Source organism: Corvus moneduloides, chromosome 5 (genome assembly GCF_009650955.1).
Source record: "Corvus moneduloides isolate bCorMon1 chromosome 5, bCorMon1.pri, whole genome shotgun sequence".
In the NCBI taxonomy this organism is placed as follows: Eukaryota; Metazoa; Chordata; class Aves; order Passeriformes; family Corvidae; genus Corvus; species Corvus moneduloides.
The window spans coordinates 68307055-68595412 of record NC_045480.1 but is presented as its reverse complement, the minus strand read 5'-3'; the positions used below and the strand labels follow the sequence as shown (position 1 = coordinate 68595412).

Sequence of the window (288358 nt, the reverse complement as noted above, 5' to 3'; positions counted from 1 at the left end):
TACCCTGGTTGAGGATGGGTGAAAACAACCTGGTTGAATGCTTGGAAAATACCCAGGCTTTTGTCTGTAAACCTCCTCTGAAATCATTGGCAGGGGTGTTTTCTCTGCTTTTTGTACCAAAAAAGCACAATAATTCAGCAGGAGTCTTCACCCTTCACAGCAGCAGGAGCCATCAGGATGCTTACCCACACTGATGCACTTCTGGAAGAAAGCAGCCTGAAGGAAGTGATCAACATTTTCCCAACGTTTGGAAAAAGTACATGTTGCTCTGTGGGACTGAATGGGGACACCAAAATGATTGCAGAGGAGATGGAGCAGAAAGTCAGGAAGGTCACATTGCATTGGTGCCCACGGCGAGGCTGCAATGGGCAGGGTCCATCCAGGAACAATAGCTGCTTGAGCAGCAGCGATTTTTTAAGGTTCATGAAGTATTCTTGTCCTCAGTAGATGGAGAAAAAGGTCATTTAGTCTCTTATGGAAGACGGTAGAGGAGAAATAATTTGTTCCAAATCGATGTGGAGGCTCAGAGAAATGGGACATTTATTTTAATGGGCAGCAAGGACCAACAAATAGAGATAGTGCATCAAAGTCATTCTCACTTGTCCTCCTGTGTATACACACTTTTCTATCCAAAATCAGCCTTTTTTTATCCATCCCTGACAGAGGAACACTGAAAACAAAATCTGGTGCTCAGAGCTCAGAACTCAAGCGACTCCAGCCAGCTAATTAACAAAGTGGTTCATTGCTACTTGCAAGCAACTGCATTATTCTCTTTCTAGACTAACTCTGAGTGTGTCAAGTAGTGATGCTCTGGAGAAAGTTTATTTCACAGGACAATTGATTTCCATGTCAGAAACAGAGCTGAGAAAATAAGTCACGGCAAATAACACATTCAGTGAATAAAATTTCTCCCTTTTCCCATGCTCATCCTCCAGATGAGGAGTCCCTTGAGTGCAGTCAGGCTTTGGAAAGTTTGGAACACTGGCTTGCCAGCAGGCAGACAGCCACTTGTTGCAGGTGTGTTCTTCCAGGGCTGTTTTGGCTGGTAATTCACAACATTTCCTTGCTGGATGCAAAAATCATATTCAGTAATAGAAGTTTCACATCTTTTGTTTTTCTTCCCTTTTGTTAGACAGATATCAAGCATTCAGTGAAAGATTTCTGAGTAGGCACGTCTTATTTTGCATGCCAGGGCTTGTGGTAGCACAACACATCAAGTAAAAGAAAGAAAAAATCGATTCCTTCCATGATGTTCTTTCCTTCCAACAGTTCCCAGACTTTCATGATACTTTCTAATGCTGGTGCTGGTAAAAGACACCACTCTGGATGACAAAATCACTCCTTTCCCTTCACATAAAGGCCACAAGATCATTGACAGGACAAGATACTGAATCCCAATGCAATATTACTGCCTTGCATGGATGTTGGATGTGCTTAGAGCTGGAGCTCAGTAGCAGTCCCAAAAGGATCTGTGAGTGTGGGTTTTGTATCTGTGCCCTTTAGCAACCTGCACAAACAAAATCCCCTCTCTGAAGGCCAGCTGGGTGTAAAATCCACTGGTAGTTCTGACTGTCAGTGAGAACATTGTGCTGTGCAGCAGGCAGCCAGCACCTCACCTGGCTCTCCAGGGGTAATTACCTGGTTATCTCACCTAGTGGGGGGCTGAACCAAGGGAGTTTAAAGGGTATGTTTGGAGAAGCACACAGAGCTTAACTCAGCTCCCAAGCCAACAAGGACTTGCACTTCCAGTCTGGCTTGAAAGAAACTTTCTAGCTCCTTAGGACTGGTACATTTTCGTCAAGAATACATTTTTGTCCAACAACCCTCTAAACAAAATACAATTGCTAATGTTTGCAGCAAGTCTAAAGCAAGCTCAGCTTCTGAAAATTAATAGAGCTGTCATTTGGCTTTAACTACCTCACTGATAATCAGTAAAATCTGACTAAATACAGAGAATTCTTCAGCGTCACCTGCTGTGCTTGCTGCCCCTTCCCTGCCTTGATGGTGAGATGCTCTTTCCATTGTGGTGGATCTAAACAATCAAGGCAATGGGAAGAAGCAGTCTATTAATGTGGTACCCATGACATTAAATATAAACGTGTGCCTAAAGAAAAATCAAAAGATGGAAAAAATAATATTTTTTTATTTCAGGAAGCACACTGGTGAGGGAAATAAGTCCAGGAGAGCTATAAAGGCATATCACTGTTAGAGATAGAGGAGATATGAAATCTGCTACGTGATTTGGGGCTTTTTGTTTGAATGGTGCTGAGCAACCCTTCTTTTTAGCTGATGCCTAGGAATACAAATTGTCTACTAAATATCTGCAGCTGCAGTCTGCTCTGCTATTGAAGTGTCTGCCGAATGTCACTGCTGTTTGCTTTGTACAGCAGAGCGAAGGGGGAAGGGTTCAGAGGAAGACAAAAGCCACAGGAGCAGTGCTCAGACCTGTGTATTAAGCCTGCGGTTTTTAATGTTTCCCCTTTCAGTTCCTCCTGGTTCTCGTGGTTTGTTTGGTAAGAGGCAGAGAAGCGGCAGCACGAGGATAACTGAGCAGCCTGGGCTTGGTCAGCCCTGCGCTCTCTTTGAAATAGTTATTATTTACTACTTGTAACACAATAGGATCTGGAAGCCCTGGCCATGGCCCAAGATCTTTTTCAAGGGACAAAAGCAGACTAAGGGGAATGTTAGCTTTTAAAGGGATGAGGGCTTATTGATTTGGTTAAGAATGCCTGTTGTATGCAAAGTGTATTCCACAAGGCAGCAGATCCCGCTATAAATAACACGCAAATGGCACTGGCAGCCGGGCCGAATGCAGAGCACAGCTTTAGCAACAGCTAGAAAGAGTCACAGCCTGCAAAAAGATCACACTGAGCCTCGAGATACAGAACTCCTGTGACCCTCTGGGATTTGATAGGACATGCATCTTTCACCTTCAAATATCAGCGATTAGCAACAGCAGGAAAGGAAGCCGTAGGAAGGTCATATATCATCACATTCCCAAAGTCAGAGCTGTCTTTCAAATCCACCTTATCCCTAATTCATGACTGCTGGGAAACCAAAATAACTTTTCTTTTTTGCTTGTTTGGTTGGTTTGTTTTGTTTTGTTTTTTAAAGAGTGAATATTTTATGATATAGTGCTAGACCACAAGACAAAGATCAAACAGTCACATTTTTAACATTTCAATCTAGCAATTTACAATAAAACCTCCATGTGGGGTCACACAGAGGAATGCTCTGATTCTGTGATATGTGTATGTGGAAATCTCAAAATATAGGATGATCCTCTTCAGCTCTGAATTCCTTCATTTAATGTCACATAATAACACCACTGTTCAGCCATGAATTACTTCAAGAAATAGAGGCAGACATACAGTACTTTAAATAATTTCAGCTATCTGTATTTATCAGAAAAAAAAACCCTTAAATAACAAACTTAAGTTGTAGTTAACAAAAATCTCTCCAATTCAAGGCATTCCTTAGTCATGCTTTAAATTCCAGACATCATACTATTCAGACACACTTGGGATAATCTTGGTTGTGTTTTGAATAGCTAATCAACTAAAAGATTATACTTGAATCTTATAAATTAAACTTAGATTCTCCAGCAAATATACCCCACTTGCACCATGTCTGTGTAGCACTTCAAGTTGGGGATTTTATGATTAATCACAGATCTGAAAGAGGATTTCCTTTATTTCTCATAGTAAATATATTATTGAAATGTGGTTACTCAGAGCTGTGCAACATATGCTACATGTAGTAGCATGAGTACAGATTTTTGTGACAAAATATGACAGCCGAAGTGCTAATGAGTGGCAGAAATGTGCTGTTCCATGAAAATGTCTGAGTTGTTTCAGACTCTTGCGTTTCCCAACAGGAGAGAAATGGGAGTGAATGAAACATGTACAGCAACACATTGAAATGAAAACCCATTTTCTGGAGACTTTTCAGGTTTGGATGAGTATTTGTGGATATATTAGAACCAGTCATATCTGTGGATGACTGCTTTCTGAGAGCAGGTGCTGAAGTGGTGTGTAATTCAAGGTTCTGTGCCCACATATGTCTGAAAATCATCTTCAGCCACCCAAAATTCATATGTGCAGCTATAGCCACCTCTGTGGGACTTTTTTGTAATCAAGTTTGGCCTCTAAAGGCCAACAATGTGTATAAAATATGCCCATAAATGATACATCCAAGGGGCTTACCTCTGTCCATGACCCCAGAGAAAGCTGGGACGCTGGTGACAGAGAGCCCAGACAGATGACTTGGATTAAATGTTTATTTTTTTTTAGAGTTTTTAGTGCTAGAGATAGGTGAGGAGTCACATCCTTGTTCACCATATGTTCATTTATTCTGAAATAGTATAAAAGGTGATATGGCTGGAATGATAGTTCTGCTTTCCCATCTTCTGTATGTGGAGATTTGCACTGAAACTTACCTATTTCATTACTTTCAGTGTTTTATTTTCCTTGTAATCACATGTGCCCTGTATCAGACAGGTGCTAAGCATTTTATTAAACTGCAGATGGAAACAGATAAAAATTTTAGAGGCAACACACTGAAATTTGATTTAATTTCCCTTAGCTACAGGATAGCAAAGCAATTGCCACTATAACTATTGAATGTTTGAACATTAGAGTGTCCTTAAAAACATATTGTTAGTTTATGGGGTCGCTACTTGTATCAGAAAGATAATTCTGCTCACAATTTGGTGATTAGGAGTTGCTGAAAAGAAATTAAAATCTGAGCTAAGAAATAACCACACAGAAAATATTTGTAAATACAACACTGGATAGGTTCACTTAAATTAAAAATATTTAGGAATGTATAATTCTTCTGACCCATATATTATATCTACATTTAAAAAATATTTTATCAATTAACGGAAAAACTCACGATGTAACTGAAAAACAAGTCAGAAAATTAAACCTAGGAGAAATTGGTCAGTGTGAATGTAAAAACACCATTGATATTACTGATAAATGTACCAAAGATGATTTTCAACCAAAAATAATAGTTTTATTCAAGGAGTAAATGTTCTGACAAAGCTTCGAAATCCTTTTGTTCCACAGACTTTTTTGACAGAGACATTCTGGTGCTGCTTCCCCCCAGGCCCCAATGCTGCTCTCCCCCTCACCTGCCCCTTCAGTGCTGAGGCGCAAATCCATTGGCTCAATCTGCTTTTTCAAGCTGGGTTTCCTCCTCTTTGCTACTTTTTCTGCACGTGTTTTTCCCTGGTATTGTAAGAGCTCCCGTTTATTTCCCTTTTGGATTTTAAACCAGCACTTTGGAGCAGTTCCCACACTATTTGGTCCCCCAATTGGCTACACAAAGCCATTAGAGATGTTTTATTCAGTAGAGGCAGCTGGCTAGGCAAAGGCAACGTTAACTACTATCATAGCTATAAAAATAAAACAGAGTTTAAGACCATAACTGTAGCAATAACCTTGCCCTAAGAGTATAAAACAAAATGGGACCCATTATGGATATTTTTTTTTATTGCCATCTGTCACGATTTCCATTTTGGATGATTCTGGAACAGTTTCATATTCTCTTCACACTAAACAAGCTTGGAATAAAATGCAAGTTAGAAGGAAACAAGATAGCATTAAATCAACTTGTCTTGGTATGTGCAAACATTGCCATCATCATCCTGATTTATTCCTTCCTGGCTTTTAGGATGATGGCATGTGGTCTCCATTCCAGTGAGAACATCCAGGTTGGGAAGCAGGGAGGAGCACAGCGGTCCAGAGAATTTCTGTTTGAGTAAATCCCCTTGAAATCCCACTAAAACAGAAGAGACACAGAAAGTAAACACTCTTACCTCTGTCAGTGGGCATTTCTAAAGAGTTTTGGGTCATCCTTCCTGTTCCCATCTTGTCTCATTGCCCAGTGTTTATTGATCACCAGAGAAGATCTTCCCTGAGTGGAAATCTCTGATCCCTTCTCCCTTCTGTGCCACTGACCACCTTTTCCGTGCTTTCCATGGAGAGGAGGTCCATCAGGAAGGACAGAGCTCAGCAAGAAGGTCTCCACAACTCACCAAAACTGCTCTTCATGTCACTATGAAGGTCACAGCAGAGGATCTGAGATCTCCCATGTGCGACTAGGGAAGGTGATCTGACAATAGGATAAGCAATGGTAGCAAAAAACTTCATGCCAGAAGAGAATCAAAGAATTACAGAATGGTTTGGGTTGGAAGGGACCTTAAAGATCATCTGGTTCCAGCCCCCCTGTCATGCACAGGGACTAGAGCTCTGCATTTTGTGCAAGAGATAGCGAGAAGGGATGGGGTAAAAACACCACACTATGAAAAACAATATTCCTTCCCCTTTAAAATGTCAAAGCTGTTCATAGGAACGAGGTGAAAGCTAGTGAAAGGATCATTATAAACGGAAGTAATACACTGAGGGATAAACAAGACATATTGGGAAGGAGCCAGCCTAACTTGTGCAAATGTCAAGTACAAGCCACACCCAAGTTCTGGGAAGTGGGGGTGGACAATGCCATTGGGTATTTTGAGATGAATGACCTGGCTGGAGGTAAAGCAAGGTGACATCTTCCACAGCAGAAGAAATCTCCCTGGAGATAACACTTTGCTGTATCCTCATTGCAAACCCCAGCACCGCATTGTTCTGGCTGCACCCAAAATCTACTGCCTGCATCCAAAATCTACCATCTGCACCTGCTCTGTGCAGACATCACCAGAGGGACAGACACCATCTCTTCATTACCCACTGCTTTGTCAGCCTTTGGGCCACCTGGAAACTAGGTTTGCCATGATTGTAAGGCTTGCTGGCCAGGGCACTGCTGTGTATCACACAGCCAAAATTTCTGGCCGTGCCCTGGCTGCAAAGATTCACAGGGGATGCTGCCACCAGCGACGAGTCCTCACTTGTAATTAAAGAGCTGTATTAGAGCTATCAATAGCGACCCCACTTAAACCAGGGCTGCTGTACAAACCTCTGCCATCCAATCTATATCCATTAGAGGCATGCAATGCTGTGGCCTGTGATTTAGTCACACAGGCTAAAAAGCCCAGCCTAGATGGAATTATACTCTCACTATATACATATATCATTTTAATTCAATCCCATTTTCACCTACTAGATGCTATGGGCTGCCGTGGGAAGAGCATAGCTGGAATAACCTAACTACAAATACAATCAAAAGTTTTTGATAGCATGGCTGTGTAGGCCCAGCCATGCTAGAATGATTTTTTTGGAGTGTGGGTACAGAAAGGGTTACATAGCAGGGGAAAACAGTCCTTAGCAACCCCCAAAATACAAAACTTTAGGGCTAGAACTTGTTACTATATTCAAATATTCTCATCTGGATTGGTCCATGCAATATTTTTATATATTTTGGTTGAAATTATTTTAACTTTACAAGCTTTGTTTATAAGAAACTATTTTAACTCCAAAATTGTTTGGTTGGCAACAAACTGAGTTACAATAAGTATATAGTTACAAATTCTTACATGCACTTCTGATTTTTTTATTTCACTGAATCTTCTTTCCCAGTGAATGGAATAAATGTACTGTAGCTGAAGAGAATTTCCTTGACTTTACCTTCTCCTTTTTTAAGGAAATCAATCTGAATTAGAGAATTTATTGTCACCAAGACAAATTTTCAGTTTGACTAAATTTAAGAGTGAAACAAAGCACTTGGGCAGAGATCCCTGAAACAAAGAAAAGCAGCTGCTGACCTGTCAGTATAAAATATCCTACAAATGCATAAATGTGTGACATATGTTCACTGGAATATTTTTGACACAATTTTGGCTCAACATACTGTGTATATCTTTCCCTAAATGCTACATATAAACTCTTGTTTAATATTCACAGATTTGTGTACCATTTCCCAAAAGCATAAATTATGGAGAAAATATATCTCTGTCATTAAATGTTTATGTCCTAGAAGAAAAACTCAAGGTTAAAATCATCTCCCAATTCCCACAGCAAGAGGGAAACATCACAGAAAATACACATGTAAGTGTATTTACAATTCACTTCTTCCTGCAGCAAAACTCTATCATTGAATAATTCATCCTCTCCTCTCCAAGCTCCAGTTTGCCCACTCCAAACAGAAAAATGCTGCCAAAAATCAGGGGTTTCTACCTTCTTCCAAAGGTGTTGACCGTCTCAGCTATCCCCAAAAAACCACAAAGAGATCCCAAAGTATGAGGCAGCCTGCAAGTTCCCAAACTCTTATTGTAACTTGCAGCTTGGCTTTGACCACAGTTTAGTGCCACAAACATCTTTCTCCTACTGGTGTTTCCAAAGATTTTCCTCTGTGGGGAAAACACCATATCATGGAATGGTTTGGGAAGGAACCTTAAGGACCATCTTGTTGCAACCAACCCTGCCATGGGCAGGGACACCTTCCACGGGCAGGGACACCTTCCACTAGACCAGGCTGCTCAAAGTCCCTTCCAACCCGGCCTTGAGCACTTCCAGGGATGGGGCTGCCACAGCTTCTCTGGGCAACCTGTGCCAGTGCCTCCGCACCCTCAGAGTCAAGATTTTCTTCTTAATATCCAATCTAAAACTACCCTCGGTTCGAAGCCATTCCCCCCTGTTCTATCCCTTCACACCTTTAGAAAAAGTCCTCTGTCTCTCTTGCCCTCTCTGATGGGGCATAAATAATGAAGTATTTACAAAGGGGGAAAATTGTTTGCATGTTGCATGCTAGACTTTGTTTGCCTTTCCAGGGTTAAACTGAGTTTTCAGCATCCATTTCTCTTGGCACTAGGAAGACTTGTCAGAAAAGTAGCAAGATAGAAAATGTGAGTTTTCAGAGGGAAGAAATGTAAACTTCCCTCATCATTTTTTATGTTCTAAAGATCTTAATGTTTTACAAAGTCATAAGTTCCATACTGTTAATTTTTATATGATCTACATACTGGTGAATGAGTCTATACCCAAAAACTGTTTCCCATTCCTACTGCTATTTATCTAGTATAATGTTATTTCAGTCAGGTGCAAAGCTGCTACAGTCAACCATTGTCATCAGTGAGTTGAATCAATATGTTTCCAAGCCTCATTTAAGACACTGTCATTCCCATTGCAATTTTTGTGGATGCTCTGCTACAAATCCCACATGCAGAAACAGCGGCACAAACTGGGAGAGCCCAATGTTGGGATCAGTGCTGTGGGCTTGGGGTTTTGTACTTACAAAGAAATGAAACCCTTAATTCTAGCAATAACTGTCTTTTTCAATCAGGCCACACAATTACATTTCTAATTTAATATGATAGCTTTGCAATGTTCTCCTGTCATTTTGTTGGTTATGGAACATCCAAAAATGCCCAAAACAGGACAGATACAGAAAACTGTAACTTGCAACTAGAGGAAATACCATTTCATTCTGAATTGGTATAGGATGAAGGTACCATTCAGGGCCCATGAAAAATTGTATGACTTTTCTTTTTATGAATATTATTAAAGCAAGTCAGAGAAGAGACATTATTTACCAAGTCTCATCAGCTCAGGCTGCTGCTGCTGCTGGAATGTGCTCTATGCTTGAAGCAGTTGCAAATTCATTTCCCAGTTTCTGTAATATCTAGAATTGTATGTATTACGTTATACAGCTGACTACTAATAGTAAAAAGTAACTAAAATCTCCTAGAGTGAGCAGAGGGCTAAAACTAATAGGACAACAGAAATGCAAAGCTCAGTTTCAAAGCAAAAACGAGCAGGCAGGGGGTCAATGAAAGACTTAAAGTAAGTATGGTCTCTACCTTACTGCAAAAGGAACAAGAAAAAAAATCTGATTTTTTAATATTGCCTAAATATCTATGAAGGTTTCTCCATTCCTAATGTTTGCTTTTATTGATTAGCCCACTTTTAAGGAAAAGGACTTGTTGCAGAAATTATGGGGTGAAAGCAGATGGCCCATGTTGCTTAGCTGGGCACCTTCTGTGGTCATCATGGTCCTTACTAAAATAAAACACCTAAATATTCTCAAATTCACCAAGCAGTTTGTGGAGCACTGTGACAGCCTTGTGTAGCAAAAAACTGTAATTAAGATTATCTGGTAATATCTGAACAGGGAGGGACAGTGATGCAGCCACATCCACACTGAGAGTTGAGATCAGCACAGACCAGCGTTAATGAGTGTCCTTGGGCTTCCTTCACCCTTTGCCTTCTCAGTCCCCAGCATTTCTCCTTCTCATCCAGATATCATCCCTGAAAAATTCAAGGCCAAGGGGAACCATGTCCTAATTGAAAACAAAGCCCTGTTGAGTGAGAGGATCAGTACATTTTACTCAATTAGAGTCTATGTCTGACACCGTGAGACATAATTTATCTGGGAAAATTGTGCCTGTAGTTATACAGCAGCCCTTCAGACTGACCTATATCCTTGGGGAAAGAGGTTTGTCCTCACATTCCTTTGAACCTGTGTCTACTGAATGCTGCTGATGGCATGAAGGAGAGGTTTGGGAATTGCAGCTCCTTTCACTGGGCTCGATGTTGTCTGCCATAAATATTGCAGCTGCAAACTGAGCAGGGGAACAGAGCACAACAGTAACTGGTAACAAGTTGACTTCTCAGCCTCTGTGGTCAATAAGGTCAATTTAACAGAAAAAAAGGGGATCAGCAAAGCATTCCACAGTGCCTAAATATAGACTTGCTGTTTGGGTTCAGTTCTTTGTCAAAGCACCGCTTTGTTAAGTCACCACTTAATCCTTTGACTGATGAGGGTCTTCAGGACTTCTTCTGAGTTGTTACTTTCTCTGGTCTCACTCTTTAAAGTATTTAGCACTTCTAAATCTCTAAAAAAGGGCACTTATCTGCTACTCTTCTATCAGTGTTCTGCCTCTGTGGGTGCTTGGAACTGGACACCTTTGTGTATCTGGCCAGTGTACCAGTTATATCGGTCACAGAGGGACACCTGTGCCTGACACTGGCTTACAGTTCACACAGTGACACCTCTAGAAGATGAGCTGTAAAGCTCCTTGGTACCTGAGGGACAACACCTGTGACACTGGTACAGGAGCCAAATATATCAGGGTTCATTCTTAGCAGTGGAATTAAAGGTACTTCACCAGTTAAATGACAACAGAGTGTCAACAGAAGTTTCAGGATCAGTACAGAAGAAAAGATCATCCTCAAGGTGCTGGTAAATGGCAGAATAAGTGTACATGGTTACTGGGGAGACAGGGTATGAAGAGCAACATTTTTGCTTTGTAAAGGAATTTTAAAGCCTCTCTAGTGTCTTGCATATGTTGTTTCTGTTTTTTTCCCCCCCTCTTTTTAGATGAGGGTTGTATTTTGCTGTTTGGCCTAGCCATTACCCCCAGTGATGTCCAACTTATCAGGAATGGACAGTGTATTTAGGAGTTAAGTATCTGAGCTAACTGTTGTTCCCATATCCTTCCTGTGTGCTGGCTACCTCCACATCAATACATCATTTTCCCCTTCGCTGTACCTCTTCCACTCCCTCTTCCTTTCTCCTCGGTTTTCCTATTTGATTCCCTTTATTGTCCCATTTACTAATTCTCTCTGGCTTACTCTTAGATTATTTTGTGTCAGTGAATAGGAAAAAAACCCCATTTGCTCCTTATACTAGGGCCTTTAGAGAATCCTTTGCCATTGGTGTCCACTTGGTGGAAATAATGACTTTTTGTGTAAGAAAGTGCCAAATCAGGTAACCAAAACAGCTCTCAGCCCACACAGCCACTGCCTTGTTTCGGGGCAGATTCCAACTTATTTTTTAATGAAATATTTGGTTTGGGTGGACAAGTGGACATTAAGAAAAAATTCTTCACTGGAAGGGTTCTCAAGCATTGTATCAGACTGCCCAGGGCAGTGGTGGAGTTACTATCCCTGGAGATATTTAAAAGACGTGTAGATGTGGCACTTGGGGACATGGTTTAGTGGTAGGCTTTGGCAGTGCTGTGTTAGCAGTTGGACTTGGTAGCCTTAGATATCTTTTCCAGCCTAAACTCTTCAATGGTTTTATGCTTGAGGTTTAGACATGGAACCTACCAGTAAAAAAATTTCTCCCAAGATATCATTTTTTTTCCTGGTAATGAGTCAGCTGTGGTCTTATTGGGCACATGGCTTCTCGAGGGGTTTGAGAGGGCTGGTGGAGAACCTGACTGCCCTGCTATGTTGCCTGAAACAGCCTGAGGCAGAGTGCCAGGTGAAGTGCTCACTGTAGGGTGAGCAGGAGAAAAGTGGGCTCTACCACTCCGCTGTGTGTATTGATCACACTCAGGTTGTGCTGGCTCGAAGAACAACAGCCCAAGAATAATCTTTATGTCACTCTGTATCTATGAACTACAGATCTGGAAACTTCCCATATATAACAAAACCTTTGCACAGGTTGGACAGGTTTGTTCCTAGTCATGGGGATTGCTCTCCTGCTGTAAACAGCCGTGCCCCTTGCTGCATGTCCCAGAGCAAACTGCACAGAGCTCCAGAGGCTTTCACATTGTAACAATCCTCTTTTCCCATTGTACGGCTGGGAGGGACTTCCTACATTTCATGTAATCAGCATGCAAATTTGAGAGCTGCCATAAAATCCTGCAGTAAACAGGATATGTTTGCTCTAAAAAGATTTCATCCAGTAACAATTCACTATAAATTCAGCTAACATCAACAGATTCCTATTTTCCCTTGTGCTCTTCTAACGTCTTCCTCCTGGTGCAGAACAACGGGAGAAAATTGCTGCTATTCGTCCCCAGATTGAGGTATTTAAATAAAGCTGAAGACACCACCAATAATGGTGATACTTGGGGAGTCAGCTGCATTCCTTCTCATTGTAAGTGGAAAGTCATAAGTGGAATTATGATTGGAATCCATTGGATTCAGTAGAAGTAGTTCATAGGTCTTTCAGAAAACTGAATTGGGGATAGGTTATTAGACACAGTACCTGAGATACAATGCAATTTCACAGAAGCTCTGTTTACTGAAGTGTAGTAACAAACTATAGATAAAACAGGCTTTTAGCACATTATTTAAATAATTGTCCCTAAAATTGACCCTGCCACTCTGCCAGAAAGGAAAAATAAATCAAGGGGGAAATTCCCATTTTTCATGTGCTGGAATTCCTAGTTTTTAATGCTGAAGATATGAATAACAGCATGATAAGGAAGCCATAAAAACAGTAAAAAAATTCTTCACTCAGTGGATACGATGCTGTATGAGGTTGACACATGTCAATGAGTCTCACCGGGCACTTATAAAATCTGGGTTAAAATTTATGCTCTCTTGATTCATAAGCTGATGTTTTGAGATAGATGCTTTCAAGAGCATGTTTTTTGGTTTCTAAGTAGTCTTATTAAGGGGTAAATGCACAAACAAAGTAGATGCCCAAAGACAAATATCAACAGCAACTTGGGCCCCAAACTGGCGCTTCGTTAAAATGATTCAAGGCTGTTGGCAGAGCAATAAGAGGGTGACAAAATGGGCTGATTTATTTTAAAGGGAGCCTAAACATTGTGCTAATGGCGACAGTTGACAGTGAAAACACTGCTGAAATTGAGTGTGAGACAGAGGTTTTTTTCGATAGCCACAGGATGTCCTTGGAACAGAGTCTGCATCTCAATGAGCTGGGTGCCACTCACAGTACATTAGAAATAAACTAGTTAGGGTTGAACATAATTATAATGCCAGGGTAGTGTCTTGTCTGAGATCCATGTTCTGGCTAGGAACCATGTCATATTGAGGAAAAATTAGCTTGCTTACAAATACACACTAGATTTTTTCCAGACCTAGCACGACGCTTCTCTCCACCTTTCTCCTTCCTCCCACTGTTTCTTTTTGTTTAAAGCGCAGCTATGAGACTCACATCTCATCTCAGCTGCTTTTGTCAGGACAGCTAATGAGCTGGGTCGGGTTGAGAAAAAAAACACAGTGGAAATGGGGTCATGGAGAGGTTAAACTTCATGAATTTATTCATTGGGATTCAGCTCACACCCTCCTGAAATGAGATGTCATAATTAAAATTGTGGATGACACTGTTGCACAATGATGATAGAAGGATGTGAAGGAAATAGTATTTGTTTGGACTTTAATACATGACTGCGATAAGAAAACAAGCCCAAATTGTACCAACCATGTCAGAAACATCCTGAAAACAATCTATGTAAGGTGCTTATAAGGGAGAAATGCTCCAATTTAATTTAAAAAACCCCAACAGCAACAAGAACAAAAAAGCAAGCCATGATATCAACATTCTTTTCTACTTTTCTGGAATTACAGTTGTGAGACGTGAACAGCATGAGTATCTTGGGAATAAAATTATTGTTTATTTCATCACAGTACTTTCGATATAGCAGAAATATTGACCGTGTTTTTAACAGAGGAAAATTGTTTGAAAAGGGAAGAAAGCAGCATCACAATCAATTGTGATGGAGCCTGGAAGGACCAGACTAATTGGAGGTGTGACCTGGAGCTGTGGTAGGGCTCACAGGGCTGGAAAGTGGCAAAAAGGGCCATCCTTTCCCCTGACTCAAGGCAGAAATCAGCCATAGCTGGGGCAGTCCTGACAGGTGACATTCTGGCTTCTTCATAAAGGCTCACAATCCTCTCCCAAAACATTTGGTTTAGAGCATTGTTATCTTCTACTCTTAGGTGCCTTTCAAGTGGCTGAAAGAAGTCTTCCTTGCTGGAACCTTGCTGAGACCATTAGTTTGTGCTTCATCCATAATAAACCCTTTCCTCTTTGCCCTCTGTGTATTAAAAACTGTCATCCCACCCTCAGTCTTCTGTCCCTTTATCTTGCAACACCCCCGCTCTCATGCCCATGTCAGCCTGTCTCCTGCCTCCCATGTCCCTCTGAATTCCCCCCTGGCTCCCATCACCTAAAACATCTCCAGCCTTTCTTGGCTAGTTGCAGGATGCAAATCTTATAAGCCAACTCTGAATTTGTACATCCAGCTATTGTAATTGGAAGTCTCAGTTATGAATGGTATTTTCCCAACCATCCTTAAGACTGCTTTAATTTTTGAGAATTTATGGGATTCTGGAGGTAAACGAGTTGCCCACAGAAAGGTTGCTGGCTCATCAGTGAGATTTACAGCCCACTAATGACTCCATGATAAAGTAAATACAGAATTGCTGGGTCATTGGGGAGCTGTCACAGGAGAAAATTGACAGCAGTTTCTGTTCCTTTCTAAAGGATGTGAAAAAAAAAAAGGTAAACTAAAAAACCCAAAAAAACCACAACCCAACCTGGTCTGTGTTTCAAGAAGAGACTTGAGTTATAACAAAACAAATATAATAACAAAACAAATATAATAATAACAAAACAAAATCTTTCCAGTTCAAGATAAAGCTTCTGGCTTTAAACGTAGTTGATGAGGTGAAAGGAAGTCAGGTCTGAATAAATACTGTGGAATGCTAAACAGGATTTCTACCAAACAATAACTGTGTGCCCCTCAGAAGAAAGCCTGCTTGCTGATTATCCTCCAGTGCTGTGTAATTACCATCCATTGAATCGTGACTCTCCCATTTGGAACAGCCTCGGCTTTACAGCTGAGGAAACAACGTATAGAAGGCAATGTCCCAGGAGATACCGATTGTATTGGCAGGGAAGGGAAGTGTGCACACATCCAGTGGATAAACTAGGCTGTAAATTGATTTTGATGGAATTGAGATTTCCTAGGAAACAAAAACCCTTATAATTTTCTAGCAGTGCCTATGGCACTTTCTCTGCTCTGCATTGGTGATGTCTGCTTGCATTTTGTATTGATCTGGGAGCCTGACCTTCTGGATAGCCCTTATCACCACACTTCATTGGTTTTGTACTCCTGAGCTTTCAGAGGCGTTGCTGTACCCCTACTGCTGGATCCTTTCTCTTCTAATCAGCTACCCTGGGGAAGAGAGAGACTGTAAATCAATTTTTCTTTTCTCTTCTTCAAGTCAAAATAAGATGAAGAAAATACCATATTTCTCTGTGATATTAGCTACTAAGTGATAGTGCATATGAACACAAGAAACTTTTTAATCAGAGCTCATATCTGCAGAGCTCCAACACTGAGAAGTGCCAAGCACCTGAAAGGCAAACCCTGCCTTTCAAAAAAGCACCTCACACATTGAAAGGAAGCTATTTTCCACTTGTCTCAGTGCATTTAAGGACTACAGCTGCATAACCTTAAGCAAGACAGCCACGAAAGGCAGGTTCTTGTAGCAGCACTTTGGCTTAGGTGACTTTTCAGAATACTGTATGAGCTGAGGATTTTTTTAAGCTCAAGTAAACAGATGAAAAAATTTGGTGCGGAGAGGCAGAATAAAAAACTGACCTGGAAAATATCACATAAATGAAACTGCAAACACCGATCTTAGTAAAGACCTGGAGGAAAATGCCAGCCAGAATTACACATTACCCTGAAAAGAACGAAGCACTTTTTCCTAGAGCTACTGAAGCTTCTGTTCTGCAGCTACAAGAAGACAGTGTGTTTTGCTTTCCAGGTGTCCTCAGCTCACTCACTTCACTCCTGGAGATATTCAATCTGGAATTCGTTCTGTGCAAATTGTCTATATATTGTGGACAAGAAACAGAATTTTTTAGATTGTAGCAAATTAGTTCATTTGCTTTCATTTGCTGTCAAGTATTACTTTGAGGCGGAGGAAGTTGGACAGTGGAACAGCAAAGATTTTCCAGGGAAATGACAAAAATTTGCAGACATAGGCACATGAAAGCTGAACTGTAAGGAGGTGGTAGGGGACAAACTGCTGTCCAAGGAAAAAGCTGGGTCAAAGAATGAAATTTTGGGAAAAATTAAGGCTGAAATACTCCTGGAAGACTTAATTCTGCCAAGGGGCTGTTTGAAGTGGGCAGCTGGCAAGTAGGACTTGGAAAAAGGTTCAGAAATGTCATAAAATGACTTCTTTATTTTGAATAATTGCACTTTTCCCACAAGAATTATGATGATGTTTCAGGTACTTCTACCAGCCAAAACGGAGCAAGCCTAAATCAGCAAACCCCATATGCCACTTCCTCTGAGGAAGGCAAGATATGGCATTTCAAAGCCTCAATCATCTGGTCTCTCTGAAGGCATTGCTTTTAGCTTCTGCCCTTGCAATCCTATTTGAAACCCATATTAAACTACTTAAAATGAAGAACAATAGATTTAGATTAGATATTAGGAGGAAATTCTTTACTGTAAGGCACTGGAACAGGTAGAGAAGCTGTGGCTGCCCCACCCCTGGAAGTGTTCAAGGCCAGGTTGGATGGGGCTCTGAGCAGCCTGGTCTAGTGGAAGGTGTCCCTGCCCATAGCAGGGCATTGGAACTGAGTGATCTTAAAAGTTCTTTCAAACCTAAACATTCTGTGATTCTGTGATGATTCTACAGGCACAGCCTGTAGGGACAGAAGGAAGGTGGCTGTGTTACGTGGCTGTGTTACGTGGCCGTGGAACGATGCCAAGGTGCTGCTTGATCATTCAGTCCCTCACTTGAGGACACTGATACCAGGGACAGAACATGTGTGTTGACTGTGAAGTGTTTCACAACAGTGCCTTTCACACACAGATAGAAATTACATCTGCACTAAGGCTCCTGACCCCAACCCATAATTCCTCCAAGAAGGAAAAAAATGTTGGCATAATAAAAGTTATGCCTGACCTCAGATCTTAATACAGAGAGACAAGAATCAGAAGGCAGAGCTCTGGAATGACAAGAACTACATTATATTCTCATTTCTGGCAACATTTCTCCCGGAGACCTGAGGGAGTCATTGTGTCCCTGTGTGCCCTGCTTTCTCCATGTAAACAGAGGCAACAGTGCTTGCCCTCACAAAGGTATTCTGAGGCCTGTCACCAAAGACTGCTACGGGCATTTAGAACTGCCTGGGACAGTTTGTGGTTTTTGTTTCCCAGAGAATAATCAGGATGTGCAGCTTCTACACAGCTTGGAGATGTTTACACGTGGCTGTTCAAATCAGCCCATTGCCAATGAAAAGTTCATGAGGACTTTGGGAACCTCCATGTATTTATTGTCCTTGATGTGCATGATAATTAGGCTGCAAATACAACACGTTTGGATCTCCTGCCACTGTTTCCCTCTTACAGGCAATTTCTACCCCAGTTGCCCTGTTGCACCTCTTGGAGAAGGAGGATGAGAGACAGAGATCTGAGCAAAGACACAATTCCTTACAACCCTGCTCCATCTCTCTGGGAACTGAGGCATTGGGGCAAACCCTTCTCTCCATGGCCAGCTGTCCTAAAGAGTGTCTGAGACCCTTCTGAGCTGTGTGGTACCTCTCCATGATGTCAGCCTGGTACAGACTTGCTGTCACCTGCTCTTCAGCTCAGCCTTGCTCTCTGCTGTGTGAATTTGACCTTTTTAGCTCAAAGGAAATCTCACACATCTTTATTGACAGGAATATTATTCTCCTAGAAGGGAAGTGGGCTGAGTCATTTTGGGGGATCCATTTCCTAGACCTCCTTACTCAATCTCCCCCTTAAGTCTCCCTCTTACAATGAGATAGATCCCCTCTGTCTAAATTTGCAGTGCCTCTCATCACACAAGGCACAGACATTCCACGTCCCTTTGAGGGCTCCCGATCTTTGTTGCTGGGGAGAAAAAGAGAAGAAAATAAAATGGGAGAAAAACTCCCTTGGGGAGATGTGACCAACCTGGTTCAGTGGAAGATGTCCCTGTGCATGGCAGGGGCTTGAAAATAAATGATCTTTAAGGTCTCTTCCAACTCAAAACATTCTATAAGTCTGTGAAATTCAAGGACCAGAAATGCTATGCAGAACCACATGGTTGTTGCTGCAAAGAGCTGTTCTTAAAGGCTCAGAGATAAAAGATGAAAATACAAACTCTTTGTTCCCAATTCAACTCTCCTTTAACTCAATTATTTGTCTAGCTTCAAAAGTTCAGGAAACAGTCTCTTTTTTTATGTAGGTGAATTGATGGTGTTTCTACTGCATTATAATGTGTGAATTGATACAGATTTATACATGAGAAAGCTGTACTTTACCTTTGTGTGCTCCACTTTTATGGAAGCTTGGAGCAGATTCATTTACCTCCAGAAGGTTGCATTGGTCTGACGAGTGCACACTGACAAAAAATTCATTGCACTTGATTTTCAGGAAAGTCAGATTATTACACATCATTTTTTTTCTTCTGGGTTTGGCTTTATTCTGCTTTTTTCACCCCTTAAGTTGGTTCATTAATCTTATCCTTTCCATCCTCTTTCCTTATCCTACCTGCCATCCTCTCAGGTTTTCCTGTTTGATGGCTGAAATATAACAGGGAACAGCTACTTTTACTGCTATTTCTGACAGTACAAGTAGAAGGAAAATGGTGATGAGGCTTCAAATAACTGCCACAGGTTCCTGTAAGCTGATTTTTAGTTTTTCTTTCATTTTTCTTGATTTGGAATTAAAGGGAAATCAAACAACCCAATGCCTCTTAGATGATCTTTAAGGTTCCTTTCATCGCAAACCATCCTGTGATTCTGTGATGCTGTGCAGAGCTCTGTGGAGAGACTCACTAGCTCCAAAAGTTTCCTTCTGTGAGGCATGTTTCTTAGCAACATCATTTCTTCTGCTTTGGAACCCAGTTATTATCACTCCTGCTTCTCAGATTTGAATGGATTTACACTAAAAGTTTTAAAGCAACAAATGTTAAAAGAAAATAAAAACAACTTCCTAAACACATGGAAGTGTTATCGTGTGAATATTATTTCCTGGCATACAAAAGGACATAGTGGTTGTTAAAATTGGAGTGGTTGGAAGAGGCAGAAGCCTGGAAAGCCTCTCACATGGCTCCACCAATGCTCTTGGCCTTCAGCAAGGAGGGGACACCTTAGAAGACAGCAAATCTAGTTGGCAGGATGATCCGGCATGACTACAGCTGTCTTCAAAGAGTAGCAGGACCAGAACAGTGCTCTGGTGGAGTGCCAAGGTCCACCTGGCCAAGAGCTGAAGTCCATTTTTATGGCCCAGTACCCCTGCTAGTGCCATGCCTGCCTGTCCTCCCAGCTCGTTCAGGTGGAGACCTTTGGTTCAGCGTTGGCTCACTGTTAGCTCTGCTTTAAACAGCTGATTTCAGCCATGTTTCTTCCCTGGTTTTGTTTGAAATCTGTCTGAAGACAGATCCTGTCTTTGCCCTTCATGGCATCCAGCCACTCAGCACCAGCTGTCCCAGCACAGCTGTGGGGCTTTATTTAATATAAATCTGCAGCTTGGAAATGCTCTGGATGCATTCTTTTCAAGCCATGGAGATGTCCATCCTTCAAATAGGACATCAAATTGCAAATAATGCCACTCATCTTTACAGGAAGAGATGACACTCAGTTAATAGGATGTCAGAGTTCATATGCTAGCCGATAATTAAAAAACAAAAGGAAAGACAGACCACTTAAAAGGGCTTCCTGCTGTGACAAATTCCACGGATAATAACATTTTCATACTGTTGTAAAACACTACCGTGTTGGCTGTAAATTCTCCAGCAAGGGTAATGAGTTGTAGTAGAGTTTGCCTTTCATTTGTTTTGTAGTCTGATGCCCAATTCGCTCTGAAAATAAAAGCATTGCTTCATCAATTGATCCAAAACATATCTTAAAGAAGCAGCTCTGCTCCCCCTCCAGTGCCTAATTTCTGTTGTCTAATTAAAGCAATATCATTTACATTTCTGAGGTATGTGGCTTTTGCTCTGCACAAACAAACACCATGTCCATGATTTAATTATATTCTTTTTTCCTCCAGCAGCTCACTTTTCATATCTTTCTGTACATTGGCTTTCATTTATTTATTTATATTATCTTTAACTGAGTATCTCAGACACTCCCATCCCTCCTTCCACCATAAATTTTTGTGGCAGAGACCAACTTTTTCCTCATCTGCCAGCAGTTTCTTAGCACAAAACCCTAGGTAAAGCCTACTTCACAATAGATAGCATTTTAAAATCTTCACGGGCTCAACCTTTACATTTTGTTTGTATCTTTGTTAACCTCGGAATACAGCAAGTCCACAGCTTATGTTTTTGGGTTTGTTTTTTTTTTTTTTTGGTCTAAATTCTAATGAAAGGGACCTCTCCTCCCATCCTCCCATTTCCTCCTGAGATTAATTGAAATGCAGCCATCTAAACCCCTACTGATTTGTTTTGAAGCCAGCTATTTCCTCAAACAGTTGCAGAAGATGAAAGTTGTTGATAGGAGCTGCAAAGGCTTTTTTTTCTGTGTCCCATTGCTACATGCCACTTAAATCCCTGGCTTTGCTCCCATATCTCCTGACACATGTATCTGAGCTCCCATGGATAAACCCCACAGGGCTCACACAGTCTTTAGGCTGACCTGCCAGGGGCTTGGTTTGCTCTTTGCTGAGCAGTTTGGTAATGGGCCGTGATTGAGGCAGCAGTGGAGGTGGGAGCAGTGTTTTTAGCATTTAGGGTTATCATTTCACATGCCACTTCAGGGGCCACATTTTTCCACCCTTTCCCAGCCTGAGCAGCTGCTGACGCAGCTCTGGCAGAGCCCAATGTGGAAGGCAGGAAGGATGGAGGGCTTTCTGCTTCAACTTGTAAAAATAACCAGTGACAAAGCACATTTACTGAGCATGGGAATTCAAGGCAGCACAGGGATTAAGAGGGCAGATTTGGATTAGGTACAAGGAAGAAAAGTTTTGCAATGAGGGTGGTGAGACACTGGTACAGGTTACCCTGAGGGAGTCAGGGGATACTCCATCCCCAGAAATATTCCAGGCTGGGTTGGATGGGACTTTGACCAACCTGGTCTAGTGGAAGTTGTCCCTGCCCCGGGTTGAACAAGATTATCTGCAACATCCCTTCCAAGCCAACCCATTCTGTCATTCTGTGATTTTATAATTTTACCATGTCATTGACTGAAAGATTAAAACTCGCCTTTGATATCTGTGTGGCAGTACTAGCAAAAGCTCTTCTCTTCCTGAAGGCTGCACATGACCAGATTGTTTGAGAAAGCTCCTGCTCCTTTTTGTTGTCCCTGCAGTTAGCTTGATTTCATCTGAGTCATTCCCATTCTTCACATGTCATGTTCTGCATATGCTCGCTGCCAAATTTACATCCTGAGCTGGCTGTGTCAAAACCTTCTGCACAATTATTTTTTTTTCCCCTTCTCAAATTTAGATGTTTTCTTTCTGGGACTGAATCCCAATTTCCTTCTGTTTGTTGCTGTCCTTAGTTTTTGGCGTGTTTGGAGTGGGGGGTGTTTCCACAATCCTGTTGGTGTTGGGAAGCTGCTATGTTTCTGTTCCATCAGCTTTCCACACGACTAACCATAAAACTAATCCTACATTCCTAAAACCTTTCAGAGCACTGTAAAAATTACCCACCAGGTCCATTTATTTGCTGTAAGGGTTTTTCTTTTTATTTGACTCAAATTTTTATTCTGTCCTGGTCTAGTACTTTGCATCTCAATGCTCCCATTGGTAAAAGATGAAAGGGGCATCTAAGGGCCACATAAGCAGGGAGACATGTAACCACTGGGCTCTGAATCATGTTTTTTTCCCCTGCTTTTGTTTCCACTGGCATTGGCAGTGTTCATAACCCAAAAGAATCTGTTAGAAAATGGTCTTCAGAGTGCACTTCTGTTGCTGCTTGACTGGATTTGTCTATGGGTTTTTTGGCCGTCACTGAAGCGTCAACTTGAAAATCACCGAAAACCAACAATTTTTAATGAGTAAGACTTTACCAAGCAGGTATTTATATAAAGAACAACAAAACCCACTTTTCTCTCCAACCCAGCTGCTTTTGATCCCATTGAATACTGTCAAATGGGTTAGAGTCATGCGTGAAGTTTGTCACTTCTGAGTTGCTGACAGTACCTACCTCAACGTACGACGTGCCATGAATTCTAAACAGTTTTATTGCAATTTATTGAAGTTTTGCCATCTGCCATGTAGAACTCTTCTTCCCAAAGGCAACTGGGAAAAACAAGGCAAAGTGGCTGCATCTTGTCATTAGAATTTTTTATTTCTGGGAAGTATGAACATTCCAGTTGCTCCATAAAAGTAGTCACTGCGCCATATTCAGCCCATCTATTCCAGCACAAGTTTGATACTAAAATACAATTTCCCACCTAGGGCCTTCTGTGGTTCTACATGCATAAATAGGCAAGAGGACTAAATTTTCTTCAGTTTCGCAGTGATATAAAAACCTCAGAGCTGGCAAACTGGCCTCCCTGTCCAGATTTCTGAAGGACACCCTCCATTTGAAGGTGGGCCCTCGCTGTTTCCCAGCATGTTTCCATCAATACTGAAGGACCATGCACAGTGACTGCTGCCCATCGTGGACTCATCCATGGTTCCACACATCAGGAGATACAGCATCTCACTTAGAGATTCCTTCAGAATCCAAAATATTGCTCAGGATTTTATTTAGTGTTGTACTGAAGACTTTTTCCAAGATATTGAAATGGTTTGGGTTGTGGCCTTAAAGCACATATAGCTCCAACCCTTCCATTTTGGCCATGAACACCTTCCACTAGACCTCAAAGCACCGTCCAACTTTATAATAGAGGAGAATAATCAAGCAGAATACTATATCTCTTGGCAAAAATTAAGTTTTATTGTCAGAAATATGTTTATCATTTACCGAACACCACCTATTATGAAATAACCATCCCAAGCACCACAGTATCACTACTTCATTATGTGCCTTAGACCATTTTTCCCAAGGTAATGTAAGGATGTGTACTCATCAGGAATGGCATCCTTGTTGTAAGATATTAAATGAAGTTATTTTTTTGTTTGTTTTGTTTTGACCTTCGAACTCACTACGAATTATGGTATCATTTGAAGTGCTGAAATGGAGAAGGTCCTTTTTAATTCAGTCTCTCTGCCTGATCCACACTAGAAAGAAGAGCTATTTTCTTTGGAGACTAATGCTTCGATAAGATCTGTCTGTATCCAACTATCTGATAAGCTGGGAACTCGAGATCCAATGTCACCTTTCATTTTACTTGCTCCTTTATCTGTCCATGGTGCAGGGATCTGGGGATACAATTACTCAAAAGTTTTCAGAATATTTTTTTAGCCATAATTTATAAATTAAATCCCCAAAGAATTATTTTTTTTTAATCACAAATGAAATAACATTTTCTGAAAGTGAAAAAAAAAAAAAGGTTTTACAGGACTGAAAGTTGTAAATCCTACCTCCTAGGGTTATCTCTTGGCATTTGGAGTCCAAAACATAAAGTTTTGCCACTATTACTCAGAGGCCACCTATGCTGTACTGGCCTAGCGTTTTGACTAGACAAGTAAGAAGTTGGTTAGTTTGGTAAAACATTAACCCAGCTAACAAGCTGTTCTTGGCTCCACATAAGTAGATAGTTACCTTTTTAATTTGTAACAAAATTTTGTGTAAAACACCTTGGACTAGGATTTTGAGTTGCACCTCTTCCCAGTATTGTATTTTGATCTGACCACCTGACTCTATTTTAATGTTTAATGCTCTGTTTTGAAATTCAGGCTCACTACTTCAAAAGAAAATGGCCTGGAAAGACGATTTAAATAAATAATGATCAGTCAGTTATTATTATTCAAGAGAGGCTGCAACATAATGTATATTTTAACACCAATGGGGTTTATATAATGAAATTATTGCACTAGTAATGCAATTACTAAAAATTGCAAAACAAAACTTCAAAACAAATCACAGTTTGGGGCTATTTAATTATTTTTGTTACTGTATCTACATCTAAAGTGAGGCTTCTCACAGGTCCTCTGTATAGCACTTTTTATGCTCTGATTTGACCGTATCTTGCCCTCCCTGATTAACTCACATTGATTTCCAACCCTGCCTCCTCTATTTAAGCTTCAAGATTAAAAATGTTGCCTAGCATGTCCCTGGGCATGCCCACTCCATCTCTTTTTATCAGACAAAGTCATCATGAAGGAGGAATCACAGGAATCTCACTCTGGGCTCCAGAAGCCATTAAAGCTTGACCTGTGACTCTGGCATTCCTCACGTCTCCTGTGCAGTCATTCCTTTGCTGCCACAGAAACTCCCAGCGATTGCTGGCAGCGATGGCCAGCTGCTTTGATCACCTGCCTTGCAGGGCATGCTTCCTGTAGAGGAAAATTATGGACACTGTTCCACTGCTCCAGCTACAACAGCAAAACTCAGCATTTTCCTCAACTTATTCCTAAGTCAATAGATGCTAAAATAAAAGCACAAAAGGTTTAGGCATTATTTTTACTATGTCTGCCCAGTGGGGAAGATGCTCAGCTGATGGGATTGCTTTAGAGGCGCTAGTTTTGTTGACCATGGGAAAGGTGGCTTTTATCTTTTTTTTTTTTTTTTTCTTAAACACTGAAAACAAAAATTTCCATTCCTGACTATATTTCCATTCCTGACCTACCAACTTCTTATGGATACATCATCTTCAATACAAAGGCCTATCCCTAAGCTTATGCCCTGTCTTACACTGGACTTTTCACTTACTCGTACTTCATACTTCTCATGTCCTTTATATAGCTGCATGCATATTTACATAACCACATGAAAATTCATATTTTCAGATGCCTTTTGTTTTCATTAATTTTTTAGAAAAGTTGCTCTGGTGCTTTGTTTCACGAACACAACCTTACAAATGCTGCTGAGAAATAGATCAAAACAAATTACATAAGGTACAGAGCCTGAGTAGTGCCGAGGTTTTCTTTTCTGCACTGCACATGCAAAGTTTGTCTAGTCAATTAAGAACAAACATAGCACAACTAGCTCCTACAACAGGAATTTAATTTCCTTGAAGCTAAATAAAGACCAAACAAAACCATCCTTGTTACAATTCCCATCTTCAAAGGAGTTTATTTATTTCCTTTATATGTCTGGACAGCCTTGAGCTCTCTGTGTTTAGATTAAATCAGCTCCAGAATCCTCCAGTCCCTCTTAGCTGTAAACAATGTGGAAGTGGGAATGATACGTCAGGATTGAAGCTGAAGTCAGTGGGATTAAGTGGAAAAACGTTGACAAGAAGCCGGAGTAGCCCTGGCCTAGACTCCCATGGTCTTGAGCCCCAGCAGGTCCCCAGCACCGGGCGAGCAGCTGAGAACAACACCACAGCTCCCTATTTATTTGCTGGAAGGGGCATCTGTTCCAACCACAGCAAACCAGCACAGTGGAAACAGCACTCTGACACACGTGAATATTGGTCAGTCTCTGTGAGGCACTCAGTAACCTCCTTCATTTTCTCTTTTTTTTCTCTCTTAAAACTGAGAGCTGCACCCCCAAGTTACAAAATTTAAACTACTTTTGTCCACTACGTTCTTATTTGCAAAGGGTTTATGTCCTTCACAGATTACTAAATAAATCCCAACACCAAGACTAAATTTTTGACTAGCCATAAATATTCCAAATTTTTTCTTCACAGTATTAAAAAGAATATTCTTAAGCCTGTAAACTGTCCATGAAGAAAACAAATTGTCCCTTTTTTTTCTGTGAAAGCTGCTGATGGTGAAGCTAGGTGGGAGAAATGAATCCAGCCCAGGAGTGGTGAGTGCTGGATGTCTGGTGAGGACCTCAGGGGCAGCACAGGGAGGGGAACTACAGCCTAAGAGGTCACCTGGCATGCATTTCTTGTTTGAGGATATTTGGGATACCTTGGCATGCAGAAATTTTGCCTGTAATGGGTTAGGTGAGGACAGGGATTTGTGTGAAAACTAGAAAGAAGGAGCGTGGGAAAATTGATTTCAGACCATGATATCTTTCTGCTGTCTGCTGGGGTTATTTAATAGTTTTTGATACGCATTTTAAAAATAGCGTGGTATGTGAAAATTTGGTTTTCATTGCAAGGTATAGTCTGTACAGAATGTACTTCAGTTCAGACAGAGGGCCCCTGAAATTTAATAGCCTTGCCTCTCCATCTTGTAGCTCCTGGAGCCTAGAGTTTGCCAGCCCTCTAGTAACCTAGTTTAAGTAATTCCCTGGTAGAACACAGGTCATGCACGGCATACTTTCATCAAACTGCTTTTTATGTCATTAAAGCAAATAAATAATAAACAGATTGGATTGCTAGTAATAAGCAGAGAGTAAAAGAGTGTTTACCAAGAAAATGATGATGAATTATCCTCTGACCTCTGGTTGGAAAGAAGAAAACCACGAAGAAGAAAATGATAATTTTATTTTAGATTAAGATTAGTACTTTCGCAACCAGTGAAGACAAGATTACCTGTGTTGCCTCTTACCTGTGTTAACTTATAATGGATAATTTTTAAAATAGACATTACAATTACAATATGAAATACGGTGAAAACATGCTATACATAAACTGTATGTAGAGGTCAAGAAGTTTTTTCTACTCCTTGAACAGGGAGCTCTTTCTGCTATTGCTCTGTGATGGACACTGGCTGGAAGGAACAGAAAGCTCACACGAGGATAGTGCCATGCTGAGAGTGCTGCACTTGGAAGAACAGCAGGCTGATGAGATCCCTGATGACATTTCAGTACCTGAGGAGAACATGATAATAATGGAAAACTTTAAAAGTTATTTAAAAATCATTTTAAAAAAGAAGTAATTCTCCTCAGACTACACTGGTGTGTGAGAAATTCTGTCCTCCAAAAGCAACGTCTTTTAATGAAAGTGATGTTTAATTTATGTAGATAGAATCATTTTAAAACACTTTTAATTCCATTTTTTATCCTTATTGTTACAAATATCTGATCTTCTGTAGTTTTGAAAAGCTAGAAATGGTGAATATCTCTACCAAGCTTGTCACTAAATTCTATCATCATACTGGGCATGTTTTACAGGTTGTCTGCCTCTTAATCTCTTCTTCTATTTGCAGAAATCATTGCACATACCCTAATTTGCACAGTACTTTCAGATTCGGGGGGGACTATACTATAAAAGCATTAAGTGTTATCTTACTAGAGACAAGTATATTAAAAATTACTTCAAATCTTGCAGGGAGAAAATGTTGCCAAACCTGAAAGTAATTTTTATTACATCCTTTTCATATTATGCAGGCAAAAATATATCTGTCATAAAGCCCTAACACATGCCTTTTTTTTTTTTATTAGATGTAATTTTGCAATTTGTTCCACAGTGTATAGCTCAGGAGACAAATGAGACCAATAAAAGTATTTAGCTGTTTCATCTTTAACATGCATGATGGTTCAGACATTACCGAACTGAATTTCCAAGCGTCCTCTGGGATTGCAGATTGGCCATGAGCTGCTGGTGAGCTGCACCTTGCCTGGAGGAGTCATTCTTGTGCTCTGAATGGTCCCACCACCACTATCACCATCATCATCATCTGCCCCACTCTGGGGTCTGGGAAAGCCACATAACCCACCAGTGAAATGGGCTGCTTGTTTTTCTAGTGAAGAAAAGCAGGAAAGGTCAGATTTGGACGGGAAATATTTCCAAAAGACAGAGTTAGTCACAAGGAAGGTTTCGGCACGATAACACCAAGGAGGAAATCCTATCAGTGTGAGCAAGAGCTAGAATAAACAAGTCACTACAAATACTTTTTCCCCTTTAATAAATATTTGACTGAGGTCGTCAACCTTGCCTGAACTGGACTTGTATTTGATAACACAGACCATTCCTCCCTGTCACAGCTGAAAATTGGGTTTGCTTGTTTTAGAAATCAGAGTTTGCAAATCTGTTTGCACCCAAAATCTGTTTTCTGCCCTGTACATCAGCAACCAAAAACTGTTAGTATTCAGGCATACTATAAAAATTTCATGCTCTCTATTCTTGTTAATCAAAGCTAGTTAGTGAATATTTCTTCTTTATCCTAGCCCACAAATCAATTTTTTTCTGAAAAGTCATTATGATCACAGCACCCAGAGGCATATGCCCATGAGGTACAGACAACCCAAACTTTAGCAGGTGACAACCACACCACCATGCCTTGCAAATCACTGATGATGCAAAAGAGTTTAGGGGACATGGCTCTCCACTTTATTTGTCTCAATGACACTGTTTGGTCTATAGGCAAGAAATAATTCAAGCATTCCTCCAAATTTTTTTGTGTTTTGTTTAGTCACACTCCATTTCAAAGTGCTTAGGTACACGGGATGAAGGATGGGAACAAACCCGAGACGCACTGAAAGTGGTTATGATCAATTGCAGTGTGTTCACCTTCACCTTTGCTTTACTCCCCTTCACCTCTGCTTTCTGAATTTTCTACCTAAATATCAGGCCCCAACCTGGGGCTGAAAAAACTCTCCGGCCAGCAGAAAGAACTGGGATCTTTCCAACCAGCCCTTGGCTTTTGAATGGTTTTTTTGAATGCTGAAGCTATCAGCTTCTTGGCATCTGCTGCGAGATTATGTTCTTGCACCACATATCTGTAAGTACATGCTCTCATTGTTCCAATGCATGAGAAATCAAAATATTGGAAGTCCTAAAGAGACAGCAGCCATCATCTATGAGTTTGGGGGAAGATCTGTGTGATTTCACAAGCAAGCATGGCAATACTTCCTCAAATCCTGTGAGGTTTGCACAGGATGTGCTCTGCTTCACTCTCTAAAGCACAACACAGCTGATAACTCCTGAGGAAACTGCCCAGATTCCTGGCAACCAGAAACCACAACAGCCTCATTTTCCTTACATTGATGCTGCTGGAGCAGCAACTTCTAAAAATGTCATGCTTCTATCTGTAATGCAGTGTTTCTTATAGCCAAAGATCTCACAGGAAGTACAGCAAAGCTGTTGCAGCTCCATGTGAGAGACTCAGTAAAATGCATTATGTCCTAAAAGCTGAAGAAAAACATGGCACAAATTGCCAGGCTGCCTGCGAGCCAAGGTGTTTGGTAATTTTCTTATCTCAAACTCTGTCCTGTCAATTGGGTACAGAAAGGACTCAGAGATCAGCAGAGTTTGCAGATTAAAATACCACCACTATTTATTGTAGCTGAGGAAAGGGCATTATGGGCTGGTGCTCCATAAGGAACCCCACAGGGAGGGAAATCCTCGGACCCCCAAAATCTGTGCTTACCATCACATCTGCTGCCTTACCACATCAAGTCCTTCTTCCACAGGCCATGGTATAGATGTTTAAGAGGAGGAAAATTTCTCAAGCATTTTTCCACTGCTATATTTCTTCTAATATTATTTTAATCGGCTTCTCAGTGTGTTCTCAGTAGATCCAAAGAATGAGCAAAGTCTTTCTGTGGCTAATGTACTGACCATAAATTCTCAGACAGTAGGGAAAGCTTGTGTGACCTCATGGATAAAGTGTTTGCTTCATATTTTGAAGGTCGTAAATTCAAATCCTGTTAATGGTCTCTTTTTATTAAATGTCTCATAGATTATTTTCAGTGGTATAATTACACACTAGGTCAGTTAATTATTACTGAATTCCTCCAGCAACAGCAAAAAGGGCAAACTACCCGCTAAAAACAACTTAGAAAGTAATACTTACAAAATGATTAGCAATTTAAACAGTCCAATTAAATGAGACAATTAAGTTTAAGTAGTTTTCTCATTAGAGTAATTTTCTGTACTCATAACTGTACAGAAGCCTTATAAGGCTTTGTGGGAACAGGGGAGCTCAATGCATTTCCATGAGTGTAAGTGTTCCATGGCTGGGGCCCATATGTATGTATCTGATGAGAGGATTTGGCTGGGGGAATTTATAAACAGGCACATGGGAGAAGTCAGTCAGAGAGAGATCTATTGTCTATAACAGACTCTTGTTTACCTTGCTAAAAGAGATACTGCAGGCCTTTCCTGGGTTTATTGGGAGGGACAGTCCTATTCAGTTCTACAAGAGCAAATAACACCTTGTTGTGAACCCATATTTCTTGGAGACATGAGAACATAACCCAGATAAAACCAGCCTTCTGGGGCCTTCATGGCCGTACATCAAAATCAGTGTGCTGCTTCGTTAAGTAGCTGTAACACTTTGGGTGGAAACACCTTGATTTTCCCAACTTGGGGGAACATGTATTTGTTCCTCGGGGCTCAGTGCCAATGCTTTGGCTTACATTGATAAATGCTTGACAGAATAAATAATAAGCCATGGAAAATGTGTAGATAGATAGATAGATAGATAGATAAAATATAGGTATGTGCTAGAAACTCAGCCTGTGTCCTTTAGTCATGTTTCAGGGTGTTAAAAGAGATTTCTGGTTACCTGTTGTGTTTTATTTCCTGATAGCCTCTTTCTTCATAAGTGTTCAGAGAATACAATAATGCCAGGCTGCATGGAAATGAGAAATCATTCAAGTGGTGCCCTGGGCAAGCTCGCTCAGCTCAGGCAAGCCCAACCTGGCTGTAGCTCCTGGGAGAGCTGGGTGAGACCATAAGAGCTCTGTGTTCAGCACCAGGTGTGTGCCAAGAGAGGGACACGGAGCTGGGGAGAAGAATTTGTCCTCGCCCCAGAGGGCTGCAGCTCTGCCAGCAAGTTGGATGAGGGGAGGTTTCAACAGCTGCCAAAGCCCACAGCAAACCAGCCCTGAAGGGTTTTTATACCTGTATGAAAGTGTTCAGCTTCCTAATTAAAGAGAAGTGCTTTTCTTTGGTGACAATTTTATCTTAACGTGTCAGAATTTAAAAAGAAATGAGTGGCATGAGTAAGGAAACAAATGCATTTTTTCCAGGGGTGACTTTCAAACTAAAGCCAGGACCATTTGTCTTGAAGCTCATTTCACATTAGGATGTGTTTCTCACAGTATGTTAAGCCCTAAGGGGAATGCTTAGATGAAAAATGTGTTTTAATTATTTCGTATGGGTTAAACAAAGAGACTTGAAACTTTATCTCTTCTTTCTACAGCCATCCATGCATGAAATTAGAGAATTCTATAATGCATACAGCAGAGAAATGGAGTACCAAGAGTACAATGAGGTTGAAATCCAGCACAAACTCAACACTGGATAAAGAGGGGAGCAACCTCTCTGTGTGGAAGTAATCCCACAAAATTCCCTTGTAAGAGCTGTGTACAAGACAATCGTGTGTCTCTGCAGATATGTTGCCTTGTATTAAAGATTAAATTAATTGTCAGTGGCAGAGAGGAATCTGTGAGAGCAAGCTGAAATTGTCAGTGGTAACACACAGTGATATTGATAATTTCACAGGTGAGGATTTACTTTCCCTGTCTATGATATATGAAAACACTTAGTCATCCCAGAGATGTAGGACATAAAGTCTGGGCCAGGAAAAGAAGTGCTGTGAGGTAACCTCGTGTCTGCTTTCCGCCGCTGGGGAAAAACTCAGAATCACAGAATGGTTTGGGTTGGAAGGGACCTTGGAGCTCATCTGGTTCCAAGCCCCCTACCATGGGGAGGGAGACCTTCCCCTAGAGCAGATGAATCACTGTCGTGGTCTCTGTTTATCCTCCAAGCTGCGTGGCTGCAGCCAAAGGAAGTCAACATTCCCTTCTCCCGGACCGCAGGCAGGTTTGGCAGTCAGGGCTGACCTTATGCAGCAGCAGAGGATGAAATAACACTTGAGAAGTGTTCAGTGATCGTGCTGAGCTCTGCTACAGCAACTCTGAGGTCCTGACTTGAGGTGCAGGGATAATAGGAATGAAATACCGATGAGCTGAGGGTAGCAAATGACATTTTGAAGTGCTCTCTGGGGGGAGATGAGCAATTTTCAGACACCTCTGTACTGCTGTACACAAATGTGCAATCAGTAAAGGCAACCTTAATGCTATGTTTTCACTGGGAATTTAAAACACCTGTTATATCCCAGAGGAATTGGGCACAGCCTGTGTGTTTGATGAAGATTGGTTTGGCTTGTGCACTAGCACGCTTTCTGATCGTTTCACCTTAATTAAAATGTAGCTCCACCAATGACTAACTGATTCACAAAATCTGCTGTCACAAATTTTAATTCATAAGATGTTACTTGTCAAAGAAATTTTCTTTGTTGCTTACATGATTGAGTGCCAAGTGATTGCTCTTTTGATTCCAGAAGACTTTTTTTAATGGAAAAAAAAATAGAGTTTATATTAGAATAGCTAAATAGGGTTCACAAGTAACAAGAAACCAGAACTGTATATTAGAATACAAACTGGGAAAATCATTCATTCCACACTCAATTAAGAAAACTATATGATAATTTAAATTTTTTTTTCCTATGTTTTATTTCTCATTTATTAAATGTTTTGTTCCCTAAACCCTAATTCAAAAAGGCCTGAAAGGAAGAAAGGGCAGGAAAATTGGTACACAAGCATATTATACACACAGAAACTCTTTAAAACTCAACTGGATTGCTTTAGTCTTGGCTTGGATGATCTTTACTGAGGTTGTAGAATATATAATCCCCTGCCAAGAAAGAATCCTAGACAGTGCAAACTGAGAAAATGGCATTTTTCCCTTCTCCCAGCTGTAAAAAACCCAAATAAAATCTAGAGCAGTCATATTCTGTTGCAAAGCAAATGTCTGAATATCAGTCCTATCAAAATCCATGATGATACTCCTCTGTCAAACTGTGGCCGTGATCATAGCTTCCTGAGAATAAATTTATTTGAAGTTTTGCATAATCTGTATTTATTTTTTTTAAATTCACTTTGAATTCCATGACATATTTCATAGCAATGAAACAGTAATGAAAAGTTAATTAGCCCAAGCAGTGGAGAAGAGCAATTAGCACTCCCTGGCTCCTTGCAAAAAAGACAGTGCATCTTTGGAAAACACAGGAAAATAGCAGGAAATTGAGAAGGTGGTTGGGAGAAAGTGTCAGTATATTTACCAGATAAGGAAAGAAAACATACTAAAAATGTTAGTGCTGCAGTGCAAAGGATCATTGCATTAGGCTTTCAAGTGGTACCTCTTCCTCAGTGTGGATGTCCTTCATTCTGTATCCACTGCTGCTTTTGGCAGTCATAATCAGATGCAGAGATCAAAGGTTGATGTGGGATGCAATGGATGGGAGCAAAGGAAAGAAACACACAAGGAGAACAGGAGCAGGTGGCTTTTCTGTTTATGTATGAATAAAGTCAGAAACACACGGTGCAAGCTTGGAACCGGATCCAAACCTCACTGCAAGAACAGGGGAGAGAAGGAATACAAGGAGTTAACAGAGCCAATCATTGTGAACTAAGTAGCTTTGCTGAGTGGATTTGCTCAGGAGAGACAGTTCATAGATGGAATGTTTGAAAAGCCTCAGAAATGCTTGCCACCCGTTGTCTATCTTTAGGCAGCCCTTGGTGCTGTGTGTATTTGAACTGTTTATTTGGATTGCGTTTTGTTTACTTCCTCTGGTTTGCTCCTGTGCCACCCACAGAAATCTCTCGGCTGCTATCCCCAAAGGACAAATAGTGCTACAAAATAAATATGTAACATGAGAGAGGAAAAAATAAAAATGGGAGAGGCCACAGATGTATTTGATATGACAAAAAATAAAAGGAACCACAAGCTCAATTTCAGCTCAGCAAGAGCGCTGCTTGCCTGGTAATTACCTCTGCCCTCCTGCATTGGATTTGCAGTCTGAAAGCTGCCACCTTTCAGATAAACCAACCTCAAAACCTACTACTGAGTAATCATGCAAAGTGAAAGTGAACTACATGAGAAAATTGAAGAATTTGTCTCACAGATGAAAATGTGGGACAGAAGCGTGCAAACCAAACGGGAGGTGTGCAGAAATGGTTGACGGTGACGATGCGTGTATTGAGTCAGGGCTGTGTGCTGGACTCTGGAAACTGGAGATGAAGGTTTCAGAAACAGCCCAAGAAATCCTTCTGGAGAGATTTGTACTGTGCCAGCGAAGTTTCCCCATACGGATGACTGTTCCTCAAACCCTCCCACTCTCAAAACTCCCAGTAGTTTCTATAGGTAAAATCATAGACTCATTTAGGTTGGAAAAGACCTTGAAGATCATTGAGTCTGACCATTAACCCAACACTGCCAAGGCCACGACTAAACCATGCCCCTAAATGGCACACCTACATATCTTTTAAAGGCCTCCAGGGATGGTGAATCAACCACTTCGCTGGGCAACCTGTTCCAGCACTTGAGGAGGCTTTTGGTGAACAATTTTTTTCTAGTATTCGATCTGAACCTCCTTTGGCACAACTTGAAGCGATTTCCTTGGCCTGTCACTGGATGCTTGGGAGAAGAGGCTGATCCCCACTTGGCTACAATCTCCTTTTAGGTGGTTGTAGAAAGTGATGAGGTCCCCCTGAGCCTCCTTTTCTTCAGGTTAAACACTCCCAGCTCCCTCAGCTGTTCCTGTGGAGATTTGTGCTTCAGACTCTTCACCAGTTTTGTTGCCCAACGTTTCAACTTTAGGGTGGCCCAACAGTAAGGATAAGCAGGATCAGCTCCTTGGGAAAAATCTGAATTCTAAAGAAAAGCTTTCAGGAGTGCCAAACCGGATGGGATTTTTGCTTAGCCTCAGAAGGACAGTGAAGTGTGCCTTCTGATAGAAAAAGACCCAAGGAGGCAGAGCAGCCACATAAATGAGCCCCAATAATAGGATATATCCCCTGTCCTGCTGAAAGCAGTGGGCACAGGGCCATCGACTGCCCTTTGGATACGACTCTGCTACTACGGCAAGAAGCTTAAATGCACTTATGGAAATCAAGAATGGCTTTCAGTTATACTGGTTTTCCATTGACTATTTATAGAAATGAACCATTTCAGATAGTTTTAGTTAATGCCATTCATAACCAGCATGTCCCAGAGCTCCCTAGAAACTCACAGTCCTGAACTATTTTAATCAACAGGAGTCTTTGATGGCAACAGAGTTCTCCATGACTTCCAAGTAGGGAAGATGGAAGTTTGGAACAGCAAACAGTACTGACATTTTGTAGTCACTGCATTAAAACATTCAGTAATGGGCAAATAGGAGAAATTAGAGTAAACAAAACAGTGTCTGTTCGTGAAGGTAGGCATGATATGCCTCGGGTGCTGTGAGCACAGAAATGGAGTCCAAGTGACTCAGCGTCCAAGACAAGCACATTTATCTTCGGGACATGTTCATTGTTCCACCTGCATAATGGCATATTATATTCTATTAAGGACAGAGTATTCTGGTAGAAGTATTTACATATCTTTAATGCATACAGCCCTTTTGTACAATAAATGTTTCATTGTTTTCCCATCAATGGCAAATGCAGTTGCTCTGCTCACATATTTATTTTTCTCTGTGGTGATCTGTAATTCTGTTTGGAGTTTCAGTGTGTGTCTCATACAGCAACTACAGCCCGAAGTATAACCAGCTCCTTTATGACTCCCAAATTAACTTTTAACCTTCAATTTCCTATTTCCTATGTAACTGTCACAAAATAAATAGCAGCTCCACGGCCACTCGTATGCAATAGTCCTGGAACCCTTTGGTGTGCACTGCTACAGGAAAAAGGAAAGAGGACTTTAACTCCTTGAGAACTGAGTCATCACTAGCCTTTGAAAGTCTAAACAGTGGGAAGCATATTAGAAAAGTAGAAATGAACAAAACAAGTCTGTGGAGACAAAGAAGTCAATACTGTAAAGGAGTGAACCCACTCCAGAGATGAGAGAACTCCCATGTCTGAAGGTGGTGTTAAAACAACAGCATTAATGAGGGCATAGGAAAGGCAAACCAAAACAAACCAATTAAACATGGTATTTTATGTTTTGACCTCCCCTTAAGCCAGCAATATAACAATTATGGGCAAAATTGTTTTTAAAAGACTGCTTTACTCAGGAAAACTTTAAAACCTGATGTGCTTTGATAAGAAATATTCTTTTAAAGTAAACTTGAACTAAGGGTTTAGAGCTAAATAATAGGGGCCTGAATTAAAATCCTGGAAAGGTTTTAGGTCAGGTCAATGATTTTAATGGCACCTAGAAAATAAGTGCTGCTTTCAGATATCTGTTGCAACAGAAGAGGCACAACCATAGCTTACGATAGGATGTTCTCTTATCAGTTTGAAAAATGAGACTCCCAGATCATCTTCCACAAGCTTTCAGATGTTTTATTTAGTGATGATTTCTTGGAATGTGAGTGAAAAATCCTATGAAGAGCAGATTATCCCCTCTGAGGGCAGGAACCTAGATACTAACGTACAAAATCCTTTTCCTATTTGCTTCGTTTCCAGATATCCTGGGAATAGAGCAAGGAAAAGGCCAGCTGTTTCTGTTAGGGTGTTCTCTTTATGAGAGCTGCTTTGACAAGAGGAGTAGCACTCTTCTGAAGCTTTTCAAGCTTTCTCCTAATGTCCTGCTTCTTCACATCAGCCTAGAAGTCTAGAGAAAATTTCGAGAGGGACTGGAACCCCCATTTTTGGTGAAGAGTGCTCTGATCACAGCATCCAACTGACTGTAGGTACCTGCAGGTACCACGGGCTGCTCCAGGTCCTCACTGCCCTTTCCTGCAGATACAGTCTGCCCCAGAGCTCAGCTGCAGCTGAAATAGAAAATGCTGATCTGCAACCACAAAGCCAAAGTACAGCCCTCTACAAGGCTGTACACAGCCCTGTTTTGATTTTTTGTTGTTGCATTTTGTTCTTGCTTCTAAGTATCCAGAACATTATTAAGCATAAGCAACTAAAAGAGATTAATTTTCTTGCAAACAAGTCTATCAAATACTAAGAATCAATATAGCCCCACTATGTGAAGGATTCCTCAGTAGTCACTAACAGGAAAAAAAAATGGAACCAAAACCACAAACAACTCAAAAAACCCAAACCCCACAAACTCACCCACACCCCACCCCCCCAAAAGCAACCAAAAAACCCCAAATCCAAAAAAAAAAAGCCTTTTCTATCCTCAATGCTCCTTTTAAAGATTTTAATGCCCCTGGGCTCCACCTACCATCTCAGGTGTAGGTGTAGGATATAAGGTCTGCAGGCAAGGCATTGGAGGAGTGATGGATATCAATATAAATCTTGGACAAAGAGTTAAAAAGGCAGTGTTTATGTCTGGGGGTGAGCTCTTAGCAGGGAGGAGCCAATATCCAGTGATGCTTGTGGGACTGGAGGGAAGGGAGAAGGTGAGTCTATTTTCCTTTAGCAAGAAAACAAGAGAAAATGGTGAATGTGTGAAATTACTCATTGTAAACTACTTTTTCTTGTAGGAGTGAGTTGTAGTCCCAGAAGAAGAGAGATTTTATATTTTTTGATGCAATGTAGCAATGAGGGTTTAGTGAGACTGCAGGCTGGTTTATATCCTTGAGAAATGTCTCCTGTGACTACACATAAGGGAAAAGAAAGAAGATAAAAGGCATAGTGATGGTTGAAGAAGGGTGAGAGAGATAACTTATGTAACTCCCCAAGGTTTCATTCCGATGTGTGGGAAGAGGTGAGGGTGGTGCAGACCCCTTCCATGTCTCTCAAACCCCCATAGTGGTTCTCAGACTGGGTAATAATTTTTAAGGCTGCAGTCAAAACGTGGTAAGATTAAATACAGGATTTCACTGACAAAAGAAAGGTGTACTGCTTCTTTGTTATCTTGCAGCTGATTACAAGGTCTCTTGACTTAATGATGTTAAGCCATTAAACAGTTTTAGTAAACCAGCCTATACAATTAAAGAAATACAACAGAGCCTTGTTGCAAATATAAATTTACAAGGCCTAGGTTCTGTACTTAATTTGTATTTTTCTAATGATGCAAAAGATGTATAAAAATAAAAGATAATTATGAGAAGGCACTTGGCTGTTAAAGCCATATTTCTGCAATAAAGTATTTGCAGAAACATGGTAGTAATTCTGTTGAGTTCAAATACAGTATGATCATGAAAAGTATAATTAAATTACAATTTAAAATATGTGAACCATCTGCACTGTAGTGTGAATTGTAGTGCTACACAGGGAATATTGATGATGAGTTTTGTATTGTGTAGTCAAATAAAATCTACTGAAGCCCTGCCTGTTTTCCAGTCCCTTCAACATTTGTTATTAGTAGAGCATTCCCTTTGGCCTTGTCTAACTTATTAGTGTTACACTTCCATGGCTCCATAATTACTTCCAAGACTTTGCAAAAGCTGAACCTAATATGTTTTATCCTCATGTATTCTTTCTCCAAGTTCATAGCCAAAGTAAAAGGACTGAAAATGAACTTGCAGAAGTTCTGGTTGGATTGTGCTAATGCTAGTAGCAAATATATGAAAGGGTAGCAGCTGAACTTGATTTAGAACTCTGGTGGAGACATGGGGTTATCTCTAATATTGCTGATGGGGGTTTTTTTGACCTTGAGAGAAAGCCATAGGAAACACACTAGGAAAAGAGCTGAGCTGCTAAGCCAACAGGTATTTTTCAGCTACTGAAAAATGCTTGCCTGGTTTGATGTAACTGTTGATTAAAAGCAACACCTAGGAATGCTTTTGTTGCTCCTGGCTCCAAGACTGAAATCGCTGTGAAGAGCAATGGGGCTGTGAGTGGATGTCTGGAGGCTGTGGTGCATGTGCTGCAGACACCCCTCCTCCTGCTGGCTGCTTTCTGGGATGGAGAAAGGTAACATTTTCCCCCTGTGAATGAGCCTGAGCCCCCGGCTCCCCAGCCCTTCCACACCTGTATTAAGCACTCCTGCAAGGGAGCAGGTGGCACTGAGGACTTGCTGCCCTGCAATTGTCACTAATGGGCTGTAAAGCCTCCCCAGGAGGCGAAGAACCACTCTGTGCTTTGCTGCCTGGGTGGCTATTAGCTAATAGCATGCTTCCCTCCCCAGCTCTGCCTGGGAGCAGGCATGGAGGGCAGGGATGGCATGTAATGTGGCTCCAGCAGCACGTTGCCAGGCAATGTTGTACAGTAGCCTCCTGCTCCCACTTGATCCTGCTGCAATTTCCACAGCTGATGGCTTTCAGCAGGATCTCAGGCTCATTCGAGGAGGATGGTGTGGAGGGCAGGCAAACAACAGGGCCATTAGGGGCTCTGGTGGAGAGGGAGGAGAAGTTGAATGGGAGCACTCTCTGAAGGGAATGGACAAAGTTGTGGTGAATGTCTTAAATATTCCTAGAAGTAGTTGAAAGAGACTGGGCTTTGCAGTTGGGCATCCTCTTGAATCAGAAGTGCAAACTGAATTGGTACTTTGTAGGATGGTTCCATGCAATTTCTGTCTCATGCAATTTCTGTTCAAGAACAACTATAGGAAAATTTTGCTGCTTTGCTGACTGAGGTGTAGGGAGGAAAACTCTGTGTATTGTGGTGAGCTGGTGTTTTTCTAGACTGTGACATGAACTACTTGCCTATTTTAGCTCTAATTCCTGAAAATCTCAGTACATTTAGGGTGGGATTTGCCACCTCATGCTCTTGAAGACTTAAACAAGGGGAAGAATTAAAAGCAGGGAGGAAGGGGCAAGGACAGTTGGTTTTCAATGCTTGTTTATTTTGGGCTTTTATTTTCAGTTGGTTTCAATGCTTTTGAGAAAGATGAAAGCTTTTTCAAGGAAAAGAAAAGAAAAGCAAGAACAAAGAAGGCTTCAGACAACATATTTTACATATGAGTGTTATGTAAAATGGTAAACAAAGGGGATTAATTTAAAGGAAAGAGAAAACAACCAACCACCATTGGGAGCTGGTGCAGAATTGATGCTGCATCAGGTATCCCTATGTATTATGCATTAATGTCATGGGGGAGTATGGATAAATCCAGAAATGCAACCCCAAAGCTGTGCCCAGCTGACTGAGTCTCCAAGCTTCGGCGACTGCATCTTTTGCAGGATTTATTTTTGCATAGGTTTTGAATTAAAATTAATGAAACATTAGCCAACTTCCCGTAAATTTTGAAGTACACTGAGTAAAATCAGTCATGAGTAGAATCCCACTCTAGCAAGAAAATTGCCATAAATATTGCAGGTCTATAAAGCCCATTGATGGAAATGCTTTGCTATTCTAGTTTTGGCAGGACACTACTGATAATTAGCAACTCTGAGGGGATTCCTGTTGTCTGTATTAGCTGAGGACCATGATCAGCTGTGGCCAGAGAGCTGTGGAGTCCCTCATGCTGAGGAGAGACTGCTTCTGTAAAACAAAACCACTGCTTGTGTGCCCTCCAGAAAAAGTCAAAAATGCAGTTGTATTGAAAATTCCAGGTAAATACCTTTTTTTTTTTTTTAAATAACCAAAACATGTTATGTAGACAAATCTAAGTTGTTAAAAGAAATGTGAAAGTTACTGATTGCTTCCTACTTCCTGTAGAGTAGTGTGCTGGCATCAGGGGGTGTGCTCCTGGTAGGTTATTTTTATCCATTTTATGTGGTGTTGCTTATGCACTTAGAAATATTTCTAAGTGATGCTTTCCTTACACCTAAATGATCCTAATTTGATTGAATAAATATCATCTCCTAGGACTAGGAGTAATTACCATTGATGTTTCTTTTGCTGCAACAAACCTAGATTTACATTTTTATCAGTTCCTTAACATAGGTCACAGGCTATTTATTATTCTTAAGATCATTTAAAAAGCCCCCCACCAAACCATTGAACCGACTGTTCTAAACTCTTCTTTCCATTTTATATAAAGAATAAGAAAACTTAATGTCTTTCTTCAGGACAAAATATGGCTATATTAGACCAGTTTATAAACAAATTTATTGTTTGTCTGCAATAATTATACTTAGCTTATTGAGATTATCACGCATGATTTGCATGTCTAATAAATAATGCATATTCCAGCTAGTCCATGAAACCCCCAGAACAAAGACTCTCAGGGGGCTTCTGGCAGATAGAAATTTAACATAAAATATATATAAGTGTCTTAATAACTTAGCTCTTAGAGCTTTCATTGGGGTGTCTGAACCAGGTCCCTGCCTGCTGTGCTGCTTCCTATTGTTCAGGTCTTTCCTTGCAATAGTTCTCTGAGCTAAAGTAGCTTTACTTGACTGTGATAATTTTGAAACATTGTTTGTTTTTATGTTTAATATTCATCATTGTCCAATCATGCAATGACAATTATTAGCAGTTAGGTAAAAGTAAAACTGGATGGGCAGGGAAGAGAATTGGTATGGGACATTCTTGTGACCTGTATTGCAGCCACAAGCTTGTGTTTTTCAACTGTCTCATGGACCTCCAAAGAACAGCAGACAATTGTAACTACCTGGCCTCCTGGGTAGGTGTAAAAGTACTTTCCATGCCCTGGGTAGGTTTTCATGTGACTCTTCCCGTCGTGCCTTCCTGCAGGGGCAAGTCAGAGCTGGGACATTCAGCTGTAATGCAGCTCTCTTGCATCAGTCCTTCGACCAGGGCTGTTATTGCACCTGCACAGGGAGGCTGCAACATCAAAGGCAACACATGAAAGGGAGAAAAACCCCGGTAAATTTAGGGATTTGATTATTTGTGTAAATCGTCATAGATAGGGCATCTTCCTTTGATGTTGCCAGTGCTGCAAAAGGTTGGAAGGTCATGCTTGAGTGTAAACTGCTTTCCAGCTCCAGCATTGATCCTCCTCCCGAGCAAGGCTGTGGGGCAGTGGTTTCCCCCTCACATTCCTCCCCCCTTTCAGAGTTTCCATACAGAGCTACTGCTCACTCATTACTTATGCATCTGCTGGAGAGAGCAGTACCAAAAGATGCTGATGAATAGCCCAGTGTCTCTTTTGACATCCTCAGGGCTTCAAACTGACCCTCCAAATATGAGTTATAAGGATATTTCAATAAAGCTTCAATGTGCATGCTGAAATCTCCTGGGAACTGAGCTAGAAGTGCCAAAGTAAATGATGTTTTTTGCAAAATCAGGTTCCTGCTGGAGACAGGTACCCTGAACCTGGGAGATACAAACTGAACTCCTCTCCATGCTGACAGGCAGTCTAATGCTGAATGTCACTCTGATCTCCAGTCTCACCCAGATCAGAGTGAGCATATTGATTTTGAATCAATAAATGGTAAATTAAAAAGCTTACTTAGTGCTCAGAACCTCATACAAAAAGCATCTGCTGTTTTAATCCTACTTGATCAAGATAACTGTAGCTCATTTGCTTAAGCTAATTAGCTGGGGCACTGTTATCAGTGTCTGCCAAAAAATGTGGAGTTTTATCCAGGAAAAGTCTGCATTAAAGGAACTGGGTAAATCCCACATTGCTGGTCCGTGGCAAAATAGCATTGGCAGACTTACCAAGTTTGGTGCAACTGTTTAAATGAGCTGCAATTCTTCTCTTTCATGCCCTGCATGGCTTGGAATCCACAGGACAGGCTTGATGCAGGAACCCTGGTGGGCACAGTTTGGATTGCAGCTCAGGCTTACTTTGCCATCACTCCTGCAAGCTCCTAATCATGACAAAAATCTCAGTGAAGTCAGGATTGTCTTAATGGAACAAGATATTTTTAAGGTCTGATTTTGTTCTTGTATTTGAACAATTTCTTGTGCCACAAGACCTCTGTCTTCCTGCGCTTTTAATTGAAAAACATCTCTCAAATACAGAATTCCAAGGCCATTTGTTGCCTCAGTGTAATGAGGGAAGGGTTTTAGGGCTGTGAACTTGAAGGAATAGACATGTTCCTGAAGGGGAACTCTTTGGTCCCTTTGTCATTATCATTCTGTGGGTATGGGTGAATTATCAATAATCACTTTGGAAAGGCAGGATGTCCAAGCTCAAGTTCAATTGTTTTTGTGAATTGGACAGACAATTGGAGAGAAGCAGAGACGTACTGACAAATTACCCATGGGATATTGCAGTGATCTAACCCATGGGGCTGCTGAGTGGATTAATTAGTGATGCTTGGTAAAATAGTCACAATTAATGTATTTTATTAGCCTGCTTTTTTTTTTTCCTTTTATTTCCCCTCTCCATGAAATTGCCTATGAGAAGCCTATGGACTTTTAAAAATGCATGTAATTGGGATAACAGTCTGGATTTCAAATGTTCAGACAGCAAAGCAACCTTCCTGTCTGCCCTGTCACACAGAGACTGTGCAGATGGCAGTCCCAAAATGATGTTGCAAATGTATTCCCTTAGTTCCTCACCTGCCCTCTGGACTGCACAGCTAATGGGGGAGCTGGTTCTCACCTGTCCTGGGCTGTAACACCTCTGATTCTGCCCGGCTCTAGGACACCCAGTGAGTGTGGGACTCACTGTGAGAAGGGGTGGTTGTTCACTCAACCTACAGTCTGTTGAATAGTGCTCCACTCCAAATTTTTTGCCATCAGGCAACAGTGACATCCTTCAATAGCCTTGTGCATCAGAGAATGAAGTTTGCCTTTAACATACCAGTGATGAGCCACTGCAGGCAGTGACCTACCCTCTTAAACCAATGAAGATGACTTGGGGAAAGAAATGCCAGTAGTGATGAGTTTAGAAAATGAAAAGCACATTGTTGGGGTAGTATTTGAGCCTGTACTATCGAGGGGAAATGGATGATCTTTCAGATCAGACTAGCAGCAACTTAAAGATACTGTATGTTTCAATCCTGAATTCCAGACAGCTCTGAGAGAGGAAACTGCCATTTCCTATCCTATAATAATGCATAATTACTTTAAAAATACTTCAAATGCATCCCGAGGCACAGAAAAATATCCTACATCTTGAATACAGATTATGCACAGAGTACACAGGATGAAACAGGAAAAGTGTTCTTTGAAAAGCATGCTTCATATACATTTGTTTTGCTGAAAAAAATTTTTTGGCTCTTCTAAATTAATTTTAATTGTGCAGTCAATTCATGCTGGAGTGGAAGTCTCTAGTGAGGTAGAGAAAAATACATTATATTTTCTTTACATGCAAGTGGCATTCTAAAGCACCACACAAAGAAAGAAAATTACATCTGCATCATAGATTTTGTATTTCATAGCAAAAAATGCACTTTAAATCTCATGATTTAAAGCAATGGATTAAATAATATGCACAAAAGCAGACCAGTCACTATCATTTCAGAGAAATCATCCCTTCATGGTTTCAGAAGGAACCAGGCACTTTATGGGGTGGTGTGTCAGGGAGGGGAATTAAAATTCTCAGGAGTTAATTGCTTGGGATTAACGTTTGAATTCCCTGAAAAATGCATCCCGGAAAAATGTTTGTCTAATTTTATTTCTGGCAAAGCTGTTTATTCTCATGTGAACATCTCATTGAAGGTAAGATCCAGGTGTAATTCCCAGAGGATTGAAATGAAACCAGCAGCAAGCAAACTGCCTCCACAGATGCTCATCCCCAGACCTGATAAACAGTGACAAGGTATTGAGTGCACATATTTTAAGTCCTTCTGGCTTTTATCCCATCTGATTAGATTAATCATGGGATTAAGGAAACAAGTTAGGAAAGGCTGCAGCACTTTGGTGTTATGACAGGCTTCCTCTGAACATCTGTGTGCATAGTGAGGGTGCTGTTTCTCAGCAGTCTTCTAGAAGGAAAGGGGAGCAAACCACTCTGGGACTGCATCCCTGGCATTGATTCCAGCACAGACTTTGCTCTCCTGCCCAGGGATCCTTTGTATCCAAGTGTGGCTTAAGTTAGCAGTGCAAATTGTGACAATGTGCCCAAACATTGAAGGGAGGATGCTGCTCCAGTGGGTCTCCAGGTGCTGTTGGAGAAAGCTCTGGCCTTGAGCTTGCTGGTCTGCTGCTGTCCTGCTGCACACTGCTTGCCCTGATTAGTCCTGATGGATGGATAGCTTTGAACACACATCAGTGTGCCCAAAGTGAGCCTTTCACTCCCCCATGGACGTGATTATCCCTATCCACTCTCTGGCAGCATTTAGTGGGAGAGGAGAAGGGCAGCCTGTGCAGGAGGGCAGAGCTGGAGGTGCAGCCCTCACCAGACAGTGTGCTTGGAGCTGCTGCTGTTCACCATCTTCTGCAAATCCGAGGGGGCTGACAACATCAAATAAAGTATTGCAAATTACATTATCAGTGCTCCAGGTAGCAGTTTGTGAAATATCCGGTGACTGATTCATATGAATGGCTAAACCCATTAGCTTTCCTGCTAATATTTCCACTAATGATTTCCAATTGGTTTCTCTAACAAGGGAAGCCACACAAGGGAAACGAAAACAAAGCCATTTGGTCTGTGCTAAGTAAAGCTGCAGAAAATTGTACCATTTTAATAACTGGACCTTGTTTTCTTGCCTTTCTTTCCCTGAAAGCATACAGGAAAGCTGACAAAAGACCCCATCCAATAATTGGCTTTATGTCAGTGTTCTACATGAGGCACTGAAGAGACAAAACCCTCCTTGAAAGCCCTGAGGGGAGCTGCAGGGATGCAGCCAGGCCACTTTGTGTCTGCACCTTCAGCCCCTGGGCTGCCACAGCAGCTGTCACCTTCTGCGTCCCTGAGCCAGCCTTTCCCAGCTAATTGTCTGCATTAACACAAAGGGGTCTTTGCCCTGACGGGCAGCCTCTAAAAACCTGCCAAGAGGCCTACCTTGGTGCCACACAGGGGTTTCTGTGGGACCCTTTTCTGCTCTGCTGCATCTCTTTTGCGCAGCCCCACCACCTTGCGTCGGTGTGTGTTCAGTAAGGCAGCTTGGCTCTGTCATCCTTTTTTGTGTGTTCCCATATGTGTGTGTGACACATGGCCTCAGCCACGTGGTTTGCTCTTAGTGTAGTGTCTGTGTGTGACAGCCAACATGCAGATTTTGATCTGTCTGACATCCCTTCCCCAAAGCGTCTGCCCCACCTCTGGGCGAGCCCCAGCAGTCTGCTCTGCTTGTGGCAGCTTCTCAGTCCCCTGGTTTCAGAATATCTGTGGATACAGTTCCATCCAAAAAGTATTTTTCCCAAAGACTGTTTTCTGCTTCTGCTTAGCACCATCACTAACCAAGCCTTCTATTTATGCCTTTTGTATATTTACGTACAATGAAGGTGCATCAAATTCCTTTCTTAAGCACATAGAAAACTCAACTAGGATTTAATCTGCCCAGTGAAAGGCCTGCTGTCTGAGATAGCTGGCATCAAGTAATTTTTAAAGGCTGCAGTGTTCTCTTGAACCTTGCAGTTTACCCCAGGAGAAGCCTGGGTTGTGCTGGGATCTGTGCTGCCACCTCCACCTCAGACCTCAGTGCTGTCAGGTCCCCCAGGTGCTCTTTCCAGGGATGCTCTTTGCCTGTGTCTCTCTTCCCAGCTTGCTACTCACATCATCTTTGTGAGGGGTCCCCTGGGGAGTTTTCTGCTCTTGTCAAAAACGCAAAAATGGAATGCCTAACTATATGTTTCTGCTGTTCCTAAAGGTGCTGTGCAGTGCTCCTGGCTCAGGTCAGCCACCTCACTGGGACAAAGGAGGTTGGACACCACCATTACTCAGGTACACTGCTGCTGGTACTGCTCTTACTTCAGGGAGGATGGTGCTGGATAACTACAAAATTAATTATTTACCGTGGTTTATGTAATGGGTTTATTTATTGGAGTTTATCACTGGACTGAGCAGAGGGAAGTTGTTTTAAAGTTGCAGCCCCTGCACCCTGGAATGAGCCACTGGGTGCTCAAGTTACCCTATTTATGGTTGTGTCTCAGAGCCCTAACTTAAAAAAAAAACCCAACAAACCTCAAGAAGACATATCCAGTTAATCTGATAAAATGTCAAAATACTTCTGTGTACAAGATAATGATCTGCAGACTTCCTATGAGTGTTCTCTGGGAATAATGGCAGCCTTGTTCAGGGAGAAGGTAAAACAGCACTTTTGGAGGCAGGTAATCATCAGGAAGATATTCTGATAAAACAACCTGTATTAGAAATTGTCTGTAGCTTTTGCTGCAGAACTCCTCACGAATACATAGCTGCACCCCAATATCGCTAAAATTAAATTGACATCTATCTGCTACATGTAAAAATGTGTGTAGCCTCTTGTCCCCAGGGCAGTCATGTCCCCTCTCACCAGTGAGGCTGTGAACTGATGTAATTAGAATCTGTGTCTTGAGAGGCAGCTCCAGGCAGGGCAGAAAGAGATGGCTGGTGGCTGGACCGACTCTTCTTGCACTTGCCAAATGCCCCTGTGCTTGTGGTTTTCATTTCTTCTACAAATACCAAACATAAATACCAAGCTGAAATATTCCTTGTTGGAAGTCAGCTTTGTGGTGGGTTTATTTACTGCTTATTCCAGAAACAGTTTATTAATTATGAACAGGAGAAAATAGAGTCCTTTTCCTTATTAAATAATTTTGGTGATCCTCTTAGTATTATTATGTTGGTTTTTGGGGTTTTTTTTCCTAACTGTTGTCATTTTGAGGCAGAACATTTATATTTGGGAAGGGAATGATCTCGGTACAAGAGTTCCTGACACAGTAAACTTTTGTCTTGTATCATGACACAACAAATGGTATTACTTCATTTCCATTCAGATTCTCTTTCCTGTTTCATCCTCTTCTGGCCAAAAAGACACAGGCAACAGGGCATGTAAAGATCATAAATTGGAAATAACTCCTTGCTGTAAGGCACAGCTTCAAACATGACTTTCTTCATTTCAGCCTCAGATCAGGTTTTCAGCCCCCTTCTTCCTTATGTAAATTGTTAACAGTGCAACAATAACAAGGATTAAAAAAAAATAAAATATATAAAAGCAGAGTTTCAATGCAATGAGTATTTTGCTTCAGGAACTCCCTCTAAACCAGAGGCTGCCTTGCAGGCATTTTGTAATTGCCTGGTTTAGATTTTCCTACACCTCTGTCTCACATCAGAGCCAGGGTACAATTGATCAGAACCAGGAGGATGACTGTATTAACTTCAATTTGAAGCTCATTTTGAGATGAAATTGGAAACTCAAGACAATCTTTGCTCTTGAAAAACTAAAAGTTGCTTTATAAAACTGTGAATTGAGTTTAAATTCTGGTCTTTTCTTTTTTAAATTGTCATTTTTTTCCCCCCACTGCCTCCTCATTTTCATGAACAAAAGCTTGTGAGGTGATCACTTTCAGTACATTCTAATGGTTCTTGCAAGGAGGTATTTCTCTGTCAAATGTACCACTCAGAAGCATGAAGAATACTCCAGTGAAGAAGCTGATTTTCGAATTAAAAACAAGCCTTTCTCTAGGTGCTTGGGGAGCAATGTTTCAGTTCTTCACCCAGGAGAGCAGCATCTAACTGATGTTTTAGAGGTACTTATTAACAATAGATTATAAGTCTAAATCCTGTGTGATGAGCTCAGCTCAGCTGGTTGGAGCATGGTGCTGACAGCACCAAGGTTTTGGGTTTGATCCCTGTATGGGCCATTCCCTTAAGAGCTGTACTTGATGATCCTGGTGGGTGCCTTCCAGCTCAGACTATTCTGTGATGTAAGTGATGTGTGATTTAAATGATTCTCACATTTGTGTCACTAAAGATGAAATGCCTCAGACCAGAGGCAGCAAATGGGGACAACTTTATAAAAATTTCATGTGTGCAGGAAGTTTCTGATAGTCTGGCTCAGACGCAGTTTATTCCTTTTCTTTGCAAAAAGAGCTTTCAGCTTATGCCTGAGAGGGAAAAAAAAAAAGTTTTACATCTTTCTCATGTTGTTTTGGATTCTTTTTGTTTCCTTTTCATTACCATGGTCACCTAATTACTCCCTGTACATGTGTGTTTCCTCTTCGCCCCCCCATCATCTCTGCTGCATCCTTTCTGGGTTTCCTCTTCCATTTGTTTTCGGCTTCAGCCCCACTTCTGGGCCTACTGATCCCTATGTCCTTGTCCTAATTTCTTTTCCAGACTGAACTCATTTCCTTTCTTGGCCATATTTCTCCTGACCCAGTCCAAGCTTCCTTTACACCTGCCCAGAGTTGTTTTCCTGCCAGACCCCAAATAGAGGAGTTGTGCTATGAAAGTGTCTTAAAAAGGCCAAACACTGGAAGATAAAGAAAATGGTTTTGTTTGCTCTGTTGCTCTGAATTCATACAGCCTGCGGTGATCCAGGTGGGGGTGCTAGTGAGGATTGTATCACATCTTGGGTAGCATGTACCCTGAAAACATTCCTGAGCATGAAAGGACAGATGCAAAATTTCAATAAATTCATTTAGTTCAGTTGTGATAATCAAATTATATCTTATACCAGATGTGGATTTGATCCCCGGAGGAGGAGGATACCAGAGATTATGAAATAAAGCACATTGTGCTTGCTGGTTTGTTTGTTTTCAGTGCAATAAGCTTCCAGAGCTTTGTTTTGCATTATGATGACATTGCTGGCACGTCTGTACTTTATCCCACGGAAAAAATTCATCCTAGTTTTTTCTGCTCTGAGTACGAGCTTCTCCATTTACACTGCCCTTTCTGGTTTCCTGTCTTGCACTTGGAGCTTTGGTTTCTTTTCTCACTTTAATTTAAAAGTCCCCTAAAGGTTGGTCAAGCACAGAGCATTAACCCTGTTAAGATCCTGGTTTGACCAGAACTTGTAAAGTTTCATTCCTCGCAGCTCCCCTTGCTTTAAGATTAGTTGGTGCAGGGTTTCCCACATTAGTCCTATGAAAAAAGCATCATAGGAAACAACCTGGAAGTTCATGGCATTCAGAAGGAATCTGCTTTTAAAACCAAGATCAGCTTTTGTTTTAAACCTGGCTGAACCAACAGGAAAGACATTCAGAGAATGGCCCTCTGCACTCCCACGTGCTGCAGTGTGTGTGTCACCTGAGGAGGGTGACAGCTATCGTGTCTCAGGCTGTGATCTTGCCACATCTTAAAGGAATGAGGCTTACAGGGCTGGTCTGCCTTTGGGAAACTTCCAAAGAAAATTTAAGTGCTAAAATGAGTGACTTTAGTGATTTAAGAGGTGGAACTTCCGTTTCTGTGCTAATCTTCAGCCAATGCCCCAGCACGGCGCTAAAGAGAATTATGCTTTATAGGTGTTATGTTTCTGAGGAGAGGCAAAATGGTGGGCTGTTGGCTTGTGTCTTTATTTTCTGTCATTCTAGGATACTCTATGTGGAAGTTTTGTCCCTTAAAAGGAGAGGAGAACAACTATATTGGGGACAGTTAAATTTCTGCAATAATTTGCTTTAAAGCTGTAAGGTTTTTGAAATGCATCCGTGCAGCACTATGTTCTTATGAGAGGTCAGGCATACTAAATGTGGGCTATGGCCACTGCTTGTTGGTGATCCTTGATGAAACAGGGAACAGCATCCAGAAGAACAACTTGCAGAATGCAGCTTGGTACATAACCAAGTGTTCTTGCTAACCCTTGATATGGCAAGCTGAAACTTCAAACCCTACTTCTTGTATCATTTTTTCAAGGTATTTGCATATGCATATTCAAACCATACTCCTGAGCTCAGATAAGAGATACTTTGTGCAAGTTCTTACTTTGACTTGATGCACTTAAATGGTCTTTCAAGATGCATCTGATGGCTCTTTCTGGGAATGTATCCTAGCACATTGTGTGTATGCAGGGAGAGATTAAAAAAATAGCTGGGGAAAAGTCACTTGCATAAGGAGTCTAATGACTTGTGTTGGTGGTATCTATAAGATACATATGTGGGAAGCAGCAAGAGGTCCTAGTTGGTTGTGGTAGAGGGAAATTGGTAGCAAGAGAAATAGAGGTAGTTACAGGCCAAATATTGTTTTCCCCATCTGAAAGAACAGCTGTACTACTGAAAAACCACGGAATGTCAGAGTCAGGTACACACTGATTTCACACTTCTTTCCTGCTGATACATTAAGCTCAAACAGGGTCATGTTTGCAGTGTTCTCCTTTGTCAGATGCACGCTGAATTTGATAGAATATCTCCTGTTGGACTACACAGTGTCCAGTGCATTCCCTGTACTCCATCAGCACCTCTCTGTGATGAAGATCAGCTGCACCACATCCCAGATGGCTATAGAACATCTCACAAAATTCATCTTTCTTCTTGGCACTTGAGAGTCAGGGGATGTTTTTTGGAGCTGCTTTCTCTCCCTCAAAATACAAATGACCATTTCAATTCCAGCCCTTGGAAGTCATCATTTCCTCTGGGGTGCAAGTCCAGAACATTCTAGTGATGAAAACATTAAGGTATAAAACCACTGTGGGACAGGGGATTTGTTTGCTTAACGTTGCAGAGACTTCACCCAGCATCAGGGTTTCACTGGCTGATGGGCTACAGGCACAGAGCAAGGCAGTCAGCATGAGGAGAACTTGCAGAGGCAGCTGCTAGGCTAAAAAATATGAAAAAAATAAAGAAGCATAGCTTTAGCAAAGCCTAATTCATCATCAGGCAGCAATCACAACAGTTATATATAAATGCAGTCTGTGCAAAATGGAGCCATGGCAATTAAGCTTGTGACTTTGCTGGGTTTTTTTCAATGTGGCTGGAGAAGAGGTTTTAAATTGTGGTGTTTAAAAAAGCCCACCCTCCTTCTGTTTTTAACACATTTTCCTTCTGAATGCTTTACTGCTTCTTCCAAAATGAATTTTCCTCCATATGTCATAGCCATTCCCAAGGAGAGATGTCTGATAGCATTAAAGCCTATATAAATTTCATATATAAAACACTTGGGCTGTGGTACACATTTTGAATATTGTGGGGTTTAATGCCCTCAGACACCATACAAAACTCTGAGATTTTGAGATGTGCGTATACAATGCACGATGGAAATACAGGGTAAAAAATTCAGGCTGTCAGACTACTCTGATGGAAGCCAGACCGGGACACTTTTAGATGCTAAAAGAGACATAGAATGTATTGTACTTAATAAGTAAAAATGCTGTGGCTTCTTTTTGCCTTGCTGCTTCAGTGTCTTAGTTCACAAAAGCCTTTACAAAATCAACGTGCTGAGTTCCAACCAGATCAAATAGCAACATTAATGGCTATTGTAAACCAAAATGTGACATAAAAGTCTTTATTGCTTCCAAGATAACATAATAGCTCTACTTATAATAGGAAAAACATTTAAAAAAATGGATAAGGATCCTACTTATAAATCCATGGCTAAATCTAAGAAAGTTCTTGTTTACTGTTGAGGCAATTCCAGATATTCACATGCCAACCTACATTATCCTCTTTCTTAGGCTGTAGGAAATTCCACTTACATCACTGACTTCCTGCCGCTGTGGAAAATAGGTTTTGGTAATGGTCCAGAGTTAGAATTGGCCCTCACCTGCCTTGTGCTTCAGTTCTTCACCATGCCAGTTTAATTACCCAGAAATTATTAGTGCAGTCTTTTTCTTTCTCCTCCTTTCATTGCCCAGCATTTCCCTCCAATTAAACAAAATCAAATTTTTGCAAGCCAGAGCAAAAGTGGGATTTCATGCAGCTAATGCTGCTCAGAGCAAAAAAAAAAATCTCCCTCAGTCTAAGCGCTATACTGAACATGGGGAATTCCTAAACTGGAGGGAAAATTGTTGGTTTCTACCACTGAGAAGGGCTGTGATGCCCATTTACAGAGCTTTAAGGGCCAGTTACAATGCCTGCATTGCCTAAGCAGGGGAGAAATGTTTCTCACAGTTTAATCCAAGATGCAGCCATGAGCTGTTAGATTAGGATTGTTGCTGTGTGTCAGAAATGCCTGATAGGAGCTGCCCTTTCTGCCTGCTGACAGTTTCCAGAGGTGTCAAGTAGCTTATACACCAGTCTCAGCTGGTGAAGGATGTGGCAATGACCTTCAGTGAGCCAGCTGGGATGGGATTTTTACATTTTGGAGGACACATGTGTCTGAGGTACTTGTGTGACCAAAGCAGAGTGGATTAATATGGATTGGTTTACATCTTGTGCTTCATCTCCTCAGTCTCACTGTGCACAATGTGTATTTGTTGATTGTGTCTGGTAAGCAGAAGGAACAGGTGAGAGAGTAAATAAGAAACAGTATTTACAGAGGAAAAGAGATGATCCTGATGGTACTCACAGCAATTTGTCCTTTTTGCTGTAGTTCATACATTTGTAGTATTATCAAGGATTTCTTAAGGCAACACAACAGCAAGGGCAGCTGATCTTCTGACTCCTTTGACTGCCAAGAAGAGATGCAGAGCCTAAAATGGGAAACATTACCTTTCCTTGAGAGTAAATGCTTTATTGGTTTTACATTCACACACCCAACAATGTATTTAAGGAAGGTGATCCTTACCTTAGCTCTGGAATAAATATTTATGGCTATTTATGGTGAGCATTTTGCAACTCCTTCTGCATTCCCAAGCAAGGGCACTTCCACGTGAGCAGGAGGTTCCATGCTCATCCATTCCCACCCCCATTTTTTGGGTTTGTTTTACATCTGATGTTCTTGACAGAAGCCCCTTCCAAGGGCAGAGATTTCCAGCCCAGGAAATATTCTTGTTTACTCAGATTATTTCGCTGAGAAAGATGACCTGCTGTGATATCAAATGAAAAGAAAACAAAGCAGGAGATGTGATTAATGAGCTGCCTGTTGATGTGGGGATGAGTGGGTAGATTAGGCACAAGGGCAAAATTAACCAGCTAAATCTGGGTGAAGAGAGGGTTTCTCAAAGTGATAAGGTGTTTGCATGTGCTTCATTCTCTAGCTGCTATCATAATTCAGGATCTTGGATGCAGCTTATTGATAGTGAAACTGGGAGGCTTTGCCATTTGTCAGCCTACACGGGTAGTAATTAGCCATTAGAGTGCAGACCTGTTTTTTTGTAATTAACTTTGTGTCAAAATTTCTTTGTTCGTTATCTGTGGAGAGCACTCACGAAACAATCAGCATCCATTTTACTAGGTACTGTTCAACGACCTCATTTTCTTCAATCTATTCCCTTCTGGTTTTACCCCAAATTCCCTTACTGCTTGCTTCCCCTGAATATGCTTTGGAGAGACTGAATGAGGATGGCACGAGTTTGAGGGGTTTTTTTTTTGTATTACTTATTTATAGTATGTACATGAACATGCTGGAATACTTGACAAATCTCATGCAGCATAAGTAGATAATACATAACTTTAGTATTTGTGTTTATAGTCATATCCAGACGTTTAGTGGGGTCTGTTAGAAAGGATTATCAGACACAAATATTCATGGCAGGCATCTCAATCCATTGAACCCCTTTACTCATCCTCATGAATCACACAGTTATTACACCATTTCAAGAACTTAAAATTCAGCAGAAGCTACCTGTCTCCCAAACCTTGTTCTTTCCCCTTCCCCCTCACCAGCTGGAAATAGGTGGATTGCTAGCTTAGATATCTTGGTGGTAGAAAAAAATCCACCTCTGCAAATGCAGGCAGGGTCATATTGTCATACCACCAGGCAAGCCTGTCCTCTGAACGACCACTTTACTGCTAGAAATTTCATCAGAAAAGGTATTTAGTGCATTTCTGCCTTGTTCATCACTAAGGGAAAGTCTAATTGACCTAAAGGACACTCTTCTTCTGCCAAATCCAAAGTGAGTTTCCAAATGGAAACCTCCATGAGGAATTTTGTGTCAGCCTTTCTCGTCCCAGGGCTCCCTGACCTTCCCCCGTGCACAGAGCTGGGTTCTGGCAGCAAGGAGCAGGGATTCACATGTTTATAAACATTCCCCTGTTTATCCTGGATCATGTGCCACCCTTAGGCAGTGCTTGGGGAAAAAGCATCGATAGGGACAACTTGTATTTTTAAGAGCCCCCACCCCCAAGCTAAAGGTGTCCTCCAAGTTTTCTCACCCTTAAGCCACCTGCAAAGGAGGAGCATCGAGGTCCCTCCAACACCTTGCCCTGGCTCCTGCTCTTTCTGTCCCCACCCTCTCAAGTCACCTGCTCAGCCCAGAGCTGGTGTTCAAATACTTATATAGGAAAGCCTTCCACAGGGAAACTCGGAGCTGCTGCTGTGTAAGTTCCTGCAAACCACGGCTTAGCCGAGCGTTGTCCCAGATTTTCAGCTCTTTCCTTACAGCCTCCTATTTTCCCTCTTAACCTAAAAGCAATTGAAAAAGGTGGGATGTGGGGAATTCTTTTCTTTCAGGCAAATATACCACCTCTTTATGAAATCAAACCAGATCTCTAGCAGATCTCACCTGCCTCCATTTAAGCAGCAGGCAGCTACCAGGTACAGCGTTGCTGCCGTCCGCAATTGTAAAGGAGATTGGATAGTATAACACAAATTGGCTCCCAGGAGTCATACAGACTAAACATAATAGTCCATCAGCTCTAATTTTCTTTAAAAGTGGTTGGTAGGAACTGCATTAGAGGAGGAAGTTAAGAATCCTACATTACACAGGCTGCTTGCTTGAACTGCTCTCCCAAAGGACAATTTTTTTCCTAGGTATGCACTCTTAAATGCAACAGCTCCCTTCTGTACCTATTTTCTTAGGTAGGGGGATGTTTGTTTTTGTTTTTTAAGTTTTGATTTTTATTTTGATAAAAATAAATGCTATTTTTTAATGTCATGCTAAATTTCTCAAAATGTCTCAGGGCAACTTCTAGCATTTACTAACTGAATGTGCATTTTCCTTAAAACATGGCAAACACAAAACCCCTGTCCACTGAATGGCCCTTGCCTTCTCTGAAAGTGAGTAGGTTTAGATTAGATATCAGGGGAAAATTCTTTACTGTGAGGGTGGTGAGGCCCTGGCACAGGCTGCCCAGAGAAGCTGTGGATGCCCCATCCCTGGCAGCGTCCAAGGCCAGGTTGGATGGGGCTCTGAGCAACCTGGTCTAGTGAAGGTGGCCCTGCCCATGGCAGAGGGGTTGGAAGTAAGTGATCTTCAAGGTTTTTTTCAGTCCAACCCATTCTATGATTATTTTTGAGTTCATAAGAATGGCAAGCCTGGCTCATCTCCTTTATTTCCTCCTTTATTCTGCTTTGGTTGCATGTTTACTTTCAGTAATCTCCTCCAGAAAGTAAGGGGCCCATCTCAGTGACTCTGAGCAGTCATCCCTGCCCCTGTGTGCTCACAAAAGGGCTTTTTGTGGGCTGACCTGAAGGCACTCATCCTGCTGCAAGGTTCATTCCCATCTATCTCCTTGTGCCCCAAACATACAGCAATTATTCTAAAATGAGAGTATCGCATTTGCTTGCTTCAAAGCAGCAGCCTCTTGGCTTTCTCTTTCCTAGACCCACTCTCCCAGCCAGCCTGACTTCTGAAAAGAGGAGAATCACTTCACTTTAATTGTGGATTTTTGAGGTAAGTAGTATATAGGGTACTTTGTGGCATAGCACAGAAAACCATAAAGCTTTAGAAAAAGGTTTCCTATTTATTGCAGAACACCTTGTTTTCCTGTGAGGCTAAAAGACACAAAGACCCTCTTTCCTCTAATCAGGTTACAGCATCACAATATGTCTCTCTTTATAGGGGCCATTAAATCTTTTCTTTGGGGGAAGAGAGTTCTTCCCATAGCTTTGATGAATTAACTCCTTTGTCTGCAGCACAAGGTGCTTCCCTCAAGCAAGCTTTTTTAGGCTCCACAAAGCAATCTCAAGTGCCTGGAAGTTGCGTGTTTATTTTATTCCCGTTGTTTGCAGAAATGCTTACTTTCTGAAGAAAACACCACACAGACTTCATGCTACCTCGAGTGGCTTTCTTTTCCTGCTGGCTTTGTTTTTGATATGCCATTTGGTCTCTGGAGAAACCTGGAACAACTATCACAATACTCTAACAGTGTAAAACTTCTCAGGGAGGTTATCAGTGCCTTTGTAAACACCTTGGTGCTCATTACCCAACCTGAATTCTGGACAGCAAAGGCAGCGTGTTGGAATTTCTATCCTCCAATGCATCAATTTTAGGAAGGAATCCTTTTCAAATTAAATATTTGTCTTCATTCAGTTGAGTAGTGTATGTATGGGTTAGTATCATAGGGGTTTTTTCTGATTTGCAGTTTCTCTTCTGTTTAGAGTTAAGCTCTAAATAAACAGATACAGATATGTAGAGGTTAGAAAAGCCCTTTGCTTCAGCTTTCCATTAAGGAAAATCATAACAGAAAGTTATTGTTACTATGTGGCTTTTCACATCTGAGGAATTCTACTACCAGAACCATTGTTGCATTGAAATGCAATGAAATGATAAATGTTCTTCTGAGTTGAGATTTGCATAGCTGCCTGAATTTACGGTCAGAAATAAAAACCCTTCGTGCTTTTTATCTTGGGACTCATCCATTATTGAAGTGTTGCTTCCCTGTGAAGCCAAAGAGCCACAATGGAGCAACTGCTTTCTGAAAAGAGGGTAAAAACCGATATAATTAAGTAGGCAGAGGAGATATTTTGAGGGAGCTGCAGTGACCTTGGATGAGGCAGCAGTCTCCAGGAGGGAAGCAAACCAGCCACCTTGTGAGCATGTGAATCTATGACAATTGACAGATTTTACTGGAGGCCCAGATGTTACCTACAAAGTGAATAATATCTCACTGTATTATAACCAAAGAGTATAAAACTAGCTCATGCCATCCATGGATCCTCACTGTAGCAAACAGGAAGAGCTCCAAGCTCTTAGATTCTCTGCCTGTGCTCTGCTGCTGTAGAATTTGTGAGCAAACAACATCTGGACGGGATGGTCTTAGAGGTCTTTTCAGACCTTAGTGATTCTCTGATTGCAGATGCCGAGGGAAAAAGATGCTGGGTGGGATGAGGGTGAAGGAGATCAGTCTCTCAGCCACACCGCTGACCCTGGCACTGACCTTATAAAGGTTTGAAGACTGTGGTCCAGTTTATCCAGTGTTGGAAACAGAACGATCATTGCTAGCAAACATTATTCTCTTCATTCCCTTCCTTTCCCTTGCTCTGTCTGGCAGGAAACCCTTCTGCTGGCAGTCCCCGCATCTTACCTGCTGTCCTTTGCCAGTTCCAAAAGTACCAACACTCTTCCTGCTGTGAAAGACTGAATTCAGTTGGCAAATGTCAGTCAAAAATCTGCCAGCTCCTATTATATACACTACACTAGTCAGCGGATGGTAAAATAGGGGCTAAATATGTCCAAAAGAAGGTTGGAAGGAAAATTTGAAGAAACCACCTAATTATATATTATTTTTAAGCAAAAAAGAAAATGAAACCTAGGCATTAAATTTGTGCTATTAGGTGCTTTCTGTAAAGCCTAAATAAGATGATGGCATCCAAGTAAAGGCTGAAATATCTGTGTTTTCAATCATACAAACACATAATGAAATCACAGATGCCTGTGGTGCACTGCCATGTGTGAGACTCCCACTGACTACAGCCCACAGAGGATCTGGAGGAGCAGCCTGGAGGGAGGAGACCCAGAGCCACCAGCCTGGGCAGGTTAAGTTTTGCAACCCCCAGCACTCCTTCAGGTACCTTGAGGTTTATCTGGCTCTGCTGGTTTATTTTTGTTAGACTTTCTTTTTAAATGTGGCTTCACAAGTTATTCTGCATCCATATCAAAATTATTTGGAATTTAGAATAATTTAGTAATTAGAGTCTCAAGGATGCTCTATTTTTGCTGGCAGTACTTGGCACAAGTTAAAAATGTTACCTTTCTTTCCATCTCATTCTTTTGTTCATATATATGTAGATCTAACACATGACAATTTTTTTTCATGATTTTAATAATACCTTGAAAAACTGAACAATAGTACAAATAATGCGTTGCTTCCAAATTTCTTCTGAGACAGAATGACATTGCAAAAAATTTTTAACCTCATGAAAAGCATTGGTTGATATTCAGTATTCTGCTCTGCTTTGTTATCACAAGCAGAAATGCATGATTTCTGTTCTTTGGAGCCACTCTAATTCTCCTTGTGTGTTATAAGGTCTCCTTCCTTCAGGAAATGAATCTTTGTTCCACTTGTAAAAGAAATTTTCTCCTTCCTAGATCATACTGAAAGAATTTTAGTGGTTTCTAGAGAATTTAAGGCTCCTGTCACTGCACTTTAACTTGAATTCCAGCAATTCTATGGGCTTTCCTTATTTTTTTTTTTTTTAAGTCTACAATGGCTTTTCTTGTTGTTTGTGGCTTTTTTTTCCCCCCTTTTCTAGCTTGTATGATTGAAATCTTAAAAACATTCTTTAAGGATAACCAGAAGAGCCTTTTTATTATTTCCTTTTACCTTCAAGAGCACACACCTTCAGTACAGGTCTGATTATTTCCTCTGCTCTTCCAGATTGCTGAGCTCCTTCAGGCTTAATCATCTTGTTCCTTTTGATTTATTTCCCACATACCTAAATTTGTTAAACAGTCTGCATAGCCTCATCTTAATTAACAGCTTCTGGGCCAAGCAGTCATATAATTTAATTTATTATTCTTTGTACTTCAGAACTTTTAGTCCTGCCTTTGCGTGACTTCTGAGCTGTGACTCTGCTGTCCACCTTTAAAACTGGGACAAGGATGCTCTCAGGGTTGCATTAAGAGCAGAGACATTCAGAAAACTCCAGCTGAAGCTGGGGCCCATTTCAAGCATTACTCATTGTCTCTGAGGAGTCTTCAGTGAAAAGTTAAGCAGAAAAATCAGATGTGGGCACGGTGGTCAATAGAGGTGATGTGATCAGGCTCTGTTATCGTCTCTGCAAGGAAGATGACGCTGTTCTCCAGGCTACTAATTTCGCATCATCCTTTTGATCCCACTTCCTCCTAATAATGTGTTTTGTTAGCAAGCAATACTAATTATTATGCCGTAAAGCTGAACCACCCAAACCAAACAGATCGAGTGCAGCCTGGCGGCAGAAAATAAACAGGAAAGCCATGGCAGCACAACTGAAAAAGTAGTGGGCTGCTCTTCAAAAGTCTTTTCAAAACCAATATTGCCATGCTGCATTCATTCAGTAGCTTAAAGAACAATCCTTTTTAGACAAATATTATTCTGGCAGGAAAACTTAAGTAGTAAGTTAATAAATCTAGCAATGTCTAAGAGCCTTTTGAAGAATATTTGCTTCCACTCATGTCTCGGCCTTACGCCACTCTCTCGGTTTACACTCCTGGCTTCTGTTTGTCCGACACAATAAACAGTAGCAGGCCAGTAGTCAGAACCTGATATGGCACCAGGATGACGTGAGATGCCAGATTCCACCTCTGCTGGGTGGAGAGTGCCCCACTCGGCTGCTGGCAGCCCATCAAAGCCTCTGTGTGTCCCCTCTTTGGTGTGGCCACGGTGGCTGATGGACGGCCCGGCAGCGCGCGCTGCACAACCCGCTGTGCGCTGATCTCTCCTGTGCCCTTCAGCGCCATCAGCACTGCAGTGCCTTTCCATCCGTGCACATGTAGCTGTCTCATTGTCTCATTTACTCGTGTCACGTGTGAGAGATCCAAATTTGTCAAACCGCTGTGTTTGGAGTCATCCAAGGACTCGGACTCGAGCTTGTGACTGAGTGTGCAACAAATCAAGCAGCAGAGACAGCAAGGGCCCATTCTGGCTTCCGAATGAGGTCAAACCCAACCTGTTTTATTAATGTTTTCCATTCATAAACCTGCTGGTCTTCATGACAGCTAAAAATACAGCTGCAGACACTAAAATGTACTGCTAATTTTTGTCAAGTACATAAGAATAATTTAATAGCTGCAACTGCTGCAACTAAAATCAACTTTAAAGTTGGTTTTGGACTGACAGATATTTGATCTATGTTTGTCCTGATGTTAATGAAAGTACCCACAAGTGAGGCCTGTCAGCAATAGACTGTGACAAAGAGTGTGTCTATTGGGGAAATAGCAGTTGTAAAAGCAGGAATGCAGGTGGAGGTTTCTGGATCTGATAGAGAGGGGAAGATGAGGGGGAAGACTCTGCCTGGCTCACCCTGGGTGTCATTTTTACACCAGTGCTATTGAAGAGGACCAAGCTGAACAGAACTGCTCTCACCTTCATTCTCGGTGACAGCTGGTTTTTATGCTCACCAATTTCATACTGCAGTTATTTGAAACAGAAATTCTCTCAAGATTGACAGGTCTCCTTTTCACAGTGCTAATTACTCTGGAATCTTTATGAGGACACAGAAAAACAGGATCATATTCTAATTTTTAACTGGAAAAAAGTTAATTTAAACCAAAGGGGAATGAACACTTTTTACCTTCTCAGCTGCTGTTCTCTTTCTCGATGGAGACAGCTTTGCTGTTCCAGTCTGTTGGGTTTATTGTATTTACTTTTTTCCTCAGATTCATTAATTACCAAAGATAACCTAAGATTTGCCTCTTAATGATCTCAAAACAAGTTGTTGGAATACCTGGGGAAAATGAATGAATGTTCTGAAATTACAGCACTTCTGGTGAACTTGTTGCTGGTGGTGTCTTTACTATTTTGACTGTTACTGTAGTCGTAGATTCTGACTTCTCTCCAGCTGTCACCTTCTAAACCAATTAATGCACACGATGAAGCCAAAGAGTGGGGCAGACCACTTGGGAGCTTACTTTTTTGTGCTGACTTAATATCTTCTGTCCTACCTTTGACCTCAGCTAAAACACTTAGGAAGAAAGAAATTCATCATCACCACCACATCAAAACTTCCGGCTCTGTAAAATACCCTGGCAGTATTTATTTTTCTATGTTACTCGTCTCTATAAATCAGTCTTACTGTGATTTGTTCCCTTCCTTCTTTCTCAGGCCTACAACAGTTGATTTTGCTTCTCTGGGGGAACTACAGAAAGTGGTGAACCTAATTATAAGAGAATAGCTGTAGCTACAAAAATTATAATTTCTGATAATGACTTCTTCATTGTCTTGTCTTCTGCAGCAGGAATACAAGGCCCATAGCTTCTGTTGCAATTAGAGAGGTGTTTGTTGATAGGCAAAGAAAAGAATATCCTTAGCCTCGAAATAATAAAATCTGCTGCAATTCAACTAAACATTACACTGACAACAGACAAGTAATTGATGGCTCCTCTATGACTTGCAAAACAAAACAGTTGTATTAAAATAAGAAAAATAAGAGCTGTATTTATTCAGATGCTTTTGTTTTCTACGTGTTCCTTCAATATTTGAAGCCACATCCTTAAAAAAAAAAGCAAATTGGAAAGCTGTAAGCTTGCCAGCAACTTTGCAGACCTCAACCTTCAAATCATCTCCCCGCAACTAGGTGACAAATAATTTATTGTCTTACTGGATTATGCAGATGTTGAAAATAACATGAGGTTTTCTTGGTTCCACTGCGTCCTGCTAGGCAACTTGGCCTCGCCTCCACAGTGCTGGGATGTGGCTGGCCTGGCTGTCTTGGATTCTTTGATGTTCATATGCTCTGCTGGACTTCCTGGGATTTGCTCTTTCCTGATTAGAAAAAAATAAGTACTTTCCCAAGCCCATCAATTCCTGGCACTTCTCTGAGCCATGAGTCACAGGAGGCTAATTGAATCAGTGGCGCTCAATTCCCTCCATCCTGAGACCTGCCCCCGGCAGCCCACACTGACTTCAGGGAATTGCAGCTGAGAGCTGCTGATATGCTGGCTATATATAGGAAAAAAAGAAAGAAGGATTTTGTGTAAGAAGGAGTGAAATGGTGACAGTTAAGTGACACCTGAGTAAATGTGGGTTTACCACCATGTTTATGAGGGTTACTCTTTGGGATTTTTTTCATACCAAGACAGACTTCACACCTCCCTGTTTATTTATTCTTTGCCATCTATGCCTGAGCTTGCTGTGTTTCCTGTACCTTGCCCTGTCTTCCCTTGTTCCAAACCAGAGAGACAGGTTCAGCCATGCCCTGCCTCAGAGAGTCCAGCCAGAGCAGCCTTGGAGCAACTTTCAGGAAGTGTGGCCAGAGGAGTCAGCTCCAGAGATGCTCAGGGCTGTGAAAGGCAGGCTAGCTAGGTAATACTCCCCAAAAATGAGTCATCAGCATCTTTCCACAGAAGCCGCTTTCCCCAGCTCCTGTGGTAGCTGTTACACTTCTCAGAAGAGAAGGAGAAACGCCTCAGTCTGGAGCCTGAGCCACACAAGAGCCTGGGAGATGGAGGTGAGGCCACAAGTCTCCACCTGCCAGTCAGCGCTGCGGTCGTGAGGGCAGGCGGTCGTGTTCCTTCTTGCACGCTCCCACTGAAGCAGGGAAGAACAGACAGATTTTGCAACACCTTTGATTGCAGTTTCTAAGGTTTTCAGAGCAGCCAAAACACACAAATGATATAAAAGAACGAGAGAAGTTGAATCTTCATGTTTAGCATGAAGTTCCACTGGAGTCGTGCGTCGGGAAGGAGAACGAGACCTTCGTGAAGGTTTTGCTGGGATGTGTCCCTTTAGCACGTCCTCTTCCTCCTGGAAAGATGGGATTGGAGAAACTCATTAGTTCTCAGGTAGTGACACTTTTTTTTTTTTTTTTTATTTTTTTAATGCCAGAAAAAGCCTAGAGGAGAAAAACACGCCAGCTGCGACCATCTTAAAGAAAAGCCCTATTGATTTACATTTAAATGCAGCTGTCACTCGCCGGTTATAGCCAGCAAAGCAGAGGCAAGAGGGCACAGTGCTAAAACACTGCAGGGCGTTCAGAGTCTCGTGTGCTCGCAAATCACCTCCCTCTGCTGCCATCCCAACAGCACAAGGTGGCAGGGAGAAAATGGGATGCAGTGAATGCCAGTATATGGGAGGGCATACACACACGCAGCCCTGTCCTTCCCATGCTGTCGGCAAGGGGCACGAGCAAAGCCCACCCAGCCCTAGGGGTGCCCTGGGAGCTCCCTTTGCCTGCACTGGGCTGCAGAGCAGAGAGGGAGGAATTGGGCTGGACAGCAGGAGCTGCAGCTGCTCTCCTCCTGGCTGCCTCTCCCCGTGTCCTGTGTCAGCCCTTGCACGCATAAAGCACCATTGTTCCCAGCCCAGAAATTGTCAGGGGAGCGCTGGACAGCATCCCACCTCACGGCGTTGGGAACCCCGCGTGTTCTGTCTCACACCCACACAGGCACAGATGCAAACAGTCAAAGCCAGGGTCCCGCCGAGAGGGCTCTCAAAGAGAACCACTGACTCCAGGCTGTCCCTCAGGGAGCTCGTGGGGACCGCTCGGAGGGCTGGGAAGGGATGGACATCCCCGCTGGATGTGAGATCAGGTACTCCAGCTGGCACATCCCAGCCCAGCAGTGAGGAAAACCTGTGTAATAGCTGAATGAATATCTGGTAGCAAACTAAGTTAATTCATTACTGTTTTGTTCCTCACTCGGGATGGAATATTTGACTTTTACGTGCGATTCTGGGGTTTTTCGAGCCCTCTGAAACACTTGTGAGTGTAGAGTGACATGTACCAGCGATAAAAGGGACCACTTCCCCGGTGCTAGGTTTTAATTCTGTATGCAACAAACACTTCTTTCTTTAGTATTTCTTTCAACTGCACTTTTGAAGTTGATTTTTATCTGTCTCCTGTTTTGCTCCAGTTTCAATCTTCTGGCGGCATTCCTTGCCAAGCCAGCCTAATGCCCACATGAGCCCCATTAAGCCACATGCTTCTGTATAGGGCAGCAGTACATGCTTTTTCTGGGCTGAGCTCTGTTTGCCAAATCCGGGCCTGTATTCACAGATAATGACTTCCTTTTTGTCTCCTTCTCCTCCTGTGTGCTTTTTTTTTTTTCCACATGCAGCCTTTTCAAAATGTAATGTGACCCTCATACATCATTTTTATCAGCCTTATAAACCCAGTGTAGTACAGCATATGATGTATGTAAATTCATGCACCTAAAGGCAGCGAGGAAAAAATATTTTAGTCCTCTGTCAGGAACAGAGGATACCTCGATGTCATTCAGAGTCAAGGTTTTTTCTGCCTGAAACTATTAGCTACAATAGTCCTATATTTAGGAGAAAAAAGTAGAAATACCTTCTTTTCAAGATGTCACAAGTCATTTTTTTCAGATGGCTTCAGATGATTCTGAAATTCTCTTTCAAAGTCACTTTTCATTTTGAAATGTACTTTTATGCTAGATTTAAAGGGATTTGTACTATAAACCCCTTTAAATCAAAATTTTAATAAAAGGGGACTGAACCAATAAAATTTTGCAACATTATTTCACAAAATGCCTGGGAGCTGTTTTTCTCACTGGTAATAAAAAAAAATATTCTGGGGAAATGTAAAAATATACTTTCAATGTAGTATTCAACACGGTCACATTTGTAGAGTTGCATCTGCATGCTGGATACAGGATGGCTACCAAAAAGGCCTGGGTGAGTGGGCCTTGGCCACTGCATCACAGGGTCATTGGGGTTGGAAGGGGCCTTAAAGACCCACGGTAGCCAAGCACAGGTTAAAGCTGGAAACTCATCTTTCAAGAGGAGGGTTAATTTCATTCGGGAATGACGGGAAATTTTACTGCCGGCTCTCGGTGGGCTGTGGGAAAGCCCTCGGCACAGAACCTCCAGGCATTGCCGGCAGGCCCTGCCGTGCTGCACGGAGGGGAGCTCAGGCCTCGGCCTTGCAGAGTCACTTGGGGTATGAGGTTTCAGCTTGTCACGCTATACCCCTGTCCATCGATACTCCCTGATAGCATCTGGGATTTCTGAGCACTACAGGGACTTCTTGTAAATGAAGTCGCCTCAATGATGTTTGTCCTAGACTGAATGCGCTGGGGCAGACAACTGATAAGGGACCTACAAGCTCGACATCAATACACAGTTGTGCTGTCATAACAATGCAACCTCAGCCTCTAGGTTACAGCTTCTCAGAAATAAGGAATGCTCATTAGGGGGACGGATAATTGGGAGCGGTTTCCTCGAAAGGAGAGCCACTCCAGGCACTGCAGTGCGGAGGGCAGGCCTTCACAATGGTGGCATTGTTTAGAAGTCATTGGCATCTGCAAACAAAAATCTATTTAACTCACCGGTACAGTCTAAGGGGAAAAAAAAGAACAAAAATCACGAATCTGTTATCCTTCCCCTCCAAAAGGAGTCAACAGATCCAGCAAAGCTCCCTGCATCTGTAGGTAGAACAGGGTTATGCTGAAGGTGTTAATATGAGTGCCAGAGATGCCCTTTTCCTCTCCTCTGGTAGATGTGTGACTAGGCAAATATCAGCAATCATGGGAGCAGAGCAGTAGGAATATTTTTCAGCAACAACTGTAATGCAGAATAGTGTGGTGCCCTTCCACTTTAAAATATTTATATTTAGGTTTAAATGAAAGCATTCCTTTGAAATCTCCTAATCACCCTATACCTCTCAAATTCTTTAAAATTTACAAGCACAAAATAAAGCTATTTTAAAAAAAATCAACCTCCAATTGAATTAAGTGTTGTACAGACAAGTGCCTCCAATATACAGACACACAGATAGTCAGTCTCTACCCTCGAGCTCTCTGTTTTAAATCTTAAAAGCAGAGTCTAAAAGATCTGCAAGCCAAGCAGAAAGATCTCACATCCTTCAGTTTTATCAATAATTATTCTTTTGAATGCTACAAGGGAGACCATGTTCTTTGGGACATATCCTGCATTTGTATAATATCCAGTATTAGGTCCATATTTGTTCTAAATCCTTTTCCCCACTCTTTCTCTGCCCTTCCTTCAAGAGCCCTCTCCCCAAATCCCTCCCTCTTTCTCTGTAATGTGCACCCATGGACACAGGTTACGGCCAAAAATGAGAAGACAGAAATGAAAGACGTCACAGGAAGCTTCTTCAAGTTTTGCATTCCAGCATGAAGACAGTTCATTGCCTTTGTGGAACCAACATCATTTTCAGTTTTAAAACTACAAATTTTACAGGCATGCATATGTTTCCTTGTCCTAAATAAATAAATAAATAAATATATATAGCAGGGAAAAAACACTTGCTAGCCACCACTTGCACCTCAGTAGCTCCAGTGTGCTTGACACTTGACAAACAGAGAGATAGAAGTGAGTTATATGTTGTTATGGTTTTATGATCAAAAAAGAAGTCAAGGAGAAAAGGTACTGTGATATTTAGGCAATTTTTTCCTCTCTGTCCCTGAGGGATTTTTTCAATGGCTGTTTCTGAATTGAGAAACAGCACAAAGAGAATAGAGAGAGAAAATCCCTTAATCGCATCCTTTACTTTTAATCCGACCCCTGGGACACAGAATACATCATTTAAAGAAGAAGTTTGCATCTGAGATGGAACTTCTCAGTTCCTGGTTGGTGAGTGGCACTGCCTGTGCTGACCAGGGTGGACATTTTCCCCTGCAGTGACGGCCCACACTGTGTCCCTGCCCTACCAAGCCAGCCAGAGCAGCCAAACTGCAGCCATGGCTAGAGCTATGTCAGGCAAAAGGATATTTTTTTGCATTCTTGTAGTTTTCATTCTATTTAATATGGAGTTTTATGGACTGCTGTGGACGAATTGTGCTCCTCTTTTATGAAAATTTAGCTTTTATCTTCTTCTATTCCTTCTTGGGGAGTGTTAATGGGTACAAAATGGAAGGGTTGCTGTGACAGTAATGCCATGCCGGGAAGCCCTCACAGCAGAGGTTCCTGAGCCAATTTGGATGTTAAAGCAGCCCCTGTCTGCTGCGCTTTCCGTCCTGACAGAATTATGATGTGCTCCTCAGCCGACCATACATTATTGAAGAGCTCTCTGGGTAAACACATGCTACTGCAGTCTCTGGCTGTAGGAGAGACATTACCCAGCTGAAACTGCTATGACAGCAGCCAGCTCCTTTCATTTCCACTGCCAACTCCTGCCTGAATCCAAAAGAAGCGCCCTCACCATCGCTGCTACGGACACAGAGGATGCACCCTGGAGACTGGCGAGAGGCTTTTGCCAGGCCCAGGGTTTCCCAAATGGCCTCCAGTTGGGCCATGGAAGGTTTAGATCAGATAATAAGAACAATTTCTTCACTGAAAGGGTGGTCAGGCATTGGAACAGGCTGTCCAGGGAAGTGGTGAAATCACCATCCCTGGCATTGTTCAAAAGGAGAGTGGGTGTGGCACTTGGATTTAGTGAGGTACATGGTGCTGCTGGGCTAATGGTAGAACTCAAAGATCTTAGAGGTGTTTTCTAACCTTAATGGCTCTATGATTCTGTGATCTTTAAGGATGGCTTTTACCTGTCTTCACTGGCCATAAATAAATTTAGTGCATCAGTCTCTGCAAGACTGATAAAACTGGCTTAATTTTATCATTATCTCTCACTAACTTGTCATGGGCAGTGTGAAAATCATCACAGAATAACCATCACTAAAGGTTTCAGATGATATGGACAGCTCAAAGGATCAGGGCAACTCTGATCACAAGTGCTTGATCCCATCCAAAGATAGTTCTGTCCTTCAGAGCCCCTGCTGAGGAGGAGGAGGAGCAAGACACACTCCAGGCTACATCTCATTTCTACCTATGGCATATGAACTAAAACACTGAAAATTTTGTCCAGTATTTGCATCAAATAGGGTAAAGCATGCTTCTTGCTGATTAATTAGCATGGAGATTTAATACTAGCTGATTTACTGGCTTACAAATCTATTTTAGCCATTACAAGAACCTACTGGACACACTCTCAAGGTGAAATCCTGGGAATTTTTCCAATAATTCAAACCAAGCCAAGACTGACTTTGATCCAGTAGAAGTGAGATGAACATTTTTTTTCCTCAGGCATCTTTCAGTATTTTGAAACTCTTGCATCTATATTTCACATATGAATATATACAACATTTTGTGGTAAGCTCCTGGCTTGATTAATCTTATCTATGTATTTTTTTTCTAGTTTACAGTAACTGGATACATGGAAATACTTGGAAATAGATGAATTTGCCTGAGATCAGATTTTCACCACTTAAAAAAATGGCAGTAAATATGCCAGTGAAATTCATGCTCAAATAAACTCTGGTATTCTACTACATTAAATAAATGGAAGACTTCCATTCCTCTCTGTTCACAGTAGAGACATTGATTTTATTTTATCCTTACCTCCTCTATCACCAAGTAAAATTTGTGTTCCAGGTTCTGACACCAGATGTTATTATCCTGAAAAGCACTTGATATTTCTAAGTGTGTAACAGCCAATTCCATAAATTTTTTCACAGGTTCCCATGTTCCCATGCAGCAATTGACAACACTTTGTTAATTAGGAAAATCAGGTTTGCCCAAGGAGGGAGAAAACACTGTCAACATTAACAATGGTGAGATCTTTCTCTCATTATCTGAATCATGCATTTTGTAATAAGAATGTAAAAGATTATGTTCTTCAAAGGATAGAAATAAAATTGGTTTTGCCAGGTATCTACTGAACAAGGATAGAGAGATGCTCTGCAGGCTATGGTGAGCAAAGTATTTGTTGTCTGAAGTGGACATACATCAAGCTTTCAGACATCATTTTAGGCTCTAAGAGGAATGATGACAAAGCTCTGCTGTAAAATACTGGGTAACATAGAGCTAGGAGTGAATGTAGCAGGGCTTCTCATTTCTGTGGTGCAGAATTCCAAAGAGTAACAGAATCCAAGATGAAATTTGCCTCAGTGGGGATGGCCTTGAGTGGGAAAGCAAGGCACTGATGTCCAGTTAGCAGAAACAGAGCTCTGTAAAAGAATAAAAGTGTGGCTGCACTGCTGGCACTGAAGTGAAGGCGGGAAGGACGGGGCACGTGAGCAGGATGATGCTCCCCAGATCCAACACACAGTCCACAGGGCACGTGATGATCACTGATGTCTGTTTTTTCCAAAGAGCAGGCTTATCAGGTGGCATGCACAAGGCTCTAAGGAAACACACCGACCTGGGAAACGGAAAGAACTCAAGATGCATTGAAGGGACCGAGCACTGCCTTTACAAACGCCGCAGGAAATGAGTGAACAACGCAGATGGACAATAAGCAGGAGGCACCTCAGTGAAAGCAATTTATAGAGCATTTGCTCAGTAGCATGAACTGATTTTGTAATTAATGCTGATAACAGAGTAAGGATCTGTGCTGTTTTTACCTTGAGGCTCCTTTGTTCAGGAACAAAGGGATGCAGGACCAGCCAGGCAGCATGGGGTCCCAGCGGTACCTCCCGTGAGAGCAGGGCAGGGCAAGCCTCAGCAGCATTCCTGAAAATACGGGTACTGCTTCAGTGCAGCGGCTGCCTTGTCCACCTCATGCACAAAATCCTCCTGAAGCAACCATCCCAGAGCAAAATACCCGCTCAATTTGCAGCATTTCATGTTTATTTTCATCTACAAATTTATTTGGGGATGAAGAAAAGCATGTGGAAAAAGGCAGCAATTCCTTGTGAAAAAGGAGTCAGTTTGCTCTACAGCAAACTGCTACAGTCCAAAGATAATGGGAGGATCCTAATCAAGGATTGCAGCTATTGTACTAGTACTCAGTTATGAATTATTGTTTGTCTATATTTAGTCAGCATATCCTCCAGAATATCCCATCTGACAGTGGTCAGAAATCCGATGTGCATGGAATTTGCATGCTGCAGGATTTAATTGTGCCTTATGGGGATTCCCTTCTGTCAATCATTTGTTGGATATTGATCCATATAACTGGAGGACCTTTTTTTCTTTTTTTTTAAATAATTGATCTATAAACAGACATTTGAAAGAAAACAGACTAGGCAAGGAGATCTTTCATCTTTCAAAATTCTGCTGTTAAAAAGCCTACTAATAATCAATCGATACCTCGGATCATGTCCTTTGCTGATGGAAAAAATGGAATGTTATTTCAGGGAGTGAACTGGAGTCGGAGTCATCATTTTGGGTTTTTTTATTATTTCATAAGTCATCCCATTATTTTTGTCATGCACAACAGGTGCAGGGAAGATTATTCAGCCAAGGGCAGAAAGACCTGAGTGCAGGGCTGCTGTTTATAGACAGTACCACCTTGATTATCCAAGCGTCATAGGGACACTGAATATGTTTGCATAATTAAGGCCTTGGCTAATGTTAGTGCTTTTAAATGCAATTAATAGCTTTCTGGGGATGCAATTATTTTGGAAAACAAGGAGATTGTGGTAAATGAGGTTCAGATAACTGTGGTAAAACTAACAAGAGTGTTCATTTTTAATACTAATAAAACATAATAGCAGATGACTTCCAGTCACAATATGTATTAAATTTAAGAGAAACCATGAAAGCAAAATTACATTCATAAAATGCTGAATATTAAATTTTTTAAAAAGTATTATATTAGGTAGGACGAATTCATAGAACCATTTCATTAACAGTCTTCATTCTTTCTCATTTGAGCAGTGGTCATTCTCACTTTGCTCACGGTTTCGTCCTATATGTGTAACAGAAATAAGATGCTTCCTTGAAAGGACAATTTGCACTTTTTAAAATGATCAGAGTCATAGAACAGTTTGGTTTGTAAGGGACCTAAAATACCATCTAGCTCCAAACCAGTTGGGCAGGGACACCTCCCACTAGACCAGGTTGCTCGGAGCCCCATCCAACCTGGCTTTGAACCCTGCCAGGGATGAGGCAGCCACAACTTCTCCTAGGAAAGGTATGCAAATTTCATGCAAATCCGCATAATGCAGCCCCCTCTTGGAGAAGGGAGACTATACCTGCACAAAGGCAAAGCATCCCAGAGCTGTTTTCAGCATCCCCAGGCACAGGGCAGTCATGGGCGTGTTGGCTGGGGCTGGGGGTCAGGGCAGCTGCCGGGGCTGGGCTGGGCAGGGCAGGCAGGATGGGGGGACACAGGGGACACAGAAAGCTGGCTTTGTGTCCAGAGCTGCTTGGAAATATAGTCCATCTTTTCATATGCTCCAAGACAGCCAAAAGGGATATATGTAGATGCTCCAAGAAAATACTTAGGGTATTAGTTTTCGCAAAATCTTTAACTTTTTTTCTTGCCCCTTTTAAAAAATAACAGAGAGCTACTGTACCCTGCTGAGACCAACATCTGTGCAGACAATTAAACCCTTTTAGACTCCGGGCAGGGGGAAAACTCAGAGGAACTGGCCCTTTTCTACTACATCCTCTGAAGGATTACAGATAAAGAAAAGATTTTGCAAATAGCTAGGCACATACGTAATTACAAAGAGGTCCCGCTGATTTGTTTTTAAATAAATTTGGTTAACAATGAAGTTTTGTTTTCTGAAAAATACTGATATTGGCACTTGGATCTGAAATACAGCACTAACATCTTTGTTGTAAACCTCTTTTGGTAGGAAGCCAGATCTAAGACAACAGAATAAGGAGCTGAATAAGTCCTTGGGTTTTATTCTTCAAATTTCACAGGAAATGATTTATCAAAACTTGATTCACAATGATATGACCCCAAGAGCTCATTATACAGCATTCTGGTTTTCTTCTTTTTTTTTCTGTTGTTTAGCTAGAATTGGGCAAGTGGGGCAGAATATTTTTGCAAGGTATTTTTACTAATTAAAAGGGTTTTTTTACCTGGGATTGTACTTAAGAAAAGGACTTCCAGCAAAGAGGGATGCCACTGTGGTATGGGTTGTTGAAATGTAGTGTGAGTTCAGTCCCTGCTCTTCATGGCCTAAAATCTCAATGAACAAGGTAAGCAGTGAGAGAGGAAAGATAAAGGAAGAAGAGTCAAAAAGATTCAATTGCAGACACCTTTCTATAAGAACTTTCTGGAGAAAAAATAAAAATCCTTCTGTTGAAATTATTCTGATCCAGGGCTGTGTATTAACAGCTCTTAGTGCTAATTGCTGTATGTGCTTCCTAGTGCACATAATATTCCACAGAAACATAAACCCACACATCTATCAAATTACTTTTTTTTTTTTCCTGGGAAATGCCCACCAACAATTTCAGGTTTCCAGGTAAACAGACAGGTTAGCTGTGGTTCTCCTTCCCTGCATCCATCCTGCTGGCCTATGCACTGCCTTGTGCTGCAGGAGGGAGTGCCAAAGAACAGGTGGGTGCTTTTCACTCGGGGAGTTTGGCAGTGCTTTGGATCACTGTGATGTGTAGAGGCAACGCTACGGAAAACTGTGCTGTGGGAAATACGTACCATCTTCAATTCGAGATGTTGGCGTGTGACACCTCCTACCACAGAGAAAATCTGACCTGCCAAGATTTAACCCCTTGGCATATACTTTAAAAAAAGCAACAAAAAAGCCCTGTATTAATGGCACAATATGAGGAGGTGAGTTTTACATCATTTCCAAGCTGTCAAAGCCAGTACAACTCTCTACGTATAAGTCCAGGTTTGTAGCAGCCCGAGAAGCTCCATGGGCAGAGACTGCATGCAAGAACAGTTTGCCTCCTGCACCCCGAGCAGTGACTTGCCAAAGCCATCTACCCTGGGATACCCTAAATATAAACACTGCAGCTCCCTCTAACACCAACCAAGCACAATTACTGCTGCACACTCCCAATATGGAAATGGAAATATGGAAAACGACAGACATTAAGAGAAGTCAAGTTAGTTTTTGTGAATTTTAAGGAAACATGACCTGCAGCAGGAAGAGTTCAATGCTGAGAAACTCCAGGGCAAGGAAGGGAATTATCTCATTACTATGGCTCTGCTCCTGGTTCTCTGCCCCATCAGACTTCCATCCCTCTCCCCATCACCCACATTTCCATGGTTCAGAAGCCTGGAGCAGAATCTGGTCTATTCCCTGGTCAAGGCCTGGGTCATGCTGCAGCAAGGCCACCAGGTGTGCAGAACACCAGTCTCCTCCTTGGCAAGGGCAAGAAAGCTGTGCTAAACCAAAAGCTTCTCAGCCTTCACAGGTCTTTTGCATCTTTTCCAGGCTTTGCCTCCCATTTTAAGGTCAGTGCTCTAGCAGGGAAATTATAAAGCAAAATTGTAGGTAGACGATAAGGCAATTAATGTTTGTCTGTGTCCCCCATATCGCCTGCACTGTTACCTGGGGTACTAACCTCACTGGGGATACCAACCTCGTTGTCTGCAAACCTGAGCTGGGCTGGCAGGGGCACCCCCAGCAGAACAGAAGTCCAGACTGGAAGAAAGGTTTGGTCATAAACACACAGATAAACCTGCCTTTCTGAAAGCATGATTATGCTGCATATACCTCCAGACCAGCCTGGTGCACAATAACACTGTGATATAAACTGCGATGGTTTCAAGAGACACCAGAACTGGAGCCATGGAAATGTTTATTTCAGTGTGAAAATACGAGCCTTCCCAATATTTAGTGTGTCTTTAAATACTGGTTTTGAAATATGGCTTGGATTATAAAGACAAGCATTTTAAAAGCAAATAATTGTTTAGTTAAGGTTGCACACTGGATCAACTTCATATCAGGATCTATAGAACATGTAATTACGAGTGTTCGTCTAATAAACGCTCACAAGATGAAAGAACACTCCTGCCGAAGCAGAAAGAGTCAGTTGTAGAAACCTGCAGTGCCTCCCCATGGCCAAGCAGGTGCCCTCCCTGCTCTGGGATCCTCAGTGCGTTGTGTGCGAAGGAATTAGTTATGTTCGTTTGTATAGTTATATTGGTTATGTTTGTTTTCATGAAGAGGCTGAAACTTGTTGTGCCTCTTTCCTGCCTTGCCCTGGAATGGTGACTAGTGAACAGCTTTCAGCTTTTCATTAGGGTCACAAAACCAGAAACACTGACAGAAAAATTTTAAGTGAGGAGGGAGGGCGGTACATCCTCATTACCTCTAAATTAAATGGAAGCAGTCAGCTATAAAACAGAGGAATCAGTCAAATGGAATGGACAGTGGCTTTTCCATATGGCTAGTGACTCCTCAAGAAGGTGAAGCAGCTTAGCCTCCAATGCAGCTTGCATACAAATAAATAAACTCCACCACCCTTGCTAATATAAGTGATTGTACACTGCAGCAAAAACTTCAAGACAGCATTTACTGACCCTGGTGGGTCCCTTCCAACTCAGCATATTCTAGGATTCTATTCTGAAATGATGCAGAGTGCACACTGCAGTCTGTAAATGAGGCATTCCCTAAGGAAAATCATGGCAGAAGTTTTAGTAATTCCCACTCAAAGACCATTCCAAATGTTGAAGAGGTGTAAAAGAAATACTTGCTGCACTCATTCTCCCTTTTCTGGCTCTCTGTTCCTATTGCTATTTCATTCCCAGATGGACAGACACACACACACAAATATCTGTGAAATTATGCATACCACAAGGTTTATTATTAAAGTTTCTAACAACCTGAAACCTGGGACATCAAAGAGCTTTGGAGGGACTTTGCTCTCTGTTTAAGGGAGGGTTTGACTCTTGCTGTATTTGACCCAAGGTGCTCCAGCCCTCTGATCACCTCCATGATGAACATTTTGAATAAATATTCTGCTAACCAGAGTTTACTTATTTCTTCTCAGATGCTTATTCCCAAGAGGGACTGTTGGCATTTAGTACCTTTTAAGGCTTCTGCTGCAACCAGGGCAGGATTTGCAGGAGAAAGTGGTTCTCAATCACCCTTTGCTCAGGATTTAGCCACTCCTTTTTTTAAGGGAACATTTCTTTCCTTTTTCATGGAGTTAACCTTGAGAACATGAGTGCAAAGGGTGTTTGTTGTGTGGCTCTTCCTCAGAAAGCCCACTATTGTTTCAGGGCTGCAAACTGCTCAGTTATCCCCATCCTGCTGCAATGGTGCAGTTGCAAAGGGCAAAGCAGTGCTCCTAAAATCCTGCACTTCCCTGAGAGAGATGTTTGCAGCCCTGCAGGGAGACTAAAGAGCCAAGGCACTGCCAAGGCATCACCCCTCCCAGGTCCCCATTACTGTCCTTTCTACTGGTAGTTAAAATCACGGGGAGCCACGGGCATTACAGCTGCTTCTCCAGCCACAAGTAATCATTCCTCATTTATTGTCACCTGATGTGAGTCCCAGCTTTCACTGCCAATTCCCATTCAGCACTTAGTGTGCTATATTTCACCTTAGAGCAATGAAAGTACTTTTCAGGATGACACTAAGTAGTGATATAAAGTGGCTATGACTTACCCTTTGGGTCCCTTCATAATGTGTTAGAATGTTAATATTACTGGCAATTTTTGTAAAAATAAAGTTCTACCATAGTTCCTCAATCAGTGAAAGACTAAACGTTTAATTAACATAAAACATGATATATTTTGCATTCTGTACAGCCTAAAGGCTCCTAGGTGCACCTTGGTGTATTGAAAAGTCTTCCTAATAAATCACCATATGCTACTAAAAGGAAAAACTTAATAGACTTGTTCTGTGTTATTCTGAGCCTGATTTAAGTCTGAGATTTTAATTTTTTTTATCAAGCATGAAATGTAATAATTTACTTTAAGGTTATGTAGTATAAGGCCTACTTACATCTCACACTACTCAGTACAGAGCCTGTGTGCTGTTTGCCCTTGAATGCTTCATAGTTTTTCCTAATATTTTTTAAAAAACTTGAGGGAGGTTGTTGGGTTTTTTTTTCCCCTATAGAGAGTACACATTTCTGAATGTTATGCAGATACTGTCTCTTATTTAAATTCCTTCTAAATATGCTCTTCCTTAGGTTTTCCTGCTTTATCCTCTAATCATATCCATGCTGAAGTAAGTTGCCATTGTAACCAATTTCATACCAACATTTTATTATTCTGAGCTCCAAGTGGTTTGTACCTTCATGGCCTCACTTCTTCAAAAACTGCATTTGAGATGTCATAGGTACTTTATTTCTCTTCCATGAGCAAATGGCACCATGACAAGAGTCAGTAAAGCCCCACTTAGCATCAGGGAAACTACCAGCAAAGCTGTTGGGCTCCAGTGAACAGATTTAACTTCCAGATTTGTGGATCTGCTGAGCTGTTTTACTGGTTAGTAGGTGGTACTTCTGATTTAGAGACTTTTAGAAATTTAGGTTTTAGAGATTTTAGGTTGCTTTGTTTAATGAAGACAGAGTGAATGTCCAGCAGCTTCACAGTGACTGTGTACAGTTGCACTGTGTTATGGACTTACTGGATTCCAGACAAATAGTCTTTTTTCCCAGTGTCTCCCTGTCAATAACTACATCCCATTACTAAATTCCATCAAGAGCATGGAATACAGATGCTTGAGGGAGTAAATGAGGTGCTTCCCTTCAAATGGAAAACAAAAACCAAGCCAGAAAAGTAAAGCTCTCCAAATGTTTAAACAGATTATTAAAAAAAAAAGAAAAAGGTCAAAATTGTTTGAGTTTCTGGGACATAGCAAAATTAGCACATTTAACTAGTTAGTAACTACGTGTTCATGGTCCAGGCAAAAGATTCAGCATAGTTTCTCTCCTCAGCTGAACTCTACCATCTTGTGGGTTCCCAGGAAATTACAGTTTCAGTACCAAAATTGTCTTAATAAGTTTGTCAGTCTAAAACAGCTGCAAGCACTGCTTTTTTTATTTTTTCTTTTTATTTATTACTAAGTAGCCTATTATGGATAAAACGCTATTAAAGCTTTTTCTTTTAAATTTACTCTTTCAATTTGCAGCTTTCCAAGACATAACAATATGTATGCATTCCACATATTACAGTATTTCCCAGTTACTTTACACACTCCCAACTTGATTGTGGAAGTTTTACTGCGACACTAGAAAAGAGAATCATACAAGCGCTTTGTTGCATTTTAGGCTTTTGCATCTTGTGACAAGGAAATCAGAGCACTTTAAAGAAAAGTGAATCAAAAATAAACTCAAACAATTGCTTTGAGATCCCCTTTCTTTCTTCTGTTCATTTAAGTTATCCTTAAGTACCAGAGATCAGTAGTTTTGGCTTTGAATTGCAGGATTTCCACTTTTTATGTGGTAGGGATTTTTTATTGGATTTTTACTTTCTTTTTCTCTTCAGGAGTGATGGGATTCATCTGTTTATTTGATGGGTATCTTTCAGTGGAATAATGCTGAATTTAACACTTGAATGGTAGAGGATATATTTCAAAATCTTTAAAAATGTGGCAGCTGCTGCCTTCAGTAGGGTTTCACTAGCAGCCAGGCCATGAGCTATTAAAAAAACCCCAAACCTTAATTAAAAAAAAAAAAAAAAAAAGGCCACAGCCACAATATGCAGTTAAGAGCACTGTGGGGTGCTCTAACTCTTAAAGGAAAAAGAAAACATGCTGTTGCAGAGCAGGTGTTGAAAAATCAAACTACCGAGTTCAGACCAGTATATTTCTAGGCTATAAAACATGGCTGGAAAAACACTTTAATTTTCTTTTTCCAAGCAGAACGAGTCTATTAAGTGATAAATACCAAAAGGCCAATTCAGCTCTCATTAGTGTGACTGGGAAGGCAACTGGGAGTTGAATCAGGCACTAAAAGTCAGATGCTGCTGTCCCTGTCTGGGAGGATGTGATTCTCAGTGACACATTATGAGTAGCCCAGTCTGAATTGTTTCATGTCAGAGCAAGTAAAACTTGAATGTTATGGCATGTTCAGTCCTCAACAACAACAGCAGGACTCACGGTGTATTATCTATGTAATAAGGAAAAGGTAGGGTTCAATACCTATTGATTTAAATCAACATTATTCTGCCTCAATGACTGCATCCTGAGAAAAATGCTATAGTAATATTTTATTCCTGGAGCATCAAAGGAGCAAGTGGTGGAGCAAAGGTGTTTTCCACTCTATCTGTCCCTAACTGAAATACAAAGTGGTGTTAACAATTCAAATGCAGTTAGTAAAAGGAGCCAATGGAGAAAAAGCTCAATAAGAGGACCAAAGAAAAATAGATTTACTCATTCATTGAACAGATGTTGCACCCTCTTAAGAAAGAAATGTCTGACATCAATGAAGACTTCAATGAAGATGGGGTCTGTAGATGATCATAGAATCATTCAGGTTGGAATAGACCTTTAAGATCGTCGATTAAACTGTAATGATGCAAGTGTGGGCAGGATTCCAGCTGCCTTCAAGGAATAATGAGAATGCCGAGTGCCAAGTCTTGCATCACTGTGGAGTACAGTGCATCAAACAGAGCTTTTGTGCCCCTACCTTCAGCTCATCAAATACAAAACACAGAAACCTACCTGCCAGGTCTGCTGAATTCATAACCAGTTCCTGTTCTGGCTGCAGAATAAAATTCTCTCCCTGTTGTGATATCCAGTTGCAACCCTGGGACCTCTGAGGGCTGTGTGAGATAATAGGTATGCATTCAATTTTCATTTGACTTACCCAAGGAAAAAAAAATGATTAAAATTTTTTTCTTCCCTATAACTTTTCATTTCATTCATCAGCCCTCCGCTTCTGTACTGTCTCTGCCTCCCAGCACAACATTTCAGCAGCATCATGGCCCACTTCAGGCAAAACAGCACTGGAAGCACATTAAACGTGACAGCCAGATGTGTTGATCTGCTGACAGTGGACACTGAGGTCGTTATTAAGACTGCAGTGGAGTGTGAGCTGGACAGTGTTGGGATTAGATTGCTTCTTCCATATCTGGAGGTGAAAGCCTGATGAAGTGTTGGGAGGTGTTATCAACAGAGCTGGAGGCGAGACAAAAGTGCAAAAATGACCTTTTCTTCACTTTATTTCCATTCCTGCAAGTTATGAGTGGTGGAGTGCTTCTTAGCACACTCTTAACTCTGTCTAAATGTGTTAATCTGAAAGGGGTCAAAACTCAAACCACTTATGCTGATGAACCACCAGAGTAATTCCACTGACATGAGCAGACCTTATAATAAAGGCATTGCTTAATACCTACCAAAGCTGCTACAATTTCAATGGGCTTTTTCTTAGCCATTGAAATAGCTTTTTAAAAAGTACAATTGTTTTTAAAAAACCTTCTAAGTTTGGCTATATTTGAAATAGCTCACAGTAAAAATATAATACAGCTGCAATGAGAAAGTTATTTTTAAGAAATTGCCTGTAATTGTTTTGGTAACTGAAAATTGTCTGTAAAGTTTTGTATAACTTTTTATAAACGTTTGGATTTAGAAAAGCACTTGCTGAATCCTACGAAATGGAATTTTGATATATTGAAGCACTTCAGAAATTCAAAGGGTGTTCTTTTTTCTTTTGGGAATGACTCATATCTAGAAAAACATCTTTACATCTACAGGTGCAAAAGGCTTAAGCAAACTATGTTTTTGAAGAAACTCAGAGATATTTGCATTTATCATATCAAATTATTGATATAATTGCAAATATTAAATTACATGGCCTGTAAACTGGCAAATAGATTTTGTTTGATTCATTCTCATGTGAGTTGCAAAATTTTTCAATGTATAATTTTCTGTTAGTATAATGGAAGGGGCACACATCATAATTCTGGTAGCTAATATTGACAGATATTACTTACAGATTTCTAGAGTAGCAAAAAAATGGTGCTTTAAGTCCCATTGTCTAGATATTCTCCTCCTTTCTGGATATTCTTTTTTTCCACAGAATTTTAGCCATTTTGCTTACCTCTGATGTACAGTATTTAAAAGGCTGGTGTTTTGCTTTCATATATTTGAATTTTCATGCTTTTGTAGCAGCATTTCTTATTTTGACATTTGAGAGAAGAGCCCAGAGAAAAGCACAAACTGTGGGCACAGAAAAGCTTGAACAATGTCAGGAAAAGATTATGCCTGTTCCACACATAAAATAGTCGGCTAGTGATTTATTCTGACCCGTTCATTAGGGAAAGAACCAAAGTCTCTTTCAGGGGGTGTCAGAATAATTCTCAGTGCTGTGTTTTTGACTTGGAGGTCAAATTTACCTGGCAGACGTGAAAAATCCCATGTAGTGAGGAAAAAACTCCAGTGATTAAGATGTGGTGAATGCTTGAAGATCTATTCTAGTGAAGGCTGATGTTAACTTATGTGGGTAATCCTTCCCCCTCCAGCCTATATAATCTTATTTCTTTGTGAATATCACTGTTGGCTTTTGCTGGATCAACTAAACTGCGAGCATTTTTGTAATACAAGTGAAGAAAGCACCTTTCGAGAACACTTTTGCTGGCTGCAGGCAAGGGTCGATGCGCGCCTGTAGGTGGAGTTAAATATCAAAGAACTGGTGCAGACCGCGGCAGCCTGTGGATCCAGGCAGGCGACAGCACGGGCGATCCATTCTTAGTTGTCTCATGGATTTCTTGCCCAGCTCCTCGCAAGAGAGAAGGAGGTGTTTACACCAAGGATAGATTGTGGATAACTTATCTCCTACTGAACTAGTGCAGCTAGGAAAAGCAGAGCACTTCGAGGCACAAAAGTCCTTCTCCCGGTCGGTAGCAGACGCCGAAAAGCGAAAAACTAAATACAGGCTGAGGACAGCTGTGTGCCAGAGGAAAGATTCCCTGCGACAACAGCCCTGACATGCAGGGAGAAGGGCTGGGCACCAGGCTTTCAACCTCCCCGTCCCTCACAGCTGGCTGCAGGGTCCCCAGGGTCGGGGCTGGTCGCGGGCGTAAGGCTCCACCCCTAGAGGATTTGCAGGAGTTACTGGCCCGAGGTATCTCTTTGTGCTAGATGACAATACGGAACAGGAACCACCTCTTCCTCCTTACTGCTTCCAGTCAAGATTGGTGCTAGTGCTTATTTGATCTCCCTTTTTTCATCATATCCAGGGTACTAGTATTCTGCATTCGACACCTTATCCTTCTACACTCTCCTCCCTTTCTTTCACTTCTTTTCTCACTTTTCCAACTTTTCCATGCTGGAAAATACACTACCATGTTCATTAACTCCCTCACAGGGATGAATAAACTCTGCAATTTGCTGATCCATCAGGTGGTTATGCTGCATTTACCTTGTCACTTTAATTGCTGTCTATAGATTTGTGTTCTCGACCCCGCTTGTATTTAACGGTCAACGCCTACAAAACGAAAACTTTTGCTTCCAGCAGCACCGCAGGGAAAAGGAGCTTCCTCGCTGTTTTACAGGCTTTTTGGGATGGAGGACGGTGGGGGCTTTCGGTCGGGCGTGGCAGTCGCTCGCTGGACCGAGGATGCGGTTCCCGTGGGATGCTCCGGCATGCCGGTGGTGCTCCCCCGCTGCCGAGAGCCGCGCCGGGCGGTGACAGGCGCGGCCGGGCAGCAGAGGGCGCTGCCAGCCCGCGGGAGGCGCGGCCAGCGCCGCATCTTCCCGGGATAACGGGTCCCGCAAGTTCCCTCCACAACTGCCTCCAAAGTAAGCGGCGGCACCACCCCCGGTGTGCGGGGCAGCCCGACCCGCTGTGCCCGGCCCGCCGAGCTCCCGCTCGCTCCCCGCTCCAGGCGGGACCGTCCCGGGGACCCGCGCCCCGCTCCCGGCACGGCCGGGCTCCCCTCCCTGCCCGCTCGTCCCGGTCCCGCCGGGGCGGCCCCTCAGGTGCGGGGGGCGGGCCGGGGGCGGGGCGGGGCGGCGCGGCGGCCAATGGGCGCCCGTGGGGGGAGCCGGCCCGGGCGTCAAGAGGGCCGGGATCCATGAGCGCCGGGCAAAGTTGGGTCCGGGCGGCCGCGGATCACGGACCGGCTCGGCCGCCGAGCGCCCGGGCATGCCGGCGGGGCGGCGGGCACCGCGCGGGAGCGGCGGGCCGCGGGGCCCCCGGCGGTAGCGGCGGCGGCTGCTGAGCGGCGATGCGGCGCGGCGCCCCCGGCCGCCCCCCAGCCCCGGAGCGGCGGCGGGAGGAGCGGCGGCGGCGGCAGAGGCAGAGCCGGAGCGTCCCGTGAGCGCGGCGCGCCGCCGGGTCCGCTCGCGTCCGGAGCGCAGCGTCCGAGGGTGCCGAGAGAGGCGGCGGGCAGGGCAGCGGGAGCGGGGCAAGCGGCGGCGCCTGGCCGCCCCCTCGGGGCGCTGCGCCCCCGGGTCGCCATGGGCCGCCCCCCCGCCGCCCGCGGGCCGCCGCTGCTGCTGTCGCTGCTGCTGCCGCTGCTGCCGCCGCTGGGGAGCGCCGCCGCCGCCGCGGAGCCGCGCCAGGTGTTCCGGGTGCTGGAGGAGCAGCCGCCCGGCACCTGGGTGGGCACCATCGCCACCCGGCCCGGCTTCACCTACCGCCTGAGCGAGCACCACGAGCTGTTCGCCATCAACGCCACCTCGGGCGCCCTGCACACCCGCGCCACCATCGACCGCGAGAGCCTGGCCAGCGACGTGGTGGACCTGGTGGTGCTCTCCAGCCAGCCCACCTACCCCAGCGAGGTGCGCGTCCTGGTGCTCGACCTCAACGACAACGCGCCCGTCTTCCCCGACCCCTCCATCGTGGTGACTTTCAAGGAGGACACGGGCAGCGGGCGCCAGCTTATCCTGGACACTGCCACCGACGCCGACAGTGGCACCAATGGTGTGGACCACGGCTCCTATCGGATTGTGGCCGGCAACGAGGAGGGCCGCTTCCGCCTCAACATCACCCTCAACCCCAGCGGTGAGGGAGCTTTCTTGCACCTGGTTTCCCGTGGAGGGCTGGACCGGGAGGCCACCCCCGCCTACCAGCTGTTGGTGCAGGTGGAGGACAAGGGCGAGCCCCGTCGGCGAGGGTACCTTCAGGTCAACGTCACTGTCCAGGACATCAATGATAACCCACCCATCTTCAGCCAGACACTTTACCAGGCACGAGTGCCTGAGGATGCGCCTGTCGGGGCCAGCGTTCTCCAGGTCACAGCAGCTGATGCTGATGAGGGCACCAATGCTGACATCCGCTACCGCCTGGAGGGAGGTGATGGCAGCGGCGCTGGGGACGGGGCTGGCAGCCTCCCCTTTGAGGTGGACCCTGAGAGTGGGGTGATCCGCATCCGTGAGCGCTTGGACTACGAGATGCGGCAGCAGTACTCGCTGACCGTCCAGGCCATGGACCGAGGGGTACCGGCGCTGAGCGGCCGGGCCGAGGCCCTCATTCGCCTGCTCGATGTCAATGACAACGAGCCCCGGGTGAAGTTCCGCTACTTCCCGGCCACCTCCCGGTTTGCCTCTGTGGATGAGAACGCGGCCCCTGGCACAGTGGTGGCCCTGCTGACGGTGAGCGATGCCGACTCTCCCGCGGCCAACGGGAACATCTCCGTGTCGATCCTGGCGGGAAACGAGCAGCGGCACTTTGAGGTGCACAGCAGTAAGGTACCCAACCTCAGCCTTATCAAGGTAGCGGCCGCGCTGGACCGGGAACGCATCCCGGCCTATAACCTTACCGTGGCAGTGGCGGATAACTACGGGGCCCCACCACCACCTCCAGGCTCCCCCACTTCTGTCTTTTCCCCTGATGGAGCGGTGGCAGCTCCCGTGAGCCGCTCCTCGGTGGCCAGCCTGGTGATCTTTGTGAATGACATCAATGACCACCCGCCTGTCTTCGGGCAGTCGGTGTACAGGGTGAACATCAGTGAGGACGTGCCCCTGGGCAGTTACGTGCGGGGCCTCAGTGCCACAGACCGTGACTCGGGCCTCAACGCCAACCTCAAGTACAGCATTGTCTCGGGCAATGAGCTGGGCTGGTTCCGCATCAGCGAGCACAGCGGGCTGGTCACCACAGCCGGCCCTGAGGGTGGCACTGCTGGGCATACTGCGGGGACATCCAGCTCCAGCAGGCTGGACCGGGAGACTGCTTCTCAGGTGGTGCTCAACGTCAGTGCCCGTGACCAGGGGGTGCAGCCCAAATTCTCCTACGCACAGCTGGTTGTGACCATCCTGGATGTCAATGACAACAAGCCTCGCTTCGGTCAACCTGAGGGCTACCAGGTGTCCCTGGCTGAAAACTCCCCATCAGGAACTGAGCTGCTTGTCCTAAGTGCCACCGATGGGGACCTGGGGGACAATGGGACCGTCCGCTTCTCCCTGCAGGAAGCTGAGCCAGCCCTGGCAGCAGTTGGCCCCTCGTCTGTGACCCCTCGCCAGATGTTTCGCTTGGACCCGGTTTTGGGCAAGCTCAGCACCATCTCGCAGCTGGACCGGGAGGAGCAGTCTCACTTCTCCCTGCAGGTCTTGGCTACTGATTTGGGCTCTCCTCCCCTTTCTTCGATAGCCCGAGTTAATGTGACCATCCTGGATGTGAATGACAATAGCCCTGTGTTTTACCCCGTTCAGTATTTTGCCCATATCCAAGAGAATGAGCCAGCTGGAACCTATGTGACCACCGTGTCTGCTGCGGACCCCGATCTGGGACCCAATGGGACAGTCAAGTACAGCATCTCAGCTGGAGATACCTCCAGGTTTCAGGTCCATGGCCAGACAGGGGTCATCACAACAAAAATAGCCCTCGACAGGGAGGAGAAAACTGCTTACCAGTTGCAGATTGTGGCCACTGATGGTGGGAATCTTCAGTCACAGAACCAAGCCATTGTCACCATCACTGTCTTGGACACCCAGGACAACCCCCCTGTTTTCAGCCAGGGCATGTACAGTTTTGTTGTCTTTGAAAATGTTGCCCTGGGTTACCACGTGGGTACTGTTTTTGCTTCCACCATGGACCTCAACACCAATATCAGTTACCTCATTACGACAGGTGACCAGAGGGGCGTGTTTGCCATCAACAGGGTGACGGGGCAGATCACCACAGCCAGTATTATTGACAGGGAGGAGCAGGCGTTTTACCAGCTGAAGGTGGTTGCTAGAGGTGGGGCGATAACGGGCGATGCCGTGGTCAATATAACTGTCAAAGATTTAAATGACAATTCCCCACACTTCATTCACGTGGTGGAAAGTGTAAATGTTGTTGAGAACTGGAAAGCTGGGCATACCATATTCCAGGCCAAAGCTCTTGATCCTGATGAAGGTGTTAATGGCATGGTCCTTTACAGCCTTAAGCAAAACCCAAAGGGCTTGTTCTCAATCAATGAAAAAACTGGTGCTATAAGCTTAACGGGGCCACTTGACATAAATGCTGGGTCTTACCAGGTTGAAATCCTGGCCTCGGATATGGGGGTGCCTCAGCTGTCTTCCAACTTTATCCTGACTGTCTCTGTCCATGATGTAAATGATAACCCGCCTGTTTTTGACCAGCTTTCCTATGAAACTACTATTTTGGAGTCAGAGCCTGTAAATTCCAGATTCTTTAAGGTACAGGCTTCTGACAAAGACTCGGGAGTGAACGGTGAAATAGCTTACAGTATAATTGAAGGAAATGCTGGGGATGCCTTTGGCATATTCCCAGATGGTCAGCTGTATATAAAAAGTGAACTGGACCGTGAACTTCAGGAAAGATACGTTTTACTGGTTGTTGCCTCTGATAGAGCAGTAGAACCACTCAATGCTACTGTGAACGTTACTGTGATTCTGGAGGATGTAAATGATAACAGGCCCCTGTTCAACAGTACCAACTATGTGTTTTATTTTGAAGAGGAGCAGAGAGGCGGGTCGTATGTGGGTAAAATAAATGCTGTAGATAAAGACTTTGGGCCAAATGGTGAGGTCAGGTATTCATTTGAGCATATGCAGCCAGATTTTGAGCTGAACACAGTAACTGGGGAAATCAGAAGCACTCATCAGTTTGACAGAGAAGCTCTTATGAGACAGAGGGGAGCTGCAGTATTTAGTCTCACAGTAATAGCAACAGATCAGGGGTTGCCGAAGCCCCTAAAGGATCAGGCAACTGTGCAGATCTACATGAAAGACATCAATGATAATGCCCCCAAATTTTTGAAAGATCTTTATCAAGCTACTATATCAGAATTGGCAGCAAATCTGACACAGGTGCTGCGAGTTTCTGCCTCAGATGTTGATGAAGGGGTTAATGGGTTGATTCACTACTCTGTAATTAAGGGAAATGAAGAAAATCAGTTTGCAATAGATAGCAGCACAGGCCAAGTGACCTTAGTAGGCAAACTAGATCATGAGGCTACTGCATCGTATTCCCTTGTCATCCAAGCAGTAGACTCTGGAGCCATTTCCCTAAGCTCAACTTGCATGTTGAGCATTGATGTACTGGATGAAAATGACAACAGCCCTTCCTTCCCTAAATCAACCTTGTTAGTGGATGTCTTGGAAAATATGAGGGTTGGTGAACTGGTGTCATCTGTCACTGCCACTGATTCTGATTCAGGTGATAATGCTGACCTCCACTATAGCATTACAGGGACAAACAATCACGGGACCTTTAGCATCAGTCCCAACACTGGGAGTATTTTTCTTGCCAAGAAACTGGACTTTGAGACACAATCTCTGTATAAGCTAAACATAACAGCAAAAGACCAAGGAAGGCCCCCGCGGTCCTCCACGATGTCAGTGGTAATACACGTTAGGGATTTCAATGATAACCCTCCTCACTTTCCTCCGGGAGACATCTTTAAATCAATTGTTGAGAACGTTCCTGTGGGTAGCTCTGTAATTTCTGTGACTGCTCATGATCCTGATGCGGATATTAACGGGCAGCTAACGTATGCAATCATCCAGCAGATGCCAAGGGGGAATCACTTCCGTATAGATGAAGTGAGAGGGACGATATTTACCAATGCTGAAATCGATCGGGAGTTTGCCAATCTCTTTGAGTTAACAGTCAAAGCCACTGATCAGGCTGTTCCTGTGGAGTCCAGGCGATTTGCTCTCAAGAACGTGACCATTCTGGTGACAGATCAAAATGACAATGTCCCTGTGTTCATATCACAAAACGCCCTCGCAGCTGACCCCTCGGTTGTGATCGGTTCAATCCTAACCACAATTATTGCTGCGGATCCTGACGAGGGTGCCAATGGGGAGGTGGAATATGAGATAGTCAATGGAGATACTGAAACCTTCATTGTGGATCGCTACAGCGGAGATTTAAGAGTAGCCTCAGCATTGGTGCCTTCTCAGCTCATCTACAATCTCATAGTTTCTGCCACTGACCTCGGCCCCGAAAGGAGAAAATCCACCACTGAGATGACTATAATTCTGCAAGGGGTTGACGGGCCTGTTTTCACTCAGCCCAAATACATCACCATCTTGAAAGAGGGCGAGCCCATTGGGACAAACGTGATATCCCTGGAAGCGGCGAGCCCGCGGGGCTCTGAGGCGCAGGTGGAATATTACATTGTGTCCGTTCGGTGTGATGACAAGAGCCTTGGACGCCTCTTCACCATCGGGCGCCACACTGGGGTCATCCAGACTGCTGCCATTCTGGACAGGGAGCAAGGAGCACGACTCTACCTGGTGGATGTTTACGCCATTGAAAAGTCGTCTGTTTTGCCCCGCACGCAACGAGCAGAGGTAAAGGGTTATTCAGTACTTATTTTCCTGTCTTTTTACTCCTGTGTAATTTGGGGGTTATGATTGGCCTTTCATTGCAGTATTGGACACGAGAACTGGCTCTGAAAAGCTCATGTAGTGTCTCCAGTCATGGAAGTTCTTGCCATCCCTGCCTAGCTAAGTCCCTGGGATAGTAGGTCTCCTCACACACCTCCAGTTTAGGTTACTTTTTTACCTAACTCACTGATGAGTATGAAAATGGTCTTGTTTCTGTTCTTGGATGTGACAGGTGGTGAAAGTGTAACATTTTAGTTGGAAACTTTCCTTATCACGAAGCTGAACACAGTAACTGGGGAAATCAGAGACCCTTGACTGAAGGGTCTTTAAAGGTTTTCTGCCTTTGACTTGAAAAGCAAAGGGTGGAAAAGAGGTTTGAAACGTCATCTGTGAAGTACAAGTGTTTTATTTGCTCTGTCTTGAGTCACAGAGCTGATCATTCACACCATTCCTGCTGTCTTCTGAGGCAATACTGAGAAGCCAGGTGTGAAAAGAAGTGCTGTGTTTGCTTTAAGTTGCAGCATCTCCTGGAGCTGCCTTCTGCACTTCGCCATGAGCCTTTGACTTGCCATTCCTTGGAAATTTGGGGCTGGCACTGCTGAGTGGCTCAGCCAGCAGAGGATGCTGGTAGTGTGTAGTGGTTCAACTATTTCCCTCTCTGGCTGAACATACTCCTGCAGCACTGCACAGCCCTACAGATCCCCCAGCTATACTTCCTCCTGGGATTTAAGTCTTAGTTTTGATACTGTGGTTTGCAGGTTTGGGGTTTTTTTCTGTTTGATTTTAGCAAAAGCGGTGTTTCCGATTCTTACTTGGCAGCTGTGGATTCTTTCTCTTCATAGCTGCTTTTTTGTTGTTTCTTCTGCAGGTTAAGTATGATCTGTGTAGGTGTGTAACCTTGCTCTCCTCTAATGGCAGTGACAGATATCTCTGAAGTGATTGTCAGGGAATTTGAGCATTGTTCCATGTCAGAGATGTGATCCCGTCCTGGTGTGTGTGCAATGTGCTGGTGATGGTCATGTTTTGACAAACAGTGGTGTATTGGAAAATGACCTGTTTTAGTAGTGCTGCTGGTTTAAATGATTCATGCCACTTTTATGAGAATATTCCTGTTGTGCATGTCTTTGTACACCTGCCAGCAATTTTTAAAAGATACACCTTTATAATTTTTTCCTTATTATGTCATACTTTGTCTTGATGTACAGTTGTTTTGAGGGTCAGGCCTTTGTCAGTAGGTATTTGGATCATAACCCTTCAACTCCTGAGTATGAGCAGAGTTTCTTGACTGGGGAAAGACTCATAGGAGACCCAACCCTATGGCTGCAGTATTCTTACACGTTGTAGAAGCACTTAACATGAGTATTTGCTGAGCAGGGAAGAGAACAACCATTGAAATTGCAAACAACTTTTATATTGTTGAATACAAACGGCGTCTGAAATCACAAGCAAATGTTTTATTCTGTAAAGAACATTGAGAGGCATAATTGGGAGTTAGAATTTCCTATTACTGGTTGAGTCTTTATAGCCTCTAAAATGTGTCTTCTCCCAAATGTAATTAGCTTACTGTGCTTCCCTATAAATGTATTATAAATTATAATCAGCTTTCAACTTTCAAAAACATAACCATATGCAGTCTTTCTCTTAACTGATGGGATTTCTCTAGAAGGCTTTTGCTGTCCAGCACAAGAACTACTGCAGTGACATTCTTTGTGCAAGCTGACTGTCAGTGGGTGCTGAATAAGCAACTCAGCTTTTTATCCACATTTCTTTTGGATGGCAATGTTTTTAGAGTTTGGTCTGATGTATGCGGTGCACATGTTTTGATCTTAAGAGTTTGCTGTCAATCTTATTTCATAAAAGATTAGCCAGTGCCCAAGTATGTGAGCAACCCACCTTAAAGCACACTCATGCTCTGTGTCATCTGCACATCAAATGTGTAATCCAGAAGGTTTAGTGTTTTATTCCAGTCCTGGGTTTTAAGGTGATGGTTTGACTGGTGGTGTAACGAGAACACTGATGAGAGACAAAAAATGTGTGGGAACCTGTGGAGTATTTACAGCCACTAAACTGAAGTGTTCTTTGGTCTGTAATGTCTTCAACTCTTTTATGGTATATACATGGTGAGATGAAGACTGGCTGACTTTAGATTCCCCCAAGAAAAGTTGTAAAACATCAGTGCAGGTGTGCAGACAAAGCCCAGTAGGTCTGATGTCACTATATCTGACAGCTCTCTGCACACATAACCTGGGTATAAGTTTTGTTTATTTTCTGTTTGGTTTTGTTTGTTGGTTTTGGTTTGGATTTTTTTTTTTTTTTGGGTGGGGAAAAGCATGAATATTGTGTACTTTTTTCTTCCTTCTCTTGTGAAAAGTATGTTGGGTTTTGTGTCTCCCTATGGTTAAAGAAAAGGGAAAAACAGTGATAGGATATTCTTAACAATGTCTTCATGATTATTCTTCATTGCCTGCTACACTCTCGGCCCTGATGCCAGAAATCATCTTAATTGCACCGTGGCATGTGAGTGAACCACTGAGCATGGGGAGCTGCCCAGTGCTAAATGTGCTGTCCGAGACTGGTGAGAAGAGAGGGAGTAAGGAAGTTAATAGATCTTTTGTCTAGTACAGACTCCAGCAATGGGTTTGGGTGACAGATACCTGGTGTGAAATAGAGATATTTACAGTTTTGAAACAGTGACCAGGCTTTGTCTTGCCAACAGGCAGTATAAAAGAAGAGCAGACTTGTGTGAAACCACTTGCTCTAGAAGTGAATTAATCCTTGTCCTTGGGAAATGGTGTGATTATTTTTTCCCTAAATTCTGTCACTAATTTATTTTATTTCTTTTTTCAAATAATATCAAATATATGGAAAAGGTTCACCTAGTGCTGTAATTGAAGAAGAAAGTATCTTTGCAATATTTCTCATTCATCCCTGGGGTTTGCCCTATGGGATCAGACTAAAGACCCACTGACTGCACAGCTCCCAGGGTTGTATGTAAGTGCTTTGTGAATAAAGTGCCCAAGGGCAGAGCTTTGCAATGGCAGGACTGTGGGGAATCCCTTGCTGAACCCAAAGCAGCTGACATGCCTTGAAACTGAAGGTTTCTGTTATTTTCAGTAAAGTAACAGCAAAAAGTTCAGGAAACAAAGAGGTTTATTTACAACTTGTGGCTTATTTTTTTTTTAGCACTAGCTTTTATCTTGTGTATATTTCCCTGTTTGTTAGTATATGGAGAGAAAAGTGGGGTGTGTGTCAGAAAAGTGCAAGTAGTGTGGTAAAGTTTCCTTCAAATACCAAATAATTGAGATTTGTAAAGAAAACCCAAGTGCTTGTTCCAGTGTATTTTACAGCTAGACGGTGTAATATAACAGTGTCAGATAATATTTGACATTGTGTGAATGTGTTTTGTGATCAGTCTTAGCTTTTCCCCCTGTTGTATTAATAATTAGGTTAATACCATCATCACCGTTGATCTCATGTAAAAAAGAGTAGTGTAGGTGTCCTGAAGGGATCCCTTCAGTCTGCCATTCTATACCTTTTTAAATGTTCCTGCTAGGGAAAAACCCCTCAGCAATTGCTAAACTCCTTTCTCTTGGCTTTCCAACATAAATTCTCTTTTAACTTCTTGGGCAGGGCTGAGGGTTTCACCATCATGATTTTATATTTAATGTAGAATGACTAATGCCTACTGACATCACTTGCACACCACAGGACTCCCCTCAGTCCTGCCTCCCCAAACAAGGACCGTGTGCTGCGGGATATTTTGGGTGGCCGTGTGTTGTACCCTGGTTTGTGTCTGGCAGCAATAACAGGAACCCAGGGACAATACCTCATCTTCTGTGCTGTGTTACCAGGGATTAGGAGGAATTAGACAGGATCTCCAGTTAGCATGTTTAACTCTTCAGTGGGTGGCTTCCTTGAAGGGAGCTGTGGGTTTGCTAGGAACCAACAGTCCCTCTATATATCATCTATAGTGATGTATATATCATCTGTGCCAATTGAGAGGGGGTAACACTTCGGGAGGTGAACTCCTCGTTCAGTTCAAGATTTTTCATATACTTTAAATAGGTTCATCATTTCCAAGGAAAGGAGGAGAAGGCTGTAAATGAGGAGAGTGAATAGACTTCAAATGAAAGATTTAGTGATGGTATTGATTTGAAAATGGAAATACTTGGAGAGGCAGATCAGTGATCCCATTAGTGCTTTTTACCTGGGAATGTTAATACCCTCTCAAAAGAGATGTCTTCTTTTGCAGAAAGGGAGAAATGAGACACTGGGTTTTCTTCTGCACTTGAGCATTTGTAGCTTCATCTTGTGAGTACTTCATGATTGACACTGTTGGGAGTCTTGGACTTCCAAGCTGGGAGATTGTTCTTTATTCAGGCAAGATGTGGGGGTTTCAGACAGTGCTTGCTGCTGGCTTAGTAAAGATCTGGAAATTAATGAAGACAAGCAGAATGAATGGCCCTGGCTTCCCGGGAAGAAAATCACAGGACATTTTGCCTTGACTCAGTATGAACTGCAGCTATGCTCACAAACCCAGGATTGCACGGTGTAAATAGCTGATGTGGAGCTTTTTGTCTCAGTCCAGGCTACGTAGTGTGGCTGAGGTAGCTCTGTGTCATTCCTGCGTTCCTTGGGCAGGTACTGCTTCAGAGGTGTGGTGTCACTCCTCATCTGATTGAGAGAGGAAAAGGGGTGGCCTGGTGGGGCCAGACACTGAAGGTGCTACTTCTCTAGCCAAGCTGGCTAGTGGAAGGCCTTAAATTTAGTAAGGGAATTTGAAACCCACTTCAGAGAAGTCTTATCTGGCATGTCTCATATTTACCAGCAGAAATAAGAACAATGGGGTTCTCCTTGTATTCATGCTATTTATAAATTGGTTCATTCTTTAATGATACATGGCACATCAATTGTTGCCTGACAAAGGAAGCTGCTTATGAAATGTTGGAGTAAACAATGAAAATCTGCTGCCTTGTCCCAGCTCCAAAGACACTTTTTTTTTTTCTTCCTAGAGCTGATATTGCTGATTCCAAGAAACGTGTAATGATTTAAGTTACTGCTGTCACGTGCATGATCTGAAAAAGGATCTCTAAGTTGTCCTTGAACTAGAGTGGGAGATGAATGTTCCTTATGTGGAAAACTATTCAAAACTAATTTGTGTGTTTTGGTTCAAAGTTGGCCCTTTTTTAATCCTCTCTAATTTCTTTAATGATTCTGTCTTGCTATGTGTTCTTAATATCTAGAATTTCTCATTTCTTTGCTATTTTAGCAGCCTTTGAGCATTTTTGCATGTGAGGTCACTTCATAATTTTTATGGTAAAAATCACTAGACTTCTAAAAACAACATTCTTTATTACGGAAAATATTATTTTTCATGCGTCTCTAATGCAAACAGTAGAAATAATAGCCAAAAAAAAGAGGGCAAAATTTTCATGTGCTTATTTTTGCTAAGTGTTAAATTCTTCATACAAATCTCCAAGTGGCTCTTGGGCTCTATCAATGTTAATAAGTGAGTCCTTTTCCATGTAAAATGATAGCCCCAGGGCTGAGGGAGTGCAGGGTTCTTTCCATGTGTTGGGTGAAGCAGTCAGTGGCTGCTCATTTGCTCCAGAAGTTGGTCACCAATGCCTGCTTGCCCTCTTGGTGTCCCCAGCCCTCACCTGTGTCTTTACTGGGGCAAGACGGTGTTGGTGGTGGTGTCTGAGATCTTTGCTGCTGTTTTGTCCTGTTTCCTGTGCGGTTTCTCTGAGACTGCACCTCACCGAAGGATGCTCGTTCCCTTTTGACTGGCAGGAGTTTCCGTGTTCTGAGTCTTTTCAAATTTGAATTGCCACTTCCCACCCCTCCAGGAGCAAGGTGTCCATCTAATTTATATCAAAGCAAGCCCTTGGCATGACATAGTTCTGCTGGTACAGTTTGTTTTAACTGTGTCTAGACTAGAGGAGTAGCATTGCTGTTAACTCAGTTTGCTTTCTTACTCTGTGCAAGACCTTGTGTGGAGACAAGCCCTAACGCTCTCGTGTTCCAATTAAAAAAGGAATTTATGGTGACTAAAAGTGAAGTGAAACAAAGAGTTTTCCTAACGCATTCCCGAAGTCTGGAAAAGCGATGCTCGATCAGAATAGTGCATCAGTGCCATCCTGATTTGTTTCAGTGAATTTATAGCCTGACTTGGCTTTGCCAAGAATAATACCAGATATGTTAGAGAAACTGTGTCTTTGTTTTACTGCGACGTTTCTCTCTATTCTAATAAATCCTATTTTTAATTAGACCCTCAGTCTAGACTGTCAGGCAGGTTTGTTTTTACAGTGATCTATTTTTGTTTACTTCCTCACAGCGAAAACATTCCAAAAGGACAGTAGAACAGATGGAAGCTGATAGCCATGATCACACTGTAAAAATACAGAGAGTTGCATTAGTTAATGCAAAAGAATTTCAAAGGGCCTGTTATGAAGTGGTAATTTATGTGCCAGCAGCTACGCAAAAAGTAATGGAAACGAGTTTGCCTTAGCATTTCATTTTTTTTTCACATTCTGCAGCTGTCACACATGCACACTGTTGGTAGGCTGTGGCTTGTATTGACACAGGGATCTTAAATAAATGTGTAAGGGTTCTGTTGCAATTAATGCAGCCATCCAGACCTGCAGCCAGAAAGGCATTCAGCAGCTCTGAGGCTCAGACAGGTGGAAGGAGCTTTTGGAGAAGAGCGTCTTCTTGCAGTGTGTCATCTTCCCGCCCCTCTACACTCTGGCCCTAGAGGTGGCATCATCCCATGGCCGAGTTTGGGTTCCCTGCAGTGGCCATGTGAGGGAATATGACTCCTAAGAGCCCTGTGAAGCTGATTTGGGTTCTCTAACAGAGCTGAAACACGAAGACAGGGTTTTTCTCACAGATCTTTAAGTGAAACCAATGGGAATAGGTTTGTGGTGTGCCATATATTAACTCTTGTAAATAGCCCCTCTCCAGCTCTCTCGTAGCTCCTTTATGAACTGGAAGGTGCTCTAAGGTCTCCCTGGACCCTTCTCCAGGCTGAACAACCACAGCTCTGTCAGCCTGTCTTGACAGAAGAGGTGCTCCAGCCCTCGTGTCATCTACTAAGAAGTAGTAAATAAGAATTTAATTCTGCCTACTCCTTATTTAGTTCTGTATGAACGGCACAGATAAAACTGACGAGCTGGAGACTTTGTGTTTTACAAGTTACTGTTGACTCCTTTCCAGGCCCTTAGCTGGATCTCTCTTTTATGGGGCATCTTAAGAGTACTGAGCATGACTGTCTCTGTCACTGATGGGAACGAAGAGGGGATTTATGAGCTGGGTTATGACAGCAGCTGCTTTTGGAGGTCTCCATCACCAGATGGAGCATCACAACTCATTCCCAAGCTCTCTCCTGGAGAGCAGAGCTGGGCCAGCAGCACCCATGTGCGTGTCCTGCCTTTGGAAGCAGGGTGTGCAATCCTGCCAGGGGCTTTCTGGCAGGCCTCACATGCGGAGCTGCTCTGGGCTGGCTCATAACTCTCTTCTGATACTGCTTCTTATGTGAGTTTATTATCTACTGTTGAAGCAAAAAATAACAAAGGACAACTTTCTACCCAATGAGTTATGCTAATGAGTGTTAGTTTTGGTTATAAAATCATTTAAGTTTTTTTCTTTAAGGGTTTCTTTGGAGACCTTTGAATTTTAATGCTTCTGAAGCCTTTTCAAGATTTTTTTTTTGTCTAAAATATGAATGAGTAGAACATTAATTTAAGATTTTCAGCAAGTGCTTCATATCTAGTCGTCTTTGGGTTTTAAGGCAAATATTTTATTTTTGGTAGCTGCAATATTTCCTGACATATAACCCAGAAGAAGTCTCTTAGTTCTAAGAACATGTGTATGATGTTTCACCTACCCAGATGTGTAGTCCTCTTTCTAAGCTATGGAACAGAATTTATATCCTACTTGTACCAAATTAATTTAAGTAGCATCCAACACTAGATAGCGCTGAATTACACAGAGCCATGCTAATTGGCTTTCAAAATAAGAATTTGATGTGTAGCATCCCAAAGGAGCTGGGGAGAGGGAAAAACAGAGTTCACATCACAGGCCATCTATGTGTATTAAGACAGAAAAAACCCACTATTTGAAGCTGGAGGGGGTGGGTTTGCCATGGGCACTGTGTATGGGGAAATACGTGATGCTATTTCCCTTGCAGTGTACTAGGAGATAGATTGTTCCTTGGGGAGCCGGGGAGAGAGCTGAGCTGAGTGCTTTTCATGTCAACTCCTTTCTGGATCATTTTTGATAAATTGAGAGAATTCTCCTGAAGTAGTTCAGAGGGATAAATAAGATGCCAGAGCGGTGCTGCACATCTGTAGTATATGTGCTTAAAGCTCGAATTTTCCATAGGGGTTTTCTTCTGTAATATTACACTTCAGGTTTCCTGGTGTTTTCCCTGTTTTCATTCTTTATTCTTTTCAATACAAGGTTTCTTTTTAATCGATCAAAATGTCATGCTTCCTGAAATATTGAAGACATGTTGCAATTACAAGGCTGTTTAGAAACAGAAGGCAAACTCTGTAGTTTATTGCAGTCTTACTCTTTTGAGACCTGCATTTCTGTGTGTATTTAAATGACTCTTTTTTTCTGAGCATGATTCTATTCCCTTTGAAAGTTGCCTTATAAAGTTTTTATGCCTGTCTGCTTTGAGGAAAGAATTTGAACCTTTATGATTTCGGTGAACAAATTAATGAAAATCCAGATTTTTAACCCCAGTAGGGTCATGTCAGATTGTCTGGAAACTGATTTATGGTGGTGGTGATTTTCTTACCATTGTTTTCTTTCTCTAACAGTGCCTTTAACTCCTGCACTTCAAACTTTTGAGGAATTAGCCTGGTTTATTTTATTTTTACCTATAAATTTCTAAGCTCCAAATAATTCCTATGGTCAGCACTGAAAGTTGTGTGGGTTTTTTGACATCTGTTTTGTTTTTTGGGCCAAGGTACCAAGTGGGGTTGTAGTTCCTCGGCATGAGGTTAAGTGATTGTGTTGAGATCATAATTAGTGAAACGTATGCACTGATACCTTGTTATTTCAAGTCCTGGAATTAAGGGACTCAGAAGGCTGCCTGACCCACGCCAGCAGAGACGGGAGGAAGAGGGAGGGGACTGTTTCTTGCAGGGCAGGATGATGTGGGGTAGGAGCAAGCTGCACACATGCCTGCCAAAACACTTGGATCAGACTAAAGGAACGCAGATGGCTGAGGCTGATAAAGGTGTCTCTTATTGTGTTGTTTTTTGGGCTTTTTTTCTCCTGGGCACTGTTTTGAGTTTGTGTGTGAGGGACGGGTAAGAGGGGAGGAAGACAACTGCATTGTATAAGATGTTTATTTTGATACATTTTACAGCATAGGAAAGGAGTTGTGTAAATTCAATACTCCTTCTCGGTAGGACGCCAAAGGCTGGAGCTAAGCCCTCCTTTTAGGTTTCTGTGTTTCTGTAACAAATGAACAATAATGGATCTTCAGGGATTTATGTCATGCTGTCCAACCTTCAGTTCTTATCTGCTAATAGAAAAATCCCCGTCCACTGCTGAAAGTAGCTCCAAAAAATTGGACTGAGAAGCCTTGACAGCACGTGGCTGCCTCTGCTCATGACCAGCTCTCCTCTTACATGGCCCCTTCGTGTCTCCTGGGCCCCCAGGTGATTAATTACCGTGGGTATTTGTTTATTGCCTTGCTTTATGATGTCTGTGTATAAACATCAGGTGTATATGTGGATATACAAAAGATACACATGTACAAATAATGCCTTCTCCTCCAATAAGGTGGTGCCCAGCTCTGCCTCCAGTTTGCTTGGAGGAAGAGGCCAAGCCACTGCAGGACAGGAATGTGTTAAGGAAGAGCAAGTCCTACAGACTCTTAATCTGAGCAAAGCCCAGTTCTTCTTAGCATTTGTTATTTATTGTTCTAGAAATTAACTGGTTGCCACTATCTGGAAATGTCATGTCTGAACTTTTAAGCTGCTTGCAGAAATAAATCCCTGCCATCAGACACAATGGCTGTTCCAAGTCTGTCAGAGCTGTTCCACCCATGAGCAACACCATTTATCAGGGCAAGGCTGAGGAGAAGGGAGTGGAAGCAAGACCTTTTTTCCCTCCATCTATTTAAAGCAAAGTCTTAAAGAGGCAATTTCTTTAGAGGGCCCTAAGACTCTTGTCTTGTAAATGATGGCAGTAATGTTCTCCTGCTTGTGACAGCTGGAAATCAGCAGGATGCTCTTCCTGGTGAGCATGGAAGAAAAATGGTACATGAGACTTCACATTAGGGCAAATAAATTTCATTTTCTATATCTTTTTTAAATTTTCAGTCATTAAGTTGAAATATCACAGTTGTTTTTCATAGAAGTGAAGATATTGAAGTCATACTCCTAATGGTGTAACTAAGCTGCATCCAAGTCAGGGCTATTTTGGTCTGTTGTCTTCTAGATATTCCTTTTGCCCTTCCTTGACCTGACCATCCCACATGTATCTGTTTTCAAAACACCCATGGAAATACAATTTACAACAGTAAAGCTGCCCAAAACTGATGGAGGGAGGCAGTCTTTCTTTCTGAGATTTAGTGCAATAAAAATGAACATGCTTTTCTGATGCCATGAGGTCTCACATGTGCAAACAGTCTCTTCTAAAAATACACCATAATATTATTATTAATTGTGGCTACCACTGTACAAATAGAAAAATAAATGCAGCCCAGCTACATTCCCTTATCTTTAAAAAAAAAAAAAAAAATAGCTTCTTTGTGTGAGTAGGAAAATGCTACTTTTTTTTTTTCTGTGAAAATATAACATTGTTATTACAGCTTTGGCTCTCTAAAGGGTGTATGAGCATGAGAATCTGGAGTATATGAAAGAAATAATTACTAAACAGTAGACTGGCTTTCCTTTGAGTTATGCTAATTTTCCTTTGCTGTTACTCTATTTTATTTAGCTGAATTGCTCTTAATTTACATTGGTATAACCAAGCAGAAAATAAGGCCATGAGTACATGAGAAAGACCTCCTATTTGTGTAAATTAAAATCTATATTGAAAGTGACACGGGGTAAACATGAAACATCTAACAAAAAGCTTGCCCTTTGCCAAGGAAATAAGGAAATCAAGACGTTCTGGAGTCTCTAATTAGGCACTTTACATGGCTGTAGGTCTGTAAAAAGGAATAGAAGACAGTGGTATTAGCACAGTACTCCAAGGAAAAGAACTAGGGATAAATTTTGCTGTGAAGTGGGCTACAGGGCAGCTTAATGGGGAGCAGCTTTGTGGGAGCCTGGGTCGAGAAGTCGAACTCTAGAAATTAATTTGTAAACTAACGCTGCTCCCTGCTCATATAGCTAAAAATAATTTAGTATTAGTTCAGAGGCTTTCTGTTGTGGCATAGTTTTAAGAAGTCAAAAACTAGCTGCTTTGTCTGACTTATGTTGGGGTAGGTACTTGATGTCTATGCTGGGACCTGCGTGCCTTGCTTCAAGTAAGCCGCTGTATTTGGGATTTGGCTAAGTTTTGGTAGTGGATCCCATAGTAGATGCAGGTTTCTGTTTCTACTGGGAACAGCAACCAGCAAATCCTTCTGGAGTGCTTGAGAGCAGGTTGGTGGCGACAGGTCCACCTTTCTGTGGCTCCATCTTCACCTGCAGATGGAAAGGTATGAAACTGACTGTGTGAAATTCAGTGGTTCATAATACTTAATGATATTTGTGGCAATCTCCTCCATAGTTTTTTTTAATTTTCATTTGAGAAAGTTTTATTGGAATGAAAGAATTGCTTTTAGTAGGCTGAGAGATAACTTTCACCACCACTCCAAAATCAATTTTATTATGATTATAGCAAATACATGGCTGTCTGTGTATTTCTTCATTTGAAAACCAGAAGGCTCGTGCTTTGAATAAAGGATTCAGAAACAGTGCATTAAATTTCCTTTGCAACTTCCACAGACATTGATTAATTGGGACAGTCAGCATGGCTTGCTTTTGGAAAGAAAAAGCTTAATGATTAACTAAATTCTTTTTCTGTCCCCCCACTGAGCATATAAAATGGTTATAAAAGAATGTAGAAGAGGCACAGCTGGAGTTGTTGTTGTTGTGCACAATAAAAACAGGCAAATATTTCACAATATACTAAATGTAGCCAGAAACATTAATTTCCATGTGATAGCTATCAAGATCTTAACATAATCATGTGTGCTGCAGGTCATTTGGTGGTTTTGGGAGAGAAAAGCTGTCACAATCCATGGATTTTAGGTTAAGTAACACCTACACTGGACGATTTACCAACACTTCTTTTTGTGTTTTGCTCCACTGAAATTGCAAACCAGGGATTTGGTAAGTTTTTACCAATTCTAAGCCAATTGACAGTTGCTCTGGCTTGACATTTTTAAGTGCTTGGTGAAAAGTAACGAGGCTCGAGACATGCCCTTTCTAATGTGAGATTTTTTTTGTCATCTGGGGAGATGAGAACTTTGTCCTATAAGTAAGGGAATCGTAACCTTGCCCAAAGCAGTTGACAATGGCTATCATATTCCACTTGTAATTCCCTGTTGTTGGTTACCACCAGCAATGATTGAAGCTTGCTGAAAGGTGTAATTACATCTCTCTTGAATGGATCCTACACAAATCCAGTGTTTTGGAGATACCCTGATGTGTGGGACACCACAATTTGTGTTCCTGTTCAACGACATCAGTTGCAATTCTCTGCTCTTAAACCAGGGGTCTCGAGAGAAGTTGGGAAACTCTGCTCTTTCGGGGAAGAGCTGTCATTATGTTAGCTGATAGCACTTTGGAAATTGCTGTGGTTTTTTCTGTCTTTCCCCCAGTCATGTGAAGGAGAACAGTAGGGTATAGCTGTGTGATTCACCACAGCTTTACAAGGACAAAAGTTTATGTAATGTAGTGGCAGTCTCGAATCCATTTAACAGATGTTATGTATAGACTTACGTTGAAAGTTACACCAGGCTAGCTTCAATGGGATGACTTTAATTTGTGTTTTGAAAGAGATATCCCACGCTGAACTGCTTTATAAATACGCCATTGTAGGTTTACACAGTCAATGCCCATCAGTAGCTTCCAGCTCAATGTTCTCATCTAATGAGTCCCCTAAAAGTCATTTTCCCTCGAAGTTATTAAGCTCAGCCAGTGAGAGTTTCCCAAGTGCCAGCTTGTGCACACCTAAGCATTTGAAATTTAGCATTATCATGACAGAGGGTGGAATTAGGTCTCTTACAGCGTGTGAATATCTCTTCAGAAAGATTTGTGGCTTCAAGTCTGAGCATAACATATACTTCTGAGGGATTGTTTGTGTTACAGGCTGCTAGGTTTTGTCTGGCTCTCCTGGATTTTGAAAACATTGGTGGGATGGTGACGTGCTGATGAGATGGTCTGGTGGTCTCTTGTCTTGAGGATTTACTGTCTTTTGAGGAATGTAAATTCTGCTCCAGGCTGGTTTGCATTAATTTTTATGGTGACAGTGGCTTTATTTTCTGAAAATGGCCTGTGTTGGACATTGGTATAAAAGCATTCAACAGGTTTGGAGCATCTGGGCAGTCTCCTAGGACTTGGTTCCTTTCTTTTGTGCCTGTTTTGGGGTGGGAAGGGATACCTCTGTAAGGCTGGACCTTGCCCTCAATGGGAAGGGCCACTGTGCTGTATCCTGGACATAACCAGAGCCACAGAATAACCCCATTTTCTTTAGAAATTTCTCTATACTGAGTCTTCATCTATTATTTTTTTAAATTTGTCTGTAAAATTCTGTTATCCATCCTTATATTTTTTTTTTCATAGTTACTCAACATTTTTTTTAATCAAACAGAAACTTGTGCACTTAATTTTTAACAACATAATGTCTGTGTTTAGTAGCTATTATTTTGAAGCCAGAAATGTTGTAGTGGTCAGGTTTTAACTGTGCCTTGCAACAAATGTGCCAAAAAATATAAAAAAGTTATTTAAAGACTTAGTTAGTGGTGCAACAGCTCCCTCATTACAGACCTGCCTGGGTGGATAATGGGGTCCAGGAATGAGTGGAATGAAGGAATGTAGCTCCCAGGGCTCCAGGACAAGTCAGGGTTGTCCACAGCCTCAGTGGTTACTGAGGATGAGCACTTGGCTGATTGGAAAGGGATTTTCCCCAGGCACAGAGGGCTCCTGGTTGAGAGCTCTGGCAGCAGAGCAGGTAAACGCCCATATCCAGTTACAGAGTGTAGAGACCCTCATGTAGGATAGCTGGGGAGACGAGGTCAGGGCAAGAAAATGGGATGTGTCACCTTCCCCAGGGAAAGAGGTGGAGCCTCTGATCCATTTAAGCACCTTTACTTTAGCAGACAGGTACTATTTCTTTTTCTGTTCTTTCTTGTCCTCTAAGTTTTCTCTGTCTTTGGTGGCACCCATGGGACTTACACTCCCCATGTTAATTTCCAACTGTTAATTATCTATGTATGTGTTTATGAGACTGAATAATCATTTGCATTTATTGTTTTTTTAACACTTCTTCCTGCTCTGTTGCTGGCAGCAGTATTTGATTTATTTCTGTGATTAATTCTTGCCCCTTTGAAATCCACGGAGCCTTTAAAAAAAGAAGAAAGAAATCCTAACAATAATAGTAGCATTCAAGCTCCTTTATCTTCATTTTGTTCCAGTGCAGTGGTGGATATTCCAAATTCTCCATGGTAATAGAGAAGTATTTCAGAAGCAAATATCTTGCCAGATCTTTGCATTTTCACTACAATTATTGCTAAGGAGAAAGAGTACTTTATCAGCCATAGGCTTTGTAGTGCCAGAACATGGATGCTTAAAGCTGATGCAAATGAGAATTCTCTTTTCATTGTGAGTATACTGCTGAAGCAGTGCAATTTTTTAAGAACCAGGGTTCTTTTCTTAGAAAAACTTCCCTGGCATCTCTTTGGTAAGCGAGCGGCGCAGGGCATCCATCCCTGCGGTTTCTTACAGGCAGAGCAGAAAGGTCTCCTTTACTCGGCCGAGTTTGTTACCCAGGGATTATGTGCCTTAGCTGTTATCCCTTTATGTGCTACATTCGTAACTGTGCTGCTCAGGGCCTGAGTGACCAAGGTGGGACTGTCCTGCTGACACGAAAAGAGCACAGGCAAAAAAAGAGCTGAGTGTTTGGCTACTGTGAGGACAAGTAATTGACCAAAGATTTTTATGGATTGGAACCAGAGAACGCTTTGGGTTGCAAGGGACCTTAAAGACCATCTAGTTCCACCTCCCCCATCATGGACAAGGACACCTTCCACTGGACCAGGTTGCTCAGAGCCCCATCCAGCCTGGCCAAATCCAAATCAGTTCAACATTTTTTTTTCTTGTACATTTGCTGGTCTCAGGAAGACATCTTCCACCTTTGGTGTTACACCTGGCCTCCACTGCAAGCAGGGAAATAATTTGTTGCTCCTGAAAGTTCTGCCTCATCTTTCAGTGGCACAAATAAGGGTTTGTTCCTATGCTGTAAATCTTACAAGGGTTTGGAACTGTGGAGCTTCTCTACATTAATCAAAGGCACAGTCGAGTTGCAATAACAAGTACATTGCTTTTCCTGTGATAACATTTTATTTTTGTTTCATTCCTGTAATTTAATCCCATAACTGACGTCCTACTTTGGTCTGAATTTAGAGTTAGCACTTGTGGCATTAAACTGTTTTAATATCTATTTATTGTTCTTTGAGACTTTATGGGATAAACACTACCCTTTCAGAGCAAATATTTATTTATTTATTTATTTAAAGTGAAACTTTTTTAGAGTAAAAAGTAGTAATGAATGCAGCACTGTCCTTGACCAGGCTAATTACCAAATACTTCAAATTAAGGATATTCATCAAGTAAACCCATGAAAGAAGTGATCTAATTAAAAAAAAAAATAATGTTTATAGAGCTTTCATCTCCAGTGAGATTACTTGCATGAGTCAGTTTAAAAACATTCACCTTTGTTCACTGACATTTAAGAAATAAGTAGCTTGGAGCTACTCATTATATTGTAGTTATTTAACACTTGTTTAACAACCAGTTGTTTTGTCTATAATACAGAGGATTAATTCTGGAGATGTTATGTATGATACCTAATTTGGTATTTAAGATTTCCTTAATTGTTAGGGTAAAAGGATTACTAACAATGAAACTTTAAAAGAATTTCTATGCCAATTGTTAGTAATAATAAGACTGCATCAATTACCTTTATTAATATGATATAATATCTTATTAAAAGTTTGTGCACCTACCAAGTTTTGCCTGCAAGGAAATGGAGCTATGTGAGACCTGGGCAGACACTGAACCCAGCCACTCAAGTATAATGCAGGATAGAGTGCATGGAATTGTCTGCATTTGGATTAATGTATTAAGAGTTTTTTTTTTTTTTTTTTTTTTTTTTTTGGTGTGTGTTTATTTTTAATTAAACTGCTCCCTTCACCAGGGTTTGATGGGCATTCCTGCCAGGATAAGAGTATGCATGTTGGGTGGAAGAAGAAACTAAATAACTGTTTCATGCATTTGTGAGAGCCAAACCTTTATGACAGCCATTGCATTTGGGTCTGTCATGTACATGTGCCCCTGTGTCAGCTAAAAAAAGTATGTGCAGAGGAGGAAGAATTCTATCTCTCCTTAAAGGCTTCAAGAGAATTTTCATGTTGACAGATGACTGTTGGAGACATCATTTTATGTTGATAAACATCTCAATCCAAATGGTAGTATCAAGGGGTGGAAGATCTTGGATACAGCAGTGTACATTATATATTGCGTAGAGGAAATAAAAGAAACGGGTATAATTGTTGTATCATCACCTTTGAAGTATTTCATGGCTGCTACTGGCGTTTGTGTTGCTGCTGTGCCCCTGAAAAAGATGATATATCCACCTAAGGATAATGTATGGGTAGCTCTTAAATATTCCTTATGATGTGTTCCTTGCAGCCTTGCGTCACAGCCCAGGAAAATTACCAAGGAAGCGGAAAAAGGCGACTGTAGGGAAGGATAAACTTCTGGGGCAGGTCTACAATGCTGGGCATGAGTCCCAACTTGGGCTCTGTCACGCTAAGGGGATTACTCAGTCTGCGCCGTGACAGCTCACCCAAAATGTGTCGGAAATATTAGTCACCTGTTAGTGTAGATTAATGAGCTTTACACGTTTGTGTTTGGCAGGTTTGGAATAGAGGCTGCCAGTTTTTTTTCCCCTGTAGTTTGGGAGGTAAGTCACCTAGAAGCACACCCTGTGGCAAAGTTATCTGTACCAGCACTTGAAACCCCTGCATCTGCCCTATTTGCTGGGACCTGGTCGCTGAAGGTTAGAGATCCCCCGGTGTTTGTTGCCCATGGTCATGTCTAAAGGAAGTTTTCTATCCATTTGACTTTGAAATACTACGTTTAACTGAAGGATCCCTAAAGATTGGAGCCATATCAGATATTGTGCTGCCTTGCTGCTTGGTGTAATTCAAGAGCCCGCATCACTAGAATATAACCTCGCTACTGAAAAGGAACAATCTGTGTGGGTAATGTTTGTACTGCACTGTTTTGAAGCATAATGAAGACACTACAATAAGCAAACTAAATTTTTGCTGCCTTCTAGGTGATGTTAGTTCTGAAAGCGACCTGCTTGGCTCTGATGTGTAATGTTAACTTCTAAAACTGTTCAATCCGTATTACAGGATACTTTCCTGTTACTAGTGGTTGTTTCTAGCAGGTGGTTCCTACACCCAAAGGATTTTAAACTGGTATAAAAGACACAGCAAAGATCTGAATAGTCAAAAGGGAATGAAGATGCAGGAGTTAAGACTCAAAAGGATGATGTCTATGAGAGAAATCCTTGCTGCATGAACCAGGAGAGCTGCCCAGAGCTGCAGGGGGTTGTATTGGGAGAACAGCAAATTTTGGGCATAGAACATCTGTTGTAACTCTGGAGACAGAACCGAATTGGAGGTGATGCCTGTCTGATAGAAGTGATGATGCCTCAGGTGCATAAATACATTAATTGAGCTGTGATTCAGGTAGCCTTCTGATTAATGACAGATGTGCTGTCACTTTCAGTGTTTTTTCAGTGTCCATACCTGTATTCTGGCACTGCTGACATGGATAAACACCATTTCCTGATGAAGCTTGTTAGATATTTGTCCTCATCCCTGTTTTATTGCATGTGGATATTAACTTCAAATTAATATCTCATGTATTTCATTCAAAGTTTGTCTTAAACTGTCCCAAATGAAACCAAATGCTTGGTTGTCCACATAGTATAATTTTTAAAAGCTTTGGAGATTTTTGTATTTTATGAGCCTGGTTTTAGAGATGTAGTTCAGTTGTGTTCTTGTGAGCTGCATGGGATTACTCATTTCTTAGAGGGAATCAAGTTTTTCTTACTTAACTCGCTGTCGACAAGTGGCTTTTTAAAAAGTAATGCTCTTAGAAGGTCATTTGACTTTTGAGGGTTATTCACGTTGTTAGCCCAAACACTAAAACCTTGTGTCCTTGGGTTCTGATTAGTGACACTTTAATAAAGTCATTTGAAGTTCAGTAGACTGAATTTTCCACCTTTTCTAATGTTTCTATGGTCACAGGGAAGCGACCTGTATTCAATCTTTTAAATGCAAATCTTTTAAAACGTACTGTGCAATTTTGTGTACCAGGCTTCTTCATGGGTTACAGAACACCCCCCCCCCCCCTTTTTTTTTTTTTAAACAGCTAGAGCAGTGTCTTTTCTCTTTCTTTTCTGTTTTCCTCCTCTCTTTCTTTCTAGTGATGTGACAGCAATTGACTAAACTTGGGTCTTTTGAGATAACAAAGGATAGAGAAAAATCTTAAAGGTTTTTATTGCCTCACTTGTTTTTTTGGCAGGGCCAGGACAGACAAAGGCCTTTCCACTTGATTAGATAATAAGGCTAACGTGGCCTTTGAGTGAAAAATATCTTTGCATTCTGCTCTTCTTTTTTCACCAACCCAAAAAAAAAGGGGGGGTGGCAAAGGAGAAAACTATGCCTAATCAGCAACAATTAAATCTTTCATGGGGAACTCACTTTGGAGGAATTAATGCTTTTTGTATTGCCTAACAACTCGAGTGAACATTAACAACACGTGAGAACTGAGGGGAAGAAAAATTATGGGCTTTTTTTTTTTTTTTTTTTGTGGTTCTTAAGGAACAGGGAAAGGCAGGTCATTGACTTGATTTTCATGGGAAGATTGACTCCGGAGCGCTCGCATATCCAGGAGTGGAGCGAGGGGGCATTGACAGCTGGGGTTTGGGGAGGGGGCCTGCGGGAGCAGGGATTGCACCATGGCTTGTTGGGGAAAAACAAGGGGAGATGGAAAACAAAGCCCAGAGAGAGGGAACAGTAGCTGCAGTGTCCCAGGCTGAGGGGCCGCCGCTCCGTGGCGGTGGATATGTGTTGTGCTTGGACTCAATGAGATGTGGTAGAGAAATATCAGTATAATGGAAGGGGCTGCCCGAAAGTGAGAAATAGTCTGCTGTAAAAGGAGCTGAAGAAGTTGTGCCACGTCCCTCCATGCGTACTGTGGAAGGGTATAGAGGATGCTCAGTCAGCCCTTTCAGAGCTCCTCCCTGCTGAAGGACAGCTCACGCCAAAGAAATCTTGGAATCCAGGTGTGTTTTGCCAAGATTTCCTAGTCAGTTTTACAGGCTAAGAACAATAACTAAAGACGGTTTTTAAATTATTATTTTCAAGATTTCTTTCTTCTGACACATGTACTCTGTGCTTAAAAATAATCTGGACGCTGAGGTGTGCTCATGTAAATACATTATCCACCTGTTCCCCCTTTCCAGATCCTGGATGCTGATGCATGGATATTCATCCCCACTCGTCTGAGGGAAAAGTGCATGCCCCATCTTCTGCTTGTTGTGCCACCCTCCCACCTCTGCCAGCGCATCCCAGACTTTTCCCTCCTTCTCCCTTCACTCGTGCCTGCTCATTCCCAAAACAGTCACAGCCCGCGAGACCTTGAGTTGTCATTCGTCTCCTTTTATCCGATTAATCCCATGTCTTTCTCATCCCTCCCTCTACCTCTGCCATTATTTCTCACCCTCTCTGGGTGCCAGCAACTCTATTGCCAGCCAAGTTTCCCTCTTGATGCGATGGTTCTTTCAATGTTTTACCCAGGAAGGTTTTGGTCCTTTTTGAGCATCACATGCAGGATACAAGATTATTATTCTAAGTAAATATTTTCTTTCCCTTAGGAAGTCCACACTTCAAGTGAAGTTGCAATTCATTAAAGCCTAATCTCATGAGCTATTAAAATAACTTGAAGGCAAATGAGAATTGTGTGTGGTTCTGTAGGTAAAGGAAGCATGGAAAAAGCCAAAACAAACAAGTCTGGCCCTTAAATGCTTCCTGAGAGAGGACTCTTTTCACTCCTTTTGGCTTTTACCTTGGCACTCAGGCTTTTTTTTGGGCTCCAAAAAGCCAGTACCCTTCGGAGCAGCCAAGCAAACCCCTCTCCTTGCTCAGGGTCCCACACCTGGTTGTGTGACTCAGTCATAAAGGTTTCACCACTGCACTCAGAAAAATCACCACCTAAAAGGTCAGAATAATTTTCTTTTTTTTTTGCTTTTTTGTTTTGTTTGGTTTTAACCACTTAACTAAAAGCATTGACTGCTACATCAGAAGTTTTCTTCAATTCATTCAGCTAGTTCAGGTCATTTAGAACTGAAAAACTGATTGGAAGCTGGAAAAAACTGAGAAATAATTTCCTTACCCAAAAACAATGAAGAAACTGTGAGGAAATGAGATTTGCAAGTTGTGTGCTCCTGGAGAGCAGGGTGACAAGAGGTGATGGCTGGGTTTTTCCTTCCAGTCTCTGATGCCAAAGGAAGGGCAAGGAGGTAGGAGCTGTCTGCCTGAAGCTTTTGTCTCACTGCAAACAAATAACTGTGTCTTTTTTCTACTTCTCTGTATTTTTCAGACAATTTAGCACAGTTTCAGTGAGTATGACTTCCTAGATGACAATACAGTTAAGTACATCTTCATAGCCTGATCTTACAGCCAAATTTTCATTAATTCTTTTCAATTGCCCATAGTGGGCTTGTGAGTGTGTATCAAGATATGCAAACATATGAAAGCTCTTTGCTTTGTTTAGATGTGTATATGATGTTCCTCTGGGAAGCGCTACTTCCTTTAATAAGCAATATTTACTACTGTTTATTTTTGGGCTTCTTTTTTTAAATTTGTTTTGTCATTAATTGCTCAGCTGGTCTTGTGGAAGTATTCTTTAAATTTTTCATTTTTTTAAACTCTTGTGAGGTCCATCAGCTGTATTTCCCTTTTCAGAGAGCTGGAGTTCCTATTCACACATGCAGCCCTTAATTTACACAGTTGCTCTGAATTGGAACTGTTCTGTGCAAAGGCACAGAACAGCAATCCAAGGCAAAGTCCATGGTTTTTGATGCTGGCTGAAAGCAAACCGACCCACACTGCCCAGCATCCAAAAAACCCTGGGGTTAGTGCTGCACAAAGATCACTATAGGAAGTGGCTGAGTTGTTTCTTTTTTCTTTTCCAGCGCTGTCTTTTATCTGAATCCCCGCTTTGCTTGAGCTTTAGAAGTCAAATGAGCAGAAGAAATGCAGTAGATGATTTGAGATGTGTGTGGGAAGAATGGGAGCTGAAAGTTTGGCTTTCTGAGGGCTTCGCTCAGTTCCTGCCTTCCCAAAGAGACCGCGGGGAGGTTATTCTTCCTGACTGCATCTCTGCAGCAAAATAATTGCTTTGTGGATGGTGCTGTGGAAAAACACTTACTTCAGATTGTCTTTGTTTTAATGGAGGTTAAAAAAAAATCCAAAAAAAAGGCAAGCGGCGGAGGTGGGGAATTGGTTTGGCTAAACTAAAGTGCTTTATGGATAATTTAATAGGCATAAGTGGCATCATTGAAATCAAACAGAAATGCGTGTTCCTGAGCTTTAATGAATGTTCTGTGTTTCACGAAGTGGCAGTTGTGAGTGCTGGAACATCACTGTGCCTTGCGAGCTCCTCAGTCCAGGTGGAAGGGGGAGTCTCTCTGTGCTTGGGATGTGGTGGGGGTGAAAGGATGCAAAGGAAGGAGAAGGATCAGGTATCTGGAGGCCCTGGTGCACTGGAAGCTCAAGGCAGCTGTATGGGCAGCACAGGAACAGGACTCTGGCAGCAAGTGCCTTCTGCCTGCTGTACCTCTTACTGAGTGTCTTCCAGCTGGAAGATCCAGGAGCAAGTCTGGATCCCACAAGGAAAGCTCTGTGGGTCCTGTGTGCTCTCCGTAGCACCTACCGGATCAAATGCTGTCCTCAGCTTAGACCTAAGGTGCCTTAATCAATTAGTCCTGGGAAGCAGCTTCCAGCTGTAATTGCTCTGATCTGTAATCTTACCACCTCGTCCGGCAGATTATGCATTTTTAGCTGATTTGTGGGCCAGCGACCTGCATGTCCTGGCAAACCTGATGCTCTCAGGTCACTCCCTCTCCTTGCAGCGTTCCTATAGCTGCCTCCCTCCTTTCTGGCAGTTCAGTGGCTCTCTAAACCCAGCAAGGAATTGACTAAAAAAGGAACATCAGGCCAGGAGAAGATGATGTTTGAGTGTTCAGAGAAAGCTGTGTATTATTGCTGGTCATTCAAGCAAAAAAAAGAAAGAAAATCTGCTTTCGTTGAATTCAGAGCTAATGTATTAAGATGACAAATGGTGGTGCTCCATGGTGTAGATAGACAAATGTGATGCTGCATTAAATACAGTAATAGTTGAAAAGAACTGAAGGCACAAGAAATGAAAAATTAATTCTTGAAGATTTTGTATTTCTTTAGGCAGTTGCCATTTTTGTAGCAAGCTGTTTCATAACATCATGGCTCTCACGCCGTGTATTTCTTAAGTCGTAGCCCTTTTGTCTGAAGTGGAATGAAAAATTTCTGATCCAACCTGTTGTGTATATGTAGTGAAATTATTCCAACAGGACAGTTAGGGTGGAAAGCCATTCCTAGACATTCCTAATTAACATGATTTATCACACCTTCATTTCTGTCCCACTACAAAAAGTGAGAGTTTTCATTGCCAGCCCCCAGGCTCCAGACCACACTGCTGGCCTTCCTGCACCCCACGCTTTCTGACTTTTTGGAAATCCTGGGTATTTTGTATTTCTACCCTTTTCTAACCTCTTGCACATTGAAAGGGTGGAATCTCTGATTTATCACTCCCATTGTTTGTATTATGCTAGGCCTCAAGTAGATCTATTCTCTATCTTCAACTTTCATACTGATGGTTTTCCCAAGTTTCTTGGCACTTTTTTTCTTTAGTGGTTGTGTGGTTGGATATTGCAGAAATGTAATTTTTCTCAAGTCAGTAAAAATCTCATTGCTGTTGGTTGCAATTGGGATTTCGCGATCGTGATGAACAAGCTGATTCTGTGTAGTTTCTCAACTTTTTTCCTCGGCGCGTTATTAGAATAAAGGCCCACATTGCTCCCTGCAATTTGGGATAGGCAACTGAGCTGATGTAGTTCCTGTAAGTTAGACAGCTTTTATTTCGAATGCATGTAAGTGATTAAGTGGCTTGGCAGCTGGTCAGAATGATTGCTTAAGGACCGCAGAGATACTCCGCAGTATCTTTCAAACGGAAAGCAAGCCAGTAATTTAGTGATATCATTGAGAAACGTAGCATTTTTTCAAAGCAGGCAAAGATGTTGTGCACAAGGGATAGACATCATCCCTGCTTTTGGCCTCTGTTGGCTCATGCATTCCTATATGTTGCTTTGCTCCACGATAAGCAAAAATGAATGTTGAGTATTTTCTTTAATCCAGTGCAAACTTTCCTTTCGCTAAAACCATAGGAGGCATTAGAGCACATCCACCCTGGAATTACAGACTCTTGCTTTGTGCTGTGTTAATTGGATTAAGTTGTTAGTGTTATCTCTTCAAGAAGAAGAGACAAACTCTCCCTGGCAATGTTAGTTAGCATGGGACAGCCTGTTTGTATGAGTGGCTGCGCTTTGTTGCAATCCTTGGGAAGCAAACTGGCAGTGCTGGCTTGCCAGCAGGGAGAGAGATCTTTCCACCTATGGAAAACAGTGCAGGTTATGATCCCAACATCCTTACCATTCACAAGATGAGCAGCATCATGGGAAGACACAGACACACCAAAGTGAGTCTTCTGAGTCTCACTCCAGTGCTGTCCCCTAGGTTTGTATCATTTTAAAGTCCTACTGACATTTTACTGATAGTGCCTGCACACCAGTGGAGTGTGGTCCAGTACGGACAGGGGAATTTCTGTTCTAGCTGCAGGAGCCACCTCGTAGTTCTACAGTGTTGCTCTAATTGCACACTGTTCATTTTCAAGACTAAAATGAGTCTCTGTCAGGCCTGTATGTAATTCCATGTTTGGTCCCAATGCAGTGGTTGCAGAGCTTCTCTTTAACCACACATGCACTTGGTCCATGGGAAATATATTTTCTCAAAAATGCACAAGGGAAAGCTAACAAACCATGTCGTGCTCCAGTTTCCTTCACAGAAAGGCTTAGTTGTGTAAATTGCCTTTTAGAAGGCACACAGCAGTGCAGAGCAGGCTGAAGTATTGTACGTTTTGGGTGGATGCTGCAAGTCTGGCCAAAGGCACTCGGGGTGGCTGGCCTGGCTGTGCTTTGTGAACGATGGCCCACTGTGGCTTTCCTTACAAATCAAAGCAGCTTTTAGGTCTTGCCCAGCACAATTCTCATGTCTCATTATTCTGTGGAGGTAAACCAGTCTAAAATTGGCACGGGCAAGCAGGCCAAAGTCGGGCTGCTTTGTCAAAGAGCTGCCTGCGCCGCAGCTGCTTCCTGTGATTGACGCGGTCGCATCCGGAGAGGAGCAGCCGGGCTGCTTGCACCGTGCAGTGGTTTTGGTCTGTGATGTGTCTCACACACTCTCCTTGGTGGGTGCTGTGGACCTCAAGTGGATCAAAAGCCTCCTTGTCAGTGTCTCTCTCTTTGGATTATTTGGGACATGAGGTGGGTGCTGTGGCGGTGCTCCTGCCGACACGCACGGTGGTGCTGCTTCTGCACCCTCTCCTCTCCATGACTTGGATCTTCTCTGTCTGTTTTTTTTCATTGCTTTATTCAGCAATGAACTGGAAATACCAGTTACTGGATAATTTGGCCTTGCTTGAGGGAATAACAGACAAGAACTTGTATGTGTAATCTTTAGCAATGCCACAGCTTTGGGAGAGGGAATGATGATAGCTAGAGGAACCATTTTAATGGGATTTCAGATCGTGCTCACATTCTTTGCGTGGCTTACAGCTCCTTCCTTGTGCAGGGCATCAGCTGCCCATCAGCCTTGGAGGTGGCCACCAGTGGTGTCCCTGCATCCCTCAGGCTGGTACCCAACCTGGGAGCACTGGGGGCAGAGAGGAGCAACTGACCCTGGACAATTAGGCAAATCCCACTGAGGAATTCCTGTAAATTGAGCAGCTCCTTGTGGTCCCGAGAGCAGGAGTCAGCCTGGAGGCACAAGCAAGCCTGATGTTTAACAAGACACTGTAATCCAGCCCCTCAAGCTTTATCAGATGCCACTCCACTCTGGTTTTGGTCTGTGTGATGTGATGTGCGCTTCCTGAACTTACATGTAGCAGGGGCATTAAGATAACTTCTTTTTTTAACTCCCCCTAAAGGAAGGTGTTTCCTGAGAGAGTGCCAAAAAATTCCTATTTGTTTGATAGGAAGTGTGTGTGATGTTAAGAGAAATTACAGCTTTAAGCCTTCAATGTTTGTGGAGAACAGTCTGCTCTTGAGGAGGTTTCTTAATGGTACAAACTGTTAAGGCACACAAATGCTCTCAGGAATGACAAATTAAAAACAAAAAACCCCAAATCACATAACTAGCAGGCAGTTTAGGCAAGAATTTGTTTCTTAAGCCCAGTACTTCCAGCTAGTAATTTGCCTGTAGTCAGGGATATCACACAACTGCTACCAGGCACTGAAGCTCGGAGGAAGTTTTTTTCCATGGCATGGCAGATTGTATCTGCAGACCGCATTCTAATGTATCAGTTTTGAACTGAGCCATGAGGTAATTTGTTCAGAAGAAAAACCTACCGTGTAACTGAGTCAGAAATGGAGGAAAAGCTATAATTTAACAAATTCTATCCTACAGGTTGAAAGTAGTAACAGAAAAATTGACTAAGTGTGGACCAGAAAACAATTTTTATACTCACTTATATTGCAGAAAAAAATACATGGTCATACAAAATTTTTTTTTATTAACTTAATTTAAAAAAGACAAAGCAAAACACAAAACTTGTTTTTAGTCCTGTCATTCCCCTTTCCATTAGCAAAATAAACTCTCTAGACCCTTCCCCCAGCTAATGTTATTCTGCACACAGCTACATTCAAAAGCCCATTGACAAGCTGCAAATGATGTGTGAAGCAAACTCCAGGATTAAGTTTATAACTTTTCCCCAGGGGGAAGGAATTTGGAGGCAGGAATGAATTTGGGATAGTAAAACAAAAGGGTACAACTGAGGTGGATCAGGGAAACTCATATTCATATTTAGCTAAATGAAAAATACCAGCCAATCCTAGTTTATGTGGTATCCCAGGGGTTTTCCAGACAGGTATGTAGGACATTATTTTACAGCTCCTTCTTGCAGGTTTTACTGCTTTCGCTAATGAGAAACCACATCTCTCTCTCTTCAGCTTTGCAGCTGGGATTTGGAAGCATGATAAATAAAATATAAATGGTAGAAGATGGAGGGTTCATATCCTGTGGATATTGTTTGCATCTTGGGTTTTGAAAGGCATGTACCTTCCTCCTAGGGGGGTTGTCATTTACTGCTGAGTTTGTTGTGGGATGGGTGTGAATAGGCTTCGGGGGCCTTTAGACACTGTTAAATCTCAGATGTTAATGAAGTGATGGAGCTGGGGACCTCCTTCCCTGCAGTAATCAAAGAAACAGCTAGTTCCTTCACATATCCTTAAGATTATTTACTTTCATCTGCTAGTATTAGCTTCTTTTGAAGTCATTTAATCTTTGCTCCCATATAAATTGAGAAAAGTTATTTTAAGCAGCTCAGTGGGCAAGAGGGAGTCTTGTGACGGATAGTTCACAAAAAGAGGCCTGACCACAGGAGTTAACCCCTGTCACCCTGGCATCACTGAGGTCCCTCCTAGTTAGCTGGGCCGTGCTGACAGCTGGATGTCTGGGTGAGCTGTGGCTCAGGCAGAAATGTAGCTTTACTGGAAATAGATGAGTGAGGAGAACTACAATGAAAAGCAACTAAAGGCCTGTCAGAACTGCTGCTTCCTCTACAAAAAGAAAAAAAAAAAAAAAAGCAAAGCTTGGGTTATAAAGTCAGTAACAGGTATAAATGGGTGCCTGAGAGAGAAGTAAAGTAAGCCTGGTGGGGGTATAGTGGAGTTCAGCCATTCCCACCAAATGAGCTCATAGAAAATCATAGAATAGTTTGAGTTTGAAAGGATTTTTGAAGGTCATCTTGCCAACCTGCCCTGCGATGAACAGGGACACCAGGTTGCTCAAAGCCCCATAGAACCTGGCCATGAATGCCTCCAGGGGTGGAATGTTTCCACCTCCCTGGGCAACCTCTACCAGTGCCTCACCCCCCTCATTGTGAACAACTTCTTCCTTATGCCTTGTCTAAATCTGCCTTCCTTTAGTTTAAACCCATTGCCTGTTGTCCTGTCACAGTGGCCTCTGCTAAAAGTCTGTCCCCATTTCCCTGCAAGTCCCTTTCAGGTCCTGGAAGGCCACAGTGAGGTGTGGTGGTCTGACTAGAGCTGGCTTCCCCAAGCTCCTCTGTGTGCATATGTTACTCCACAGAGTCTGACACTTGGGCTTTTGGCTTGTTTTTGTTTCCTGACAGCACACTTACGAAAATGAAAAATCAGGATGACTTGCTAGCGGCTGCCAAAAATGCAGAGAGCTCCTATGTAAAGCTGAGCTCCATCAGCAGGACAATACAACCGGACGCAAATTCCTCTGGCCAAGATGTATGCTTGGAATGAGAGGTCAGGGCCCTGTGTTGTTATTCCATTTGATGCTCTATTATCAGCAGTACGATAAATTACTGTCCCCTTCATGGTTGTGCCAGTCCTCTCCCCCTCTAGATCTCAGAGCATTGCATCACATGTCTTCATTTTCAAGGAAAATGCTACCTTTCCTCTTTTTGGGTCCATGTATGCTTTTGGCACTTCTCCTCCTTCTGCATGGGCCACTTTTTTTAAGGAGGGACCATAGTTTGGAAAGCACAGAAACGTGTTCTTTCAGGAATTCAAGACAGAAAATATTTGGCAAGGTTTTTTTGTGAGATATGCTTTGGAAATATGATAGTTCAAAAGTAAATATTAAGTAATAAATTCAGATTGACAGGGAAAAAGTTTTAGTAATAACCAGCCTTTTTCATATAGGAGTGAGGTTGGTATCATCTATCTTTTTAATTGCAAGGCATGAGTTCATATTTGTGTTTCCAGCCCTTGTCTTGACTCTCAGCCCTCACCGCCTGGATTGCAGATGTTCCTGCTGTGTCCACATCAGGGATGATGGAAAGAGGCAACAAACGACCTACAGAAACTAGCCAGTTGAATTATGGAAAATATGCAAACACACATTGTCTTCTGCTCTTCTCGCAAGTACAAAAGGGTTCCTTGTAGCTGTAGTGCCTTCTGGAATTTAAGGACTGGTGTGCTTTGGCTGACCCATATCCACGTGTCAGAGGGGGGTGGTTTCCAGGGATCGGATACCTGTTTGGTGTCTCCAGGTGGTAACCTAAAGGTGAAAGGCTGTGGGCTCCTCCCCAGCTGCTGCTCTGTCTGGTCTTTCTGTCAGGGATACTTCTGTGGGGAAAGAGTGGGGACAACAGGTGGCATTTTACTTGGGGGTGGGTAGTTACCCCGAAGTGGGAAACAGGAGAACAGCTGAAGACTGTATTTTTGTTTGGCACCCTGGAACAGCCTGGTCCTACACCCCAAGTATTCTTTCTGTGTTCACTGCCAAGCCCCCAGTGTGATAGTTTGGCTGCATTTATCAACTATCACGGTCAAAAAGCCGTAGGGATTGTTGTGTCGGGAGGTTGCGTGTCGTCCCGTGGCTCTGGGCTGCGATATCTATCAAGCATGCACTTCTGGGATATCACTTAAACCCTTCCACCAGAAAACACGCGCATTCCGTGGGCTGTCCTGTTCACGTTGCTGGTGTTGTTGCACCTGTTGCTATTGTCTAAGCCAGAAGATGGAGGTGATGGCCAAAGCAGACGGAAGCCATGGCCATCTGGAGGGAGATGTGGCAGCAGCCAGCTGTGAGATTCCCTCAAGCTTGGATGAGAGGCTCTTGCTGGGTGTCTGGCTGCCTTGTTTTCAAACAGGCTTTTTTTTCCTTGCTGTTCCTTTGTAGTCCTGTTTTACAAAAGAAATCAAAGAGCAGATTACAGTTCTCTGTTGGGACAAAGGAAGGGAAGAGGAGACCGTTGCCCAGATCTTCTTTAGAGGTTATCTCAGATGGTTTTCAGATGATGGTGGAAGGAGAGTGTGCCAAAAAGTTGAATTGTACAGTGTCATACCAGAGCCTTGAGTTTTCCAGAATACTTTTGTGTCGCACATAATGCCCACATCTTGTATGCTGAGCTCTGAAATGTTTCCGCGGTGTTCCTGTGGTGCTTTGATGAGAAAAAGTCTTTTTGAATTACAGGGATTGGTTAGCTGTCTTTTAGAAAAACAGATGCCGAGTGGTCTTTGTTAACCACCGAATGATAGGTTTTTGTGGCATAAAATAGAAGTTCACTTAGACTGCACATTTTTGTTCTGAAATCGGCAGGAGGAGGAAATGCTGATATGGGTGTATACTTGGGAGGAAGATTTATCAAAGAAGCATACATTCACACACCCTCTCTTTTTTAAAGTTATGGTCAGTAAATGATAGGCTTCCTTCCCTTGTTTTTGACTGCCAAATAGATTTCTAGCGAAATTATTTATATACACTTCCATTTAAAAAATATAAAGCATCACCGGGTCAGTGCAAGGGCTCAGCATCTAGTTTAAAGCAGGAGATTAGGAAACTTCAGGCACAACCTCCAGCCTTTTCTGTCAGCACAATTTCTCTCCAGGAAGGGAAGATGTATAAAGTGAATTTCACATTTTATTGTGGATAGTTTGCATATCAGTTTCTTCCTGCTTAGTTTAATGTGCATTGATTGTAATGGATGTTCCTTGCTGTTTACTGGCTTACCTCTGTAACTTTGACCGTTTCCATGTCTTTTTGCCTGCTTCTACTTGAATAAGGCTCATGGTGACAATGGCAGTAGGGTTGGTTGTCATTCTCCACCCCGTTGAAGCACAAACAGGTCTGCTGCTGCCTTCTCCATCATCACAGCACCTTGTGAGTTATGAGTTATTAATCAGAATTGTGAGTTAGAGTTACTTTTTAAAAAAATGCAAGCAAACAAGGAAAAAATGAATGCTATCCAACCTGCAATCCTAAAAAAATCCTAGATACCGAGGGAAGTCTTTTCCCCACACCAAGCAAAAATATATGTATAGAAAGTTTGTCCTTCACTGCTAGGCTTACTAGACATAGACTATTTATATTGTTGAACTTACCAAGACAGTCAGGATGTTGGTTTCCAAGCAAATGAATGTATATATGTGTGCTTGCCCAGCCTTTCTTCATCGGGGACATTCTTCCTGTTTCCTTCTCAGTGTTTCTCCTAGAATTAGTTTTTTTATGTCAATCGACACAATTGGGTACTTCTAGATAAAGTACTATGAGTAAAGGGGAAAAAATGTTACTGATCTTAGTCTTCCTGTGGGTCTGAGGGATGCTGGTGGTATTAGTTAGTACCACTTGTTTTAACTGGTGGTGTTCAAGCTGTAAAAACCAAGGACATGCTTAACCATCAGTGACCAAACCATCTCCTCCAAGGCTTTGTTTGTACCTGGGTTGAGAGAGCTGTAATTCTGGAGCAATGTTTCTTTCCTTACACTTTGTTACCAATCTTTACATTTTAATGGCCAACCATAGTTTTTTGGTTACCCTTTGTCTAAAGTTTCATACTCATTCTTCCCTCCCCACTCTCCCTTAGATTCAGCAGCCCTGCAGGGAGCACGTCCTTGGCAAAGGCAGAAAGTCGGGCTGCCTGTGACTGCCACATTAGGAATGTGCCACCGTGGCACGGCAGCAGCCTGCAGAGGATGAAGGGTTTGTGAGTGCTGGTCCTTCATACACCCTTCAACTGGCTCTGCATCCCGCTGAGAGGAGATAACTCTGTGCAGCAGGGCCAGAAGGATTTTGGGATCCCAAGGGACTTAGAGTCCCACCTGAATCTGTCATCTCAGAGATTCCTTTGTTTAAAACCCTACATGTTTGCGTACATCAGTACTCTGTTCTAAAATCTCCCGCTTTTAAAAAAGAAAAGTGCAGGAAAACCAGTGAAATGGACTGAAGCGATGGGCAGAACCCCCAGGGATCGTTAGGTCGGATCCAGCTGTGCTTTGCTGTGCTGCAGCAGGAGCAGCAGAGGGAGCACAAGCTAACACATCATTCCTTTACCAAGAGCTGTACTGTCATCACTGATGACATTTTGCTCGATGGATGAAGATCAAGAATGAAAAAAAACCCCAGCCTAGTGAGTTTGCCACAGGGTAGGAGGATAATATCCCCTATATTAAATGCGGAGGGGTTGCAAATGGAAACGTATCCTATTACGGCTTCTGTTTTAAATTTTATGCTCTCTGTGAAGCTCCAGGTTGCATGATGTCAGTGCAGTTTCATGCCAGGCTGCAGCTGAGGGAAGATTGATGCTGTGTGGTTTTGAAGTGCTGTGGTGCTGTCCTGCCTTGCCTTGTGGTGTTCTCCTGATAGACCTGAAGCAGCAGATTAATAGTTTTAGGTATTGAAAAGGAAAACGATGATGGCAAACAACTGGCCGAGTTGTCTTTGGTGGGTGAGATTAGAGTCATGAGCTGGTCAGGTTCTTTCAGCACACTGAAGCCTGACCTGGCCTCCAGGCAGGATTTAAAGCAGAGCTCCATTTTCGTTGAGTTTACAATCATGCTCAAAGAATAAACATCTTTTCCTTGAAGTCCATTGTGTCCTTTCAACCCTGGGCAGCGTAGGCTCTCTTTGTCCATGCAGTCCTTGCCATCCTGCCAGGGCTTTCAGAGTGGATTGTCATCAGCAATGTCACCAGCTCTTATTTGTCACTGTTGTCTTAACCCTTAGGCGTGCAATTTTGTCAGTTGTTTTCCCCATAATCAAAACTTTGGACAGCATTGGATTTCTTCCTGCCAGTTCCCAAAGCAAAGTCCCAAATAAGGTCAAAGAGGAGAGATATATTATATTTTCTTTCCCCTCTGAGAGTTTTAATAAACCAAATGCAGGCTTTAGTTTTTTCCTTTAGATTAGAGATTGCCAATAGCAAATCTTTGCTTTGTTGAGTTATTCAGCAGAAGTAAAGGTTACTGAAACGTGCACAGATAGATGGCTGGAGACCCAGAGTGATAACTTCAGAAAGCCCTGGCAGCGCTGGGGGCAGGAGCCGTTTTGGTCTCAGAGAACAGAATTGTCTTTGTGTAGCTAAAATAAAAGCAGTGGTGTGCTTTGACAAATTCACCCTTTGCACCTTGCTGTTTTATTCAGCAGTCTGCTTTGTTTCTGAGGCCACTGCTGACTGTACACTGGAGATAGGCACGGGGTGCTAAGAGTCCGGAGGTTATCTGAGCAGGTCAGGCAGCAAGGGCATTGTTTTCCAGGAACACTTGTCCAACATGCAGTTGCACAATGCTCAGAAGTTGGATGCACACGTGGTGGCCTTTAAAGTATTCATTGCCTGTGAAATTAATTACCAGCTCCATAGATTTTTAATGTGTAATTTGCTTGATAGCTGCTTTTAAATATCTTCTGGAAGTGGCTGTTTATTCTCTTAAGTATTGATTTTTGGGTTTCGGAGAAGATTCCCTGGTGTATCTCATTCATAGTTCTCCTGTGAATCTCCACAAAGATCAGCTGGGTACTGAGCATGGAAGCTGCTCTACACAAATTTATTTAGGGTTGGTTTTCTGTGGTGTACTGCTGCCCAGAAGCCCATCTCCCATGGCCATGATGAAGGGATTAGTCAATGAATAGCATCAGCCTGAAAGAGACCACCACAACGTCCAGCCTGATCCCTGGCTTTCACAGGCTACAGGGCTCCTCTGCTTATTAAAATGTGTCCCAGAGATACCTCATCTTTTCTAAAAAGCTATTTGCCTCCAGCACAAGTAGGAAAACCTCGCCTGGTTTTATTCATATCAGTTATTTTCCTTATGGGCAGTTTCATAGTAGGTTAGAACAAGATGAGATCCAGTTACAGACTCATTTGCGTGAAGAATCTGCTTAGAAAAACATTGCAAGTCTAGTGCAAGACCTCTGACATTGAATATCTGCTACAAAACATGGCAACCTGTTATAGTCTGTGTTTTTACGTGACTCTCTTTCATTTACCAGAAGCAGGAAACTAAAAATAGGAAGCCACAAATTGACATCACCATGGCCTTTGCTGTTGCCAACCATTGGTAGAAAGGTGACTTTTTCCAGTGTTGGTCCTTTACCCATCATACCCTTAAACACAGTAGTTTTAAGGAAAACCTCCAGATGCTGATGTTGGGGAGGTAGATTTTAGTTTTCTCCTTTATATAATGATGTTGGCTGTATGAATATAATTTGTCATGACTTGGTTTAGCTTTAGCCAGCTGTTTTTTATTGAAGAGCTGATCTTGTTTCACCAGCAGGAGAGCTCAGAAGTGAGAGAAGTAGCACCCAAAGAGCAAAATTCTAGCATCATCTGTAAACTTCCAACACTGCCTGGTTTTGCTTCTAACCTTTCCTGTTTGTTTAATATAGAAGCTGGAGATTAATCTCTGTGGCATTTTTGTGTGAGTGAGCTGTGAAGGTAGTTCTCCTCATATGTGCTCCTGTCTTACCAATATCCTGTGTGGGGAGAGAAAAACAGCCATTTGCAACAGAAAACCATTGTAATTTGTGAGTTAGGTTATTTTTTGAGGTAGACAGCACAAAAAGCATTATATGAGCATAACTCACCTGTGCAGATGTAAAAAACCCTCTGAGCTTTGGGACTGCATTTACACAGACGTTTTTGCAATTGAAAGACCTCTCTGTAAATAACGAGGCAATGACAATTGGCTTTGTCACTTCTCATTTCTTTTCATTTTTCTTTTTCTGCCCTGAGGAACAGGGTTTGGCCTCTGGGGCTCTGCTCATGGGCAGTGTTTGGCAGTGTCCCTCCTGGTGCTGCTTAGGGGTGTTAAGTGCTGGTAGGTTGGCCTCTCTGTCAAGGCTGTGGATGCAGGGGACCTATCACAAGAAACAGCAAAGAACTGAACAGTTGTACACCTGGTAGATCCATTTGTTCATTTCCGTAGATCCAGGGAGAGTTTACCCTAATCCAGTGTTCGGTTAGTAAATTCTGCTGAGGCATTGATCCTGTTTTCAAAATCATTTTCCTGGGTCTTGAGGGAAATCAAGATGAGTGTAAGACTACTTGATCTATCAGAGCAGTACTTGAAACAGCACATACCGTGTGGGTTTAAAGAAAAAAAAGTGATATAAGAAGCTAAAAACTTATTTTGTCTCCAGAAGAGCTGGAAGGAGGTGGTTCTCTGCACAATTGATGGAGCTGCACAGTAGAGCTGCCCGCCAAAAAGCATTGTGTGTGCTGGAAGTCAAGATGGGTTCAAGGGAACGTTGGACAATGTATAGAAACCACATCCTGCTCAAAAAATCCTTGAACTGAAAATGGCTGGGAGCTGGGAAGTGTGGGGGGATTTATTCTTACACGTGTTCCAGTGCTTTTTTTATTTCCATGGTTTACACTTGCCTTTTCACTCTTAATTACAGAATAAGGGAACCATTTCAGGCGAAAGAGACCTCCAAGATCACAGAGTCCAACCACTAACCCAGCAGTGCCATGTCTAAACAAACCCAAACCCCAGCAATATGATATATTTTACTTAAGAAATTTTTCTATACCTGCTCTTCATAGATTCTTTCACAAATGGTAGCTGTACAGAATTGAAGTTGAGCTCTTCTTACTGCACTAGTGAAGGCCTGAGCAGGTGAACCTTTGGTCTGAGTATGAGCATTCTCATGCTGCTGCATAGCAGTGAAAGCAATGAAAGAATGGCTTCTGCAGCTCCATCTCTTTATTGGACAGCAAAATAAATGTTATTTTGGGCTTGGTGCATCAAGGGAGGGATTGCTTAGTCACTTGGACAACTTTTTAATGGCAAAGCTACTGATGCTTTGTAAAGACATGTCCAGGGAGTTTGTAAAACAGTTCTTAGCATATATATTTCTCAGAGTGCTTGCAGAAGTGCCTGTCTGGGATACCACAGGTACAGTTGATCCTCTCTTTGGGCATGGGGATGAACCAGCTAGCTGATTTCCAGATTTTTCCAGTCTTACTTCTTTTGTGTTTGTAATGCCTTGGCATTGCTTTGAGGACTGCTAATCCTAGCAGGGTTGAATAACTCAGACATACTGAAATTTCAGGCCGAGCCATGGTATAGTACAATTAATAAATTGCAATTCAAGCTGCAGTGCCCTAAAATAGGAACAAATGTGTTCTAAGCTGGAAAATCAATTAAGGTGTTTACAAATGAATTGCTGTCAATTGCAGGAGGTTCTTTTGTGGTGTGTTACCTTTCTCCCTGCTAATAGCTGTGAGTCCTATAAACCTTCTAGGTAGGTTTAAACAAATAAAGACAAGATGTTTTTTCCCCCTTTTTCCTCTTTTCCAGAAGATTGAAGAAGAAGGAATGGCTTGCTTCCAGCCACTTGTGCTTCTCTAGCAAATACTTACCTGGGATATTCTGGTGGTGTGTTAAGGCACATGCAGCCCAGGGCAGTGCATTGTTCTGGCAAGAACAAGGGTTGCCAAAACCAATATTGAGCTGAGATTTCAGATTCATTCCTTATCCACCGCTGCTTTCTTTATGTCCATCCCTTTTTCAGTCAAGAGGATGTGTCTCAGTCTCAGGAAGGGCTGTGTTTTTCCGGCCCCTGGGTTCATTTCTGAATCTTTTTTTTTTTTTTTTTTGGTCATCATTTCTGTTAGTAATGAAAGCTTCACAAAAATATTTCTTTTTATTTTAATTTATGGTTCTTCAGCTGCTGCATCTGTGCATGGGTAAAAGAGGTTGAATTTTACAGCATTGTGGGAGGTACAACAGAAATTCACAGTTTAAAAACCTGGGCAGAAGCTGGTTAGCTGGCTGCCTTTCTCAGAGCATCTTCTTCAGTGTAAAATACACCAAGGGTTGTTAAAATATTCATGTACCACTGTAACACTAGGGAAAGCAATACATCACCCAAAGAAGTCAAAGTGGAGTTAAATAAATAAATAATGCCCATTCAGAAGCCATTGTCATTAAGTAAAGGCTGAGTGAGCCATAGGTTTTATTCAGGTAGCGTGAAGTTTCTTATCAAATCTGTGAAGTCTAAGGTGGGAGAGCTTTCACCTCTTGCTGTCTTTTTTGGTATAAGAATATTAGACCAGTGTGTAGATCAGAGTGTTAATATTGCTTTTAAAGCACAGATTTTGAAACATTCCTTCAGATATGTATACATATATTAGGGAAAGACAGCAAATAGATTTAAACCTCACAAAGGAAAAAGCCCAACCAAACCTGAGATATTACTTAGTTATTCTTTTTAAATTGTATTTTGGTGTGTTTCTTTGATTAGAAGTTGAAGAAGCTATCTTCCATCATGTACTCTGTCACCTAAATAGGGTTAATAATTTCAATCTTAGGTAATGATTTGTATTTTTGTGAATGTTTTGTCACATGATGTAACTGAAGCTTGAAATCCTAATGTCCTTTACAGGTGGCATGCCAAAAGAGATGATTAATGTTCTCTGAACTTTACAGATGATAATGTGTCTACCAGAGACAGATTTCATCAAGAGAGTGAAAGGGGTAATTAGAATGAAGGACAGCCTTGCAGAAAGGGGAGACATTTGTTATTAAGAGCCCTATAAAAATATTTCCTTCTGTAAACACAGCTGCCGTATGAAATGTTATTTTAAAATATATTGGGAGTGTCATATAAACGTCTAATTGACAGCTGAGATACTGCAGAATGTAATCTGTGCATGTGGGTCAGGAGAAGAAAGCGATAATTCAATGACGAGACTTTTTTGACACAGTAGTTGCAAGTCCAAACTTTCAGTGTGCTTCTTGCTTACAGATTTAGATAATATTGAACTTTTCTTGTGGGACTTATGTTGTCCAGGATGTGCCTCCTGCCTGTAATGCTGGTTTGCCTGTATAAACCCTCTGATAGTTGGTTGTGGAGGGCAACAGAGCAGTGTTTCCCTGCATTTTCCCTGCCAAGCCTGGCACAGCTGCCTTCAGTTGGCCATGTGTAGATGGCAGCATTTACCTACTGTGCTATCCTCTTCCAAGACTTCAGGTGATGATCAGTTCTCAGTGCTGCAAAAAATAGTCTTCCAGAAAAAAGGTTGGCTATTTGGGCTAAAAAAGGACAGTGCTGGATTTTGGTCGGTCCTGATGAGAAGCAATGCCCTTGGACCCTGCCTCTGTACCATCATACTGGAAATGGTGATTTTCCTTTCCCAGAAGCAGCATTCCTATTTGTTGGGGTCTCATCTGAATCTCATTGTTTTTCGCAGTGAAAAATCTCTATGAGTGCCCTCCAAACTGTTTTTGCCTATTTGAGATTTGCCTTTTCTTATTAAATGGCTGCTTCCTCATTATTCAAATTTAACTTGAATAAAAAATGTGAGGAATGCATAAATTCTTACATGTCCCTCTGTAGAATTTTTCTTATTTATTTTAAATCTTTTTAAGTAATTGTGTGCATAAGGATTACATCCCCCCCCCAAAAATTTTTCTTGCAATGAAGTCCAGCTTTTGAACAAATCAGATACAGTTTTTTGAAAGTAAACACTGCATGGTACAGAACTTGAATGCAGCACAAGGCAGCCTTTTTCATTTTGCAGCTCTGGGTAAAGTTAAGGAGAATTTTCAAATTTTATTGCTCTTTGCTTTTGACCTAGTCTATCCCTCCACTCTGAACATGCTTATAATCTGTTGAACTGTTATTATTATTGCTCCCATCACCTTGCACTTAATCAGACCATTGCAGGCAGCTCACAGGCAGCAGCTCATGTGCTTTGGAGCTGGTGAGTTCCTGGGATGTGTCTAATGCTGTGAGAAACACTCCAAACTTGTGATATTGTGGGAAACGTACAGAAAATTAACAGACTTCTTTTCTTCTCCCAATATCCTGTAATCATAGGCCATCAGAAGTAGCATCCCAGTGCTGCACAGATCCACTTCACACCCATGTGCTCAAAAATATTTCTATTTCATCACTGTAAACCTAGTGGTCAGTTAGTTTGTGGAGCTACCTTGGTTATTTCCACCTTGTGGAACACAGTGTTTAAACTTTTGCCATATTGCTAATGCACACACCCAGGGGAACACCTTTTAGCTTTCAGATTCCTAACCAAGTGTAATAATTGGCATGTTGGCCTGAGAGGAAAAAGCTGAATCCATATATTTCCTGTCTTGCTGATTCTGTTTTGTTTCTTTGATTTAAAGAATGATTGCAGGAACAGGAGCTAATGCAAACTCTGTTGTTTTTTGATAAATACAGTATTTTCAGACTGTGGTTGTAGGGACACATTTTACTCCAGTGGGCTCAGCCTCCTGGACAACACTTAGGTCAAATGATGAGAAAGCATTCAGTGTGTGCTAGCAAGGATGACAATTCAGTATGCTACCTTCTTCTGTGAACTCAGCTTTAGAATGTACAGACTGCCTCTGCCCCAAGGAGTTTGAAGTATAAATAAAATCAGAGCAGAGTGCACTGTGGAAAGCAGAAAGGAAATACCTAAGATTGAAAAAAAAAGAAAAAAAAAAAAAAGAAAAATCTTCAACTTACTATTGTTGACTCATATTTCTGGCTATTATATTAAATATAAAATGAGATGAGAGCAAAAACAATACCTGGAAACTCCACAGTGTCCAAAGAGTAGGAGAAATCTCGCTGTACAGGGTTTTAGTATTATAAGATTTTTATAAGAGTCCATGACTTTGCAGGTTCTGTTGCCATAAGGATTGGCAGTGAAGCATAGTAAAGCAATAAAAGGGCAAGGCGTGGAGCCAAATACTTCTGTTTGTAATTGTGGTGCTGATGTGCAGAGCAGCAGGAAGAGCAAATCAAATGCAGATGCTTTTTGTATGAAGGCTTGACTTTCATTGGTGATAGTGCTCAAGGTGGTGCTGATACTCTCCTATCCCTGGAAAAAGGCTTGCAATGGGGGTCATTTAAAAGGGATGCAGGGAAGTGTCCTGCACGTCATGGATGGTGCCGAGCTGCAGGCTGAAGCTTCACTTTGGTTATCCTGTTTTCTCACTGAGGTCTCTAGCAGGTCTCACCAACCACTGGCAGTCACTGTTCGCCTAAGCTGCTTCCTAAACTGTTGTGGTATCAACAGAGAGAAGGTTGGGAGGAACCTGCACGTTTTCCAGCACAGAGGCGGGCAGGACCTCAGGCCTTCAGTGTTCCTGGCTGTGACTTTTCCTGCTTCTTCCTAGACTCTCCTTTGTCCCAGTGCTGCAGCATTTCCTCCTAGATGCTAGCCTAAGTTGTTTTTATTACTGTGTAAGTCCTTTGGTTTTTAGACAATTTATTACCTTTCTCTTTGTGCTGTAAGGCTATTGTAATATAATTTCTCCCCATCTTCATTTCCGAGACTGAATCTCATCTCTTTCAATATCAGTTTGTGGGTCATGTTCAGTGACTGTAGTCATCATTGCTCCTCTTTTCTGAGTGTTTTCCCTTGGCTCCCCACAGTTCCTGGATTCCTGCACTGGAATTTGATCCAGGGGCTGTAGCTAAGGTGAGCCTGTGAACAGCAGAACAGAAGGCTTCTTTCCCATGCCATACACGTGGCACTCCTGGTTCGTGCCGTGGCATGTGGCTTGCCTTTCCTACATCTGGGGCACGTTGCTGGCCTGTGCTCAGATGGGAAGACCCCCCCCTCTCACAGAGAGATGTGACATCTGTGGCTTTTCCCCTGTGGCAAGTGTTTGTTGCTCCCTCGCTGCAGGAAATGAGGTCTGTAGTACACAGTTGGCTGGTTTTTCTCTCCTTGTTGTCTTCTAGGTGCCTGTGAACCCTCTCCTTGTCTGTCTAGGTGGTATCTCTCTCCTTTTGTGTTCCTCTAGAAAAAAGGTGTCACAAAACCTTTTGCTAATGGCTTTGGAATGAGCAGATAATCTTTCCTCCTTACCTCCCTTGCTTTTCCTTCAGGAGTGATCATGACAGGGAATACAACTCTGGGACATAACTGCTCACCAGAAGGGACACATTAAACAGCTCATAGCTCCCCTGTCAGGAGCATGGGTTGGAAGGTTGCTTGTAAAACATCAGAATATATTGACTGCATGTCGCCCCCAGCGCTGCCTGCCTACTCAGGAAGGATATTGAAGCGTGCACAGAAGAGCAGTAAAAGCTATGAGATGACTGCAGGTAGAGAATAAGGCCAGCAAAGGAAGCCTGTGAGAGTTAGTTAATTTTTCAGAGGTTAGAAGACAGACTCTTTCCTAGTTTGCCTACTTAGATACAGAGAGAGACAGATACTAATGGCAGGGGAATCAAAGTAGCAAGGTTAAGAAAAGGAAATAGGCAGGATTTTGGAAAACTGTACCTTCTGTGGTACCACCACTGCCCCAGTAGCTAGTACAGGAGGGGATGAATTGTGGGTGACGTTGGGAATGATAACTCAGATGACCTGTTCTCCTTTCCCTAAGGAAGTGTCACACCTTTCAAATCCCACAGCACCGCTAGGTGAATAGTCTGCCAAGAAAAGTAATTTTAGGCTCTTCATAGATTAGTAATATTTGATTCATACTTTTGTATAAATACACCCATAATCATGGGAACTCAACCCATTTATAACTGTGCAGCTACAGACAATGGAAGAGACCTCGCAGCCTTTTGCAACAAATGGGATATATTAGCATGTGGAAGTTGCACCCCAAATGTGTCACCGCTGCTTCAAGTAGGGCAGGAAAGCACAGACAGACAAAAATTACACATCTACAAAAATATTTGGACCTCCTCCACTTGGTTCTCATGTATTTGGCAGAGCTGAGACTGAAACTGAGATAACAGCCCTTGTTTGCCAGGCCTGGAATAATCTCAGTGGACACTGGGAGAGGGAGCAGCCATTCCCAGAGGATGAGGCTCTGCACAGTGCTAGCAGTAGAAGATAAAGAGGTGATCTCTATTAAATACTGACTTTTTTTTCTTACCTTGTGTTTGTTAGCATTCTTCTGAGACTTCTTGTAGGCTTTGAGGATTTCAGTAGCTTTGAGCTTTGAGGTATGTCCCATTTTGAATTCCCACTGAAATTACTCGCTTATCCATCCTTCCTACTGAGATCCCCCCAGAGCTGGCCAAGGCTTGCTCTGAACTAAGTATTTGTGTGACACCTTCAGAAACCTTCTTCCTAAAATATAAGGGAGGGTTAATGCTGACAGCTCTCTTTGTTTTAAAATGTGGTGCTTTTCTTGTCCTGACCATAGATATTTCATTTTGAGGAGATTTTTACTAAAATACACTTAACAGAACATTTTTGTTAAAGTCCTTGTTTGCAAAACACAATTGCTAGACAATGAATTCTTATGATGAAGCCTCTCCCATGGAGATTGTTCCTTTTGCTAATTCCTGGAAGGCAGCTCTTCAGTTTCACACAAGCCTTTTTGTATTTGAAAACATAAAGCCCTACAGACACCCTTTTAAAACTTTTAAGTTCATATCCACTATGTGAACTTAAAATATTTTTTTTTATTTTTTTGCTTGGCTTGAAGTTGTGAGATGATATCTGGTCATGGTCTTAAGATTCTTGTTGACAGTGCTGAGCAGCTGTACAAAAGCAGATGCAAAGGCTTAAGAGCAGATGCTGTAATTACAGAATTACAGAGGTACTCATTAATTCTTGTTTTTAGATTTACCTCTTTTTTTATGTCTCTCTCTTTTTAAACTGTTCTCTGTAAGTGCCAAGTGTATTTGCCAAAAGTGTCTGCTGAGGATGGCTCACCCTAAAGCACAGCCCTGTATACAATGAAATTTAGGGCTGTATCTGGTAGTAAATGCAGTAATAATCTGATTTTCTCCCCTGTGCATCAGCTCTGTATAAGTTATCTAGGTTACTGGAGCATTTGGCACTTGGCAAGCATTACCTGGCCCTATGCCAAATGAGACACAACTTTCGTTGCTGTGGTGCCTGAGTTGTACAAATAAGCTGCTTTTTAGGCCCACAGGAAGAAAAACACGTCAATTGAAATGGTTAGTCACCTTTCCTTAGTCACATTTGAGAGAAACAAGATGGTATCGTAGCCATTGTGCAGAGTTACACAATTCGAAGGGGCATGTGGTGAGAGTAGCATAAATCTTTTCAGCTGGCATTATTCTGTTGCGTGGTTGCTGTTTTCTGTTTTGTAGCAGGTGACTCACATGATGGACCACTTTCTGGCATAGTTACTGGAGTCAGTAGGATTTACAGCAGCAGGATTTTTGATGTAAGTTAATTATGATTTCAATACTGGGAAATAAGCTCAAGCTAAGGAGAAAAAAAAAATAAAATTAAAGTGCTGCTCTGTTTCTGTGTAGTCTGATGCTGTTATTTGTCAAACTGATTATCGAATATGTGGTGTTAATTGAGTTAGTCTTAATAAGACACATACATGAATGTACCCAAAAACCAGAGGAGCTGAGCTGTCCTTGTACATAAATTAGAAAATCTGATGAGCTACTATGATACAAGTGTGGTACAGGAAGATTGATTAGAAAGTACTGGTGAGGTCAATGACTGTATAGTATAAAAATCAGTGCAGAATTTGATGTTCTTTGTTGGTTTTGTGATGATTTTATTAGTTCAGCAATGTTATTTATAATGTAGCTGTGTATTAAATTGAAGAGCCACAAATACTGGTGATCATGGTTTGCATGGTTTTACTTTCTAGACCTGCAAAGTACAAAGTTAATAAAAAACCAACATATACTAAGCCCAAGAACTAAAAGTTTAATGTTCATCAAGCTTGTGCTGAAAGGCAGTGAATAAATATGATTTTGAAGCTACTTGCATATTTTAAATGACCCTCTGTGCAAAGAAAGTAGTGATAATGTACTTTGTAAGCTGCTTTTTAAAGCTGTTCTGATGTCCGTGGTGTTTTACCGGGGGTTGCTAGAAACATAGGAAAAGACTTTTGTCTAAGATAAATGGAAGAAGGATGTCTTCATAAGTGTCAAACTACTTCAGGTCAGTGGAAAATTGTTTTGGGAGTCCTATTTGCATTTCTGCTGGTTGTTAGGTACACGTTCATCAGCCTGAAAAACAGGAAATGGATTGCGGCAGCAGGTCGGGATTTACCAGAGGTGCCAAGAGGTGCTCATGTGTCCTGGGCATGGGGATGTCCAGGATACCTGGAGACCCCAAAACACTGAAGGAATGTTGGAGCAGTTGGGGCCCTCTGGCACATTCAGGGCCACCTCTGCTTGGTTTTGCCCCTCCAAGCTGTGCTATTGGTCTGGGCTTGCAAAGTCATATTGGGAGGCTTATTCTGCTTTGTCAGGTTTTTCTTTGTAAGATTTTTTTTTTTTTTTTGCTTTTACTTGTTTTTCTCTAAGGGGTAAGATGGGAGAAGCTGTAGAGCCGACATAGGGTGTAATTATCAAAGGCCTCAATTGTATTGCTCTCTGAAGTCAGCAGATCATGGGGGAAATGAAAGGGGGTTTTGCTCAGCCTGGCTCCCTCCAGCTGTGGGTCAGAGCCAGTTTGCAGCGAGGGCTCTGTGGGCAGGATGGATTTGGGGAGGAGAGGTGGCTCTGTAGCTCAGGCATGGTCCCAACAAGGCCATTTGGAGCTGCTCCCCCATCCAAGCATAACATCGGTATCAAGCCCAGAGAAATAAAAGGATTCCCTGTGCTTTTGTTGCCCCGTACACCAGAGCTGGATATAAAGTGAATCACAACATAGTTTTGGTTGGAAGGAACCATAAAGATTGTGGACAGGGACCCCTTCCACTAGACCAGGTTGCCCCAAGCCCTGTCCAACCTGGCCTTAGACACTTCCAGGGATGGGGCAGCCACAGCTTCTCTGGGCAGTCCAGGGCCTCACCACCCTCACAGCAGAGTTTCTTTTCTGTAGCGTTTATTAATACAAGGCAGACTGTAGGTTCTGGCAGTCTAGACAGAACCATAATGTTTCTTCTGGCTTTTCTCATTAATTTTGACAGATTTGAGGGGTTTGCATTTCTGCACAAAGAGGTTTCAATTAACCCTTCTAACTTGCTTGTATTGTAGGCTCATTTAAATTCACTCAGCAGTGTTTGCCAAGTACCTTAGTCTGTGCTGTATAGATGTGCAAAGAAAGGCATTGACCTTGCTGGAGTCTCTTGGGATTTGTTTTGGGGTAACTGAAAACAGAATGCAAATCCAGCCATCAGTTAGCATTGTTACAAATATTCCCCCTTCATTTCTTTTTACTGTTGTTATTTGAACCTGAATTACTGTAATCATAACCTGTAACTTTCTCCCCGAAGCATATTGCAAATATTTACAGCATTTTGCATATTATTTCATGTCAGGGAATTGCCACGGCCTGGTTGGAGGGCATCTGTGACTTACTAGGCTTCAAGAGGTGAGAAAGCTGCTGGGTGGTGTTTGGTGATACCTGTGTAAGAAATGCATTTGGAACAATGCACAATTAATAGTTATCAGCAGATGTGTTAAATACACCAGCAACCTATAATTCGTCATTTTGAACAATATCTTCTTTTAAGACAAAACAGGCCATATCAGCAAATGGCACACAGCAGGGAGTGTGTCATTGATTCATAAACCATAAAGGAAAGATAAATAACAGCTTCTGCTTTTCTGTACTATAGTTTGGTCATAGAAAAGACTGCAAGAGTGACTTAGTTTGCACATGCTTTTTGGGGGCTGAGATTTCTTGCAAGAGGTTTGCTTCCTCCCTTTGTTGTTAGTGACCATATAGCTTTCACATAATGTCACATTCTGACTGAAAGTAAGGAATGATGAGTGCTTAGGCTGGCAGCCAGATCTGCCTTGAACTGCACTGTACCAATCATATCACCTTATATCTCTGTCTCTTATTTCCCCCCCCAGAAGACTGATACATTAATATTTTACTACTGTAAAGATGCCTTTAATCATGTTGGAGAAAGTCTGCTGGAAGTTTGTAGAAGGCAGCTATTGATAAATGCAGAAGATGCTGCTATTAATTTCTCACAAATGCTGATATTTCAAGCAATGTGTTTCTAGATAGGTGTGGATATTTTCAGCTACAGAATGGTTTTAAACAGAGCAGCTGCATCTCTGCTTCCTATGCAATTACTTGTAAGAGAAACAAATCCTGGTAAAGCACACCATGGTGGTTTTGGGGTATAGTGCTGTCCCTGTTGCCCTATCACCATCTGTCCATTATGAAATTATGTTGGTAATTATGTTGTTGTCACCATTAACACAATGAGCTAGGGGAGGCATTTGAGTTGTTGCCATTTTTAAAATTATTCAGGAGTCTTTGCCTGCCTTATTTTTCTTCTTTCCACTGTTTGATGACTTTCTCAGAAATCTCTCAGATTTATTATACTTGTACCTAGAAAATACTTTTTTTACAGAAAAGTTTTGCTCTGCCATTCTTCTGTTATACTTAGGAAATAAAAGGAGGTGCATCACACCCTATGGAAGGATCAAACCAGGCTGAGATTCAGGAATCTTAGGTGTGGTGGGGGGGGAGGAAATGGTACAAAAAAACCCCCAGAAACAAAACCCCTCAGCATTGTTTCTTAGACCTCTCCATGATGCCCAGGTTTGTTGCTGTAATTTTGTTACTAAGAGTTAATGAGTGACTTTCTTTGCTTTTTTGTATTAAATTTTGCCGACTCTGTTTCTGTTTTCCTGTCCTTTAATATCATATAACCATTTAACTGTAAACCATTCAAAGTTTGTCCTCAAAATACTTTTTCTTTTTTCCCAGTTGTCTATAAAATTACTGAAATGCTTCAATTGTGAGCATACAATGAATGATCATCCTGTAATCTGTTCCACATGGATAGTGGGCCAGTTTGTACATCCAGTACATTCTTAATCCAGTTAAAACCAGGAAGACGGAGACTGTTGCAACCTACAAGGTCTTTAGAAAAAATGCATTTTTAAAAAAAAATCTCATGCCACATCATAGACACCCTACTGAAGACACAAATCAAAGGAAGGAAAACAAGGGGAAAACGCAAAGAAATTGAGCTTAGGTTCAATCTTCAAAAGACAGAATTATATCTTTTAGTTGTGTATTTAGGGGTTCTGGAACTCTGTGAAGAGTTTCTGAATCTTTTATGGTTACACTTGAACATTCATTCTGATTCGTTTTGTTTTGTTTTGTTTTGTTTTTCCTGTGTTCCTCAGAAGGGAACTCAGCTCTTCTAAAATTCCTCCCATACATTTTAAGTATCCAGAGACTTGTAGTAATGACCAGTGGTGGTAAACTTCCAAAGGATCAAAGATCTGGCACGATCAGGATAATAACTGGAAAACCCAAGTGCTATAATACAAGGGCTAGCTGAGTCACTTCAGTTGGTACATCAGACAGGGACCCGAGCAAGGAAAAGTCCTTTGGTTTCTCCTATTCTTGAAATACCATGGGAACCATTCTCTTGTGGTACATCTGCTTCCTGCCACACTGAAATTAAGATATGCAGAAGTGCCAGTGTATTTCTTTCTCCTTTTTTTTTTTTAAGGTTTACTAAGATTATCAGAACTCAAAGTTTTTACGTGATTGAAGGGAGGCTTTAGTTTGGTCAGTCTCTGTGTGGAGCAGATCAAGCAGCCCTCCTGACAGCTGTGTTTGTGTTGCAATTGTCAGCTGCTGGTGATATTTCTGACCCAGTAATCAGGGCTTGCTTAGGACTATCCACTATAAAACCAAGTCAGTGAGAGATTGGCTGTGGCGCAAAGTTGGGTGTTGGGGGAGAGAGATGAAATAGAGGAATATGTCAGGATCTGGGCTGTTAAAAGTTCTCATTATTGATTGTAGCAGCCAGAGAGTGCAACTTCATAGTTTGGTGTAGGTTCTGCATTTAGGGAAGATGTAGTGGATGTTTAGGAACCAATAAAAGTCAAATCTCTGAATTTATGCTCAAATAAAACACTCCATATTCTTTATTAAGGAAGATGACTGTAAGAATCCCACATAAGCACACTGTTCCAGCTATTCCAGCTATTTCTGTGAAAATCTGGGGTTTTTCACTTGATTTCTCTTCAGTGCACAAGGTCATGTATGTAGTTACAGATGTGGTGAAATGATAAATTTCAAAAGGTGAAGGTCTTTTTAAAGACCTTTTAATTAGTCTTTAATGCTTGATTTTCTAAATTTGCTGTGTCAAATCCAAAGTCCGACTGCTGAGGAAGAAAATTCAACAGGTAAGTGAGGGAAACAAATATTGTTGGCTGACATGAAGAATTCTATAAACTGAGTTTCAGCCACCCTTCACATTCCTAGGCCAAAAGATGTATGTTATTCAGCTATTTAGAATATTTTTTGAGGTGAAAGTTTGTAATTACATATAAATTTGAATCTTCACAGTTTGGTGAAGAACCAATATAGGGCTTTTTCTTTGGCTTCAAGAAGGGCTTTGTTGCAAAACCTCATCACCAGAAACAGCAATTTTTTCAAGAAGAGATAACATAGGCACGTTGAATGTAGTTGGGCAGAAAAACTAGATTTTGGAGGCATGCAGGACTTTCTTTTTTGTCCAGGTATAGGAGTTGGTCCAATACCCAGTGCATCAGCCTACTGTTATTGTGTAGGACTTTCTTAATAATTGTAGTAAAGGTTGCACAGGCAAGGTGGACCAAAAAGATAACTGGGGAAAGATATGCCTGAAGATACAGCTGCCAAAATAAAAATTCTGATGTATGGGAGGAAAGTGGATAAAGGAGGGCTGGTGTGCCCAGTGAGCTGAAGTTCTTAACCCTGCCACCGTAGCCTCGACTGTCAGCTGGCTCTGCTGAGGGCAGCCACATGAAAAGGTCCATCTGTGGCCACAGAAAAGAGCCTTTCTGTCCTCAAGTGGCCTGTGGCTGCAGGGAAGGGGCCCTCCCTGACACCAGATGTGAAGCTGCTGCATAAGCCTGCAGTCTGCAAAAGAGGAATATGGTGAGGAAGTCATTTCCCTGAAATTTGTACGAGGATGCAGAAATACTTGGAATTTCTGGCCTCAACAGTTCCTTGCTAGCACCCTGTTGATGCTGTGGGGGAAAAAACCTTTAGGCATTTCTGTAAAATGGCCTTGTACTTCTAAACGTGAAACTGGAAAGTAACACGTTGGCCTTGTGTGTTTTATTGGCTACAGTCTATTTAGATTCTTGTAGGGATTCTTCTCAGAAAGGTGCCACATATAAAACCCTCATAACTGCAAAACATCAGTCAGCATTCAGTCCTGTATCTTTAATTCCCTTCCACTCACAGAAAAAAAATCTGTGCTTTCTTTAGTGTCTCTAGCAATGCTTTTTCTACCATGGCTCTGGGTAAAGAGCTTTCCTTTTGCTGTTTGGGCAGCCTTCAAGTGATGGGGTGGATTTATCATACTGTCCTGATGACTGCATGTGTCTTAAATGTCGCACCTGTAACTTTAATTAGGTGATTTATTTAATTTAGAGGTGTGACATTCCCATTCTTGAGCTTCTAATGCTTGCTTGCATTTTCTGACTTTATCCTTTTTTTTTTTTTTCTGGCATGGACTGAAATGTTCTTACCGATTCAATCCATTTCTTATTACATGGCAGTAGACCTCATTTAATTAAATGCAAAGTTATAAACCAAATGGTTCCCAAATGTATACTGCTTTGAGTATTTAAGAAAAAAATATCCAAAAAGAAAAAAAAAAAAAAAAACCTCACTAGCAAGTGTTTGCCAAGTGTTTGTGTTGGTTTGGCAGGTATTTGGAGTTGAGTTTGTAACCAGAGGTAGTACTAGATGCAGAAGAAGTAATGTCTTCATGAGAAAGTCACCCCTTTTATCTGGGGAAATGCCATAGGGCCGTGTGTGTGCATATCCAGCATCCATGGAAAGGGTGGGTGCGTGGGTGAAGGAGCTTTTCATGCGCCTTAGTGCCAGCCCAGCTCTGCCTTGGTGCCACTGGATTGCAGTTTCTGGGCAGACCTGGGAGAGGTCCTGGTGTGCTAATTAGGCCTGTTGAAATGGAGTTCAAAATAACGCATTCCTACAATCAATCTGTTTTTTAAACTGTTTGAATATTTACTGAGCTATACATGTTACTCATTAACCAGTACTGACAAAATAACCTGTATTTCATTATGGTTCTGGTGGTGAAGGAAGGGAAAAAATAACTGCTTGTGGCATTTCTTATCAGCTTTATCCCTTGTACCAATTTGATGTTTATCTCATTTGCTGTGAAGTTGGATCATATTGGGTTTCCGTGTTTATGATTCTGTATGTTTTGATGTGTGTTTCAAAGTCAGTGTACTGTTACTTTGTTAAATTAGCCAAGGTTTGAGTAGGGCTTTCCCTAACCCAGTTTTAATTCCCTCTGTTGCACATGAGACCGTGTCTCTTTTGAGGGAGCAGAAAATGATGCAGCGCTTAAATCACCTTAAAATACTGATTTCGGAAAGAATGAGAATTTTTGCATGGCTTGCTTTGCCTTTAGAAAAACTTTTTTTTTTTTTATCTTCTGGCTTGGAAATGTCAATGTCCTGTCCTGGCTGGTGGCCTTCTGCTGGGACAAGATTGTTTCTTTTCAATGTCTTTCATCCGGCCTTTGCAAGAAAAGTTAGATGTAACCACAGTAGGTAACGCATTTCCAGACAATGCCTTATTGTCTGCACAGGCTGGACGCAGAGACCTTGCATACTACTTAGAATCAAGATTAAATTACCAACCTTTTGGGCATTTTTATGTAAAATGCTCTTTATTATGGTTTTTTCATAGCTAAAGCATGAGTCACTTGCAAGCCATAATAGATTTTGGCTATGCTGCATGATGAAGTGTTCTGGATGCAGTGAAACATTTAATCAAGACTCCAGGCAGTGCAACTCCCAGTGGTCACCTTAACAGATAGAAAAAAAAAGGGAGAGAAAACCGAACAATTATGACACCTTTTCTTTAGCACTAGGATTGATATTTGGTAGAGACAACAGAGGGAAGTAGCTTCTTTTTGATTTTTAATTTTAAATGATGGTGAAAGCAGATTTACACCTGATTTAGACTAGTGTAGGGAAGACATTTTCCATGATGGGGGTGGTGAAACACTGGCACAGGTTGCCCAGACAGGTGGTGGATGTCCCATCCCTGGGAACATTCAGTGCCAGGTTGGATCGGGCTCTGGGCAACCTGATGTAGGTGAAAATGTTCCTGCTCATTGCAGAGAGGCTGGACTAGATGGTCTTTAAAAGTCCTTTCCAACCCAAACTATTCTATGATTCTATGATTTTTCTAATAGTTAAATCACTGAGTTTTTGATCACTCTGATCTCCCAGCATTTTATAGGGATGCTTTATAAAAGGGTCTTGGTTGCAAAACATCAGATCCCCTTACTGAACGTTACATAATACGATATTAACTCCAGGAGAGTTACACAGTGTTAAAATACTAGAGTTAGAGCCCGCGGATTAAAATTACCCAGGAAATGCCAGCACTACATATTAATCATAATAAGATATATAAGGCTCCATGCACATTTGTTTAACGGACAAAGCAAAACATGTTTCCAAAATGCATTGAGCCCTAAGTTTCAAAACAATTTCAAGGGTGGTAATCAGTAGTAATTCCTGATTCTGTGAGGAAAAAGGAAATATTTCTATAATCCCTATTCTAAATTACTGCTGTCTTAGATAGGGTTGATGTTTGCTTTGGGGTGACTGCAGTGGGCAGTGGTGGGGCCTAGGACAGCTTTCACGTCCTGTCTTTCATTAAGCTTGACCTCAGACATCAGAATTAAGTCTTTTAAACCTGGCTTTCTTTAATTTTTTTTTTCCCAAACAGTGCCTTTTTAGCACTTTTCCCCCCACATTTTCTCCCCAGCTGCAATCTTCCCCCTGTTAATAGTGGGATTCTTAACAACATTACATTTCTATTTAACAGGTTTGCTGGCCTGCAGCACAAGAGACTAATGTGATTTTTATTGTGCTAGCGTGCGCTGGGATTGTTTGCCTCCTGGAAAATGGGATATTCAGATGCCTCATTCAGCCTCAGTGATTGCCTTGTCCCAAGATATTTTCTTTATAAATGGGCTTTCCATCTTGTTGTGAAAATTGTAAATGTGTGTGATCTGTAGTTCAGGTTTTTCACCTTCCTGAGCTCTGCTATTATTGGGTATTGAAGTAATTTTAAAGAGTAAGTGTTTATTTTTTACCCTCAAACTTACTGTTTCCCAGTGATTTAGAGCGAGGTGGGAAGCTGGTTCCAGATGGGCTATGGGATTTTATCTTATTAGAAATTTTGCTGTAGATATTTTCTAGGAATATATATGTGTGTGTGTGTGTATATATATATAATTATATTTCTTTTAGAGAGCATTTTTCTTCTTTTCTTTCTGAAAAATGCATTTTCAGAAATTCACTGTGCTCTGATGCTTAATCTCCCCATTCCCTTGCCTCTCCAGTTTGGAGGAAGCACACATGCACCAGTCCTCAAGCACTGAGTGTAACCACAACCTCACTGATGTGCGTGGCCAGTGTGATCACTCACGACAATAAAAAAAGGAATCAACACATGCCTGTGTGTTTTCCAGGATTAGGGAAGGATTGTTTGCTGGATGCAGAGGCTGAAGTGATGGAGGCAGGACTAGTGTTGGCCAAGTTCTTGAGTCAGTTACATGGATGGGGTGAATTAATAGTTGTATTCTTTCCTTTTATGATCATGAATGATATTATTTAGAACATTTACCAAGGGAGGGGAAATAAAATCCTTTCACTTTTATTCAGTTCAAATTGATAATGTGCTGCCATGGTCTCCAGCAAGGAAGAAAAAGCTCCTTAATTTTTTTTTAAATGAAGGATCATCTAATGACTTAAGCATGAACAAAAGTCTTCAGGGTGATTCGTGCCAATGCTGCTCGTAGATTGTTAGATGGTATCTCCTGAGAGAGGCAGTGAACGTCACAGCAGCAAGCAAAGGGAAGAAGAATGACTCAACACCATATAAATTGAAAGAAAAGCTGTTGCCTTTCCCCTCTGTTTGATCTTTAATCAAATAGTTGTAGCGTTTGAAGAGGTATCGAACGTGGGAGGCATCTGGGAGTTCCTCCCTTCTCAGATCGTGTTCTATCTATAGATCTCTGATCAAGTGTGTGCCATGGATAGCGTGGCTCCAGGCAAGAATTACTCTTTTGGGACTCCCAACTTAAAGTGGGGAAACTTGCTGCTGCCACGTGAGCTCATTCATGTTTCCTGTGTCATCTTTTTTCCTCCTCTCCTTGTCGTTTGATAGGTAGAAGAACTTCAGAAGACTGTTCTGTCTGTAAACCCTCCTGACTTTGAAGCAGAAGAAAACTAAATGTTAATAACTGTAATAAAACAGAAGGCTAGGGTCTGGCCAAGTGAGCCCATTGGTTTATGGAAGGTGCTATGATTGGTTAGAATTTGGCACGTTGCCTTGCAGGGCAATGTTTTATTTTACATGCCTTTGTAGCTCATAAACCCAGTCACTAAAATAATTTCTTTTTCCAGAATAAAACTCTCATTTTAAGCTTTTTATGTTGAGCATGGAACTTGTCTAGCCTGTTCAGTAATAGTTACCTGGGGTACTAATATTTTTGAAGTGGAATTTGTGGTTTTGCTCTATGAAATGAAACTTCATCTTTTACCAACTGTTTCCTAATCCAACAAATTATTTTGAGTAAGCTTAAGAATAGTTTATGCCCTAAATGCTTTAATAGATCTACGTGCTTTAAAACTTGAGGTCTTTGGTATGATTCCTGTATCTGTTAACAACTGAGGTTTGTCTAAATGGAGAAAGAACTATTTTTCTTACATCTACATTCAGAGTAAATTGAGGCAGAACTGTTTGAGGTGAGTGCTGCCCTGCCTCAATCTGTTCTGAATATGTTTAGGGGGGGAAAAAACCACAAGAGGCTAATTTGAGCAGCAAATAAGAATCCTAACAAGATCAAGGCAATTAATACTTCTTCTGCTTTGAAAATGTCTGTGACAACAGGCTGCAGCAATCGAATTGTCACAGATGAGGATGGGCTGGCCATCTGTAACTGTGGCAGAGGCAGGGCATTATTGTGAGAATGTTATTAAGCCTGGGGAGGAGAAATTTGATTCATGCACAGGGAAATTTGTGGTATTGTTTGGCTTTCTATATTGCTGATCTCTGTGGTTTGCTGTGTGTCCGTGTTTTTGCATCTTAGCTTGAGTCAAACATAAAGCAAGCACACAAACAAAACTACTAAAAAAACCCCACCCAAAGATGGTTTGCATAGAAATTGATATGTAAAATTACTGTGTTTATTTTACAAGGGTTAGTAAATAAACAACATGTATTTGTCTGAAGAATAAGCTCTGAGGGAAAGCTTTGATTTTCAGTCTTTTTTTCTAGATGTATTAAATGTGTGAAGGAAAAGCACTATACTAGAATTTGTACCAAAGTAGAGTAATTTTGTGGAGATTTGCGTGCGAGTGAATTGAACAAAGCTTTCTGATTTTTTTCATTTTCCCTTGAACAATAGAAGTAAGACAGTATTATGAATTTATTAATCAGTTTTTCCAGTCTTAACAGGTTTAGAAGAGTCTGTAACTATTTGTGTTCCCATGGCTTCTGCAGAAATTCAAGGCTTTTCAGAGGAGCAAAGCCCCCATCAGTGCTTGGACCACTGGAGAGAGCAATTAGAGAATTCAAAAGGAGCTTCACTACCTTTGCTGCTTCTGTATTTTATTATATGTGAGTCCTCTGAGTGACAGTCAGAAGTTTGGGTCCTGTATTAAAGCAGCTGTTGATACAAACAGGAATCAAGCAGTTGTCAGATGGAAAGTTGCAGAAGTTTTTGTTGCATAGTGCAGTACTTTGAGTGCTCTCAGATGGTTGGTTTGTATCTGTCTTACATCCTAGATTTGCACTGAATGACGAGTTTGAGGTCAGGGAAGAATATTTCCCATTTTGGATAAATTTGGAGAAGGGGGTGGTGATTATCCCTTTCCGTGTAGCCTGGGCATGTTGCTTCCTGCAGTTCTACAGGCATTAGCATGTAATGGTTCCTTGCTTCCAAGGTTTGGATAAATCCCTTCAGCTCCCTTGTTTTCCATCCTGTGGTGTATTTGAGGTTTCAGGCCTTTGGTTTCCTAGATATTTATTCCTGTACTTGCTGCTCTCACTGGTGGGTGGTTTGCCATCAGTGTGAGCTGAGAGCACAGCACATGATCTGTAGACCCTTTGAACATGACTCTGTGGTGCAAACAGCTGGTGTTACCCCCAGGACCACCTTGTCTTGCCTTCGTTAAGTCCGAGGCAGAATTACACTTAATTTTTAATTGGTAGCATACGATGTTAATCAAACCATGTATTTCCTAAAGTGACACGCATTGACATCTATATGCAAATGTGAAGTGGGATTAGAAAGATGCAGTTGGTTGGGAAAAGGTTTAGTTTAGATCTTTGATTAAAGCTTTGTGGAATTTTCTTTTTCTTCTTTCTTTTTCACAGTAGAGATGTGATAAGATACGCTGCAATCTTCCAGTGCCATGTGGCAGTGCAAGATTTTTGTGGTTGTGGTTCTCCTGTGGGCTTCTGCTTCGTGTTGGAACTTGTGGAATAATTTCAAAGTGAAATTAATTTCTGAGCTCCTGGACATTCAGTTTACATCAGATCTCATTCAGGATCTATGCTCTCTTAAATGAAATGTAACAGACTTTTGTTTTGGGGAAAATGTGACATTTTTTCTCAAATCTTTCTCAAAGATTTCTTAGACCAGGCTGGATGGGCCCTGAGCAAACTGGTCTGGTGAGTGGCATCCTTGCCCATGGGGGGGGGGGGGGGGGGGGGGTTGGAACTACATCATCTTTTAGGTCCCTTCCAGCCCTCAACATCCTCTGATTCCATGATTACTTCAGTGAAATTTCTGCAAATAGGTCCATCCAAGGATCTTATTCCCTAGTTCTGTGTGTAAGCTGAAGTAAAAAGATAGCTGTAGATGCAGATGTTAATTAGACTTAGCCAATGGTGAATAATGAAGCAATACACATTATATAAGCCCTGTGGATAAGTAATAAATCATGGTACAAATGCTCTTAAAAAATGTTGTGTTCTTTTCTAAAAAATTCTCATTCTTATTTGAGAATTTCTTATTTTTATACCATCTAAAGCATGTCTTCAGTATAAAATACAGTTTCTTTGTTTCCTAGTGAACTGATTTTTCAGATTAAAATTGCCTCTTTTATTCTTCTCCTTTTTTTCAGTCCTCTGGAATCTGACTTTATAATTAATTTATTTGTCCCCCAATACTTAGCCATCTTATTCTTGGATCCTCACTATTTTGCATCATTCAAGCTGTAGGTGATGCACAGCTCCTATCCCCAACCCCCCAGAAGTTGTTACATATTTTTCATATGAAAGGATAATCTCTCATCATAGAAATGGGTTCTGGTGGTGAAACTTCACCCGCAGCTGAAGCATTAGCTGTGAATGACATGTATGGTAGGAATAAATGAACTGCAGAGCTGTGCAGCTGCTTTACCTTGAAACCCTGTCTGAGGAACTGCTGCACTTTGGGGAGGAAAGCAGGAAGAGTGTGCTGTGCCAGTCCATGGGCAAGGAGGGCTGGCAAAATCCTTCATCTGTCATTTCTACCACTTCCCTCCCATTTCTGTGATTAATTGTCACCCAGATGCAGCATTCTCCTTGAAAACCAGCCTGGGCTGGTTTGTTCTCTGAAAGTTTGTGTCTGGTGAGGTGGTTGTCAATCACTGCTCATGGTGCTCTGCTCAGCACTCCTCGTGCTTCTGTTATATCCCTGTTGTCAGGGATATAAATTTAATGACAAAACCTTCTGGGTTAATCTGTCTCAGGCTGTGAATTGTGTTGTGTACCACTTGTGAATGGCCAAAGGGATTAAATAGGGGATAAATAAATAATGGTCTTCTATAAAAGACCACTGTTTTGTCTCCCCTTCCAGCAGATACAGCTACTATATTAATATTACACTAATAATAATATTAATGTAACATTTCCTCTGGTTTTTGGATCATCCTGGTGATCAGGTCAGAAGAGCTTGGCAATTGGTGGTTCCTATGAAAACAGAACAGAGAAGAAAATCTTATGACGGGGGACTAGAAACAGTTGAAATCACAGACTTCGGATCACCAGCAATGTCTGTGTTAGGTATATACAGAGCGACCCAATCCATATATTTTCATCTAAGTGTAGGAAGAGTCCTTCTGGATAAGGGCATAGGAGATTCTGTAGTGTAAATAATATTTTGTCTGTCAAGTTAGGTACCTTCTTTAAGTTATCCACACCTTTACCTTTCACCTTTCTCTTTTCCTTGGTAAGAGTTCTTTCAGCTACTCATTTTCTCCTTAGTGGGTCTTCAGAGTTTGGTGACTGTTCAATATTTTGGGTCCAAAACCTTACATTTTTTTTCATGATCAATCTAAAACAGCTGTGTCTTCTTTTTCTACTTCGGAATATCACATTCCAGACCCAGCAACAAGAGAAAACGTAGCTCTGCATCTTTTTGAATTAGCATCAGCAGGGCAGCAATCTTGCTTATGAAAAACTGGGGATAAAGATCACGAAACAACCTTTCAGGAACTATCATTCTTACTTGGAAAAGCATACAAATATGGCATGTGAAAAGAACATTTGTTCAGTTTTGGATAGGCAAGGAGAGTAGATGCTAGTGGGTGCTCCTTAAGTAACGTTTATGTTTGCAATTAGAGGGGAGTTTTGCGAGAGAGAGAAAAGCAGATTATTTGTTATAAAATATATTAAGTGCAAGGGTGTTTTTTCCCCTCTCGGAACGGAGAGTTGCCAATATATAAACATTTCAGAGAGAATTTTACACCACCTCATCTTCATGTCAGGCAGCATTTAATGGTTGAACGATCTCCTGCCCCAGCACTTGGCAGTTATTCTCCAGGGGCTGACTTTGAGGATTACAATGACAGCCTATCAGTGGATCTTTTCCAATATAAACTAGACTAGGACCATTTAAAATCAGTTGCTATCAACAAGTCAAATTAACTTTATTTGTGTTAGAGGTTTTCCTAGGAGTATTTTATAACAGCGTGGAATTTTAATATCCGGACGGGCATTTCCTATTGTTGGTGTGATTTGGGAATGTGCTAATTCATGTGATTAAGAGCAATTTACCTGATGTCTTTCAGAATTATCTGTTTAGTAACATTCAGGTCCTATCAGCATCCAGCACTCGCTCAACTTTTTTTCCCATTCCTGCTTTTTACAGGTAGAAATAACACTTCAGGATATCAATGACAACCCACCAGTATTCCCCACAGACATGCTTGATTTGACAGTAGAGGAGAATATAGGAGATGGATCCAAAATACTGCAGCTGACAGCCATGGATGCTGATGAGGTAGGAGCATGGTTTCAGTTTTGAATGTTGGTACTAGAAGTGCCATTCTGGACATGTTTTTACCTGTTCCCTTCATCCCTTTGTGTGAGCTTGGCCTTAGGAATCATGGCAGTCATTCACAAAATTCTGTCCAGTATCATGGAGGTCTAAACCAGATTTGAAACCAAGATGCTGTAGTTGACCCCAGTTCCAAAGTGTGCAATAAAATTATTCTGAGACAAGCCTTGGAGAACAAGAAAAATTCTGATAATGCCTGCTTTCCCTTTGACTAGACCTAACAAAGATCAATATTATCCCTTCCAAATGAATGTTTTATTTTACCAAAAAGAGGGGAAAAGAAATAATGCTTAAATGTGTGCTCTGTCCATGAACCTGTTTGCAAAATAGTTATGCCCACTTAGATTCATTACTAGGAGAATGATGCAACTAAGGTGCTATGAATAACTTAAAATGCTGTTGATGCATTCATTTATTTTAGAAACTTAAGTTACAAAAATGTTAATCATATTATTTTTGTTTACTTGAACAGTTTCTTTCCATGAGGGAAAGGCCTAAAAAGTCAATATACTCGTGCAAAAAGTTTGTGTTATCGTTAAAATATAAAGTTACACTTGAAAACAGCAAGCAGTTCTTGTTTTCAAATAATAGGGCAATTCAACCTCCTCAAGAGGATTTTATTCCTGGCCTTTTTTGTGTTAGCTTGGTTAGTCTTCCTGTGATTGTTAATTGGTGTACTTAATCTTACTACTACAAAGGGAACCACAGGAACACCCCCGGGAATGGTTCTAATGTGATTGTAAATATTTTGGTTTTCTCTTTATTTTCCAGTAGTAGCCTGATATACGGACAAAACCCAGGATTTTGGAAAGGTGCACATCTGTAACAAAAATTTTAGCTGTTTGCCTTTATTTTAGGAAGCAGTAAATACTGAACTACCACTCTCTGATGTGGTATGGCAAATATATGTAAGATTATAGCAGTATCTTATGCTCCAGCCTCTTTTTAACCATTCCTGAACTGCACCTAATCTGTTACCCATTCTGAAGCACTCCATCCCGTGGAAAGGGATTTGTTACCCTAGAGAGAAATCAGTCAGTCTTTTTCTCAAAAGGAATGATTTCAATTTCCCTACCAGAACATTTGTAACTCAAACTCTTTACAAAGAGCCCAAGTTTTCCTAGCGATGTGCAGTTTAGGGTCAAGATACCTTTTTATTCCCCGTCCCCCTTTTTGAAGTTGAGGGCACAGTATAAACCAGTATCACACATGGCTGTGGTTTTAGCTGCGCTGTGTTAGGACTCTGGGTGGTCAAACACAGGGTGAAGAATGCGGTCACCTCTGAAAATTCTCATGAGATGTGCTGGCTAAGCCACACAATTGGAGGAAAGCGTGTTGACAGCCCCTAGGCACACCTGAGCACATAGCTGAAGCACTGCATGCAGCTCTTCAGGGCTGGGCACCTGTAGAAGCCTGTTTTCTTTCTAAATTTCCTTTTATCAGTTAGCTTAGTCTGGCTCTTTGAAACAACACCCCAGAGAGAAAGTTTGGCACGGGGCACTCTGGTGAGGTCAGGTAACTACTGCTTGTCTCTCCTCTCGCAAATAGGAGCAGGTGTTTATCTCTGTTAATTTGCTTTTTTAGGCAGGAGTATTTGAAACAGCCATAGAATTCCTTTCTGCCTGTTCTCTTTGATCTGCTGTTCATTGCACAAGTGCCACTGGCGTGTCAGCAGCAGGTTTCAGCTGTGAAACCTGAGCTCTGGCCTGGCACCAGAGGAGGGCACAATAAATATCCGCTTGCATTTCCAAGCACCATCAGCACACAGGGTTTAGGTACTGTATCTGGTGTTAGAGGCTACCAAACCTTCAGTATCCTTAAGCCTGTCTTGGAAAAAGAAGTACATGACATTTTTCTATGTAATGTTATTTTTTCTTAATTTTCCTTTCAACCAAAATGCTCAAAGTCCACATGAATGCTTTTTTTTTTCCTCCCCCAACAACAAATGAAATTTTTTGACCCAAAAGCAAATGCTTTTGACTTGCAGCACAACCCAAGAAATCAGAACTGTGATTTTAATGATGTGTGATTTATCACTTTGGGGCTTTTTATTTAGGGGGGTAAATATGTATCCATGCAGAAACTGACCTTTGAGGGCTCTTGCAAGCACGGCCTCCATGAGTTTCTCCTGACCATGAGCTGTGGCCCTTGCCATGCGTGGCGGCTGGAAGAGCTGCCACATGGCTGCCTCAGGTCTTCCCTCCTTTTATTCCTCCTTCCCTCCCTCTCCTGCTTGCTCCATGCCATCTCCAGAGAGCAAGAAAGGCAGAGCTGATCCCACTGCCAGAGATTAAATTAAATCTTCAGACATAAAAGAAGAATAAACATGGATCCTTATTAAGATGTCACGCTGCTCGGCGATGCTGGCTTGAAACTAAAACAGGTAACAGAGGTTTTTGGTATCGACTGGATGAAATCCTTTTATGAACAGTGGAGCACAAAGTATCTGGGTAATCTCATCATTTCATGTCTCACAAATAAAAACTGTGTGCATATGTGTCTTTACTGTGGGACTGAAGCAGGGCAGGAAGGCTGTTTATTAAAGGAAACTGTTTGAAAAAATAATCTCCAAGTGTAGTTACTGGAACGATCCCTGTCTTACTGCAAGTTATGATGTGGTTTTCCTGGCAAATGATGTGATTTGACCACTTCTGTTCTAACTTAGGGAGCCAATGCCCTGGTCACATACACCATTATCAGCGGTGCAGATGATAGCTTCCACATTGATCCCGAGTCAGGGGAGCTGATAGCCACCAAGCGCCTGGACCGGGAGCGCCGCTCCAAGTACTCCCTGCTGGTCCGTGCTGACGATGGCCTGCAGTCCTCGGACATGAGGATAAACATCACTGTCAGCGACGTTAATGACCACATCCCCAAGTTCTCCAGGCCAGTCTACTCCTTTGACATCCCAGAAGATGCCACTCCAGGTAAACAGGAAATGGAAATACCACCACTGACCTCTCAAGTGGTTGTTTTCTTCTTTTTAAGGTGGTTTCGTATGCAAGAGTGTTTTCTTGCTTAAAAGGTGGGTTATAAACTAGAAAATATTTAGATCGAAAAGAGTTTTCAAGTACTGTGCTCTGTTACATGACTCCAGGTGAAAAATGAATATTACTTCCAAGATTTTATACAGATTGCTAGTAGAAAAGCAGTATCTGCCAGTAGCATCTCAGAAGCTTATTGTAAAACATGAATAAACCAAGGAGATGCAAATGACATGGTGATAGCTTTTAAGCTTTTATTAGGGCTTTCATAAGCATGGGAGTCTCAGTTTGGAATAACCAAGATCACCCCTGTGCCTCAAACTTTTGCACTCTGTCCCACAGTCCCTGTCCAAAAATTTGGTGGTGTTTTGCATTAAAGGTTTACAGAGTAATCAGCTGTGCCTCAGGAATCTGATCTGGAAGTAATTGAGATGTCTCTACAGCACAGAGTGCTTTGGTTGCTGATCCCCAGCCGTTCTCTCTTTTCTCTCAGAGCCTTGAGTCTTCTGTTCTAGCAGGAATGACCCTGGAAAAGGCAAGCCTAATTCCCTCCACATTAAAATGAGACTTCTCTCGTTAATCATTTTTAGGGTGTACATTAGTGCTTTATACCCAGCTTAGCAGTGATGGATGCTGAAGGAACAAATAGGCTGATTTTCTGTTAAAGTACTGCATCTTCTCCTGTTCTATTCTCCAGCAGTCCTGGAGCAGCTGGCAGGCTCACCCAGAGGGGAAGGGCCCTGATGTTTCCCCTTCGAGGTTCCACTTTCTATCCCAGACAGTAATCCCCATTCCTCTTGTTAAAGGAACATTAGAGCTTGAGCTAATCAATGGGGTGTGAAAGATACCACTGTATCCAGCTGGATTAAAGGGGGTTATAGCACTCTTCTTTGTTCTGATGATATAAGCAGTTTTCATTGCTTGAAAATAGTTAACTGTGCTGCACGTAGTTCATCTGGTTCCAGGGAAAGGAAATTTAATGATTTATTTTCTTGGAAATGAGCTGATCTTAATTATAATTAGTGTTCGAAATACTAAAAAGTGACACTTGATTTCCAAACTCTAATCGGTCAGTCATGCGAGGGCAGCTATGCAGAAATGAAAACACTGGCACAAATTCACAGGGCGTTGAATTTCAGAAAACAGCGGAGAACGGACCCCTATAAGGTTTCTAGTTTTCTAACCGCAGTTACCCTGCAAAGGCACTGTTTCAAAAAGCAGAGCTGGGATATGTGGTATGTACTCATATTTTGGTTTCTGCATTTGGAAAGAAATATCTAGAAGGTTCCAGAACTTGTGATTGTCTGCATCAAAGAGAGGGACCTTTGAGTCATAGAAAGACAATACCTAGCAGGAGAAAAGATGTTTTTGCCCCTGTTGATGTCTAATCTGCATAAAGATAAAAAACCATTCCTGGCCATTGCTTATGGTGTTTGAGTAGCCCTTTAAAGCAACAATATGTTGTCCCTTTCAGCTTTGAAAAAACTTTTGCAATGGTTATTCACACAGTGTTGAGGCTTGAATTTCTCTTGGAGGACATCTCTCATCTGTGGATCTGCTTGATGGTGAGCTGGCTCTGGGCAGCCCAGGGAGCTGCCTGTTGCAAGTGCCTGATGGTGCTCTGCTGTTGTGCCATGCAGGTTCCTTGGTAGCAGCCATTCTTGCCACTGATGATGACTCGGGTGTCAACGGGGAGATCACGTACACCGTAAGCGAGGATGATGAAGAGGGAATCTTCTTCCTGAATCCTGTCACCGGGGTCTTCAACCTGACCCGAGCCCTGGACTACGAAGCACAGCAGTACTACATCCTCACTGTCCGTGCTGAGGATGGGGGAGGCCAGTCCACGGCCATCAGGGTGTACTTCAACATCCTGGACGTCAATGACAACGCGCCCGTGTTCAGCATGGCCTCCTACAGCACTTCCTTGATGGAGAACCTGCCCCCGGGATCCGCCATCCTCAACTTCAGTGTCGCTGATGCCGATGATGGTAGGAGTTCCCTCACACTCTGTATCTGTGATCATAAAGCTGTCTTTCACCTTAGCAACCTATTAGAAGACTTCCTAAAGAGGGAAAATCAGGACTACCCATAAGTCGCTGCTCTCATATGCTTAAATTCACACTTAAAGTAGACCTAAGTCTGGCAACTCTTTTTCTGAAAGTTCATTGTAAGTTCTAAAGAGGGTTGTGGTAATATTAGATGTTATCTGCAGCCATCATAAACGTACTGTAACTTGTAAGTCTATCATGAAGACAATTGTCATCTACAAGGTATTGATAGTGGAGGTTAAAAAAACTTGTTGAAAGGGATCTTGGGAAAACTTCTCATTAAAATAAGCTTTAATCTTGGGATTGTTTATGGCATCCAGAAGGTGTTAATGTGTTGGAGTGTAAAAGGTATGATTTTTATAGCTTGCTTAACCATTTTGCCATACAGTTTGTACCCAAGCAAGAATAATTATAGAAGATGACCATAAAATATGTAAACATCATTCCATCATGTACCGCATTTTCTGAAGTGTCCACAGACATTACCCAGTGTGACTTAATGCAAAACTCTTCATTCATAACACTCACAGTGACTTTACAGGTGAAGGTTATTTTTGTGACATGTTGAGCAACCTTGTCTCCTCTCAACTTGACAGGGGCTCAGCGGAGCCCGCGGAAGTGTCTCGCACTGAAATGTCCTTCAAGGACAAAGCCACCTACATGCTTCGAGGAATCCCTGTTTGTGCACCTAAATTGACTGACCCTATCAAGATTACTCAGTAAAGCAGTTTTTCCTCAGGAAATACTGAGTTGCTGAACTCCAACATTTTTGTGGGGAGATAAATTTTGTGCTGATGGATGGAACTTTCCATGGTAAAAATTGCGTAACTGGTTTTGAGATCAAACTGAGGAAGGGAGAAGAGATTCCATAAGATAAGCCAACAAATCAGAAGTCAAAACTTTGTGATACTGGCTGTTCTTGCATTAATCTCTCTTTCACCACACTTGTTAAGGCTTTTATTTTATGTAAACTAAACATAAGTTGGAGGAGGAACTTGTGCTTGTGTCATGCATTTCCAGGGAAGGGATTGTTCCTTCAGACTTGTAGATAAATGGGTTTGTGTCCATCTCCTCCTTTGTTTCTTACTTTCCTGTCAAGACTACAACACTTGGTTTCAAATCCTTTTGGAAGTTAATTTCACTTCACCCTTATGGGTCTGTTTTCCTTTTCTCTTGCACCTCATACATTAATTTCCATCTGTGCACAGTGGATGGGAACTATATCATAGCACTGACATATCAATTCACATTCATCACACACTCAGTTATCAAGGAGGCAAATGAGTATTTGAGGAGCAATGCAATGAGAAGTCAGATATCTTGCTTTTTATGTTTTCTGGCACACTTGCTTTTCTAGCAGGCTGGATTTAAAATTAATAGGGCAGAAATATCATTTCAAGAGCGTGCCAGGTTGAGTTCTCCCATAAGACTGTAACTTAAGCAAATGTTATGATCTATTGTTGTTTCTGTTTCAAGCTCAGACTTGTTATCTTGTGTTGTCTTATATTTATCTAGAGCACTGAAATAGCTAGTGCTAGTATTATACTCTTTTCCATGTGCTCACAGATAATGCACTCAATACAAATATAATTTCATTGATTATTTATGTTACATGATCCCATAGTTTGAAGGAGCTCTGAAAAGACATTGTTTTATAATGAGGCATGGCTGTTGTTTTAGGAGAAACACTGATAAAGGACAGAAATATGGTGATAGTGAAACTGCTTCAATTTTCGTTTTCTTGTTCAGCACACCCCTTGGGAAACAGCAGCTGTTTAGCTGAGCTTGGACTGTTTCATGTACAGATCCATAGTAAATATCAGCTACAGCTCTTGGATATTTAACAATGTAGTAATATAATAATATATGCTAAAGAACTCAGTTACCATAAAGACATTCATTTTGAGATTCAGATTTTATTTTTTCAAAGAATTAACAGGAAAAATATCTGAGGAAAGCACACACACATTTGTCAGTTTGTTAAAAAGTATGGTAAGGTATTCCCCCAGGCAAAGCTGGTGTAATTTCTCAGCTAAACTCTTCAGATATTTATAGAATGGCAGAGGCGAAGTAGTTTTGTTGGGTCTTTTTTTAGTCTCATTAGTAAATAAATAAAAATAGAAACAAAACCCTTTAGAGTGTTATCATGAAATTGGTGACTCCATGTCTGTCTTTTCAGTGTTTTATCAGATTAAGCATCAGATTAAATAAACCTAAAGTTCAACGAAGAGGATGTCTATACAGTCTCCCTAAGAAAAGCCCAGTTCCAAACCTTGGAAGGGGGGATGGACGAGGTGCACAATGCCAGCTTGGCATGCTGTTAAAAAAAAGAATAGTTCCCTAAGTGGCCTTCCTGGCTCCACTGATATTTAGGCAAATCTTCTGTTTCACAGTTTAATTTATATTAGTATTACCAGCATGGAAACCCATGAGAATACAGGACAAAGAATGAAAGGTTCATGGAGGTGATAAGGAAGAGCAAACTAATTTTTTCTTAGGAATGAACACCATAAAAACACTGGGGTGGGAGGGGGTGGAGGAAATAGAGTATTTTTTAAAGTAATTTTCTTTTGCAGGACCCAAATCCTACCCATCTCCAAAAATCAACAAAAATCTTGAATTGCCAGAAAGTACTTTACTGAAATCAAGACTTTTATGCATGTAATTAGTCATTTGAAAATAGAACTGAACAAAAATCAGAGTAGCATTAAACTTTCACCATCTTTCACTTGATCAAAGTAATGGAGAAACACTAATATCTGGCAGATAAATGTATTAATGTTTTAAATTGCATTCAAATATTTTGTCTTTCATGTTTCATTCTATTCATTTTATAATTTAACTCCTACAAGAGGAAAAAGAGAGGGAAAGATGGCAATTAGAGTAGCCACATGTAAGACTAGATTTCTCAAGTCTGAGCATAATAAACAGCAGAGATTAATAAGTCTAATGCAGGAATAATTTTATTATCAAAGCAATTCACTTGGAGAGAAAAGAGCTTCTGAGTAAAAATGACAAAATGCACAGCAATCAGTGAAATGGGCAGCTTGGTTTCTTTGCATGAACAAGCTAGTTTGAGGGGTAAATTAGTAGCTAATGGTTGGTTAATTTACTGACCCTAAACACAGTCTTGAATATGCAAAACAAGAAAAAAATTTTAAATTAATTAAAATAGGAGTAAGATAGAGGAGAAGAAACTTGTCTCACAATTGGATGTTCCCAATAATTAGTTGTTCAGAGTGAACTGTGGAATCGAAGCAATAACACACATTGTTTCTTACGTGGAATATGTAAGGATATTTCACAGCCCTGTCCAGGTTCAGGATGTATTTCCCTTACTGGAATGATAAATCTCTCCCCTGACCATAATTGCTAGTTACGTTTTGATCATGAGATGAGTGAGGGCTGTTCATCTGATATTTTGGAATACCATGCCATATATGGGAAGCATACCTTTCCCCACTATTCACTCTTGGCTTGCTCCAGCTAGGCTTGGGAGTTTCTGCTTGTGGCTTTTTTAATTGAGTGGAAGAATTCATGAAATAATTACATTAATAATAATGTTGCTTGGTTGAACTGGGAATAATGGAGGAAACCAGATGTTCAGTGAGCAGCAGAACTACTAAGTCTTGGTTTCTGAAGGAAAACCCTTCAAATCCTTTATCCCCAACCATTTTAGATGGGGAAAAATTACTCGTGGTGCCACCGTGCAGCTCCTGCTGAATGAAATGCAGAGATGAACCCTGCCAGACATTCCCTCTGCGGCCTCTCCAGTTAACATCCTCCCTCTCTCTTTCATGAATATTACCATGTCCGAAAATAATCATTTCAAAGGCTTCTTCTCCACTCTGAAACTTGCCTGAAATGAGCAGATGGATTCAAAAATGGTGATGAGGAGGCTGAACACTTCACGTGGTTGTATAGGAACCACGTGGTTCATTTCCATAGGAAAATGAAGGAAAATTTCCTGTGGAAACAAGGCTAGAAATATTGATACCTAGGTCAGTGGGATGAATTCATATTATCTACCTTTCTTCTCCCTCCCCAACCAGGCCCCAACTCTCAGCTGTCCTTCAGCATCGCGTCCGGGGACAGCGCGGGGCAGTTCAGCATCGACAACAGCGGCGTGTTGAGCATCCGGCAGCCTCTGGATCGGGAAAGCCAGTCCTTCTACAGCCTCGTCGTGCAAGTCCATGACATGGCTCCCCTCCCAGCCTCCAGGTACACCAACACAGCCCAAGTTTCGATCATCCTGCTCGATGTGAACGACAGCCCTCCGAGCTTTATCTCCCCTAAGCTGACCTACGTCCCGGAGAACACGCCCATAGATACGGTGGTGTTCAAAGCACAGGCGACTGATCCCGACAGTGGTCCCAACAGCTACATCGAGTACAGCCTGCTCCGGCCTCTGGGAAACAAGTTCAGCATCGGCACTATCGATGGGGAAGTGAGGCTCACTGGAGAGCTCGACAGAGAGGCCGTGGCCAACTACACCTTGACTGTGGTAGCCACAGACAAGGGCCAGCCATCCCTTTCTTCGTCTACGGATGTGGTGGTGATAGTCCTGGACATTAATGACAACAACCCGCTCTTTGCCCAAAAGCTGTACAAGGTAGAGGTGTCAGAAAATACTTTGACAGGGACGGATTTCATCCAGGTGTTGGCTACAGATGCAGATGAAGGGACAAACGGGCAGGTCCGCTACGCCATCGTGAGCGGAGATGCCAACAGTGAGTTTCGGATCGATTCTGTGACAGGGGTGATAACTGTGGCCAAGCCTTTGGATAGAGAGAAGAAGCCCTCCTACACACTGACTGTTCAGTCATCTGACCGCGGGAGCAGCCCCAGGACCGATACCACAACAGTCAGTATCGTTCTGAAGGATGTCAATGATTTCATTCCCACATTTGAGCTTTCTCCCTACTCTGTGAATGTCCCCGAGAATTTGGAGACGCTCCCAAAAGTTATTCTGCAGGTAGGTACATTCAGCAGTAAATGTGTGTCTCTGACAATTAGTGGCATGCCTACATGGTATTAATGCCCAGTGTCCTTCCTCCAAAATTAAAAAGGGGCAAAACATGGAAAAGCTGCCTCTTGGCTTTAATTGAACTTGCAGTCATTGTTGGCTTGTTTTTCTTTTTTGTTTGTATGGGTGCGTTTTTTTTGACCAAAAGTTAATAATATGCTTTGGAGTTCTGTTTGTGTTTTCCCTACCTATCCTCACGCCTCCACTGGGACTCTAAGAGTCTGCTCTATCTCTCATCTCATTCTCAACTTCCATGCAACAAATCTATCAATCTAGTCACTGCCTACATGGGATGAGGCTGTGTGCCAAATATTGAGAGAGAACTAGACGGATTCTGACAGCAGGACATGCAGTGCTTGCTCTCATACAGAGCTTAGCCTATACGCGTCATTTGTGGTTTTCACAGAGCCCCAACACAGTTTTTCTGTATTTATGCTCAAGAAAAATAGGTAATCAGCTATTTAATATTTTCAAACTATGTTTTTTAAATCCACCATCACTGTGTTAAGTTTTTTTTTACAATTACAGCTCATTTATACTTGTAGCATTTGCATTAATTCAACCCATTAATTTGGATTATTACCACAGAGAATGTTTCCTCTATCCCAGTATAATTTTCCAGACCTCCTGCGCTCATCAGGTCTTTGATATCTCTTCTGTTTGCATTGCTTGTGTAGGTTGTAGCAAGGGATGATGACCAAGGGCTGAACAGCAAGCTGACCTACGTGCTGGTGGCTGGCAATGAAGAGGAAGCCTTCACTCTCTCGGGCAGCGGAGAGCTGCGCCTGGTGCGGAGCCTGGACCGGGAGGCCAAGGAGCAGTACCTGCTCCTGGTCACGGCTGCTGATGCAGGTGAGGCAACTAAAAACTCTCTTCTGCTGAGGTCGCGTGGAAAACAGTGCATTCTGGGCAAAAACGTAAATGTTTTCGTGGTGGTGGTCTGAAACTTTAATGGATGGAGATTGTGTAGCCGTGTTGAATGGAGATTTCTGTGAGGAGAGCTGGGCTTACCTGATGTCAAAGGGAATTTGGTTTCTGGAAATCAGGATTTTATGTCCAGTTTTCTGCTGTTAGTAGTACTCGCTACAGATTTAGGTAGGTGGATTTTTGCCCTGCAGTAGTAAGTGGTCCTACCTAAGTCATAAGAACTTCATGCATGACTACAAATACCAGTTCAAATGGCAATAAAACCCTATATAATGTTGGCATCACAAATGTGCAGAGGTCACACCTGTGGCCAGAAAACAGCTATGGACTACCCAGTTAATCTTACTGAAATCTTAGCCCTGAAAAGTAACAAGAATTTGCATTTCAGTATTTTAATTTTCTGCTTTGCTCAGCATCCAGTCATATGTTTGCTCCACAGTACCAAATGTATTCCAAGTTTTTTTCATTTTAAAACAGGACGTGAAGTCTTGTTATTAAGATTAATTACACTTTCACTTGAGGTGTCCAAGCACAAAAGTTTGGTTTCAGATTTTGGTGTGAGTATTATTAACAAAGACATCCTGCATCATACTTTGGACTGATCTCCGGTCTCCCATGGTTTGATGGATTTAATTCACTGCAGAATTTGTTCCTGCTTTCTAGCAGTAAAAATAGAACCAAACCCGACTTGCTGACAAGTGAATACAGTTTTGTTTTCTGCCATGCTGTGTGCAGTATCTTGTGCCAGTGACAATAGCTATGGCTTATATTTTCCTATTGCAGCAGTGCTCAGGTATTCCACAGTCTGAGCACAGCCGAAGCTGCAAAACACAATTTTAGGGCTTGAGGTATCATTTGTCTTGTACTTTGGCTAGAGATGCTGTGTGCTTTATGGTTTTTACACTGGCTTTCCATTACTCTGTAGCCTCGAACTGCTCACTTGTGACTTGGACTCCCTTGAATGTCCTCATGTTCCTTCCGAAGCTGAGGCTGGATTTGTCTTGATGTCTCTTTGGTCTCTCAGTCCAAGCTGGCAGAAGTCAGTGAGGGCTGTACAGAACAGAGTACCCAAAGACTAAACTGATAAAAGGGGTGTCATGCAGCCAGCAATTATTGTCCTTCTTGGAAGAGGGAGGGGAGCAGTACTCAGCTGTACCCTGCTCCTAGCACTGTGTGTAAGCCAAGAGTTTGACCAGAGCACAGGCTTTTCCTAGACTCTGGTCCCTAAAGAAAAATACAAAATCTAGGAGCTTTAACCAACAGTTAAATCCAGCAGTCCCAAATGAAAATATTTACTTGTGTTGGGAGATCTCCGAGTTTCAGGTAATCCAGGGAGATGTTAATACATGAAGTGTGCATGGGACCTTTGCCATAAGTGGCTGACAAGAACAGCAGCATGTTTTATGAGTTCCTGTGTTTAAACATGTAGATATCACACTGATTAAACACTGTTTGAAACTTCCTTTTTAAATTTGCTATGTTCTTGTAAAGCTAACGCACAAGTTCCCATGCCCTCCTGCTAGTGTTAAAATGTACTAGCAAGTGTGTTCAGCAGTAACTTTAAGCTAAATGTAACTGCTCTGCTGTGTTTAAGTTTACAGCCTGACTAATCCACAGCTGGTGTGATTTGGGGTAATTTTCAGCCAGGCTGGTGAATAGCATTAGCTATCATCTTCTGGTTGCACTGAATACTTGTTCTGAATTCATACCAGCTAAGAATACATTGAAAACTATGCTAGCCACGATTTATCTAAGACATCACAGGAAAATAGAAGTCTTCCTTAGAAGTCAGTGGCAAAACTTAACTTGATTTCATGGAAGTGGGATGTGAACCGTAGGCATGGTAGATATCCAGGTGGTACCACACTGGCTGCTGCTAGTCAGTGCCTGCTTCATTAAATGAGGTATTTCTTGCCATGCTGGCAAAAAGATGGGAATAACACAATCTTGAAATGGATCATAAAAGTGTTTGGAGTATTTATGTTCTTGAGCAGCTGCTACATGTTTATAAAAGAAACTCTCACAGGTGTGTCCAGCTCTTTGCCTAACATAACCATTTCTTTTGAGTCTCTCAGTTTGTGTTTGTTTGATAATTCCTAGAAAGAAGGATTTTGCATACAGATCATTTATCCAGAAATATACATGCAAAACAGGTAGGGAAGCTGTGCCTGACAAAGTGTTGAAGAAAGCAGACTTGTCTGAAATTGTCCACATCCATGTTATATTTGAAAATGAGTCATGGAAAAGGTATTGTCCTTTGCACTTTGAGGTTGGCTTTTAATAGCTGTAATAAACAGTCTTTCAAGTAGTCTTTAGCAGCCCAAAGAACAGTCTTGCCATATATGGTGCATCTGATTTAAGGTTTGGGGGTTTTTTTACAGATAAAAATCATGGTACACATCCAGATGCAGTTAACTCTGGAAAAGTCCATCAAGAGCAAAATTCTGTCTGTCCAGCCCTCTTCCCAGTTTTCTTAGGGTCTGCATCTGAATTTTTATAGGCTGCACTGACTGGTTTAAAGTATTCAGAGATGATATCCTGCTCCTATAGAAGTCTATGCCAACTCTTCCTGTTCTTTCCAGGAAGCAGACACAAATACATACTTAGAACTTAGACATAAGAACTAATGGATTCCCAACTTAGTTTTGGCTGTTTTCCTGGTATCCTTATCCATAATCAAGGATTTCTTGCTTTTCTTATGTTTATTTTCACTTCATCAAGTCGTGACTGTGGATTCTTGCAGTGTTACCTTAGCCTGTGTAAGGGGAAGTTGCTGGAAGAAGGATGACTTGTAATTTTTCATTATTTTTATCTTGAAGTGTCCATCCAATGCACCTTTATAGGTTTTACAGCATGTTTTGGCAGCAGGTACACCGAGTATAACAGCAAGGGAAGGATTAGGAGGTGGTAAAGTGTGGAGCCAGCAGGGCTGCATGGGTTACAGTGCCTGTGCCCTCAGGGATCTCTGTGCTCTTTCACCGCACACAGGCATGCTCTCCCAGAGCCCAGATCTTAGTCCTGGGCACGTGAGAAGAACTGTGAGTAATGAAGAGCTCAGCTGCTCATAAGCACTGGGGACAGGTCAGGTGGGGGACCACTGGTGGGACCACGTGCACCAGCAGTGGAAATCCGGGCGGTTGTTGAAGAAATGCTTTCCCAAGCAAGAGCTCCCCTCAGGCCCAGGGAAGTCAGTCATGATATATGCACTGTCCTGGCTCTGGCCCAACTATTCCTTGGCCTTGGCTGCTAATCCTCCGCCTGGTCCTCAGGGTGGATCATGGGTTGGTGCAGAGTCTTCCCTCTGTGCTAGGAAAGGGAAGAGACTGACAAAACAACTTCTGGCGCTCAGCTCAGTGATTTGTGTCCACGCAGCCTGCCTCGTGCCCAGTTTCCATAGGACAGTCTGCACAAAGGGTTTTGATTCCTACCTTGGATTAGCATCACTCTTCCCTCACTTCTGCACTTCCACTGTGCTCTCACTACGGCTGGGTCTCGGATACTAGACCGCCACTCCAGGCAGGGGGGGATTTATGAGGACACGCAAAGCATCCATCACTGGGAACATTCAGCATCTTCCAGAGCTGTACACCTGTGGCTTTGGTCAAGAAATAAAACATAATTCAACCCCAAAGCTTAGCCATCCCACTTTAGAGACCCTCTTGCAGCACAAGCTCTAAGACCAGACTGCATGAATTATAAATAGAGCGACAGGCAAGGTGATGGACTGTGGAATAACAGGAGAGTGTTTAGATTGCAGATGCTGCCCCAGAATGTCTGCTAACATAAACGCCAAGAAACGTACATGCAACTATTTGAATGTGTCTTCACGGGTCTGCTTCTACCACATAAATCTGTTCTGCTATGCTCTACCTTTCTTCATGGCAAAATGGTCGGGAAAAGAGACTTGCTACTTTTTGTTTTTTCACCCCATCTGGTGGGGATGCAGCACTAGGTAAACATTCAACTCTGGCAGCGTGACAAGAACTGGTGCAGCTGCTTTTATCATCCCTGTCTTTAACTCTTTGAGCAATTTTCTGGACAAATGTTAGCATTCCAACAGTCCTCCTCCTCTTATTTATTGATTGCAGGGATGTGGAATAGCACATCTGGAAACCTACTCACTGCCTGGGACTACTGTTTAAATAAACTGCAGCCACCATCTCTTGATTGGGTTGGTCAGAATGCCATATTGCCACAATGAAACCAAAATCAAGTTGTGATGTTTCTAATTAGAAGCTGTGTTCCTGTGTTTTGGGGTTTTTAAAATTTTATTTTCTTAAATAATCTATTTATTGATTTAGATAAATAGTCCCTAAAGAAATGAATCAGTGGACTGATTATTATATTTAGTTAGGTGCTCTTTGTATACATCCTTGGCCTGGATGAAAAACAACCTTATGTTTTTTCTTTAGAAAATGTTGGTCCCTGACTTATGCATTGTTTCCTTCAAGGATGTAGAAGGGCAACCAAGCAGAGAGGTTATATACTTCTCAGGAATTCTCTTCTGAGCTAGGCTTTTGGTTCCCTTCAATCCTAAAATCAAGTGAAAGATGACAGTGCAGTTGTGTTGTTTTTTTAACACATTTCAAGATATTTCCCAGTTTGGGGTAACAACAGAAGGACAGCTGTATTTTCTAGTAATGTTGAGAAAGTCTTAAGGCTCAACATTGTGTGAGATTTAAGTGGCTGGGCTTAAAGACATTTGTACTCATCCTGTTTCCTTAGCAGACACTGTATTTCTACCTAACACAGAGTCTACAGTGTGAAAAGATGTTGCCTGAAAAGAATGAATATTATTTTTAGAACAAATTTAGCTATTTTTAAATTTTGGTGCTGTCAAAACAAACAAGTAACTCACTTCAGCCAGAGATGTCCTGTTTGCCAGACTTTCTGTGCAATGTTTGCTGAGGCTTTGGTGAGCTAAATGGAGCTGATGTCTGCTCACCTTGGTGCTTATCAGTTGACAGAAGGATTGCTCTCTTCTGTGGCCTTGTTTTATAGCCACAGCTGTTTCAAAATGAATATTGGGTTCTGTCCCAGCTCTGTTTATTTCCTTGTCTTTATGGAAGTTCTTCCTTGTGTCAGTGCTGTCTTCTCTAGTCTAGTTTTAGTGGTTTTCTATTTCACAGGCTTTATTTTTTTTGCTCTTTTAATACTGGTACTAAAACTGTTGTTGTGGTAGTTCTGCATGATTTTTTAATTTATTTCTAAATGGCACCGTAGGAGAACTGAAATGGCAACATTCGTCAATGAGTTCGTAGTGTTCATAGTGTCTTACCATCATCCAAAATCAGGAGACAAGAGAATTGAGAGTGGCATTTTGTGGTTGTGGGACTCTAATAGCAGGGTCTTGCCCTATCACAGAGCCTAGAAACTGTTAGCCCTGTGACATTTTTCTCTAGAAGACAAAAGCTCCAAAAACTATTTAGGAAGAGAGTTTGTGGCAGAGTCAGTCCAATATTCCCTAAGGAATTACTGTCAGGGAAGAGAGCATATCAGTGTCTATAGGATTTGACACATTTCCTCCCCAAAGGAGATGAGGGCTTTAGCCCATTCCCTCAGAGAACCGCCCCATGAGATGCACAACACAGCCCCAGCATGCCATTTGCTGGATTTCGTCCTGTTTTTGGACTTAAACCTTCATTATTAGATCAATATTTTCAAAATAGCCCAGCAAAAGTCTCTGGGCTAAATCCAAGCATATAAGTTCTCTGGGGTGGGCTGCAGGAGAGACATTCAGGTTGGCAAAGGGCTCAGACTGACCAGCTCAAGCTGAAATATCTGTGAAAACAATGAAAGATTTTCACTCAGATTAACATAATGCACAGCACTTCATTTTCAAACCAACTCAAACTAGTTTCAGGGGGAAAAAAATCCAGGTATATCTCTTCAAAAAAAAAAAAAGATTCAGGCTCGTTTATTTAAACTGGAAAAGAAGCTAGAACATAATGCTTAATATGTAAAAATTTTCAGGTTAGAAAGAATTGTCTGTTTTTCGGTTTTCAAGCTGTAACACTTTCTCTCTTACCTCTTCATTCATCCATCTTGCTCTGATTAGTTTGGAACTTCTACATCTAAATTAATTTTAAATTGTTGTTCTGCTTACATCACTTACCTGTGAAATTCTATTTCATATCTGCTAATGAGATCTCTGGATGTAATCTGTTTTGCAGAAGAATACTTAGAGTAGTTCTTAAGCAGTTTATCAGCCTTTGACAAATACTAAGATTTTTCCAGCCTTGGTGATCTTAAACTGGTTTTTTAAATTAAACATTACACCTTATAAATTGTAAGTCTGCTAGCTCAATCTTCAAATACAAAGCTACAATTTCAGGAAGCCTTAATTGCAAGGATAAAACAAGTAAAACATGCACATATTGCCTGAACACTTAGCCTGCTGGTTAATCTTCTCTATTTATACTGGGTGTTTTTAAAGCGTAATTCAAAATTGTGCATTACAGGAATTTCACTGTGGGATATTCAGGAGTCACAAGCCGTCAAAAATTGCCTTAGTCAGCAGTTCCTGCAGGAGCCAGCTTCTCTGTTTCTTCTGTTTACAGCAATAACTTATAACAAGGAGGAGTAATTTGGTGGTTTTAAGGAAATATTTTTTTAATGGCTCTGCCTTTCTTCTGAGTTGCAGTTCCACTTTCTTTCAATCTCACTTAGGTCGCCAGAGGCCGTGGGTGGGGCACATGGACAGGCCCACTCTCCCAGCACCGCCTGCCTTGCGGGCACAGGGAGATCATAAAATGGTTTGGGATGGAAGTGACCTTGAACCTCATCGAATTCCAACCTTCTGCCACAGTCAGGGGCACGTTCCATTAGACCAGGTCACTCCAAGCCCCATCCAAACTGGCCTGGGACCCTTCCAGGGACGGGGCAGCCATAACTTCCCTGGGCAACCTGTGCCAGGGCCTCACCACCCTCACAGGGAACAATTTCTTCCTTGCACCCTTACAACCAGTCATATGCCATGATTTTTATGAACATTAAGTTCAGCGTTTTCCTTAATTGTTCTTGTTTTGAACCATTTGGTTGCTCTGGAAATAAATGCGTTTCCGGCTAAGAAATGTGCAGTACGTACATGTGAGATTGTCAAACGTGTGAAGTTGTGCTAAATATATATTATACTTTATTGCATGTGTTTCCTTCTCAGTCAGTGTCTGTGTTCCTGTAGGTCTGTAACAGTGCTCCAGCTTTTTTTTACCTCTCTGGGTTAACAGCTGCAGGAAACTGCTCCTGATCAGAGGAGGAGAACAGGGATAGGGAAATGTGCACATACACCAGAGGCCTTAAAACTGCCCCTCTGTGTCCCTTTCTTACAACAGCATGTTAAATCAATCATAATATGTTGTTGCCCCTGTTCTGAAGCCCCAAAGCTTAATGAATTCATAGGATGTAGTCAGTCAGGAATTTTGGTATCCAAATTTAAAACCCATGTGGATAAAACCGGATGAGAGATCCCATTGTGCATCACTGTTTTGGGACTAAGTTTTCTTTTGCACTCTCAAAACGAGTGTGAGTATCTGTGTTTGTGCACAAGCATCAGCCTAAGCATGGCTGGACATGTTGTTGCTTGAACAAGGTTGGACTCTGATCCAGTGATTAATTTATTATTTTGTTTTCACTTTTGATGTTCTCCAATTTAGTTTCGTTTGCTCCCAGTTTATTTAGGCTGCTAGATGGGGGATGATACTGACTTTTCTAATACTTGATGTAGTACAGAGAGTCCCTTTTTCTTTTTTTTTTTTTTTCTTGTTAGATAATCCCTGCAAAAGTACAGATCTGTCCCAGCTATCAATCTATTCCCTTGGGTTTTGAAGTACAAGTTCTGTTAAATCAAATTTGACACACTCAGAAATGTTGAAAATTTGAGTTTCCTGCATGGTCTCATTCACCACGGTCACCAGCTGACCTGACTGAGAGTACAGCTTCTAACTTTTTAATATCTTTTATTAGCCACTTACTTGAGCTTTTGTCTCAAAATAATCTAGGCTCACCAGTTTTTTTAAGACTTAGCATGACAGCCTGTGGTGAAAAATTGAGTAAGAAGAAAACAAAGCACAGTCAACATACCCAGCCAGGACAAATATTTGTGGTGCAATCTTGTGAAAAGAGCTGCTGCTTTTTCTCATTTCACATACGCAGTTTCTTCTTTGTTCTTGGAAAAGAAGTTAAAGTCATCCATGTTCCAAATCAAGGTTCATGTGCACTAGGAATACAAAGTGTAATGCAGGCTTGTTGCATTTTCACTTAATCTAGCTCCATATTTATTTTAGGACTCACCAGTTGAGGGAGGCTCAGCACGCTCTGCATTTAAATGCATTTAGAAAGATTGGCCACTTTATTGTGAGAAAGGCCTTGTTTACTTGAGTGTAAAAGTTAATTCTCTGTGATAACACATACAAGTCCTAGTCCTGGGACTCATTCACAGTGTTTGACTGGAGAAGTGAAATCCGCTTTGTTGCAAAGCAACACATTTCAGTGAGGCAAAAATTCCATTTCTGTTAAATCGCTTTCCAATTTTCAGCATAATGATGTGTTTAATTTACCACAAAACATGGTAAACTGCCTGCAGTATGAGTCTTGATTAGCCATTTAGATTCATTTTATTTCATTTTAATCCTTTTTTTCTTTCATTTTAGTGAAATGTATCTGTGGCTTTTTTGCTTAAGTTTACTGTTAGTTTTCTAGCACGTGATTTAGATATCTTAGTGCTGGCAAAAACTTTTGAGTTCCTGCTTTCTGAAAGGAATGATGGTTTTACTATCTGCTGTGCTAACCATGGTGCAGACAGGACCTAGAAGCCATTAAGGCTTCAAACAATATGTGGATGGTGTGCTGGACACATTCTCCTATTTCTAATTTTTGCTGTGAGCCAAACAGCACCGTGCAGCCGAGATAATTTCCAATAGCATCATCTTTTCCTGAGCTTTCTTGAAGAACCTAAATGGCTTTGCAAGTTTCCTTCCATGGTTTTTTTCTTGCTGCTCCAGTGCACTAAGTGCTCTGCTCATTCCTCACTCACCCAGATGTGGTATGGAGAGGTGAACATGTACCAGAGCAGACACTGCCATGTGTTTGGGGATTCCAGGGAGCCCAAACAGCTTCCTTTTCCCATTCCCCAGGACAAGGGACAAGCACATAGTGTTGGTGTGTGGATAGACCAAGGCAAAAGTGAAAGTAGCCTTTAGGTGCATCCCTTGTGGGTGACTTTGTGGGTTCAAAGCATCAGCATAAGTGGGGGGAATGAGTGGCTTATGATGAGTTCATCCAGAAAGGTGTATTGTCCTCTCTTTGCTGGTTATCCAGCATTTGAGAAATAGAGATTGTCAGGTAAATTGTATTTCTCCCCACGGTCACCTTCCTGCATTTTGTTTCCTTTCTTCTACTTGTATTGATGCACAGAGCCATTATTTTTCATCCCACCTCTCCTGGACAGGGAGAGGAAAAAATTGAGAGGGCTTGTTACCATTTCTAAAGTGACAAATTGCAAATATCATCATATTTTTTGTGGTGATCAGCTGCAAGCAAGCATAGGTGAATGGAGCAGAAAACCTGCTTGTAGTTCTTTGCCACCTTGCTGGGGCAAGAGAGATCGTGCCCCGTGCCCCTGCCTGACCCACATTCCCCTCTTCCTGTCACTTCCTCCAGTGTCTCTTGCAGAGAGGAGAGCCACAGCCCAGTGCTGGCCGATCCCAAGGTGGCCTCTCATAACCTCTCTCTGTAACTCATCCTCTGCCACGGGCCCCCAAGGAGCAGGCTCCCAAGGTCTGCTCCTTCTCTTCATCCCCAGACACATGTTTACTTGCAGATGTAAGCAAAAAAGCTGAAATTTTTGGGAGAGCGTCCGTGGGAAGCAGTTTTCCCCCTGAACTCAGTGTTACTATTTTGACACTATCCCAGGTTAATCTCTGTTTCAACAATGACGTGTGTGGACGTCTGTGGGACCGTCTGCTTAGTGTATATGTACAGCTGCCACCTAGAAAATAAACTGTGCAGTTCACAGAAACAGACCTCAGCACACAGAGATGGGAAATTCAGAATAATAATGATAATACATGAATAGCACCATCTTATAAATTTTAAAGATTTGATACTCACTGAACAGGAACAGCCAACTTGATCTCTCCCATTTAGTTCACATAGTCAATTTTATGTTCTCTGGTTATTCATCATTTGATGGTTCCTTCACTCCTCAATCCTTCTAGAAAACTTTTTTTCCAACATGGATATTCTAAGCCTCTGTGAGACATGGTATTTTGGGATTTGGGAAGAAACCTGCTAGTTGTATAACACCAGAGAAATACTCTAAATGAGGAGTGTCTGACAAAGAAATAGTTGCTGCTTCTTCCGAAACATAGCCAGGCTATCATGAAAAATCACAGAAATTTTTAATGGAAGTTCACTGAGGGAAAAGTGTATGTTTGTGGCTTTAGCCCTCAGGGCTGTTTTTAAAAGTACTCAGAGGCTTGTGTGGCTGTGTACAGCAATTTTAGATAGGTTGTAACATGTCTGGTTTATTAGGAAAGGTTTGGGGTCATCTTGTGTGTCTGGCTAATATTGCAGAATTTACACTGAATTTACTGCCCTTATTTATGCAAAATATTAAGAGCAGTTTGAATAAAATAGGGGTGATGCTCTACCATAATATGAATAACTGACTTGGGGGAGATTTGCTATTGAAGCAAAACTAAGAAATCTGGGAACTCAGCCTGACCATGGAAACTACTTCTCTCACCACAAATATGACATGTACATTTTATGAAACCTGCTTATTACCAAGGGCCAAATTCTGTGGTCCTTATGCAAGCACAGCTTTCACTGGAAGTTCACTGAGGACGGTAGAATTTGGCCCCGAGCTATTTCTTTTCCATATGAAATTACTTCATTTGTAATTTCCTCTTCTTACATTTCTCAGTAACTGCAGAAATGTGAGCTAGTAGTTTAATTTCAACTGAGTAAAAGCTTTGAGGACTCTCAGTGAAATTGCAACTTTATCTTTCGGTGTAATAGAATAAAGGAGTAAATTTGTGGACGTGATATTTTACTTAGAGGGAAAAAAGCATATTTGGGTAAGTACACAGACAGGAAACCAATGTAAATACGTGAGTTTTTCCATCTAAGTAAGAAGAGAAAGTTTTGGGGTTTTGAGCTGAGGAGCAGTGACTTGGGATGTTACAAACAGCTGAATTAATATTGGACTTCTGGGATGTCTCTGTGAGCACTCTGCAGCCACAAGCTAGTGTTGATGAGGTCTGGGTTACTAATGTTACCCCAGCTAATTTTGTTAGTGCACTGCTCAGCCTTGGCTGGTACAGTCCCTTCTCTGAGGCTGACACAAATGAGCCCATACTGCACTGCATGGTGCCTTGGACACACTGCCAGGGAGGAAGGGGAATTGGAGAATAAGGGATTGGGGTATGAGGCAAAGGTTGGGATCTAAAGGCGCTGCCACCTCTGTTCATTTTTGTGACTGAACCCATGGAGTGAATTTTCTGGCCTTGGCTTTGACTTAGCAAATACGTTTAAAACAGCGAGTTTCAGGTTTTAGCTGTGAGCTAACTTTCTTTTCCAGGCTGAATTGCATTACTGATGCTCTTTGAATGTGACTTGCCCAAGATTAATTTCTGAATTATATATAAATTGTTTAATCAGCTGCAAAACTTTACAACTTTCAACCTTTCATTTCATTAGCTGCAAGATGAATGTCAATAAAATGCGTTTGGAAGGCCAGAGCTTGATGACACACGCAGCAAACGCCACTGAGGACTCTCTTTCGTTTAATGCAGTAATAATAAACACTTCACAGGCAATATTTCAGCAATCAAGAACACTTTTGCAGGCTTTTCTATCTATATGTGTTTGGCTAAATGACAAAATCGTGAGTTAAAAAAAAAAAAAGGCTAAAAAATGAGTCAGACTTATTGCCTTAATGTAACTTTCCTGGCTGAAAGCGTATTAATTGGCAGAGTGAATTACCTCAGACTAGAGCTGAGAAAGGCCTCTATTGTGTGATGTGAAACCTATACTCCTTGGCTTGCACGTTCTTTCCTCGGCGTTGTGATCCTTCCCCTCTGATCAGCAGCCTCCAAACCCAGCCTTGTGAGATTTATAACACCTTTCAATTGGAAGCTCTGTCATTCAGCCCATTTGGGCATTAAACCACGTTACTGTGAAGCATTTTATGGTGAAAAATCCTCCTTCCTGTGCAAAGGCTGCTCCCAGCTTCTTCCCGCAGCGCAGTGCGGTGCTTCTTCAGCCTTCAAGGGTTAACATGTGGGAAAATGGGTTGTTATTTCTCCTTTTATATAAGAACTTTGTGTTTGCAGCCCTTGCCAGGAGCAGATGAGACCCAAGAGCAGAGCCTGCCTCCTTCCCAGCCCTAAGGTTGAGCTCCAGCAATAACCTTGGATAGCAGTGACCCAATCATCTGCCGGGCTGGAAGGACTGGGGCGGTCACACGGGGCAGCCTGCGTTCCATCAAGTGACAGCTCCGTGTAATATGCCTGCCTCACGGCAAGGACTCCACCAGCCTCTGGCCCAAAGCATTTCATTATCATTGCTTTTTTCCCAGTCCAGCAAATGCTGAATTGTTGTATCTGAGATGGAAGGGGAAAGCAATGCAGTCTTGGGTAAAACAGGCATGGTCATCATCTGTCTCTTGAGTAAAAGGGGCCATAACTTAAGTGTTTTATGCTCTGCTATCACTTTTTCCTTCTCCTTCCTGTGTATTCAAAGAAAGGAATAATCCCTTTTTTCCAGGGGACCCTCAGTGAAGAATTTGGTTAGCAGGAGATGTTGCTGATTCTTGGCTGAAAAGAAGTGTAATGAATGGACTGACAAAACTAACATGAACTTGTAAAAGTCTCCATCGTCTTTTTTTGCATTTGACAAAGGAAAAGCTTAAGAGGGCAAATACTGAGAGATTGCACATGAATAAACATGCTACTTGATGCTCGTTGCTGCTCATCAGAGTTAAGTTTAGAATAACAAGGAGGATGAAAGCCCTGGCTTAAATAAGTTCAGCCTGATTTCTCGTAAGCCAGTATCCCATTGAAGCAAGCATTATTTGCTGCTATAGATGGTCTCTTCTATGGAGAAAATGAGTCTGAACAGGGCTGGAGACTCATTGCAGCCTTCTCACCCACTCCCAGAAGGTCTCCCCAGGTCAGGGCTGTGACTGGCAGTGAAAAAGCCACATGGAAAGCTGGGTTTTGCCACTGTTTCCACTCCATTTGTTTTGCGGACAAATAAATTGAGGGCTGGAGTCTTCACGGCTGTCAGAGTGCCACCTTTGAAGGTCTTCTCGCAGAGAAATAGCAAAGTCAACCACATCTCCAAATTGGTCCTAATTGTTACAGGAAGGCTTTCTGAGCAGTTCCAAGACCATCTTTTTCCACTGAGCTTGTATTACAAAATATTTCTGGAATTAGATGGAGCAAGAGAAATAATTTTTTTTTTTGTTTTGTTTTCTTTGTCTTTCACTGCTTGTACTTTATGTCAAGACGACTTTGAAACAAACCTGACCCTGTCCTCTGCGTTGAGCTGCCTGTCTTGCTCTGTGAACTGTGACATGCTCAAGTGCTCGGCTCTAAATCAGGGCTGGCAGACCTCCGATTAGCATGCTGGTGTTTGTAACCTCTAGCACTTTGTATCCCCCCTTTCCTGCAGGATCTCCTGCCCTCACTGGCACTGGAACCGTTGCTGTCACAGTGGATGATGTCAATGACAATGTCCCCACGTTTGCCTTTAACATGTATTTTGCCACTGTTCCGGAGGATGCTCCCACGGGGACAGATATTTTGCTCGTAAACTCCTCAGATGCTGATGCTTCTACAAATGCTGTTATTAGGTAGGTCGATTACTGTTGCTCCGTGGAATACTGCCTCATATCTTGCCTGAAGTTTTCTTTTTCCCCAGTGTCCATCACCAACGTGCCTTAAAGCTGTAAGACAAAATAGAACAGCTTTATGTGTGTAACTAAATTACTTGGGCAAATCTGTCTTTTTGTTGTTCATAGGCTTTTAGAGTTATATTAAGGACAAACAGAGTTGTGGAGTTACTTTATTTTTTTACTGAGTGAAAAGCAAGCCAGTTTAACTTGCACCTGCACCCACTACCTGCCATGTTACTGCATTCACACCTTTTCATGAAGTGAGCAATTTTCACTGCAAGCCAGCATGTTCCTTTAGTAAATTTTTGGTCAGTTAATGTCTTCAGTTTAACATGAAAATCACACAAAGATAGGCATAAAGTTTGTCATTCAGAAAACCAGTAAAGAGTTAGAATTTGGCATTTTTGCACTAAATGCCAAAGGGTTTTCAGGGCTCAGTTGATGGAACTTCACTGGTCACTGGGCTGAACACTGGCCATTCCCAGTTCCACAGACAAGAGTAATGAAGATGCTGAGTGGCAGTGACAAGCTGAAGATTATCCACTGAGGACAGATACATTGTGAATGGAATGCAAAGCAAATTTTCTATTAGTTCTTAATCTTACCACATTTAACTATTGTGGCTGCAAACATCACTGTTTCCAAACTCACAAAGCAGGATATAAAAGTAGCTTCTTTATTTACCTTTTGTTAGTACCTCAGTTCCTTCTTCAAAGAGCACAGGAATACCTCTGTGTCACTTTTTTTTAAAGGAAGTAAAATAAAACAGAACTATGTTATGGCAAAGCAATGTCTATAAAATACTGAAATATTTTCTTTCCAACTAGCTACAAGCCAAAAATAGAAGCTTGACGTTTAGACATCTTTAGATATTTGAAAATCATCCACAATTTAAATTTATTAAATTGTGAAACAATGAAGCTTTTAATTCTATTCACTTTCAGTCTAAAAAACTATTTCTGGCACAAGCTCCTTTAGAAAAAAAGAATTTCATGCAAATCATGAATGACTGTAATGATTACATCCCATAATCAGAAATTATCAGAGTGCTCTTGGATTTCTTTAGTGTGGTTAAATTGCTTTAATATCTCTGCCATTAGTCTTTTGTCATTCACTCAGTACCTCATCATAGAATTAGTTGATAATTTTTTTTTCCCTTCATAAGTAGCTATTAAAAATTGTTTTCAGGTTTTGTTTTACACTCTTTAGGCTCAGGAACAGACTTTGTTTTTCTTGGACAGAACTTGTCCAGATTCAGCATTTAAAGTAGATCTTAAAATATGACTGGTATTACAAAACTGGTGAAAGCCAGAAGGACCAGAACATGCAAGGTCGTCTTGTCAGAGGTGTTGAGCACTCAGAACTTCTTTTCAGTCTTGTTAAAGTCTGTTTCAAAATTAAACCTTTGGTTTCCAAAAGGGATATTTAAAATCCTTGGCTAACATTTTCGCTTAAAGTCAAAAAATGTGCTGTGTTTTGAAAGAAATTAGTCTTCTGGAAAACTGTCACCTGTCCATATGTGCCAACTCTTCTTCTCTTGTTTCTGGCGATAACCTGTGAAGTCATTAAAGGAGGGCGATGGAGTTGTAAATGGCAAGGCACACTTGAGCAGTCTTGTTAGATATAGCAGACATAAGAGTCAAAAGGCCAGATTTTAAGTGTTTGGATCAAATTCCTTTTATGCCACTTGTCACCATTAGAGTTTCAAGGGGTTTTTGGTTTTTGTTTTGTTTAGGTTTTTTGTGTTTATTCTGGATTTTTTGCAGTTATGTTGAGACACATTTACATTGTCCAGTTGGTTTACATGCAGATATAATTCAAATAATCTTATGACAAATACAATATGTCTTTATTATTTCCTTTAAAAAAAAAAAATCATGGTATCTTGCCAGTGCTAACATTTGAGCCACTACATTAATGTGGAAACACAGAAGAGAAAGTTTCTGTCTCTGCAACACCTCACGCAGGGTTAAATCACTGCAAAGCACGGAGGAAATGTGCCTGTGCTGCTGCCGTTTAGGCAGATTTAAGTGGTGCTTTAGGCTTTGTGCACATTCTTTCTATTCTAGATGCACATTGCTATGGCTGGAGAATAACTGCATATGGCCCTCACATTATATCATAATTAAGCAATTAAAGTGTGCTCATGGCATTGTGTAGAGATTAATGACTGAGCAGGAGAAGTTGCCACAGCTTATTACACAGGCTGGCTCTCAATCCTGTTGGTGCAGCTTCTGGGCTGTGTTATTATTGCTGTCATAACCTGCTCTGGTCTTAAAGAGGTGAAGATAGGAATATTAATCTCTTTCATTAAAGGCACTTTCTTCTGAATCTTTCACAGAATTACCTAAAAAAGCTGCTACTGTGCTCTACCAGAGGAGCAATGCTAACCACAGCTGTGTTGGGTTATAATATTGAACATGAGAATTGTTCATTTTAGCCAGTTTTTGTTTCCATTGTTTTCTCAAAAATCCATTATACAAATTATTTAAAAAGGTAGTATTAACCAAGTACCTTTAAAAATATACCTTTGAGATTCATTCTGTGTGAACACAAGCTGGATAAGCATTCCAAGAGAAGGGACAAACTCGGTGTGGTAAGGAGCCAGAGGTAGCCCGTACGACATGCTGCAGTGAGCAGAGTCAGTTCTTATCAAATCACACAGGGATGTGTGCACACACATACACCCACCAAGAGTCAAACTCTGGTGCCAATTAGTCTCTGTTACCAGAGCTCTCTGGTTATTAATTTGCTATGAATTACTGTAAATTAACATTGAAATCTTGAATAGCAAAACTTGGCATCAGGAAACAATATGGATATTAAATCCTCATTTCATTTTGTAAAACTGTCGTCCTTTTGTTTCAGAAAACAGTACTTTTTCTAGTTATATTCTGCAGATTCAGTTAAGAAGTACATCAGCCTTTGGGAGTAACACTTAATGCGGGGAAATTAATGCCCAGGGAAATCAGCCCTAGAGGATGCCTCCAGTAGGCAGTTTTAAGAGTATGTCTGATGGTATCTTCAAATATCCAAAGGCTCAGTCAGCTACTCATGTATTAGAAATCTATGTGTGCTAAACAACTATGCCTGGAAATATCGTTTATGTCGTTTATGACAGGCTTTGAAATACGAAAAACAGTGGGGACAGGTGGAAAGTCAGAAAAAAATCTGACTGTATTGATACCAATCAGCATGGTAGTCTGAAGAGTATAGAAAATGGTTATTATCTTAAGGCAGCAGGCTGCCTTTTGAAATACTAATCCAATTTTTCTTCCGTGGTTTTCCTTTCAAACAGCTACAGGCTTACGGGCGGCAATTCGCAATTCACCATCAACCCTTCTACGGGACAGATCATCACCAGTGCGCTCCTCGATCGAGAGGCGAGGGAGAACTACACCCTGGTGGTGGTGGCGAGCGACGGGGGCTTCCCCAGGGCTCTCTCCAGTTCCACCAGCGTGCTCGTGTCCGTGGCCGACGTGAACGACAACCCACCCAAATTCCAGCACCACCCCTACGTCACCCACGTCCCATCGCCCGCTGCTTCAGGTAACCTGGTCACGGGTAGTGCTTAGCATAAAAGCGCTTCCGTAAACAGAGAATCACGGAATGGTTTGGATTGGAAGGGACCTTAAAGATCATCTAGCACCAGCCCACCTGCCATGGGACATCTTCCACTAAATTAGATTGCTCTAAGTCCCATCTCAACTTGGCCTGTAACACTTCCAGGGATGGGTCATCCACAGCTTCTCCGGGCAACATCTTAATGAAATGCAAATCTGTGCCACCAGAAATGTTTGAGATGTTCCTCTGCAGCTGTTCTCCTGGTATTATCTTTGTGTTCCATGGGAATGAGGAAAAACAAACCTGAATTTACCATCCACAATTTAGCAGGCTTTTTCTACTCTGTTCCTCCCATCCAAATTCAATTACGTTCCTGTAGTTACGTAAAGTAGACATACTGTAAATGAGCACCCACTCAAAAACGTGATTATTTTGCCAGGGTTAGGAAGACAATGGCCTGTTTTTATTTCTGAAAGTCTCCTCTGAGCAATTCTTAAAGAGGATTTTGACAACCTCTTCCAAAAATTCAGTATCTGTGTCAGATGTTAAATATGTTGCCTTTCCTTGAGCCAAGTGGTGAAGTAAAATAAAATAAAAGTAAATCCAAGGAGCAATCTTCCTTTTGTGGAGCCTACACCCAAATTAAAGTTACTTCACTCAACACAGGAGTTAATTTCTGATTCAGTTCATGTTTCATGTTTTCACATGCATACACATACATGGATATGTGATGCCTACAGAGAGGATTCCATGACAAATGGTTTACAAAACAAGTTTTCTTCTAACAGAAAAAAAGGCTTATTCCCATGCCTTGGATTTTGTCTCTAAATTTTAAACAACTGCAAATACTTCTCCTTTTCATGGAAGAATAGATTTGTTTACAATTCTTCCCTGTTTCCAGAACAACATTATGAAATTGTTTTATTATTGCCTTGGTGAAACTTCGTGTAATCTGACTAGGGCACAGTGACTTTGTCTGGTTGGTTTTGGGGTGTTCCTTTAAATTCTTTTCACGAGGAGTACACATAGGTTGACCTGATGTTTTCTGGCAATAGCTTTTTGGGTGCTTTTTTGTATAAAATCTTGTACAACTAGAAACCTAAGCTATGTTTACTTTGTTTTTAACCTAGCAAAAACCTAGGGATGCATCCACCTTTTTATTTACAACTTTCTTTTCTTTCTGGTATTTTTTAATGAAGTTTAAAAGGGGAAACTAGTAATAATAATAATATAATTTGAATAAGCGAAGCAAAAAGTCTTCATTTCTTCCTGTCCCATTTCTCACATGGATTTGAATACTGTTCTTGTCTAAATATTCCTGCCCCTGGAGTACAAATCACTGCACATGACAAATAGTGACATGAAGTATAGTTTTAAGGGATGCTGTCAAAGCCATTCCTGCCTGTAAATGATTTTCCCTTAAGAGGTTGGAAACGGCATGATTTTGTACAAAACTGGGTATTTTCTAAATTTTAGTAACAATAAAATATCAACAGTGTTCTGCAAATTGTTTGAACAGTGTCAAATTTGAAAGATGTGCCGCGCATTAGATCTGTAAAGTCCGGTGAGGAAGAATGCCCTTGGTTCTCCTTGCAGATGGGCAAATACAGAGGTCAATGCAAATGGTGCCCATCAGTCAAGCTTATTGTGAAGCATAAATTCAAAAGACCTGAAAAGTCTGAGTATAATCATGTTATTGTACTAGTGCGCAATAGTTTTGTATTTATATTTTTCCCCTTTCTCAGAGGACCGGTGTGCTTTTAAAAATGCAGTCCTCTTAGTTACTGTCCTTGGAATGCTCTTAGAAAACTAGAAGTAAGGGGCTAGTGGGGAGAAAGGAGCAGTACCTGGGGAATAGGAAGAGAAGGGACTTCAAGGGATATGGTGGGTGTGTAGAGTAAATGTCCATGGGGACTGTCTGTTCACTTACATAACCTTAATAGTCCTTGAATTCCAGGGTGGAGTTTTTTCATGGATAAATAAGCTAAGAGTAATTTTAAAAATCAAAATAGCATTCAATCTTAGTGGATTTGTGGCTTTTATACTGTGAATGTTCTAGAAGTAGGCTTCCAAAAGGCTGCAGGTCCAGTTCCCAGTGCAGTTACTGAGATCTGTACGTCCGTCTCTCTGAATGCAGTGTCCTAGTTTCCAACTCCACATAGTTTGGCTGCATGCATGTCTTGTGGACTCGCAAACTCACCTGCCCCTTGCTGAACTCAGCATCTTGTGAAAAAAGCAGTTAATCTCAGGGCAGCGTAAGGAAGAGCATGCTGCTCCAGGATGCGCTTCCGAGTGAAAACCTGGTGTCACGTTTCTCACAGTCAGTGCGTTCATTAAAGGACTGACCTAACTTTGTTCTCCATTTCAGGCTCATTCGTGTTTGCTGTGACCGTCACCGATGCAGATGCTGGCTCCAATGCCGAGCTCCATTATTCCCTCATGGGGAAGAACTCTGAGAAGTTCCACATTGATCCAGCAAGGGGGGCAATCCTGGCTGCAAAACCACTGGTGGGAGAGTCCGAAGTCACCATTTCTGTCCACGTGAGGGATGGCGGCCGGTACCCCAAGACAGACTCTACCACGGTCACCGTGAGGTTTGTGGACAAAGCCGAATTTCCTCGTGTTCAGGCAGATCAGGAGACCTTCACATTTCCTGAAAACCAAGCAGTTGGGACGCTTGTCACCACGGTCTCTGGATCTTCAGCCAGAGGAGGCTCTTTGTCCTACTACATCGCCAGCGGTAACCTGGGCAGCACCTTCCTGGTGGACCAGGTGACAGGACAGCTTTCTGTTGGGCAAGCTTTAGATTTTGAAGCCATCCAGAAATACGTGGTGTGGATTGAGGCCAGAGACATGGGCTTTCCCCCCTTTTCCTCATACAAGAAATTGGAAGTGTCAGTGATTGATGTCAATGATAACGCGCCAGAGTTTGAGCAAGATCCCTTCATTGCAGAAATAGCCGAGAACCTGTCCCCAAGGAAGATACTGACGGTGGCTGCTGTCGACAGAGACAGTGGCCTAAATGGACAGCTAAATTATGAAATAATCGAGGGCAATACTGAAAATAGTTTCAGTATCAATCGAGCCACTGGTGAGATCAGAAGTATCAGGCCCTTGGACAGGGAGAAACTGTCTCAGTACACACTAACCATAAAAGCTTCGGATAAAGGCACTCCGCTCCAGAGCACGACTGTCAAAGTTATCATTAATATTTTAGATGAAAATGACAATGCTCCAAGGTTTTCCCAGATATTCAGTGCTTCTGTGCCTGAAAACGCACCTCTGGGTTTTACAGTAACCCGAGTCACAACGTCAGATGAGGACATCGGGGTGAATGCAGTGAGCAGGTACTCCATAAGGGACACGAGTCTCCCATTTACCATAAATCCCAGCACTGGGGACATCACCATCAGCAGACCACTGAACAGGGAGGACACTGACCGCTACAGAATCAGGGTCTCTGCCCATGACTCTGGGTGGACGGTGAGCACAGATGTCACCATATTTGTCACGGATGTCAATGACAACGCCCCACGATTTATAAAACCGTCCTATTATCTGGAGTGTCCTGAGCTTCCTGGGATTGGGCTAAAGGTTACCCAGGTTTCAGCCACTGATCCAGATGAAGGGTCCAATGGCCAAGTCTTCTACTTCATAAAATCCCAGTCCGAGTTCTTCCGCATTAACGCAACCACGGGGGAGATTTTCAACAAGCAGTATTTAAGGTACCAAAACTCCAGCGGTTCCAGCAATGTCAACATCAACAGGCACAGCTTCGTCGTGACATCATCAGACCGGGGCAGTCCTCCTTTAGTGAGCGAGACCACTGTCACCATAAACATAGTAGACAGCAATGACAATGCACCGCTCTTCCTCGCTCCTAAATATTTCACTCCTGTTACTAAGAACGTGAGGGTTGGCACGAACTTAATTAAAGTCACTGCAGTGGATGACAAGGACTTTGGCTTGAATTCTGAAGTGGAGTACTTCATCTCTGATGAGAGCAAAACTAATAAATTCAGACTGGACAGGAGTACAGGCTGGATTTCTGTGTCGTCTTCACTAATGGCTGATTTGAACAAAAACCTCCTGTTTAAAGTGAAAGCCAAGGACAAGGGTAATCCCCCACTCTCATCTGAGGTAGCTGTTGAAATTGTAGTGACAGAAGAAAATTACCATACACCTGAGTTTTCCCAAATCCGTATGAGTGTTACTATCCCGGAGAGTCATTCTGTTGGAACAGTGATCAGAACGGTGTCAGCACGAGACAGAGATGCTGCTATGAATGGATTGATCAGATACAATATTTCCTCTGGAAATGAAGCTGGAATCTTTGCTATTAATACAACCACTGGTACACTGACGCTAGCCAAACCACTTGATTTTGAGTTACACCAAAAACACGAGCTGGTTGTTACTGCCACAGATGGAGGATGGGTGTCCAGAACAGGCTACTGCAGTGTCACTGTTAATGTCATTGATGTCAATGATAACTCGCCCACGTTCAGCCCTGAGGACTACTTTCCCACCGTGTTAGAAAACGCCCCCAGTGGGACAACTGTTATTTGTTTAAACGCCACTGATGCTGACTCCGGATCTAACGCTGTGATTGCATATGCCATTCAGTCCTCAGACAGCGACCTCTTTGTCATTGATCCCAACACGGGAACCATCACCACCCAGGGATTTTTAGATTACGAAACAAAGCAGAGTTACCATTTAACAGTAAAGGCTTTTAATGTTCCAGATGAAGAGAGGTGCAGCTTTGCTACTGTCAACATCCAGTTAGAAGGGACAAATGAATATGTGCCCCGTTTTGTGTCCAAGCTTTATTATTTCGAGGTTTCAGAGGCAGCCTCCAAAGGTACTGTTGTAGGTGAAGTTTTTGCAAGTGATCGTGATATGGGAATTGATGGAGAAGTCCACTACCTCATCTTCGGCAACAGCAGAAAGAAGGGCTTCCAGGTAGATGAGAAAAGTGGCCAGATCTATGTTTCAGGACCTCTTGACAGAGAAAAAGAAGAACGAATCTCTTTGAAAGTCCTTGCAAAAAATTTGGGGAGTATTCGTGGTGCAGATATAGATGAAGTAACTGTTAATATCACAATCCTGGATGCCAACGACCCTCCTCTTTTTACCTTGGGAACCTACAATATACAAATTAGCGAGGGTGTTCCTCCAGGCACCCACGTCACATTCGTCAGTGCCTTTGATTCAGATTCTGTCCCCAGCTGGAGCAGGTTCTCCTATTTCATCGGGTCTGGCAATGAGAACAGCGCCTTTTCCATCAACCCACAGACGGGACAGGTGACGGTCACTGCAGAGCTGGATCGAGAAACGCTGCCTGTCTACAACCTGTCTGTGCTGGCCATCGATTCGGGAACACCGTCTGCAACAGGCAGTGCCTCTCTATTAGTAACTTTGGAAGATATCAACGACAATGGCCCTACCTTGTCCACCAGCCAAGGAGAAGTCCAGGAGAATAACCGTGCTGGAACTCCGGTGATGATGCTTCAGTCGTCGGATCCTGATCTCCCTCCCAACCAAGGTCCTTTCACATATTACTTGCTCAGCACTGGCCCTGCCACCAGCTACTTCAGCCTCAGCACCGCTGGTGTCCTGACAACGACGAGGGAGATTGACAGGGAGCAAATCAGTGATTTCTACCTCTCAGTGATTACGAGAGACTCTGGCATTCCTCAGATGTCTTCCACAGGAACTGTGCATATCAAGGTAATAGACCAAAACGACAACCCATCTCAGCCCAGAACAGTGGAAATCTTTGTTCATTATTATGGCAACCTCTTCCCAGGTGGAATTTTGGGCAATGTAAAGCCACAGGATCCAGATGTGCTAGACAGCTTCCAATGCTCCCTCACCTCAGGAGTCACCAGCCTCTTCAGCATTCCTGGGGGCACCTGTGAGCTGCACTCGCAGGCGAGGTCCACAGATGGCACGTTTGACCTGGCTGTCCTCAGCAATGATGGGCTACACGGCGCTGTCACCAGCAGCGTCCGGATTTTCTTCACGGGCTTCAGCAACACCACCATCGACAACAGCATCCTCCTTCGCCTGAGCGCCCACAGCGTGCGCGACTTCCTCACCAACCACTACCTGCACTTCCTGCGCATCGCCAGCTCCCAGCTGACGGGGCTGGGCACGGCCATCCAGCTCTACGGGCTGTACGAGGACAGCAACCACACCTTCCTGATGGCGGCCGTCAAGCGCGGCAACAACCAGTACGTGAACCCCAGCGGCGTGGCCACCTTCTTCGAGAGCATCAAGGACGTTCTCTTCCGCCAGAGTGGGGTGCGGGTCGAGGCTGTGGACCATGACTGGTGCCTGCAGAGCCCCTGCCAGAACGGAGGGAGCTGCCTGAGGAGGCTGGCGGTGAGCCCGGCCCTGAGGACCCACGAGAGCGTCCCTGTCATCATCGTGGCCAACGAGCCCCTGCGGCCCTTCGTGTGCAGGTGCCTGCCAGGGTACGATGGGAGCCTGTGCGAGACCGACATCGACGAGTGCCTCCCATCCCCCTGCCACAACGACGGCACTTGCCACAACCTGGTGGGGGGCTTCTCCTGCAGCTGCCCAGAGGGTTTCACTGGCATGGCTTGTGAGAGGGACATCAACGAGTGCCTTTCCAACCCCTGCAAAAATGGTGCTGCCTGCCAGAACTTTCCAGGAAGCTTCAACTGTGTTTGTAAAACCGGGTACACAGGTACGCTTTTACTCCTCTATACCTTACAGTCCAGGAAAGATGGCGAGAGTGTGGAGATGTGCCTTCTTAGCCCAAACTTGTCTGAATGCAAGCATCCCCAGTAGATGAAGATGTCATGCAAAATGAGGTATTCATAGTGTGAAAACTCAGAAGATCAGGTGCCCTCAATATTATTTTATTTTAGGTCTGTCCCCAGGCAAATCTCACTTACCTGATTTGCATTAGAACAGAAAGATTTTTACAAGAGCTATTTAAATTTATTAAATGTGTAGAAACGATTCCAATGCTCAAGTATGATTTTTCTGTACATGTTATTGTTATGCATATTGTGGGAGCATTTCAAGTCTGCTAGAAGTGTGCCAAGCAAGAAAATCAGCCTCTGCCCCAAATTACTTGCAGGACAGAAAACAGATGAAGGATATGGGAAAAAGCAGAATTCAGGCAAAATGGCCAACCTCTCTGTTCTGTTCTGTATTTTGTCCCTTTGTCATTTATTTTTTTTTCATTAAGCACAGAAATGTCTGCAGCATTCCTACCCCTTCTGAGTATTTTTTCTCTAATATTTATTACACATTCAAACACAGCAGCATTGCAACCCTAGAAAAGCAGGCTGGTCTTTGCTTCTGCCATGAGTAGGATATTTAAGGAAGGTCTGAACAATTTTAACCAGTGCTTATAGCCACCTTTTATAGAAATCAGAAAAAAAAAATCCAACCTGAGGAGATTAGGTAGGGCTTTCATTGCCTTTTCTAAGGAGTATTTCTGTATTGCCTATGCCCCAGGGCAGCCTAGCTCAGCACAGCTGTGTCCATTCTGGTGTGGGACTTGCCACCACCACAGCTCACCGGTAACCCATGGAGGGATTGGGGGATCCATTGTTCCTTTGAGTTTTTTTCTTACACCAGATCAGTGCAGGAGAGTATGGAGGAGAAAGTTAATTAATCTCAAGTAAAGGTTTAACTACTTAAATTTAAATCACAGCTGCAGCAGTGAGTGCATATTCAGTGCAATATCAAGGACCCTGATGAGATCTTTCGCGTGAACCTCACAAATGTGCTCTTGAGCCTCAGGTCAGGAGCAATTGTTGTTAATTGACAAGCAGTTCTAATTAAGTTACCAGTCCAGGATTTTATTTCATGTTGTATTAGCACATCAAATTATTTTGCCAGGAGCATGGCAAAATAATTCTAGGGCACCTATGCCCTGTAACTCTTGCGGTCATTAGCACCAGAGAGTAAACGGGCATATGTTTGCTGTTGCAGTGAAGCAAAACACTTCATTAACTCTAGCAAGCAAACTACAGTGTATGCCTCTAGACTGTAATTTGAAACATTTATGAAACATCCAGTGGATTTCTTCTGGTATTAAAGCTCATACTTTAATGCTCAACCCTTATGTCAGCTAAAAATCGAGCTCTGCATGTGACAAGCTCAAAAAAAAGATGAGTATTTTTACTAAGAGAATGTGATGAGATACTCTTAGAGTTTGAAGTTTTGGATTTCTTTCATGCCATGAATTAAATGTGGCATCTGATAGGAGCTTTCTTAAACTCCTTGTCAACACAAATAACCTTAAAATAGACTGCCACTGAGGCAGACGTTTCTATTTGGAAGTCAGATGTTGTTTAATCAGTTGGCCATTGCAGAATCAAGAGTTATTAAAGTGTCCTGAGATTAATTGATCAAGACAGAAAACAAATGGCACCAGTGTAATTAAAAGACAAAATATCTTTAGAGTTTAATATCAACACAGCTTATTAGATAAGATCACAATTAACACACAGTATATTTAGACGTTTTATGTCTGCAAAAGCATATTTGAAATTCTGCAAATTAAATATTCAATAGGCTCTGCAAACAAATGTCAGTGTACTGATTGTTTGAGAATGCTTGACATAGAGGCTATTATGTCACTATTATACTGCCATCAGAAAGAGAACACAGCTGCCTGGACTCTTAATTTGCATTCATATGTGATCACAGATAGCCACAGTGGATGTAAAAATAAAGTCTCAAACTGTTTCTTCATGAATATAAGCCTTGAGTGCTTCAACAACAACAAAAAAGAGGCATCCAAAATAGTGAATTTCTAATTCAGTTTGCCATATATACATAGCTTTGCTGCTTCTGTTGGAATGAAAATACAGTCTCATAATTGAATTTGCACGCTTGGTAATAAAATAATATTTACATGGTACTGCATGCAAGTAGAAATTAGTGTTTTCTGAGACAGATGCTCTGTTCACTGTAAATTAGAGTACATGAGCTGCAGACCTTTATAATGGTGTACCTGAAAACGGAGTCTTGCTTTTCTTTGATTTATTATGTTTTGTCAGCTGCATTTCACTTCATCATGCTGCAAAAGGTAATGTCATTCTTTTCACTGGATAGGATTATAAAGACTGATTACCTCAGAGCATCATTAGGGTTTAAACAATCTGTTATAATTATATCTCTTAATGATGAACAGGTTTTGTTTTTAAAATAATCACTTTCTGGAGGGAATATGCTTGGTGATTTACAGTAGTTGTCTGCCCTTCCTTTGAACCCTTCATTTCCTGTTTTCCAGGATTCATTAAGATGAAGGAATGTAGGTTTGTGAAGTTGTTTCAAATGCAAGATTAGAATATTAGAACAACCACTTTAAAAGATGGACACAGAGAACCACAAAAAACTAAAACTCTCAAATCAGCTGAAATCTTAACTGAAGAGCATTGAGCTGGTATCTGTTCCTGTTACATTTTTCAATTTAAAAAGTCTGAGGAACTTACATTTTTGCATAAGCTCATGCCTGTGATAGCATCAGCTGGAGGTGATGAATGATAAATGTTGAATGCTGTCTGTTACCAATTATCCAGCATTCTCCTAATTTTCATGGTCTTCAGAAAAAGATCTTTCTGATGCAGAAGTGAATACCTTGCATCTTTCAGAATTTCAGCTGAGAATTGATCTATAAACTCAGCAAACTGCAGTTTTCATCAAGGCCAGCTTGGATGGGATTTTGAGCAACTTGGTCAAGTGAAAGGTGTCCCTGCCCATGGCAGGGGATTGGAACAAGATGGCTTTTAAAGCCCTTTCCAACCCAAACCATTCTATGATTCTATAATTCTGTTATTCTGAACACACTTCTGTTGGTTTCAAGAACTCTTCAGACAATAGTTAAGCATGAAGAAAATGCTGTTATTCACTGGTTAAAGTAAGTGCAGCTGAAATAAACATCCATATTCTCTTGCCGACTCAGCAAATGTGCCAGCTTTACTGTTAGCTGAGAAAAAGAAGAGTATTTAGTTAGATTGAACTGCAAAAATCTGAGTAAGCCTTATTATCTGCACTTGATTTTTGTGAAAACTAAGCAACATCACTGAGCTATTTTAAACATGTCTGTCTCACTCTTGCTGTGTGCTCTCCTTCATAAGTCAAAGATCTCTACTACGGACCATAAATTGAAAACAAAGAAAGCAGCAAAATCTCACATAAAAAGTTAGCTCATCCTTCAGTCATGCCCATTAGAGAATAAAACATAAATAAATACCCCCAAAGCATAATTAGATTCAGACACTGGAAAAGTTTCCTGGATTTATGGTGCATCTACAAGTGACGTATTAACCACAGGAATCCTCCAGCGCTCCATTTCCATCCTGCTTGCAGTCACACATGGAGAGCTGCTGCTCACATGGAAGAGCTGCTTGCAAACTGTAGGTTAAACTGAAAAGTAGAAGAGAGGGGGGAAAAAAAAGGAGGTTTTCTTCATTAGGTGACTTAAGTTATGAAACTCTGAAAAAGGTAGCAGAGTTCATAAAGCACAGTCCTGATTTTCTACACTTCTAAGCACCAGTAACCTCTAAGGACTTGCTATTGTGCATTCCTGTCATGGGAGATGTAAAATTAAAAGATATATGTGCCATACAAGAATGGACACCCTCTGTGCAAGCTCATGTTGTACTTTTAACTTAAACATATACATATGGCGTAAGAAATAAAATAATTCATTATCAGTGCAAAAACAAGCATTAAGGCAGTCTTAGCCCTTGCTTTGTGCATATATCCTGGCTGAGATGAAGTTAGGAGAAGTCTGGAAGACTGTGGCTGGTTTTGTGAGTTTTTTGCATTGAAGCAGGGAGGACAATCGTAACAATACTTTGAAGTTTTTGCTGAGCATAGGCAGTGCAGGCTGACACTGCTGGCAAAAAGAAGACAGGCTCCAAGAGTGAGATGTAGTGGAAGTGTTGCTAAACTCATCAAAGCCAAGCAATGAAAACCTTAGAAATGAGGACCAGTATTTTTGTAGTTAATGTTTCCATACAAAGAAAATTTTAGTTTTGTACAAAGAATCCCTGTGTCCATATTTGGCATCTGTTAAAATCTTCACTTTTTCTCTTGGTTCCCTTCCTTGCTGAAATGAATTACATGATTTCAGTTTGTTCTCTGGCAATGATATGTACCACATGTGACAATGTCTGCTTAGGAAAGGACTGTATGCAGAGTAGCTTGTTCTAGGTCCAGAGGACTGTGGTCTCTCTGAGTCAGGAAGGAGGTTGTAATTGATGAGGAAAAATAAGAAAAATCATATAATGTACAATAGCAGGCTGTGTTCAGCACAACCTGCCTGTACAGGGTCCAGCAAGGGCTATCTGTATCTCCTTTGCACTCATGAGTATATTGCATTCAATAGGGAGGGAAAAAAGATACCTTTTTACAGCTTTTTAGTTCATTGTTGCCTTTAATTTCATGATCTCTCTTTTATAGACCCTTTTATAGACTTTAATAAAATAAATAATAAAGTTCAGTTAAATTAAAACAACAGTCCACCCGTACCTATAATCACAATGAGACACTTGAGAAGTAACATTGCTTTCTCTGGGCCACAGATTATGCCTGTGACAGGGCTGGGAGCAGCCCAGCATCCTGTCTTGTGATTCCTCTCTCCATCCCACAGCCAGTCCCTGGCACCCTCTCTCCTGGCCATGTGTTCAGCGTCGGTTCATAACCTCATTACCTACAACACCAGCCTGACTTTCCTAGTGCCCTGAATAGTCTGACCTGGAAATTGCTTTTGTTCCCTCATCACAGGGAAAACGTGTGACTCCACTGTCAACTACTGTGAGTGCAACCCCTGTTTCAATGGTGGGTCCTGCCAAAGCGGGCTGGAGGGGTATTTCTGCCACTGTCCTTTCGGTGAGTACTCTTCTCCTCCTTTCCTCTTCATCTCCCCTTTCCCTATTCATATTTCTATTTAGTTTTACCTGCATAAATGATTTCTGGTTTGAAAATGATTCAAGGTTTGGAAAAACTGGAGGTTTAATTAACTTATTCTTCTTTAAAAGAAAATTTAAAAAGTGATGTGGTCACTACCAATATTTTATTTGTCATTCCTGGTAGCAGCTCCTTTCTCCCTCACACAAAAACATAACAAGATCCAGCCTAAAAATTAGAAAGAGTCTTTCTAGTGATGTAGGTGGATAGATAGATACATGTGGATACAAAAATGCTGTTAGCAAGGAATTTTCCTGCTTCTTTCTAAGGCTCTGAGAGACTTTTCTCTCTCAGGAAGATAGTTGCAAAGTTCTGTAAACTATGAACACCTGGGACCTTGCAGAACCTTGTTTATGGTACAGTAGAAAAATATTTTGACAATGGATGTTTTAGGATTTTAGCCAATCAACTCAGAGTTTGGCTGATGCTTTGTCCAATTAGACGATGAAGAAAAAAGTCTATAAAAGAGTTTGTAAAATAATTAAATAGATCAATCTTGCTGCACCATTCCTGCCTGCTGGATCTCTCTCCTCTCCTCCCTACGGCTGCAGGATACAGTAATAGATACGTATAACTAACCAAAAGTAAGAATGGATGCTTGAAATCTTTAGATCCACGACCATTGACTTCCTGAAGAAGAAGCTTAGCTCAACCACAGCTGGATCAGGGCTAAAGTACCTTCACCACCAAGAATATCCAAAGTTCAGTGTGAAGGAAGAGGAATGATGATAACAAAGCTCTCCTGATGAGTAACAGGCCCTTTTAGGAGAGCTGAAGAGTAAGACCATTGTAAATAACATCAGTATTTTACATCAGAGAAGCATATAGTAGTGCCAAAATAGTTTCATAATTTTTAGAATTTAATTATCCCAGATTTGGTTTGTGGAATGAACCCAAAAAAAACATAGAACAACATGGATATTTTAAGGTATCATGACACAATTGCAACAAGATTGATTTTGAATACAGATTAATCCAAAATTGTCATTGCTCATATGGAAAAGTATGAAAGTAAACGTAACAGATTAATAAAGAAACCAGAAATGTACAGAAATCATCTACAATGTTTTAAGGTTGTTGAAAACCCTCTCACAAAAGTATCATTCTCAGTATGCATTTGTAACTAATGCTGAATAAGTTTTTCTATTAACATGTGGAATAATTTCTCTATTCCCTTTTATTTCCTTTACTGTACATTTACTCAGGGTTTATTAATTTCCCTTACAGACATAGTCCATTGTAAATGTAACTAATATTCATAAATAAAATCAGGGTTTTTTCCTTATTGTCACTGCAGTGAAAGAAAAATCAAGGGAAATTATGTGACAGAGATCTGTAAAAAACATGTAGAATGCACCAAAATATTCATATCAGTAAAACCATGAAAAGGCATAATGTTTTAATCATACATGCTTATTTCTTAAGTATGAAAAATGAACCACCCAGTGAGAAACAGTTGAGATAACAGCCACAGAGCGAAAAATAAACTCAACTTGCACATTTATTTCCATAACTGGATTAATAAATGCCTGATGATAATTAACAACCATGTCTTGACAGAGCTGTCAAACTGGCTTGTTTTGGTGTTTTCCAAAGAAGTCATAGAGCTCAATGAAATGTTTTTCAATAGATGTATCTATTTGTAACTTATCCTTTGTAACTTGAATTTTTAACTTTAAATACCGTGTACCTCAGCACTTGGCTGTGTGTTTTTAATTTTACACCAGAGGTTCCTTAAGGAGCCTGTGCATCACAGCCATGTCGAGTGCACATCGATACTTTGCTCCTGGGAGAATGCACAGTGAGGGAAAAACTCGCCAATCCCAGATTTTGCTTTTCATTTTGCAGGTGTTTTTGGGAATCACTGCGAGCTGAACAGTTATGGATTTGAGGAGCTGTCCTACATGGAGTTCCCCAGTATGGATCCCAACAATAATTACATCTATATAAAGTTTGCCACTATAAAGAGTAACGCCTTGCTGTTGTATAACCACGACAACCAAACCGGAGAGCGGGCAGAATTCCTGGCCCTGGAAATAGCAGAAGGGAGGTTGAGGTTCTCCTACAACCTGGGCAGTGGCACATACAAGCTCACCACAGCCAAGAAGGTGTCTGATGGACAATTCCACACCGTCATTGCCCGCCGGGCTGGAATGGTAAGGAACGCTAAAATGAGCATTTGAGGCAAGTTCAGCCAAATCACTTTGGCTTCCAGGGGAACTCAGAGAAATGTAAATCAGTGCCATTGGGTTTGCTAGCAGAAAGTCCAACTTTGGGAAAAACCTCCTTCATTTCTGTCTTATTCCAACTGACTCAAAGCCCTATGGTGGTTTGTTTAGTACGACGATGATAAAGTATAATGAAAAAAACATGTGCAAAATGCCCCCATACTCTCAATGTGAAAAATGAGAGCCAGGAATAATTAATGACATAGATGACTACGCACGGGGCTAATTAACTGGTGTAGATTACAGGGATGATTATCAGGGAATGCTAATTAACCACAGTAATTGCAAAATGCCTCAAAATAATTTTTCTCAACATTTGGAGAATAGAAGTGGACAAACTTAAAATTCCAGGCATCCTTGACCTTCTTGAGCTAATTCAGAGATTTTACCAATCTCATCAGACTGGGAGCCTGGTTTTCCTCTGTAGCATACATACAAAGAGTTAAAAGGTGCTACATTAAGAGAATTTTTTTGAGGAGAAGGAGGGAAGTTAATTCTCTCTTTGTCTCCCAGAATGCATCTGAGGTGAGGAACTCTGCCAAAAACTGGGACAACTGATTACCATATGCCTGGCACTCTGACCCCTCTCCTGCCTTCATTTTTTTCTCCAGTAAATGTTTTCTATTCCTCTTCTCTCATTTTTTAATAATATTTCCAAAGCAGAACATAAACCAAATGCTCTTTGAATCCAAGCCAAGTTTTTTGACTCCACAATGTTTGAGTTAGAAATGAAACCAAATCTATTTGCCATCCATAATCAGTAACTATTGCCCAACAGTTCCCTTCTCAGGCAGAAATGGCCAGCATACTTGGAATTCCATATTCTTCCCATGTTTGAAATTAAAGTAATGGAACAGTAATATGTGGTGGGGTTCCCCATTTGGGTTTGTGTATTTCAAGCTAGAAACGATGAAAGGAATAAAAGCAATAACTCTTCTACCCAGTGTGTCTCCCCTCTAGTCCTTGAGCCTGGAACTCCAGTTCATAGTGCAAGATCTGATATCTCCATTTGTTCTGCGTGTTGGTCTCTTCTCCCAAGTTAACCAGCAACAGGACAAGAGGAAATGGCCTCAAGTTGCAGCAGGGGAGGTTTAGATTGAGTATTAGGAAAGCTTCCCCAGAAGGGTCGTCAATGCCTGGAACAGGCCACCCAGGGAAATGGTTGAGTCACCATCCCTGGAGGTATTAAAAAGATGTGTAGATGTGGCAGCTGGGGACATGGTTTAGTGGTGGCCTTGATAGTGCTTGCGAGTGGTTGGATTCTTAGAGATCTTTTCCATCATAAAGGATTCTATGGTTCTGTGAAATCCCCTCTTCAGCTGGATTTCCAAATCCAATTTGTGTGTGTTTGTAGGACTTACATATCCAAATAAGATGAAAGGTAATTGTGATGTTGAGCAATGACTTTGATTTAATGTTACTTGATATCAGATATCAATTTGCATCTTGCAAATTTAATAATGTACATCACAGCTTCTTAAGCCCAAAGGTGCACCTTAATTTTGAGATGTACCAGGTTCCCATTTTAGTAACTAAAGTAGAATGTTACTTCTATAAATAAGATTTAAATGGCTAAGTATAGGGGCACACAGTAAAAGTTACAACAAATAAATGAAGTACACTGAAGAAAAAAAAAACAGGGAAAGAAAATGTTTTACTTGTCAGTGTGCCAGAGGACTATAGAAGAAGAGAGAACGTAAAAAGGGCTATTTATAGAAAATTTCAGCTATGAATGCTTCAGGCTGAAAGTAAACATTTAAGACAACCTATACCTTTATGTGAATTTTTTTTGCTTGTTTTGTTTTTAATGTTTAAACCTTTTCAGTAATGTTTACAAACAGTATGTGAAGAGAATTGCCTTTGTCTTAGATATTTCTGCTACAGGAAAAATGTTTCCCAGGTGTCCAAAACTGTATAAAATAGGCCCCCTTCAGGATTCCAAATCTGTCATTTCCTACAGCACAGTGGGATTTTATCGGAAACTGGTAAAATCATTAAGTTGTCACTCCTGAGCTATTGCAGAGTGACAGGATAGAAAGGCTCATAATGTGGCAAGGTAACTGTAGAGTAATGCTTTAGTAACAAGCAGGAACATTTGACTAACATTAGAAAATAGATTGTATGAACTCTGGTCCAAGTAAAATATATTCTCAAATATCCAGCCCTTCAGCTGGGGTTGGAGCTTGGCTTGCAGAGCACATAGCAATGTAAGTTAGGGAGATTATGCTGATTGAGCTAAGAACAAAAAACTCATTTCAGTTTTTGTTGTTGATGTTCTGAAGGAAAATATGTATGCATGTGGTGGCATACAGAGCAGCCAGCTTATTATTCTTCCTCTGAATTGTTTCATTTACACAGGGCTATAATCTGCCTTGGAACTGCAGACTGACATTTCTTGGGAGAAGCACTTTGCTCATTTGTATGGAAAGAAATTCAAGATAAGCTCTCATTAAAAATAGCAAATTGAACAATTTAACCGTACTGAAGGGCATGATTTAGGACTAAGAACTCTGAATTTATTTGGTCAATACAGTGTGTCAGCTTGCAGCATGTATTTGGAACTAGCATGGACAATCTGTGGGGAGTTCAACAGGCTGTTGTTAGCAAACTTATTTGCAGGCAGTAGAAAAAACCTCTGCAGAGTAATGATGTACTGATAGCCAGTGCTGCTTGCTCAGCTCCCATAGAGTAATCTAAATCAAAATATAAACCCAGGCACTTTTAAAGGTGGCGTTTGATTTAAATTTGCTGTAAAACTGTACCACACATCTAGCTGAAACATGAGGAGATGCACATTGTGGAGATTATGTTTATTTTTCTGAAAATTTGTTTTAAAGAATAACTAACCTTCAGGGTTGGTTGGTTTTTTTTTTTCTTTCAGCGCATCTGTTATTAATAAATCACTGTGGGGACAATTCTTTGCTAAATAAGGAATAAAATAAAAACTTCTTTTTAAATCAGCAGGAGTTATTTCATGATTTTAGGGACAACTTTGGTTAGACTTTTATACATTACACATAGAAGTGCCATGAGTAGCTTTAGTGTAAATAAGTTGGATACACAGAATCACAGAATGGTTTGGGTTGGAAGGAACCTGAAAGATCATCTGGTTCCAGCCCCCCTGCTGTGGGCAGGAACACCTTCCACTAGACCAGGTTGAGGCAACCTCGTTGTCTGGGACTTGATGGCTTGGGGATAAAAATAATAATAGTAATAATAAAGAGTAAGACAGCTGTAAGTACTGATAATGCCTGGCACTTCTCTAAACATCAGCTCAGTCACACTCTTGGTGTCCAGATGCTTCTCCATTATCAAAGTTGAGATCCCTCATGACCTCTTAGTCAAGGGGTTACTTTAAGCAGGTCCATTTGGTTACTTTTTGAGTTTTATTAAGTGGTTGGATATTATTTATTACTAGTAATCTCAGTGTTCCTACTCCCAGGATTATTATTTTTTAACTAGTAATCTAACTGTTTGTACTCCCAGCTTTTGTAACATGCTTCTTATCAAGCTCACTATGTTTAATGTCATGGTCAAGGCCGTGAAAGAACACCCTTTGTGATTGGAGGGAGCAGGTTTTTGCTCAGATTATCTGAACCATATCAGGAATAGGATACAGTACAAGCCAAAATAACTGCACTTTCAAGGAGTAAAGCAAACAAATATGAAAGAAATCCTCCCCAAATGTGAAAAACTGGTGTTTAACTGCTTCTGTGTATGAAGCAGACAGTTGGCTCCACACCTGTTCTTACCCATACCTTGGTGGTGTCCTCGCTGTGCAGGTGGAGTATGGAGTTGAGCAGTGGCTCTGAAGCACCCTGCAATCCTGAGTGACATCATAATATACAAGTACTCCCTTCTAGACAAGTCCTTGATATGATACACTTAAGCATAGCTAGTTCATGTGGCTGGGGACTAAAGCCTTGTAACATTCAGCATATTTGTGTGCATGCCTTTTGCAGGCAGCATCCCTGACGGTGGATTCCTGCTCTGAGGATCAGGAGCCAGGCTACTGCACTGTTAGCAACGTCGCTGTTTCAACTGACTGGTAAATATTTCTTTATTTTTGTGGGGTTAGTTTGGGGTTTGGGTGGGATTTTTTTGGAGTCAAATTAAAAGTAAAATTAAAAAGAAATCTCCCTGTAAAGCCAGAGAAAGTTGGAGTAATGATAAGGCTCCCAAGAGTCAGTTTCTTCCATCTTTGCGGAAGCAAACTGGGTTTTATACGTGTGCTGCTACTTGTTAGGTCAGGCTGCATTTCTGTATGGAACTGGATCATAACAAGGAGTTTGCTCAGAAATCCGCAGTTCCTGACACCATCTCTGTCCCCAGGCTCTGGTGGCAGTCCAGAAATGCATGGCCATGAGTAGCCTGTACTGTGGTGTAAATGAGGATATGATCTATTGCCTAATGGTTTGGGGTCATGTATTTATTTAAATTGCACCTTTCATTTCTCATAAAGACATAGGAAATAAAATCACCTTATTACTGCTGTCTTTAAAAAAAATACTAAGAGTAATTACTGTGACATTGTTTTCAGGTGTTTTCTGTTACAGTTTTGAGTTCATAAACAGTGTCCAGTAAAGAAAACAAACTTTATTCTGTATTTACTGTAACTAACTCAGTAGCCTTTGGGTTGCATCTTTGGAGATAACAATAACTTTAATCCAAATCACTTTGGCTAATTTCTTACAATAATCACAGTCATGTTTCCTGCCACACAGGGTTTCTCTGCCAGCGGAGGTATTATATCTTAGCAAAACAATGAGTCTGTCTTCCTGCTGTTTAAGTATCACCTAATATCTAAATTATAGTTGGGTACAAAGCCTTATTCTTTGTGATCTCAAGCACACTGCTCAGTCAAGTGAATAGAAATTTTGACACGCAAACTGAATGTTAATTTAGAGTCATACCCACTACAACTGTTCAAGTGCTATTGATCTCTCTGTCTCCCCTTCTAAATGTAAAATACCAATTTGGGAAGAGGAATTTTAGCTGCAGGCTGTAGCTGATGGTTGCAGTTCCTGTGCTGTCATCACTATCCTAATGTCTGGTACTGATTAGTTATTTTTCTCTTTTACAGGACACTCGATGTACAACCAAATCGAGTTACTGTAGGTGGCATCAGGTCCGTAGAGCCCATCCTTCAGAGGAGAGGACAGGTGGAAAGCCATGATTTTGTGGGCTGCATAATGGAGTTTGCAGTCAACGGACGTCCCCTGGAGCCCAGCCAGGCTTTGGCAGCTCAAGGAATCTTAGATCAGTACGTCTGCTATATATGGGATCAAATGGACCCCGTTTGCAATAAAGGAAGCTGTCATGAATGCTGTTCCATTCAGACACCAATAGATATTTCATGTTAGAAAAAAATTACTTTAAAACCTACTGTAAAATGAGAAAAATGTAGGAAGAAAGTGCATTTGGGTGGCAGGTTCACTAAAGATTACAGAGTCTTCAAAAAAGCAGCATCATTACATTTCTACTGTCTATGATTATTCAAGTTGCTTTGCAGGCTGAAATTGAGTAGCCGCTGTTCTTGGGTTTCTTTATAAATTCCATCTGGGTTTGACTATACTCATACTGTTTGCTAACCCTCTACTCCCTTTTATTTCCTCTTAATCCACCATGTCTGTTCTCTCACTTTGCCTCTCAAGTGTCACTGAATTTCCCTCATATCCTCCGAGTGATCTTTCAGAAATGCTGAACTATCTGATTCTATTGTTTTTTCCACCTCAGTATTTGAAGTCACAGTTGTAGCAATAATGTCAGTCTTCCATCCAGATTTCCTATTCACGCTTCCTCTCTCAACCCCCATGTTTGCCCTGCTCATTGTAAGGCAAAGGCTCTGGCAGTCTGCAGCATAAAAAAATGCCTAAAAAAGTTTCATCTCCCTTGCATAACAGATAATGGGAGTTTGGCTGTCTCTGAATTCCTTCCTCTTTTGTAAGACTGTCATAACTTGATGCTGAAAATTGGGATCTGCTTAGAAACTTGAGCTGTCTACAGAGGTTCTTAGAATCGCACATTGGTTTTGGGTTGGAATGGACCTTAAAGATCCTTTCACTAGACCAGGTTGCTCAGAGTCCCATCCAACTGGCCATGAACACTTCCAGGGATGGGAAGAAGAGTCATTTTTGAATCTCTGAGGGGTAGAAAGGCAGTACCATTTAAACACAGGATGCTTCCCGGCATGTTTGCTCTGCTTATTTGTGTGCACATCCTTCAGCATCTACTCATCTGATTTCTTTCAGGTGTCCCAGACTGGAAGGTGCCTGCACAACCAGCCCCTGCCAACATGGTGGCACTTGTGTGGATCAGTGGTCGTGGCAGCAGTGTCACTGCAAGGATGGACTGACAGGAAAGCACTGTGAAAAATGTGAGGAGGAGGTTTCACTGTCTTTAACACACATCTAACTGTGGCTCAGCCAAAGGCCATTAAGAGTTTCTTTTCATGGCCATGGGATAATGAATTCTGTAAAATAATGAAAGTAAGCACCATGTTGCCTCTTAAGCAGTTTAAAAGTCCACAATGGACTGTTGTCCTTTCATGAGCTAAAAATGGCAACAACTTAAATACATAATATTTTCTGGTCTGTATATCACATTTCTGGTAACTTGCACTCATTTAAAGTCCTGCTTCTCAATAACATATAATCCATAATTAAAATAAAGGTATCCCATAGGAGGGATTTGTCTGCTATGGGGAGGTAAGAGGGTAAGTGAAAACCCCTTCACGTAAACACTGAGTTCATGTGCTTATGGCTTCTCCAAACTGAAGTCCTTTTCATCAAATTTACTGTGGATTATATGCAAGAAAATATTGTAAATGTAAATGAAAACAAGGCATTTATGCTTGGGGGTGATTAACTCTCATAGGAGTAGCCCTGTAAATCAATACAGGATTGTCCAGGAGAGCAAAGTGATTTATTTACGTGTAGTTGTAGTATAATGACTGGGCTTTGTTTTTTTACATGTCCCATTATTGTTTAGCTGATTTATATGCTTTTATTGCACCAGTTTACAAAAGAATTTAGCCATAATTTTAACAGCATCTGGTAGTCAATGCTCTGCCTTTTTTATTCACTTTTTTTTTATGCCATAACAAATAGAAAGTCATTATCTCTGCCCTGAAGAGCTTAGAGTTCAATATATCATGAAACCCTGCTTGCAGTAATGGAAACAGTAACATCCCTGAGAAGGAATTACAGTTCTGAGAGCCAAATTTTTTTCTCTACTCCCTCACTTGTTCCCTAGTGAGTTTTAATTTACTATTGACTGATAGCAGCAGTAAATTACTCGCACACTCCCACTCTCAAACACACGTTCTGGTGGAAGCCAAAGAACAGAGGGGCTGCAATTGCCATTCACTCCTGCTCCCCCAATGACCTGCTCTGAACTTGATCTCTGCTCCGAGGGAAAGCGGTCGCGGTTAGGTAGAGATGATGGCTGGAGCTGTGATGAGCTGCATGCTCAATGCTTCCCTGTTCTTGTCCCAGATATTACTGCTGACACGGCCCTGTCACTGGAAGGCAAGGGACGGCTCGACTACCACATGAGCCCCAACAAGAAGCGGGACTACCTGATGAGACTTGGGGCTCGGGGCGCTGGCGAGGGCCCCCCTGGCGTGGAGCGCTTGGAAGTGAAGTTCAGGACAAGGAGCGAGAACGGAGTTTTACTCCACGTCCAAGAAAGCAGCAACTTCACTACCGTGAAGGTAAGATTACAGCTAATGCCGAGTTGGATTTGATTGGACTGCCTATGTGCAGTGATCAAAATCACGTTTTTCCATTACTCTTGCTGTTTCCTTTATAAAATAGTAGGTCTTTAACTGAACCTAGGCACTGCTCCAGTATCATTCATCTTCTCAGCAATTCCCTTCCTATTTGCCAAGGTATCAGAAGATCTTGATGGTTTTGTATCTAATCAGTTTTGTCTAGACTCCAAATAGTGACTGCTTTAAGGCGGTGAGAACGGTGCTCATTGCCATGGTTATTATCATCATTACACTTTACAGAACAAATCATTTTGTTATTGGCCTTTTATCTCTGATTTTTTGAGCCTTGAACCCAGACCCTCCTTAAGCTAGCAAATGATTGCCAAAAGGTTTTCATTAATTCCTACCAACATGGCTCAAGCTTATCAAACTAGGAAGTGAGGGATAACTTGAATTCATGAGCTTACTCACAGACTAGTGTCAATATCAAATTATTTTGGCATACATAGCTGAATTAATGATTCAAATGCCACACTGCTTTGGGGTTTTTTGTTGTTTCTTCTTTCCTCAAAGAGCTTATTGCTGCAGGAGTTACCTTTCTCAAGAGAAAGCGACGGTTCGGTTCCTGGCGATGACTCAGTCCATTTACTCATAACTCTGAATGAGTACAGCAGTGATGTTGGCAAGCCCCTTTATTGGATTGGTGTAAGCTCCAAGTTTCCTTGACTGCTGCAAGGCTTTCCAAGTTTTTCTTCCCTGACTTTTAGAGAAATTCATACAGAAATTCACACTTTCTAAGCTTCAGCCCCATGGATATTCTCCACCTGCCTAGTCAAGAGTTACAAAGCTTTCCTGACACACCGGCTGCATTTAAGAAGCAAGTCTGCACTACTTCCCTGGCATATGTTTTTACCACATCATTTCATAGGAAGTTTCTGCCTCGCTCATATTAGCAGATAAGATCTCATTATTTTGACTTCTGGAGAGAAAAAACTTTTTTCTTCCCCCTAGCAGAATTTGCTAGGTGATCTCTCCAAGCATTATTGAAAAAAAAAAAAAAGAGAGAGAACTAATTGCCTTTCCTGGCTAGAAGCACTGGTGCTGTGTTTATGCAAACACTCATGTTATTGTTAATATTGGTGAAGTTATACAAGCAAGCAGAGGGTGTCAAGTCCCAGCCCCAGCTGTGCAAGGGCAGAGAGCAGAGGTTTGCCTAGTACCAGATGCAGAAGTTTGAGGAAGGAGAGGTAACATCAGCATGCCGGTTGTTGCCAAGCAGTTCCCAGGTGATGCTAGTTAGTAAAACTGTAGTAATTTAACTGTAGCTAGTACAGTATGGCCTCTGCACTGCTCCTCATTCCCAGAGTATATATCATGATGAGTATTTCCCTCAGTGGTGGCCCGAGATGCCAGTGAAGCCAACCCAGCAAAGTTCTTCTTGTCATCTCCATCTGCTCCCAGTGCAGAAGTTGGGCTTTAGGGACCTGTCGTAACAATTCTTGTCAGTCTCTAAAACAGACAATTTTATAACTTGATTTTTGGGTCTTTTGATATGCTTGTTATCCAAAGTATTAGCATTCAGAGAAAACCTGCCATGTGTTTTTAATATTAAACTGTGCTAGGGAAAAGCTATGAGTCCTGTGTCTACTTTCATGCCTTCACATTTTTTCCTCTTGTAGCTAATTGGTTTTGGTGTAGCTGGGATTGGGGTAAAACTAGAGAATCTCAGACCCACTCAGACTGTGAGCAGTTGAGTCACTAAATGATGGATCTAAACTTCCCCCAAAGAACCCAAGAGGGGGCTTTATGATATAAAGGCATCCTTAATCCATGAAAGATAGAAAATATTTCAGGTTACATTAAATAATGGTCAAATTCAGATGGAAAATGCTTCCTCCAAAATCCACAACAAGGAAGAAGGTGAATGATTCCTTTTCACGAAGGCTCTTCGTCACAGCTTATTTTCCTACAAATGCATATTGCAAGTAATTCAGTTAGAAGAAATGGGATAAATACAGCAGGTTAAAGGTGAAATTGCCTGTCTTGTCTTGCTCTGTCTGGAAATGTCATCTACAATCAGATTAAATTAGCATAAATGGAGCTCTAAGATCTCTGAATTGTACGGGTGGAGGATGTGGATTACATGTTACCTACATGAGCTAACAGATCTCTGTGTGAGGGTGGTGAGGCCCTGGCACAGGTTGCCCAGAGAAGCTGTGGATACCCCATCCCTGGAAGTTCTCAAGGCCAGGTTGGATGGGGCATTAAACAACCTGATCTAGTGGAAGGTGTCCCTGCCCATGGCAGAGGGGCTGGAACTGGATGATTTTTAAGGCCCCTTGGAGCCCAAACCATTCCATGGTTCTATGCATATATCAAGTTGTAGGAATTAATCAGAACATAACCCTTTTAAATGACATCCCATTTGATGAGCTATAAATCTGTAAAGGCTAGTGCTCAGTTCTAAGACAAATGAAAACCAATTTGTTCAGTAAATGAGACTCGGAATATTAGTAAAGTTGAATCAGCCCTGTAGTTAGGAATATGTTTGCTTCAGTGGTTCACTCTTTTCATTATATTCTACTTGTCAGTTGCTCAGCCATTTAAATAAAACCCAGAAATTCGTGTTACTCAATACTGTCACCATCAGCCTTTGTTTCAAATTTAGAAACATGTTCTGCTTCAAGGCACCAAGAAGAATATTCCTTATCTTTTCCTGGTTGAAGCAGTCATGGACCAGTCTTGTCTCTGGAAATTTTCTTTTCCAAATTCCCCTAGTGTGTTATTTATTGAGTCTGTTAGCATTAGTCACGTGCAGTTTTAAAGAAACAGAGAAATAGGGTTAAAGAATCATAAATCAGTATGGAAAAATATCTGACAGGTAAAGTTGCTGACAGGTAAATAATTCTACAGTTCTTTTTTAAGGTGGAATTAAAAATTTCAATTCCGTGCTCAGTCTTCCCTTAAGCTTGGAGGGTATTGTCTGGCATGGTGTTTTCCTTTCTGTTTACATAAAGACCAAAATACAAGGCAGTATTTTTTATGGGGCATTAAAGACAGAGTAAGACATAACAAACCAATTACAGGTTGCAGACATAAATATATGTATATATTCATCTCAGTCAACCTTTTTATAAGTGGTTATGGGAAATGGTGTTTAATATGTTTTAATAGTCTGTGTGGCTGCATTTGTAAATGTGGGATTTTCCTTGGGCTGTGTGATAGTTTAGACACATGCCACTTTGTGTTTTATCAGTAACAAAAGCATCCTGTCTCCGAGGGCAGCTTTATCGAACAATACACTTTCAAAGAGTCCAAATTACTGCCTTCAGAAATGAAGTGGATGCACATATTAACCATTGTATCCTCCATCCAAATGGAATACGTGCTAGATGCATTCATTCAGGCTGCTGCCAAGACACGAGCGTGGTCTTACAGCCTTATTAAAGCTGGAGTGTCTGAACAAAGTCCTCAGCTTGCATCACCGGAGAAGCAAATCCAGAACATTTAACAGTTTCTGGAAACGAGAGCAGCATTCTTGTAGCCGGTGTGTCACCTCGCAGTTCTTCCCAGGTGAACCTTATTTTTCCTGGAACAAAGGATGCAAGGCTTTGAGAGCTTTCAGCAAACCTGGGGCTTTGACCTTTCCTGGACTCCGCCTGTGCACGTCCCGCACGCTCGTGGTACGGATCTCGGACTGCCCGAGCCACGGTGGGGAACACGGGACGGAGAGCACTTGTTCTGTTTAATAGGTGTGACCAAACGTGCAGAGCACGGAAGGAAACTTGCAGCAAGTTTCAGAGCCATCCTACGTGAGCTTACACAAGTCTGTACACCCTCAGGAGGTCAGCTGACATACCCAAATTCATGCAGGATTTGAGAAACCAGCAAGGTTGGATGTTGGGGATTCTTTTTAAGCTCCTACATCTTAAATGCAGAATTTGTACTAATCTCATTTTGGGATCGTAATAAGAGGTTTGAAATCCCACATCTCATGATTCAGTAGAATTGTGAGGCATCATTCTTAAGAGAAAAAGCCAAAATATTCTTCCTTTTTTCCCCTAGCAGTTCACAAGTTTTAAAGCAGTTTGCTCAAGAAAGCACTAGTTGAAAATTCTTACAAAATCATGCACTTTGCAACTCTTCAGAAAGTTTTCTGAAATGCAACTGGTTTTCTGCAAAATACCAATTAACAGAAAAAGCAGATATGAAATGGGACTCTTGCTCAAGCCCTGCCATGCCTTATGCATTCCTACTGTGTTGTAATAAAAACTGGATGCAATTTTCTTGGGCAAGGACAACATCTGTTCACTCTGCAAAGCATTTTCCACACTTGCATTGAAGAAGGAGGAAGAATTATTCTTTCTCTGATGAAAATGTGTTGTCATGTGCATGCCCTATAGCTGGCTTCTCAATAGGATTAGCCAGGGAATGAGTGGGTGGCAGCTCTCTAAGATGCAGTTTTTCTGCAGAAGTTTCTACAATGTGATGTATTTAATTCTGGCCAAATTTTTAGTACTAAATAATTAATGCCTTTTTAGTACAAAGCAATTATTTGGGGAAAAATATACCCACCCTAGCTTTCTGTTACACCAGAGCTACATGTTACTGTAGCTGTACTGAGTAGGCATCACACTGGCTACGTTGTGTAGGAGTTGTTACGGGACACCATCTTAAAATTACACATCCTGTGTTCTTCTGGCCAGATAAAAGGTGGGAAGGTGCACTACATATCCGATGCTGGAGTTGCTGGGAAAGTGGAAAGGAACATCCCTGAGGTGTATGCTGCAGATGGCCAGTGGCACTCGGTCCTCCTGGAGAAGAACGGCTCTGCCACCGTCCTGTCGGTGGACAGGACTCACAGCCGGGACATTCTCCATGCCACACAAGACTTCGGGGGGCTGAATGTCCTCACCATTTCTCTGGGAGGAATTCCATCCAGCCAACCCTTCAAGAGCACAGTTGCAGGTAATTTTAAATTTTTTTTTTTTTTATAGAGTGCACATAAGCAGATTTGAACAGAGTCTCTGTTTGCTTTAAGGTTGCCCAAACTGTTTATCAGTAATTAGTATATATCCATCCTTTGCCAGAAAAATTGCAGATTGAATGAGCAAGGATTACAGACCTTGTTCCGTTACTACACACTGCAGGCTTGTTGTTTCCAAAAGCAGGCACTCCATCTGCAGGGCTTCTTTGAGACAGGGAGGTTGCTTGTCTGTACATCAGTTGTTATATTTTTGTTCCCCTAATGGAGAAGAAAGGATCTATTCTTTACCTGAGTCAGAATGTGGAAAATCAAAGCAAATCTTTCATTTGGGCAAAAATGCTAAACAAAAACTTTACAGGGATTTGGTAAGTACTGAAGGATTTAGCCTGTTATTAATATGATTAAAATATTTTATGCAACTCCAACTTCCTCCTGCTTTATCCTGCTGTCAAATGAAGAACAGGATTTATTTCTGAGCAACAGAAACCAAGGACAGTAAGGAATCACCTTCTGACTGATGTCCAGCTGCTAAGAAGTAAATCAGTCTCCCTTAAGAGTTAAAGTTACTGTCTCAAACCCTGGCAAAAGAAGTAGATAACACATATTTGATACAATTTCCCAAGTGCTAAGTAAAGATGGAAGTGATTTTTAGCTGCAAAACGTGAGATACTCCAGACAATACAGATGTATTTTTCACATATTTTTATACTGAAAAATCTTCCTGGCTTCATGAATTGTGACCAGACAAAGTATTTTTGAGTGGAGCAAGTTCACACTTTACACTAGTATATTGTGAATATGTATGAAATGTGGTACGAAATCATGTGGATGCTGTGCTGACCTTTATCCTTTTTACATGTATGTTTTATGAGCAGCGTGTACATGGAAAAAGCAGAGGCATGTAGGAAAACTGGAACAAGGAAAATTGAGGACACTAACCTCTCACCACTGCCCAATGCTGTGGCAGACAAATTAGAAATGTCTGGCTTCCATTAAGCACACACAGTCCAAAAGCTCTTATTCATATGATTTTGTTTTATTTTATTTTAATATTGGGTTACATTGTGTAGGACATACCAAGGATTTACAAGGCACTGGTATAAAACTCTTCATGGACTCAAGAGTCAAAAATATCTGCAGTGCTGTTAAAGGCAGACAACACACGAGGGTGACAGGGCTGTGAAGTTGGTGTGTCCAATAAAATTTCCAAATCCAGGTAGATGTGACAAATTCCCCCTTGCTGTTTATCACATCACTACTGCAAGGAACCACCACGCATGCAGCAAGGTGATCATCACTTTTGCCTGGACTCCCACCTGAACCTAAATCTTCAGCTCTGAGGATTATAAACCTTTAATACCATCTCGTACAACTCGAGTGGATTTGCTATTTCATGACAGAGTGGTATCCATCTCTTGTACCATTTTGCCACAGCTCCAAGCAAGGATCACTGTAAGGTTGCACTACCTCAAAACCCTTCCGGAAAGGATTTAGTCTGGGGAACACAGAGAATTATTAGGCTGGTAAAAGACTGGATTTTCCTGTGACCTCACTCAACCACTGCACAGAGCCTGGGGATAATTCCATCTCCCTGGGCTCTCACAGCACTAAAACTTGTTGTAGGGTAGAACTGGAACCGAGATATGGGAAGTTTGGGAAAAGGCCACTCAAGATTCAGGGATATAAAAGCATTGTCGTGAATTTAGGAGATGGTAAGACAAGAGAAGACTTAGCAGTAGCATGATAGGCAAACTCAAATAATGTTTGGTGCTAGCACAGCCAAGCCAGCTGCCCACAGGTTTCTCTGTGGAAATGATAAGAAGTTTTAGAAATATGGGAAGATGTGGATACAAAAGCATTTCAGTATATTGAATGAAGTCGTTAGAAGGCATATTTATTCAAATTCAATTTAAAGACATTAAGTACTGTTAGAATAGATGTTTCCCTATAGCAACCATGTGAACTCTTGGCCTATATACTGAACAGCGGAGCCTGTACTGTGCTGTTGACAGTGCATACTCAGCCTTCAGCCCCCAACATGACTGTCCCTCTTTCTCCTAGGCTTCGACGGCTGCATTTCCTACATCAAGTACGGCGGCGAGAGCCTTCCCTTCGCCGGCAAGCACAGCCTCGCCACGCTGTCCAGGACAGACCCCTCGGTGAAGATCGGCTGCCGCGGCCCCAACGTGTGCGCCAGCAGCCCCTGCTGGGGCGAGCTGATGTGCATCAACCTCTGGTTCGCCTACCAGTGCGTGCCTGCGGGCGCCTGTGCCTCCAGCCCCTGCCACAACGGGGGCAGCTGCGAGCCCGGGCCCCACGCCGGCTTCACCTGCAGCTGCCCCGAGGCGTACGCGGGACGGACGTGCGAGACCGTGGTGGCCTGCCTGGGCGTCCTGTGTGCCCCTGGCCACGAGTGTCGGGCGGGCATCGGCGGGGGCCACGTGTGCCTGCCGTCGCCGCACCCCACCGAGCTGTCCCTGCCGCTCTGGGCCGTGCCGGCCATCGTGGGCAGCTGCGCCACGCTGCTGGCGCTGCTGGTGCTCAGCCTCATCCTCTGCAACCAGTGCCGGGGGAAGAAGGCAAAGGGGCCGAAGGAGGAGAAGAAAACAAAGCAGAAGAAGAAAAAAGGCAGCGAGAATGTGGCGTTTGATGACCCTGACAACATCCCGCCCTACGGTGATGACATGACTGTCAGGAAGCAGCCCGAGGGGAACCCGAAACCTGATATCATCGAAAGGGAAAACCCTTACCTCATCTACGACGAGACGGACATCCCGCACACCACGGAGACGATCCCCAGCGCCCCTCTGGCCTCCCCCGAGCCCGAGATCGAGCACTACGACATCGACAACGCCAGCAGCATCGCCCCCTCCGACGCCGACATCATCCAGCACTACAAGCAGTTCCGGAGCCACACTCCCAAGTTCTCCATCCAGAGGCACAGCCCGCTGGGCTTCGCGCGGCAGTCCCCCATGCCCCTGGGCGCCAGCAGCCTGACCTACCAGCCCGCCTACGGGCAGGGCTTGAGGACAACGTCCCTAAGCCACTCGGCGTGCCCCACTCCCAACCCCCTGTCTCGGCACAGCCCCGCACCCTTCTCCAAATCCTCGACGTTCTACAGGCACAGCCCGGCCAGGGAGCTGCACCTCGCCATCAGGGAAGGGAGCCCGCTGGAGATGCACGGCGATGTCTGCCAGCCCGGCATCTTCAACTACGCCACTCGGCTGGGGAGGAGAAGCAAGAGCCCACAGACCATGGCGAGCCACAGCTCCCGCCCGGGAAGCCGCCTGAAGCAGCCCATAGGGCAGATCCCGCTGGAGACGTCTCCTCCGGTGGGGCTGTCCATCGAAGAGGTGGAGAGACTGAACACCCCTCGCCCCAGGAACCCCAGCATCTGCAGCGCAGACCACGGCCGCTCCTCTTCGGAGGAGGACTGCCGGAGGCCTCTGTCCCGGACGAGGAACCCGGCCGACGGCATTCCCGCTCCCGAGTCCTCCTCCGACAGCGACTCGCACGAGTCCTTCACCTGCTCCGAGATGGAGTACGACCGGGATAAGCCCGTGGCGTACACCTCCAGGATGCCCAAGTTATCCCAGGTCAACGAGTCCGACGCGGATGACGAGGACAACTACGGCTCCAGGCTGAAGCCCCGGCGGTACCCGGGGCGCCGCGGCGAGGGCGGGCCCGTGGGGGCACAGGCAGCCGGCGCCGGGGAGAGCTCCCTGCCCGGGAAGCTGGGGCAGCAAGCGGGAAGCTTCAACTGGGACAACCTCTTGAACTGGGGCCCGGGCTTTGGGCATTATGTGGATGTTTTCAAAGATTTGGCATCGCTTCCTGAAAAAACAGCAGCAGCAGCAGTGAGTGAAGACAGCAAAGGTGGTACAGCGAAGCCTGTTCCCAAGGAAGGGGAGGCAGAACAGTATGTATAGGCTTTGTCTCCTGGTATTGCCACAGTGCAAAGCCGCGGGGCCTGCTCAAACCATTATATGGTTGTAGAAAAGCCAAGGTCAGCATCTGAACCCCAGGCCAGTCTGGTTGGAGGAGACTTTAAAAATAATAACCATTATGCTGCTGAAAGAGACTTAAGACATTTTTAATTTAATTATGCTTGGATGAATTTATTTCTCCTGCATGCATTGTATTTGCAAACCAGATATTCGGCATGCAGCCTTTGGAAAGGGTTTCCTATTTACCATTGTTTGGTTCGTGATTCTTAAATTAATAATGCTTTGTTCTGAAAATGAACTAATTTTTTGTTCCAGTTGTGAAGGATGTGCATATTGTCTCCAGCTACTAACATGTTTTACGATGCAAGAGTACTGAGGATTTCATTTTCCTTAAGAAGCGCATGGAAGTAAGATGGTGAATGAAGGAATTACAGTAGTGAGGTGTCTCAGAAAATGTAGTTACCATATCCTGCAGTTGCTCACATGTGACTTTATGGATGAAATCAGCTTGAATAATTGCTGGCAACAGTGCTTGCTGTAAGTCTTATTCCATACAAGAGGTGCTAGAAGCAGCTCAAGCCAGTCAGCACTTTAGGATTTTTTTTTTTTTTCTTTTCAGTTTGTTTATTTGTTTGTTTCAGGTTCCTTTCTCTTTTTTTTTTTTTTTTTTTTTTGGTTGGTTGGTTGGTTTGTTTTTTTTGAACAAAGTTGTGTGAGAGCTTCTGAATCTCTATGAAATGTTTTTGGGGATGCTTACTTAATCCTGGTCCCTTCCTGCCCCCCCCCCCCCCCCCCCCCCCCCCCCAGTGATTCCTGATGGTCATTTGTCAGCCCAGCCCAGCCCCCTGGCTTACAGCAGCAAGGGACAAACCTCTCCATTCCCACATCTCTTGGCCTCTCAGCTTGGCTGTGCTGCTGCTGCAGCCTGTGCTTCTCCCCTGATTCCATTTCCCCATCTGTACCGTGGAAAGGTGGGAAAAACACTTAGTTCCCTGCCTCACAGGGTGTTGTGAGGGCTAATTAGTTAACTCATCTGAAGTGCTTCAACATTATAAAGCACTATAATAAGTATTATCATAGTTATTATTAAAGCACTGCCTAGCCTCTGTGACCTTGGAGTGGCATTTTCTGCATTCTATGATTTTCTATGATGGAAACTTTGAAGAATTATTTATTGTATAGAAAATTACTGCACTCTAGCATTTTGGAGCGGATATGAGGGAAAACTACTTGTAGATTCATTAATGTAGCTTACCAGTTGCCCCCAGTTCCCTAAAGTTGTAGGTAAAATAGAACCTCACAAAGTTCTTACGTCTTCATGCAGATCTGATGAACCTATTGTACTGTGTAAAAACTTCAATTTTTTTTTTTTTTACCTAAGCTGTGTTTTTATATCAATATTTTCCTATGCTGAATAGTTTTCTTACTTTCAGGGAAGGTAAGAAAAATACTTTTTTTACATTTGTTACTTATGTAACATCCATATTTTTCACATTTTGATAAAATTGTAACATACTGTATGCTTTCTACCTGTAAATGCCAATAATAGAATTAAAATATTTATTTAAAATCTTTAGTGTGTGTTATTGGAAACCTTTTGTCTTTTCTCTCTAATTTCCACTCCTTGATCTTCGCTTTTGGGTTTAAGTTATAAGGTTTTTAAGCTATATAAACTTTTTAATCAGAAAACAGGCTTTGAGAAGCAAGTACCTATCTCAGGAAGACGGAGAAGAGTATCATGAGGTTGTTGAGCCTAAGATAGTGTCCAAAAGTACCAAATCTACTTTCACATTTCTAATAAAATAATAAAAACTGTATTTTAGTCTGTAGGGTTTTATCAGCAGCAACTGGTTTCACATTTTTTAACCATGATTTCCACCTCTGCTCCAAGCTGGAGCTTTCCAGTACACAGACAGTGAGGAGTGTGAGAACAAGAGCTTTCTGTCATAAAGCAGCAGTTGAACAATAAATAACTGCATTCTTTCAAACTTACAAAGGGATAAATCAGAGCTTGGACAACTTCTTGGAGAATGCAGAGAGTGGAAAAGTTAAGGCTGCAGGCAAGAGGTGAGTTCTGAGGTTACAATTCGAATTAGTGGTAAGTGTAAAGAACTTAAAAAAGGACAACAATTCAAGGGGGTTTTATGTGTTACTTGTTTGGTTTAGGGTTTATTTTGTCTCAAAACTGCCAATTAGGAACCAGCTCCTTTTGGCTAAAAGCACTCCCAACTTCATCATGCCCCTCTAAAGTGAAAAGATAATGGGCCAAAGTAGCCCACATTGGTATGTAAGTCATTTCATCTGAAATAACATGAGATCCACAAAGTGATTGCAGAGTTTGAGGAGCTGCTGTAATTAAACATCTGTTAAAAAGCTGTATATTTAGTTTCAATATTATCCTTTAATACAAACTGTACCACATCCAAGCAGTGATTTTAATAACACATGAAAACTTTAACAAATGAAAGCTTTTAAATGTAACACCAAACATATTGAGGGCTGTGTTATGCCAGTTAAGCACTCTGAAATTATCAAAAAGTTTTGCTAAAGGAGAATAATATACAATGTGGACTTACACAAAATGTATGTCATAACTTTAGCAAAGTTTACAATTTATCAAGTAGTACTGCCTTCCTCTAAATTTTGATACTTTATGGTAGACAAATGTATATTTTACTGGTTTCCTTGTTTCCCTGTTTCTGAAAGGCATAGAGATGTTTTTGACACTTAAACATACGATCCATTTCTGCCCTATTTTTATAATTCTTTCATGATGAGGTTCAGCAAAGGATTCCAAGGGAAGCGCTCATCCGAAGTTACCAGTTGTGAGGGAGTGAGCTGCATAATTCCCCTGGTTCATCATTAGAACTACGTGGTCCCATTTCAAAATCTGGGACGTATTGTAAGTCATAAATATGTGGAAAGAAAAACAGTCTGCACTGCTCACTGCAGTGTGCAGGAGCCTCCAAACACATCTCATGTCAGCAATTTGTCTCTGACCTGTCTTTCTGCTGGTAGATTGCTGAATGGTCTTTGCCATCTCAGGTGGAGATGTTTTCTCCTGATGATGTTACTAATTAGATGACAATGGACAGGGAAATGGCAGATGTACTTGGCTTTCTCTTTTTTATCTGTGAAAGGGAAAATATAAGAATACTGCAATTTGTGGTAGAGGAATAAATTAATAAAAGGAGTGAAATCTAGATTAATCTGGTTTCAGTATTCTTCATCAAAGTTTTGCAGCTTTAAAACCACAAAATTAATAATAAAATGAGTTACATTGAAAAGTAACATAAAGTCCGACATTTTTTTGAAAACATCCCCCATCGAGGATCAGACTGTGAGTCTATGCTGCAGACCACAACCTGTGTCAGGGAGTATCAGTTAGCAGTGCAAAATCCAGCTGGAGACACATTGCTTCAGTCTGGGAATGAGAAGGCTTGGGGCTGCAAGGGCCTGCGGGATCTCACTGATGTCTTCAAAAGCAGGAGATGGAGCCAGCCAAAGGACTCGAGCTTCCAGTGTTCTTAAGGTAAATTGGATGTGGTGGAAGCTCTTTCAGAGTAGTGTGTTTTTATTGTAGATTGTGTTTTTGAAGCACAAAATTCATGTATTATTCTTCAGTGTTAGGATGTGTAAATGGTATTTTCTTAACTGAATTCTAGAAGAGACTCCTAATTATGGGTCCTTTGAAATTGGGAAGGAGAATGAGGAGAAAAAGAAAAAAGATTTAATCATCTTTTTCTCCTCATTCTCCTTCCCAATTTCAAAGGATCCATAATTAGGAGTTTGATTAAGAGAAAAGTCTGCTATTTTACGAAGTAGGACTGAGGGAAGAAAGTGAAGAGGTTGATCTCTTTGCTTTATCATCTTAGCATTTTACTGTTCACCATTCCCTGACCATCTATGTATTAATTCTGCCAGCCTTCCCTCTGCTCTGTGAAACCAGCTCTTTGTTCATCCCAATGTGCTCACTTTGGTTTTCTATAAATAGCACTTAATGAGGATGACTGACAGCACATGGTTAAGTTGCCAGTCAGCATCACAACCTCTCTTTTTAAAATTTAGATATTTGCACTAAACTGGCCTTTCCTACATTTTGCATGAACCTCACCTTCCATTCAGCCATCTTACAAGAGCCTTTTCCAGCAATAAAATATGGTTGGACTCTTCATAATTTTTACAGCCTTTTTTTCCAGTGATGTTCAGGTTTCATCATCCTTCTGTGCTGAGATGATCAGAAGTGCATAGAGTCTTTCTAAGTTGGATTGTGAGTTTAAAAGCACCTTTATCTCTGGGCTTCACAAAGTAAATCCTCAAGAGACTCGCTCGTCAATTTTAGGGCTACATGTATTTCATTAATGAGCATGTACAAAAAAAACCAAATAAAAAAATAACAATTTCCACATGAATGACCTGTATCTGTTCCTCTAAGTTGCCGTTATTGATGAGGAAAAAAAAGACTCTCCATCTGTCAATCCAAGGAAGTGTTTTCAGAAATTCTTGGCGATTTTCTGCAATTTTCAGAAGTCTCCACCAACCACTTTTTCCACTGAGAACACCCAAAGGGCTTAAGGGCTGCGTGGTGCCTTGGGCCAGTCAAATGGCAGCATTCCATTGGCATTGATAGGGATCACACTGTGCCTGCTTGGAGCTTGACTTCATCCCAGTCTTACACAATCTTCCCACTCCTTTCAGTGTGGGGCAAAATGAGGGTTCAGCAAGGTGTTGCTTTCCTTCCTCCCTTACAGCTGGCAAGCACACCTGGCAAGACATGGAGAATGACTAGAAATGGCTCCTCCTAACTCCTGGGAAACAGGAATGCTGAACTACATTCATTTGACTTTAATTTACATCCTCTCAGAGGGAGCATTTTCAGGGAGTCACCAAACAGTGTCAGCTAGAAGAAAATAAGGACGAAAGCCCCACATCAGAAAATTTTGTCAGTTGGGACAAAGCAACAGCAAAGGGGTTAAAAACATTTTGGTCTTTCTAGAGTGAGCCCTAAGGATGACGTGTGATAGATAACTCACGTGTTGTGTCATCAGTCAAGAGAAGAAAGTGGAGCAGACATTGGAAGAGGCTTTCAAGGCAAGTGCTGTAATCAACATCCCTGGAAATGTTCAGAAAAGGATGTGTCACTTGGGGAGATGGTTTAGTGGTGGACTTGGCAGTGCTGGGTTAATGGTTGGACTTGATGATCTTTTCCAGGCTAAATGATTCTGTGACACGTATGCATAGCAACACACATCCGTGGACATTCATTCCACATGGCAATTAATACGCTGCAAATTCCCTGTCAGGACTCTAGGCTTGGAAAACAGATCAGCAACCTGCCTCCCCCCAGCCATAAAAGCCCAAGCTGCTGTACCGTGTGATTCCGTGCGTTCCCTTAAAGCACTGTGACTCTTTGTGCAGCACGTCAGACAAGGAGCAGGGAAAATAAACAGGTCCCTGTCTTCCCATTGTTGGTTTATTTCCCCTGAGCCTTTTAAAAGCCAGAGTCTGATTTAGTAATTAGTGTTTCTCCTTGCAGATCTTGTGCAATTAGCTAGAACAGCAAATTAGGGAATAAGAAATAAACATTAATATAGAGAACAAACATTAATATAGAAGAACATAGGGGATGAGAAATGGATATTGATGAATCATTCAAAAAGCACATTTTGGTGCAATAATCTAGAATCCTTACAAATAAGCATTGTAATTTCTTTTAAAATACAACTCTTGTTCAATAATGCAAGTCTTTATTAAAACAATTTGTTAAACCTTGGCAAAGAAACTATGTGACAGCATCGTTTTACAAGAATTCCTTGTAGTTCGTAGAAAGCTAAGTGAGAGCTGGAATGGTTTGTCTCTCTTAAAACAACTGATGTTAGGCATATTAAAAAGGAAAATGAATAATGTTTTAAGATAGAATTTTTTTTACACCTTTAGAATTCATCACAATCATAAGAACAGGCTGGACTTGGTAGAGCTGCGTAGCCCCATGTGGCAGGGAATGCCTTTTCTGTGATGGTGACACCTCCCTGCTTTGCAGGTGGGGCTGTAATCAACATGTCATGTTCTTCTGAACTCCTGCCAGAGGCAGCCTGCTAGTTTTGAAAAAGAGCAGTGAGTTCTGATAAAGAAAACCCACCCTCAGCCTTGGAATGCTTGGACCAGGCTGGTGTCCCAAGGCAGCCATCGCTTTCAATATTGCCAGGACAACATTCCTAACTGCCTGTGAATTTCTGCCTAAACGCTCTTTTACAAGGGAGAAAATGCTTTTGTAAAAGGGAAATTGATTGGTATTTCAGTCTGAGCCCATTACTGTCACCAGGAAAAAGGACAAGCAAAAGCTTTATGTTAGGAGGGACCTTAAAAATCACCCAGTTCCAGCCCCCCTGCCATGGGCAGGGACACCTTCCTCTAGACCAGGTTGCTCCCAGGTTACCCATTTGTAAGCTGGCCTTGAGCACTTCCAGGGATGGGGCATCATGGTTTCATCTGACTCCTGTTCTGGATTTGAATTAGAGTCTATACAGGCAACACAGACTGGAAAGTAGGGGGGCTTTTTTGAGATTTAATCAAAGCTGAAAGCACTCGAAGGTAACAGCATGCAAGAAAGCAATCCTTTGAAAGCCAAAAATCAGTGTATCTAATCTACTGGAGCACCCTGACATTTCAGCAATTGTTTTATGGAATTGCATAAAACTCTGGCTTCTCAGAAATGCCACAGAAAAACCAAATAACCAGCTTATTTTATCCATGTCAAATACACTTCTATTAAAATTACCCACAGAATCTCCAGTGCTTGGTCTGCACTTACAGCACCACCCAATCACTCAAAGCACAAGAAGTAGAAAAGAGATCCTGATGGAACAAATAGGTCCCTGAGGATGACAATTGCTCTCTACTGCTCCTGAGGGAGGTCATTCCTGGTAAGTGCCAGTGATGCTCAAAACTTGTAGCCTTAGTTTTACTAGGAAATTACTTTCCAGCTGGGGTAAAGCATGCACCAGGTATGGGTGTCACTTGGAGCTTTTCTAATCCTGTTATGTTTAGGGGGTTTGATCCTTTTTTTTTTCCCCCCAAAGTAGTTTGCAGCTCGAGTCATGTAAAGGAGGTAAGAAATATTGCTGTTACTTTGACAGAACTGATTTTTGTGGTTGAAGTTTTTAATTGCAGTGAGGTGGGAATTTATTTGAGGGACATTATATTAAATTCTGTTGTTGTCTGTTGTTCTGTACCCCTTTTGGTTTTCTCAGCATTGGTTTTATTCACCTGTTCTTAGCATTAAAACCAAGGGCAGCTTTTTATGAAGCTAATGCTGCAAATAGCATCCCCCTGAAACTTTACAATGCTTTTTGTGGCAAAGGGGGCCCTTCTTTTTCATTGATTTGAGTGCACTCACTGAATAATTGCATCTGACGAGGTTCTGAAGCTTTGTCAAAGTTGCCTCTGCCTTCTGATTTTGGTTGCTTCTGTTTTGACTTTAAGATGTCCCTGGATGTTTGTCACGGGAAATGAGCTTGGCTGTTTGCTTTGGTTTAAGTGACATTCAATACTCTGAAGAGAGAAGTGGAGTATGACAGGTCTGTAATTGGGTCAATTTTTCTTTTTCCATCCATGAAATAGCCAGGCACGTACATATCTAACTGTTCTGCTCGTGCAGTACACCATGTCCTGGATTTTTAATAGGGTTTGTCTGTAGCTAGTTTTGAAATGGTTTTTTTTTTACACTTATAAATGAATCTTGTAGAGCACTGAGTTTTTAATCTGGAAAATGTCAGTGACAAGAGAAAAGCTGTGGTATGAAAACTAAGAGAACCTTTTCCAATTTGTCTGATCAGCACTTCCCTGCCCTTTGGCAGGAGACACTGTCACTTGGTGGAAAGCAAAGCTGCAGATTTTATAGTGCCTGGAAAATAAAAGGCAATGGGCAAAACTGTGGGGTTCCTGAACAACAAGCAACAGGTTGTGAAGCGAAAATCTGCCTTTGATAAATGGTTTTAATAGGATTAAACAGTGCAGATTCCTGGGTCTGACTGCCTCGTGGTGTTTTTTGCTCTGAAGAGTTTTTAGTCCTGGTGCAAAACTGGCCTCTTTTTGCTGAAAACAAGGGCACTTGGCTGGCTTACAGCAGCTGAAGAGCTGGTTCTCTGTGGTTAGTTAGGAACAGCAGCACAGGTCCACAGACATCTGTGAGTAGTTGCAGTAGGGGAAATCTTCATTAGTAAAAAAAATTCTTCTCTGTGAGGATGGTGAGGCCCTGGCACAGGTTGCCCAGAGCAGCTGTGGCTGCCCCATCCCTGGCAGTGCTCGGGGCCAGGTTGGATGGAGCTCGGAGCAACCTGGGTGAGTGGAAGGTGTCCCTGCCCATGGCAGGGAGTTGGAATGAGATGGGCTTCAAGGTCCCTTCCAACCCAAATGTTCTGTGATTCTGTGATTCTCTTCTACGTACTCACTTCTACCTAAAAATAGAAATTGTTTCTCTAAAAATAATGACACTTCTACATCTTTGACTTAAAAATATAATATGTGGGACATCAAGGGATGAGACAAACTGTGTTTTACTCAGCAGTGGCCTGATATCCAGCTTGTGTGATATTAGCTCATAACACTTCCATGGCACCACTAAATTGCCTCCTCAGCTGCCTGAGTACAAGGAAGAGATCAATCCTCCCCTGCCGCCCCCAGCCCTGCTTTATATTTTATACACCTACAGCTGTAGGACATCTGCTGAGACAGAAGATCCTACATAAATAAGATGTTAATGTAAAAAATGTTATTTACATTACCTAAAATGAGAACTGTTAGGGAGATGTCCAAGAGCCTGTGTATCTTTCCTGTGACGGCTGGATGGAGATTCCTAAACAAAAAGCAGCAGGCAACCTAATGTTTTCAAGGGGTCCTTCACATTTTCCTAAACTCTTAAGGGTTCTGTGGCCCTTTATGGCCTTAACGGATTGTGCTTTGCGTTCTTTTGGTTCTAGTGGGTTCTTTCCTCTGCTTATTGAGGATTAGGAAGTGATTGGGAGGGTCACACGTGACTCCCAGATGACCTTCCATACTGACATAACCCACATGGAGGAGGGAAATCCTTGTCCACCTTTCAGAGGCACTGGGATGTTGCTTCCAGCGTGAGCCTCTCCTTTTGCTTTCCTTTCTTCTAGGCTGAATTTGCTGCTAAAATAGTCAACTGTCACACAGATCTTTTCTGTTTCTTCTTTTTACTTCATCCTGGGGTCCCTTTTCCTTGGTTCTGCTGATCTCACGTGTAGACACGGGTGACACACAAGGAGTTGCACATGGATTCTGATCACTTTTGTTCTGCAGAAAGCAGCCTCCACGTTTGCCAGGCTCCAGCGCCGATACGGCAAGCGCAGTCAGCAGGGAAAAACATGCCGTGTCAGCAGGATAATGTGAACAAATAAAACCAACAAATTATTTGTGGTTGGATGTTTGTTTCATGACTCTTTTGTCACTCAGCCGCCCTTCTCTTCATCGTGATTTTTTTCGTTCCTGCTAAACTGCTCTGACATATTTTCCACTCCATACATCACTGAGGATTGCTGCCCTGGGAGCCGCTGCGGTAGGACAAATTCCTTCCTCTTTAGTCCTGATTTCTGGCATTTATGGCGAGGAAATGGCCCTTCAGAGTGTGAGTGGGTGCTCCTGGGGCTCAGGATCACCTTGCAGCTCTTCAGCTGGCTGTGTTAAACTAGCACTCCAGACCTACTTGCCCACCACAGAATTAAAGGTAATAATAATAAAGGTAATAATAATACAATTAATAGCAGTAATATTAAAGTAATAATAATAAAACAATAAGCACAAGCAGAGTTGTGAGGTCTCCTGCTGATGAGGATCTGGTGAGGCCGTGCTATGTTTTGAGGGTGTTCTGTCCTTCTTATAAGATCTGGTCATTTCCAAACTCTGCTGATCCCAAATGTTTAGAACTTCCATGAGGCAGTCCAGTGTTTTAGGTTATGCCTGACAGTTTGAGTCCAGCTATCTACAGCCTCCGTGATGCTCTGGAGCCAATGCAGCACTTTTATGTTTGCAGCCCACTTGGAGTCCATTTACATGACCACATCCCTGTTTCCCAGCTGGCTTCCCAGGAGCTAATCAAGCAGAAGAGAATCAAACCTGGCTTCTTGCACGACCCTGGGTGTTCAGAGGAATGAACAGACGAGAACCAGCAGGGCTCCTCGTTCCCAGACCTGGACTGCCCAGAGCTGTATCCGATCTCAGAGCAGAGTAAGGGGGGTGCCAGGTTGGTGGGAAAAGGCAGGTTGTATTAGTGGGAGAGCCACAGCAGAGCAGGGCATTGCTGCTGGGTGGAATCAGAGCAGAACAAGGAGAGAAATAAAGCAGAGCTGAGGCTGCTGCATGATAAGGCCCCGAAAATACTGGATGGGCACGGAGGTGCACCCGCGCTCAGACTGCATGGGGATCTCAATCAGTGCAAGATACCACACGATGTTCCTGAAGTTGTGAGTTGTCTGCTATCCCAAAAATCATGTCTGTGGAAGGACCTCCAGCACTGGGAGTGACAGCAAACACACTGCCTGTCTTGGGATGCTTTAAGGAACACGTGTTTATGGCAGTTGCTGATCCCAGTTTTAATGTTTCCACCAGGCCTGTGCTGAAAGACACACCATGCTTAGCAAATGTCTCTTTTGGGCTCTCAGCCTTGCAGAACTGGCTAATGGGTGTCTTTGAGTGCTGCTTCTCATTTGGTGCTGTTTCTCCATAAGCAGCTGCTATAAAAATAGCTCAGACAAACTCTGCACTCCAGTTTTGTGTGCAAGAAGACAACACGCACATGCAAAACAGGCAGAGGAGAACCTGTATTTTGTTTAAAAAAAAAAATCAAAACAGATGCCATTTGCTTTTACCTTAATGGAAATTCTGATTATTCCACAAACCAGCCCCTGCTTTACCAAGATCTGCCTCTGATTACTCCACAAACCAGTGCCTGCTCTACCAAGGTCTGCCTCTCTGGGATGTGCTGCAGTGGCTGGGGGTCTTTGCAGTGGGCTGCAGTGCCAACCCCCATCAAACACCCAGGCTCCTGGGCACAGAAAGCAGAGATGCATTCACATTACAATGTTTATAGGTGAATATAGGTGCTAAGACATCCTCCTGGGGATAAGAGAACCCACAAATGTTCATAGGCTGAAGCGGAAGCACATGAGAAGTGATACTGGGTTAAACAGTAGGATGCAGCTTAAAGCATCAAAACTTTCCCATCTTCAAGCTCTGCACAAAAATACTGCAGTAGCCTTCATCAATATATCTAATTAGCTTTCCCCAGGGCCAGTGGGATTTGGGGTCAAGAATAAAGAACAAAGAGAAACATATATATAAGCTATGTTTTACACTGTAATGATCCGGTCACCCACTCACCAAAAATGCTGAAATAGCTTAGTAAATGAGTTTTTCTGATGCAGAACCACATGAAAGACCCTTTTAAGGAGCTCCCCAGTGCAGACTTGCCACTCTATGTTTTTTTTTTTCCCTAAGGACACCAGCTGTGTTTTTTTCCTCTCCTCCTCTCCTCTCCCTTCTTAAAAAGTGCTACATTCTTGCTGAAAACTCCATTCCCAAAGCAAAGGGAATCCTTAGTTACTGACACTTCAAAAACTACCAAATCTTCCTCACTTGAGAAGGATATAGCAGCCCTTCCCAGAGCAAGTCTCCTCTAGAAGAACTCAGGCTATGGGGCCCTTGTGGAATATCCTTCTGGTTTCTCCTCAAATTAAAGAATTATCCTCCACATCATGGATATAAGCAGTGATATGTGGGTAGTACTTAGGCCCATTTCCTAGTTCCACAGTCTGCACAAAACTGGGGTAGTTAATCTACAGTTTGTTGTTCAGTCTTTCCTGGCCTGGGATGACTTTTCCCCCATGGTTATATCACACTTCTTTTAGCAGTTTATGTGCTCTATATATGGATGATCAATTATAGCCAGAAGCTGTAAATCTAGGAAAAACTTCAGAGAACATGGAGCACTTACCAAAGTGCTGATGGAGGGACAGCCAAACTGAAATTTAACCCTCTCAGTGCAGCCCTGCATGAGCCCTATGCTCTGTCCACATGGACCCTATAGAGAATCACAGAATGGTTTTGGTTGGAAGGGACCTTAAAGATCATTTTGTTCCAACCCCCTGCCATGGGCAGGGACACTTTCCACGAGACCAGGTTGCTCAGAGCTCCATCCAACCTGGCCTTGGACGCTTCCTGGGCTGGGGCATCCACAGCTAAGTGAGTAAAGCAGGGCCCTTCCATGTCTTACCAGTTATATCATTCCTGCCTAAACTTGTTCTATACAACCAAAAACCCTAACTCAGCATCCAGTGATTCCAGAGTATGGAGTTATCAAGACTTAATTACTTTAGTTTGCTTTCATAATAACAGGAAGTGACAGCACTGTCAAAGTGGCTTACTTCCATAAATGCTGTTGGAAGAGTCTGCTGGCATTTATATGGTGAATGAGTTCATTGAAATAAAGATAGACTTATTATGGATTAAGTGGGAGCAAACACTCAACCTTAAAGCAGCAAAAAATAGCAATATTATTCTTGCTATCTGCACACTGTCTTTACAAGGACACTCCTCTTTGTGTTGCTGGGTGGTTCTTTTATTTGGAAGGGAAGGGTTGTTTTTAATAATGCATGATAAGAAGACCCTGAAAAAATAAACAAGCTTGCTGGGACTGGGGGAAGGGGGACTACCCTCAGTAAACCATTGTGTTTCCAAAGTTTTTCCTCTATCAACAGCCTGGCTCTGGAGTCATGACTCTGGATGTTTATTATTGTATTAGCATTGTATATATTGACAGTCTGACCAGTAAAACTCTGCTAGAGTCATTCCACAAAATGCTGATGAGGGAAAACAGCACTGAACCATCCAAAACAGTATTTTGAAGCTGTTTTTGTCTCTTGAGGAACTAGCAAAATGCAGTGAGTTTATTCAGATGGCCCCTTTCTTTCCCATTTTTGCCTTATTTTTTGTGACTTTCTCCTCTCCTATGTTGCATTTTTCAGGAGGGAGGAAGATAATCAAGCTAAAACCATCCCAAAGTGCCTTGCATTTCTATCCTCTTAAAATGCAAACAGAAGTGCAAAAATGCTTTCCAGAGAGAGAAACTGACATTGGCACTGAGGGGAACAATCTACCACCTACCGACACCTCAGTGCTTTGGAAAATGTGTTTGCAGGTTTTCTTCTTAGGCTGAGTTATCTGGATAGCATGAGGTGGTATCAATTTCTAGATGCTCCCCAGCTGATAGCATCCATTTCTAGGTGTCCCCTGGCTGATAGCACCTTGGTGCAGTGGGCAGGAGTGATGGGGCTGTGGCTGCAGAGCCACACTGGTGCTCTCAGTGAGAGAGACAAAACCCAGCAGTGCTGGTGTGTGAAATCCATCCCACGCTTGCAGCCTCATAAGGAAAAATATGCCCCAACAGAAGGCAGTAATTGGCAGAAAATAAGGCAGAGGGAGAACTCAGCTCGAGTCTCCGTTCTCATTATTTTTAAATTAGTGGAACTCCATTGGCTTCACGGGAGTTATTTCTGATTGATGCTCAGATAACTGAGCTCAGAATCGGATGCAAGATGTATTGAAACCTTTTTTTTGTGTACAGTTGTGTGACATCCTGTGAAGACAGCCTGGAAAATGCTGTGTTTTCCTGGGTTGCCTTGCAGCACCATCCAGCACCACGGTGCCCTGCTCACAAAAGAGAAGAAAACACTGACACGTTTTGCATCATCCCAAACTCCCTTGGTCTGCTGGGCATCACCATCAAGCACATAATGCCTTTTGCACAGAGGTGAGGGAAGTCCATCTGCAGAAATAATCTCTGCTTTGAGAGGTGTTTTACCCACAAGAAAAGCTGCTCGTTCAGCTAAATGCAGTTTGCCGCTGAACGGTTTGTGCTGGTGCTGAAGGCCACCATTGCCATGGTTATTTGTACTTGTTTTAGTCTATCTGCTATGGACAAGCTGCACTGCTGGTCTTGCAAACCCTATTTCTCCAACAGGTGTCTTCACTCAGCAGCCAAGCTTGTTCTCATAATTAATAACATTTAAAGGGACAGAGGCTCAGCTTCTCCCTACAACGTTTCTTTCATTACAGCCTTTACGCTGCAGAGGTTCGTTGGCTTCTCTCAGTCAGTACCAGTTGAACTTAACCAAACATTTCTGCGGTTTTGCCATTCCTTATTTTCTCTTTTTTTTTTTTTTTCCTAATACCTTGGTTACACTGACTGCATTTTAATCAGAGAGAAAACGAGCAGATCTGGAGGAGGCAGAAGAACTGAAACCTGATAGAGCCAGCAGGTCACAGCAAGCCAGGCACTCTCACTGTGCTCTGTGGCAGCTCCAAAATCTCTCTGCTGGCAGCGAAATTTTCACAGTGTGGGTTTTGCTGGGGTTTAAATCTGCCTCTCTGTAGTTCTGAGTGTCTCAGGCTGCACTATCTCAGATATGCTTGGAAGTAACCAGGAGCAGAATCTGATTTAAAAATTAAGAGTGAAATAAAGATAGAATTACAGTAGTGGAGCCATGAATGTCATTCAAAAACCTTTAGTTATGCTACAGGTAAAATTTGTGCAGTTTTGCTCATTCAATTTGTGCTCATTCAATGTCATCAGAAGAAAACAGGTAATCCGAAGGAAATAAGATGCGAAAAATATTTAAAAACCAGAATGCCGAAAGTGATTCTTTTATTTTGGGAATCTGCTTTTGCTAAATAGGTGAACATGTTATAAAACCAAATAACTGTACATTTACCTATATATATATGCACTCTGAACAAGTATGGGTTTGCTCTTGACCATTTGCAGTGACTTAAGGTTCTGGCATGACAGCATTACTCGAAATTAGTTGAATTTATAGAAAATGCTTCAAAATATGGTGAATATAGTGAGAAAAGCCGTGTGTCAGTAAGGCCTGAAGCTGTTGGACCTTTCCAAGCAGAATAAGATCTTTGAAGTCCTGGGAATTCATCATGAAAGTGTAGTCCCAAACTTACCTTTTAAGGAAGTTTGTGATTTTTCAGATAAGACTGGAAAGAATTTCCCAACTTTCCAGCATTTACCCATTTCTATAAACAAATGTAAACCCTAAACCTTTGACAAATCACTGGAAGGTTTACCCACTGCATGTGCAATAGGTCTGGATGCAGTGCCGAGGTGTTCTGCCCTGGGGGGGGTGGAATTCAGAGGTGCTACAGTGATTTCATGCCCAAAGCCACTCATTTTGGTGTGTTCCCTTGTGTTTCTACCACGGTCCCCACGCACACAGCTGTGATTCAGCTGGGAATGGAGAGGGTTTGTTTGCAGTGACATTTTGGGCAGCCTCAGAGCTGCCTTCCCCCGGCCCCAGCTGCATGAGCTCATTCGCAGCCTGCCCCGTGTGTGCGATCCAGCTGTTCCCCGTATGCGTCCTGACCCCAGGCGCTTTCCCTGCTCCGCTCAGCCCTGCTTCTCTGTACAGCCTTGTCCATCAAAATTAGACATGAGAAACATCATCTGATGACGTTATCGCCTAGAAGGAATGAAGGAAAAAAAGCAGGAGGGTTTGGTCTGGCTGTTCCTGGCGGAGGGGCTCTGGGGCTGGAGGGTTACAGGTGGATTTGGACACCAACTCCTTATGGCTCCAGTATTGCTTTACTCCTGTGGAAGTTGCCTGCTTTGGAGTACCTACTTTGCAATAGGATCAAGGATATTGTGTAATGAGGTGTTTGGTGGCCATTCCACGAATATTAAACTGTGTTCGCTAGGAAAGGCAGATGGAAATTCTGCTAGTAGTGTCAAATACACTGTCAGCTGGGCACTCTTCTGAAGGGAAAAACAAACAAACAAGCGAACAAAGAAAGTAAAGTTTTCAAGTGGCCCAACCCATTAACATCAGTTCTGCTGCTGATGCTTTGATCTTCTGCAGAAGGAGCTTTAAAGCACGTGGAAAAAGAGTGAAAAAGGAGGCGAGAAGAAACAAAAGCTGTCAACAACCCAAATGCTCCTCATGCTTATGCTCTTCCTTCCCAGTCAGCTCATCTTCCATTAAGGCTTTCCATAGATCAGTGTAAAACAATAGTCTGTGAATCTCAAGCCTAACAAAAATAATCCTTTCTTGTTTAGCACTTAATTGCAGGTCACCACTTCAATTCTAAACAGAATGAAAATGACTGTAGTCTGTAGGGGAAAAGGAAAGCACATCCTACATCCAGTCTAGCAGGAATCACTGAAGTACACAGGTAGATCTGGGAACATATTTTTCTGGTAATTGAAAATCAGAATTTTGCAACTGTTGGATGGATTAAATTCGGCAATCATTGGATGAAAGTCTTTGTGCTTGTCAGCTTCAGAATGGACACTGGGGCAGTACAAACAAAAAGAAAGCTGCTTCCCTCATGGAAGATACTGAATAAGTAATTAATTCACACTATAAAAACGTATAAATAAAATTTCAGTAATCGATGCCTGATTCCAGAAATAGAGTTGCTGATGGATGGTTTGAACACCTGGTAATTAGGAAAAGTATGTGGCAATTTTTTTTCTGCTGTGACTTTAGCAAGCCCATTGATTTTGGCAAAGCCAGGCTACCTTATGCTACATGTACATATATCTGTATATCTATATGGGACCTCCTCAAGCTTGGGATGGGCTGTCATAAGGTTGGGTTATCAATATATCTTTCTTGACCATGTCCAGCTCCATTTTAGAAGCAGTTTGATAGTTTTTTTAAAATGTTTCTTCTTTACAGCAAGCAAATTTAATGTGAAAATGCTGGAAGATAGTAAGGGTAGACCTTCACACTTGCACTGTGACAGACACTTCAGCCACAGCACAGCCACACTCTGAGATTGCTTAAAAGCTACCTGTTCTTTTTTTGTCCTCTGATCTCATTTGGGTCTCCCCCTGATGGTCAAATAACATCGGTCTAATTAAAATCAGGCGAATATTTTGTGTCGTGTGTAATAGGTAATATAAAGTACATATGTAATGATTTAACTGAACATCTGAGTTTTGGATAAAGAGAAGTTTTCATCTGGCATTAACTTCCCAGTGGGCGGAGAGCAGTGACTGTTGCCAGTCCCATCGGAGCTCTCTGATGGATGGTCATTCTATAGGAATTATTCAAGCACAGCAAATTGTGGGGGGGGGGGGGGGGGGGGGGGGGATTTGGTAGCCTTCTTTTGTATGGGAAACATGATCTTCAAAGATAACAGAAGGAGAGAGAACACCAGAAAATTTTTGTGATACTTCTGTGAGAGTGTCCCAATCTAATCTCTGTTTGGTTGTGGGAGTTGGATCAGTATAAGACATTAGCAAATAGGGTCTCTGGCCTCACAAAGCCAAACACAAATATTTAACCTGGCAAAGGATTTTTCAGTAACAATCCCCCAAAAGCCTGAGAGAAAGTAGTACTTTTAAACTGATAATATGCTGATGTGCCAGGCTTCAGCCACTGCTCAGGAACAGCAGGCAGGAATCCTTACCAGCTAGGGATATCTATTCAGAAATAGAGATATGGCTGTTGAGAAAGAGCACACCTAAGTTCCTACTTTTCTTCTTCAGAACTTGAGAGGTGAAAAGTAAATGCTGGTAATTTTCTGTAGCTCTGGCTGTGTCCAGTGTACCCAAGTTTTAAAACAGTGCAGGGAGAGGAGATGGCTGATCAGTCTCCAGAGGAACAGGTAAAGGGAGGGATACTTTACTGCTGAAAGAATGGTATTAATATTTATAATCCCTCCAAGGTGGATGGCTCTGTAATTTGCAGCATAAAGCTATAAATCCTTCCCCTTGTTTTCCAGATTTATATATCAATGGTGTTTTTCCTATTCTCTCCTTAAATAAGTGGTTGCTGCTATTTCTCTTGGCTCAGTTAGCAGAATCTGCAGAACACAGTGACAGCACTTCAGAAACTTAGAAAATATGCACACACAAACACACTCTTATGTGTACTGGCAGGTTGTAAGAAATGTGTCAATGTCATTCTCAGAAGTCACTAACCGATATAAAGGATCTAACAGGAACTGAGAAATTTATTTAAATTCCCATCTGTATCATACAGGATGAAAAAGCACTGTGGGAATGAAAGAGAAAAAGAATAAGAAATCTTCATGCTTTGTGTGATAAACCAACCATTAATTCACAGTTTTTTCCCCAGTGACCTTTTTTCCACTTTTATTCTCCTTTTGAGATCTCTCTTTGAGAGAAAGGATGAAGTGGCTCACTACTCTGAATCAGTATAGAAATTTCTATGCCTATATTTCAGATGATTCTCCCACTCTCCACTTTCCTGATTTGGATGAGAGTGGCAGAAGCTACACAAGGAATCAGCTGCAGCGAGAGTTCCCAGAGTTTGGTCCCATTCACTGCAATTCCAAAGGCATTGGGATTTATGTTAGGAATGAGTGCCACAGCCTGAGCAGACCCCTCAAGGCAATACTGATTTTCGTGAACAAACCTCCTTCTCCACTTGCTCTGGAGCACTGGTGCAGCACAGCAAAGGTGCAAACAAGTGTCAGGGACTTGCTGTGGGCTGCATGATCCCCCAAATTACTCCAGACCAAACACATGCCAAAGCTGCAGAGAAATACCATTGCCAAGAGCCCAGTTCTGCAAAAATAAACACTTCTTTTATTAAAAAAAATGTAACTGTGGACTTTTAACCCACCTTGAGCAGAGTTTTGAAAATTTCATTTGATTTGCATTTGTAAATTGGATGGGTTTGTATTTAGCCAAGACTTCAGGCCTAAATTCCAGATATACTTGAAACGATGCTCACAAGCATGACCAGTCACTCCAGTCCTAGTAAGGCACACTGATTTTCTCTTATGGCCAGTCAGGAGCTGATGTTTCAGCATAGCTCTCCCTGTGAATTTTGAACACTATAAAAAATAAAATAATCACTGGATTAAGGGATTGAATTGCCTTTATCTGCCCTCGAGGCATGACACCTGCCTCATGGAGCTTCACTCCATCCTCTGGTGGTGTAATTAATTTCATGTAAAGTGGGAGGGCCTTACTCTGATTTTCAGTGGCTCAGTGTGAAAGCACTGCTGTCAGATACGTTTTGGTTCTGAGCTTATGGGATTGTGGGAAAAATATTGGGATGCATTGTTTGTGGTGCCTGGTGATGAAAAGGTTCAGCTGACTCCTGAGTATTTGTCATCGATTGTACCATCACTGCTGACTGTGAGGAACCAGGTTTGAAGTGCTGGGTGTTACCAAAAAAAAGCTGTTTCCAAAATCAGGAAAGGAGAAGAGTAAATTTGTCTAGGTGTTTCATAAGCTGTATGGGAGCTCCTCAGTTAATTGAGGAAAGGGAAAGTGGGCACAGCTGCCTTATTTTTCTAAATTAAAAATACCTTGGCTTTATTCACCCCTCTAGGAGCCAGCCCAAACCTAGGAATTGCAACAGGATGGAAACAGCTTTAATGCATAAAGGATTCGGGGTCCTGGTCAGATATGCTCAGGTGATGGTACGTGGCATGGCCAAATTTAAAACCAGTCCATGAAGTTGGGGATGGACAGACGTGAATCCTGCTGACATCTCCAGCCAGCTGGACCCTGCCATCCCTGAGTGTCCCAAGGGAGTAAACCACATTGTTCCAAGCCCTGTCCAACCTGGCCTTGAAAACTTCCAGGGATGGGCCATCCACAGCTTCTCTGGACACGCTTTTCCAGCACCTCACAGTAAAGAATTTCTTCCCAATATCTAATCTAGACCCACACCCTTTCGGTTAAAAGCCACTTTTTTGGTAATTTTTGTCGTTTTGTGGCCTTGCTACTGAGGAGAGCAGCACAAACACTGAAAGGTACTCGACTGCAGTTTCTGCCTCCCTTTAAGTGCTGTCCAGGTGTACATGGCTTCTGAGGAAGTGGTGGGTCAAATTCCTCTACAGAAGGGTCTGGCAGGGGCAGGGTTAAAAAATGAGCTCTTCTCAGGGAAATTCCCCTGGCAACAACTGCCTGTGGCAGGGAGCAGAGCCACCTGCACCTCATCAGCGTGGGAGGGAAGGGGTGATGAAGGCCAGTGGCTCTTCTGAGAAGTGACAAAAAGCTGCACCTCCATGGAGATTATGAAGCTGAGCCAGAAGGACCTCAGAAGGGAGATGCTTAGTCTTAAGCTTTTGTAAGGAATGAGACCTTATTATTGCTACTGTTATTATCATTGTTAAATTATTATTATTATTTCTTCTTTACATAGGTATATTTTGCTTATTTCCACTTTAGGAATTTTCTTGAACTCCAGCACTTTTTCTCCTCATTTCTTTCCTCTCTTCCAGAATTCCTTTTGTTTTGTTTTATTGGCTTTTTTTAAGAACAGGTTAAAATAAAAGGATTTGTACCTCTGTAACTTGGACAAGGGAATATTTGAAGGGGAGAATAATTCTGTAGTCCTTCATGGTGACCGACTTAAGCTAAGCTTGGTTTTAATCTTAGCTACCAAGGTTGGTGTGTCTTTATCAAATCAAACAAAGGTGCTGATGAGGCGCTGCACTTACATCTCTGGGGCAGGAGTTTACAAGCACCTCAGACACGTGCCCCAAAGCCATCACCTTGAAGGCTGGCTGAGGAATCAGACCATGGAGGCAGCAACGTGCTGCTGTAGCAGCAGCGCTGGCTGGGTCTAATCTGCTGCTGAGGCCTGTGGTGGTTGCCAGCGCTGCTGCTCCTGAGCTGGGAGGGAGCGAACGATCCGGATGCTGTTTGGGCAGACAAAATAGTACAAAAACTAAACCCAAGAACATGTTTGGCTGCCTTTCCTATTGCAAATAGCATAGTCTGAGATAGAGGGCTTCCCTAGAGGAAGGAAATTAAGTGTTTACTGATGCTGATTAATTTCTGAAAGGATTTAAGAAATCTGTTTATACATGGGCTGAAGGTGATATCATTTTGTCTGATGTCTGGGAAGAATGAAGACTTCTTCAATCTGCTTATTCAGATGTTAAGCACTGCGAGGTGAACAGAGAAGGCACCACATTGCCTCATCACATCAGTCAGAACACTCACAAAGAGCATAAGGCCACAAAGTCTGGATTCAGTAAGAACAGCTGACTCTGAAAGAGAGAAAAACTCTGTTCATGGCTCTCTTTTCAGGCAGGAGCCTTTGAGCAGATGTCTGTAACATGCCTGCTGATCAGAGCAAGGGAGCAGAAAGCTGTGCTGTGCCATGCCTGCCGTGCTGCTGTCTGCCTGCCTTCCTCCCAGGCCTAATCCCCTGCCTGCTGGGGAAGGAGTTTTAAAGCCAGACCTTCAAGGCTCACATTTGAAAGATTGCCCAGAGAAGCTGTGGATGCCCCATCCCTGGGAGTGTCCAAGGCCAGGCTGGATGGGGGTCTGAGCAACCTGGCCTAGTGGAAGGTGTCCCTGTCCACGGTGGGGGTGTGGAATGTGATGATCTTTAAGGTCCCTTGCAACCCAAACCATTCTGTGTTTCTTGATATTTATAAAGAGTATGAGCTAAAGAATGTGTTTTACCCAGGAGAGTGAGGGCAGACACAAGAAAGTCAGGCCACAGTAGGTCAGGCTTAGCTTAAGGTGAGGATTTGAAAACCAGGTCAGAGCATGGGATAATTTCTTTCCTGAGCTGAGAGCCAATTGCTCCACCCTACAGGTACAGAGCCCCACTGGAGGTGGTGGGGGGTGATGGTCACAGGGTAGGCAGGAGAAAACCCGGGACACCCAGGGAGGAATGAGAATTTATGGATATGGTAGACTGCAAAAAGGGGCCTGATGGTGATACTTTTTGAATTGACTTCCCAGAGTAATTTCGTATTTACAGATGCTGGGGACACTTCGACTGCTCTGGTTTGCTCAGAAGGTAGAGTTAATGTTGCACCACTCAAAATATCAGATGCACGTGAAATCCCAGCCAGTAGTGATGCAATAAATCATTGGTCAATAGAAATTGGAGAAGTTCAAGAAAGTCTTTAAGAACACCAGGTACCATCCATTTTGAAAGCAAATGTATGCAACAGGCTAGGCTAGGTTGGGATAAAAACTGAAGGTTCTTCTGCACACCTAATCCCAAAGAAATTCTGATGTGGTGTACAAGAGGAAACATTTTCCCCTCATTATGTGGCTCAGAAGCTGGTTATTATTCTGTAAAGAAGAGTCTACTTTATTTTCCAAGTCTTACTTGTTTATTGGTAGTCTGTTGGTGTTATAAAGGATTTCTTTCTGAACTGTAGCATGAATGCTGGGAGGAAACACAAATTACTGTTCTGGGGTAATGATCTGAAACACACCCTCCCTCCTACACCTGTCTGCAATAACTCCTTCATTACATGACCATGGAATTCTCTTTCAATCATGTGGCATCCCGTTGGCAGCTGTCCCCTATGAATGTCAGGTAAGCAATAGTGTGAAGAGACCATAGTAGGCTATTGGATGTGGAAAATGCAGTGTCAGTATTTGGGAAGTTCGAGTCATAAGGATTAGATTTGAAGGGGAAGAAGGTGATCGAAGGAAGCCTAGGGCCTGAATGCTTTAGTAATTCTGGCTCAATGTCTGCTGTACTCCTAATTAAATCCTGCTCCCTCCCAGCCTTGTGCAGATGGTGGAGTGTCACTGGGGGTTTAAGAAGCCTCTGTTCAGCACATGACTTGTAGCACCACTCAGATTCTGCCTGAGTTGTTTACATGGCATTAGTAAGGATCTGGAGAATGACGTATTTCAATGGTTTCGTTGTTTTATAGGGTTCTCCAGTGTTGTGATGAAATTTATATTCTCTGGGGGAAAGCACCTTATCCAAATTGACATCTTCCATCTCCAGTGGAGTGCAGAGATGGGAGGGAATCAGCAAAGAATGAGAAAGTTTCTCTGTTTATTTTGTTGTTGTTGTTGCAGAATCAAGACCATACTGAGCACTTAAAGCAGAAGTCCAACACAAGATAATAAACAACCAACAAATGGAAATCAGTGATGCCACATCACTGATTTTTTTTTAAGTTTGCATTAATAATCATGAGGTTGATATGACTTTGAAACTGACAAATTATTTATATATGGTAATGACATTTATAATTGCTGTAAAGTTTAGTTGAGCCTTTATTTTACTTTTCTCCCCCATTTACTGCCTTTTCATCCGTTATTTAGCTTGTTTGTTGGAGTGGATTTGTATGTTTTTAAGTCTGATACATGTGTTTTTAATATACTGGGAAGATAAAACATTACCTCCTGTCAATCCAGTTGGAGTCTGTGGCCAAATCTCAACCTCACAGAACACAAATGAGCCCCTGTTATCCTGTGTATATGGAATCATTTCATTCTTATCGCTTTATGTCCAGGTTTGAGTTAGTATAAGGGCTTCTCTTTCTTTTCCCTTTCAGCCCCCTCCTTCTGAGGGAAGGTGTGGCTGTCTGCTGGTGTTTTTCATTTTTCTGGGGCCAAGGATACACTTGAGGGAATACAAAGAAAGAAAGATTGAGAGATTAAACAAAAAAAATTGCCATTATATGAATGAAGAAGCTTTCTGCTTTTCACAGACAGCACCCTGAGGTTGGTTCTTTCAATACCACCCTTTTTTTTCTGCCTTGGGATCTCTTTATTCATGCCATGGCTATTCTTGCTGTCAGTATGAGCTGGTCAGTACTTCCAAGGTGCCTGTGATGTAAATAATATCCATGCCTGTCCCAAAGCCGTGTGGCCTTCACTAGATGCCTGTACAGTTGCAAAGGTCATTACTCTAATAATGAGCTACTCTTTCCTTACCTCATGAAAGTACATATTCACCCTGATCTTTAAATTTAAAATATTTTACCAGACAAGTCTTTCAAGGCTGATTTTTATTATTTCTTTTTTTCTTAAAATGGTGTATTGGGAAAACAATGTTTTATAACCCTAGTGCCTAATTTCCAAAACGGTATATTCATAGGACAAATGCCAATAAGCTAGAACGTTACACAAACAAGAATGCTATAAATTGTGTGTGGACTATTTACATAAAAACTTCAGCTTGAGAATTTACGCAATAATTCATCTTTAAGCATTTTACAACATATTCAGTAGGAAAGAGGAAGGTAACAGAGTTAAACCATTTCTTTTGTAACTCAGAAGTTTAGAAAGGAAGATTTATCGGATGGTTAGTCATATTTTGCATAGTCATGAACAATAAAACCTAAAGTTGCTACAGCTGTAGTTATTTGACAGAAAAGACTGTTAGAAAAGTTCTGTTAATGCTTAATGTGTTGCTCCACAGAAACTACATTAATGTATATTACAGCTGAAACATAAACCCACCTGTGTATACAAAAATGAGATTTTTGTGTTTCTCCTCTGTTGTTTTCTCTCCCCTGACATGGCAGGTAATAATAAAACAAGAAGAATTGTGATTTACTTAAACTTGTTAAGTCAAGAGAGAGAAAAGAACAAAGTTTCTTATTGTGATACACTCCTTTTTGAGGAAAACTTCAAAACTTGTGATGATCTAACAAAGGACAAAACTCATTTTTCTTCAACAGAGTGGCCACTGCAGCACACAAAAAAATGTGAATCTTAATGCTTCAGTCAGATATGCTGCTTGAATATTTTTATTCAGAGGAAAATGTTTTCTTTCCATCTCTTACAGTAGTATTTATTTTTCTATTCTCTCTGTTCAACTTGAAAAAAAAACCAAACAAAACCAAAACTGTATTTTAAAAAAATCAGAAACTTAATATTCTACCATTTCTCTGCACTCATGATGTTGAGTAGCCTGAAAAGTTGTCTTGATCTCAATACCTATAAGCACCTGGCATTCCTAGAGGAGTGGTTTATTCTTGGACACTGCTCTTATTGAACACTGTCTCCACAGATTCAACAAGAAGTGTAGGAACATGTTTTTAAAAGAGCTCTTTACACTGAGGCCCAATCCAGCCTATATTTTAACAAAAACCATTGTGAATCCTCCCTTCTTATATGGAAATGGATGGTTGGCGAATTCCCCAATTGAATTCCCCATTTCTAGCCTGGTTTTAGGTTTCCATTGTGCTCCTGGTGACCAGCTTACATGTTCAATTGCGTTCAATAACTTCTGGTTTTGTAAGTTGAAAAACAATGTGCTTCAGGGCAACCTCCCAATTCCGTTTGTTTCTTTGGGGACAACGTGATGCTTGTGAAGAGCATTTCAAACAATTAGGGTTAAATTAATCATGGTATTCAGAGGCATTTCTTCCATTTGGCTCTTTGAAAGGAGAATACTCTTTTATTTTCTTTTGTTTCTTCTGTCATCTTTGCCAGAATTAAAGGCAGGAATAGAGCTGCACCACTGAATATGTGCCTGTATAATTCTGTTAAATAGGGTGAGGTTTTTGAGTCTGTGTATATATGTAGAGACAGTGAAATTAACAAATTATTTTGAATATGTGACTGACTGAAAGTTGGGGGGTTTAAGTTTACACACATCTGATTTGGTACTATAAGTGTTTAGGTTTATGTGCGTCAAACTGACTGGAAAACCCACGGGAGCTGGGAGCTGAGTCCTGCTGGAGTCACACATGGAAAGGAAAGGCCAACCGAACTCAAAGATAGGCTTTTTGTAATGTTAGACGGAATTGATGGACCCTCATCACACTTTTATTCCACAGTGAATCCTGGTTTTGGCCACTGGTTTTTAGCACGCCATCTTGATTTAATGCACAAAGTGCTTGAGCTGTTGGACATGCCCATAAAGTGTTTTATCTCAGTTTCAGGTTTTAAATTTTATGTCAGTAATAAGCACCTACATTTCATTACAAGTCAACGGGACTGTCTGATTGTAAATCTTTGCAAATCTTTTTCCTTCCTTAGCAGAGGAGTAAACTTCATTTTTTTTCCCACGTGGCTCAAGTGCAGTAATAGGATGAGAGAGAAAACAGTTTACTTGTGACTTGGATACAAATACGAATTCATCCTCTTCAGGATAAACTTTAGTTAGGGTTAATCCAAATTTAAATTTAAGTCTTGCTTTGGCCAGCACTTCAGTGTGCTTTTAAGTGCAGCAGTCATAAATAAAGTTCCAGGAGAACAAATCACGTTGAGTGACATCTCTTAGCGTGTTCCCTGGAGTTCATTGTCCTGCCTCTGATGGTGTATAGCGTCCTCTAACAGATGTATCAATGTGTTTCTTTTAAGCTGATAGGCATGCCCAGGTACAGCTGTATTTAGTTAGGTCCCTGCTGTCACACTGCTCTGTGCAACGTCTGAACCCCAGCAGGGGTGAAACCTTACGGTGTTGGAAGCCTCAATGGAGCTCTGTCCGAAGATGTCCTTTATGAGGCATGGGGACATCCATGTTTGATTTACCATATTTCTGCATTTTCTTTTTCTTCTCAGCTTTGTTCACTATTTTCCAGTGTTTTACAGCTGTGTCAGTCAGTCTAATAAAAAATATTGCATCTTCTTGCTAGTGATTCCTCTCCTATGCCTTTAGACTGTTACAGCTGCAACAATACCACTGCTATTAAAATATTTACATCAATCTCTTTTGTTGTTCTTGCTAGTTTTTCTCAAAAGGAATTAGAGTTTGCTGTGGTAAACACTTTTCTTTAGGAAAGTGTAATTCTGTGGATAGGTAGTAACTTAATCGTTATTTCATGCAATTTAACACTTTGATTTTTTTCGCCGTTTTAGGAAAGACTAATGAATTTCGTATTACTTTATGCAAGCAAAAGTAGGTGGTCTTTAAGAAATGTTAATGAAACACCCTATAAATATTAAATTATAAATTTTAATCTCTATAAAGTAAAGCTGTAATACAAAAAACCCAAATGCTACAAAATTAAACAAGGGCAGCAGATATTCTCTCTGTTCCAGATATCCTAAAGCTCATCCTAAAATGATCCCAATCAGCAACATTGCCATTGAAAAGCAGAGCTCAGGTTTTCAATGTGTGTCCTCTAGAGCACAGGGGTCACTGGCAGAGTTCCAGATGTTGGTGTGATTTCGGGTAAGAGCGGGCAGTTTAGTCTCTTCTTCATCAGCAGATCTGCTCCCTCCCTCCTCTGCGTGGCTAAACCCCAGGTTTTGTTTGCCCTGACATCATGGAGGGATGGCTCAGCATGCTGGAATGATTTTTTGGTGCTACAGTGACGTGATAAAATTTGGAAGAATCCAAGCACAAGAGCTGACATCACTATGACAGACAAACCTTGGGTAACACAAGGTTTCAGGGTACTTCCAAATACATTTGAGATTTGCCTGAGTTCTCTTATGTAACACAGAAAACTCCATAAACAGGCTTTCTGTTTGGCTGTGGGTTCAGAGCAGTCAGATTTACACTTTGATGTACTCATTGTTAAAAACTACAGCTCTCCTGCTAGGAAGATGTCTGCTCCACGCTTGGGTTGCCAGCAGAGAGCAGGTTAGATGGCAGGCTTTTTGTCTGCCACAAAAAGAGAAACAGCAAGAAACTACAAGATGGTCCTTTCTTATCACAGTTTGGAGTGAGGAAAGAAGAGATCAGTGTGTCAGGCTATTACTCAGCTGTGGTGTGACTGATGATTGAGAGCTGTAGGTTTTTGTAAGGCTGTGAGGACTTTCAGGTTTGCACAAATAACACAGCAAAAGCAAACAAGACAGTTGGCTGGAGTGATGGGTATTAAAAAGAATCTGAATAATTAGCTTGTTTAATAGAGAAAGTGTTAAAGGCAATTATTATTTTTGCTTTAGGTTTTCGAGACCATGTTAATGTCTTACAAAGAGTGGTTAGGGAGTAATTATATGCAGAAGGTGTCTTTAGTCAGCCAGGCTGAGCTATAACTCAGCTGAGAGGCAAACTTTGAGCTTTTGGTATTCCATACAAACTTCTCATAATGTTTTTAGTGGCTTGCACCTATTTTATTTCAAGCTTTTTCATTTTAGTTTACTCCCTCTCCCTTCCTGGTCTCCTCATCAAAACTGGTCATTTAGATATTGTATTTTTACCTGAATTTTACCAAAACTGGTGTAATTAACTTCTTAAAAAGAAGATACATCATTTTATGATTTGAAGTTCCTGAGCAAGCTTCTAAACGCAGCATCACTGCTAATGCCTAGGTCTTTCAAGACTGAAAGTATTCAGCTTTATGAATCTGTTTCATCAGCCTCATTGAGAAAAAATACTATAAAATCACTGTGGAGAGGTTCATCTCTGCATATGTTATCACAAGGATTTCCCTTTTAATGGGGAAAATATTATTAAGCTCAGACTGTTATGAACAATCTAATTTGTCTGGGCATGTGATATCCATGAGGAACAGATAAAAGAGAAGATTTAATAGTTTCAATCCTTGGCAGTATATTTTGTTCCATAACCACACAGAATTTAAGCTGTTTGTGTTAAACTTGAACAAAGCTAAACAGAAGAAAAGAGAGATCCTGCTGATTTTCACAGCCAGTCAGAAGAATCCTTTTGGAAACTTACAAAAGGGTGAAATATTGCTTTCCCCAGAAAAAATTCTTTAGGATGAGTAAGCTCCCATTTGTGGGGTTCCTCTGAGGTTGTTCAGAACAAGAGAGTATCTTTTTTCTTGATCAATTGAGTGGCCGCCAGGTACTGAGTGTTACTAAAGCAAAAATGCGGTACCTCCTGCAGTCTGAGTTTCCTACAAATTCCTTTATGAACGTCTTTTTACCACCTTTTGTGTGAGCATTAGATGAATTCCCAAGGTCAATCTTTCTGGTGCATCAGCCATTTTACATCTTTTGCCAAGATTTAATCAGCCTGAGCACAAGTTATCTGCTAGTGAAGGGGAGAACATAATAATTTATGAAGGTTTTGGCACCACTAAAGTGCAGCTTAGGGCTTATGGACATACCCGAGTATGGAGGGAGAAAATGTGAGAGCAGTAACCTGGACAATCAGAAGAGGATTAATAAAAGCAATAAGTCTATGGTGTCTTGAAACACCTTTACCAGCCAGCCACACAGGAAGGAATAGTCTGAGCAGCTCTGCTTCTCAGTTGCTCTGTCTGACTTCCCTGGCTCCGCTCTGTGTGTAACAAAATTCACATTTAGTGCAGAAGGAAATAGAGGAGAGGTTTTACGGTAACTCTATGGTCAATCTACCGTAAACAGGGAATAAAGAGAGGATTCACTCCCCATCTTTCCTGTGCTTCCTACTGGCAACCCACCTTGTCAGAGCTGAAAAAACCATGGACCATGGCAGAGATCCAGGTGAGGGTTTTCCAGCAAAGAAAAAGAAATTAGAGGGCAATATATAATATTCAGTTAAGTGTTGGTAAAGAAATATTTTGAGAGTTTGCTAAACTTCTCCTCAGCTCCCTTGCATTATTAAAGTCACTTGGAATTAATAACTTTCAAGTACTGGCTGGCAGCTGAAGAACTTCCATAAAGATGAATTAACTAAGAAACGAGGGAAAAAGCTTGCATCAGAACATAATGGCATTATAATTTGCACAAGAACATTTGTCAGAGAGGAAATTATTACTAAATGCTACAAAAGAGTCCTATAACAAAGGAATCTTATGGGAGGAAATGTTCAGAGTTTTTTATGGTCTGTTCTCTATTTCAGTGCCTGATGTAACAACTAGCTCTAATGTGTACAGTCAAGGTCATTCAGTGGAACTGGAGCCAGCAGCCATTTGTTCCAGCAGTCCCTCTATTTCTTCTCAGGTCTTACTGAATTCCTGGAAGATTTTCTCCCCATTGTTTAACAGAGGCTGTGTGAGGTCTAGGAGTCGTCTCCTATTCTTTTCTTTTTATTGCCTTCTTTATAATTTCTCATTCTCTCTTTTTGTTACCCTGCCACAGTTAATTTTCTCCCAGAGATGCTATATGCGAATTCTGTCCCCAGAGGACAAAATCTGCAGATATAGGTACAAAATTCTTGTCTTTGCTCTCACAGTTTTATGCATCTTCAAGATGTATGGTTCCTGTTTGAATTTCTCTAGCACGCTCCAGAATCAGAGAAACTTTCTCTCGCTGGGAAATTTTCTCAAGCCAAGAAATCTGGCTAGGAGTCATGATGTGTTTTGCCTCCTGCTTGCGTGTCTCCACACTTGTGAGGTCTTGCAGTGTTTTGCAAGTTGTAATACTTGGAGCCTAGCTTGGGACTATTCGGCATTACTCCGTTATAAAGGCTGACACTTCAGACTGCGCTGCCTCATGTAAAACATGAATCCTGAAGCTTTACATCCATGTGTTTTATAAAAATTCCTCTCAGACGTGTCACTGCTGCTCATTGGAGGCATCTGAGCACCCCACTATGTCATCTTGGAAACCTGCCACAGATCCTAAAACCAGACCACCACTTGTAAATTTAGTATGGAGTTGGGCTCGTCCTTTGGCAGGAGGAAGGGAGCAAGAACCCAGTCTTATCCTCAGAAAAATGGGAATGCATCTCTTGACTACATATCCAGTGAGCACTTCCTTTCCATGGCCATCAGGATCTGCAAGTGTCTGCCGGTCCAAGTTTACACTAATTTAAAGAAGCAATATTTTTAAGTGGTTAAAAATATTTGAATCAAATAAATTAATCCAAGTTCCTTCCCACACTGGGCTAGAGTAACTCTGTTCAGCAAAAGACCTACTTGATTTTCATTAGCTGGTATGATTTTATATTGACAGCATTTTCCTGGTTATTTCTGGATTATAATATAGCTCTGTTTGAGCTCAATGAAACCGGGATATTTTCAATGTGGAGTTTGGAGTGTTAGCTAGAAAAGTGATTAAAACTTTTCAGATTTATTCAGATCAGCCCGATCCTTAATCCAGAATTTAAGACCAGATAATCCTCTGTTTCATTTCCACTTTCCCTCAGAAATGGCCGTGTAACTAAAGGATCTTTCAAGACCTTGTTGTTGCAAGCAATTACACAAGGAAAATAGGTAGTTTATAAAAAGTCTCTCTCCCATCACCAAAAATTAACTACACCAGTTCTTATTCAGGAAAGTAAGTGCCATTAAATCACGAACTTGCTTATGATAAAACCGAAGAAAGTGTGAGTGCAAATGTAAACACAATGACGAACTCGTTGGTGCCAAAATTAAAGCTTATATTACAGCAGCTGATAGCTAGCTGCAAGTCAGAAATATGATACATTAAAATAAACAGTTTGAGATTAATCTGCAGCTATCTGGCAGAGCATGAATTAAAGCACATTTCAAATAATGTCAACATCAGTTTAATTCTCCTTCCCTTGCACCCTCTTCCATTACCTAGCCTTATACACATGTTTTTAGTTGAATCCCAAGGTCGGGGATGGACTTTTAGCTGGTGGACCCACTTCACATGCCCAGACATCTGGGAGCACAGTAATTTAGCAGGAAATTCCCCAGGTTGTCTGGGAGAAGAGTGAGGCTCTCCGTCACTTGCTTGGAGTAGTTTTGGGTTTATTATTTATATTTGTCTCAATTTCTAGAAAAACTCCATCTGATGTTTGAAAGTCAAGGTTTTTTTAGGCTTTCACTACTGAACATCACCTACAAGAAAATTTTAGGGTCTCATTGCAAAGAGCTGCATGCCAAGCAAACTTGAGGAGTGTTTGAATTTAATATTGGAGCAAGGGCAGATAATAGGGAAAATAAAAACCACTCCCCTGTAGTGCAAGATATACTTATATGGCTCTGTTCACTTGGAAATCTGTTCTCGTTGATCTTAGTCTGACTCTCTGCAGGGTTTCCTTGGTCAAGGGGGCTAAAATTGATTCAAGGCCCAAAGCTCTTCAGCTCAGTGTTGACAAAACCTAGAATCCAACGTCCTTGTGTCAACACGCTCTGACTTTCTTGGATCTTCAAACCACATTCTGCTGTATGACCAAAAATGGAAGGTGGATCACAATGAGAAACATATGGCTGGGAATGGAATTTCAGACTGGAGGAGAAGAAAGGAGGAGAAGGAGGAGGACGGAGATTGAGAGGAAAAGAGCAGAGTAAAGTAGAAAATGAAAAGAGAAATTAAATTTAGGCCGCTTTATTAGGGAGAAGAAAAACAACCCCCTCAAATCTTCTGGTGACCTTACATGGGAACCTCCTAGAGCTTTTTTTTTTACGACTTCTCTCTCTCTTGCATTTATTTCCCTTCTCTGTTATTTCTATAAGGTGCTAGACATTGCATTTGGGATAAGCTGGAGAGCTAGAGATTTTGAGTTATTTACCTGCTTTCCAGGGCATTCCAAAGGGGTGTGCAATATGTCTGAGTTTAGAGGCAGGAGCAGCTTTTCAAATGAAGACGTTTGGCTGTGACTCTGTAGTTCGAGGCTGTTCACAGAAATGTCTGAGGCAAAAACTCATTCAATTAGCTCCTAATTAGAGCTGACTGAAGGGCAACAACAGCTCTGCTGTGTGGCAACTTGTGAGGTCCAGCAATTTGGGTTTGCTCAAACACAGCCATACCTACTGGGAATTTAAAAATGTCCACTTTTCATTCTGACATGGAGCAAAGTTTGGGGCTTTTTGTTTGCTTTTGCAAAGCGCTGATATATTTTTCCAGGGTGCGGGAAACGGCCTTTCAGCGAGCTGTGCTTCATTCCTTACAGGAAAGGACAGCACATGGGCTTGCCTGTACATGGATCATGCTGCCCCTGGGGACACTGTTGGCCCTCGCTGGTGGCTCCAGAGGGACTTGTGTCCAGGGCAGGAGGAGCTGTCTGCCTTCCATGGATACAGGTTTGACACTGCTACATCATCACCTCACTGGGGCAATGGTTTAAAAAATTGCTCTGTATTTTTGGTCAGATTGCTGTGAGAAGCCGTGACTCAGAGCATCTCAAAGAGCAGAAGGTGCCTGTGTTTAGACAGATGAATTTATCCTGTGCTATGAAGATCTGCTTGTACCATATATAGCTGTTCTTTTCATGTTTTAAGCAGTCTTCTTGTTTTAAAAGGACCAGAGAAAATGGGACTTTCCCAGCTGGATGAAGATGTTTCTTGCTGTAGCTTTCCAAACTGTGTCATACATAGAAATAGGGAAAAAAAATACCAAAAAAGAGATGCACAGGATTCATACCAAATTCCCTATTTCTAAAAATGATGATACAGTGCAGATGATACAATTGCACTGCTTCAGAGCTAATAACACTTGATAACCAAAATCTTGTCCCTTATTTCGACAGCATTCCCTGTGGACATCATGGGAGCAATGGCTCAGAGGTAACATTTTAAATGTAGTGTCTGCTACTGGATCTTGCTTCTAAATTCACTGCATATCAATCCTCCTCTCATCTAAATTCTGAACAGAGTTCCTACCGATTACACCAAGTGCAATATACATAATTATATTTTATATATATTATAAATAATAAAGTGCAGCTGATTGTAAGTGATTCTTGATTCGTCAGCATCAAGATTTAGGGGTGGAACAGAAAATCAGTTTCCTACTGGCAGGTGATTCTTTACATGTTCTTGAGAGTGTAAAGAGATTTTCATATGGGTAAAGAGTGTGGTTAAACACTGATGTAAGTGTCAACCTGTGCTGAGATTTCCAATAGGGAACCAGATTATATCTTCAATGAGTAGCCCTACCAGAGGCAATAAACACGCTTCAGATTTTGGTTTATAAAATTAACTTGGTATGATATTGGCCAAGCTTGTGTGACTGCTAACTGCATTATACAAGTGGATATCTTGGAGAATTCTAAATCTGTTTGCTTTTCAAACAACAACAGCAAAAATCTGGTTTTGGACAGCCTATTAAACACTACACGGTGCAGACTGCTTCAAAAATAGCATAAGCTAAACACTGATGGTTTTTAATAAACCAGACTTAAACAGTGAGTAAGTTTAATAAAGCGGATACTTAAGACAGGCATAATGAAAGGTGAAGGTCTGTTTTCTTTTTATTTCATTTCTTAACCTCTGTGCTTCGATCTTGTGTTTGGTTTGGGGTTTAAAATAAATCATTCTCTTAAATGAAGTAATAAGAGAAGTAGAGTGAAGAGCCGACCTGTGCAAAGAAATTTATTGCAGAGGAGCTAGCAGGCCAGGAGAAAAAAGTTCCTATATTAACTACAAAACAGTAAGTGCTAAGACTTTAATAACTTCATTGCAATGAAAATGTTTTTCATAGAGTCAAAACAGATTAGTTGCAAGAAAAAATATTTAGTTCTTCTACTTGAAGCCAAATGGTGAAAAATTCAGTTAATCTAAATAGATTTATGACTCTCATCATAGTCTGTTCCCTCTGATGATTTGGCATGTTTTTTGCTGTAACCAAACACCTTGAGACTGTACTCAGACTAGAGAGAAAAGTGATCATGCTTCCTTTTTGTAACCTTATGTCTCTCATCTCCCTTAGGTCTGTGTGACTGCAATGGCCTCTTTCTCAGAGCTGGTCTGGATGGAGGAGGTGAGGGTAAATCACTGCTTCTTCTCAACTTCTACAAGTTGAGGGGGTATTTGACTTCATATTTTAGGATGAATTGCCTCTTTTTGCATTAGTAGTTTTTGCAGCTGCTCCTAATTTCTTTTGCCAGCACTACTAGGCTTCAGTAAAGGCAGAGAATTCCCCCTAAAGCTTCTGTCAATCTATTGAAAACAGCCTTGTGCTTTGAATGTTTCAAGCAGAATTGTTTCTAGACACAATTAAAAAAGAAAAAAAAAGCCAGTTTCAAAATAAAGTGGTGAGGAATAAATTTCAGTTTTCATTTCAAAGAGAGACATACATGTATGAAATCTAGTTTAAATTTATTTCTATGTGAACAGTGGCAGAAAGTGTTTGTTAGTCATATAGCAATACGAAGATACTGTGTATAGAGGCTTTCCTTTGGAGACAAGGTATTGAAAAGGCATTGACAAGTGGAGGAAAAGGAGAAGGTTGCCTAGTTTGTGTATTTATGTATAGATGGGCATTCAGTTATGATTATTTATAACCTCTAACAAATTTATCAGGAGGTTCCTCTGTATCACATCTTTACAAGATATAATTTGAAACTATTAGATTACAGCACTGTAGTAACATATTGTTTTAACAGTATCTTTTTTGTAATTATTTTGTTTGTTTCTACAATTTGCCTTCTATTCAAGGAGAAAAAAGAAAGTTTTCCTAATTTTGATATTAAACTAGGGCCACTAGATTAATGGAAGGAGTTGGTTATAGTGGACTCAAACAACTGTGAGCTGGTGACTGGAAAAGATGCCTAAGACATATGTGGGTTTTTCTTTATTGAAGAGGAATTTTAGAATTGGGGTTTCTTTTCCAGGTTTAAGAATGGTGTGTTGCTAAAGTAGAGGGATGTCAGTGTAGGTAAGAAAGAGGTAAGTCTTCAGAAAAAAGTGTTAGTGAGGTTAATTAGCAAAGTTACCCAACAAGTTTTTCTAAGCAACACATTATTTAGAGATTCTACTGAGCTTCTATTTAGTCTGTTTTTCAGGTAGGCATTCCAGATTAAAGCAAATCAGAAACTTCTGTAAGCTTCAGATGACATTCCCTAAATAGGATCTCCTTTAAGTGAGTTTAAAAGTTACAGATATACATTGAAAAAATTACTTCTACATCTTTGTTAGTAAGGCAGTCCAGACATTGTGAGATTTCCACTTCTTTTTGTTTTTCTGCAAGTGGGTGATGCCTTTTCCTGGTCTTAAAATCAAGAGTCAAACACGGTTAGAAGGGAAAAAGGGATTTTACCTCTGTATTTATTTTCAGGATCCTTAGGTGCACTATGTCCAGGTGGAATGCACCCAAATGAACACCACAATGCACACCCACAAAAGATCTGGTATAACATTATAGGTTTTGCTAACTAGCATATCTATCAAAAATTCCCCAGTGAGAGGCTTGAATGAGCCCCTCCTCCCCAAGGAACCTTCCTCTGGATGGTTCTATCTTAGTTTACAGAATGTGTTCTGGAGAGGATCTTGGGGTCTGGGGCATTCTGATCCCTAACTACGAAGCTTCTAAGATGTTTACTCTCCTAGCTTGACAAGTAAGTCTAAGAATGTAGGCTAAAAACACTAATACAGAAGTTGTAAAAAGGTATATTAAAGGGGTATAAAAGAAAAGGCAAAAAATCATCATGGCATCATGGGTCTAAACTTTCCTTCTTAGATAACCTACACAAGCTTAGGATTCAAGAGATGAGGCTCTGAGAACAAAGCTTAATCAAGATTTTGAAAAAATATAGTCAACAATTTGCAAAGTGTTTGCTTTTAGTTGTAGTGGTGTCAATACTCTGTTTGACTGAAAGCTGCATTCCTTTTCTCCTGAGTGAGTGAAAAACCATTTTCCTATGCTCCTACTGTCACCAATGTGCTCCAACTCTCTCAATATTCTAAGCAGGAAAATGTGTTCTCAGAGAGGCTGCGTTGTCTTTCCTGAGACATTTCACCTGTCCACTCTGTTATTCTGAACTCATAAAAATAATTTACAGAAACAGAAAGAGAACCTCATTGTAAGAGGATAAGCACGCTTGTCAGGCTGATGCAGACAGGAGGTGGGATGGCTGTATGCTCAACAGGTGAGGTGGGATCATTCCCAGATTTCTTTAGCACCATACAGAGAAGAAAAAGAGAAAAACTTTCAGGATTTTCCATCCCCAATGTTGACAGGTAATGCTGGGAAATTCTGGTTACAAGGCAGCAGCAATTTGGGGAGTTTTGTTTAAGTTTATTATTGGTTTACTCTGACAACAATCTTAGTTCATCTGGGAGTTGTCCTTGTGGGAGAGGGGGATTTTTGGAACTGTGAAAATGTGCAAGTCCTATATAACATCACTGCAGTGGCTCAGACACTGCTTCTGACAAGACTAAGAGTGATAACATGCAGAGATGAATCTCAAGTGACTGTTTATACAAGATAATATCATTGCAGAACATTGGAACACTTGTTACCCCCTCTGCAGCCATGTCCACCTTCCCACCCTCATCCTGGTGGGGGCTCATGGATAATTCCATGTAAGCCTCTCTTTTGGCTGGGTGGATCAGGTTTTTTTGCCACTTCAGCTGCAAATCCTGAATTTGTCATGTGACACACTAAGTAACTCCACTCCTGACCCCAAAGTCATTGACCATGCAGAAGACTCAGTACAGGGCTGTAGTAACTCTGAGAAACCAAATACTGTCCTTTTAGCTGGGTTCCAGACTTCTCTGGGAGGAAGGGATCAGTCTCTTCCTTCAAAGTAACAAGTGACAGGACAAGAGGAAACAGCCTCAAGCTGCACCAGGAAGGCTGAGATTGGATATTAGGAAAAATCTCTTCACTGAACAGGTTGCCAAACATTGGAATAGGCTGCCCAGGGAAGGAGCTGGAATCAGCAGCCCTGAAGGTGTTTAAAAGATCTGTGGATGTGCCACATAAGTTGTACATCTGCTGCATGAGGGATCCTGATCCTTTACTAGCTGGAGAGCGGGCGGTTGGGTTGATCTAATTTAAGTATTTTGAATCTTTCTCTTGAGGTGTTTTTAGGCAGTCAAGAGCTAAAAGCGGAGTTATTTTCTTCCTGGTAGTATGAGAAAAATTTGCACTATTCATGTCAGTTACCAAATGTCTTACACCTTTTGAAGGACTGCTCTGAGCTGCTCAAAGAGCTCCTGGGAAAGAAGCAGAATGTCTTTCCAGTGCAGCTACACGTTTCCTTGATGGTGATGCTGGGACACTTCACTCACACAGCTGGGCTGTGGGAAGGGGGGGGGGCACACAGCTGTGCTGACACTGCACCGGTGCCGGAGCCCAGCTGTGACAGTCACACTTTGCTTGTCGTTTCCTCACTGCTCTCAGGGGGATGCTGTCACCTGGCAGAGAGGTGTGGGGGCCTTTGCCTCCCTACAGCACCTGGAAACCTCCAGAAAGTCCCAGGATTTCCCACCTGTTCTCGTGGGAGTGTGGCAGTATCCTGTAATGGCGTGGTCCATCTCCTGATGATGGGGGATTTATCCACGTAACGATGCTTGGAGAGGTTGGAGGCATTTCCAAAGAAGGTTGTGTGCAGATGTTGGCTTGGGGGTCTAAAGCAGTAATGTCACCTAGGTGCCACAGTGGGCTCAGATTGGGAAACTTGCAGAGTTTGTCATTCCTAGCTCACACCTTTGGCTCTGTAGAAGTGCATGGCACACAGGATGCACAATTTTGGTAGCCCCATATGTTTTATACACTAGCATTGATATGCTTGGCTCCCTGGTCATTCAGTTTTCTTCTCTGTCCACCTCATTTCTTTGATCCCATGGGGTTTTTCTCTCTTTTTTTTTTTTTTTTTTTTTTTTTTATTCTCCTAGGCAAGGTTTGTGGTGGGCATAATGGAATGAGTTAAAAGGTGCCAAATTAAATTAGTTCACAAATTTGGAAGGAAGCCAGTCAGGAAATAGCAACTGCTTTTATAGCAAAGCATGAGAGAAGGAGGGAGAGACAGGGAGGATCTGTCTGCCTGTGTGCATGTGCAAATGTAAATCATGTGCCCAAAAACCAAAGTCAAATGATTATAAATGTTTTGGATTGATGCAGCACATTTCTGAGTGATTTGCAATACTTCTTCCTGGAAAAAAATCCCCTTGTTTGCTCATAGAGACTGCCAGATGTACAGGACTGGTTGGGAACTCCTGCACTGGTATTTTGGACATTTCAGGGTTACGTTGCTGTGCTGATCAGTGAAGGAGCCCCATCCAGACCTTATTAACTTGATGGAAGAGTGCAGCACGGTCGAAAATAAGGATGATGTGCTCACTAACTACACAGTAATGGTCTACATGGCTTTAGCTCTCCTCTGAGCTTATGAAGGCAGAAGCCATGAGGAAATCTTTCCAGCCACAGCTTGCCTCCACTTTACAAGTTGATCTCATTTCATCTGCTCATGTGACTTCCAGCAAAGTTAAATCTGCGGAGGCTTCCTCTCACTTCATTCCGCCCTGAACTTAAAATAGTCCGAAAGCTTTTATATGGCTTGCAGCAGAAAACAGCCATGGTGGCTCTCAACCAATTACATCATGATTATGCGGTAATCTGTGTTTTCTATGTGTTCAGAAATGTATTTTTTGCCACAAGTGCTTATTATAGTAGATTTATGGAAGAGCGCGGGGCACACTTTCTGCTTTGTAAACTGAATATTTTATTATATGAGACCCTTGCCAAAGTTCTCCTGATATATTTTGTGTCAGATTGTTGTGGGAAACAGTACAAAATGGAATACATTTCTTAGTTTCTCATGAATATTAATCTCTGAAGAGAAGTACAGACTATATTCCACCAGCTCGTTCTTGGTGCAACACTGCACCAAATCTGTGAGATCTCTATATGAGATTAAAACTCTTATCTATGGCACACAATGCCTTGAAATACATTGATGAGCTATTGAAATTGTGTTTATTGAATATGTCATTTAAGCGCCTCTACTGAAGGCCTTCAAAGTTCTTTGCAATGTCTACCTTGTGTATTTATTTATTCTATATTTATAGAACATAGAATGTATGCTGCATAATATATATTAGATATATTATACATCTTACATCAGTGTAAAGTTAGAAATCAGGAGAAACTAAGTAAATGACTTGCCACAGCCAGAGAACAACTGTGTGGAAACATTAGCAATAAAAATCAGAAACTGTGACTCTTGGACCTTTATTCTAACCATTAAGCACTTGTTTTTAATTCTACATGGGCATTGTTTTGGGGAGAAAATGAAAAAAAAATAATCAAGCTGCACTGAGGAAGTCTTCTTCAGCTCCCCAAGTCTGAGGTATTTTGATTGAAAGAACCACATAGCTACCAGAAACATATATAGCTACTTGACAAAGGCAAGCAAATTGATAGGGGGGAATCCTTTATGTCTTTGGCATTTGACTGGGCAGAGGGGAGCTTGTTGCACTCAGAGGAGAGTTCAGAGCATCTTTCACAGCAGAAATACTTCTGGAGTTCCATATGGGGCCTGTCACCATTGGATTCACTTTGGTCCTTGGCTTTCTGCCCCTGTTTCTCCTCATCTTCTTTCTTGGACACTTTTATTTTTATATATGAAGATCATTAATAGAACTAAATGCTTTATAATTTTTTCATCTCTAATTAAGCCCCTGGTCTGGCAATTTTTTACAATGATTGCAGGTAAAATCCTTTCAGGTATTATTCCAGAGCTCATAGCTCCTTGTGCTTAAACACAGAAAAGCCATAAAATAGACTGTGTAAAGATATCAAATGAGACACCTTTCTTGTGTTTTCAAACTGAGACTCTTTTTATCTATTTGGATTTGAAACTTCATTCACCTGTTTCACACAGCTGAATGACCAAGTTCTAGGCACTTTGAGATGCTTTTCTGGTGACAGCACCTTGCCTCACTGAGATCAAAGTGATAAAATAATTATTCTGCCTTTCGTGACATCAAAAAGGGGTTTGTTTAGTCACAAAAAGTCAGGTTTTGTGAACAGCATGTAGTATTTCAGGTTTCCTTTTAGCTACAATACCATTCTGACTATTCTGGTGCACTCATCCAGAGCTGTTGGATGTTTTCAGTCTGTGTCACCAATCTCTCTTCTAATGCAACCAAGAGATGTATCAGAGCATTTTCTTTCAGTAGATTCCTTGAAGGCGTCCTAGTGATGAGTAAAACTGTGATAAAAATATGATACACCATCCATGGTGCATTTAAATGGGCCCCAGAGTTTTTGAGACTGGTACATAGTTTGCATTTCATTTAAATGAATGCTTTGGCTCATTACTTAAGTAGACAACCTTGGGAAAACCTCATATTATGAGCTTTATTTCAAGCTTAAGTTAATTATTCATATGATTATTTTTCTTTCCTAGGTACCACCTTTCTCTTTTCCATAGTCTGACAATAAATAATGTACCTAACGTGCCTGTGTTTTTGGACCAAGAAAAACACACTCAACAGTGAACTTATTTTGTGTATGGCAATCAAAGTTCAATAAATATAAAAAATTAATCTGTTTTTCGTTTGTGTAAGCCCAAAAATGTATTTAAGAAAATTTGGTTTCCTTCATATTTTACACTCTTTAAGCTCCAGCTTGGCTTTAGTGACTTTTTTCCCAACTTAAAACCTTGTTTGCCAAGACTCAAACTGAGTGAATTTTTATTGCACAGTTATAAACCATTGGTGGGGGGGGGGGGGGGGGGAGGAGAATTATAAAATGGAAAAAAGTTGAAATAGCCTTTGCTCTAAAAGTGCAAATAGCATACAGCACCCATTAGAGAGAGAGAGAGAGAGAGAAAAAAAGGTCATTGCTAATATTTTCTTCAACATACTTCTACAATGCTTTAAAATGCACCCAGGGTGCTTTTCACAGATGGAACCACTGAACATAGTTAAGGAGTAATGACCAATAGAGAGGGCAGCTAATGATGAATTGGGGTAAAAGCTGTGGTGAAACCACCAGCCCTGAGCTTCAATGGTATTTAGCAGCAAGAAAACACCAAACTTTAGGAGAAAGAGGAGTATTTCTGTCCTGATGCTGTTCAGGGTGTGGTGCTTTGGTGGCCAGGTGAGCATCCTGCTGTTCCCGGCTGTACCAGAGGAGAAAGAGGGGGCAGAAATACCCAGGGACATGTCAGTTTTATAATAGTCACTCAGAGAAATGTCAGTTTTATAACAATCACTCAGAAAAAGCTGGGAAATATTCAGATTCTGTTAACAATAGTTTGGATATTCTTCCAATTTTTTTTCTTTTTGAGGCTGGCAGCTGCCAAGACCTTTGCTGGTTGTTATTTTGCATACTGGGGTGTAGCTCTTGGTGATTATTTATCCCAGTGAACCACAGCCTCCTGTATTTTTCAGCATGACCTGGATGGACAAATCTTTGGCTAGTACTGCGATTTAAACTGAAATACCATCTGGCAGCAGTATAAAACCCAGCATGGTAGGAGGTGAAATGGAAGAGTAGGAAAGGATTGGTAAAAAGATATGACTGGGGAACTAGGATGTGTGTCAGAAATAGTATCAGGATCAGTGTAAGAAATTCTGTGGTATGTCTTGGTGCCATCTGATGGTTAAGTTTTAAGAGGCTTGTCTTCATGAAGGAAAACACACAGATTTGAGGGAAAGAACCAGGGTTCTCCTATGGTAGGAAACTATTTTCCTTTGGTGGAATATGACTTTTGGCATTTACAAATGCATAATAATGAAGGGGAACAAATAACATTCATTATAATGCTCTTGAACCAACAATCAGAGTCTGTTTTAAAGTCAAGTGTCTCGCAGTACATGAATTAACTTGACAAAATTAGGAAAATACTATGGAAACTGGAAAATGTACTGCATAAAGCTGACTCTGTTTTGCCAATTCATACTCCAGTGCATTTGTATAATTTTTATACATAAATGAGGCATTGTGTAATCTGTGTAAATCATTTGTAAGTACTGGGAGCTGCAGCATCTAGAGCATGAAGTGTATGAAGCCAGAGAGAAAGCTCTGAAGGAGCAGTAATGTTAATGTGATGACTGAGAAGTAACTGCATATTTAACTGTCTGTGAAACAGAAAAAGGTTAACTGCTGCATGAGAAGCATAATTGTTACAGTACAGCTTTCCCATAGCTTTTGAGGACACTATTTATAGATATGTAGATATATAGTCATGATTTCATATAAATTTGTGCATCAATCTATGCACTAATTTGAGAGCAAACAAAACCTTCGGCTTTTTTATTTTTAGCTTTATTCTTCTATTATTGTTTTTCTATTATCCCCTCTATGAATGGGAGAGGAAAATGTTCTCGATTCATGTAGTTTCATGTGAGTTTTATTAACGTTTGCTCTTTAATTTAGTGAAATTCCATTTGTAATACATCTTTCCCATGAATATGATTTAAATTAATTTCTTCAGGTTTCACTGACGTAAAGCTTTAAAGACAAGTTTGCTGATGCTTGCTCTGTTCTGAAAGACAGTGATCAGGCCAACAGGAGCCTTGGGTTTTTAGTCTGTATACAAAGAAATTCAGTTGAAGCCTCAGGTGCAGAGTAGGTCCAGAAAGGAAATATCCAGAGGCTCCATACTCAACACTTGGGGCAAAAAAATCATGGCAAACTCTCTCAAGATGCAGTGCACAAAGTGTTTTTCTTATTCAAGGGACATCTCGTTTAAAACAGTGGAGTCTTTACCTTCCATTGTTCAGTGAATTCTGAATAACCCCTATTTGTTACAAATCTGACTTTGCTAGGACCTTCAAATACTATGAAAGTGAAAACCATTAATATAGGTGCAACAATCTCGCACAGCAACGGGATGGATTCTCAGTAAGCTTCCACATGAGACTATCCAGAAGCACAAAAATAAGTGGATATTAAGTAAATCAAACCAGTTTGCATGTTGTAGAAAGACTGAGACCTAAAGGCTTTTAAAGAAAGGATGAAAAGGCTATAAAAAGGCATGGGAAGCAGTCAACAGAAGAAATAAGCAGAGATTATTAGGGAAGAATTGGTAAAATTTCTGTGGAAGGCCAACCAGAATAGAGAAGGAAAAATCAGTTCATAATTTCAATTTAACAGGTTTTAGTTAAAAGTTCAATTATGCTATTGAAGGGCTGGTCCCACAGGATAGCACATTTCTTCTTTTTCCTTGGTTAACTGCAGTCCACTCTCCATAAATTGCAATTCCTTGGGTCTGACATGAGCGGTGACCCAGATCTTCAGCACAAACCAACAGAGCCACCGTTTTTAACGTGGGTAAGTCAATAGACACACCTGACATGAATTTCCTTGAAATGAGCTGGCATGTGAATTTTATTCAGGCAACATTATGGTGTTTTAGTCCCTAGTATGGATCACCAAAAGGTTTGCTGTTGGGATTCAAGAACAAACTCGTTCAAAAGCCTTGTCTTCCTGGATGTCTTCACAGTACATGCAAAGACCAACTGCTTTCCCCCAGCTTTTGGCAAGGTATGAAGTAAAACTACTCATTTCCAGGCCAGGAATATTTGAAACTTAGTTGTTAACAGCCTACAAAAAAAGATTTTGCTTGAAAAAGATTTAAAAATTTTCCAAATTTTAATCCTTATTTTTTCCATGGAGCATGATTCCAAGATCATCATTTCAGTGCTCTGTCACAGCCATAGAAATCTGCCACCCTGTGATGAGGATCTTGCTAGATTTTTCTAGAATGTAGCTGTGAACCTGGCTCTCTTTCTTGCTCCTTTTTCAGATCAGAAGGAATGAGGAAACTCATGTCACTGACTGATTTAGAGCTGTTTTCCACAGCAGACAGCTGCTGGAAGAGCAACAACCCGCCCATTCCCTGACAAGGTATCAGATTAATCAAAGACTTGTTGGGGCATTTTCCCCTGATATATGGCTACAGAATCTCTGTCTCCAAGAATTAGATGGGTCAAAGAACCTTTTCATGGTTAAGCCTTTTGGTTGGAAATGGGATTACCACGGGACAGAGTGGTCCTCGGGCAAGTAGGCAAAAACTTCAAAGGCAAACTTGGCATTAGAGGTTTGGCAAGTAAAACACTTGAAGCCTCTGCCAAGCATCCCATGTACAACAGTGCCCAGCATCCTACACAGAAGGAAACTGAGGGAAACTTTTGATACCTTAATGAGCTAAAGAGACTGTAAAAAGTAGTGTTTATAACATGTGCGTTGTGCCAGAGACCAAAAAGAATCCACTTTTTCTCTCTGTGCACAGAGGATAAAGAGGTAATTCATGGTAGAGAAATAAATAAAAATTACCTCAGGCTTGCAAGGCTCTTGTTTTGTTTTGTTTTAAACTTTTCAAATCTGCCTTATCAATTAATTACCATAAAATAATGTTTATCTTTGCTGCATTTCAGTGGCAGCTCTGGCTCTTTATGACTTCTTTCCAAAGTAAATGTTTGAGCTTTTTTGGCTGAAATGACAGAATATACCATTTCCATTAAAAACTAAAGTCATGAAAGCCATGTATACAGCTTTTACAGGCCCTGTAATCACCTATCTATGTTCCTATAAGTGGACCAGGGGGAAAAAAATTAGCTGGTGATTTGGACTGCCTCTGCCACTGCAGCCAGGTGTGCATGGGCAAGTGCCTGTGCTGCTGTCTCTGCCATCAACAGGGAGATGCTGGCTGGTGTCCCTCTGCTCCAGGAGCCCATGGAGCATCCCCTGGATGCAGCCATCCTCTCCTGGAGTGCTGCTCATCCAGCAAGTGTGGGTCTGCTTCCACCCTAAGTCAAAGTTGGTGGGAATGGTTTTTGTGAATTTAGCAGCGCCGTGAGACACTTGATGTGAGAATTTACATTCACAGGCTGGAAGGCCCATTGAGAAAACATGCTATAGAATCATGGAATGATTACACAGTGAATTAATAATATAGGTGATTATTATTAGAAAGCCCATATATTATTATTAGGGTATATGATAATATAGATTATTATTAGAAAGCCCATGTAATACAGATTATGTTAGAAGGCCCACTGAGAAAACATAAGATCATATAGAATCATTCATTACATAATGAGTGAATGAAAATAGAATACTTTCACTTTGCACTGTGCACTTTGCACTGTTTTACTTTGCACTTATCTGTGGAATTTCCATTCCTTTTCTTTTTAACAGTGTTTTAAACATACTTATATATTTTATTCTATTTTTTTATTTTAATTTTTTATTTTATTTTATGTTTTATTTCATTTCATTAATTTATTTTAGTTTATTTATGTTTGTGTATTTGATTTGCCTTGATGGAAGTGTGTATTGAAGCTTGCTGTATAAGTCACTCTCCAGTGAGAAATGCAAACACATACTTTCTTAAAATGCATTCATGGCAACTTTTGAAGTAAAGTTGTAAAGGGACTCATCAGCTTTGCCTCACCTCTCCTTCCCCCTCCCTTCCCATTAATGCAACACTTAAGGTCTGATACGCTGAGCTTGTCATCTCCTTCAGGGGGATTAATTGTCCCCCTGCAAGGGAAGCTGAGAAAACAAATAATAATATAAATCATAACATTTTGTTGCTCTTTTGTGCATTTTGTGTTCCTTAAGTTGCAAACTGGTTTCATGTAGCTTGTATGGAAGCTCTTTCCCCACTGCAATAATGTCTATTCTGACTACAGCAGCTCAGTTTAGTTGATTGCTACAGGCCTTTCCCTAACTTTCCTCCTCCATTCATCCTTAACATCCAACTAATAGCTGTAGGAAAGAAGCTCCATTACTTTATTTTTTTTTTTTTTTGTTCTCTCAGTTAAAAACATCTGCTGGAATGAATGCTGCTGCTGAGAAATGAATTGTGGGCATTTGTCTGTGTAACCACTCACAAATGCTTATCTCTGGCACCTATTGAGCAACACTGCTCTTTGGGGTCCAAAATGTCGCTCACTGACACATCATTGCCACGTTGAATGTCACTCTCTTTGCTAAGGATTCCTGACACAATGGGCTTTGCTTGGGATTTGCTCTGAGGAGTCCCAAGTGCCATGCAGGCAGCACTTTGCATCGGGCATGTGAACCCCAGGAGGACAAAACTCCGGTGGTCTGAGTCTGTTGAAAGCCTTAGGTCAGAGTTTCCATCTGTAAACATTCTCTTGCGTGTTTATGTTTTCATACAGCTTGATTTATTGGAGGTGAAACCCACTGTATACTAACTAACTGTATACTAACTCTTTTAAGGAAACTGATTAATTATTGTTGATTGTAGAATATGCTCATCAGCAGTAATAGCTCAGATGATCAGTTCATAGCCCCATACTATTAAGTTCATCTGCATGATGAGCTCTTCGGTTAGATGTCCAAAAAGTGACTGTAGATTTCCCCACCTTTTGGAAAAAAAAAAAAATTAATAATTATATTGTTGCTCTTTTACAACATGTTTCCAGAACAGATGAAAAGTGTCCATTACATTTCTGTCTGGGTGACATCACAGATCTCTGGTGCACTCAGTGCGCTTGTTAATAGATTTTCGGAGTGAAAAGAACTTTATATTGGGAGCTGAGAGTCGTTCCTGAGTCTTTAGACACACAGACCTACTCACTATAGATTTTTTTATTTTGTATTTCTTGATTTTGTGGCGCTGACATGCAGTGGGATCTTCTCAAAAGGCTGGATTTTCCAGTAGCAGCATTTTAGGAAAGGCAGTACATCTTCTGCTAAAAGCACGATTTTCCTTTTCCTTTTTAAAACAAAGTTTAACAATTTTTGTGTGTGTTCTTGCCTTATCACTGCTTGCTACTAAAGCAGCACAAGCACGGCCTTTCACCTTTCTGAGGGATTTCTCTTTCCATATCTGTGGCATGAACTCCTCATTTCATTCCTCATTTCAATCAAAAAGATTAACCCAATTCTGCAAATTATTCAATGTGTAGCAAAATAACTATTTTTAGTCCAACTTTCCTTTTTTGTCATAAGCCAGATTCACTCCCTTCAAATCCAGAATGTCCCATCTTTATAGCTAGGTTGAAATGTGGAGCAGAGAATACCATTATTGCTGTTCAATCCTGCCCATTCAAGCTAAGCTCCAAGTACATAAACGTAATGAAGTGATAATATAGGGATGAAAAAGACTTCTTTACTAGTAAAAATAAAATCACTGCAAAACATTGTGGTGGAATGAAATCTGAAGTCAGCAAATTTTTTTTAATCGTTCTCCTATTTTGATAAAAAATTAGCCATGTAGTTGTGGGGTTTTTTCCCCCCTTTTTCTGATGCATCTGTAGAAGTGTGTGTTGGCTATTTTACAACGTGTGATCTGATCACAGGTACAAACAGTTTATGGCACTGCAGTCATACCTGGAAACATCCAACATCAAAAAGAGAAGAGCCTCTCTGGCTTTTACTGTTATACACTTTAGAAGAAATTTAGTTCCTGGACCTGAAGTAGCAAGCAGGTATGAAATGTGATATTGTTTAATGCTGAATTTGAAACCTTTCACAGGGGAAATCCAAGAGAAAAATGACCTCTGAGCAGCCAGAAATCACTGGCTGCCAACTGCTGACATCTGTACTCCTGGTGATGCTCTGAGATTCCTGACATATGAGGTTGAGTAAAGCAGAGTAAATTGATAAACCAAACCTCATAGTTCTGGATTTCAGCTCAGGTTCTTCATAGTAAAAATAGTGAACAGAAAGCTTCAGTGTGTCAACTGGTTTTGAAGAGGACACGTTTGGCTTTGATATTACTGCAGCCCCAGGTCAGCTCTGTGTTTGAATTGGTTAATGCCTCCAGATTCCACCTTTTGTGCCATGTGAGGAAATGTTCCCTTACTGACCTGATCTGGCATTCTTTCAGTGTGAGATTTTCTCAGCCTCAAAATATCCTGTATTAACGACCCAGAATTTCGGGGCCCAAATCAAAACTTTCAGCACAGTCGATCCAGATCCAAATGTTACAGCTCAATTTCTTTCTGTTCATGACTTTCCTACTGATACTTAAACAGCAACAGGGAAATCCAGTGTATAACCCTCATTTTCCACTTTCTGCTACAGAGTTTTTATCTTTCTGCGCTTGTTTTTATGGTAGGACAGTTTCTGGTTTGAATTTTATCTAGCATAAAAACTGCCTAAAGGCACAGACCTCGATACTAGCCTATTATTCCTTTCAGGTTTTGGCTGGAACCGAAACATGGAGGAAAACCAATTGTCCTCCTTTTCCTGCTCTGAAAGATAAGTGTGACATGAAGCACATGCCTCTCTTAAATGCTCTCGCATGTGCCTAGAATTTTAGGTCAATAAACCCAGCTCTGGAACATGGCTGAGGCATTAAGGATTTGTTATGAGGGCCAGATTCCAGGCAGAGGTTTCTTTGTTCCTCCAGAAGGGTTTATTCATGCACATTACTCCTTGTTTTATGTCTCTGCTTTTCAGTGCTTGGCCTCCAGATCCTAACAGGATGCAGCCATGCTTCCCCACTGCCCTCATGCCTTCCCCATGCTCTTCATCATCGCAATGCAAATGCTCAGGGATTGTAGATATGGGTGTCCATGTCAAGGCTCTCTTGGCAGACTGGAGGATGTCATCACTTCTGTGTTTCCAGGACTCCCAGCAACCCAGAATTTGCAGGTTCTTTGTTTTCTGCGCATACATGGACCTCAACAGGCATCTGAGCTTTTAGAAAATTTAGAGTTGTAGCACCTGGAAGATGCACACAAATTAGCCCATGGATTCATCCAGCTGAAGAAAATTAACTGAATATCAGGCAGACAAACTTCTAACACGGCTGTTAAATTACATCCACTTTCTGCTGCTTTGTTTTCAAGTGCCCCATTCTCCTTTCCTTTATCTGGTGTGATTTTTGTCCCTGGACGTGAAGTGGCAGTGGCTGTACAAGTCCTGTTCAGAGAGGGTCAGGAATGCTCATGTGAAAACAGTCTTAGATTTGCCTTCCAGTGGCTCCACTCCTGGGGGTTTCCTGTTACTAAATAATGCTCTTAATAATATTTAAGTCTCCCATAAAAATAATTAAATTAACTCTGTCGAAAGACTGTTTTCCTTCCTGACAGTAAGATGGGAGATTAACGATCAATTGATTGCCTGTTCCTTGCTCTCACCCCTTGAAAAAACATTAAAAATATAGATTTTGAAAGATATGAGAGAGGTGAGAAATGAAAATTAAGGACAAACTGAGGCCTGTTCTTGCTCTGAAGAGCCTGAAGCATAGTCTGTGGCTCACCATAGGAAAAGCTGAGTGGCCAGGCTGATTGCCTCGCTCACTTCCCTGCAGTTTGACTTAGCCCCTCTTCCCCCAATATTTTTGCCTTTCCTCACCCTTGACATCTACATCATTTTTTACTTGTCCTCTGGTGACATTCAGGCAAAAAGTTTCTCCTTGATTTCAGCCTCCCGAACTGCAGGAAGGTGGTTGAGGAGGAGTGAGCCAGAGACAGACTTGGACCACCTTCTCCAAGCAGAGTGTTTGGAGAGCAAATAACCCTGGGTGAACCAGCCCTAAAGGGATTGAAAAGGAGAAATATCCTCACACAAGGACAAGGAAAATTAAATAAAGGACTCTGAAATAAAATGTCTGGCTTATGGCTTGAGTGCCAGCTTAACATCCAGGCACTGAAGTAACATTTCCAGGTACAGAGAAGATGTGTGCATCCAGATAAAACCATGTCTTAGTAGCCAAATGTGAAATTCCAGCCTTCCAAAAGCAGACTTGACTGCTTAACAGTCCTTTAAACCTCTTCAATCCAGGTGTTCTTTGGTTATAGAACCTCATGTTCTGATTTCACTTTGCAAATATTTGATACCAGTGTTCCTTTCATTATCCTGCCCGAGTGTGCAAAAATGTACCTCGTATCTCCCACATTTAGTGGGTAAAAGGAATAAATTGAGCTTGAAATAGGGACTAAGGCTGAGGAGGAGTTTCTCTATCCCAGGTACTGTCCTAATACCTAAGTAAAACTTCTTTTCTTTCTTACTGACTCAGCCCTTTAATGAAAGGGAGGTTTTTCTTCTAACTTCAGGACTGAAGAATGTCTTTGAATGTGTCTTCTAGAATAAGGACAAGGAAATATGGTTCTGCAACTTCTGCCCCCTCTGCTTAGCTAGAGCCTCTTCCTCCATGAGAAGAACATGATGAATTGTATGGTCTTAAATGTAAAAAAACCCCCAAAATTTAAAGAATAGGGGTCCTTTTTTGCCTTTGTATTCTTTTGTAATATAAAGTATTATTCGGCTCCAAGGTTTATTATATATTTACTTTGGCCTTAATGTAAAGAAGGCAAATGAAGTTAATTTCTGAGAGGAAATAATATTATTTCTCCTTAGAAGAAAGGAAGTTACATACACTCAAAGAAGCTTTCTAAGAGCTAATTATCTCAGCAATAATAACTGCAGTCTTAATGGCCAGGTCTTGCTTCTGGTCATTTAGGAGAAACCTTTAATAACACTGTTCTTTGAAGAATCTTATGCATAAGTTTATTATCACAGTTGGGATTGCCTACTGGTTATTTTTAGCCATCCTTTGAAGAACTCTTGTCTGTCCTGTGCCATTTCCTAGGAATTGCCTCATATGAGTTCTGACACTAGTTTAATAAATGACTACAGATATGTAGTTTTGCCAACTGTTCAATAAAGGTATATTCTGAGAAAAACCCCAACAAATTCAGGGTTGGTTCCGATTTTTCCTGTACTGACCATAAGTCCATCAAAATCAATCAATTCATTTCACTTATAGAGTCCAGAATAAAAAGAGTAATTTGTTTCTTGCTTTTAATACTTCTGATATGAGAGGTATGTTTCTGAATGAAATATAAGATGACTGGTTGCTGACCAAAATGCCTGTGTATGTACATTCTTATAACTATCATGCAAATTTAATGTTCAAAAACTAAATTTCATTTACCCAAATTTGTACCTCTAGAATTTCTCTTTGAGTAAAGGTAGCAGCAAGGGAGAAAGTGTGGTATATTTAACAGTCCCTCTGTTATTGCTGGCATTTTCAATTTGAAAATTCCTAGAAAGTTCATGTCCTGTTCCTGGTAATGTCTGGTTTGCCCCAAGGTGTTGGCTCGTTCATTATTAACACCTAAGGTCTGATTTCTAACAGCAGGCATGGGAGAACACAGTGGTTTATACCTAAAATATCATATATAAACTTATAACCAGCCCTTTGCTTGCATCAGTTACTCTTTGAAATGGCAGTCATGGAAAAGGCACAGAAATAATTGTTGCACACCTCTGAAAACCACACCAGCACTGAAGAAGGAAAAACTGTGTTTATTCCAGGTTTTTCTGTACCAGCCTGGAACTGACTGAGTGAGAAGAAAGACTGAGTGGCATCACACTTCCCATGTCAGTCAGTCTTGGGTATAAAACCTGGGAATAAGGCATGTCAGTTTGCTCTTTAGCAGCTTCCTGAGCTTCAAATAAACATGGAGGGATAAAGCACATATCAATAATTCAGAAATATCTAAATATTAAGATTTCAGCTCCTTCAGTTCTTGTATAGTTTTATTTATTCTCCTCTTACATTTTGAGCTGCATAAGTAAGGCATAGACTCTTCTAATGGGTCTGATGGCACATTCCTGGCTGGCACATCAGCACTGTCACACAGCCCTGTGTCCTGGCAGTCCCCTCTGGTCCCCACTGCTGATCCTACACCTCCTCCTGGCCCTGCAGCTGGTGAGGATGAGCTTATGGGAGCAACAGCTCTCACTTTACTTTAGAAGGACTTCCAAGATCAGTCTCCTTCTCAAGTGAATATTTCCATAGCTGATGTAGCCCTGTCATGGTATTTTCTGTTTATCTACAGCTGAGAAGAGGGTGTATTAAATTACTTGGTAGCAGCTAGGGTAGTCAGTTCCATTTTGTCTTTATTAAATCACACGTCACTGAAAGTTTAAACTATTTGAGCAAAACAGTGAATCAAAGTTCAGGGCCGTTCCTCTGATTTCAGCTGAGTTATATCACTTTCACTGGAGTTGAATTATTTGTGAAAGCAAACCCTTCAAGGCTGTTATTGTAGTAAAAGGAATGGAATCCTGCATTGTTTTATATATGATATCTGTTTTTTTCCACTTCACGTCCTGTTCTTTACAAAAGTCTTCAGTTTAATTGGCTTCAAGGAAGAATTTGCCTACATTTAAGTTATCAAAACTTTAGGCAGAGCAGATAGGAGTAAAGCCAGTTATTTATACTCTGTTTTTAGTGGACCAAAATGATGAGAATATAAAAGGCAAAAAGATTAACCCAAACTCTCTAACATTTTAATGTCTCAAAAAACCACAAGATTAGGACTTTGAAAAGCATCCAAGTAATAAATCCACAGAACCAAAATACACAGTTTTAATAAGTTTATTACAAAGGAACACAGGAGCTGATGGGCACAGATGCTAAGCTGGAAAAACTTCAGCAGCCCTTTGTGTTTGTGGACTTTTAAAAATCAAGGGATCAGGTGTAAGAAACTGATGATGCAGTTTGATTCTCTGATGCCAAAATCCAATGAGGTGCTGGGGGAAGGGTAAAAAAGGGGTGGGAGAAAAAAGGTTCCCAGCTTCCTGCCTGGTGTCATCAGCAAAGCCAGTGGTGTTCACCTCTTTAGATAAAGCAAACACTGAAACTATGGAGAAAAAAAATCCGTCCGACTTGAGTGGTGTGAAGTTGCAGAGGACTCAGGCTTGATGGGCTCCTTGGGCAAGGCTGTGGTGATCCTCCCTGAGAGGTGTCAAGGTCTGAGTTGATGCAGATGTGGGGCAGATCTTGTGTGGAAGACTCAGTGTCCAGGGGGCAGGGCATGGAAGCTCAGTGAAGTGTAACTACTGTTTTCAGACACAAATCTAGTTCTAAATCTAAACATCCTGAGCTTTATTGACATTTCTGTCAGCAGACTTGTTCCTGGGTTTTGTTCAAAATCATAGCTGCTGGCTTTTGGGGAGAGAGGTGTGACATCTATTCCCCTATAGCCTTTCAGATTTTGCTGAAAAGCAGAGGAGATGATTCTAATTCTTCTGAATACCAGTAAAACCACTCACAAATGTTGAGTAAGCTTCCCTTCTGCAAATCCACTGGAGACTTAATTTAGACTGCTGCACTCATTAGAGAAAATAAACTCAGCTTTACTTTGAAGTTTCTGGATGCATCTCAGGACTGACCGGAAGTACTGCTCCAGAAATCAGCAATTTTGACACAGTAATGAATGGCAGATAGGAATAGTTTTTAGTGTAGTGCTTACTCCCAAGGCACTCCATTCATAGTCACTTTTCAGAGTAATGCATATTTTGTTTATGTATCAGGCCTGGATATGATGGATCTTTTGTTTTCCTGTTTTCTCTTAAACCACAGGTGTGTACAATCATTTCATGTAGTGAAATAAAGAGAATCAAACTCCTTTCCATCTCTTTGTTGCAGTCTTTTGCTGTACTTCTTGCTGCCTCTAAGAATCTGGGCATGAAACTCACAGGTAGACAAAGGAGCTCTGTCCATTTTCCTATGGTCACAACCAACAAATGACAAAGGATATATCTTTTTATTCTTCTATGTTCTTTCATTTCTTCCTATTTCTCTGCTATTTCATCCTTTGTCATGATCGCAGTTATTTTGGGAAGTAACAGGATGGAAGAGCTTAGAAATGAGGGACCTATTCAGATCTGAGTGAGACATGGCTGAATGTGGCATCACATTTTCCTGTAAATGTATATTTAGCCCCTGTGCTTGAATATCCCACCAAAGTTATGTGGGCAGCACAAACTGACCAAGGTGTTAAATGATTGATTGGCGCAGCGGAGAAACTTCTGCTTCATCCACAGTCTCCACCAGCTCCTCATTTTCCATGCAGCTGGGCTGCCAATTCTCACACCTAACGGGTCAGTCCTATTTTGTCTTGCTCGAGCAAAATTCCATTGGCATTTCCAAACTGATGCTTGCACCCAGGCATTTCCTAGCTTGCTGAGCAAGGCTCTGGATGGTGATGGCTCTCCAGTGTGGCATAGTCTCACTCACCAATTATTCTTGGAGACGCTTCTCGCTGCGTTTCCAGGCAATCCCAGTGCTCCTTGCCTGCCATAGCCTTCAGCTGCTCTGTTTCATCTCTGTTTGACTCCTACTGTTCTTATAGCAACAGCAATGGCAGAAACACATAGATTCCTTCTTCTGACATGTCACCAGCTTTATTTGGACGTCCTGCATGGGCTGTTTCCAGGCATTGCTCCCAGCAGCATGTTTTGGATAATGTTTTCAAGACCAAAGTTATTCAGTGCAAATCCTGGAGGTACGCGGTATTATCTGCACCTTATTGTTGACAGATGAAAATATAAATTCAATTCTATGGCGAGGGTGAGGAAAAGAATGGCTTCAAAGTAAGAGGAGGATGTTCTGCCTGCTCTGATCTAAGTTTAGAGTAGGCATGGTTCCTCACCCATGGTCCATGGGCACAGCACATGGTTGATGATTACTGAGTTAGGATCTTTGGGATTGGTGTTTGTGAGATTAATTTTCCATCCCAGCAGCTCAGCCACTGTGGGGATGCGCCTGTGTATCCCATCACAGCTCTCTGCTTCCAGCAGCAGCAGGGAAGGCAGGCTTCAGGATCACTGCCTAGCCCTCCATTTGACTTTTGCTCATTGATCTGGGGGGAAGAATTGGGGCTGCTCAGTCAGAGGAAGGATGTGAGGGACCAGAGTGCTTGTAATTTTGTCTGCTCCACTCAGACTGAGAAATCTGAGATACAAAACTGTAGGGTGCAAAGACTTTAAAAAGTTTGGCAAAGCCTGGAAAAGACAGAGAGGTTAATACATTCCTGTGCTAGGCTGTAGCCTTAAGTGGTTTTCAAGTATTGATGGAATCAAGGAAGGAAAACATGCTTCTAGATTTTTTTTTAACAATAGTTGAAGAGCATAGGATAGGAATTCTGCTTCTTATCCCCATTTTTTCCTCTTTTGTTCTCTGCATTGAGAGGCAACTTTTACCTCAAATTACCAGCCCTGCACATGGTCTTTTCCAAGCATAAACTCCTATAGAGACTGAAACATCATAGAGTTAATACGTGCAAAAATCATTTCAAAATGGATTTTCCAGGTGCAAATCCAATCATCTGTTCAGCCAGGTGTGAGAATCTATCAGCTGTGCACACAGGTGTCAATGCTTGAAAAATGGCCCAGTTTACTCCTCCACAAAGGGTTTGCACATGGATCTGTGTCACTTAAGTCTGTTTTTGGGCTGTGTTTTGAGGATTCAAGTGGAATTTGGATGGTGGTTTCTGCGCTGAAGGCTCTCTGCGTAGGGCAAATGCTTCACAGAGTGTGTGCACAGATGGGCAAATTTGGCGGCCCCTGAGTGAGTCTGGGCTGGGGGCCCAAATCGATTATCTTGCCCCAGATGTGCGTCCTCCTAAAAAAAAGTGTCTACCTTTTGTCAGGCTCATTAGAGAGGGGTGGTTTTGGCTGGTTTGCCTCTTTTTTCTCAGTGTTTCAGTGTTCCGAAACTCAAATATTTAATAACCCCTGCTATCTAATACCTGACTTGGCTTTGCATTAGAAACAATTGCTTGCAAAGTGTTTATCTATTGAATGAAAATGATTAAAAGAAAATACAAAGTCCTTCATACACTATTTTTGGGCAACAAAATGAACTTGCTGCAATTTTAAATATTTCAGTATAATTTATATTAGCTATAATGCCATCAATAAGGCTGCTTGAAAATTAAGTGTCATTCTTGGCCTGACCCACTGGGTGTGTTGTGGGACCAAATGCCACGTGCCAGAAAAAAAATTAAAACCAAAACCACGGTCAAGTAACTAAATTTATGGAGAGAGCAAGCAATATGGACCTGAACAACACAGCTATTTTGGACAAACAGCAATGCTTCCACCTGGGAAAACCTTAAAGTTCTCCTCCACCTTAATAGCAGCTATGGCGTGGAGAAGAGAGCAGCAGCAAGCCACGGCTGTCACTGGTGGTGATGCTGTCACCCTGCAGATGGGCAAAGCAGGACATGCTGGAAAACTCTGAGGAGTAAGTGGATGGGAATTAGCCGGCATTTATGTCCCCAAGTGTCAAAATATAACGATTTTTTTCTCCTTTACAGGGAAACTAAACCACCCAGCTCTGTCTTTCACTGATTTCTTCAGTGTCAGTCTCTCCTTTACCCAGGCAGCTCGTCACTCTACATCTTCCTGCATAAGTTAGTTTTCCTCCAGTGTGGAGGACACTAAGTGCCCTGTGCCAGACAAGGGCCTTCTAAGGCATTAATGCTTCCTTATCTCCACTGGAAATCCCACCCCTGCTCCATCCCAGGAGAATGTTTTGCCTCTTTCACAGCTGCATCGCACTGATGGTTTCACGATCCTCCTGCGCTCTGCTAAGATGATGTGAATATTGTGGGATTTGGCAGTGCTTCCTGGCTTCTGGGTCCAAGTGCAGGTCCTGGACACATCCCAGATCTGTGCTAGGATGGGATCTGGATGTTCACTTGAGGCCTTTTCCTCCTACCTGTCCGTTCCATAGTTTCCATGGAACTAAGGGCAGAAATACTGGCCAAAAAGGAGCCTCAGTGCAGTACATTTTGGCCAGGTCTCCTGTCCAGATAATCAGTGAACAGAATCTTGGAGAAGTCTGCTCCTTATATCAGTTGTTTAGACACAGACATATAAACTATGTATTTTTTTATATTTTCTCTCAAGTGATTAGAACGGACTCCACTCTTCCCAGCTGATCCCATTTGACATCTGCTTTTTTTTGTTCGCCCCTCCTGCATGACATAGAATATTTTGTCACTGCTTTTTCTACAGAGCAGCAAAATCCATATTCTGTTTCCATTTAATCTATTTATCTCCTGGGCATCTCCCACTCTGATATTTGTGACTTTCTCTTTTCTGAGCCTTCCTGAAGAACCATCTGTTAAAATTATTCTTCCTCCTTTTGTGTAGCCACTTTGCTCAGCATTTTGAATAAATCTACCAGCTCTTTCTTCACGCACTATCAAATTTCAGCTACCTCTGTTGTCTCTTATGCAATCTAGACTGACATGGTATAGCTGCCTGCCTTCCTTGTACAGCAGCCTCTTCGTAATCCTCTGCAGGTGACAGACTGCTTGAAAAGATTTCTAAATTCAGTTCACTCACTGATTCCCTTCTCTTTTAAGAGCACTGACAGAAAATCTTACTGCTTTTGTATTATCTCCAAATTCAGAGGCAATGAGGGCACAAGGAAGTGCACTGGTAGTCATCTGCTCTTTGAGCTGATCCACTCACACCCTAAAGTGTCAAGTCCAAAATTAAGACATAAATCCTTTGAGAGAAAAAGTGATGTATTGCAATATGTTTGGCTTCCAAAGGATCACTCTAACAAGCATACTTAATCACTTATAAATATCTACTGCTAATGCAGTTGTTTCCTTGCAGATTTATCCCATCAAGCCATAATTCTAGGCATTTTTTTTCCTTCCTAAAATCTCAGAAACAATCTGTTTTTGTAACTTTTCAGTTATGCATGGTTTTGCTGAGTTGGTGAACCTCTTTAACTTTTTAGTATGCACAAAAGACCCATGACACTGAGATTTTTGGCACAAGCCAATAAAAAAAAATACCTCTGGTGGAATGCTAAATATTCAGAGGGGTTAGAAAAATATCAGCCTCTATCTATATGTGGCAAAGCAGCATTAAAAGTTAAAATTCCCCCTAAAGAAAGCTTTAATTAAAAAAGTAGTATAGCATTTTACCTTCAGAAAGAGGAAGGAATTTTTCCTCTTGTATCCCTGTATTTAGAAAGACTTGTGATATACTGCAGGGGAAACTTCAGGACCCTTCAGACATGTGGAAATAAGACAGCATGTAAAATCTCATTGCAGAGCTCTGGAATCATGGCATCACCAACCCACTCAGACACCCAGGAGTAAAATAAGATCTGAGACATGCTGTCATGACATCACAGAGTTTTTCCATTATCTTGAACACCCCAAGACATTTTACTTCTCTACAGCTTTCTCTAGTGGCAGTGAATGTGCAGATTACCAATACCCTGCAAATAGGTCTTGTACCAAAACTCCCATTAAAGTCAACGGCAGCCCTGTGGCCGGCCTGTCCGTATAACACACTTCAGGTCTGGGGCTGGATGGCTGACTGCTTTATTTTATATCTGCATGTCTTTTAAGAGCATTTGTTAAAACAAAGCAACAATATTTTGCTGGGAACATAAGGACTTCGACAGACTGGGCTTTTTCTTTCTTTTTCAGTGGCCTCGCTTGCATCAAGCAGGCAACACTAGAGGGGTCTCAAGCTCACACTGCTTGGAGGACTGAATTGCCCTAAGGGACAGAAAACAGAATCCAGCTACAAAGTTTTGGGCTCCATCCCAGATACTTTGTCTATTAAATGAGTCAGGAGGTTAGGAGTGAGAAGAAATAAGCCCCTCAGCAGAAGTGTGTTTTGCAATCTGCCCTCTTTGGAAAGGTGCTGATGCAGAGGCAGGCTGCTGGAGAGGGGAGATGCACTGACTGATGTTGAACCAGATTGGACAGGGGGAAAGAAGGGGGAAAACAGGCATTTGCAGGCTTGTTGATGAGGGCAAAAGTCATGCTTTTCTACACCTTTAGATATTGACTTCCCCCTCCAGACACAGTTTCAGCAAGACATGACTTGAGGCAGCAACACTTTAGGCAGAGGCTGTTGAATTTCTGTGTGACATGGCTGAGGAGCATGGGAGGTCTAGGAGCTGGGAGCAGAGGTCTAGGAGCCACTCAATCACTCTGTCACTTAGGGCAAGTCACTTGACCTTTCTGCATGGGCTTAGGCCATGTCAGATAAAGAAAATGGCTCGAGACCAGCATTTCACGCAATATCCGAAACCTAACCTGAAAACAACTTCCTGCAGTTCACTGAAGAGGTCACCTGTGTCATCTTGAAGTGTCATCTATGTCAGCTGGGTAAAAAAACTGAAAAAATTATCAGTTCACCTTCCAAACACCATCCTGTCTGTATGCTTATGTCAAAAATTAAATGTTTTTAACAGATAAACAGTGTTTGTGGGCATAGAGTAAGTAACTGGATTGTGACTCTGCATTTGCAATTGCTGCAATTCCTGGTTAAAATCTGTTAAATTATACCCATGTAAACCTAAAATTACATGCTGTTTCTGAAAGCATGGGCCTCTGTAGGTTTTTCATATTAAATCAAGCAGTTTTTAAGCAGAAACAAGGCATATGATTAAGAAGCCTTCCTTTTCCAGTTCACTGTCATTAATAGATTGCATCAACATCTATTAAACCTATTCTGAAACGAAGTATTGGAGCATCTGAATAATTCATGGCCATAAAAATATTGCAGTTCTTGTTTCTCTTCGCTGCAAAGGTAGTAGAGAAAATCATACAGTCCTCAAACATCGTTTCTACTTGCACTGCTTTCCCTTTGCTCTGACTGAAAGGGTGGATATTTACACACTAGAGCTTGTAGCTGAAACTGCTCACAGGAATCAAACAGAAATCATTTGAGGACACTGAGTAGGTAGAAATTACTCCTGTAATTTCACGGACATCTTTGTGAAAAAGGAGAGGCTATTAGAAGTCTTCACATCAAGTTACCAAGTGTTAATTTAGAGGGGGAAAAAGACAAATAATTGAAGAATTTCCAAAGAGAAAAGGGAAATTCATCACATGTTAAGACTGGGGAAACAGACTTCGTTTCCTGAAGTCTATACTAGATACACTGCTCGCTTTGAAAGTTATTTTCTCTTATTACTCACAGAGAAAGCACACTTGGTGATCATGTGAGGAACCCAATCAAATGGGTGATTTGATTAATATATTTGCTGCACCCTAATCCCTTAAAATCAAAACTCCTTACACACAAATAAGTGTAAAGGGCATCCTATTTCAGTGTTTGAAATTGATTGCATGGGAATATGTTCACGTGCCAGCCTTCCGCATTTAAGACTGATTTTAAATATGCAGCGCTTCTCCTGTGGGGTTGCAACTGGAGCAGAGGAGATCATGCTAAAACACCCATGTTGCTCTAGAGCAAATGAAAGTACTGCATGCATGCCTTTTAAAACCATGAGATGCTCATGCAACTTGGCTTCAAACATTTTCCATGAGCTTGAGCAGTCAGCAATTACCGTGCAGCTGAAGAGCAGAGGTGCCATATACCTTGTAGTTACCTAAAGCACCGCCTGTTTTATTTTTTAGTAACGATCCCCTCGCCTCTTTTTTGGGTTCAAACTCTTTGTAAAGATTGGAAAAATTGTGTAGGTGATGTTTTCAAATTGCTTGAAGGCTCATAAAGAATAAGTGCCTGAGATATTTCTGCTCACAGCACATAGGTCACTGGAGGAAGTATGTGTTGGGGAGTCAGCGGGTTTTCATGCCTAAATATGTGCTCCTTAGGCCAAGGGGAGATCAAAAGATCACCTTGCACAGACTTGTAAAACACACCATTATGCATCTGTCAAGTATTCTGTGTCAAGACCAAAGGCTTCAGTCAGTCTGTGTGTTAGTGTTCAAAGCATAAAACATGACTCCACAGGTAAAGACCCCACTGGGAGGACGGCTGGATGGCTACAGGGATCCTCTAGAGGGTTTTCTTCCACCCTCATGCTGTAGAGAAACCTGAAATCCAGAAATGTTTTCCCTTCTCTGGTGGGAAACTTTCTTCTGTCCCCAGATAGGTGAGGTCCTGAGAAAGAGGCCCTAAATGTTCAGTGGACCGAGGGGAGCTCTCTGTGATGTCAGGGCACCCTGTCCCCTGGGCCCAGCACCTTCTCTCCTACTGCTGCTGATGCTGCGGAAGCAAGAACAAAGCAGGCTTTTTCCACAAGCAAAAATAATTCTCAGCCTCAGCAGAGAGCTCTCATGGACAAGATTTAATCACAGTTGATGCATAGATGTGTACAGAGAGGAATCATCCTTTACATTTGCAGTTTACCTTCAGCATTCCTCTTTGGGAATGCCTGTATAGGTATGCTTCCCACCTCTTTAAGTGGATGACTATCAGGATGATCTAATTTTCAGCCTTACATTCTCAATCAAAGGCTTTCAATTATACAAAAATATTTCAAATATAACAACAACAAAAAATTATCATCTCCCATGGTTGAAGCATGGAGTTCTGCTTTACATATATTTTTCAGGACTTTTTTCTTAAAAACCTGTGGTGAATTTTCTTTCTCAGCCTTCTGCAATAGAAAGAATGAGAGGAATTTGACATTACTGTAATCCTTTCCTTACTCAGCAGGTAATGGAAAAGTATAAAAAAAGAAAAAACCCTGCTTCCTAGCACATTGAATAAGACTTCTAGGAATAGATCAAACAGTAGGGTTAAATAATTTGCAGCCTTTAACTCAATCAGTTGCAATTGGATCACCATTATAACATTCACCCAGATCTGAATATCTGCAGAGTTCAAGGCCAAAACATCACAGATGACCTCTGTGCTCACTTCTTTGACTCATTGTGGCCTGGTAAAAATTAAATTTACTTTTACACCAAGTGAGGAACCAGCTGGAGCCAATGTTATTTAGAAAAGCAAGGATGTAGGGAATCATCTGAGGTGGCCACCTCCCCTTCCCTGGGACCCCAGCATTGCCCACGACACCAACTGGAATCCCAGCCCAGGATTAGCAGCATGGCTGGGGCCTGGAGGGTGCACTGGGACAGCAAAAGCAAAGCAGGAATAGTGTTTCCACTTTCAGCATTAAATTCAGTACTTGGAAGATTCAGTGCTGTCAGCTGACAGAAAATAATAGATGCTGGAAAATACTTCTGCAGCCAGACGAAGTGTCTAAATGCATGTTTGTCTCCAAAGTGGTGATGAATGTAGTTTAAACAAGGCAAACTTTGGGGACTGTAACCTTTTTTAGCTTACTGTAAAAACAGTTTACTGGGCTTTCTAATGACTTTAATACATTTTGGCTATTAAACTTGTAACTTGAATGAAGAGTATGAGGTTGTTTCTGGTCTAGTGGGCTTACTTCTCTTCCATGGATGTCATAAATAACAATTAAAAAAAAAGAGGTGGATTTTTTTCAGCACTCATTAGAAATGGAAGTAGAATTTAATAACCACTCTAAGTCATCAGGAAAAATATGGCTAATTTTCTGTTCCATGAGTTTTCTGGAAACCATGCAGACATCACACACTGGCTGAAATTAGCTCCTTAAAAACACAACACGCTCAGTGACACTCACTGGGAGCTCAGTGGTGAAGGGACATGCAGGAAAAGCCCATTGAAAGTAGTTTTGTGTCCAAGCAGAACTGATGGCAAACAGCTGCCAGGTGGAGGATTGGCCAAGGATTAATTTTCTGTCTTGGTTATCTTGCTCCGAAAGCCCTTCCCAGGTTCAAGCACTTTCTAGAGACTCAGGGAAGGAGGCACAGCAGGGCAAATGATGAGGAAATAATGGGACAAAGGCAAAAATAGTGGAAATATTGTATCTGTGGTCCTTTTGGGAGTCATACGTCAAGTCAGATACTGCTCAAAAGGCTCCCAGCCTGGTGCCTCGGTGAGTTGGTGAAGCTGCCTCCCTGCCCACCATTTCTAGACAGGGGTTTGGTTTAATTTCTCCCCATGAGGTAGTTACTGAGGCTGCAATAACAAAAGGATTACATGGATATGTGATTGGATATTGGAAAAGGGCCTTTGTAACCAAGCAGAGGAGGAGGTACTTAATTTGTTTAAAAACAAAAGCTCCTATTTTGAGGGAATCTACATCACAATCTGTATGAAGCCCTAATTCCCCAAATCCATCTGTGCTTACACTGGTATAGGGAATTACTGACCCTAGCAATGCCCAGATGGCAGATAAGGATGCAGAAAAGGATTGCTTATTTTATTAACTCTAGCTACCTGGGGGAGGGGCCAAGCCCACCATTTCTGGCTGGGGGCACTCAGCGTATATACTGTGACAAATCCAGTTAAAATATGTTTCACAGGGAATCATGACAGAATGGTGCTTCTAATGTCTTTTTTCTCTTGATGTGGCAGAGGAATGTGTGTAAAGCTGAAACAGTGAGTCTTGCCTCACAAATGGAAGAAGGTGAATTAACAAATTCTGGGGCTAGGGCGAGGGGGCAGAAGTCTGTTTCTTTTGTGATATTTATCTGGGAGCTAAGGATTTCCGTGAAGTCTAATTCCCAGAGTCTAATTTAAATGCCTGGTCTTTCTGTATAATTACTGGAGACACAAAGGCTTCTGCATATGTACTTGGAGTCCACTGAGGAGGACTTTTTGATTGAATTTGGAACATCAGTTCCCAGTGAGGGTTCGCATAAGATATGAAAACCTTGAGAATGAATATCCTGAAAGGTCTTTCAAGGTCCTTCACTCCATTTTTAGGAAAAAGGACTGGAGGTCTTGTACACCTGAGATTAAGGGTCCCATTTACTACAACAAACACAAAGCTTTAATAATCTGCCAGTATTATATGGAGCAGCGTATCTGCAACTCTGTGTAATCAAACACATCTAGAAATTAATCTTTCCACATGTAAGCCTGCTTTCTTTTGCTTTTGACCATTTTATTTTCCAGTAATTGGAAACCTGTGTGAATAACTGATGTGAATTTCACAGTTTTGCCATTGACATGACAGATCCAAAGCTGTTTCATCAGACTTTTATTTTTTTTGCAATTGATTTGGTGGTAGAAAGGAAAACAAATTGTATTGATGGCAAATATTGGTTTGGATCTTCATGAAAGTGAGTTTTGAGTAAGAGGAAGGTGCAGATACACCATGTCTTCTAAAATCAATAAAGGGACACAAAGTCTAGAAATTAAATTAAAATTTCAAAAGGGAGTAAAAAAAGGTAGAGTGCAAGATAACATCTGTTGTAAAGCTGTACTTTCCATTTGGTAGCCTCTGAAATGAACCCATGGTATTTTCACTACACAGTTTAAAATGAGCCAAGCTGTGTTAAGTTTACAACATACATGAACACATAAAAAGGCCCTTACAGAAACATCAGGGAGTGAATAGGGGAGTACTTGTTTACCCACCAGACAAACCCAAAGCACCACAGAAATGTTAGTAGTAAAATGATTAAAATATCTGTCATTTTATGAGGGGCAATGTCAGTGATGGGATGAGGAAGCTAAAGGAGACTGAATCTCATTGCTGTGGTGACTTTTTTTAAAATAGAATTTCCAGTCTTCGTCTTAGTGTGATTTTTTCTAGCATATCTGCCCTAGAACCATGTACTTTAGGGATGAATGGCACCTTGTAGAAACCAGCACCCTGCATTAAGATTGATGTTGGCCAGTCAACACAAGGCAGATTGGGCCATGTAAATCTCTTTGGTGATTACAAGTCCAGCTGATGCAGGATGGATGACAAACGTCTATTAACACTGGGCTCAGTGAATACTTTAGCATTTGCCTGATGTTCCAACCCCCTCCCCCAAAAAAAGACATATGAAGCAAACAAAACCAATGCACTTTGACCTCCCTTTACTTTTGTGGATAATGGTTGATTTTGCTGGAAAGGTTTTATCTTAGTTTACTCTTTTAGCAGAAAACAGATATTTCAGCTGATGCTTTACTTGCTTATTGAAAACAACTGTGCCGAGTTTCAGCAGAAAGTCAGACTTTAACTCCCTCATGCTGTTTCACAGCCCTTTGTCTGCAGTCGTAGCTGTGTGTCCAATAGCACTTCACATGGGCCTGGCACCCCCAGAAGAGCAGTCATGGTGGAAAGCACAGATCCTTTGAGACCCCTGTTGAGAGGGAACAGTTTGGAAATCTAGAAAACCACACATTTTTTGTGTGCATTGTTTTCATAGATGGAGCATGGAGCAGAAGGAATCTGCAAGATCTCCAGGAGTGAGGAGGACATCACAGCAGAACTTTGGGTAGGACCCCTGGAGACTGGGAAGTGCATCCAGAGTGCTGTGGCTGCAGAAATATCCCTAGGCTGGGAGGGATTCGGTGTTTCAAGGGAAAAACATTTCAATGAAAAAAAAAAAAACAAGTAAATTTTAGGCAGGTAAAAGGTATTTAAACCTTGCATTATTGTTTAAACTTTGCTTGCATAATGCAGTGCAATCTCTTTCATTGGTGATAACAGGAGATGCTTTAAGATCAAAGTTTTAGATGCCGCATTGCCAGGAGAACATGGCACATAGCCACTTGATTGGAATAGCAGGATGAAATAAGGAATAGGATATGGAGCCTAACAGAAAGACAAAATGATAAATCTGTTTTGTTAAGTGAGCTGTGAAGAATCTGATAAAGAATATAGTGGAAGGGTAATAGGAAGCTGGCTGGTCAAAACTGGCACCAGTTTTGATCCCAAAATACTCATTAAGGCAACTTTGAGATTGCAGTCAAAAACTTTGCAAGAAAACATTAGCATTGTAGGACCTAAAGGGACTTTTCATGCACCTTACTGGGCAAATGAAACAGGAAGAAAACAAGAATTGGTGGGTCCTGCTCATCAGTGTTTAACAGCTTGACGAATTTGGAGCAATTCATTCTGAGAGACACCAAGTAAATAATGAAGGTAGAATTACAAATGCAGGGCTTGTAAACAATCCTTGAAGGAGAAGAACACACAGGGAAAATATTTTCCTGTATGAGCATATTTGATGACTTGATACTTCATCTCGTGACCACTACTGAAAACTGAGCTGTCAGCACTGACTCTTAAACCTTGTTCCTGGGTGCTAATGAGCAGATCAGAGCCAAAAATTTTATACATCACTTTAGGAATGTGTTTTCCCACATGAATTATTTTATGTTTGTGTAAAAGGGTTCGTTTCATTAAATAAAAGTAGCACAGTTTCTTCCAAAATCCCCGTGGGAGTGCAGAGCAAGGCATGATGTAGATCATCAAAGGTTTCTGAAAGCAAAATCCTCCTTTGCTGTGTGTACAAGAAACCTTACAACAGACATTTAGGAAATCATAAACCAGGTTAGCCAATGTATAATTTAGCAGTAAGTGGTTCTATTCCTCCCAAAAATAGGAAGAAATGTAGCTCTTTTCAGTTGCTTTTACTATTATTATAATTATTATTATTATTATTGTTATTATTAGCCTCACCTAAAAAATATGTATCATATACTCCAATGTCTAATCCAGTTCAGTGAGATAAACCTGTTCATCTCTTCATTCTTTAATTGTGTCTTGTTGAAGGATGGCTCAGGAAAGCTTCAACTACAGGAAAGGGTCTTTCCAAGCAGTTTATTTTCCATGGTATTTAGTCATTACTGAAACCACCCATAAGTTATTTAGGAATTTTTATCTCAGGAGGAAAGGAAGAGATAAAACACTCAGTATCTCATTGAATCCATCCTGCTCTCCTGCAGTGTCCATCCAGTCTCCTGCAGGGAGATTGCAGGGACTGTGCAGGGTATGAGGAACATGGGAACAATATGAATGGTGCTATCACTGCTCCCTAAAAGTTAAACGCAAGAGAGGGTCTGGCTGGAACCTGCGGTCACCTACAGAGGAACAAAGGCTGTAATTGCACGACTGAGCTAAGCTGATAAAGCTACCTTTCAAACACAGGCCTGGATATTTTTTTTCTCTACCACTGAAATCTCTGGAAAGCCCTAAATAATTGACTGTTCAGGAGCCAGCAGCTGAAATAGAAGTTGGAAGTGCTGTTTGCACAGGTGGCTGGCCTACCGGGAGACGAAATGCTTACCCCCTTGCCCATATCAATTATTCTGAGACTCTGTCTGTTTAATGTCTGCCAGTTTTGATAACAACAAAATCCTTTTAGAAAACTGCTGATGCAACATTTATTGTGTTATCTTTATGGGATTGAATTTTTCTTTTTTTTTTTTTTTCCCTTTTCTTTCCTGTTTTCCTTTTTGCAACAGTACAGTGAGCAAAGGTACTGAAGGAGATGCCAGGAGAGTAAGGTAACAAGTCAATTAAACTACCACCCCAAATTTTCCAGGAGTTTAAAAGTAAACAGTCTGAGAGACCTTGTGGGGATCTAGGTTGGTTTACTTTGCAAGTGTGGGTATGGGCTTCTGTACAAACAATGAAATTCAACCATTCTTCCTTGCAGTTACCAAGGGACTTACCTGTCTCTTGGAAAAGCCTGACTAAGATGAAATTTTACCTTCTGGTCCAGACACTGCAGCAGGTCTCATACCACACACCAAGATTTGCTGAATAGGAAAGCTGTATCTTTTATTAGGTTGTCCCTGTGCAAAGCAATAACTGAGATAAATCCTGTGAGATTCCCCCAAATAAACAGAAGATGAGATCAGGGCAGTCCTGAAAAGAAGGCAATGCCTCATCTTTCCACAGAGATCTATCCAAGCTGCCAGTGGAAAGTCCCCTTTGGAGCAGATTGAGACTTTTAGTGGCATCACAGATCTTCTGCACTGGGTGTTTCTATCGAAGCCTTGACTTGTAAAGCCAAATATTCATGAGAAAAGCAGATCCACTTAAGAAAGGAAAACAAAAAGCAACAATAAATTGCTAGATCTCCAATCTAAGGAGAAAAGCAATAAAAAAAAAAACCCAACCCAAATTCTAACTTGTGACCTCAGTGCCAAAACTGCACAGACTTTTGGTCCTGATTCCTGATTGCAAAACACTTGGGTTGCCAATTCCATGCAATTCAGAGCAGCAACAGTGAATCAAGCAAATGCCACCCACCAAGTGTTTGGGCTCAGCAGCAGCTCTGTTCTTTCCTCTTGTTACCTCAGTTAACCTAGACCTGTTCCCTACCCAAACTGTTTGTTTAACCTAAAGAATAATAATGATCCAGTGCTGCCAATTTGTCATGTGGGAAACGTTATTCAGTCCCTTTAAAGGAGCTCATGGGCCAAAGCACAGGAGAAAGTGTGAAAGCCAGCAGTGAGAAACAGGAAAGCTCCAGTAAAGGAGAAATGGTGGCTAAAAACTGCTATAAAATCCATGAACATCTCAGAGGAGAAACCCAAGTTGCCATTTTAAGGTGTGCAAGTCTCAGTAATTGTCTTAACCCTGCTCAGTGAGAGAATTTTGGATAAGGAGCCACTTGCACTGGGACATGGGGCGGTGATTAATATTATTAACACCACCTGCCTTTGGAGGCACCTCTGGCACTGGGTTGTGAGTGAGTGACCTCAGAATGAGGGGTGCCACAGGAGACAGCACTGCTCATGAGGGTTCCTTTGTGCTGAAGCTTTCACTGCTGTCCCTGCAGTACATTGGAGACTCTTGCACATTACTCTGGCCCAAATGCCTGATTGCCTATCTCTGCAGAGTTGGGACTACTCTGCTGTGGGATGGAGAATGTATATCAGCAGAGGGAATAGCTGGAAAACATAGGTGAGGAGCAGAGGAGCCCTGTGTAGTGAAAAAACCCCACTTTAAAATAGTTTGAGGGTGGATGCTTCCCTCATACAATGAAGCTGAAGCAGTGATACTGGAAGTTTCTGAGGCTGGTGGTGTGTAACCAGCCTACAGAGGTGACTAGAAATGCAGAGAATAACTATTTTTATTAACCCCAAACCATATTACTCAAACACTGTCAAAGTGAAAAAAATCTTGGGACTATGCTAATCCAATTAATGTACTGATGGATTTTCTTCTCCATTAACAGGAGACTTGGAAGAGACAAAGTAGACACTCTGCAAATGCATAGCATTTAGGAATTCACAGTAATTTCATGGGCAGTTATTATTTCTTGATTTCTCAGATACGATGTTAATGAGAATATGATGAGATACAGATTACTAAGAAGATCATCGAATTCACAGTCACATACTAATGGCTAAGGGCGGAATGTTGCTTCCACGGATGCTAATTCTGCATCCTGCCTGAGCACGTGGCCCTGCTTTTAGACAGAAAGTATGAGGGAGCTCAAATGGTAATGTTCCCACTGTAATATTTTGTTTTGAAGCCAAGTCTCCCTAGCCAAGGACCCATCCTTGACAGGCTGCCATCAGGCTCCTGCAAGGTAGGGCTGAGAGCCCACCTACCAGTGACTAATCTTTTCCTTTTTGGACAGGGCTGAATGTGTGGTTTCCAGGTCAGACAAAGTGTATCCCCCAAGGAGAAAGACTCGCCTTATGGATTTCCTGTACTTTCTTATTGTCTAGCAGTGTCTGGGAGCTATTGTCAGTGCTGTGCCTAGTTATCATCAATCCACAAATTGGGTTTATTTAAAGGCCAAAACGTCCTCTCAGAGAGCCCTGCTTGGTTCAAATTTCTGAAGCAAACATTCTCACACGTCCATGATCATCTGGGTAGCGATGACTTTTCTCTGTGCAGATCACTTTTTAAAGTTCACCCTGTAATCAAATGAAATGAAAATAACGTCTTCCAATATTTCTTTGGGTTAGTGGGTTGTATGCGACTCAGTGGCATCTGGTAATTTCTTATCATTATTGTCCAATTGCTTTGTAAAAGAAAAGCACATTCAGCGAGTCAGCAAAATGACCGAGAGCTAAAAGAGGAGCACCCATTTTCCTTTCAAAGTTCCCTGTCTTGGAATGTCCTGGGGTAAGCTGGCAACTACACATCCCTGGAAGTGTCTGAGGCCAGATTGGATGGGGCTCTGAGCAACCTGGCCCAGCACAAGGTGTCCCTGCCCTTGGCAGGGGGTTGGAACTGGGTGATCTTTAAGGTCCCTTTCAACCTGGTGCATTCTGTGGTTCTGCAATGATCTGAGACATTTTATGGAGAAAATTGGCTTCTCAGTCTTGGAGGCCTGAGACAAAGAGCCCAAAGGAGAATCTCAGTTCCAGTTATGCTTGCAGACCCAGATGTTTACATACAAACTTGCATGGCCACAGGCAATCTAAGAATATTGTGAAATAACAATTAATTTACCTAATTTCTTGATGTTAAAACTGGATATATAAACAAACATTGCCAGTGCTTGTTCTGTGTTTGATGTAAGTGATTCTGGAGAATGAAACAGAAAAAGAGCAGAGTCCTCCTTGTGAGTCTGTCTTAAGTTTATAAACATGCACATACAGTACAAAATACTGGGGAAAGAAATTCACTGCATGTAGATGTGTTATGTACAGTACATCAGTGTTTAAAAGAGATGTAGTGGGGTAACGATGTCACAATGACAAATTGCAGGGTCACTTGATAAACTGAGCCCTCCTCTGTTTAAGGGCACCCCACTTTTGACCTCTTCACCTCCAAAATATTTTTGCACTAGGATACTTCTCAGGGCACTCAGAATCTCTGTCTAGCAACAGCTGCCTTGGAAAAATAACCAAAACATGCTCACTGCCCCCTCCCACACAAGGTATTTATTTAAGATAAATGTATTGCTCCAGATTGGAGTCTGCTGCAACAGTTGGTGCTGGTTTATTACAGGTTTTGGATCCAACAAGCCATTGCTTTCAGTGCTAGGAATGTGTTACATCCTGACCTGGTTCTCATCCACATCGTTTGGTTCTTTCCATGATCATCCTTTGCAATCTCAGTCATTGTTCTAATGGTCCGTGCAGTGGTGCTCCTAATTACTAAGTACTGCTTGGAAAGGAGGCTTGGTTATGTCAGCTCTGCGTGTTTTTCTGAAGTCTGTTCATATGGTTTTGTGGTGCAGAACATCACAAAAGAAGGATGGAGAGCAGGAGCTTATAAAAAGTATTTTGAGTTCTCTAAGGAGCATCCAAAATAAGGGTTCTATAAAACAAGTGCCATATACAGAAGGCAGAATGATCTCATTTGCTTTCAGTTTTACTGGCAGTTGTTTCAGTCATTTTGTACAAACTCTTTGTGGATATCTACTCTTCAGAGTAACTTTTCAGATTCTACCAAAAAGCATTTTTAAGCTGTTCTTCCATTTCATGGTGCATAAGGTGCCCATTCAGAGGCTATTTTGAGACAACAGAAACTCTTACTGGAAAGCTTTTCAAAAATCTGGCTATTCAAAAGTACGGGATTCAGGTGAACATCACAGTAAATCTTCTTTTTTGATCCACAGAATCACAAAATTCACTGCAAGGAATATAAAACCTTGAGCTGTTTTGTCTTTTCATCACTCATATCCTTATACTTTCCCTCCTTATTTCCTATTGTCAGAGTTATTAATCTCCGATGCTGTAATAAATAACTTTTCTAAAGGCAAGGATGGATGGATGGATGGATGGATGGATGGATGGATGGATGGATGGATGGATGGATGGAAGAAGTTGTGTTTGTTCTTCCCGAAGTTGTCTGGTGGTCAGTCTCCTAATTGTTTCTTAATTAGAATTGATGAGTTGTAGAAATTGAATTTTCACCTTTGAAAGGACCATCAGGAAACTGTCTGCACTGTGAGTGTAGCAAAACCAAGCTTTCATCATGTAGTTTTCTCTCCTTTTTTTAAAATATTAACAGATATATGAGGATTTCTTCCAGTTTGAGGTTGTGTATCAAGCTTCTTCTAAAAAGGGTGTAACTGGGACGTGATCTCCCACAGATTAAAGTGCAACACATCCACCTTCAGATGTTAAATCTCAGTATCAAAGACTGTTTTTGCTTGCAACATGCTTCAATGTAAGAGGTGTCAGATTGGACAACCAGTGATCCATCCACCTTTCCACATTTTTCAGTCACAAGATGTGAGCTCCTTTCATGCCCCCTCACACAGCTTGGTGTCAGATCTTTACAAGCCTGTCACAAAGATGAAGGTTTGATTTTTGTGATTCACAGAAATACCTTTCTTAAAAATGAAATTTCCCAGCATGGCCTGCACAGAAGGAGCAGTTGTGGACACCAGTAAGGAAATGTAAGGGAAATTTATGATACCTGTGACTAAAATCCAAGGCTAGTCATGCTACTTCTGAAAATAAGAATGAGGTGACATTTTATAATGCTCTTTATAATTTAGGCATTTACTGCATACTGTATCTGTTAGGTGAAATTACCTGGGGCAGGCAGGAGGATCTAAAAAACCTTTCTTACAACCTGAACCTCCACTCTTCTGCTACTAAACTAGATGCAGAGGCATATCCTCTTACTGGTGTGCACACCTAGCATAGCCAGGACCCTTCCTGCTGGGCCTTAGCCCCCACAAAGGCTTCATGGGGTAGGTATTGGAGCAATACTTCTTTGAAGATCCCTTCTTGTACAGCATGTTGACTCTGCCTGTCTGAGGTTACTTGCAGTGCCAGGAACATAATTAAGGACTGATTTTCAGGACAAGACATGCCATGGCCATTGTGAAGTTATCTTTCATCCTGACAGAAATACATAAACAGTGAGTGTCACTTTCCTTCAGCATCCATTATGTGCTTGGTTAGCGTTGCTTTCACAGGCATGGAGAAAATTAATCAGCCGCCTACTCATTTATGCATCCCCTAATTGCACACACAGCTGAAGTAGCTGTCACCCAAATTGCCGGAACTGGGTTCCTAGAGCATTTGGAGAAGCCTTTCTAAGGAGCAGTTCTGATGCTGAGCACATAACGAGCATGAAGACAGAAGTGTGACCGTGACACTTGTGCAAACACATTTGGCTCTGCTCCTTTTTAATTAACGCCTGGAAGCAGGGCTTGCCAAATTCTGGGGGCTGCCTGTGAAGAGGCAGCTTGATTAAGGTCAGCATCCAGTCGTGTGTGCTGCTGAGCGCTTGCTGCTGCTTGAGCCTTACTGAAAGCTTGCAAGTCTGCAAGTTTTCCCCATCCACATCTAGCTGAACAAAAAGCGCCTTGTCAGGCAGCTGAGGAAAAAGAAAGCAGTGTGAGGGAGGCAAAGAGTTTCTCATCTCTGCCATCCTTCCATGAAAATGGTACCTTTTAACTCGCTGAGAGTCACAGCCTTTCTTCCCTGGTGTTATGTCAGCTAGAGCCCTTTTGATATTTCAGCAAATAAAAATGATTTAGTGCTGTTCCCTTATGCATTATCAGAACTGAGAATGTCAGCCATACGCTGTGTGCAACTTGCTTTCTACTGGACACAAAGCACAGAAAACAACTGAAATTGTACATAGCATTAAGCCTATAGGGTAAACTCCTTTCGATATACACATGTGCTATTTATAACTTCTAAATTTATTTTCTGGCAGAAAGGTTAAGGAAAGCATGTGCAACATCCCCAAATTGCTTACACTACAACACTGTTTTTAGAAAAGAGTCTGAGGACGAAAAAGCAGTTGATCTTTGGTTTTTATCCTTTAAGGATGTCATTCCCAGTTGGAGAATAAGGAGTGAAATGAAAAGATATTGAATGAGATGTTTTCTGAAGCCTTGCTTTTTTGCAGTTCTTTTTACATGTCTTCTTGAGAGACTTTGAGGGACTTCAGAGCTGTCACATGATTTGTGGATGCAAAAAAAGAAATCAGAAAGCCTTGGGAATAAAATCTTGAAACCAATGTTTTTATTTCTCCAGTGTGGTATGGTCGATGCAGAATAATTAATGTCTGTGAGATTCCTAAAGAACAAGGTACACATTATGGGCCATATTTACAGAGTAGGTTTTTTTTATTCTATTTCACAGAGGATTATATGAGTAACTCACCAAGTTTAAGTGATAAAGCAAACTAGACTGCTGGGAAACACAGTGTAGCCAGGCTGCTGGTACAAGAAATTAGTGAAGAAAACTATGCAAAATAAATTTTTGCTCTAAAATGAAGGAAATCTTACAAGAATTTAAGTCTGGAAGCATCTGAATATGCCTTCATGTATTGTTTTACTTGCAGGCCTGGGGGCTCAAATACCAAACCTAATGGGAAAAGCTCTGAAGTTTCTGTAACTAAAAGCTTTCAAAAAGTGCATTGGAAATCAAACTAAATAAAATAGCTTCAGAGAAGCAACAGTTGGCAGCGTCTAAGAGGCCAAATATCTCTTAGAAGATATTTTGTAAGAATCTGGAATAGCTGGTCAGATAAAGAAGTTCAGGGGAATAGAAATGCACCCTCAAAGAGACCTTGCAAAAGTATGAAGAATTTGGGGAATGGCCTGTTAGGTAGAAAGGGTTGAGGGCTAAATTGGTAGAAATGGTGGGTGGTACTTAGTTTTCAAAACTAAACAGATGGGAGGAAGCAGTAAGCAATTGGGAATGGGGTGGAAAGAAAAGGAAGAACTATTGGGTAAGTGCTCACAAGTCACTGAGACCAGAACTTGCTGCCGGGCAAGTTCCAGCACTAATTTTCAGCTTGTTGGTCCTTTCTCTTTTGCAATATTTCTATTATTGTGATTTACAAATGGAAACCAGCCAGACCCAAGGTGTTCTGAACCAAGGTTTCATAATCTTGGCACTTTGTCTGTTACTTTTACAGAAGGAGGGACTAGTAGAAGAGACTCTTTTAAAAAGTGGGGTGGATTTTGAATTCTGTTTTACAGCCTGTCTTCCTTCCCCGTTTAGCCAAGGGAAACTTCTGTCTTGATAAAGCAATATTTCACAAAAAAAGTTATAAAACTACTGAGAGCTGCTTTCATGGGTCTGTGCTTTATCCGCCTCCTCACAGCATTGCTGGTGTGGAATTCACAAAGCTCTGGCACCTCATGGAGAATGAAGGGGACAGTGGTGCAGGAAGTGGCAAACAAAGGGGAAATGGAGCCTTGAACTCCATGTAAGGTTGGCATTATCTTGGAAGCCTTGGTGTAGGGCAGCCACACTATCTATAGGATCTTGCCTTCCTAAGTTTACCAGGAATTTATGGCAGAAAAAGAAACAAACTACTGTAGGAGACACTTTGTCAAAAAGACTCCATCCTTTTATGAAAAGCATTTTTGTATGAGCATAGTCTATTAAATTACACATAATCTGACCACTGTGATCATAAAGTAAAACATTTTCCCCTTTCTCCCCCTTATAAATATATTTTGACCCTCTTTTTTTGCCTCCCTTTAAGGGACAAATGAGTTCATGAACTTTATCGATAAACAACATTTCTCCTATCTGGACTTTTGTTTTCCTTTCAAGAGTTTTGCTGGGACATCTGTAGTTAAATCTTCATGATTTTGGACATATACTATTCAAACTATTCCCTTTTCCTAGCTCCTAATATGGCAAAGCCATTCCTACTCAGTCATGCTCATAAACATTTGCATAAAGTGAGTTGTGTACTTGAATTGGGGCCTCCGACATATCCTGTTTGATATAGTAGATCTCATAAAAACAAAGACAAGACAGATGCAATTTGTGCCTGTCTGGAAGTGAAGTGCTTCACTCACATAAGCATCACAGTCTGGCAGAGAGCAGAACATCTGGGTACTGCCTGCTTTTCAACCAGCCCTGGCAGAGGAGGAAGCCTTTTATAATGCAATTAAGTAGTAAGTGTGTGAAAACCATATCTGTAAAATATAAATAGTTTCTGAACAGTCTAAAGCATTTCTGGCTCTGGTTGTTGATATGAAATGCTATATGCAGATTCTGAAAGTTCTCTGTCTGTAGTGCACACTGCCAAAGTTAAAAATGCAAAGAGTGACCTGAGCTAATTTTAAATCTTTTTAATTAAAAAGCAAGCCATAAATGCCTGCAAAAGGGAAAGGACACACAAAGTTGTCTTATTTTTTCCTAGCACATGGATGCAGAAGCACTCAAACCAGGTCAATGTATTTTTCCATTAAATTCTCACTTAAAGTGTAAACACTTTTTAGGGTAACAACTACTGTTTGTGACTCTGGTTTCTCTAGTGAGGGTCCTATGAGGCTGTATTAAGCCTTACTCTCTTTTCTGGGTACAAACCTGTCTTTTTTATGATGAAAAACTACTCAATAGTAAGGTGAAGAAAGCCCAGCAGCCAATTTCTTGGTGTTAGCAGAAACATCTGTAGGTCTTAACAGAACTTGGACAGAATCAGCAAGAGGATCTTCAACATGCTGTGCAATTGCTGCAGCCTTTGCCTTGAAACGTGCCTACCTTCATCCAGAACTATCTTCTTATCCACTGCTGAAGAGGGTGAATGGTCAAATAGGTTGGGAATCTCTGATAGAAATTGATTTAATACATTGAACACCTCCCTGCAGTCCAGTCCAGATAGCAGTGTTGGAGGAAGCTGCTCAGATGTGTCCTTGCTCCTCTGCTCCTTTGTGGCCAGCCCTGAGGGCTGGTTCCTGTGCATGCCCTGGGAAGTACCACACTCTCCACGTCCTCATTGGTGAGTCACCAGTGCCAAACTTCAGGTTAACCTTTTTCAGGGAATAGGGACCTAAACAAAAATTCTGCCATTCTGCCTTCATGTAAACTCTGTGTTAGGGCAGAGAATTGAGCCTGGATCTCTGGAAGTCAGCTTATATTGCTGGACCATCCTGCCTTTACACACACAGAGGATCTTAGACAAGAAAATTTATGGCTTATACACAAAACAAAAAACAAAATCTAAAATTGTACTTCTTGTGTGATGTGCAGCATCACTCACGAGGAAGCACTGAACTCCCATCGTTAAGGATTAACTATGTAAATATGACCTATCACAAAGATTCCATGAAGACAGTAGTGCTCTGTGGAGAACTGAATCATTTAGGTCAGGGGATCTTTTTTTCACTATTCCTTTTAAAAGGAGAAAAACAATCGCAAGGTGGCCAGCCAGAAAGCCTAGGGGAATCATTCATGCTCAAGGTGTTAGTACTAAAAGGCACAATAGGAAGCAGATGTGCAGAAAACCAAAATAAAACTGCAGGCAGGAAGGACTACCTCGGGCTACGACTGTTCCTACTGTTACGATTTAATGAGAACTCCACAAGGAATTACTGATTTAATTACAGCTCACAGGCAACATGCTAGCTTATCTTTTTTAAATTATGCATTGGAAATGTGCGCAGCAAATGTAGGCTTTTGCGTGGTCCAACATCTAGCAAGGAGGAGGAGACCTTTGATATTAAAAATATTCAGTGTGCAGGGGGCAGGCATGGTGCCAGCTGTCCAGAGAAGAACAAAATGCTGCGTGGAAACATCTTTCATGACACCAGGTGGGAGCTGGATCTGGCTCAGAGGCTTGCCCTGTGCTGTAACATAAAGTTTGGGCTGAATTAGGGTTACCCTAATTAATTTCTCTGTCATATTACAGCAAATATGGCAGGTTCTATATCGAGATACACTGAAGTCGTTATCAGACCTGAAAAAATGACTTCGAGTGAAATTTCAGATCATTCCTGAGGTTATATGAATCAGCAACTGTTCCTGAAGTAGGACCAAATCCATGACTTTTAGGCTGAAGAATGAAGGCTAAACCCAGTTTCTAAGCTATTTTAGAGGCTATTTCTCTATTCAAATAGCAAAAAAAAATTAAATTTTTGGTTTGCAAGGGTATTATAGGAAATGTAACCCAGAGATTTTCCATGCTTTCTGCTACTCTCACTGACCTTGTCCAGAAGGTAGAAGAGTCAAAAAAAAAAAAAAAAAAAAAAAAAAAAAAAAAAAAAAAAAAGTTTGATGATATTAAATGGTCTCCTGAATGCAAAAGATGCCGTTAGGAACATTAAAGGAAATTTATGTACAGCTCCTGTGTGTCAGGGCTCAAATTTTTCCAAAAACTTTATTGTTCAACCGGATGTGTCAGAAACGAAACCAACTACAATTCAATGCCAAGAAAGTGATGGTAAAGAGCATCTAGCACCATATATCACTGAGAAATCATTCCAGAGGGGATAAAGATATGCAAGGATTGGAAACAAAAGAGAAAGTTTCCCTGTAAAACAGGCTTAGGAAGTACTTTTCTTGTTATTTCTTACAAAAATTCCTCTTAGTAAAAGATTATGGGCTCTCAGTATGAATAAAGAGGAAAAAGGGGCATGTTAGATAGATTTTGATAGCAGGCAGTATGTCAAATGAGTGTGTTGGGCATGCACCTGGGCAGACACTCCTGGAAGGGAATTTATCCACAGGTTTCTGTCAATTAGGGAAGTCTCATATTGATGCATGTGTCAGATATTTGGGTTTTTTCCCTCCCATGTGCAGACAGATTTTAGAGCGTGGTTAAGAGATTTCCGTGTCAGGATTATTCTGACATTTGTTCCACATGAGATGGAAAAGGGCCAGGCTGGAAAAGCTGGAGGGAAGAAACATCCTTCCAGGAGGAGGCATTTGGGGCGTTGGAGGGGCCCGCCCAGCACTTTCCTTTGTTTCCCTTAACATGAGAAGGAGAGGGCACGGCTCAACCCGCTCATCCTATTTGTCACCCTAATCCAATAATTTTTGCCCGGGTGCTGTGCAAATCAAAGAGTCCCTTGGGTGTTTTTCATATGTGTGCTGGGCTGGGTGGGGGAGCTGGCTGCTCTCCTGCCCTCCTACACATTCCACAAGCTCTAGATGTGTGAGGGGTTTGTAGAGCTCTCTGCGTGTAGTATGGAATCAGCTTTGGCAGCAACAAATACATTTTAGCTTTTCAGCAGCATCATATTAATATATCTCTGTGTGTAAATTTGGGAATATAAATACGTATTGGCAGTTTATGGAGTTGTTTAAAGCAATTGCAACGTCCTCATTAATTCTCACTGATCACAGAATGGTTTGGGTTGGAAGAAACCACTGAAAGTCATCTAGTCCAACCTCACTGAAATGAGCAGGGACACCTTCAGCTAGACACATTGCTTTCACACGAGTCTTTTCATGCTGGACAAGCCCCAGACATTTTCTCAGGACCACTGAATAAAGGTATAGCATGTAGAAAGGTAGTGGAAAGCTGTAAATGAACAGCCTATTTCATAGAACACACTGTCACACTGGAGATAATCATCATTTTGGCTAACTGCAGCAGGTCAAAATGCTTTCCTGAGTTTGTTTTTTGTTGATGGTTTGAATTATATTTATTTAGAAGAGAAAGGATCCTAAGTGATATTTCCACTGCCAAATGTTAGACATTATAATCCACAAACAAACACCTAGACAGCTCATTTTTTGACAGGTTTTCAAAAATCAGACAAGAAACTGCTTCCTCTCTATAGGTGACTAATGAAGAACTGAATCAGGATTGCTGTGTTGCTTTTAATTTAGTCTTGCAGATCCCTCCTGAAAGACAAAGTGAACTCCAAAAGACAAAGTTCCCAAGCCAGCTGATGCTCTCTGTGGATGTTGAAGTCTACAGTTCAGCTGGCTGTACTAGCAGGGTGATATTTATTTCTCCCTTTTCTTAAACTGACTAAATGAATTAGGGTTCAAACTGTATATTTGCTCTAGAATTTCATCTAATTCCACTCTCATTGCAGCACAACATTTCAACATAAAATAAAATAGTAAACTCAATCTTTCCAAGTCTATGGCTTGTTGACATTGAACCTCACACAGTCCTTACACCGTCTGCTTGGGACGACATGGCGCTATTAGATCAACAATACCAGCTGTTTTTTTAATTCTCTTGGGAGCCAAATTTTAAATAAAGCTAAATATTAGGTCTGTGCTTAGATCTGTTCTATAAATATTGTCATTAATTTAGGAGACATTTGTTTTGAGGGTTTTTTGCTTTTAATTTTTATTGTTGATCTTTACAGCCTTGCATTTGTCATTGTTTTTTGAGATATTCATAATAAGTGTTTTGTTTAGCATACTTCTGTGGTGCAATTTTTCTGTCGTGATTAGATGTTTCTAACAGGCCCTGGGGATTGTTTGCTTTGTCTCTGTAGTAGTTTTAATTGCAGGACCACATACTATTTGTCACTGAGTGTCAGAAGGAGCAGGGGACTGAGACTTGAAAGGATTTGGAATCACTTGCCTTATTCTGGGTGTTTCAGTGATGTTTTTTGACCCCCCAAAAACCACTTGCGACTGTGATCTGAAGCTCTCAGATGGGCAGCAAGAGTCACGGAATTATTTGGTTTGGAAGAGACATTAAGCATTGTTCGTCCTACCCCTGCCATGGGCAGGGACACCTTTCACTGTCCCAGGTTGCTCAGGGCCCCATCCAGCCTGGCCTTGAAGACTTCCAGGGATGGGGCATCTTCTCTGGGCAACCTGTTATAGTGTCTCACCACCCTCACAGTGAAGAATTTCTTCCTAATATCTGATTTAAAACTACTCTCTGTCAGTTTGAAGCCATTCCCCTTCGTCCTGTCATTCCAGGCCCTTGCCTGTGGCCCCTTCAGGTACCAGAAGGGGCTCTAAGGTCTCCATGGAGCTTTCTGTTCTCCAGGCTGAGCACCCCCAGCTCTCTCAGCCGTGGTTATGTGTTCTCTCAGGCAGAGTTGTTCAGTATGATGACACATGAGGGAAGAAAAAAACGTGAATACATAAGACTAATGGTCAATTGCTAAAGGTAAATGGCTCTTATGCATGAAGATGCCAAGGATTAGGCAGCATTTACTACCAGCAGACAAGACATTTTCATAGCACAGCTGCTACCATGTCCAGCATTATCTGTCCTTTCACAGAGAGCTGACATATTGTGTGTGGCTTTGCCTCACAGGTTCACTGTATTTCTCTGGCAGAGTTATATCAGGCCACACAGGCCCCAGAGAACCCATAGCAGTGTCTTCCTGCCATTGTGCACCAGGAAGGGCCGGCTGAGCGTCTGCAATTTCCCTCCCTCAGTTCAGGGATGCATTATGTTTAAACAGCCAGAGTAACAGGAACAGAAAGCTGCTCCTCCGCAGCAGAGGAACAACCGCCGAGTTACAGGAGCAGCAGATCCCCTCCACAGCGTCCCCGAGCTGGTACCAACACCTGCTCCACTAGTGTCTTAATCCAACATTCTTATTGCACTGAAAGTGGAAAATTAACCCCATCTTTACGTCAGGGAGATCTTCAAGAGTGAAAATCTGAGGCCAGATGCATTAAGACCCTTCTGTGTGAATCAGTGTGAAAATCACAAGCAAAATTATTCAGCTCTTGCACCCCTTCACATATCTTTTGGTCCAGGACATGTGAAGGGATGAAGCTCTGGCTTCACATGCCACAGTGAGCTACTATTCCCCAAAGCTCAAATACTCTCTGTCTGTGCTGTTTCCTGGAAGATTAAGTTATCATTTTGGGCTGGAAGGTTGTAATTTGCAGGGCTTCACCAGAGATAACTGGGTTTTGTTTGTTTCTGCGTCAAATGGGAACATGGATAAGACTTAACCACAGAAAACAGTGCAATTTCCAAAGCATTAGGGAGGATGAAGGACAGTAGCTTGAGAGGAGATGATGATGTTCTGACATTCCCACCGTTTATACCACAGTAAATCTACAGGAATTGTGATTTTCTCTCAAATGCAGAGAGACACACCATCTTTAAAAAAGCTATGAAACTGTGGGAGGAAAAATGTCAGGGAAAGGGCACAAAAAAAAGAGATGTAAAGGGCTTTGCATAGGAAAAAGTTAAGAAATAAAGCCTGTGTGTTGGATTATTTGAAATATCAAATACCTCAGTTTATACCCATTGATTAAAAGTACATTCAGTATACCCCAAGTACCTGTGAGACTCATCTGAAATTAGTGATGTGTTCCACTGCATAAAGCAAATATGGAGAGAACTTGATTTCAGATTTTTGAAGCAAACTAGAAAAATGAAGGATTTTCTGCTAGCAATTTGACTAGCTGAAAAATAATTCTTGAATATATGCGGCATTTCACAATCCAGATAGAGAAATGAGTTTATCAAGTTAATTTTTTCTTGTTATTAAAAATAAAATAAAAAATAAACAGATGTTTTACTGCATTTTGTTATATAAAATCAGGATTAAAATAAATGGAAGAAATTCTGAATACACTCTAATACAGAAAAATGTAGCTGCCCACTTGTGTGTCAGGCAAGATTTTTTCATGTGCATCTTTTGGTCACATTTTTTACGAGCCCTTAAAGTATAAAAAGGAATGAAATAGTGACAAAACTGTTTTAGCCAGATTGCTCTGCAGAGAGAAATGTTAGAGAGAAATGTTCCCACCATGCAGAGGGTGGTGAAAGCCTCTCAGACAGATACAGTGGGTCTCTGGGCAGGATCTGCACATTCCTGCCTTGGAAAAGCACCTCCGACACTTTAAACACTTCAGAAAACAAATATCCTATACTTCTTTTGTTAATTGGTCAGGCTGTTTGGGGTAAAAGTATCTCATGTCCTGAACGTTCTGTTTCTTAATCTCTTTCAGTCACATCCTCCTGTTTGTCACATCTGTAGAAAAAAGTTCCAAAGTGCTTTGGCAAAGATTCCTAGAAGCACTGTTTTCAGGTTTTAGAGACCTCCTCTAGGAGCACCCTTGTCTCCCTGAGCTGCCTAGAGCGGGTTTTCGAGGCTCCAGCCTTATACAGTCTTGTTTTTGTGATGCTTAAGTTTTGGAAAGAAGAAGCAGAAAATATCTGTCTAATGAACAGCATCCAAGACTTAAAGACAACTCAGATTAAGCATTGCAATTAAATCCTTAGCCTGAAAAATCCATGCGAAGCCTCTGAGCAGTATCAGCAACAACAAGAAAAAGCTTTTCCTCCCTGTACCTCCAGCACTTAAACTTGGGAAAGGCTTTTACTGATGAGGCTGAAGTGGGATTTAACACTAAAGGCCGGAGCAAAAAGGGTGTTGTGAAGGTAGGATGATAAATCAGACAATTTATTCCAGCTGCGGATTTGGCTCCTAATAAATGGTTAGTTTTACAGAGACACATTAAAATAATAAAAGTCAGTGAATCAGCAATCTTCACAGCAAACCAAGTTACAGAAAGTTCAATCCCCATAAGAAGCTCTCTTTCTCCAAACATTTGGACATCATCTCTGTCTGCTGTGTCGTTCTGAGTTTCCTCTTTCTAATTCTGAGCAAATTACTGCATGGAGCTGCTTCCATGTGTCAGAGCCAGTGCTGAGCAGCAGCTGCAATCAGGACACACCAGTACTGCACCAGTCTGATGCAGCCAGGGAAGAAGCAATCTGCTGTCAAGAGGATGCTTTCTCTGGCTATTTGCACAAAAAAATCTTGATTTCCTGAAAAGTGCACTGCTTGCCTCCATGTTACACACCCCCCCCCCCCCCCCCCCCCAAACAGTATAATTTAACCAAATAAGGGTCTTTTCCTATAGGAATTACCTTCTTTTTATTGCAGGAGTTATCTGCAAGTAAATGAGGGAAGAACAAGGAGGTCTGTCAGGCAGTGAACACTGGCAGCATTAGCAGGGAGCAGCCCTAGGTACCTCACTGTTCTCCTGGGGCTGTCTGAAAAGTGCCTTCAAACTGAGGGTTATATCTTCTCCTGGGTAAGATTTGT

At 41.7% G+C, this 288358-nt stretch overlaps 1 protein-coding gene and 1 long non-coding RNA gene across 2 annotated transcripts; both read left to right on the top strand.

Moving 5' to 3' along the window:
• Nucleotides 1-82897: 82897 nt before the first annotated feature.
• On the top strand, nucleotides 82898-206771 carry FAT4 (FAT atypical cadherin 4). Its single transcript, XM_032109041.1, has 17 exons — nucleotides 82898-88186; nucleotides 145709-145840; nucleotides 148563-148824; nucleotides 150522-150872; nucleotides 154985-155907; nucleotides 156636-156810; nucleotides 170563-170743; nucleotides 174084-174334; nucleotides 176718-181067; nucleotides 186137-186241; nucleotides 188168-188475; nucleotides 192510-192595; nucleotides 193631-193810; nucleotides 194799-194923; nucleotides 196044-196261; nucleotides 200968-201229; nucleotides 203310-206771. The coding sequence occupies exons 1-17, from the start codon at nucleotides 82898-82900 to the stop codon at nucleotides 205175-205177; spliced, it is 15066 nt and encodes a 5021-aa protein (XP_031964932.1). The 3' UTR covers nucleotides 205178-206771.
• Nucleotides 206772-237607: 30836 nt separating this feature from the next.
• LOC116443930 lies at nucleotides 237608-239448 on the top strand. Its single transcript, XR_004240109.1, has 3 exons — nucleotides 237608-237769; nucleotides 238216-238252; nucleotides 239397-239448. It is a non-coding gene; the product is annotated as an uncharacterized LOC116443930 (long non-coding RNA).
• The last annotated feature ends 48910 nt before the right edge of the window (nucleotides 239449-288358 follow it).

Excerpts from the sequence above, each read along its gene's own strand:
- FAT4 (XM_032109041.1), top strand. The coding sequence starts at position 82,898 with ATGGGCCGCCCCCCCGCCGCCCGCGGGCCGCCGCTGCTGCTGTCGCTG. Across the intron at positions 88,187-145,708 it reads CCCGCACGCAACGAGCAGAG|GTAGAAATAACACTTCAGGA; the intron begins GTAAAGGGTTAT and ends TGCTTTTTACAG. Across the intron at positions 188,476-192,509 it reads TTGCCCGCCGGGCTGGAATG|GCAGCATCCCTGACGGTGGA; the intron begins GTAAGGAACGCT and ends TGCCTTTTGCAG.